A 279,702-nucleotide genomic window follows, 5' to 3' on the forward strand; every position below is an offset into this window, starting at 1 on the left:
TGGTGGTGATTGTTACAACCAGGACAGAGAAACAGTAGGAACACTACTCACTAGAACCTTGTGGACGGACTCAGACCTAGCTCTGTCACTAATGTATCGACCTAATAACAAAAGTATGCATCACCATGTTTGTCAGGTATTTGGAGAGATTCAACCTGAATAAAGTTTTGTTGTTGATGCATGCTATCAATAAATACCTGACATCTTAGTCACAATGGGACAAATCCTAATTTGAGAAATGAGAAAGTTTACTATTGACATCAATGAATGATTTACACAAAACTTGGGTGCACATTTCATACATGTATATTTGGCCTAGATTGAAATAGCACAAGTCCAGTCTGATTTAGTCTCAGATAGTTTTATGGAGTCAAGACATGGACATTGAGCCACGAGTTGAGACATGGGGCCTTATGTATCAAACTTCTTAGATTGATGATTTAAGATCAGCTTTGCTGTTCAGATTATAATAAATAAGGTTACATGGACAGGGAAGAACTGATCCTAGATCAGCACTTGTATTCTGAGATGCTTGATACATACACCCCATGGTATTAAACCCTATCTACAGTAAATCTGGAGAGACTGGGGAGACAGCAGGTTGTCAGTGCAGTGGAGAAACTCCCTGAATCCGGAGGAGTCTATGCCTACTAGGACAGTTTCACTATAGTGTAATCTAACCTAAGCAGATTAACCAGAGGCTATGTCAACGTTAAAAACCACACTGGTCTCCAGAACTCTCCCCTGGGGCCTGATGGACTGATGGACATGACAGGAAGGGCGAGGGGGGAGAGAGAGACCTCAATCTGGGTTTGGTTAGGGTCTGCTGGGGTGCTCCTAGTGCTTACATCAGTATGGGAGACCACAGCCCCATGGAGAACCAAGACTAGGATGGGGGCAGAGAGGGAGCAGAGGAGGAAGAAGACAGGGAGGATAGGAGGAAGAAGGGGGAGAGGAGAAGAAGAAGAAGAGGGGGAGGAGAGGAGGAAGAAGAGGGGGAGGAGAGGAGGAAAAGGGGGGGAGGAGAGGAAGATGAAGATGGGGAGGAGAGGAAGAAGAAGAAGGAGAGGAGGAAGGGGAGGGGGAGGAGAGGAGGGGGAGGAGAGGAAGATGAAGAGGGGGAGTGAAAGAAGAAGAGGGGGGAGGAAGGGGAGGGGAGGGAGAAGAGGGGGAGGAGAAGATAAAGGGGATGGTAAGGAGTGAGGAAGGGGAGGATGGAGAGGAGAAAGAAGAGGGGGAGGAGAGAATACTATATCAAATCAAATGTATTTATATAGCCCTTCGTACATCAGCTGATATCTCAAAGTGCTGTACAGAAACCCAGCCTAAAACCCCAAACAGCAAGCAATGCAGGTGTAGAATATACTATACTATAGTACTATACTATATAAATACTATAAGGGAAGGTCCTGGTGTGTGAAGGTGAGCAGTCAGATAAGAGGAGGATGATGAAGGGGGAGGAGTGAGGACAACATGTGTAATCGGATCATTGGCTAAAGCAAATTAAGTGGATGTGATCAATAGAAACTGAATGGCCATGAATCTCCTTCACGTCTGACAGCGAGCGAGGAAGGGTGTCACCGGAACAGAGGTGCTGCATCACATTATACAAATATGTATGCTTACTTTATGCTTAGACACACACACAGTGTCAGGTTAAAAGTCCCCACACCACACACAAGCACATAGACACACACACACACACACGTGCACACACCAACCCAGACTCCCCTGGCTCCTATCCTACTAGTATATAATTTCTCTGTATATTATTTCATTTCAAATGCATTGCATTTTAGACCCCCAACAGCCATGACCACCACCAGCCTCCATTCCAATTCCTGCCCTTACCCCCATAGAGCTATTACCACCCTCAAGTATCAATAGGAGGGACAAGAAGCAATGACATCATCACTACGCTGCCTCTCATCGTGGTGTACTACTGAGCTCCAAGCCCCTTGACTAGTCCTGCTGTAGTCACTTCCCCTCTACACTTCCTGTCTGAAGAGTCCATCCAACATGACCTGGATTAAAGTTACAGAACTCCTCCTCTAAGATGCGTGGTGTTGGGTAAACTGTGGCGGGATGTGTGTCATGTCTGGCCACTGCATGTTCAGATATGCAGATAGAAATCTGGTGAATTAAATAAGCTGGGAATCAAGACCTGTGTCCTACCTAAATGGCAACCTATTCCCTACATAGCGCACTACTTTTGACCAGAGCCATATGGGCCCTGTGCAAAAGTAGCGCACTATATAGGGAATAGGGCACCATTTGGGATCCACTCCATGTCTCACTCTCTCTCTCACTTCTAGCTCATAAATAAAAGAGGAGGGCAGAGCTGCAGAAAGGTATTAACCTGACACCTTCGGGCAGAGCGGTGTGGATGGGCTACAACAGAGTTAATAATAATGGCCTTGACATGTTGAAGTCTCCTAAAATAACCATCCTAGCTACCTGGAGCCTGAATATAAGGGTATGTCTCAAATAACACCACATTCCCTACTTTTGGACTCTGGGTAAAACTACTTGTAGTGTACTATATGGAGATTGAGGAATACGGTGTCATTTGAGTCACAGATGATGGCAGAGAGAAGGATTCTGGGATGAGAATTGAACTCAACTGTAATTAGAACTGAGAGTCATGTGATTGTCAATCACATCCAATCGGATTGACTTGCTGGCAGCATCACAGTGTTCTCATTTGTCCTTACAGGTAAATGGATCCAGTCATGTAGAAATGTCTCTAGAGACACATATTGATTATGATGACAAGGCAAGGTTCTGTTGAATCATTCTGGTAACTGTTGTCAAGGCCAGTGGTGGCAGTGTGTTGGTATATTTGGAAAAGTTATCAAAGTAGACTATAATAATGTCAATATATTTCACATCATTTGTATTGTTCATACAGGCTATGGAAAGTCATGCAGATTGTCTGAAAGATTTGAGATACTATTATTTTCAGTTTTTATAAAAAATGCATTCAAGACAAATGTGAGATTGTTGAGTACAAATGAATTAACAAGGGATGAACAATAGACATTCCACACAGAGACTCAGAGAAGTCATAGATTCAAAGATTATAGATTCTGTTTAGGAAAAAGTTCACAAAACTCCATCTAGACTTCCAATAGCATCAGATACAGACTAGACTTCCAATAGCATCAGATACAGACTAGACTTCCAATAGCATCAGATACAGACTAGACTTCCAATAGCATCAGATACAGACTAGACTTCCAATAGCATCAGATACAGACTAGACTTCCAATAGCATCAGATATAGACTCATGTGTTGTGATGTTTGTTATTCCGTTGCTGTTCCTCTATCTGTTTGTCTTCACTTGCCTTTTAGACTCAAGGCTGCATGCTGGGAAAAAAAACTAAAAAAGAGTTGTGAATGTAAAGAATATAAAGAAATGGCGAGTCTACTAGAGTGGCCTGTCCTAAAAACAGAGTAGCAGAGAGATGTTACTGTTACCTAGGGCGCCACTCCATGGAGACTAGGACAAATACACCTTAGATAGAAGTGCACTTGCTCTCACTGTTTTGGGAAAGTCCATTTTAGTTGTCAACATTTTAATCATTTTCACAAATCTGCATTTATATAGAAGATGGGGCCGAAGCGTGATAAGAGAATAAAACCAGTGACAAAACAACCAAACAGAGCCACCAGTGGACAGCACCTACAGCGTCCACACTACTCACAGTTCAATTACACCTCCTTTCAACATCTTCATCATCAGTGCAGTAAATGTTGAGAGTGACAGTATAAATGTCAGACTCTAATGCGTGCCACATTGTGTGTAGCACGATGACATCTTCTGTGCTGTAAACTACCTCATATCATTATGTTGGAGAACAGGTTCAGGCTCCACTTTCAATTCAAAGATAATGATATAACCATGGCAACACAGATAGCATGTCAGCATACTGAGAGGAAATCTACACATTAGTGTCACTCAAAGCACGAAGGGTTGGAATTACTCATTGTCCCTTTGTGGGGGGGCTCTAAACATAGTGGTGCTGGACCAATGGTAATATTATGAATGGTTATGGGGATTGGGGGTCCCATGTTAATACTTCAACACTTACTGGGGGGTCCCTGATTCGGTATTGGGTTGCCCACCCTTTCAACCCCTGATTCCAACCGCTCAGAACTGACAAACAACAACATTATTTGAAACAATGCCAGGTTACCCTAAGACCCCTAAATGTCACTGAGCATGGTCATCAATACGCCTCATGTCAAGGTTGGGCTTGTAGGAGAGAGAGACGTGCCGGGGCCGAGAGCGTGAAAACCTTCAACACAGAGAGGAGAGAAATGTCAACGGTGCAGAGCAGAGGCGTGACCTAACCTTGCCCCCAGCCATGTCTTGACGAGTCTTCAATGTGACTGAATGTTCAAAGGAAGCAGCGGAATGCAGGAGAGAAGTCTCCTTCCCTCTCATCTTTTCTCATCACACCATAGAATTTTCCTCTGAAAAGAGAGGACATTTGGGGGTTGTGAAAGGCATTCCTTTAGAGCCGTTTTGACCACAGAAGCAGCACATCCATGTCAATGAGTCCATTGGCAACATACACAACAGACTATAACAAGCACAATCAATTTGAGTCGAATATACACAAATATAATAGCAGCCTAAGCACCACAAATACAATAAGGTACTCTGCATTACTAAAGCCTGGACATCATCATCAGGTATTAGCTGAGCTAATAGAGTTGAGGTCAGAGGTCGTGCTCTCTACTGTGTTAGGGCTGCAGCAAGCTAATTCAACCTCTGAACAAACAAGGTGGGAATCACCCTCACGACACATACCACCATTAGCATATTTGGCTCTGTGCATCTCAACAACACTGCCACGTGCAGCTAGAAACCGGTAATTGCGGTGAGCATTCTGCTTTTCTATTATTGTACTGTTAATAGAGCGGTCTGCTTTGGCTGCCTTCACAGATGAATGTTTTGGCTGCCTTCACAGATGAATGTTTTGGCTGCCTTCACAGATGAATGCAGCTAGTGTCTGCAGAAAGCCTGATGGATGTACAAATTAACAGGCAGAGGACAGAGAGGATAGTCGCAATCAAAAGCCTCCTCCGATATAATTACAACTCTTTATCCCTCCTCATCACACACAGAGGGTCCTCTCCTCTCTCTCTTTTCCCTCTCTCTACCTCTCTCTTCCTCTTCCTCTTCCTCTCTCTCTCTCTCTCTCTCTCTCTCTCTCTCTCTCTCTCTCTCTCTCTCCCTCCCTCCCTCCCTCCCTCCCTCCTCTCCCTCTGCAAAGATCACCCTTGGCAAGCCGACATTAATTGCTCAGACAAAGGTGTAGTTTGCACAACAAGTGTCTGTACTCTCTATATAATCGCTTGTTGAGGGGTTGGAGAAGCTGTTGAGTAACAAGGTGCTATTGTGCCTTTGATACAAGGGAGATAAATCACAGAACATAGAACCTACAGCATTACTAAACACAGCATTACTACACACAAGAGCACTGCACATAGGAGCACTGCACACAGGAGTTAATGGGAGTTAAGTTGCAAATGATACAATGGCGCTATCTGGTGGCCATATACTGAAACACAACGTGCATGTACCTCATGGATAACATCTATAATTCTGAATATAGGGCAGATGTGATGCGGTTTGAAATAAATTATACTACTTCCTTATTACTTCCATAAATATAAATAATTATTTAAAGATTTGTATTGTGCTACTTTGTATTAGAGAATGCATTAGAGAGTAGCAACTAAGAGATACAAGGTTTCAAGGAAATTAAACATCATGAAGAAACGTTCAATGGCCGACTATTAATTCAATAGTCAAAGTGAGTGATTTACCAGGAACTCAAGATTAACCTACACATGCATGCTACCCAGACTATTTGAATTGCCCCCCACCCTCCTCTTCTACGCTGCTGCTACTCTCTGCTATTATCTATGCATAGTCACTTCAATAACTCTACCTACATGTACATATTATGTATCTGTATATATGCAGTGTATATGTATATATGTATGTATAGTATTGTAGTATTTGCAATGTCTCCCATGGATTAGCCTTCATTTCTGACGAGAAATTGACGCGTTTCACAGGAAAGTTCTTTGTTTCTGGCCATTTTGAGCCTGTGATCGAACCCACAATGCTGATGCTCCAGATACTCAACTAGTCTAAAGGACAGTTTTATTGCTTCTTTAATTAGAACAACAGTTTTCAGCTGTGCTAACATAATTGCAAAAGGGTTTTCTAATGATCAATTAGCCTTTTAATATGATAAACTTGGATTATCTAACACAACATGCCATTGGAACACAGGAGTGATGGTTGCTGATAATGGGCTTCTGAACGCCTATGTAGATATTCCATAAAAAAAAATCTGCCGTTTCCAGCTACAATAGTCATTTACAACATTAACAATGTCTACACTGTATTTCTGATCATGTTGATGTTATTTTAATGGACAAAAAAGGCTTTCTTTCAAAAGCAAGGACATTTCTAAGTGACCCCAAACTTTTGAACAGTAATACACAGTACCAGTCAAAAGTTTGGACACACCTACTTATTCAAGTTTTTTTTTTTTTTTTTTTTACTTTTTTCTACATTGTAGAACAATAGTGAAGACATCAAAACTACGAAATAACACAGATGGAATCAAGTAGTACCCAGAAAGGGTTAAACAAATGAAAATATATTTTATATTTGAGATACTTCAACCAGGACAATGACCCAAAGAGGGTGCTAGTGAAGACATCAGAACTAACATCAAGTAGCAACCAAAAACAACTCGAATGAACTTATCCTCTGCAGAAGAGGTAACTCTGGTATCAGCAGAGGTAACTCTGTGGTGGTGCTCATGAGAGCCAGTTTCGTCAAAGCGCTTGATGGTTTTTCGATTGACTGATGTGTTAAAGTAATGAGGGACTGTCATTTCTCTTTGATTATTTGAGCTGTTCCTGCCATAATATGGACTTGGTCTTTTACCAAATAGGGCTGTCTTCTGTATACCTCCGCTACCTTGTCACATCACAACTGATTGGCTCAAACTCGTTAAAGGAAAGACATTCCACAAATTAACGAGGCACACCTGCTAATTGAAATGCATTCTAGGTGACAAAGGGTGGCTACATTGAAGAATCTCAAATATATTTTGATTTGTGTAACACTTTCTGCTTACTACATGATTCCATATGTGTTATTTCGTAGTTTTGATGTCTTCACTATTATTCTACAATGTAGAAAATAGTAAAAATAAAGAAAAACCCTTGAATGACTAGGTGTGTCCAAACTTTTGACTGGTACTGTACATATTCAAACAATGATACAGTACATATACATTATTTTCATTGTTGGACATAAAATACACAAATCACCAGGAAATCAGCTAAAAGTTATTTTAATTTAGGAAATATGTTCCCAAGTATTCCCACGCATAATAGAGACGTGAATGTATACAAATGTAAGCAAGGTTTAAAATGATTATGTTTAAGTCAAATATATCTGTTTGGGCTTCTTGCCATCAATTTGCAGTCTACAAATTATTTGTAATTATGTTCCAGCCCACCAACCATCTGCTCAAAAAAAAGAATTGTCCCGCGGTTGAATCTAGCTGATGATCCCTGCCCTACAGTATCAATCTGGATGGAGGAGTGGAGGAAGCCATGCTAGAGTGTTGGGGCACAGCCTGTGATGTGTCTTGGTGTCAGTAAAAAATCTGTAATATTAGGATCATCCAAGTGCAGAAACAGAAAATGGATGACAGGGTTATTGCTCACACATCGATACAATCACATACACACAACAGACCGCAATAAGACACATCGCAGAAGAGTTTGTTATGCTAAACATGGGTAATGTTTATTTTTCGCTAGTGAATCACCTTGAGGAGAAACGCTCACTTCCTTGTGTAAGTAAAGTTCAGCTTTTGGGATACCCCTCTGTAACCAAGCAGCAATCGGCAGTAGGCAAAAATCACTCCTAACCACTGATCCAGGACCAGATATATTTTCATCCCCCTAATGGTTTAGGTTAGGAGATGGGGTAGAGCATCTGGTCCCAGATCTGTGGTTAACAGTACCTTATACCTGGACCCAGGAACACCAGGGAGGGTCATCCCAAAAGCATTACAGAGTTCTTCAGAGACAGAGAGCCTGAAGCCTGTTCAGTCAGGTGAAACGTTGCACAACACTGCTGATAGAAACGTAATGTTTAAAGCTAAAACAATTTCCTGTTCTCATCTACATGACAGAGAATCATATCTATTGGACACATTTTCTATCTGAATGTTGTGTAACATTGCAACCTCCTGAACAGGCCCCAGCTTTAGCCTGAAGATACTGACAGCTACCAAGGCAACCGTTACCGTGGAGCAGATTTCTCCTCAGACAAATGTACTTCAGAATGACATAATAATCACAAGAGAAAAAACGAACATGTGCATTAACTGGCATTCACCCAGCCCAGCTCACTACATCATCCACCTCATCTTTTGGTACACAGAAAAAGATGAAGAAACAAAGGGGCGGGAGTAAGAGGGGTCCATCTAATGATTGGCATGATTATGGCCGTTTCCTGTCGTTCCCCTCACCTGTCAATCAATCACAAGCTGAGTGTAGATTCAAGTAAAATATTTTGTTATACATGTTATATGTTTGAATCTCTTCTGAAGGCGCTAACGCTCATCGAGGGGGAGGGGAGAACACATTTTCTTCCCCAATATTTTGGAGGCATTAAAAAAAAAACGAAACAAAAAACTACAAGTCTGGTAAAATCCTCAGAAAAACTAACTACACTGGTTAGTCAGTTATTAGAAACAGAAGTCCAGAAAGAGAGATATAAGTGAGATATAAGAGTTATTAGAGAGTAAAGGGTATTGGTAGAGGCTGCTTTAGGTGGACTGAAAGTGCTTAAAGAGAGACTTTAAAGTGAGTGATGTTCTTTATTTTTCTTCAGAGACAGGAACACTGGGGTAGATTGATGCACCAGAGAACTGATACAGGTGAGTCCATCGTCGTGTTCACATCGTGAGATATGGCCTCTTTGTTGTTGTCTTCAGCAGAAAAGATGGCAGGACCCTTTCTTCTGCGTAGTTAGGCTAATTATTTAAGGTCATACGTCGTTAGTGTTGTACCTCTAGCAAGGAGTTCTCTCTAAAGTTACTGTTGATTTCTATTCCGCTCCTGGGGAGAGGGAGAGAGGGGGGGGGGGACAAAATTAGAGGATATTTAAGTGGGAGAAAAAACACATGGAATGCTGTTACAAAACATACTCAGGGAAATGTATTTTTTTGACTCAATCTCTTGTTCTCCGTTCATGTGATGAAAGCTCTGTGATAGGATTTGGCCCTTGGATGTAAGCTAACGGAAGAAATGGGTGCTTCGCTTCAAAATGTGTCACACAGTGGTGTCTACTGAAGATTTCCACAGAGTTGAGTTTTTGCATGTGGAACTCAAAACCTACTTTATTTCATCCTTATTAACACCAGCTGAAATACCCCCCCCATCTCTACCCCCTCCTCCCCTCAAACGACCATCTCTAACCCCTCCTCCCCTCAAACGACCATCTCTAACCCCTCCTCCCCTCAAACGACCATCTCTAACCCCTCCTCCCCTCAAACGACCATCTCTACCCACTCCTCCCCTCAAACGACCATCTCTACCCCCTCCTCCCCTCAAACGACCATCTCTACCCCCTCCTCCCCTCAAACGACCATCTCTACCCCCTCCTCCCCTCAAACGACCATCTCTACCCCCTCCTCCCCTCAAACGACCATCTCTACCCCCTCCTCCCCTCAAATGACCATCTCTACCCCCTCCTCCCCTCAAACGACCATCTCTACCCCCTCCTCCCCTCAAATGACCATGTCTACCCCCTCCTCCCCCCAAAAGACCATCTCTACCTCCTCCTCCCCCCAAAGGACCATCTCTACCCCCTCCTCCCCCCAAACGACCATCTCTACCCCTTCCTCCCCTCACCAACTCAAACCCACATCTCCACCCCCTCACCAACTCAAACCCCATTCTCTACCCCCTCCTCCCCTCAAACCCCCATCTCTACCCCTTCAAACCACCATCTCTACCACCTCCTCTCCTCACCCTCTCAAACCCCCATCTCTACCCCTTCCTCCCCTAAAACCCCCCTCTCTACCCCCTCCTCCCCTCAAACCCCCATCTCTACCCCTCCTCCCCTCAGCCCCTCATCTACAGTGCATTCTGAATGTATTCAGACCCCTAGACTTTTTCAATATTTTGTTAAGTTACAGCCGTATTCTAAAATGGATTAAATTGTTTTTTTCCCCCTCATCAATCTACACACAATTCCCCATAATGACAAAGCAAAAACAGGTTTATAAATGTATCTTTAAAAAAAAAAAAAATTATACTGAAATATCAAATTTACACAAGTATTCAGACCCTTAACTCAGTACCTTGTTGAAGCACCTTTAGCAGCGATTACAGTATTGAGTCTTCTTGGGTATGAAGCTACAAGCTTGGCACACCTGTATTTGGGGAGTTTCTCCCATTCTTCTCTGCAGATCCTCTCAAGCTCTGTCAGGTTGGCTGGAGAGCGTCGCTGCACCGCTATTTTCAGGTCTCTCCAGAGATGTTCAATCGGGTTCATGTTGTCCCGAAGCCACTCCTGCATTGTCTTGGCTGTGTGCTTAGGGTCGTTGTCCTGTTAGAAGGTGAACCTTCACCCCAGTCTAAGGTCCTGAGCGCTCTGGAGCAGGTTTTCATCAAAGATCTCTCTGTACTTTGCTCTGTTCATCTTTCCCTCGGTCCTGACTAGTCTCCCAGTCCCTGCCACTGAAAAACATCCACAGCATGATGCTGCCACCACCATGCTTCACTGTAGGGATGGTGCCAGGTTTCCTCCAGAAGTGACGATTGGCATTCAGGCCAAAGATTTCAATCTTGGTTTCATCAGACCAGAGAATCTTGTTTCTCATGATCCGAGAGTCCATTAGGTGCCTTCTGGCAAATTGCAAGCGTGCTGTCATGTGCCTTTTACTGAGGAGTGGTTCCCGTCTGGCCACTCTACCATAAATTGGTGGAGTGCTACAGAGATGGTTGTCCTTCTGAAAGGTTCTCCCATCTCCACAGAGGTCCTCTGGAGCTCTGTCAGAGTGACCATCGTGTTTTTGATCACCTCCCTGACCAAGCCCCCCCACCTGATTGCTCAGTTTGGCCAGACAGCCAGCTCTAGGAAGAATCTTCATGGTTCCAAACCTCTTCCATTTAAGAATGATGGAGGCCACAGTGTTCTTGGGGACCTTCAATACTGCATAAATGTTTTGGTATCCTTCTCCAGATCTGTGCTTCGACACAATCCTGTCTCAGAGCTCTTCGGACAATTCCTTCCGTTTTTTCTCTGACATTCACTGCCAACTGTGGAACCTCATATAGACAGCTTTACCACAGGTGGACTTCTTTCAAGTTGTAGAAACATCTCAAGGATGATCAATGGAAACAGGATGCACCTGAAATCAATTTTGAGTCTCATAGCAAAGCGTCTGAATATGATTGTTTTAAAAAATATATTTTATACATTTGCAAAAATTCCCAAAAACAGTTTTCCCTTTGTTATTATGGGGTATTGAGTGAAGATTGACGAGGAACACACATTCATTTAATCCATTTTAGAATAAGGCTGTAACGTAGCAAAAACATGAATGGGTCTGAATACTTTCCGGATGCACTGTATGCCCCCTCATCCCCTCCAATCCCCAATAAATCCAATGCCCACCCTGACTATTTCTATTGACCCCCCTCTTTGTTTTAATACTGCTGCTACTCGCTGTTTATTATCTATGCATTGTCACTTTACAAATGACCTCAACAAACCTGTCCATTCCCTCGGTACTGGTACCCCCGTATATAGCCTTGTTATTGTTATGGAATGGTTTTGTGTTACTTTTGGATTTTATAGTTTTTTTTAAACTTTAGTTTATTTAGTAAATATTTTTATGATTATTTCTTGAACTGCTTTGTTGGTTAAGGGTTTGTAAGTCAGCATTTCACAGTAATACACCTGTGGTATTCGGCGCATGTGACAATTTTTCTCCATCTCTGCCCCCTCCTCCTCCCCATCTCTGCCCCCTCCTCCTCCCCTCCTATCCCCATCTCTGCCCCCTCCTCCTCCCCTCCTATCCCCATCTCTGCCCCCTCCTCCTCCCCATCTCTGCCCCCTCCTCCTCCCCTCCTCTCCCCATCTCTGCCCCTTCCTCCTCCCCTCCTATCCCCATCTCTGCCCCCTCCTCCTCCCCTCCTCTCCCCATCTCTGCCCCTTCCTCCTCCCCTCCTATCCCCATCTCTGCCCCCTCCTCCTCCCCTCCTATCCCCATCTCTGCCCCTTCCTCCTCCCCTCCTCTCCCCATCTCTGCCCCTTCCTCCTCCCCTCCTATCCCCATCTCTGCCCCTTCCTCCTCCCCTCCTCTCCCCATCTCTGCCCCTTCCTCCTCCCCTCCTATCCCCATCTCTGCCCCCTCCTATCCCCATCTCTGCCCCTTCCTCCTCCCCTCCTCCCCATCTCTGCCCCCTCCTCCTCCCCTCCTATCCCCATCTCTGCCCCCTCCTCCTCCCCTCCTATCCCCATCTCTGCCCCCTCCTCCTCCCCATCTCTGCCCCCTCCTCCTCCCCTCCTATCCCCATCTCTGCCCCCGCCTCCTCCCCATCTCTGCCCCTTCCTCCTCCCCTCCTATCCCCATCTCTGCCCCCTCCTCCTCCCCATCTCTGCCCCCTCCTCCTCCCCTCCTATCCCCATCTCTGCCCCCTCCTCCTCCCCATCTCTGCCCCCTCCTCCTCCCCTCCTATCCCCATCTCTGCCCCCTCCTCCTCCCCATCTCTGCCCCCTCCTCCTCCCCATCTCTGCCCCCTCCTCCTCCCCTCCTATCCCCATCTCTGCCCCCTCCTCCTCCCCTCCTCTCCCCATCTCTGCCCCTTCCTCCTCCCCTCCTCTCCCCATCTCTGCCCCTTCCTCCTCCCCTCCTATCCCCATCTCTGCCCCTTCCTCCTCCCCTCCTATCCCCATCTCTGCCCCCTCCTATCCCCATCTCTGCCCCTTCCTCCTCCCCTCCTATCCCCATCTCTGCCCCCTCCTCCTCCCCTCCTATCCCCATCTCTGCCCCCTCCTCCTCCCCTCCTATCCCCATCTCTGCCCCCTCCTCCTCCCCTCCTATTCCCTCCTCCTCCCCTCCTATCCCCATCTCTGCCCCCTCCTCCTCCCCTCCTATTCCCTCCTCCTCCCCATCTCTGCCCCCTCCTCCCCTCATCTCTGCCCCTCCTCCACTTACAATCCCCATCTCTGCCCCCTCCTCCTCCCCATCTCTGCCCCCTCCTCGCCTCATCTCTGCCCCTCCTCCACTTACAATCCCCATCTCTGCCCCCTCCTCCTCCCCTCATCTCTGCCCCTCCTCCACTTACAATCCCCATCTCTGCCCCCTCCTCCTCCCCTCATCTCTGCCCCTCCTCCACTTACAATCCCCATCTCTGCCCCCTCCTCCCCTCCTATCCCCATCTCTGCCCCTCCTCCACTTACAATCCCCATCTCTGCCCCCTCCTCCTGCCCTCCTATCCCCATCTCTGCCCCCTCCTCCTCCCCTCCTATCCCCATCTCTGCCCCCTCCTCCTATCCCCATCTCTGCCCCCTCCTCCTCCCCTCCTATCCCCATCTCTGCCCCCTCCTCCTATCCCCATCTCTGCCCCCTCCTCCTATCCCCATCTCTGCCCCCTCCTCCCCCTTCCAATGTCCATCTCTGCCCCTTCCAATCTCCATCTGTACCCCCCCTCCCTTCCTCCCCCCTCTCTCCATACACCAGAAGGTCTGTCTGGTTGTAGTCATTTTTATGAGCAGGCAGGAAGGCTAATAAATCATGGCACAGTTAATCACTATGATGAAGAGGGGGAGATGGAGGAAAGAGATGAGGAGAAAGAAAGAGAGGGAGTAGGAGAGAGAAATAGAAAGAAAGAGAAAGAGGGAGTAGGAGAGGGAGAAAGAAAGAGGGAGAAGGAGAAAGAGGGAGAAAGAGAGGATAGATAGAGATAGAGAGAGAGAGTAGAAGAGCGAGAGGGATAGATAGAGAGATAATAGAGAGCGAAAGAGAGGGGGATATATATACACAGTTGAAGTCGGGAGTTTACATACACCTTAGCCAAATACATTTAAACTCAGTTTTTCACATTTCCTGACATTTAATCCTAGTAAAAATTCCCTGTCTTAGGTCAGTTAGGCTCCCCCACTTTATTTTAAGAATGTGAAATATCAGAATAATAGTAGAGAGAATTCATCACATTCCCAGCAGGTCAGAAGTTTACATACACTCAATTAGTATTTGGTAGCATTGCCTTTAAAGTGGGTCAAACGGTTCAGGTAGCCTTCCACAAGCTTCCCACAATAAGTTCCTCCTGACAGAGCTGGTATAAATGAGACAGGTTTGTTGGCCTCATTGCTCACACACGCCTTTTCAGTTCTGCCAACATATTTTCAATGGGATTGAGGTCAGGGATTTATGATGACCACTCCAATACCTTGACTGTTGTCGTCCTTAAGCCATTTTGCCATAACTTTGGAAATATGCTTGGGACCATTGTCCATTTGGAAGACCCATTTGTGACCAAGCTTTAACTTCCTGACTGATGTCTTGAGATGTTGCTTCAATATATCCACATAATTTTCCCTCCTCATGATGCCATCTATTTTGTGAAGTGCACCAGTCCCTCCTTCAGCAAAGCACCCCCACAATACGATGCTGCCACCCCCGTGCTTCACGGTTGGGATGGCGTTCTTCAGCTTGCAAGCCTCCCCCTTTTCCTCCAAACATAACGATGGTCATTATGGCCAAACAGTTCTATTTTGGTTTCATCAGACCAGAGGACATTTCTCCAAAAAGTACAATCTTTGTCCCCATGTGCAGTTGCAAACCGTAGTCTGGCTTTTTTATGGCGGTTTTGGAGCAGTGGCTTCTTCCTGGCTGAGCGGCCTTTCAGGTTATGTCGATATAGGACTCGTTTTACTGTGGATATAGATACTTTTGTACCTGTTTCCTCCAGAATCTTCACAAGGTCCTTTGCTGTTGTTCTGGGATTGATTTGCACTTTTCACACCAAAGTACGTTCATCTCTAGGAGACAGAACGCGTCTCCTTCCTGAGCGGTATGACGGCTGCGTGATCCCATGGTGTTTATTCTTGCGTACTATTGTTTGTACAGATGAACGTGGTACCTTCAGGCATTTGGAAATTGCTCCCAAGGATGAACCAGACTTGTGGAGGTCTACAATGTTTTTCTGAGGTCTTGGTTGATTTTCCCATGATGTCAAGCAAAGAGGCACTGAGTTTGAAGGTAGGCTTTGAAATACATCCACGGGTAAACCTCCAATTGACTCAAATTATGTCAATTAGCCTATCAGAAGCTTCTAAAGCCATGACATAATTTTCTGGAATTTTCCAAGCTGTTTAAAGGCACAGTCAACTTAGTGTATGTAAACTTCTGACCTACTGGAATTGTGATACAGTGAATTATAAGTGAAATAATCTGTCTGTAAACAATTGTTGGAAATATTACTTGTGTCATGCACAAAGTAGATGTCCTAACCAACTTGCCAAAACAATAGTTTGTTAACAAGAAATGTGTGGAGTGGTTGAAAAACGAGTTTTAATGACTCCACCCTAAGTGTATGTAAACCTCCGACTTCAACTGTATATATATTATTACATAAATAAAAGAGAGCGAGATCAGAAGGAGGACTGGATGGTCGTGCTCTATTAACTCTTTAAAACCATGAGAAAAGCAGGTCTGTCAGTTTACTCCCCGACTGTTCATTTATTGACATACACAAATACAGGCCTGGCTGCACAGTGCATTCTAATACTCACACACACAACAACACACACATCACTTCCAAAATTCGCTGTCAAGCAAAGTTGGTACACAAAGATGTGCTTATCCAAGCTATAAAAACACAGTAAAACTCAAAACAATGTACGGACTTGACAAACTTCAGGGCTTTATATAGACTAATTCTCCCATTTCCCAGGGAAAACAGTGGTCCCTTTGAGGGAAGGAAGGTGTCAGTGTCAGTGGACACAGCAAGGGAACGCCCCAGTGAGACCTGGGCCTCCAGAGTAACTCTATCCCCAGTAGGGATACTCTGTCTGGTGCTGGGGCTGAAGCCTGACCTGGCCTGGGTGGCTGGGGAAACAAATACCTCCTCAGTGTGTCTGTGCCCACAGAGACCATCCTTTATTCACTCACCTGAGGCTACCACATCCACCCACGCACGCACATCCACCCACTCACATCCACCCACGCACGAACATCCACCCACTCACGCACATCCACCCACGCATATCCACCCACGCACGCACATCCACCCACGCACGCACATCCACCCATGCATGCACATCCACCCACCCACGCACATCCACCCACCCACGTACATCCACCCACTCACATCCACCCACCCACCCACTCACATCCACCCACCCACCCACACACATCCACCCACGCACTCACATCCACCCACTCACATCCAACCACTCACATCCACCCACCCACTCACATCCACCCACCCACCAACTCACATCCACCCACGCACATCCACCCACCCACCAACTCACATCCACCCACGCACATCCACCCACCCACTCACATCTACCCACGCACATCCACCCACCCACTCACATCCACCCACGCACATCCACCCACCCACGCACATCCACCCACCCACGCACATCCACCCACCAACTCACATCCACCCACGCACATCCACCCACCCACTCACATCTACCCACGCACATCCACCCACCCACTCACATCCACCCACGCACATCCACCCACCCACGCACATCCACCCACCCACGCACATCCACCCACCCACTCACATCCACCCACCCACTCACATCCACCCACGCACATCCACCCACCTACTGAAGGGTTTATTTGTTATTTGTTATTATTTCTCTATTTTCTTTCTCTCTGCATTGCTGGGAAGGGCCCGTAGGTAAGCATCATTGTTAGTCTACACCTGTTGTTTACGAAGCATGTGACTAATCAAAATTCATTTGACTGCCATATTGCCACATTGACACACACACACACACGACCCTGACAAACACACCTCTGCAAATATTCCAATCCACTTATCTATATTGAACAAAAATATTAACGCAACATGTAAAGTGTTGATCCCATGCTTCATGAGCTGAAATGAAAAGATCCCAGTAATGTTCCATCTGCACAAAATGCTTGTTTCTCTCAGATGTGTTTACATCCCTGTTAGAAAGCATTTCCCCTTTGCCAAGATAATCCATCCACCTGACAGGTGTGGCATATCAAGAAGCTGATTCAACAGCATGATCATGACAGGGTTGCACCTTGTGCTGGGGACAATAAAAGGCCACTCTAAAATGAGCAGTTTTTTCACAACGCCAGTTGAGGGAGCATGCAATTGGCATGCTGACTGCAGGAATGTCCACCAGTGTTGTTCCCAAAGAATCTAATGTTCATTTCTCTACCATAAGCCGCCACGAACATCATTTTAGAGAATTTGGCAATACATCCAAAAGGCCTCACAACAGCAGACCACGTGTAACCACGCCAGCCCAGGACCTCCACTTCCAGCTTCTTCACCTTGATGGTCTGAGACCAGCCACCCAGACAGCTGATGAAACAGAGGAGTATTTATGTCTGTAGTAAAGCCCTTTTGTGGGGAAAAACTCATTCTGATTGGCTAGACCTGGCTCCCAAGTGTGTGGGCCTATGCCTTCCCAGGCCCACCCATGGCTAAGTACCCTTCCCATGTGAAATCCATAGATTAGGGCCAAATTTTGTTCAGTATCGGTCTATATCCTCAATCCTGTATACAACCTCAGTCTCCACAGTTAGCTTCTGATTAGCATCAACCCTCTGTCTGGGACAACATACTGCAGACCGCTCCACCTGACAGCCCTCAGAGTGAGAGAAGAGAGGCCTAACAATGGAGGTCAATTAACCTTGTCAGGCTGGGGAGGGTGAGGGAGGGAGGAGGATGGGTTCTGTCAGGTCCTGGGCTGTCATGTAGAGGGGTCAGGGCTACAAAAGCAGCGCCAGCCGCTTGCCCCACGCTAGGCTACACAACGCTACCTTGGCTTCAGTCAAAACACATTTCCTACTGACAGGTTGTTTTCTGTGCTCCTGAAAACATGGACTTGAAATATTTATGAGTGTTACCCGGTAAATATTAACAAGGTCAGGAACCAAGAGTCAGTACACCAGCATCAATATAGAGGGAGGGAGCCAGAGAGGGAGAAGGACAGAGGGAAGGAGAGATATATAGATGGGGGAGATAAAGGGAGAAGGAGAGCAAGGGGGAGGGAAATGGAGAGATGGAGAGACGGACAGAGTAGGAAGAAGAAAAATAAAAGGTTGTGTGTGTGTGTGTGTGGGGGGGGGGGGTTCTTAACGGTCCAATCCTGCCATTTTTATCTCAATATCAAATCATTTCTGGGTAACAATGAAATACCTTAATGTGATCGTTTTCAAAAAGAAACAAAAATATATTCTTTGCAAGGAGTAATTTCTAAAGCAAGAATTGTGCTAGGACTATCTGGAAGTGGTCTGAGTGGGGAGGGGAAAACAGAAAACTGGCTGTTATTGGCCGAGAGGTTTGGAACTCCTTATTGGTCTGTTAACTAATTTACCATCTGGTGATGTCATCAGGCAGACCAAAACTCCACCCCACCAAAATAGGCTGACATTTCAGGTGGTCTTTTCAAACAGCTCTTACACTAAAAGGGCATTATCATAATTTTCACAATTTCACAGTATTATTCCAACCTCAGTGTAGAAATATACATAAAACACAGGGAAATCACATTTTGACTGCACTGGGCCTTTAATATAATGAGATTAGAATATGTATTTTTAATTAAGAATGTGTTTCCTAGATTTCCTAGCTGGTCCATCCTATAACAATGATAATAATTAGCTGGGTGCTTATATTTGTCTTATTTCACACATGTACAAGTGTGTATTATACTCATGTGTGAATCGGAATTGTCTCAGTTCTCTGCCTTCGATAGGTTGTATGTATATTATTGCTCAAAGTGTGTCTGCTTGCGCAAGTAAGAACCAGTGAATAATGTAATTGTTTCCCAAAACATTGTGGAATAACCCCGAAATATAAACAATGTTAAAACGGAACCCATAGAAACCCAGTGATATACATTAGGCATATAGGTTGGGGCTGTACAGCTAATGAAGCAAGAGGAGCCCGTCTCTGCCAGAGGCCTGGTGTTCAAAGGTAGATCAGAGCCACTTCTGCCTTTGTCTGAGAGGAGGTATGTGAGGAATGCGGCCAATTTCAGGAAACCCCTGCGTATCCCACTCTCCAGTTCCGTGGGCGAATCATCACTCTCATAGAAGCACATAGTCACACAAAATGGCTGCCAGATCAGATAGTGTTTCCTGGTTGGACCAATGCAGAGATGGTCAGGCCTGAGGGATGAGCTGCTAATTCAACACATCAACGTACCTCACCACCTTAGAGTAATGGCACTGGTAGAACCCACCACCTTGGACTAATGTAATGACACTGGTAGAACCCACCACCTTGGACTAATGTAATGACACTGGTAGAACCCACCACCTTGGACTAATGTAATGACACTGGTAGAACCCACCACCTTGGACTAATGTAATGACACTGGTAGAACCCTCCACCTTGGACTAATGACATGACACTGGTAGAACCCTCCACCTTGGACTAATGACACTGGTAGAACCCTCCACCTTGGACTAATGACACTGGTAGAACGCTCCACCTTGGACTAATGACACTGGTAGAACCCTCCACCTTGGACTAATGACACTGGTAGAACCCACCACCTTGGACTAATGACACTGGTAGAACCCACTACCTTGGACTAATGACACTGATAGAACCCACCATCTTGGACTAATGACACTGGTAGAACCCACTACCTTGGACTAATGACACTGGTAGAACCCACCACCTTGGACTAATAACACTGATAGAACCCACCATCTTGGACTAATGACACTGATAGAACCCACCATCTTGGACTAATGACACTGATAGAACCCACCATCTTGGACTAATGACACTGGTAGAACCCACTACCTTGGACTAATGACACTGATAGAACCCACCATCTTGGACTAATGACACTGATAGAACCCACCATCTTGGACTAATGACACTGATAGAACCCACCATCTTGGACTAATGACACTGGTAGAACCCACCACCTTGGACTAATGACACTGGTAGAACCCACCATCTTGGACTAATGACACTGATAGAACCCACCATCTTGGACTAATGACACTGGTAGAACCCACCACCTTGGACTAATGACACTGATAGAACCCACTACCTTGGACTAATGACACTGGTAGAACCCACCACCTTGGACTAATGACACTGATAGAACCCACCATCTTGGACTAATGACACTGGTAGAAATGGATTGTTCGAGTAGACAAGAAGCCTACGAACTAAGAGAGCCCAGATGATGACCGCTGTTGACCACTGACCAGTATTACACTGTATGACTGAGTGACTAGTGACCATCTCACACACATACACACTCTGCTGCCAGCTGATACAATAGGGCTGTGTGTGTGTGTGTGTGTGTGGTTTTACCATCCTTGTGGGGACCAGAAGTCCTCACAAGGATCGTAAAACAAGGAAAATTCAGACAAGTGCGGCCACTTTGCCGGTCCCCACAAGGAAAAGGCTGTGTGTGTCAGCAGCACGGTTCTCTCACCCTCCGCAGGGCCTCTTCCTCCTCCTGGCGCTTCTCGTAATGTGCAAAGTCATCAAAGATTGAGGTGGTATGCTTGAAAGTGGCAATAATTTTAAGCACTTGCTTGGCCTTTTCCAGAGGCACCTCTTGAGTGTCCCTGGAGTTGGTGACGGGCTTGTTGTCATTGTTCTCCAGTCTGATGTGCCTCAGCTGGCTGTTGGGCACGTCCTTCACAAACGCCCACTTCACCTCAAACTTGCCCTTCCACTTGTCCTGAGACCAGACGCCTGCGTAGGCGTTGTAATCCACGGGCGAGCGCATCTCTGCCACGCCGCAGAAATGACCGCTGCCGTTGACGCTGAACAACAGGTAGAGGGGCCCCTTGGCCCCCAGCGAACGGTAGGCGCCGTCCAGGCGCTTGTTGCCGTGCTCGGTGCTGCACCAGATGGAGTACTTGATGGAGCGGTGGATGTCGTCCTCAGAGTAGCTCTTGATGATGAACACGCGGCCGTTCTTCAGGTTCCAGTCAAAGTCTTTGGGGTTGTAGTTGTTGAGGGCCCGCAGTTTCTCTAACACGGGGTGCACCTCCCCGGAGCAGGGAGAGGCACTGAGGGGGACCCCACCAACACCCATCCCAAAGCCTTCCGCCCCTCCTTGGTTGAAGGTGCCCCTGTTCCGGGGTGCCACCCAGCGGTTCTGGGGTGGGGGTTGGGGATGTTGGTGTTGATGCATAGGTTGAGGGGGGCCAGGCTGGGAGGAGAAGTTCTGGTGGGTGTGTTGGTGGTGGTGCGGGGGGCCTGGAGGCATCTGCTGGGGGTGTTGGGGAGACTGGAGGGACTGCAGCTGAAAGGGTTGGTGGTGCTGCTGGTGCTGATGTTGGTGCTGGTGTTGGTGGGGCAGAGGGCTCTGCAGCAGGGGCTGGGGCTGGCCCATCAGGGTCTGCTGCACCATGGTCTGAGGTTGCATCATGGCCTGAGCTAAGGGGGGCTTGTTGACGGAGCCCTTATCGTCCCAGGTGCCAATGTTCATGTTGTGCTTGATTGGCGGCGGGGGAATGGCAGGGGCTCCCATCCCCATGTTGGCTTTGGGCTTGACCTTGGGTTGGGGCTTGGCCGGCTTCCTGGCAATGGCTGCCCAGGACGTGGGTTTGGGGGCAGAGGAACTAACCAATGGAGGCATGTTATTGGCCGCCATGCTACTCATGCCCAACGTGCCCCCAAGGGGCGAGCCGACAGTCTTGGTGACGGCTGCGCCCATGTCCAGTTTTAACCCAGTCATGCCCTGCTCGATGCTGCTCAGTACCGGGACCTTACTGAGCTGGGCGTCACTGCTGAAGCCTGCCTGTCCATCAGCTATAGCCCTCCCCAGGGAACTAGGCGTGTAACCATAACTATTACTATAGGCATTGCTCTGTGTGGACTGGCCCTGAGAGACACTGGTGCCCCAGGTGGAATAATCTGCGTTTCCAGGGAAGAAGTTGAAGCCGTGCTGGCTGAGGAAGGGAGGGGTGTTGCCCAGGGCGCCCGGCTGGCTGAACACCCCGTCTGGGATAAAGTGGTGCTCGCCATTGCTCATCTGTCCATAGGTGGTCAGGTAGGGCATGGGGGGGTCCCCCGCAGTGGACCAGGGGGCCTCCCCCAGGGAGTAAGGGAAGCCGATGGAAGGAGCATAGTAGCTGGGTATGTAGGGGTCGGACATTGGTGGGTAGCTGTTATTCTGTAGATGGGGAGAACAGTGGTCAGTTAATGGATGACCTTAGTGATAGAAGCTAAGACTAACCTAATCTTGCCCATCTCTGCTCAAAAGCGTAACTAAGAAATAAATTAGCGTTTCTTCAAAGGAGCAAGACTGGCTTTCAGAGGAAAAAATGGATGCTAGCTCTATAAAATGTCTGTTTCCCTTAACAAGAAGTGAAGACAGCAACAGTGTTCAAATAATCTGTCAGTTGTTGTTGTAATAATTGTCTGAGTTTGTATAGATTCATTTCATAAGTAAATTGGCATGGCCAATGGTGGGTTTGTTCTTGGCTACAATTCACTAGAATTCTTCATTTCACTAGTCTTTTTAATCAACAATAATTTCCCTCACAGCTCATTTTTTAAATGGAAAAGTTTTTTTTTTTTTAAAGAGCTGTGAGTTAGTTATCTATCAATGGCTTCTTAATTACATAGACTTACTATACAGTGTTTTCATTCAGAGGTAATACTCTATACACCAGCCATCCTCAATAGGCAGACAGCAGTCCATATCCAGACACAGAACAGGGTCAACACAAAATAATAATTAAAAAAGAACATTAAAATCATTTCAGGGTAACAAGTAAGTACCTTCCTATAATACATTTCCATTCAAATGGGCAAAAATTGCTAATTTAGCAAAAAACTATTTCTCAAGCAAGAATTTTGCTATGACTGTCTGGGAGGGGAAAACTAGCTGTTATTGGCAGACAGGTTTGAAGCTCTCTTTGTTCACATGGGTCGCGAGATGGGGGTTGGTTACTATGCCGATAAATGACACCTTTGCCACCTAGGAAATCTGTGTGACAGGACCTTCTCAAGTAGTATTTGAGTACCCCTGCTATACACCCTCATATGAAGCCTGACCCTGTATCACTATCAGACACAATTATTAGGGTCCATAGAGATCATAAGGCTAACCCTCTATACGCTATGAAATGTCAAGCTGATAGGCTAGAATTGGAATTCACACACACCTGATTTGTCTGGCTGCTTAGGTAAGGTTCAAAGTCTTCATCGTTTACTCCCTCCTTCTGATGCATTGATCCGTTTTGTACTGGAGAGGGAAAATGTTTTTCTTAGGTTATTCTTTAGATGTGATAGAACCATAAAGGTCCCTCAGCTAAATTCAACTATTGTGTTTTTACAGATCTACAAACCAATAATGAACAATTGATAAACTACTTATAAACCCCCTTACATTCCCATTAAGTAGTTGGGGTATGACAACATAGATGATAACATCACCCAAGAATATGACAAGAACAGTGGTGTATGGTTATAGGGCTAAGTGAGTTAGTTTACCTACTTTTGGCTGATGACACCAGGTCACCAGGTCAAAACAAAGGTGGTTGAAGAGTAATCAGAGCAGTTATTTAATTACACTCTTTAGTTAGTACAGCAGTTAGTTTGACTGTCATCAAACTCCACAACAACCATGCCATCGTAGAAGAATAAGGTGACAAACATACCTTTATTTCCTTGTCCTTTGGGTCTCTGACATCAGAATGGATGAGTGCAAACGTGATAGGGAAGAGAGATTTATCAGATTGTGCATGGGCCTATTAGGGAACTGTTTGATAGGAAGAAGAGTGATGGTAGCAAACATGCGAGGTGAGCTAGGCCTAAGCTACTGAAATACATGCAATGATTCCATAACAGTGGCTGTATATCACGACATATTCAAGCGCATTCAGTCCTAGCCTACCGATCCAAGGCTTCCTTTGCATTATTTTCAAACGCACCTAACATCCAGTAAACGTGCCGCATAGACAAGTACAAAATACTGCAACCGGCTCAAGCTGGAGTTTGTTGCAGCCGGTACGCTACTTCAAGGTTCGGCCTACATAGCAGCTAGCTATCATATATCAAATACTTTTGTCTGTGTTATTTAGCATGACCACCGCTCTGAATGATAGCAGTTTGTTGCAGCCGGTACGCTACTTCAAGGTTCGGCCTACATAGCAGCTAGCTATCATATATCAAATACTTTTGTCTGTGTTATTTAGCATGACCACCGCTCTGAATGATAGCAGTTTGTTGCAGCCGGTACGCTACTTCAAGGTTCGGCCTACATAGCAGCTAGCTATCATATATCAAATACTTTTGTCTGTGTTATTTAGCATGACCACCGCTCTGAATGATAGCAGCTGGCGAAAGTGTTGACAAAGTTCATATTGCAACGACACACGTCACGACAGTGGGTTGTCCAAAAATACGCACCTGATCGACGGTGGTTCCAGACATCCTCCAGGAGCCGAAACTGAATGCGGTTTGTGACTGTCCACGGTTTCTCCTGCTTCTGCACTCCGATATTTTTTTCTCGGCTCGTCTCGGGTTATCCAATCTCTCTGTGTATGGCGGTGTTTTCTCCAGTCGTCAGATCGCTACAATCTTTTCTTGAGCGCCGAGGATTGCGTCTTTGTATCTGTCAATGATGTAAGCCTATATGTTTCCAATCTAATTGACGTTCGGCTAAAATATATCACTCACTCTGAAACTGCCTAATGCCCGATTGGAATACACTATTCCACAACGGCGGATGTGCTATTACTCTCGCTTCCGTTCTATTGCTCCATGACCTTCCGCCTGTGACGTTCAGAGTCATGTTACAGACTTACAGTCATATTTCACATGACATGTCTCAGAAGATTTCCTTTTTATTCTAGTCTACACAACAGACGATTGTTTCACATGTTGAAATAAATGTGTTCCCTGTGTTGTGACAAACTGTGTAACTTCAGGCAGATCTGTCTCTGTCTGTTCAATTTAATTTGAATATGTCTCTCTCCAGATCTATGCCTTGGCTAAATAAAGATTACCGTCATAGGACGTTTTTATTGCATATGACATTCATGAAAGGCTTAATTGAACCATTTGCCTACCAGTACATACAGGTCTCCTCATGGACTTGGATGGCATCCTGTATATACCATTCTACAGGATTCTACATGTAGTCATTTTCCTGAATTATAAATTGTAGGCTATTGTGGATTTATGGACAGGTGCAATAGCCTATCTCAAGCTCTTATACCAAACCCAAAGACCCAGAGATGAACGTTTACCACATACAGAGAGATTGGGAGATGTCCTTGAAACAGGAAAATTAACCCAGGGTGCATGTACAACACACACAGGCGGTGTCAGAGGAAGGCCCTAAAAATTGTCAAAGACTCCAGCCGACCTAGTCATAGACTGTTCTCTCTGCTACCGCACGGCAAGTGGTACCGGAGCGCCAAGTCTAGGTCCAACAGGTTTCTTAACAGCTTCTACCCCCAAGCCATAAGACTCCTGAACAGCTAATCAAATGGCTACCAAGACTATTTGCATTGTCCCACCCCATTTTTGTAGGCTGCTGCTACTCTCTGATTATTATCTATGCATAGTCACTTTAACTCGACCTACATGTACATATTACCTCAATTAACCTGTGCCCCTGCACATTGACTCTGTACTTATACCCCTTGTATGTAGCCTCGCTACTGTTATTTTACTGCTTCTCTTTAACTATTTGTTAATTTTATGTTTTGCTTATCTATTTTTTCTTACTTAATACTTATTTTTCTTAAAGCTACATTGTTGGTTAAGGGCTTGTAAGTAAGCATTCACTGTAAGGTCTGCACCTGTTTTATTCGGTGAATGTGACTATTACAATTTGATTTCATTAGGGACATCCGTTGTAAAAGAATAACGATCCGTCTGGCAACATTGGTATTCTCGCGATATGTTTTCAGTGGGTGGGAAAGCCAGAAATATGGCAGCCGTCGTGCTGAGGTCCTGCCGCAAAGGACTTTCTCACATTTTGAAGAATGGAGGAGTCGCTACTATCTTGCCAAAGACTTTGGGAGGTGAGTATGATACTGCAGTTCACAATGTAACGATTTCACTGGAAAATGTATAGGCTACGGAATTATGCCGCGTTCAAAACAACTGGGAACTCGGAAAAATACGAGGTCAAATCATTACATCAGTGATGTTCAGCTTGGAAAGTCAAAGCTCTAGAAAGAGGCTCGAGTTATCGAGTTGGAGTTCTGAGTTGGATGACCGTTCAAAATATTTGTCCCAGTTGGAGGTCGTTGTTTTCGAGGTCCCAGTTGTCTGTACGCTCGGAAGTCAGATGTTTCCAGTTGTTTTGAACGCGGCATTAAAAGGTACAGGTGGGGGGAGTGGCAGAGGCAGGACCCGTCATCTGAATGTATTGGTTAGCTCGTGCGCATATAAACTGCGCAGCATCTGCGCATATTCTAAGATCTCGCACATTGGTGGTAGGAATACTCTTCCGAGCGGCGCTATACCGGACTGTTCATATGTTGTTGAGATTTGGTAAGGCGCACTCACAACAAAAAAACGGATTATTCAACATGAGCGTGTTTGCAGGGCACAGTTTTCCAGTTTTAAAACGCAGGGTAGCCAAGTTTTTAGACCATACAATTAATGCAAATGCTGGTAAATTAAGTATAGCTTTTATCAAACCATTTAGTTTTAATGTTCTAGATGGTAATGGTATTCTAATGTTCTCTTTCTTGTATTGAGGTAAGTAACACAATTTTCTACTTGCATTGCGTCATAGGCTACTCCATATCTGTCTCTGTTCAGTCAGTTTGACTCACTGGTAATGATGTCAACAATGACTTGCCCCACAGCACTGGCCCAGTTCTATTTTCAAAATATTACATAAGACTGCCATAGCTGATCATTCCTTGCCTTGACTTCATGTTGATTTTATCCTTCAAGAGTATTGCATGAATCACCCATATAAAACCTACAATTTTACAAGACCCACTCCATTTTCATCTTTTGCATTAAATAACTTTTTATAAGTGTGTGTGTGTGTGTGTGTGTGTGTGTGTGTGTGTGTGTGTGTGTCCTACAGGGGTGAGACAGAAGTCCTATGTGCAGTATGTGACAAGGCCAGAGCTCCCTAAGCTGGCCTACCGCAGGGTAAAGGGGAAGAGTCCAGGCGTGGTCTTCCTGCCTGGGTATGGATCCAACATGAACGGCCTGAAAGCTGAGGCCCTGGAGGAGTTCTGCAGGTCACTAGGACATTCATACCTAAGGTACTGTACATTACACGGTCTCCTTAAGGCCATGCAAATGTAATTTAAGACCCTAAGGCCATACACATGAGGTTCATTACCTGAATAGAGTCCCTAGCCTATATGTTAGGTATGTTATGCAAATAGACCACCCTCTAACGTATGTTACTCAAATAGATTCTGTACTTTCTTTGAATTATTATGCTAGCATAGTACATATTGTCAGACGTTTAATTGTATTTCTAACAGTGGTCCTCCAGGCTCATGTTGTGTTTGTGTTTCCCCAGGTTTGACTACACTGGCCATGGGTTATCAGAAGGGGTGTTAACTGACGGGACCATCGGCACCTGGAAGAAAGACGTTCTCTTTGTGTTGGATGAACTAGCAGAGGGCCCACAGGTGAACTAACTCTCTACTGGTGGATCTAGAATCATTTCTATACTAGCCTTTAGATAACCCTAATATCCATATGCATGTATTTATATATGCATTTATTGTGATTCCAATTCGTATTTGATTGGATTTTTGGGAAATGTTTCATGTATCTGTTTAAGAGCTAAATAATAGTTTGACTTTATAACCCAGTTATAGATCGTCCCATTATAGACCGTCCCGTTATAACCAAATTATAGACCGTCCCGTTATAACCCAGTTATAGACCGTCCCGTTATAACCCAGTTATAGACCGTCCCGTTATAACCCAGTTATAGACCGTCCCGTTATAACCCAGTTATAGACCGTCCCGTTATAACCCAGTTATAGACCGTCCCGTTATAACCCAATTATAGACCGTCCCGTTATAACCCAGTTATAGACCGTCCCGTTATAACCCAGTTATAGACCGTCCCGTTATAGACCGTCCTGTTATAACCCAGTTAGACCGTCCCGTTATAACCCAGTTATAGACCGTCCCGTTATAACCCAGTTATAGACCGTCCCGTTATAACCCAGTTATAGACCGTCCCGTTATAACCCAGTTATAGACCGTCCCGTTATAACCCAGTTATAGACCGTCCCGTTATAACCCAGGTATAGACCGTCCCGTTATAACCCAGGTATAGACCGTCCCGTTATAGACCGTTTCGTTATAACCCAGGTATAGACCGTCCCGTTATGGACCGTATCGTTATAACCAGTTATATACCGTCCCGTTATAGACCATACCGTTATAACCCGTTATAGACCGTCCCCTTATAACCCAGGTATAGACCGTCCCGTTATAGACCGTCCCGTTATAGACCGTCCCATTATAACCCAGGTATAGACCGTCCCGTTATAACCCAGTTATAGACCGTCCCCTTATAACCCAGTTATAGACCGTCCCGTTATAACCCAGGTATAGACCGTCCCGTTATAGACCGTTTCGTTATAACCCAGGTATAGACCGTCCCGTTATGGACCGTATCGTTATAACCAGTTATATACCGTCCCGTTATAGACCATACCGTTATAACCCGTTATAGACCGTCCCCTTATAACCCAGGTATAGACCGTCCCGTTATAGACCGTCCCGTTATAGACCGTCCCGTTATAACCCAGGTATAGACCGTCCCGTTATAACCCAGTTATAGACCGTCCCCTTATAACCCAGTTATAGACCGTCCCGTTATAACCCAGGTATAGACCGTCCCGTTATAACCCGTTATAGACCGTCCCCTTATAACCCAGGTATAGACCGTCCCGTTATAGACCGTCCCGTTATAACCCAGGCATAGACCGTCCCGTTATAGACCGTCCCGTTATAACCCAGGTATAGACCGTCCCGTTATAACCCAGGTATAGACCGTTCCGTTATAACCCAGGTATAGACCGTCCCGTTATAGACCGTCCTGTTATAACCCAGTTAGACCGTCCTGTTATAACCCAGTTAGACCGTCCTGTTATAACCCAGTTATAGACCGTCCCATTATAGACCGTCCTGTTATAACCCAGTTAAAGACCGCCCCGTTATAGACCGTTCCGTTACAACCCAGTTATAGACCGTTCCTTTATAACCCAGGTATAGACCGTCCCGTTATAGACCGTTCCGTTATAACCCAGGTATAGACCGTCCCGTTATAGACCGTCCTGTTATAACCCAGGTATAGACCGTCCCGTTATAGACTGTTCCGTTATAACCCAGTTATAGACCGTCCCGTTATAGACCGTCCCGTTATAACCCAGGTATAGACCGTCCCGTTATAACCCAGGTATAGACCGTCCCGTTATAACCCAGGTATAGACCGTCCCGTTATAACCCAGGTATAGACCGTCCCGTTATAGACCGTCCCATTATAACCCAGTTATAGACCGTCCCGTTATAACCCAGTTATAGACCGTCCCGTTATTACCCAGGTATAGACCGTCCCGTTATAACCCAGTTATAGACCGTCCCGTTATAACCCAGGTATAGACCGTCCCGTTATAACCCAGGTATAGACCGTCCCGTTATAACCCAGTTATAGACCATCCCGTTATAACCCAGTTATAGACCGTCCCGTTATAACCCAAGTATAGACCCTCCTGTTATAACCCAGTTATAGAATGTTCCTTCAATGACATTGATATTTAAAAATATGTTCTGTCAGTTTTACCCTCCATAATAGTTATTACATTTGTGGTGTAATAGTTAGAATCTGTTTTTTTTTTTTTAAAGAAGGGGGGAGATTCTCTCTGAATGCTCCAAGACAGCCACTTCTCCTCAGTAGTCATAATTGATGCTTCCACCTTGTGCTATTTTTTGGGTGGATAGTTTTCAAAACCTATGAAGATGTCCAGTGAAAGCAGAAATGCAATTTGTTGACAACACAGTACATTATCCCGAATGCTCATCAATAAAAATGTCTGTTAAATTCGCTGCTCTGTTTAGCTTGTTTACAGCGAGTTATTTAATAGGGAACTGTCGGAGGTGCTCTCGTATTGTTACATCATCAAAATTCAGATAATTAAGGCGCTAACATGGCAGCCATTCTAAAACCTGGCCGAACTCTGTGCATTTGGAAAGTTCTTCTTTTCTCCACATTTTGTTACATTACAGCCTTATTCTAAAATGGATTAAATTGATGAGGGAAAAAAACAATCTACACAGAACATCCCATAATAACAAAGCAAAAACAGGTTTTTGGACATTTTAGCAAATGTATTAAAAATGATATCACATTTAAATAAGTATTCAGACCCTTTACTCAGTACTTTGTTGAAGTACCTTTGGCAGCGATTACAGCCTCAAGTCGTTTTGGGTATGATGCTACAAGCTTGGCACCTGTATTTGGGGAGTTTCTCCCATTCTTCACTGCAGAGCCTCTCAAGCTCTGTCCGGTTGGATGGGGCGCTTCGCTGAGATGTTCGATCAGGTTCAAGTCCAGGCTGTGGCTGGCTACTCGAGGGCATTCAGAGACTTGTCCCGAAGCAACTCCTGCATGGTCTTGGCTGTGTGCTTAGGGTCGTTATCCTGTTGGAAGGTGAATCTTCACCCCCAGTCTGAGGTCCTGAGCACTCTGGAGCTGATTTTCATCAAGGATCTCTCAGTACTTTGCTCCGTTCATCTATCCCTTGTTTCTGACTAGTCTCCCTGTCCCTGCTGCTGAAAAACATCCCCACAGCATGATGCTGCCACCACCATGCTTCATCAGAGGGATGGTGCCAGGTTTCCTCCAGAGTTCATTCTTGGTTTCATCAGACCAGAGAATCTAGTTTCTCATGGTCTGAGAGTCCTTTAGGTGCCTTCTGGCAAACTCCATGTGGGCTGTCATGTGCCTTTTACTGAGGAGTGGCTTCCGTCTGGCCACTCTACCATAAAGGCCTGATATGGTTCTGCAGAGATGGTTGTCCTTCTGGAAGGTTCTCCAATCTCCACAGAGGAACTCTAGAGCTCTGTTGGAGTGGCCATTGGGTTCTTGGTCACCTCGCTGACCAAGGCCCTTCTCCCCCAGTTACTCAGTTTGGTCGGGTGGCCAGCTCTAGGAAGAGTCTGGGTGGTTCCAAACTTCTTCCACTTAAGAATGATGGAGGCCACTGTGTTCTTGTGGACCTTCATTGCTGCAGACATTTTTTGTCATTCCCCAGAGCTGTGCCTAGACACAATCCTGTCTCCGATCTCAACGGACAATTCCTTTCAACTCATGGCTTAGTTTTTGCTTTGACAGACACTGTCAACTGTGGGAGCTTCTATAGACAGGTGTGTGCCTTTCCAAATCATGTCCAATCAATTGAATTTACCACAGGTGGAGTCCAATCAAGTTATAGAAATATCTCAAGGATAATCAATGGAAACAGGATGCACATGAGCTCAATTTTGAATCCCATTGCAAAGGGTCTGAATACTTATGTAAATAATGTATTTCTCCTATTTTTAATACATTTGCAAACATTTCTAAACACCTTTTTTTACTTTATCATTCTGTGGTATTGTGTGTAGATTAATGAGTACTTCATTTGATTTGATCTATTTTAGAATAAGGCTGTAATGTAAGAAAATGTGGAATAGGTCAGGGCGTCTGAATATTTCTGTAAGCACTGTATACACTGTATTTGACTCTGCTGTGGTGTTTTTAGTGACACATGTTTCCACAAGGGGGCACTGTGTCACACAAATGTAATAGCATCACACCACCATGTAAAGTTCACACCATTCAATCATTATGAGAGTATCATAGCCTCCATGCCAGGATTCAATGCTGTCTTAGTCATTAATCAGACACACAGCTAGTGAATGACACCATTAGCAGGGCCAGACTCACCAATGGCTGATATTACTCCCAATGTGCCTGTGATGATGATTTACAGTCAAGGTTAGGACTATATGTTGTGGTTACGATTAGTGGTTAGAATCACATTTGTGTTTACAAACTGCTGTTCTTCTGTCCATTGTAGCGCTTGCTAGATACTGTCACACATGGTGCTTCTCTACAGAGTCAGTTCAAATGGAAGAGAGGAGACAAGCAAAACAATTCATATTAAACTATTGGTGTTTCTATGTACCATTGCTCCCTATCTTAGGTCTAGGCATCTTTAATGTAACCATGTCTTTCCCCATGGTCTCCGTTTAGATCATGGTGGGGTCCAGTATGGGCAGCTGGCTCATGCTGTTGGCAGCTATCGCCAGGCCGGAGAAGACTGCGGCTCTGGTGGGGATCTCCACGGCAGCAGACCATGTCGTCACAGCCTTCAAGTCAATGTCTCTAGAGGTGAGAGAGGACATCATGAAATAAACCCTGGATTACTATGAATGACATTAACTAATGTCAATTCCATTTCTATTCAGGCAATTCAGGCATGTTGTTAATTGAAATTCAATCATCTGTGTGAATGTCAATTCATTTTTAGATTTAAAATATATTTGATCCCATTTCACCACAGGTGCGTAAGGAGATTGAAGAGAAGGGCGTGCTGACGATGCCCAGCAAGCACAGAGAGGAGGGCGTCTACACATTCACCATGGACTTCCTGAAGGAGGCGGAGAACCACTGTGTCCTCCAGAGCCCCATCCCCATCACCTGCCCCGTGAGGCTCATCCACGGCCTGAAGGATGACGACGTGCCCTGGCACATCTCCATGCAAGTGGCCCAGCGCGTCCTCAGCCCAGACGTGGACGTCATCCTCCGCCGCCACGGTCAGCACCGCATGGCCGAGAAGGACGACATCAAGCTCATGGTCTACACCATCGACGACCTCATAGACAAGCTGACCACACTCGTTTGAGTCGGTGGAAGGGTTAGGGAAGGGGGGGTGAGTTGGAAATCCATCCCCCCATTGGAGCTGCTCCTACCTCCCAGCCATATAAGATCCCTTTATCCCAGCTCTCCCACTCTCCCCTTACCCTTCCTCCCAGTCTGCCCCTGGTCAGTGTATCCTAATTATGCTGTTACAAAGAGAAGGAGAGAAACGAGGATCACCGAAAGTACAAACTGATGGAACGAGGAGCACGTCTGTCAATAACCTCAGCCAGGTTCTTGATGTGTGCCTTGGGGAGGGAGTGTGACTTTTACTAGTTCCAGTTTACTCTGTGCAGTGTTGTTTTGGTCAAGCTTTCTATGGGCCATGCTGCCACTGCTGCTGCTGTTTGGTTGACAGAACATGCTGGTCCTTTTGCCAGACCCCAATAGTTTTCCTGTGCCTTTTTACCACGTCTCACCCCGTTGGGCCAATAAAGCCTCTGCACACCAGAGTGGAGTGCACGTCTCGTCTGTTACTGTGCATGCAGATATATGAGCTGTTATTGAGTTAATACAATCCACACAAACGACGAGCTCCGTCAAACTGCCTCCTATGCAGAAGCACTGTGACATCGTCTTTTCGGTAGGACTGAGCATCACACTATCTCAAAATAGCAAAAGAAAACCCTTCAAGTTCAGAGGAAACTTCAAATAAAGGTTAATACTATGAGCGCCACATCCCAGAGGGACGACATGTTCAACTAACCACCAAACATTGCCTTGTTTCATTTATTTTCATAATATACATCCCATTGGTTTGGTGTAATGAAATGCCTGGCCCGGTTGGAGCCAATGGGCTGTTGATTAGTATGTTGTTGGTCATTGGACTGTGTTCAATGGGGCAGAAAGCCAGACCTGCTGCAGCAGATGCAGTAACTCTCTCTGACCCTCTAACTGCTGCTCTGACCTTTCACTCTTAGACAGAATATATGCAATCAGTCACCTCCGCATCACAACACCAACTGGGTGACATCACTCAAACATATGCATGCATCAGGGAGTAAGAAAATCCTGCCTGGGTTATGTTTAATATAGATCACTGAGTAACTGACTAATATGTAGAGACAAGGGCTGGAAATGCCAACACACAGAGTGATGGTGAGAATACTACTGAAGTTATTTTAGCCTGACAGTCAAAGGATACAGTAGTATAGCAATGACATGTTCAAAAGCCTTTCTGATATTCAGACATTCTAGAAAAGCATGAATCTCTATTTCCTGTATTTCAATGTTGTCTAGAGACTTTTTCCAGTCTGTGATGCATGTTGTCATATCAGTACTGTAGAGTACACCGCACCCAGCCTCTCTTTCCAGATCTATCTGGTGTCCACTTCTGTAACTGTAACCCAATTAAAGCAGAGCAATGGCTCTCATTATTGAAACTGAGAGGCAACAGCCACTAACAGGCTGTTCTGTGCCTTCCAAATCTGCAGAAACATTTAAGATAGATGTAAGGGTGAAAATATTTGGTTTCTCTTCTGTAACTATTGATTCTGCACTCCATCAGGTGCATTGTTGTAGCAGCAACTAGTGAGGATCCTAATAAAATAATACATACGCGAGTAGTAAGGACAAATACATCAACAATGAGAAGTGAACACTTTATGTCATGCACCTTTTGGAAATCACCTTTCTTAGCTGGGTTGGGGATGGGGGAGGGGGACATACCCTGCCTTAACTGGGGCCAGGACCCACCTTTGCTGGCTGGGACTCTCCTTGCCTTAGCTGGCTGGGGCCTGGGGACTCGCCTTGCCTTAGCTGGCTGGGGCCTGGGGACTCGCCTTGCCTTGCCTTGCTGTCCACATCCTATTGTTTCTGCTGTCCTGTCTCATTCTGAATGAGACATCTCGAGGGAGCCTCCTCGTGGCGCCCGCACATATAAAACCAGTGGTTTGCAACTCCCCGACACTGAGTCCAGCCTCGCCCCACGCACGCGTCACCGCTTAATGCATGCTTCAGCAGTTCAGCATCCTCTGCCCCGACCAGCTCAGCGGAATTAACCGCACAACAGCTACCGGACAAAATAACTCTCCTCTTCTTTATAGTAAGTGTACCCAGAGCTTTTATTCATCATTATTTATTCAGAGCATGAAACGTTAGTTTCAAAATATATATATATTTGTGGATTAATAATTAAACGTCACTGCTAGTTTATTCAATTTCAAAGGGGCTATTACGAACATGTGCATGATTAAAAAATATAATCTTGCCTTCCTAATTTCTAAATCAGTTTTATTGTGACAAAAGTTACGCTTTTTTTTCGCGTTCATAGTTGGCTACACAATCAATGCAATGCGATTGCTTTTCGATTTTATGCTCATCCCTAGGCTACCATAGGCTACCTCATTAGAATGTGCGTGTCCCTGTGCAGGACGGGTGCCAAGGACCACACCCATTCCGGCAAGTGCTCTGGTTCTCTGGGGATGTGCCTGTCCTGTAAGGGACACAGTTGCCATTAGGGAGAAAGCAGAGGATGGAGTGTGAGGAAAGGACGTGAAATTAGGAAAACAACAGGTGATGCAGTTTATGATAGAAAAACGACGACAGGTAGACTAATGGTTAAAAGCGTTGGGCCAGTAAGCGAAAAGTTCGAATCCCGAGCCGATTAGGTGAAAAACCTTATATTGAGCAAGGCACTAACCCTAATTTATCATGTAAGTCGGTCTGGATAAGAGTGTATTTTAAATGACTAAAATGTACAAAAAAAAATAAACAATTAAGAAATGCTGGCTCAGAATGAACAAAGTGACTACTATGAAGCCTATGCATCATTTATGGCTCTGATGTCAATAACTGGACTTTAATACAAACATTATATTGCTTGACAATGTTCAGTTTTGTACATGATGTATTGTTTTTGTACAGCAGGTGCAGGCTGCCAGTGCTGAAACTGCTCCAGGGTGTTGGTCAGCAGAGCTGCAGACTACTTGTCCGTCTGTCTGGGTGAGCAGGACAGAAGGAGCAATGGCTAACAGGGGACCCAGTTACGGGCTGAGCAAGGAGGTGCAGGAGAAGATAGAGCTGAAGTATAATCTAGACTTGGAGGCCCGGCTGGTGGACTGGATCGTAGCTCAGTGTGGGGGGAACCTGGAGAGACCACAGCCAGGCAGACAGAACTTCCAGACATGGCTGATGGATGGAACAGTGAGTCGGCATGACAATGAACAAGCTCAATAAGATTGACTGGACTGCAGTCATTGATAGAGGACGATCGCTTATACAAGCTAACAATGAGACCAATTTATGCTTACCTCTGCTTTGTTTCTCTCTCCCTCTTTTCCTTGACGAATCTCTTCCTTTCTCCCTCTCTACTTACCTTCTTTATCCATGTATCTGTATTCCTCTTACTCCCCTGTTCTCTTCTCCTCCCTGTAGATTCTCTGTAGGCTCATCAATAGCCTGTACCCGCGTGGTAAGGAGCCAATCAAGAAGATTCTGGAGACACAGATGGCCTTTAAGCAGATGGAGAAGATCTCCCAGTTCCTGCAGGCAGCAGAGGTCTACGGAGTCATCACCACAGACATCTTCCAGACCGTGGACCTGTGGGAAGGTGGGCTGCACGTTCACTGACACATATCATGTCTCCATACATCCATGTGACATTGACATGCATGTCCAATTACGGGGACTCTCACAGTCTTGTCTCTGCTGAGCTCTTTCTGCCTGTACAGTACCTTCAATACTCACATTACATTTACAAGAGCCTGTATAGTCTGGGAGCCAGTCTGTTTCTGCTAACATTCCGCTCATTGTACTCCGTGTCATATGACACAGAGGGGCAGGAAGTGGAATGATAGCTAAACAGACTGGTTGGTATCCAGGCTATTTATAGTCCACTATATGGGTGATACTCCATGGAGACATTGAAATACTTTTTGACATATGACTCAAGAGGTAGCTGTGTTTAAAGTTTGTTTTATTTGGAACCTGTTTGCCTGTTCTTTGCTGTCTGGGTGTGATCCAGTGTTTGTGAGGACTGTTGCTATGGTTACAGGGAAGGATATGGCCGCAGTGCAGAGAACCCTGATGGCCCTAGGTAGTGTCGCCCTCACCAAGGACGATGGACATTACCGTGGCGACCGCGACTGGTTCCACAGGTAATGGACTGGCCACGACCCCTTACTTGGAAAACTCTGTGGCAGTGTTATCTTAATGTTGTGTGAGTGTTGTTCTATGTCTCAACTGTCCTGTCTGTCCTGGCCTGTGTAGGAAAGCCCAGGGTTACCGGCGAGAGTTCTCTGAGGACCAGCTTCGTCAAGGCCAGAGTCTGATTGGTCTGCAGATGGGAAGCAACCGCGGGGCCTCTCAGTCTGGCATGACAGGCTACGGATCGCACCGCCAGATCATGTAGAGACACCAGCCAGCCGCTCAGCCAGCTGCCAGCCTCTCCCTCTGCATGGCTGTGTACTCCAGAAGAAAGCTCCATCACGCCCCTGGAACCTCATGATATGACCCAACCACTTTTCCCCCTTCCCCAGAAGCACTAGCAAATCACACGAGCACACACATACACACACACACACACACACACACACACACACACATGCTTTTACTGTTCATCCTCAACCCAAACAGAGTGCTCCTTATACCCCAACCACAATTCTATAGACCTCAGTGCTTTCTGCTTCCCCCACCCCCGCTCTCCATCCAAATGGTCCCACTCTCTCCATTCATATGGTCCCACTCTCTCCATCCATATGGTCCCACTCTCTCCATCCATATGGTCCCACTCTCTCCATCCATATGGTCCCACTCTCTCCATCCATATGGTCCCACTCTCTCCATCCATATGGTCCCACTCTCTCCATCCATATGGTCCCACTCTCTCCATCCATATGGTCCCACTCTCTCCATCCATATAGTCCTGCTAGCCATTCCCTTCAGTGGATGAAGTCTTCGTAATTCAGTCGGTACAGAGAACCCAAGATTGAAGTCATCCCTCTACAAAACAAGCAAATAGCATTTTACACTTCTAACAAATATTACAGCACGAAACGTTATAGCATGTTACATCTTTTAATTAACTGTTTGTTTGTATGTACAGTAGGTGTGTCTGAGTCATTGTATAGTCCTTTGGGAGGGTTTGCTATACCTCATGAAAAGTTTAATGTGTAACCGAATGGAACTCGGTGAACGATGAGGCCCCTGTGAAGACTTTGCGGTAACTTCTGTAACCAAATGACCATCACATTGTGCCTGGTTAATATAGTAAAGGGACCATAAACTATGCCTTGTATAAGAGACGCCACCCACCCTAATGCAGAGGAATTCATTGACCTAAATTCAGTTCTGTTTTTGTACTAACATTCTGTGCTGTGCATTTATTACTTATGTATAATTGATGTAATGTACTTGTATGTGCCCACTGTCCATGTGTGTTTCAGCCAATCCCATGATTGTTAAAGACCCACAGTATGAAAGTGACAGTAGGATCATTTTCAGGCCTGATATTGCTTGAATGTATTTTTTTCCCCTTCAATGTAATTTGTCATGTTTACATAAACAAATATGTTTATATCTGAATCATTGTGTGTAGAAAACATAATAAATTAGGTGAAAACTGATTCTGGAATCGTATTGTTTTTCTGATCTGTGAAATATACTAAAGTCATTGCTCTTGGACATCTATATCTTTGGTTTTCTAATATATATCCCAATGGATTTCCAGTATCAGGAAAGTATACCAGACTTCTAAGGAATGCTATCTGTGAAGATAGGAGAATGTTGTTTAAAACAATCACTCTTCCTAGGCATTCCGATGGGGGTAGTGACGGATGTAAAGGTTCTAGAACACTAGCTGGAAAGGTCAGAGTTTATGGCAATGGTCTAATTTATGGGGGCAAACATTTTAACAACATTGTTCTATTGATGTTTCAGATATAGAAGATAAACACATGAGGTAACATCTCCCCATCCGGAGTGTCTCTACTATTGTGTTCTGTTGCTAATGATTTCAGGCGCTAGCTAGGGGACGTTTTATCCTACTTTGACATTAAAAATGAAATCGATTAGGACAAATTGGGCATCCGATATTAATCTTGCTCTTTATCCCTGATACTCCCTGCACATTTTCATTTGATGACCTCATTCAAGAGGAGCTAGACAGCCACTCAAATTACTGTGCGGATGTAATAACCACAGGCCAGAATTGAAATCCTGCATGCATTGCTACAGGGAAGCAATACGGAACACCACCATTTTGTTGCCTTGCTAACATCCCTATGGTGATAGATACTGTACTCCCAGCACAGTCCAAGCTGGTCATTACAAATCCAGAGAATGGGGAGCGTTCTAGAAGGGGACAGGTGATATGGAACGGTGAGGGCTGGACAGACAGAATAAGTAACCTAAAATAGCCGTTATCCTTGTCGAACTAATGAGGCGGCTGGCTTGGTGATTTCACTAGCTTTTCAGTCCTTGGTAAAGTTTGTGTGGCCTTCTTTGGTGTCTTGGCTCTCCAAACATTCAGCTGTCTCCACCTCTGTTCATATGCATGTGTGTGTCTGTGCATGTATATGTGTGTGACTGTGTGGGTGTGCGTTGGACACAATGCGTTGCGCTGGATTACCCCACTCTTCTGTCTTGTGCATCTAGTGCTGAGAATACTCAATTGGAAGTCTTTGAAGCATTGGCCCTTGAGGGCCCATGATGGGTGTTAGACTCAGAGTCACTCTCTTGCTCCTCCTGCTGGCTGTGAGGTGCATAGCACATGAAGAATTCAAGAAGAACTTATGTGTTTGTGGATACCCAGGAATACCAGGAGACCCAGGCCACAACGGAATGCCAGGCCGAGATGGACGAGACGGGTTCAGAGGTGACAAGGGAGACCGAGGTAAGATAATGGCACAACCTCCTCTGCTAGATAAGTCTCAATTGAAATCAGCTTTTCTGGTCCCATGCTGATACATTTTTGAAAGTTCTTGGTCATTTTATTCATTAAAGGGGAAATCAGCATCACCGGACAAACAGGACAGAGTGGCCCCAAAGAAGACAAGGGGAGCTGGGTGAGACTGTATTTTATTTTATAATGAAAATACTTTGTACAGTTATCACCACTGGCTTTCTCTGACAAGCAGTATTAACATAATTCTATTATCCTTGTATCTGCAGGTACGGCTGGCCTGGCAGGAATCAAGGGAAAATGGGGTGAGAATGGAGAGAAGAGGCCACCGGGGAAGATGGGGCCCCAAGGAGTCTCAGGGCACATGGGCCTCAAGGAGATCAGGTTACCTGAGCGAGGCATCCAAGGGCCCTTGGGACCCCCAGGACGACCAGGTCCGAAGGGAGATCTCGGCCCCCCAGGGTTCAAAGGCAACATTGGTTACGACGGAGAGCAAGGGAATCAGGCGGCGAGACAGGGGACAAGGGGGAGAAGGGGGACACATCGGTTTAACCGAATACACCAAACTCCCACCGGAGAACATGCCGATCAGGTTCGACACGGTGATCTACAACAGGCAGAACCATTACGACTCACAGACCGGACGGTTCACCTGCGCTCTGGCTGGGGCCTACTACTTCACCTACCACATCACTGTGTTCTCCCGTGATGTAAAAGTAGCATTAGTGAGAAACGGGTTGAAGGATAACTACACGAGCAGTTATCCACACCATGGATAACTACACGAGCAGTGAGGACCAGGTAGCAGGCGGGGCTGTCCTGCACCTGAAGAAGGGGGACAAAGTGTGGCTGCAGATGGCTCTTTAACGGGCTGTTTGCTGATGAAGATGATGATACAACCTTCTCTGGGTTCCTGCTCTTCGGTGCAGATTAGGCCCACATGACTCAGTGAATTTGCTTATAGGATGTTACGTTGGAAATGATTACCACCTGTTATAGATGAATGTAGTAGCCTACAGTAATAAAACATGTTTTAATCAAATAGAAATAGAAATAACGTTTTTGTAATATTTTTATGCTACGGCTGATATAGCCTATTATTTAAGATCATATCTCCTCTGATAACTCACCAATCTGACAGATTTCATTTGACAAGTGTTATTGTATCTTGTTTGATTTCAATACCATAATATACAATGTAAAATCCCATTGACTGTCTTTAATTTACTACTCCTGTGTACAATGTGATATGCTGGCTACAATATTCATAAATCAATGTGTGGCAATAGGCTGTATCAGCTGGTGCAATGTCATGACTTCCTGGGTGCGGGAATGATTAGAAAACAGGATGAGCTTCGCAATACCACAAACTGGAAGATTATGTAATTGTTTTATAGGCATTCCAAATGTTGGTGCCAGAAATGAAGTCCAAAGACGTTAGCACTTATATATAATACACGGCTGTTTTTTCTCAATGGAGCGCAACCTGCTATGGGCGTGCTTTACTGCAGTGTTCACGTTCTGTTTAACTTGGCTCTCGGCGGTGAGGTCCTCTTGCGGTCAGACCACAAAATAATCAGTGCAAAACGTCCTTTGAGTAAATGTGGAACTCAAACTCCGCCCCCAAGCAATCACTGCAACAAGTGCACCGACGCCGTCCAGTAACGACAGCTCGAGCTCCAAAGAATCGACCAGCCTCTCACACTTGAGTACCAACGGATTTCTGAGTTTGTTTGAACCACTTTTATCATTTATCCACTTGTATACCCAACGGCAGATGCTTACTTGCCCGAAACCTTTTACAATTGAGTTTTCCGTTTTGTGAATATTTTAGAACTTCCCAGGTAGCAAACTCATGTTAGCCTACTGTTTCATGTTGCAAGGAGCGAAGTTAGCCATTTGTCTCGACATCTTGCAAGCCAGTTGAACCAGCAGCAGTAGCCTGCTACTTCCGACATGTTTTCGTGTGTAATCATCGATTGCAGGACCCAGCAGACCTTTGGACTTAAGTAGCTAGCTTGCTAACTAACCATTTTAGTAAAGCGTTGACCGAGGATGGCTAACTAATCAACAAAAACAGCTGCTACTCTGTTGATGACAAATATCGGTGGCACAGAACAACACGACTATGAGAAGGGTAAGCAAATGTGACCAACTTGCAGTTCAATGCCATATCAATTGTTCAATTGTAAAAAATGTATGACTTACATCAAACTGGTGAACTATTTTGATTTGTAGGATTTAAATGTGTCAGTCTATTGATCAAATTCGTTTGGGTTCTAGTATTGGTTTGTTTCTGTAACGTTAACGAAGAAAATAGGGGGGTCGTTGTAGTGCATTACTCCCCCGGTTGTTATAGTGATGTGGGGGATGCCAGGCACTTCTATAGAGGTGGAGAGGAGGGGTGGGGGCTCGGTCAACTACAAAGTAAGAGGTTTATGGCGAAAACATAAGTTAATTAAAAGCACAAATAAATAAGCACTTTTTCCTCGGGGGGTGTTTTGCTGGCTTACGCGGAAGAACTGTAACATAATCGCCTTTAACATGTCATTCTCCAGCTCTTTTTCACTTGAAAAATTCCCTGTTACTTATACTTCCTTTTCAGTATGGATTTGTAACAGTAGTAGATTGTTTCCCACTGAATGACATCTTTGTAGACTCGCAAACCCAACTGTCACGCGCCCGTACACCAGGGAGATGGAACCACAGAACAGTTCGACCTGTATAGATGGAGAGTTTTATTTAACTAGGCAAGTAAGGTTCTATCCTGCGTCAGGGGAGAACTCATATCTATCTGAACACATCACACAAACTTTGCATTTTCATTCCAGTGTTCCAGTATCCATATATTAACACGGGTATATAGGAGACAGGTTCTGTTTTACACACTTGTAAATCCACCGTGTCACAGCAGTGGGACTTATATGGATCTTTGTGATTGTCCAACTTTGTTTGAACTTTGCCTCATAAATGCTCATGTCCATGGTCTCAGAGAAGCTTATGGGTAATTCCGTGGGAAAGTCAACCTGAGCATCCACAAGTAAATTTTGTCATTTCCGAATGAAACCATAATTCTTCATATTAAGTTTAGACTTTATTTGAAACATTTAAGTAGGAAATGTGTATGAATTTTGACCATTAAAGTATTGTAGCATACCAAATCTCATGCTTTTCAGTCAAACATATTTCATGGTTCTAGAACTTGCTCAGAGCTTGTTTTTCCACTCACAGCTGTCCCCCAGCTTTAGTTATGAAGATCAGCTGTTAATGAAGCAATTACAAACCTTCTTGAGCACAACGCAATGCAGTGTGCATGTATACAGCCCTTAGCCGTGGTATTAGAGGTCGACCGATTAATCGGAATGGGCGATTAATTATGGCCGATTTCAAGTTTTCATAACAATTGGAAATCGGTATTTTTGGGCGCCAATTTTATTTTTTTTAAATTTAATAAAATGTAATTACACCTTTTATTTAACTAGGCAAGTCAGTTAAGAACACATTCTTATTTTCAATGACAGCCTAGGAACGGTGGGTTAACTGCCTTGTTCAGGGACAGAACGACAGATTTTCACCTTGTCAGCTCGGGGATCCAATCTTGCAACCTTACAGTTAACTAGTCCAACGCAATAACGACCTGCCTCTCTCTTGTTGCACTCCACAAGGAGACTGACTGCCTGTTACGTGAATACAGTAACATTCAGTATTGTTGTAATTGTCATTATTACAAATAAATAAATAAAAAGATTAATCGGTATCGGCTTTTTGGTTCTCCAATAATCGGTATTGGCATTGAAAAAAATCATAATCGGTCGACCTCTACGTGGCATTTTAGCCACGAACCCCCGAGGTGCCGTATTGCTATTATAAACTGGTTACCAACATAATTGGAGTAGTAGAAATAATGTTTTGTTATACCCGTGGTATATGGTCTGATATACCATGGCTTTCAATATACCACGGCTTTCCAATCAGCATTCAGGAACCAGTTTATTATTGTATATAATCCACTCCTGAAGAATGCTGCTACTGTCTTGTTAGGTCAGATATGTATGCGTTTAGCATTCCTACATGTCCTAGTGTTCATATTAGCGTTTTGTCCTCTGAGCTTGGTGTTGGATTTCCCATTCAGTTCTGACAGACCACAGACAGTAGCATATCAGGTGCATGTGTGAACGAGACGGAGAAAGTGGGTGACACCCTCTACCCAATACCTGGCTTCCCACGATCAAGAGGGGGAGGGGCGTGCTCTCGGTATGCCCTCTGTCATAAGAAAAGGAATTGGGTCATTGTGAGATGACTTCAATAAGCAACATGTGCTTATTTAGGAAGGTGCAGTGTTACAGAACATTCAGACAGAAATGGGCTATATTGTGTAGATAAAATAAAAATTGAACTTTGCTACAGAGTCAGCTGTGTCAGCTGTTCTATACTGGACATTTCTATCGGCAGCATCTTGGAACATTTAGGAGTAGGCTACTGCTTGTATGCAGGCCTGAGCTAGTCAGATTCCATAAATCAGCCCAAATGGCAAACAACTGGGCAATAAGAGATTGTGCCGTGTATATAGAGATTAGTGAATCTGCCCTGTGCCAGGCTTAGGATGATTCTTGTGAACAAGCACACAGACAGGGCTGCCAGTGCCCTATCTTTGGAAATCACTTCCTCAGAATTTAGATGTGATTCTATATAGGCTAAATGATAAAAGATGACTTAAAGACATTTTAACAGTTATAAAGGGCAGACTGTGATGGGAGGAAAGTGAATGATTTTATATTCCTCTTTCCCTCCCTGATAGTAGCTAGAGCAGTCTACTATATACACAATTAGCAGGCGCTCTCTGTGATCTAGATTCCATCCGATTCCTTGTATAGATGGCATCCAAAGATATCGTTTTCTGAGTATACTTTATATAGCCTAGAAACACATGGTTCTGAATTCCATATGATTTGACATGGATCCACCAATATGGCGGAATATTTAAACAATCCATTCCAATAAGCTGGAGTCTAGAGTTGTTTTTCAGTAGCTGTAGAGTGCAGTACTCCCTCTGGTTGTAAAAAACTGATAAGGTTTTTAGGCAAAGGACTGTATTGAAGGTTGGTTTGTTGTTGGTATGGGCTTAAGAAACAGATTGTAATTTTGGTGCGCATAGTAAGGAGTCATGAGTGCATTCAGGTGTGTTCCGCGCCAAATCTTCCTCACAATAGACAAACGGGCTTGTTCTGTTCCGGAAAACCCAGGGTATGACGCAATGTCATCTTGTAGTGTACATCAAACAGTGATTATAAATGTTGACACTGTATATGACATGAGTTTTATGATGTGGAAATGTGAAGTGCACATTTGGACTCACGGGTGTTTGGCTTGCTTGTATATCAAAGCTGTGTTATTATAATCCTCAACATCTCATCTTTTAAAATACATTGAGTTCTCTTCATTTACAACATTTCCTCACCAAGACAACAAAGAACATCTGTCAGTCAAAACTCATACAGCGCTGTGAAGCGCAGAGCCTGAGCTCTGATGTCATTTATGGCATGTTACTGTACAGCCACTGTGCTCCAATTTAGGAGCTCATCAATGCCCAAATCTGCCATTCTTGAACTTGTATATGGGTATGAGTGTAAAGGGTTAATAGATCAATAAGAAAATGTTCCAAACCTCTCTGCTAAAAACAGCTAGTTTTCAGTTTGCTCTTTGCTATGAAGCTATGAAGCTTTTTGACCATTTTTAATTTAAATCAACCACAGTAAGGTACTTAAAAACCTCTTAAGGATGGAGCCCTTTTTTTCAATTTTCGCCTAAAGTGACATACCCAAATCTAACTGCCTGTAGCTCAGGACCTGAGCAAGGATATGCATGTTCTTGATATCATTTGAAAGGAAACACTTTGAAGCTTGTGGAAATGTGAAATTAATGTAGGAGAATATAACACATTAGATCTGGTAAAAGATAATACAAATATATATATATTTTTTTGTACCATCATCTTTGAAATGCCAGAGAAAGACCATAATGTATTATTCCAGCCCAGGTGCAATTTAGATTTTGGCCACTATATGGTAGCTGTGTATGTGCAAAGTTTTAGACTGACTCAATTAACCATTGCATTTCTGTTCAAAATGTTGTATCAAGACTGCCCAAATGTGCCTAATTGGTTTAATACATTTAAGTTCATGACTGTGCACTCTCCTCAAACAATCGCATGGTATTCTTTCACTGTAATAGCCACTGTAAAATGGAGAGTGCAGTTAGATTAACATGAATTTAAGTTTTCTGCATTTTCAGATATGTCTGTCTAATTGTCTTGTTACTTAGAACCTCATGCTAATCGCATTAGTCTACGTTAGCTCAACCGTCCCGCAGGGGGACCCACCAATCCTGTAGAGGTTTTGTTTGATAAAAATGGCTGCATTGGACCTTTAAGGAAAACCAATGAGCACATGGCACACAACGGGGGCAATTAAACAATAATGTGCTCAAAGGAACAATATAACAGGAACAGAAAAAACAGAAAACATCCATAGTGAGGGGAAAGGTAAGAAATAACTGAACTGATACTAACACGGAATACGACAGGTAGGTTTGTCAGGCTGCCATTTAAAGGTAGAGTGGGTGTGGCAGACGTCCCGCCTCTGGAACAGGAAGTGGATGGATTGGTGGGAAAGTCTGAGTGGGTGGAATTTCCCAAACTGGTCGAAAGGCTTCCCTGATTCGGACTATACAGTGCCTTCAAAGTATTCACACCCCTGGACTTTGTCTATATTCTGTTGTTTTACAGCCTAAATTGATTAAATGTAGATTTTTATTTACTTCAATTTCCTACACACACTACCCCATAATGTCAAAAATGGAATCATGTTTTTTTTATTTTTTTATTTTTTTACAAATTAATAGAAAATGAAAAGCTGAAATGTCTTGAGTCAATAAATATTAAACCCTTTTGTTATGGCAAGCCTAAATCATTTCAGGAGTAAATTTGCTTAAGTCACAAGTTGTGCACTAATTGTGCAATAATGTGTAACATGATTTTTGAATGATTACCTCATCTCTTTACCCCACACATACAACTATCAGTAAGGTCCCTCAGTTGAGCAGTGAATTTCAAACAGATTCAACCACAAAGACCAGGGAGGTTTTCCAATGCCTCTTAAGTTAGGGCACCTATTGATAGATTTCAAAAAGGGGGGGGGGGGTAAAAGACATTGAATGTTCTTTTGTGCACGGTGAAGTTATTACACTTTGGATGGTGTGTCATTACAAAGATAGTGTCCTTTAATGGCTTTGATAGGAGAACTGAGGATGGATCAACAACATTGTAGTTACTCCACAATACTAACCTAATTGACAAAGTGAAAAGAAGGAAGGAAGCCTGTACAGAATAAAAAAAATATTTTTAAATGCATACTTTGTGTAAAACTGCTAAAAATGTTGCTTGGCGCAAACACATCACTGAGTACCACTCTTCATATTTTCAAGCATGGTTGTGGCTGCATCATGTTATGGGTATGTTTGTCATCGGCAAGGACTACATAGTTTTTTGTGATAAGTAACGAATAGAGCTAAGCACAGGGAAAAGCTGGTTGTCTGCTTTCAGACTGGGAGACAAATTCACATTTCAGCAGGACAAAAACCTAAAATTCTAGGCTAAATCTACATTGGAGTTGCCTTCCAAGACGACGTTGAATGTTCCTGAGTGGCCTAGTTACAATTTTGCTAGCATGTTTTCACCTTGTCACTATGGAGTATTGTGTATAGTTGGGGGGGACACAACAAAATGTGGAATTAATCAAGAGGTATGAATAGTTTCTGAAGGCATGAAGTATTATATATGACCAACTCATAGTGTGTGTTGCTTTTTGACTGTGCCATAGAGGAAACAAGTGCTGCACAGACTGGTAAAGCCCCCTGATTAGTCCTGGGAGAGGAACAAACACATGCTGAAAGGGGCTTGGTGTAGGGAGCCATCTGTGTTACATCTAACTCATAGAAACTCCACTTCTCTTTGGACCACAGAATGGTTAGTTTTACACACACACACAACCACTCCCTTAGGTCTGTTTTTATTATTTTATTTAACCTTTAACTAGGCAAGTGAGTTAAGAACAAATTCTTATTTACAATGACCCCCTACCGGGGAACAGTGCGTTAACTGCCCTGTTCAGGGACAGAATGACAGATGTTTTAATTTGCCAGCTCTGGGATTCGATCCAGCAATCTTTCAGTTACTGGCCCAATGCTCTAACAATTAGGCTACAATTAGGCTAATTAGGCTGGTCTCATACGTATCAGCGTGGCTAACATGGAAGGTCTCCTACATGGGTATCAGCGTGGCTAACATGGAAGGTCTCCTACATGCGTATCAGCGTGGCTAACATGGAAGGTCTCCTACATGCGTATCAGCGTGGCTAACATGGAAGGTCTCCTACATGCGTATCAGCGTGGCTAACATGGAAGGTCTCCTACATGCGTATCAGCGTGGCTAACATGGAAGGTCTCCTACATGCGTATCAGCGTGGCTAACATGGAAGGTCTCCTACATGGGTATCAGCGTGGCTAACATGGAAGGTCTCCTACATGCGTATCAGCGTGGCTAACATGGAAGGTCTCCTACATGCGTATCAGCGTGGCTAACATGGAAGGTCTCCTACATGCGTATCAGCTTGGCTAACATGGAAGGTCTCCTACATGCGTATCAGCGTGGCTAACATGGAAGGTCTCCTACATGGGTATCAGCGTGGCTAACATGGAAGGTCTCCTACATGCGTATCAGCGTGGCTAACATGGAAGGTCTCCTACATGCGTATCAGCGTGGCTAACATGGAAGGTCTCCTACATGCGTATCAGCTTGGCTAACATGGAAGGTCTCCTACATGGGTATCAGCGTGGCTAACATGGAAGGTCTCCTACATGCGTATCAGCTTGGCTAACATGGAAGGTCTCCTACATGCGTATCAGCTTGGCTAACATGGAAGGTCTCCTACATGCGTATCAGCTTGGCTAACATGGAAGGTCTCCTACATGCGTATCAGCGTGGCTAACATGGAAGGTCTCCTACATGCGTATCAGCTTGGCTAACATGGAAGGTCTCCTACATGGGTATCAGCGTGGCTAACATGGAAGGTCTCCTACATGCGTATCAGCTTGGCTAACATGGAAGGTCTCCTACATGCGTATCAGCGTGGCTAACATGGAAGGTCTCCTACATGCGTATCAGCGTGGCTAACATGGAAGGTCTCCTACATGCGTATCAGCGTGGCTAACATGGAAGGTCTCCTACATGCGTATCAGCGTGGCTAACATGGAAGGTCTCCTACATGCGTATCAGCTAGGCTAACATGGAAGGTCTCCTACATGGGTATCAGCATGGCTAACATGGAAGGTCTCCTACATGCGTATCAGCTTGGCTAACATGGAAGGTCTCCTACATGCGTATCAGCTTGGCTAACATGGAAGGTCTCCTACATGCGTATCAGCTTGGCTAACATGGAAGGTCTCCTACATGCGTATCAGCGTGGCTAACATGGAAGGTCTCCTACATGCGTATCAGCTTGGCTAACATGGAAGGTCTCCTACATGCGTATCAGCGTGGCTAACATGGAAGGTCTCCTACATGCGTATCAGCGTGGCTAACATGGAAGGTCTCCTACATGCGTATCAGCGTGGCTAACATGGAAGGTCTCCTACATGCGTATCAGCGTGGCTAACATGGAAGGTCTCCTACATGCGTATCAGCGTGGCTAACATGGAAGGTCTCCTACATGCGTATCAGCGTGGCTAACATGGAAGGTCTCCTACATGGGTATCAGCGTGGCTAACATGGAAGGTCTCCTACATGCGTATCAGCTTGGCTAACATGGAAGGTCTCCTACATGCGTATCAGCTTGGCTAACATGGAAGGTCTCCTACATGGGTATCAGCGTGGCTAACATGGAAGGTCTCCTACATGCGTATCAGCTTGGCTAACATGGAAGGTCTCCTACATGCGTATCAGCTTGGCTAACATGGAAGGTCTCCTACATGCGTATCAGCGTGGCTAACATGGAAGGTCTCCTACATGCGTATCAGCTTGGCTAACATGGAAGGGATACAAAGAATAAACCATTTGCATACTTTCACTAGTTGTTGGTTTTTAGTGTTTTATTAAGTTATTTTTCCTGAACATGTTATTCTCTGGTCAGGACAGCACTGATGAGCCTGGCTAGCTAGATTCAATCACTCAGCTAAGCAGACAACCAGTAAAATTAGCAGCTTACCAAAGAATGGCTGTGCTAGTGCTTTTGGCCAATTCTGTCTGGGTCCCATGGCTTAGCTACCAAAATGAGAGAAACCGCTAGAGAAGTGGCTTTCCCTTGTCTAGACAGAGAATATAGTTTATTTAGTTTAACTCTCCGCTCATCTCTGCCCAATTAGCTTGAACTTGGCCTGGGGCAGGACATACGTTGGTTCTGTGAAGCTGAATTGGGGGCTGGAGTTCATTAATGATTATATGTTTATGACTCCTTACATAAGGCTGTGACTTCATCAGCCCAAAGGGAAGGGAGTTGATGACCAAGAGAATGCCTGCCTAAGTGCCCGTCCCCCCCGTGTGTGTGGGGGGGCACATGTATACTGAGTTGGCCTTGACAGTGTCTTCTGAAGTATGTGTAAATGTGCATGTCTTTCAGTTTGTGTGACCCCAGCCCTCCTCTCTCTGGGAGTCTAATCTGAGGCTGGCTCCAGCTGGCAGTCGTGTGGGGGGCTACTCTTCTCTCCTCTCTCTTAATTAACTCTGGACCTGAGAGCCAGAGCACCACTAGCTCCCAGGCTTCACCTGCAACCACACAGGAACCCTGACCTGGAAAGGTAACCCCAGAGAACCACTCACATTCAGCTTCCATATTGTTCAAGCATATCTTAAATAGCCTGCATAGTGCTGTAGTACAGTTGAAGTCAGAAGTTTACATACACTTAGGTTGTTTTTCAAACACTCCACAGATTTCTTGTTAAACTATAGTTTTGGCAAGTTGGTTAGGACATCTACTTTGTGCATGACACAAGTAATTTTTCCAATGATTGTTTACAAACGGATTATTTCACTTATAATTCACTGTATGACAATTCCAGTGGGTCAGAAATTTACATACACTAAGTTGACTGTGCCTTTAAACAGCTTAGAAAATTCCAGAAAATGATGTCATGGCTTTAGAAGCTTCTGATGGGCTAATTGACATAATTTGAGTGAATTGGAGGTGTTCCTGTGGATGTATTTCAATGCCTACCTTTAAACTCAGTGCCTCTTTTGCTTGACATCATGGGAAAATCAAAAGAAATAAGCCGACATCAGATTTTTTTTTTTTTTGAGACCTCCACAAGTCTGGTTCATTCTTGGGAGCAATTTCCAAACGTCTAAAGGTACCATGTTCATCTGTACAAACAATAGTACGCAAGTATAAACACCATGGGACCACGCAGCCGTCATACCGCTCAGGAAGGAGACGCGTTCTGTCTCCTAGAGATGAAGGTAGTTTGGTGAGAAAAGTGCAAATCAATCCCAGAACAACAGCAAAGGACCTTGTGAAGATGCTGGAGGAAACGGGTACAAAAGTATCTATATCCACAGTAAAACGAGTCCTATATCGACTTAACCTGAAAGGCCGCTCAGCCAGGAAGAAGCCACTGCTCCAAAACCGCCATAAAGCCAGACTACGGTTTGCAACTGGACAATGACACCAAGCATACATCCAAAGTTGTGGCAAAATGGCTTAAGGACAACAAAGTCAAGGTATTGGAGTGGCCATCACAAAGCACTGACTTCAATCCCACAGAAAATGTGTGGGCAGAACTGAAAAAGCTTGTGCGAGCAAGGAGGCCTACAAACCTGACTCCGTTATACCAGCTCTGTCAGGAGGAATGGGCCAAAATTCACCCAACTTAGTGGGAAGATTCTGGAAGGCTACCTGAAGCGTTTGACCCAAGTTAAACTATTTTAAAGGCAATGCTACAAAATACTAATTGAGTGTATGTAAACCTCGGACCCACTGGGAATGTGATGAAAGAAATAGAAAGCTGAAATCATTCTCTCTACTATTATTCTGACATTTCACATTCTTAAAATAAAGTGGGGATCCTAACTGACCTAAAACAGGGAATTTTTACTAGGATTAAATGTCAGGAATTGTCAAACTGAGTTTAAATGTAATTGGCTAAGGTGTATGTAAACTTCCGACTTCAACTGTATGTACTAGTTGTACTAAGAGGGTAGAGTAGCACCTAGTACGGTAGGAGGTTCCACTGTCCTACGCAGCTTATTGTGCTGGCCAGGGCAAAACTACACACAATAAGTTGGCTGATCTCTAGATTTTAAGTACTGGCAGTAACTCCAATTCCTTTGAAACAGAACCCTATGATGTATCGTGCCAAATAAACAGGTCCCAACTGGGCTGTAGATGTTGGCACCAGGTTGAGAGAGAAGCCATAGGGGTAGTGTGCATTGTGCAAGGTAGTGGAGCGAGTGGTAGAATAGGAAGATAAGGTGAGTATGAGGTAATGCATTGATAGAGGACTGCCTTGGTGTGCCCTTTCAGTGCTAGAGCAGTCTTTCATTCCCCAACCTTGTCTTACTTAGGGCTGCCGATATGGACAAAATGTCATGTCACGATATTTGTCACATTTTTGGCGGTATTTCATGTTTTTGAATAACACATGTTCTAAATATGCTTTCTCATTAGTTCATGACCCTAGTGGGACAACGCATACATTATAAGGGATTTCAATGGGGCTTTCTCCATTTATACTGTTCAATCCAACTCCAAACAAAAATCATTTTCAGCATTTCCTTCAATTTTACTATCATTTCCCACACTGTTTCACACAGCATGATATGGGCAAAAACATCTAGGCCTAGTTAATTGAACTGTTGGAATCATGGACAAATGGTGATTATTCTATGGTTTGAATATAGTGGGTAGCACCCCTGGGGGGGGCGTGGGGGGAGAGGAGGGGGGTGGGGGGGAGGGGAGGGGCGTGGAGAGGAGGGGCGTGGGGAGAGGGAGGCGTGGGGAGAGGGGGGCGTGGGGAGAGGGGGAGAGAAGAGGGGCGTGTGGAGAGGGGGAGAGAAGAGGGGCGTGTGGAGAGGGGGAGAGAAGAGGGGCGTGTGGAGAGGGGGAGAGAAGAGGGGCGTGTGGAGAGGGGGAGAGAGGAGGGGCGTGTGGAGAGGGGGAGAGAGGAGGGGAGAGAGGGGCGTGGGGAGAGAGGGGCGTGGGGAGGGGCGTGGGGAGAGGGGGAGAGAGGGGGGGCGTGGGGAGAGGGGGAGAGAAGAGGGGCGTGTGGAGAGGGGGAGAGAGGAGGGGCGTGTGGAGAGGGGGAGAGAGGAGGGGCGTGTGGCGAGGGGGAGAGAGGAGGGGAGAGAGGGGCGTGTGGCGAGGGGGAGAGGAGGGGAGAGGAGGGGCGTGGGGGAGAGGAGGGGCGTGGGGGGAGGGGAGGGGCGTGGGAGGAGGGGCGTGGGGGGAGGGAAGAGGAGGGGCGTGGGGGGAGGGGGGGCGTGGGGAGAGGGGGAGAGAAGAGGGGCGTGTGGAGAGGGGGAGAGAGGAGGGGAGAGAGGGGCGTGGGGAGAGGTGGGAGGGGGAGAGAGGTGGGAGGGGAGAGGGGGAGAGAGGTGGGGAGAGGGGGAGAGAGGAGGGGAGGGGCGTGGGGAGAGAGGGAGAGAGGTGGGGAGAGGGGGAGAGAGGAGGGGAGGGGCGTGGGGAGAGAGGGAGAGGGGGGGAGAGAGGAGGGGAGAGGGGAGGGGCGTGGGGAGGGGGGGAGAGAGGAGGGGAGAGGGGAGGGGTGAAGAGAGAGAAGGGGAGGAGGGAGGGAGAGGAGAGCAGTCAATTGGAGAGAGTCAAGTGGAGAGAGAGTGAGACACGAGTAAGGGGGACAGATGTGGACGGGGAGGGAGGTAGGTAGAGTGAGGCAAACAGATGTAGAGAGCGTTAAACTGCACAGATCCCAGGATGGAAGCACAGGCAGGGGTCACACCAGCTTTCCCACTCTCCATCGGCCAAATCTGGAGAAAATGGGCAATTTGTGGCATTAATCACAATGGATTAGTGATTCTCATTGCTTAGTCATGCTCACAAAACCTTTCATCGAAGACTGGCCTGCATTAACCTCTGCGCTCGCGCACACACACTCATCCCTGCGCTGGGGCCGACTGCTCCTTGCCCATAGAAAATATACATTGCCAAGGAGATTCACATGGCATCCCACAGTGAGAGACACGCGATATCTTTCTCCCATCCTCTCTCACTCAAAGCTGAGAAACACATGCTGTAGAGACAAAGCAGAGGAATCTCATGCCCTCTTTTTTTCTTACACTCACATACACACTAAGGTTTAGGTTACTGTAAGAGATTCAATTCACTCTTCACAGCGACATGCCGTTCGCACACTCCTAAATGCATAGTATTATTGGCTAAACATTATACTGACAGTGGCATTCGTTCTTCATTTGTCGGAACAGATAATTAGTCCTTCTTTACATCTGTTACTTGAATAATGTGTATTTTCTCTGTTTCTCTGAATGACATTCTGAATTCGCAGTGTGTTTTTATGTGCCTCTGGTGTAAAATACTTAATGAAAGGTCTTTAGAGTTGACGGTGTACACCCGCTGTCTTGTTCCACATTGAGGGCTGTGTGTAAGGAGGGAGTGTGTGTAGGCTAGCGGTTAAGAGCACTGGGCCAGTAACCGAAAGGTCGCTGGTTTGAATCCCCAAGCTGACTAGCTTTGGGGGGGGGGGGATTCTGTCTGTGTCCTTGAGCAAGGCACTCTTAACCCTAATTGCCCCTGTAAGTGGCTCTGAATAAGACCTGTTTTAGATCTGCTAAATGCCGTTTATATAAAAGGCCTAGCGTTAATGCTAGTTAAAGGCTACTGGTACTAGGGGGCTAACCTGCTCTTATTATCACTGTGTTTAGCGTTGTAATAAGGGATAATAAAACATTGAAATCAAAGTGTCTTCAAGGACACTACATAGTAAGAGTGATAAAACAATGATATAACATGCCTATTGTTTCTTTAGGCAAGGACACTGTACATAGTAAGAGTGATAAAACAATGATATAGCATGCCTATTGTTTCTTTAGGCAAGGACACTGTACATAGTAAGAGTGATAAAACAATGATATAACATGCCTATTGTTTCTTTAGGCATGGCAGAGCGATGGAACCCCGTCCACCAGCGAGGATTCTCTCTCCTACCGCCGTAGCTCCACATCCGACCCTGACCTTCGACCTCCAGCCCGACCCCGACCCCTCAGCGACTTTTACCCCTTGAAGGCTCATGTTTCGATGGCAGTGCCCCCGTCTCTGCTGTCTGGGTGTGATGCTCAGGTACAGCCCATGACCTGTGACTTTAACAGTGAAGAGAGTAGACTGAACGGGTTCAACACAGCCACCTGGTCCAGCCCTGTGATAGGCCACCCCTCCAGGATCATGAGGCTCTTCTCTACCCAGAAGAAGTGCACTGTTCCTGGGGACAGTCAGGGCTCCACCAGGCCCCTCTCTTTCCAGGGCCCTCCATCCAGTGCCGGGGTCCCGCAGGTTTGGCCAGGCCTGTCAGGGCTGACCGTCATGGGCTCCTTTAAGAAGCTACGCTCCTCAGTGCTCCAGGGTATCCAGAACCGAGGGACAGCCAATCAGGATGACGAGTACACCTCGGCAGCCATCCAGGGTGGAGATAATGTAATGGTCACAACCAATCAGAGCCCTAGACTTAGATGTGGGAAGGGCTATAGAGTCTCCAATGGGGTGTCTATTGGCCAACAGATGGCTGGGTTGAGCCCTTATGGTTCTGACAATGAAGATGAGGAGGAGGTAGTAGATGAGGAAGATGGACTACAGAGAAACACATGGTTCTCCAGGAGTATCCGGAGAGCGTACGGGGCGGGGCGCATCTCACTGCTGGACGCTGGGGAGGGGAAACGAGGGGAGGGTCCAGGACTGGGGGTTTTAACCAATCAGAGGCCAGGTTCAGGCTCCGGTTCAGTGTCAGAGGTGAACCTCCATTTGGAGGAGAGTGTGAATGAAAACGTGAATGCGCTAAGCAGACTGAGCAAGAGTGCAGACAACCTACACCTCTTCAAGGGCCCTTTCAGACACAAAGTCCCCTGTCCCTCTCCTCAGACAGACTCCCCAGGTGCCAATGGGGACCGCAGCATCCAGAGAACAGCCAGTGCCTCATCCGGTGACCTTAGGGACCGCAGCCAGAGCCCTGTTCGCTTTAGGAGTCCAGTGGGGGCCAAGGGCCACATGTTGAAGCTAATGGGCAGTATAACTGACCTGACCGTGAGACGCAGACCTAACCCGCCTCCTGTCACCTCTCCGGGCTCCCCCGTGACCCCCTTGTCACCCCTCAGCCGTCTCCATGACGACTACTCGCGCCGCACGCCCTGCCTGCCCGCCAGCGACCGCCAACGCCGGCCCTTGCCCGCCAGAACGAGAGCTGCAGCGGAGAGGAAGAGGAATAGCACTTCAGTACGACTGGAACACACGCCTACCATCCACCCCCAGCCCCAGTCTGAGTACCACCCAGCCCTGTTCCCCATAGAGCCCCAGGAGGGACCAGACCATGTCTTCGCTTTTCCCAGCATTAACCAGCCTTTCACTACAACCTCATTTTCCCTGAGTGCTCGTGCTCAGAGGAGCAGCCTGTGTGAGGGGGACAGGCCTCAGGAGAGACAGGGAGACGGGTGGAGAGCACGGTGTGATTCCGCTCCACACCCCCAGCGGGAGCCCTGTGGGAGTCGCAGCAAACACCAGCCAGACGTCAACGCAGAGGGAAAGACGGAACCAAAGCAGGTAAGAGAATACTTTGATAGTCCAAAATGCTACACTGGCTCTGTCCTGTAGTGCTTTGGAATTGCTTGCCTACTGATCTGAAAGGTGTTATCAGGTGAAAGTGATGTGCTGGTAGTGACCCCATCCTCTACATATTGTTGTTGATCAGCGGGCTCAAAGGGAACAGTGATTTGATCATAGAAAGCTTGTGGATTTATATTAAGAAGTAAAGTGGAAACACTCGTTGTCGTCAACATTGACCGTGCAGACTGAAAGCAAATGGCTTGTGGTCAAGCAACAAAAATGTGAAGCTTGAGTGACAGAGGGCGGGGCTAGGTCTGTGAGGAACACTGCATGGAGAGAGAAGAGAGGTATTACGGTGTAAACAATAAACATGGACGTGTCACATGGCATATCATATTTAACAAACTAAACATTCAAATACCATTAGAGAAGGTAAAGTATAAACCCAAACCGGTCTCTGCATCAATACCGGTGTAAAGTCAAATCCGGTATCCCGCCTAGCCCTACTGATAACGTGAACTTGGTTCCCAAGTTTCTAAACCGTACCAAACCATCTTTGGTATAGTGTCACCATAATATTTGAATTGAGGAAGTGTGATCATAGTCATTAGGATATGTTGGCAACCCGCAATACGTCCTGAATGCCCCCCAGCCTTCAGGTGGGAGCTGAACAGTACGTCCTGAATGCCCCCCAGCCTTCAGATGGGGGCTGAACAGTATGTCCTGAATGCCCCCCAGCCTTCAGATGGGGGCTGAACAGTATGTCCTGAATGCCCCCCAGCCTTCAGATGGGGGCTGAACAGTATGTCCTGAATGCCCCCCAGCCTTCAGATGGGGGCTGAACAGTATGTCCTGAATGCCCCCCAGCCTTCAGATGGGGGCTGAACAGTACGTCCTGAATGCCCCCCAGCCTTCAGATGGGGGCTGAACAGTATGTCCTGAATGCCCCCCAGCCTTCAGATGGGGGCTGAACAGTATGTCCTGAATGCCCCCCAGCCTTCAGATGGGAGCTGAACAGTATGTCCTGAATGCCCCCCAGCCTTCAGATGGGGGCTGAACAGTACGTCCTGAATGCCCCCCAGCCTTCAGATGGGGGCTGAACAGTATGTCCTGAATGCCCCCCAGCCTTCAGATGGGGGCTGAACAGTATGTCCTGAATGCCCCCCAGCCTTCAGATGGGAGCTGAACAGTATGTCCTGAATGCCCCCCAGCCTTCAGATGGGGGCTGAACAGTATGTCCTGAATGCCCCCAGTCCTCAGATGGGAGCTGAACAGTATGTCCTGAATGCCCCCAGTCCTCAGATGGGGGCTGAACAGTATGTCCTGAATGCCCCCCAGCCTTCAGATGGGGGCTGAACAGTATGTCCTGAATGCCCCCCAGCCTTCAGATGGGGGCTGAACAGTACGTCCTGAATGCCCCCTAGCCTTCAGATGGGAGCTGAACAGTATGTCCTGAATGCCCCCCAGCCTTCAGATGGGAGCTGAACAGTATGTCCTGAATGCCCCCCAGCCTTCAGATGGGGGCTGAACAGTACGTCCTGAATGCCCCCTAGCCTTCAGATGGGAGCTGAACAGTACGTCCTGAATGCCCCCCAGCCTTCAGATGGGAGCTGAACAGTATGTCCTGAATGCCCCCCAGCCTTCAGATGGGGGCTGAACAGTATGTCCTGAATGCCCCCTAGCCTTCAGATGGGAGCTGAACAGTATGTCCTGAATGCCCCCCAGCCTTCAGATGGGGGCTGAACAGTATGTCCTGAATGCCCCCTAGCCTTCAGATGGGAGCTGAACAGTATGTCCTGAATGCCCCCAGTCCTCAGATGGGAGCTGAACAGTATGTCCTGAATGCCCCCAGTCCTCAGATGGGGGCTGAACAGTATGTCCTGAATGCCCCCCAGCCTTCAGATGGGGGCTGAACAGTATGTCCTGAATGCCCCCTAGCCTTCAGATGGGAGCTGAACAGTATGTCCTGAATGCCCCCAGTCCTCAGATGGGAGCTGAACAGTATGTCCTGAATGCCCCCAGTCCTCAGATGGGGGCTGAACAGTATGTCCTGAATGCCCCCCAGCCTTCAGATGGGGGCTGAACAGTATGTCCTGAATGCCCCCTAGCCTTCAGATGGGGGCTGAACAGTACGTCCTGAATGCCCCCTAGCCTTCAGATGGGGGCTGAACAGTATGTCCTGAATGCCCCCTAGCCTTCAGATGGGGGCTGAACAGTACGTCCTGAATGCCCCCCAGCCTTCAGATGGGGGCTGAACAGTACGTCCTGAATGCCCCCTAGCCTTCAGATGGGGGCTGAACAGTACGTCCTGAATGCCCCCTAGCCTTCAGATGGGGGCTGAACAGTACGTCCTGAATGCCCCCTAGCCTTCAGATGGGGGCTGAACAGTATGTCCTGAATGCCCCCTAGCCTTCAGATGGGAGCTGAACAGTGCACTTGAGATGTATTTTAAAGCTACTGGATGAAAAAGTTGTCATTTCCCAACATTTTGGTCAGTTGTATGCTGCTGCTTTGTGATCTATTAACAGCAAGGGTTCCATTAAATAGGCATCATATTTTTGACTGATGCATTTGGCAATATTCAGTTCATACACAAAACATATAAACAAAAGTATTGACTGTGAAAGTGAATACATGCAGGCCATTCATATATAGCTTATGCACAGCACTTTGTTGAAGTTGTTGTTTTCTTGCTGAAACTGCAAGCAACACCTGTCAATCTCAGACAATTCTCTCAAAACACACCGACTAGTATTATCAGTATGTTGTTCTGGTCGAAATTGTTACTCCTGCCATGTAACGATTACTGACATGGCAGATTCAGATGGGGCTAAAATGACACGTGTTGTGCTTGTGTACATCATTACATTACCCGACCACCCCCAGTAAAACTCATCCTGTCTGAATAGGGCTTAAGAGTAGTACTGTTGACCAGTCACTGATGAAGGAAAAATAACCTGCCGAACACCAAAACTATACCAAATGTTAATGTTTACGTGAACTGTTTTGACTAGGAAGCATGCGACAGTCTTAACATCACTCAAACCTAGCTACCCTAATTGGTCAAGTCAATTGTCAATCAAGCTCTACAGCCCAGCTGATTGGCTCCAGCCCCGTGTCGTATCTACTGTCACTCTACTCTCTGTGTCTCTGCGTTGGCAGTGTATTTGTCCCCACTTTGATTGTGTGACTGTAGAGGCCAGCTGTGGAGCCCAGCCACTCTGAAGGAGTCGAACAGGCACAGTTAATTATTAGGATTGGTTTATGATTGGTGGTGGTGGGATTGCGTAAGCAAGCAGTGTTCCCGTTCCAGTGTGCTGTGGCTGGTTGGCTGTGTGGTTATCAGTAAATGCACTGCTGTCCCCTCCCTTACCCCCCCAGCCAGCCCCTCTCTGGCCTCAACAGCAGGCAGGCCACGGGGACAAAGGCCACTAGTCACACTGAGCCTGGGAGAGTTTACTGAGGGGTTGTAGGAAAACGCTACAGACACAACCAGGAATAATACACTAGGGTTGTTAGAGGACTAGAGGTCGATCAGAAGACTGGTTTATTTGATCTAGGACCATGATGGCAGATTTTAGCTGATAAGATGAGGGGGAAGGAGCACATTTACTTTGGTTGAAGAGCGAGAAGCAGGGGAACGTACAGTAGAGGACTAAAGGAGAGGGAGACCCAGGCCTCGGGACAGAGGCCTGCCAGTGGGTTGTCATTTGACCATGATGCTGATCCACTGTGTACATTTCCAGTGCGTATGGACCAGACCAGACCAAGATCAGGAGGACCAGCAGGTAAGAGGACATCTCTGGGTAAATACAACTGAATTCAATCACTATTTGACACCATCCCTTTTGATTTAAACAAAGTTACGTAAATTGCATGGACTCACTCTGCAATAAGTGTTTTAAAATGATTTTTGAATTACTCCCTCGTCTCTCTACCCCAAACATACAATTCATTATCTGTAAGGTCCCTCAGTCGAGCAGTGAATTTCAAACATAGATTCAACCACAAAGACCAGGGAGGTTTTCCAATGCCTCGCAAAGATCATCACCTATTTGTAGATAGGTTAAAAAAAAGACATTTAAAAGCAGACATTGAATATCCCTTTGAGCATGGAGAAGTTATCAATTATACTTTGGATGGTGTATCAATACACCCAGTCACTATGAAGATGGTCTTTCTTCCTAACTTATTTGCCGGAGAGGCCAATGGTGACTTTAAACCGGTTACGGAGTTTAATGGCTGTTGTAGGAGAAAACTGAGGATGGATCAACAACATTGTAGTTACTCCACAACACTAACCTAATTGACAGTGAAAAGAAAGAATCCTAACAGAATAAAACTATTCCACAACATGCATCCTGTTTGCAAGAAGGAACTAAAGTAAAACTGCAAAAAATTGGTGAAGTAATTCACTTTTTGTCCTGAATACATACAAAGTTAGGTTTGGGGCAAATCCAATGCAACACATTACTGAGTACCGTTCCATTTTTTCAAGCATGGTGGTGGCTGCATCATGTTATGGGTATGCTTGTAATCTTTAAGAACTGGGTGTTTTTCAGTATGAAACGGAATTGAGCTAAGCACAGGCAAAATCCTAGAGGAAAATCTGGTTGTCTGCTTTCCACCAGCCACTGGAAGATGAATTCACCTTTCAGCAGGACAATAACCTAAAACAGAAGGCCAAATCTACTTTGGAGTTGCTTACCAAGAAGATTGTGAATGTTCCTGAGTTACAGTTTTGACTTAAACCTGCTTGAAAAATCTATGGCTAGACTTGGCGCAGTGGTCTAAGGCACTGCATTGCAGTGCTAGCTGTGCCACCAGAGACTCTGGTTCGAGTCTGTTGCAGCCGGCCGCGACCGGGAAGTCCATGGGGCGACGCACAATTGGCCTAGCGTGGTCCGGGTTAGAGATGGTTTGGCCAGTAGGGATATCCTTGTCTCATCGCGCTGGCTTCCGAGTTGGATGCACGCTGTGTTAAGAAGCAGTGCAGGTTGGTTGGGTTGTGTTTCGGAGGACGCATGGCTCTCGACCTTCGTCTCTCCCAAGTTCGTACTGGAGTTGTATAAATAGAAAAATGTATTTAATCCATTTTGAATTCAGGCTGTAACACAGGCTGTAGAATAAGTCGAGGGGTATGTATACTTTCTGAAGGCACTGTAAAAGGTTTCGTTCAAATTTAAAAGTGATTGAGTTCAAATGAGTTTACCCCTCTCTCTTTGGGGGGAAAAAAACAATACTAATGTCAAACTAGCCTTAAACAGAACAGAACACATTACAGTAGTAAGCTTTCTGGTCAGTTAGATTAAACATTGCTCTATTTTTCAAATGACCAGTAACCTAAATAGGAATAAATGTGTACTCTGCTATCGCTCCTACTTGTGTGTACACATATATAATTTGATAAGACCTTTTTATTTCTTGAGGTTGTGATATGGGGAAAAGAATGTGCAAATATATATTAGAGTCCAAAGATATTAGTTATAACTTTCCACATTAATGACACATCAACTAAATGGCATGCTCTGTTTTTGATTCAGATCTTCCTTCCTGCAGATGTTTGTTAGAAGCAAACATTGTGGGGCATCTCATTGACCTTTCATCTTTGCTCTCACCTTCAGGGTACGTTAGACGAACAGGGCAGAGAGGCACTATTGGGGGGTGAAGAGATGCCCCCTCCTTCAGCCACCAGTACCCCTTCTCTCACACCAACATGGCCCCCAGAGTCTCCCACTTCACCCATGTCACCGACGAAAATAGGTTCCACAGAAACGTCCACGTCCTTCATCCCCAGGCAAAGGGCGGGCCGATCGAGGCCTCGACCAATCTCTGACTACGCTCAGCTGGTAGCCAGGAAGTACGCCATCCCCGAGGAGGAGACGGAGCTACATCCTAAGGAGAGGACTACAAATGGAACTCTCTATCAAGACGGCAAAAGCAATGGAGGCTCGCAGGACAGTGACAGCACAGAGAACTACAATGTGAATGGAGATCTCCCGTGCCGGAGGAGACAGCCAATGTCTGTTATTGGAGGAGCTGAGGAGAGAGAGGACCGTCTGCCTTCTGTAAGAACCTCACCTCTAAACAATGGCTAGATATATACTGAACAGAAATATATAAACGCAACATGTAAAGTGTTGGTCCCATGTTTCATGAGCTGAAATTAAAGATCCCAGAAATGTTCCATATGAACCAAAAGCTTGTTTCTCCCATTTTGTGCAGATTTTTTTACATCCCTGTTAGTGAGCAGTTCTCCTTTGCCAACATAATCCATCCACCTGACAGGTGTGGCATATCAAGAATCTGATTAAACAGCACGATCATTACACAGGTGCACCTTGTGCTGGGGGCAATAAAAGGCCCCTCTATCATGTGCAGTTTTGTCACAAAACCATGCCACAGATGTCTTAAGTTGTTGTCAGAATTGAATGTTAATTTCTCTACCATAAGCCACCTCCAACGTCATTTTAGAGAATTTGGCAGTGCGACCAACTGGCCTCACAACCGCAGACCACATGTAACCACGCCAGCCCAGGACATCCACATCTTCACCTGCGGGATTGTCTGAGACCAGCCACCTGGACAGCTGATGAAACTGTGGGTTTGTTTAACTGAAGAATTTCTGCACAAACTGTCAGAAACGTCTCAGGGAAGCTCATCTGGCTGCTTGTCGTCTTCACCAGGGTCTTGACTTGACTGCAGCTCGGCGTCGTAACTGACTTTAGTGGAAAAATGCTCACCTTCGATTGCCACTGGCACGTTGGATAAGTGTTCTCTTCACGGGCAAATGGCTGGCAGCATGCGTATATGGTGTTGTGTGGGCGAGCGGTTTGCTGATGTCAACGTTGTGAACAGAGTCCCCCATGGTGGCGGTAAGGTTATGGTATGGGCAGGCAAAAGTTAGACAACAAACACATTTAGCATTTTACCGATGGCATTTTGAATGCACAGCTATACGGTGACGGGATTCTGAGGCCCGTTGTCGTGCCATTCATCTGCCACCATCACCTCATGTTTCAGCATGATGATGCACGGCCCCATGTCGCAAGAATCTGTAAGTAATTACTTGAAGCTGAACATGTCCCAGTTCTTTAATGCATGCATACTCACCAGACATGTCACCCATTGAGCATGTTTGGGATTCTCTGGATCGACATGTATGACAGTGGTCCAGTACCCTCCAATATCAAGCAACTTCACACAGCCATGGAAGAGGAGTGGGACAGCATACCACAGGCCACGATGAACAGTCTGATCAACTCTATGCGATGTGTCGCGCTGCATGAGGCAAATGGTGATCACACCAAATACTGCCTGGTTTTAGGATCCATGCCTCTCCCTTTTTTTAAATGTATCTGTGACCAACAGATACAGTACCAGTCAAAAGTTTGGACACACCTACTCATTCAAGGGTTTTTCTTTATTTTTACTATTTTATACATTGTAGAATAGTATTGAAGACATCAAAACTATGAAATAACACATGAAATCATGTAGTAACTAAAAAAGTGTTAAACAAATCAAGATATATTTTAGATTCTTCAAAGTAGCTACTCTCTGCCTTTGATAGCTTTGCACACTATTGGCATTCTCTCAACCAGCTTCATGAGGAATGTTTTTCCAACAGTCTTGAAGGAGTTCCCACATATGTGTATCACTGCAGAATGCTGTGGTAACCATGCTGGTTGTGTGCCTTGAATTCTAAATAAATCACAGACAGTGTCACCAGCAAAGCACCCCCACACAATCACACCACCTCCTCCATGCTTCACGGTGGGAACCACACATGCAGAGATAATCCGTTCACCTACTCTACGTCTCACAAAGACACGGCGGTTGGAACCAAAAATCTAATTCGGACTCATCAGACCAAAGGACATATTTCCACCGGTCTAATGTCCATTGCTTGTGTTTCTTGGCCCAAGCAAGTCTCTTCTTATTATTGGTGTCCTTTAGTAGTGGTTTCTTTGCAGCAATTCGACCATGAAGGCCTGATTCACGTAGTCTCCTCTGAACAGTTGAGATGTATCTGTTACTTAAACTCTGAAGCATTTGCAGCCCAAATAATCTGAGGTGCAGTTTACTAATGAATTTATCCTCTGCAGCAGAGGTAACTCGGGGCATTCCTTTCCTGTGGCTGTCCTCATGAGAGACAGTTTCATCATAGCACTTGATGGTTTCTGCGACTGCACTTGAATAAACTTTTAAAGTTCTTGAAATGTTCCGTGTTGACTGACCTTCATGTCTTAAAGTAATGGACTGTCGTTCCTACCATAATATGGACTTGGTATTTTACCAAATAGGGTTTTCTTCTGTATACCACCCCTACCTTGTCACAACACAATTGAAAAGGTCATTAAGAAGGAAAGAAATTCCACAAATTAACTTTTAACATGTCACACATGTTAATTGAAATACATTCCAGGCGACTTACTCATGAAGCTGGTTGAGAGAATGCCAAGAGTGTGCAAAGCTGTCATCAAGGCAAAGGTTGGCTACTTTGAAGAATCTCAAATATAAAATGTATTTTGATTTAGTTAACACTTTTTTTGTTTTTTTACATGATTCCATATGTGTTATTTCATAGTTTTGACATCTTCACTATTATTCTACAATGTAAACAATTAAGAAAAACCCTGGTATGAGTAGGGTGTCCAAACTTTTGGCTGGTAATGTACATATCTGTATTTCCAGTCGTGAAATCCATAGATTCGGACCTAATGATTTCCTTATGAACTGTAACTCAGTGAAATCATTTACACCATCTGTATTCCAGAGGAAATGCCCAGTATGTATCATAATGCCTTGTTTGTGATTTGTTCCCAAAGGCCCTAACACTGTCCTCTCCATGTCCCTCTAGCCCCTGTCGCGCCCCCCTGTCCCGTCCCACCAAGTGCCCCCCTACAAAGCGGTGTCGGCCAGGTTCCGCCCCTCCACCTTCTCCCAGAGCACCCCCATCGGACTGGACCGCCTCGGACGACGCAAACTACACAGAGTCCTCAGTGTTGAGGGTGTGTGTGTGTGTGAAAGAGAGGAATAAAGATGGAGAGAGCTTCTGTGAGAATGAGGCAGAGTGGGGTTGAGTGGTGAGGGTGTGTGAGAATGAGGCAGAGTGGGGTTGAGTGGTGAGGGTGTGTGAGAATGAGGCAGAGTGGGGTTGAGTGGTGAGGGTGTGTGAGAATGAGGCAGAGGGGGGTTGAGTGGTGAGGGTGTGTGAGAATGAGGCAGAGGGGGGTTGAGTGGTAAGGGTGTGTGAGAATGAGGCAGAGTGGGGTTGAGTGGTGAGGGTGTGTGAGAATGAGGCAGAGTGGGGTTGAGTGGTGAGGGTGTGTGAGAATGAGGCAGAGTGGGGTTGAGTGGCGAGGGTGTGTGAGAATGGGGCAGAGTGGGGTTGAGTGGTGAGGGTGTGTGAGAATGAGGCAGAGTGGGGTTGAGTGGTGAGGGTGTGTGAGAATGAGGCAGAGTGGGGTTGAGTGGTGAGGGTGTGTGAGAATGATGCAGAGTGGGGTTGAGTGGTGAGGGTGTGTGAGAATGAGGCAGAGTGGGGTTGAGTGGTGAGGGTGTGTGAGAATGAGGCAGAGTGGGGTTGAGTGGTGAGGGTGTGTGAGAATGAGGCAGAGTGGGGTTGAGTGGCGAGGGTGTGTGAGAATGGGGCAGAGTGGGGTTGAGTGGTGAGGGTGTGTGAGAATGAGGCAGAGTGGGGTTGAGTGGTGAGGGTGTGTGAGAATGAGGCAGAGTGGGGTTGAGTGGTGAGGGTGTGTGAGAATGATGCAGAGTGGGGTTGAGTGGTGAGGGTGTGTGAGAATGAGGCAGAGTGGGGTTGAGTGGTGAGGGTGTGTGAGAATGAGGCAGAGTGGGGTTGAGTGGTGAGGGTGTGTGAGAATGAGGCAGAGTGGGGTTGAGTGGTGAGGGTGTGAGAATGAGGCAGAGTGGGGTTGAGTGGTGAGGGTGTGTGAGAATGAGGCAGAGTGGGGTTGAGTGGTGAGGGTGTGTGAGAATGGGGCAGAGGGGGGTTGAGTGGTGAGGGTGTGTGAGAATGAGGCAGAGTGGGGTTGAGTGGTGAGGGTGTGTGAGAATGAGGCAGAGTGGGGTTGAGTGGTGAGGGTGTGTGAGAATGAGGCAGAGTGGGGTTGAGTGGTGAGGGTGTGTGAGAATGGGGCAGAGGGGGGTTGAGTGGTGAGGGTGTGTGAGAATGAGGCAGAGTGGGGTTGAGTGGTGAGGGTGTGTGAGAATGAGGCAGAGTGGGGTTGAGTGGTGAGGGTGTGTGAGAATGAGGCAGAGTGGGGTTGAGTGGTGAGGGTGTGTGAGAATGAGGCAGAGTGGGGTTGAGTGGTGAGGGTGTGTGAGAATGAGGCAGAGTGGGGTTGAGTGGTGAGAGTGTGTGAGAATGAGGCAGAGTGGGGTTGAGTGGTGAGGGTGTGTGAGAATGGGGCAGAGGGGGGTTGAGTGGTAAGGGTGTGTGAGAATGAGGCAGAAGGGGGTTGAGTGGTGAGGGTGTGTGAGAATGAGGCAGAGTGGGGTTGAGTGGTGAGGGTGTGTGAGAATGAGGCAGAGTGGGGTTGAGTGGTGAGGGTGTGTGAGAATGGGGCAGAGGGGGGTTGAGTGGTAAGGGTGTGTGAGAATGAGGCAGAAGGGGGTTGAGTGGTGAGGGTGTGTGAGAATGAGGCAGAGTGGGGTTGAGTGGTGAGGGTGTGTGAGAATGGGGCAGAGGGGGGTTGAGTGGTAAGGGTGTGTGAGAATGGGGCAGAAGGGGGTTGAGTGGTGAGGGTGTGTGAGAATGGGGCAGAGGGGGGTTGAGTGGTGAGGGTGTGTGAGAATGTGTGGGTCTAGTGTCTGTAAATTAACAGCAAAACAGACGAGCTCTTTGAAAGTGTGATGTAAACGTATGTCTCCCCTCTTTCAGTGTGTGTGAGAGCATGTATAATGTTTAACTGTATTCTCCCCAAAGCAGACGCCGGCTCAGAGCGTTCTGCAGCGGTGGATGGTGACAGTGTGAGTGAAGAGGAGGGGAGCTTCGATGAGCTCAGCGACGTCACAACGTACCTGCAGCCTGGGGTGGAGCTGTCTGCTCTCAGCCAGGTGAGCTGCCCACCTGGGTGTTGACCTGCAGAGTGTGTTCTGTTACCGTTCCTGGCAACAGACGTAACGTCTCCAAGTCAACATGCCGTTTCTGCCAAGTCGTCTCTGATGTTTCTATGTGATTGTGTGTGATCTGTTTTGGTCCAAATTTGGACACGGCTGTGGTGTCCAAGTCCAAGCATAATCTGTGTGTCGGACATGAGTGTGCTGTGCATGTAATCTGTATTTATCTGTGTGTGTCTGTCATTACATGAAACTCTGTATCTCTGACTCTGTAACTCTGAATACAGAGAAACATCAGGGGAATAATGTGACTTCTCATTTCTTTAACTGGAAAATCTTCAGCCATCAGACAGTCTGATGTATGTAATAGTTTTATATATATATATCTCTCTGTCTGTCTGTGTGTGTGTCAGTGGATAAGCCAGGGTCAAGCGGTGTATGCGGAGGCCCTGTGGGACCATGTGACGATGGAGGAGCAGGAGCTGGCGTTCAAGGCGGGGGATGTGATCCGGGTGCTGGAGGCCCCTCACAAGGACTGGTGGTGGGGCATGGGGGCAGACAGGGAGGCCTGGTTCCCCTCTAGCTTCGTCAGGGTAAAACTACTCTAATCACTTTTCCATCCACAGTTTTTATGTGAGTTAAGTCATACCGTATAATTTTTTTAAATTTTTAATCGCAACAGCTGTGATGGAAACAGGAAGTTTTGGTACAATTTTATAAATGCCGACAGATCATTTGTTTGTTCGACATGGTAGGATCATTTTGTGTCGGTAAAATGTATTATGCAAGAAATTTCCAAAGACCAGAGTAGGCACATTTGCTATTTAACTCAACAGTTTTTGTGACAAAACTATCGGGAGTTGAAATGCGATGCAAACACATTGAACTTTAGAATTTTATTCGGTACATGAAAAGTACATTTTGTGTGCACTGTGTCATCAAGTCCTTCTGGTGCACTAACCCTGATTTCTTACATTTTCAATCAGTCAATTATTCACCATTCATGTTTTTATTTATATTTTTACACAAAAACAAGATATAGCTCAGGCCATAAAGCAAAACACTAAACAAAGGGCCACAAACAAAACTGTCTATGTTTTGTCTAAGTGGACATTGACCTCCCTGTGTAATTGATGTTTACTGTAGACCCTCCCAGCCAAAGGCTCTGAAACTGGCTTAGCGCCAACCACGCCCCTTAGTAGTGTGTGTTCAAGAGCTGAGGGGTTCAGAGGTTTCAGTGGTTTCCCTGGTGACTTGTGTTGATTGACAGTTACGTCTTAGTAAGGCAAGCTATGGTAACCATGGCGAGGCCAGTTAATTGATAGGTGGGTGACCGCTTGGTAATTTCCCTTATTGGTGATTGTTGTTGACGGACAGGGGCTTGTTAACCATACATGGTGTTTGCAATGTAACCATAGGGATGTAGGTTGGGTTAAGTTTCATTTATAGATGCTAGTTAACTAGGTGGACTGTGTGACTCAGGTTTCCCTGGTAACGTGGAGTGTGTTTTGATTGACAGGTTCGTGTGAACCAGGAGGAGGACTCAGGAGCAGAAAGTGTAGAGAGTTGTGCTCTGGACCAAGAGGACCCACACACTGACACCCGGGACACTCACACACACAGCACCGAGCACCGTGAGCAGATGAGGACTAACGTGGTCAAAGAGATCATGAATACTGAACGCATCTACATCAAACATCTCCGGGACATCTGTGAGGTGGGTGGAGGCTCGACCACAACCACCAACATTAACCGACCCTAACCCATCTCTTTCCACCATCACTGATATTACAACTAGGACTCTGGATTGCCACCAGCTTTTCTGCCCATTGGCTCCCCCTGCTGGTCAAACATTAGCATTGAACACAACATCTGTCTTTTTCTGCATAGAAAAGTCTTGGGTGGGCCACCTGTTTTTTTCAGGGGCCTATATCCAAATAGATACATTTTTATTAGTGTTATTTATTTATTTATATATATATTTATTTATTTTTATTAAAATTATTTTCAGGATAGACATTTTTTTTTCCAGTGTTAACTTAAGACTAAAACCAGATATAAAGTATGTAGAAAAGATAACATACGTATTTTGTGATAAGATCATCTTTGAGAACTAACAATCACAAAAATTAAAGCGACAGTCAGGGGGGGCCCCCATTTGAGTTTGTTTGTGTTGCTCAGATAGCATAAGCTATGGTGAAATGTGTAGAATTGCAGGACATTTGCTTTAAAACTGCACATTTTCTGTCTCATGTAAAATGTGTATAAATGTACACATTAGTTTTAAAACAGCTACATTTTGTCACTGCGCCCAACAGGAGGGCCTCTAAAATGTTTGATCGGAGACCACACCATTGGCCGCACCCCACCACTTAAGCCTCATTTTGACCCAGACAAAATGTCTAATGCTTTTCCCAGGGCTATATCCGCCAGTGTGGTAAACACCCGGGCATGTTCACTGAGCTGCAGCTAAAGACCATCTTCAGTAACATTGAGGACATCTACAAGTTCCAGAGACAGTTCCTTAAAGACCTGGAGAGGAAGTACAACACAGACCAGCCTCACCTCAGTGAGATAGGAGCCTGTTTCCTCTTACAGGTATGCTATACCCTTTGTGTACACACTTTCTTTACACACACACACTTTTTTCAGAATTGGATCCAGCGTTTTTCCATACCATTATATTTTTGCTCCGTGAGTACATTACACAGTTATACATTTCAACACCGTCATATCCCCGTTTGGCTCTATTGAACTATTTATGCCTCTCTCCCTCCCGGCTTTTCCACCCCCCACACTCTTTCCTTCCTTACCCTCTTCACTCACCCCCCATCCTCTTATCCTCTCTCTCAGGGGGAGGGTTTTTCCATCTACTCTGAGTACTGTAACACCCACCCTGCAGCGTGTGGGGAGCTGCAGCGCCTCATGAAGCTGGGCAGGTACAAGCACTTCTTTGAGGCCTGCCGGCTGCTGCAGCAGATGATTGACATCTCCATCGCTGGCTTCCTGCTCACGCCCGTCCAGAAGATCTGCAAGTACCCCCTGCAGCTGGGAGAGCTGCTCAAATACACCCCCAAAGACCACAGGTAGGCCACAACACACACTGGACACTTTTTCCTTTACGAACTTCACAACGTATATACCCACTCACACGAATACACACACAAACCTTTTCACACTCTCCAATGCTGTTGATGTTGTGTTCTGTAGTGACTATGGTGGAGTTCGTGACGCGTACGAGGCGATGAAGAATGTGGCGAGCCTGATCAATGAGGGGAAAAGGAGGCTGGAGAGTATTGACGCCATAGCTCACTGGCAGGTGGCCATCCTACGCTGGGAGGTGAGGCTCCTCACAACTTTTTTACATTGTTACTCCAGCAGAAACCTGTTACCACCTTATTATTACATGGCTACTACAGTGTTTATGTTAAGGCTTTGCATCAAAACCCATTTCAACCTTGTGCTCGTCTCCTGTACTCAGTCTGGGAAATAAGGTGTCGTTTAACATGGGTCCATGCTATCCGGGGTCCTTGGGGCATCTCTACCCCATTTGACGTTGAAATGTAAAAAAGTTGAGGGTTATGGTAGGGGTTAAGGCAGAGACTTCCCAAGGATCCTGGCTAGCACTAACCATAAGATCTAGACAATGACTCAACCAATGATCTGACAAATGCAACCCCCTCTCTGAACCAGTATCTGGGCAGAGGAGGAGACAATGAATGACTAGTCTCAAATCACCTCTTCGGTACCGCCAATAAAGTCCCTCATTACTACCACGTACATGTTGGCTGATCCAGCAGCAGTACACTAACCAATCATCAATCAACCTGTAATCATATTTAATGCAAGTAGATTAAGTAGACCATGTTAATAGAGACCAAGTAGACCATGTTAATAGAGATCAAGTAGGTTAAGTAGACCATATAGTGTATGTTTTTAGAGATCAAGTAGGTTAAGTAGACCATATAGTGTATGTTTTTAGAGATCAAGTAGGTTAAGTAGACCATATAGGGTATGTTTTTAGAGATCAAGTAGGTTAAGTAGACCATATAGGGTATGTTTTTAGAGATCAAGTAGACCAAATAGGGTATGTTTTTAGAGATCAAGTAGACCATATAGGGTATGTTTTTAGAGATCAAGTAGGTTAAGTAGACCATATAGGGTATGTTTTTAGAGATCAAGTAGACCATATAGGGTATGTTTTTAGAGATCAAGTAGACCAAATAGGGTATGTTTTTAGAGATCAAGTAGGTTAAGTAGACCATATAGGGTATGTTTTTAGAGATCAAGTAGACCATATAGGGTATGTTTTTAGAGACCCTATATGGTCTACTTGATCTCTAAAAACATACCCTATACGGTCTACTTGATATGTTTTTAGAGATCAAGTAGACCAAATAGGGTATGTTTTTAGAGATCAAGTAGACCATATAGGGTATGTTTTTAGAGAGCTTTCCCAAAGAGGTGGATTTGGCACATGTACATTTTTATGTAGACTTTTTTGGGGATGTACATACCTGGTGTGACGGCAGTAAATGACGATAGTTACTCAGCGAAACATTTAGTGAGTAACTGATGTATTTTGACATAATGCTTGCATAGCTGTCTAATGGGAAAATGAATGGTAGCAAACTGGGCTAGAGATGAGACTAGTCATATTCATCGTCTCCTCCTCTGCCCAGATACTGGTTCACCTCTCTCTCTGTGTGTGCTCTCTCCCAGGGAGCGGATGTTCTGGAGTGCAGCTCGGAGCTGATCCACTCTGGGGAACTCACCCGGATTGTCCGGCAGGGCAACAAGACGCAGCAGCGCAGCTTCTTCCTGTTCGACCACCAGCTGGTGTTCTGTAAGAAGGACGTACTGCGCCGCGACCTGCTGCACTACCGTGGTCGCCTGGACATGGACAACACATCGGTGCTGCAGATGCCCGATGGCAGGGACCCCGAGCTGGGCATCTTGCTGAGGAACGCCTTGCGGCTCCGGAACAGCTCTACCCTGGAGACCCTGTGTTACCTCTGCTGCAGGAAACCCCAGGACAGACAGCGCTGGCTGCAGGCCTTCGCCAGGGAGAGACAGAGAGTACAGGAGGACCAGGAGATGGGTGAGAAGAAGGAGTAGGAAGGAGAGACTGATGAGGGAAGTGGAAAAGGATGGAGAGACTGATGAGGGAAGTGGAATGGGAAGGAGAGTGAGGGAAGTGGAAAAGGATGGAGAGAGAGAGAAGTGGAAAGGGATGGAGAGACTGATGAGGGAAGTGGAAAGGGGAGGAGAGACTGATGTGGGATGTGGAAAGGGGAGGAGAGACTGATGTGGGAAGTGGAAAGGGGAGGAGAGACTGATGTGGGAAGTGGAAAGGGGAGGAGAGACTGAGGGAAGTGGAAAGGGATGGAGAGACTGATGAGGGAAGTGGAAAGGGATGGAGAGACTGATGAGGGAAGTGGAAAGGGATGGAGAGACTGATGAGGGAAGTGGAAAGGGATGGAGAGACTGAGGGAAGTGGAAAGGGATGGAGAGACTGAGGGAAGTGGAAAAGGATGGAGAGACTGATGGAAGTGGAAAAGGATGGAGATACTGAAGAGGAAAGGGGTGGCGACTAGATGGGGTGTTGATGGGAAAGGTGTTTCCCATGTCTCCTTCATGTAGCCTAACTCTTAAACACACATTCATGCACATTTTTTTTTGTATACTATCATGTTCAGCTATAATTAGTATGCTTTAACTGATTAAACACAAATACAAATACTGCCGTTCAAAAGTTTGGGGTCACTTAGAAATGTCCTTGTTTTTGAAAGAAAAGCACATTTTTTTGGTCCATTTCTAATGTTGTAAATGACTATTGTAGCTGGAAATGGCAGATTTTTATGGGATATCTACATAGGCGTACAGAGGCCCATTATCAGCAACCATCACTCCTGTGTTCCAATGGCATGTTGTGTTAGCTAATGCAAGTTTATCATTTTAAAAGGCGAATTGATCATTAGAAAACCCTTTTGCAAATATGTTAGTGTAGTGTGGTTCATTCTGCGTTGTGTACTTTTAATTACGACGCTGCCACAACTGGAGGTCTGCTAGTTGAATTATTTTTATTTGCCCTGCGCACGAAGAGACAACACACATTGTTAGCCCTTGGCGCAGTCATAGCTCTCAGGCACCTTGCTATGCTGAAGGTCATGCAAAAGAGAACAATAAGGGGGTACGGAAATACAGATAACCCGCGATGGGCCTAACCAAAATATACAAAACTTTTACAATCACATGTATGTACAATGTTGATATGAAAGTGTTTTTACACCAAAGAATAACATTAGCTATACAGCTGTAATTAAATAAAAAAAACACACTGAATGATTATTATCAAATTATTAACATCCCCCCCACCTTGACCTGGCCTATTTGAATTGGTCCTTGTGTGCAACTTGGTGCATAATCTAGGGGAAGAACATCACACTGCTACATTAGCACAGCTGAAAACTGTTGTTCTGCTTAAAGAAGCAATAAAACTGGCCTTTAGACTGATTGAGTATCTGTAGCATCAGAATTTGGGAGATTACAGGCTCAAACTGGCAAGAAACAAATAACCTTTTCTGAAACTCGTCACTTTTCTTGTTCTGAGAAATGAAGGCTAGAGAAATTGCCAAAACTCTGAAGATCTCGTACAACGCTGTATACTACTCCCTTCACAGAACAGCGCAAACTGGCTTAAACCAGAATAGAAAGGAGGTGGCCCCGGTGCACAACTGAGCAAGAGGAGAAGTACATTAGTATCTAGTTTGAGAAACCGACACCTCACAAGTCCTCAACTGGCAGCTTCATTAAATAGTACCTGCAAAACACCAGTCTCAACGTCAAGTGAAGAGGCGACTCCGGGATGCTGGCCTTCTAGGCAGAGTTGCAAAGAAAAAGCCATATCTCAGACTGGCCAATACAAATAAAAGATTAAGATGGGTGAAATAACACAGACACTGGACAGAGGAACTCTGCTTAGAAGGCCAGCATCCTGGAGTTGCCTCTTCACTGTTGATTTTGAGACTGGTGTTTTACGGGTACTATTTAAGGATACTGCCAGTTGAGGACTTGTGAAGTGTCTGTTTCTCAAACTAGACACTCCAATGTATTTGTCCTCTTGCTCAGTTGTGCACCGGGGCCTCCCCCTTTCTATTCTGGTTAGAGCCCGTTTGCTGTTCTGTGAAGGGAGTAGTACAAAGCGTTGTACAAGATCTTCAGTTTCTTGGCAATTTCTTGCATGGAATCACTTTCATTTCTCAGAACCAGAATAGACTGACAAGTTTCAGAAGAAAGTTATTTGTTTCTGGCCATTTTGAGCCTGTAATTCAACCCACAAATACTGATGCTCCAGATACTCAACTAGTCTAAAGAAGGCCAGTTGTATTGCTTCTTTAATCATCACTACAGTTTTCAGCTGTGCTAACATAATTGCAAAAAGGGTTTTCTAATGATCAATTAGCCTTTTAAAATGATTAACTTGAATTAGCTAACACAACGTGCCATTGGAACACAGGAGTGATGGTTGCTGATAATGGGCCTCTGTACACCTATGTAGATATTCCATTAGAAATCTGCCGTTTCCAGCGACAATAATAGTCATTTACAACATTCACAATGTCTACACTGTATTTCTGATCAATTTTATGTTATTTTAATGGACAAAAAATGTGCTTTTCTTTCAAAAACAAGGACATTTCTAAGTGACCCCAAACGTCTGAACGGTACTGTATATATTTTTTTCAGTTTTTTTTTGTGTGGTTATTGGAAAGCTCTTGTTTTCAACCTCACCTGCAAACTGTTTTCTGTCACTTTTCTTCTTTGGTTTCGAATAAATAAAATCTAAAACCATTCCCGAGGAGAACATTTAAGTAAGTCCATGTTGAATGACATTGGGTTGACTGGTATTTTTTTTATTTCATGACAGGAATGAAGATCAGTGAAACGCAGAGAAAACAAGCCATCTTCAATGCAAGAAGATCCAAACAAGGGAAAATGAAGAGTAAGCAAGCAATCATACTTCTGTGTTCTTACAATTGCTGTGGTGTTGGATTTAGTGAAATACTCTTATTATTGCAAATAATGTTTAAAACGTTGTTTATTCTCAGCCATAGGCTACTCTGGCTCTGTCCCGCCCCACCACCACCAACCCCTGCATCCAATTCACCAGCGCCATGTTACTGTGCCAACCAGTGTGCCTCAGCAGCAGGTGTTCACATTGGCCGAGCCCAAGCGAAAGCCCGCCCACCTGTGGTACACCTTCACCCGACATGCCTTGTTCAGGAAGTGAGGATCTCGCCCTGAGGACTCAGAGAAAACATAATTATGGACCTACATATTTCAGCATAGTATCTGTGCATGTACTACTTTGTGTTTTATCAATGTGTTTGTGTGCCTCTTAAAGTGTATGTATATTTTGTGGTCTTGTGTGCATTATGTCTGTTTGGTTTCTATTTGTGTCTATTCAAATCTGTGCCTGCAAATTGGGAGAGATTTCCCATAAGTGTTAATATGCTTACAGACGGACTCCCTCCATGTGCTGGTGTGGTAAAGATGCTGCTTTTTGTAGGTCTGAGGTTCCCAACCGCCCAACACAAACCTGTATTCATGTAATTATGACCATGATGTGCAGCACATTTTAGCTTTTCAATTAGGAGTTGCTACCTTGGTTTTAGTTCATTTCTCTGAGGCTAGTCCCTGTTGGAGTTGGACTGCTAGTGAAGGCACAAGTGGCTCTTCTGAGAGCTGAATGCCCAGAGGACAGTCTACACATGCATTTGCACATTCAGTAAACCTGTTAACACTGTTGTAAATAAACACTTACAAAAAGTACCAAATACAAGTAGTGTATTTCTCAATTGTATTGGTTGGTTGTGAGAAATGTATCTCTCAAAGATATGTAACAAATGCTGTAGTCAACATGAATGAGGGTCGCCACTCGTTACCACAGCCACAAAGTTATAAACCCGCCTATGTCTACAATTTATCGTATACCTAACCTTAAATTAAGACCAAAAAGCAAATGTTAGGTTATATCGTAAAGAAAGTATATTAACAATGTATACTTTGTGGCTGTGGTAACTAGTGGGAACCCTGAAGGAGCCCCAGCTGTTTCCTCACCTGTGCGGTCGGATCTGGTTACATTCACCTGGCGGCTCAGGGTAGATAGCGAGACGCCCCACAGCAGCACGGTTTAACCAGTACACAGGGGTGCTGCTTTTTCCATCTTTATGTTTTACATCTTAGAGTGGAACAGTAGAAATGACCGATCTCACTCAGAAGCGAACGATCGGATGATATGAGAGGCGCGAAGTAATGTCCCTTTGTCGGTGTCATGGGGACAGAGCGCGAGCTGACGAGCGGAGATGACAGAGATGGCAATGCCGGAGACACTGCCAGTGTAAGTATAGCATATTATTGGAATATTATTACCTGCTGTTGGTGAATGGGAATAATTCGATTGTTTAATTAACAACCAAAACAAGTGACGAGTAAAACTGTAATTTTGTTGTCATATCACCGGAGAAGCCTATGAGTTGGAATGATTACGCACTTTTCGTCTCCATAAAATTAGCTTTTAAGTACCTTAATAGAGAACGTAGGTTTTAGGCATACACTAAAATAAAAACGTGTACAGTGTGTGACTGACTATGTGACCACTTGGTTACAGCGACACCGTTCTTCTGAGGACACCCAAACCAGTGTCCACAGTAATGCCCAAGAGCCTTTGCTGTAGCCCTGCTTGAGATCTTTAGCCTATATTGACTATTGGTTGAGACTCAGGACCCGTTAGGGAAGACTATGTCAGGGTGGGAAATTGGACATGTGAATTGGGCCAAGTTGGAGGTAGTAATGTATTTCAGTTATAGTTTATTGAGTGGCATGAATACATCACACCAAAAGCTTGCTTTTATGGCTATTTTCAAACAAATTTCCTACAATTATTTGTGGTAATGATTTATCTTCACTACTTGGACAATTGATTTAATTATTAAATCTATGCAAATAAATGATATGAATTGATAGTTCAGCCCTTTATTTTCTTTTATTCTGTAATAGGAATATTTTAACCATGTATTCAAGCTAATCAAATCAAAGTTTAGCGCTGTCCGTTTAAAACAACGAAGGGCGCGCCAATCTTTTAAAATAACCATCATCAAGATGTGTTACCTAATATTCCTACTCATCACATTATTATTATTATTATTATAAATAGTAGATTATCACTTCTCACAATGGTGCTCGTTTAGCAAAGGTAGATCAAAGCTGAGTCAATGTCTTGCAAGATCACACAACGATTCATTCGTACTTTATATAACAGAACCTAATAACATAGCAGGCCAATAACACCACTGTTACACTAAAAACACCTAATTTCTAATGAGATTTTAAGATGGTTAGCTGAAGCTGAATAGTCAAAAAAATATAGAATGCGCCAAAACCCAGAGCCACTATGCTGGATATATGGTTTAATTGAAACAAAATGCAAGAAATGCTAATAGTTAACATCATCCACTCTAATTGTCTCACGAAACAGTAACTCGGGGAGATGGAAATGCTGATTACCATGAAACTGATTGAGATCAATCAAAAGATTGGCATGGAGATGCAGTTTCACCGGTAAAACGTGAATATTTAGCATTCACAATTGCCAGTGATAATGGATAATGGGTATTAAAAATATAACATTTTCTTGAGGCAATATGTGTGGGCATAGGCAGACGCATTTTATGCAGATTTTGACTACATCTGTCCTTACAAACTTTGAGGGAATGGTGACGTCATATAATTTTTTTTTGCGCTACACCACTGCAAGTAAGATCTATGGTAGGTCTGTTAGACAGGGGTGTCTGTGTGCTGCATGTGTTCCCCGCAAACTGCAACCATCACGTGCTCATTATGAACAGGGTTTCTTCTCCATTTACATTGTGTCATAGCCTACACTTGGATTAGCCTACACTGTAATTCATTAAACTGGATAATTTTACCGCACCAGCATTGCAATCCAATGCATGCACGATTTATGGAATAAACGGAGATATATTGCGGGGCTGTGCTGCAGAAGGCTATAATCGGTCCACTAATACAGGACTGAAGGCCCAGTGTACTACTTTTGTAAGATTTGTTTTTCTCGCGCTACAGACCGCTATATAGGACTAGTAAAGGCCCAGTGTACTATTTTTGTGAGGATTTATTTTTATTTTTTTAATTAATATACTTTTTTAAAATTCAGATTTTTCAGGGGTGCTGCAGCACTCCTACTTCCCGCGGCTATGGTCGTTTCCATGGAGAGAATCTACACCCCCATTTATCTCATGGTGGATTAAGTTCCACGCACAGGATGGGATGACGCCACATGAATAATGCAGAGCATGAGAGTTTTGGAGCCGATGGGGTTACTTGGCACCTCGCCAAGACCTGAGACAATACCTGTACCACCTTATGCAACCCGTTACATATGGTTTTTCCATGTGATCCAGCCTAAGGATGGATCAACATTTACATAATGAGTACCTGGAGGAAATGGGGAAGGGTCATGCTTTTTCAATTTCAGTCAAGGAGGCTTTAGTCTTTTTTTAAATCTAGTCCAGGGAAGGGTCATGCAATTTGTAATTGATTGAATGTCTATATGTCTCAGTGTTTTAGTATTAGTTGCTTATTAGACTATACATCGATGGGTGCCTGATGCCGCACCTCATCTGACTCTCAGCTGGGCGCACAATGTCAAGTGTGCCTATAGGCTATTTAGTGTGGCCTCAATCAAATGATCCAAAGCCTATAGGTTATGAAGTGCATGCTCGGAGAAGTACGGAGCAAAGTTATATTTCTAAGAGAGCTGCTGGGATGGTGTAAATAAAACTAGGCTGCATTACACATAACAATGGATATTCCAACCCCGAGCCTTGGTCTGCTCTGCTCTTGCTGATCAAAAACTGTTTTGTGGGCTGCCTAACCAATGGCTGTGCTGTGTAGGCTTACAGGGGCAGTTCAGGATGAGATTCAAAGGCTCCTTCTGAATTTATTTTTGATTAAGTCTAGTCTAGAAAATGCATGCGGACTAGCTTTGCTACTACTATAATTGATTTTATTATAAACAATATGTTTCTTGCCTGTGATGTAGGCCTATTTATCAGAGTTATTGACCTCACAATAAACCAGATTTGAGTCATTTACTTTGGTGCTGAAACCTGAAGCAGCAGCTGTGGCACAATCAATCAGAAATGGACAGCTTGTGGTGCTGAAAGTAGTCAAATTCGACAGAGCATAATTCATTTGAACTGTCTTCATTTTAATTACACTTTACTAACAACAAGAGGGCTTTGTGTTGCAGCCTATTTCTTTCTATTTAAAACATATGGGTAGGCCTACCTGTTTGACAGATTCAATTAGGCTATAGGCTGCTATAGCCATAGATTTGTAGGTAACCAACATAATTAGAGCAGTAAAAATAAGTGTTAAGTCATTCCCGTGGTATACGGTCTGATATATTACGGCTGCCAGCCAATCAGCATTCAAGGCTCGACACACACAGTTGACAAAAAGTGATCTGTAACAGCCCTTTGGTCCGCAATGTTTTATGCTAGAAACAAGCTGGAAAATACCTGAAAATACGTTATTCTGATGCATATGGGGATGTCTTGGTTTCGTGTCTTTAATAATCAGAGAATTTGCTTATTTTTATTAGGATCCCCATTAGCTAACGCCATAACGTTAGCTAATCTTCCTGGGGTCCAACACCAGTTTAGTAAGACATTACAAACAATTACCAAATAGACAATACAGACAATTAAATTACCTGACAGGAAGAACATTTAACATTCAGTTGATGCTTTCTATTTCCTGTCCAGTCATATGGTCTATCGCATTAGATGTCTTCAAAAATTATTGAAGGTGGATTTAGTTTTTGCCTGAGTTTGGTTTAGAGTTCCATTCAGCTATGGCTCTATATAAAACTGTAGATTTAAGACGATTTGTCCTTGGCTTGGGTTGTCCTAGATGCCCTGAACTTACCTGTCTGGTTTGGTGGTTATGCATGTTGCTATTATGTACTAACTGGCCTGAAAAATACTGTGTGTTTAAAAAAAATCTATACCATTCCTAAAGAAAATAGAAAATAGTAAAAAATAAAGAAAAATCCTTGAATGAGTAGGTGTTCTAAAACTTTTGACCAGTAGTGTGTGTTCTGACCATGATAAAGCTGTGTCCAACAAGACACCTATAGTAGTTTTTTTCACTTGCTCTACATACGTTCTATTCATCAACAAATTTAATTGGGGTCATCAACAAGCATATATCTTGAACCAAATACAATACATTTAGTTTTAGAAATGTTCAACATCAATTTGTTCATATCAACCCATTCAGACACCATTCTTTGTTCACTGCTCAGTACATCTGTTAGCTCATTACATTCTGATACTGCGCTATACATTGTAGAGTCATCTGCATACATTACCACTCTTGCTTTGTTCATTACTGAAGATAAATCATTAGTAAAGAGAGTAGAGAAGTGGGCCTAGGCAGCTTCCTTGAGGAACACCACAGTGTTTATATTTACTGTTTAAAAAGCTACCATTAAATAACACTTTTTGCCTTCTCCTGGATAGATAGCTTTCCATCCTGGATAGAGCTGCAGACTTAAAACCATAACATTTGAGTTTACCTAGTAACAGTTCATGATCATTTACATCAAAAGAAGCACTGAAATCTAGCAACACTGCACCAACTAACTTCCTGTCATCCATGCTCTTTAACCAATCATCTGTAATTTGTGTAAAGGCCGTACTCATAGAATGCCCTTCTTGTATGCATGCCGGAAACCTGTTATCAGATCATTATATGAGAAATAATCCTTGATTTGTACTGATACAATTTTTTCCAATAATTTACTTAACACAGGCAGCAAGCTTATAGGATGACTATTAGAACCAGTGAATGCAGATATTTTTCCCTTAGGTAGTGGAATAACCTTTGACTTCTGGGCACACCCCATACATCAACCACTTATTAAAAATATGAGAGATTGTGGTAGATATGTGGGGTTGAGGCTGAGGTTGGATGAGGCTGAGCTACAACCTTCTATAGCCGAGGAGACAAAAAAATGGACTTTGCTTGGGACTGTACAATACATGTTTAAACCCAGATACCTTTTAGGGAAACACTGGTGACCTGTCGTTGGGTTAAGCCACAGAAGAATAACCAGCAGTTAAAACGTAAATGTTTCTGTGTCGGTAGTTCTATGCTGTCTAGGGTGGAAAAGTAGGCCTAATTTTTGAAAGTACTATGCTCAGATTCCTAATAATATCTCAGATTTAATTATTTGCAAACAGGGACAGTTTCGTTGCAAACAAGACACACTGATTTGTCATTGGAGAAATATGATAAGAAAGGCACGTAGGCCTATCTCTGTTCATTCTGCAATTTCGGTAATTTGTGTGTGGTATTAAAAAATATTCTGGTAATATGTAAAATGACGTAGAATTGCATGAAATGTTTTTTTTTTAATCTGACCTGCAAATACGATCATAGATTCACTCAATGTTTTTACTATAAAGGTCTCTCCACCCCTACTCTTGTCCACGGTGGTCTGCGAACCAACAACCTTCTGGCCTTGCAGCCCTGTGTGCTATCACAATTCTTTCGTTGCCATATAATGCTTACAGGACGAAGAACAGTTTCTAAAACTGCATATCTAAGGCTCTGGTCTGTACAATAATTGAGGGTAGACATGTTCTCTGCTATCGACTTTGTTTTAATTATTATTTGGGATATAGGGTAGGGTCACTTTTTAGTTTTGAGCGTTCATGGAGCGTTTAGGTCAAATATATTTAGCTGAAGGGAGGGCCATTCATTTGAGAGGGACGATTTTCTCAATGTAACCCTTGTTAGAAATAACGTTCACTCCCCTGCTACTTTCAGTAGTCGACTCCAGTTTTCCCTACACCGCCATTAACCACGGGTAAAAATGGAAATGGTTCTGAACATAGGCCATTTGACCAGTCCTTCCTTCCCCACCGTACCCATTGGTTTCCAACCCTCCAGTCCCCAAGAACAGTACTAGTCACAGTGCCTGTTTAGTACGCCTTCCGTGAGAAAAAAAGGTCATATCTATTTGATCGCCAAGTGTCAGGATGACCTAATTGGAGCCATGCCAATTTAATTTGAATATCTGTGTTGTATCATCAACAGAGCACAGACTGTTTAATATATGCAGTATGTACGTAGAGTTGAAGTCGGGAGTTTACATACACCTTACCCAAATGCATTTAAACTCAGTTTTTCACAATTCCTGACATTTAATCCTAGTAAAAAGTCCCTGTCTTAGGTCAGTTAGGATCACCACTTTATATGAAGAATGTGAAATGTCAGAATAATAGTAGAGAGAGTGATTTATTTCAGCTTTTATTTATTTCATCACATTCCCAGTGGGTCAGAAGTTTACATACACTCAATTAGTATTTGGTAGCATTGCCTTTAAATTGTTTAACAATTGTTGGAAAAATGACTTGTGTCATGCACTAAGTAGATGGCCTAACCGACTTGCCAAAACTATAGTTTGTTAACAAGAAATTTGTGGAGTGGTTGAAAAACGAGTTTTAATGACTCCAACCTAAGTGTATGTAAACCTCCGACTTCAACTGTATGTACACTGTTGCTTATCAAACACAGATATCATGGCAACAAACGACGCCATGATATCTGCAAATAAAGTGTCACTGTAAGTGTAATTAAACACCATTTGTTACCATGACATCTGTGGTTGATAAGCAACAGTGTACATACAGTGCCTTGCGAAAGTATTCGGCCCCCTTGAACTTTGCGACCTTTTGCCACATTTCAGGCTTCAAACATAAAGATATAAAACTGTATTTTTTTGTGAAGAATCAACAACAAGTGGGACACAATCATGAAGTGGAACGACATTTATTGGATATTTCAAACTTCTTTAACAAATCAAAAACTGAAAAATTGGGCGTGCAAAATTATTCAGCCCCCTTAAGTTAATACTTTGTAGCGCCACCTTTTGCTGCGATTACAGCTGTAAGTCGCTTGGGGTATGTCTCTATCAGTTTTGCACATCGAGAGACTGACATTTTTTCCAATTCCTCCTTGCAAAACAGCTCGAGCTCAGTGAGGTTGGATGGAGAGCATTTGTGAACAGCAGTTTTCAGTTCTTTCCACAGATTCTCGATTGGATTCAGGTCTGGACTTTGACTTGGCCATTCTAACACCTGGATATGTTTATTTTTGAACCATTCCATTGTAGATTTTGCTTTATGTTTTGGATCATTGTCTTGTTGGAAGACAAATCTCCATCCCAGTCTCAGGTCTTTTGCAGACTCCATCAGGTTCTTCCAGAATGGTCCTGTATTTGGCTCCATCCATCTTCCCATCAATTTTAACCATCTTCCCTGTCCCTGCTGAAGAAAAGCAGGCCCAAACCATGATGCTGCCACCACCATGTTTGACAGTGGGGATGGTGTGTTCAGCTGTGTTGCTTTTACGCCAAACATAACGTTTTGCATTGTTGCCAAAAAGTTCAATTTTGGTTTCATCTGACCAGAGCACCTTCTTCCACATGTTTGGTGTGTCTCCCAGGTGGCTTGTGGCAAACTTTAAACTACACTTTTTATGGATATCTTTAAGAAATGGCTTTCTTCTTGCCACTCTTCCATAAAGGCCAGATTTGTGCAATATACGACTGATTGTTGTCCTATGGACAGAGTCTCCCACCTCAGCTGTAGATCTCTGCAGTTCATCCAGAGTGATCATGGGCCTCTTGGCTGCATCTCTGATCAGTCTTCTCCTTGTATGAGCTGAAAGTTTAGAGGGACGGCCAGGTCTTGGTAGATTTGCAGTGGTCTGATACTCCTTCCATTTCAATATTATCACTTGCACAGTGCTCCTTGGGATGTTTAAAGCTTGGGAAATCTTTTTGTATCCAAATCCGGCTTTAAACTTCTTCACAACAGTATCTCGGACCTGCCTGGTGTGTTCCTTGTTCTTCATGATGCTCTCTGCGCTTTTAACGGACCTCTGAGACTATCACAGTGCAGGTGCATTTATACGGAGACTTGATTACACACAGGTGGATTGTATTTATCATCATTAGTCATTTAGGTCAACATTGGATCATTCAGAGATCCTCACTGAACTTCTGGAGAGAGTTTGCTGCACTGAAAGTAAAGGGGCTGAATAATTTTGCACGCCCAATTTTTCAGTTTTGGATTTGTTAAAAAAGTTTGAAATATCCAATAAATGTCGTTCCACTTCATGATTGTGTCCCACTTGTTGTTGATTCTTCACAAAAAAATACAGTTTTATATCTTTATGTTTGAAGCCTGAAATGTGGCAAAAGGTCGCAAAGTTCAAGGGGGCCGAATACTTTCGCAAGGAACTGTACATACTGCGTATATTAAACAGTCTGCGCTCTGTTGATGATACGATTGAGAGTGTTGGTGACTTACAGTATACTGGCCCACAAAGACAGTGGCACTTTATGCCCTATTTGTTCTGCTGTCTTGCAGTGTGGGGAGATGCTGCTACGTGTTGATGTGCTGTATGATCTCCAGGTTAAGGATGTGACTGTGGAGGTGGCCACGGTTGACCACACCCTCCAGAGGCTGTGTACGAGGTACAACGGCCGCAGCAGAGCCAGACGTATGTCACGCATCAGGACCCAGCTGCCCAGGAAGAGCTGGGCACCTCTGTGGAACCTCCAGAACCTGACCATCCTCATCACCGTGGTTGTGTTTGTGGTCGTGGTCATCGTGTGGTCACTGCTCTGGGTCTTCATATGTGAGTTAACTTACATGGAGACACAAACGCAATGTCTTTCTCACATGTACACACAAACATTTTAGTTATCTAAATCTTCTAGAATAGTTCCTTACATTGTATATTTATTCCCAGTTCGCAGGGAGAGCAACAGCGGAGTGTATTTTGCCGGAATGTTCCGTGTTGCCAACGTAGATTTCATCCCCGAGTACCGCCAGGCAGAGTCCCATGAGTTTGTTTCCATGGCAAACAAGATACAGCACGTGGTGAGTGTGAGACGATTTACTGTTTTCTGCAGTGGTCAAATACACTGAGCAAACACACACCCTAAGCTTGGAGCTCTATATCTATAGCGTAGAAATAAAAGTCCTTCATTATGTTCATGGTTACTAAAAGTATCCCCCCCACAGGTGAGCAGTGTGTACAGAATGTCCTCAGTGTCCAAACTCTACAAACTCACCACCATATCAGACCTCAGGTACACTGTGAATCAGTCAGTGATTGGTTGAATAAGATGTTATAGTGCTTGGTTGGAACAAACCCCTGTACACACATACATCTTCTCACAGTGATAACAAGGGTGGTCTGCTGGTGCATTTCTGGATGGTGTTTGTGGTGCCGAGACTGAAGACCCCAGCCGTGTGCGAGGAGTGTGTAGGAGCTATCCTCAGAGACTCAGTCCTCACCAGCCTGAGGAACAGGTCTTCTGTAGGGTACCTACTGGGCCTGCCCGTAGACATAGATTCCATACTCATTAATGGTGAGTGTGTGTGTGTGTGTGTGTGTGTGTAGGTTTGTGTGATCTCTATATATCCTTTGTTGATGTTCTTTTTGATCTCCTCAGCTGCTCTACGATCAGATTATACATCAATTGCAGCGGGTGAGTTAACTCAATTCATCTGTTTTATTGCCACATTATGTTGAGTATCTTCCTACTTACTAGCATGGCTGTGGTAGAGTAAGAGTACAAGCCAAAGCTCTCGTCTCTCTCTCTCTGTGCTACAGGCTCTCAGTGTGTGGACAAGCTGTATGCCAGCCTGCCAGGCTCCAGTGTTCCCCTAAACGTCTACTCGTCATGGGGAGGTCTGAGCTGCTACGTCAAGCTGACGTCTACCCCTGGCTCTCTGATCCGCCTCACCATTACCTCCCTGCACATTGAGCCCAGCGACTGTGTCAGTGATGCCCTCACCATGTACGACGCCCTGCTGCCCATGAGGGGGCGTACTCTCTACAGGTGAGTCAGTGTGACTCTGGATGGATCTACGGATGAAGTTGAATAGACAGACAGACTGACAGAACCCCCGACCGAACAGTCTAACTCTGCCCTTACCCTGCAGGGTGTGTGAGCCCGTGTCCCAGTCCCTGTCTCTGGTCTCCACGTCCAACGTCATGCTGCTGTCCCTCAGGATGACCCAGGGCAACAAGCACTTCAGAGGACACTTCCAGGCCATCGCTGAGGAACGTAAGACAGATTCTCTGACAATAATACTATACTACCGACAGACTGGTATTTATCTCGTTGCTGTGCGTCTCCCTACCAGAGCGTGACTGTTGCAGGAATTAAATTGCTCTATGTTTTAACACCCAATTATAATTAGACAGTGTCAATTCATAAGGATTTGTAAGACCCTTATTTTATAGTAATGGACAGAGCCCAGTCTTAAAGTCAAACAGCAGATTTTATTCACGAGAGTACTACTCCTTACACATTTTACCACAGGTTATAAACTTAAAATTACGTCATTAGTTCCAGTACCAACCCGTGCCATCTCCGTTCTAATACAAAGGCTGCATGGTTCTCACATCGTCTCTTCCTATTAAGATAATATACGACCGAGCCAAGGACATGCTTCTGAAGATAAGCCTTCTGGTGATATAGTTCATTCATTTCTACCAAGGAACAGACAGTCATTGTTCTAATTCTTGATTATATTTACACACATTATATTCAGTACTAAGATTAAAAAGAAAATTCATACATATACAGTAACATAATAGTATTCTGATTAGTACATATACAGTAACATGATAGTATTCTGATTAGTCCGTTCTGATTGAAATGTATACATAATTGGTCATCATTGATAAAAATTCCCTTAACAGTGACTTACGTAGAGATCCAGGCAGAGCCAGATTTCTCTGGTCAGATCACCAGTCCCTTCTACCCCAGCCTAATGCCTCCTCAGTGCTCCTGCATATGGAGGTTTCAGGTATTTAAGTCTATTTGGCTCACATTCACCCCACTGACTAATATTGATGAAATGTCAACAGACGTCATGTGTTGTTGTCCACAGACCCCCCACATTGCTCTGGGAGTGGCTCTGAAGTTCCAGAATTATGTGCTGAAGCTGAAGGACATAGCGGCCTGTGAGCACGGCTGGTGGAAGGTCAAGGAGATCATGTAAGAGTGTGTGTGACTGTCTGTTTTAACCTCAAATCTAAATCAAATCAAACTTTTTGTCACATGCCCCGAATACAACAGGTGTAGACCTTACCGTGAAATGCTTACTTACAAGCCCCTAACCAACAATGCAGTTCAAGAAAGAGTTAAGAAAAATATTTACCAAATAAAATAAAGTAAAGAATTATAAAAAGTAACATAATTAAATAGCAATAACAAGGCTGTGTACAGGGGGTCCTGAGTCAACGTACAGGGGTAGAGGTTAGTCGAGATCATTTGTAGATGTAGGTAGGGGTAAAATGACTGTGTATGTTGTGTTCCAGAACCGATGGACAGATTGATTTCCAGATTGGTTTGTTATTTGATTGATTGTGTTCTGATGTCCATAGATACTGTGGAAGCTACATAGGCCACACCACAGTGTTCCGTATCCCTGACCACACCGCTGAGGTGGAGTTTCGCAGCAGCTCCCGGAGCTCTGACCAACCCTTCCAGGCCGAATCTAGTAGCTTCAACATCAGCCAACGTAACAACTTCATGAGGACCTTTTTCTCTGTCTTGCTTCCTTCTCTCACTACTTCCTTACCCATCACCTTCACTGAATCTGCATCTTGTTCATTTATATATTCATTTTGATTTCACTACCATAGTCCTGAGACAGTAGAAGAACCACACTGCTCACTCACCTCTCTTCTACTCTACACCCTGTCTCCCCCTTCCTGTCTCCCCCTTCCCCTCTCCCCCGTCTCCCCCTTCCCCTCTCCGCTGTCTCCCCCTTCCCCTCTCCGCTGTCTCCCCCAGCGTGTGCAGAGGGCCATTTCCTGTGCTCCACAGGGCTGTGTGTGGAGAAGACCCAACGCTGTGACGGCCTGGACGACTGTCAGGACGAGAGTGATGAGGTCTTCTGCGGTATGTAAACAGGAATTAACAACAGCATCATACATGCTAGAACTTCAGTATTGACATCATCAAAAATGTTGTTAAGAACTGATATATTCCTTTAAATTGATATTTTCCTGTTCAGCAAGGCCTAGTAAGAACTGTGGAGGCTCCAGTCCTCTTCACCCACTGTACATCTGCAACGGAGAGAGAGACTGCAATGACGGCAGGGACGAAACCAACTGCACTCTGGGTAGAAAGGAATCCTATCCTGTTTTTATATGTGTGTACACTATATATACAAAAGTATGTGGACATCCCTTCAAATTAGTGCATTTGGATATTTCTGCCACAACCGTTGCTGACAGGTGTATAAAATTGAGCACAAGGCCATAACATTTTCATAGACAAACATTGGCAGTAGAATGGCCTTACTAAAGAGCTCAGTGGCTTTCAACGTGGCACTGTCATAGGATGCCACCTTTCCAACAAGTCAATTAGTCAAATATCTGCTCTGCTAGAGCTTCTCCAATCAACTGTAAATTATGTTATTGTGAAGTGGAAACGTCTTGGAGCAACAATGGATAAGTTGCAAAGTGGTAGGCCACACAAGCTCACAAAACTTTGCAACACTCTACCGAGTTCCAAACTGCCTCTGGAAGCAATGTCAGCACAATAACTGTTCGTCGGGAGCTTCATGAAGTGGGTTTCCATGGTCGAGTAGCCGCACACAAGCCTAAGATCACCAATGGCAATGCCTAGCGTCGGCTGGAGTGGTATAAAGCTCGCCACCATTGGACTATGGAGCAGTGGAAAGATGTCCTCTGGAGTGATGAATCATATTTCAGCATCTGGCAGTCCGACAGACAAATCTGGGTTTAGCGGATGCCAGGAGAATGCTACCTGCCTGAATGTATAGTGCCAACTGTAAAGTTTGGTGGAGGAGGAATAATGGTCTGGGGCTGTTTTTCATGGTTCGGGCTAGGTCCCTTAGTTCCAATGAAGGGAAATCTTAACGCTACAGCATACAATGACATTCTTGACGATTCTGTGCTTCCAACTTTGTGGCAAGGTAGGTAGACTAGTGGTTCGAGCGTTGGGCCAGTAACCAAAAGGTTGCTGGATCGAATCCCCGAGTTGTACCACTGACTAAAAGTTTGGTGAAGACCCTTTCCTGTTTCAGCCTCCGTGCACAAAGTGAGGACCTCAACCCCATCGAACACCTTTGGGATGAATTGGAACGCCTACTGCGAGCCAGGACTATTCGCCCAACATCAGTGGCCGACCTCAGGAATGCTCATGGTTAAATGGAAGCAAGTCCCTGCGGAAATTTTCCAACATCTAGTGGAAATCCTTCCCAGAAGGCTGTTATAGCAGCAATTAATATTAATTCCCATGATTTTGGAATGAGATGTTTGACGAGCAGGTGTTCACATACTTTTGGTCATGTAGTGTATGAGAAAAAATAAGACTGCTCTTGCTAGTATCACTGCTCTTTAATAAGCTTTACGGTATGTATGTCTCTGTCCATATATGTGTGTGTACCACTAATCTGCCATTATGGATGAGTATACTGAGTGTGTGTTCCCTGGTGCTGTACAGAGACGAGCTGCTCTGACCTCAGGTACAGGTGTAACAGTGGGTCCTGCATCCTGAAGAAGAACGCCAGGTGTGATGGAGTCACCGACTGCTCAGACCACAGTGACGAGAGGGACTGTGGTGAGTCCTCAACCGGAACGCAACCACAACATAACCATTCATTTGGTTCATCTCAACCACAACGTGAACATATTCCATTTATGGCAACTAAACTTCAATATAAAAACACACAAACAAATGATCCAACCTTGTGTCTCAACCACTTTAATCACTACCATTTATCTACAGTTTCAATCAGTCTAGCCAGACCCAAAGAATCCCCACGTGGCTTTGTGTGAGCCTTCCTCTGATTATGTGTATTTACTATGCTGCAGTTATTTAGTGGGGTACTGTAGCTGCTTCCCTGTAGCTCTGTTCTGCCCCCACTGTAATGGCTCTCTGTGTTTGCTGGTAATATGCTGTGATTGGAGCGGCCGAGGCTTTGATCACACACCTCATAGAGCGATCGTTTTTAATCAGGCTGCGGCAGACCAATTTGTCATAGAAGTGACTCAGCACACGTGTACCGTACTTTACTACACACAGACAAACAGTTACTTTACACACACACACCAACGTACATTTATATACACACACACACACACAGGACAGAGATATTCATACAAAACACACAAAAACACAATGTACACATAAGAGACCTGCATGTGTACACACACACACACACTTTCCAAAGTTTTATTAACGATCTGCATCACAGCCTGTGGCCGGTCCTCTACTGTGAAGAAAGTAGACTCGACCTCGGGTCTTCGGGTGGTCGGTGGAATCAATGCCCTGGAGGGGGAGTGGCCATGGCAGGTCAGCTTGCACTTCTCTGGCTACCTGTACTGTGGAGCCTCTGTCCTCTCTTCTGATTGGCTCATCTCAGCAGCACACTGCTTCAGCAGGGACAGGTGTGTATGCAGTCTACAGACTGACTGACCACATTATGATCCTGTTATAACTACTGTACTGAATAGAAGTGGACCAGGTACACACTGATACCAGATTGACCCCAGCCCAACATCATCATCTACATGCAACTTTTCTCTGGCAATGACAGTAATGAACAAAATTAGCTTTTCACTTCATTGAATACAGTTTATTTACATGATCCCTGTTCAGCCATAACCTTCGACCTCTAACCACTTTCTCTTGACGCTCCCCAGGCTGTCAGACCCACGCCAGTGGAGTGCCCATCTGGGTATGCTGTACCAGGGTAGTGCCAGGCACGTGGCAGAGATCCAGCGCATCGTTGTGCACGAGTACTACAACAGGCTGACCTTTGACTATGACATCGCCCTGCTGCAGCTGAGGAGCCCCTGGCCTCCCTCCCTCAGCTTCCTCATCCAGCCCGTGTGTCTGCCGGCCACCTCACAGACCCTCACACATGCACACCGCTGCTGGGTCACAGGATGGGGGTACCGCTCTGAGGAGGGTGAGAGACAGAACCATGGATATACAGAGTTTGGTGTACAAGAATCTCACATACAGAGATAATGTTCCCTTCTATCCTCAGATAAGACCCTTCCCACAGTGTTACAGAAGGCAGAGGTTTCTGTCCTGGATCAGAGTGAGTGTAAGAGGAGGTACGGCCCCGTCTCCCCCCGCATGCTGTGTGCCGGAGTCCCCTCTGGACAGCGGGACGCCTGCAGGGTGAGTGGCCCACAACCACCCTCAGACTTAGTGTGCTCCTATTCCCCTATGCCCTTTACATTAAGTGTACCATTTAGCCCTCTTTCTTAGTATGTCCTTATCGTCTATTGCCCTTATCCCCTTTACCCATAGGCCCTAATCCTTACCCTTACTGTGCCCTTTTCGCCCTCCCCAGGGGGACTCAGGGGGTCCTCTGTCGTGCTGGGCCCCAGGCTCAGAGGGGCGATGGTTCCTCACAGGAATCGTGAGTTGGGGGGCGGGGTGCGGCAGACCCAACCTACCAGGCGTCTACACCCGTGTCAACAAGTTCACCACCTGGATCCAGAACCACATTGTTACCTGAGTCAATTTCAACACCCTTTATTTCATAGTCCTATTTCAACTGGTATTTACTACGAAATTACAATGTGTACTTTCTGGTGTCTACTTCTATGAATCCCATATAAAATGTAATTACTATCTATACCATCTATATCATCTTCGAAAATACAAGGTAATGAGTGGACAGTATGTAAAGCTGTTACAGGAATGAAGATCAGGAGAGATTGACACAAGTTAGACGCAGCACTGGTCCCCTTCAGCCAATCAACCCTAACCACAAACATACAGTGTAAAAAAATAGATATGTGTTTGGTTGACCCAAATGTTGCATTAGATCTAGCTGAAAGCCACACCCCTAATAAGCCAAGCCTCCTGAAAATAGCATAAAAAATACCCAGCTGCTAAATCAACCCAGCATGAGAGTATAAAATACCAAATTGATGGTTAAATTAACCCATGTTTGAGTAATCCCAACAACCCAACTTGTGTTATTCACGCAACCCAGCTGTCTGGGTCAAAGTAACCCAGCGTGTGTTCTGTCCAACCCAGCGCCTGGTTACCAAATTGGGTTGTTTTTAACCTAGACATTTTTAGAACCTCCAAATCTCTCTGTCTCTGTATGTCTAGCTCTATACTGGCTCTAGCCTAGGCTGCCTGCACTATCATTTAGGTACTATGTGCATTCCTGGTAATACACTTGAGTCCCCTGTGGAACTGCTCGTACGTAAAGCATCCTCTATTCAGGCTGTGAAGGCGTCATTTTCCTCCTTAACTACCTTTAACTGCCTGTTCAGGGGTAGAACGACAGATTTGTATCTTGTCAGCTCGGGGTTTTGAACTTGCAACCTTCCGGTTACTAGTCCAACGATCTAATCACTAGTCTACCCTGCCGCCCCTTTAATGACGAGAAGGCAGAGAAAACAGGGGAAATATGCATACTTTCGTCATGAAACAATTTTCCACCACTTTCCACCATTTTAGCATTTTCTGACAATTTAGGATGTTGCACATCCATGGCTGAAACTGCTGCCTGGGCTACACTGGCTCAGCTATATACTGTACTCTATGTAACAGTAACTGATATGTTGTTGAGTCATCACTTTAACAATAAACATTCCATGAAAAAACTGCTTCTCGGAGACTAAATTTCCCCCTTAATGTCGAGTACGCTATTTGTCATTTATTAGGCTACAACTTTGTAACTCATAAATCCTTATAGGGGTACTAAGGGACAGTTCAAAATATACTGGGTTGGGGGGGCTGGTCCAAAATAGGGGAGGGTTGTCTAGCTTACTTTTTGGTTTTGAGGAAGGATGTGATTTATTTTTATTCCTTCCTGTTTATAAGCTCAAACAGGAAGTACCAGTGATGCACGGAAGTGGTCGAACGAAGCAGACGCGAGGCTACAAGACTGTTTTGCAGGTACAAACTGGGATATGTTCCGGGATTCATTCGATAACATTGAGGAGTTTACCACAACAGTCACAGGCTTCATCAATAAGTGCATAGATGATGTCGTCCCCACAGTGACTATAAGAACATATCCAATGACATGGACGCACACAAGATGTTCCGCTACAAACATGCAAAAGGACAGTATGGGAGGAAGGTGGAATCCTATGACACTGGCTACGACACTCGTTGTATATGGCAGGGCTTGCAGACGATACCAGATTACAAAGGGAAACCCAGCCATGAGTTGCCCAGCAATAAAGAACTCCCAAATGAGCTAAATGCCTTTTATGCTCTCTTTGAGGAATATAGCACTCTGCCTTGTGTGAAAGCCAGTGTTTTTCCAGATTACTCTGTGGTCTCGCTCTCCGTGGCCGATGTGAGCAAAGTGTTTAACCTGTTATGGCTGCAATCCCGATACCGGGATCGATATGACAACTACAAGTGAAAATAGAGGGCGCCAAAATTCAAACCACAGAAATCTCATAATTACAATTCCTAAAACATACATGTGTCTTATCATTTTAAATCTATTTTCGTTGTTAATCCCACCAAAGTGTCCGATTTCAAATAGGCTTTTCAGCGAAAGCACTACAAGCGATTATGTTAGGTCTCCACCAAACCACAATAAGCACAGCCATTTTCCAGCAAAATATAGCATTCAGAAAAAACTGAAATAAAAATACAATTAATCACTAACCTTGAATTATCTTCATCAGATGACACTCATAGGACTTCATGTTACACAATACATGCATGTTTTGTTTGATAAAGTTCATATTTATATATTTTTTTAAATCGTTGTTTACATTGGCGCGTTAGATTCACCAGTTCCAAATACATCAAGTGATTTTGCATAGCCACATCATTCAACAGAAATACTCATTATAAATGTAGATGATAATATAGTTATACACATGGAATTATAGATACACCTCTCCTTAATGCAACCGCTGTGTCAGATTTCAAAAAAACTTTGCGGAAAAAGAAATGCATGCCATAATCTGAGACGGAGCTCAATTTAAAAACACCACAGCCGCAAAGATGGCGTCAACATAAACAAGAAATTACATGATAAATATTCCCTTACCTTTGATGATCTACATCGGAAAGCACTCCAGGAATCCCAGGTCCACAACAAATGTTTGTTTTGTTCGAAAATGTCCGTTATTTATGTCCAAATACCTTCTTTTGTTAGAGCATTTGGTGTACATATCCAAACGCTAATTCTGGTCAGCGTTATATCGGACAAAAAGTGATATTACCGGTTGAAGAAACATTTCAAACTAAGTACAGAATCAATCATTAGGATGTTTTTAACATATAGCTTCAATAAAGTTCCAACCGGAGTATTCCTTCTAGTCTTCGTGAGCCATGGAACGCAAGTGGGTACCATGAGGAAAAAGCACAATCACAAAATGGCTGCTTGATGGACAGCTGATATATTCTGCTCTCATTCACTCCCACAACAACATAGAAGCCTCATTATAATTTCTATTGATGGTTGACATCTAGTGGATCCCCCAGACGGGGCAACATCATTCATATTTCAAGGGGATTTCATTTGGGACTCTGGTGAATACATACAAAGCCCAGATATCTCACTTCCTGTTTTGATTTCTCCTCAGGATTTTGCTTGTCATATGAGTTCTGTTATACTCACAGACATCATTCAAACAGTTTTAGAAACTTTAGAGTGTTTTCTATCCAACACTAATAATAATATACATACAGTGGGGCAAAAAAGTTTATAGTCAGCCACCAATTGTTCAAGTTCTCCCACTTAAAAAGATGAGAGAGGCCTGTAATTTTCATCATAGGTACACTTCAACTATGACAGACAAAATGACAAAAATCCAGAAAATCACATTGTAGGATTTTTTATGAATTTATTTGCAAATTATGGTGGAAAATAAGTATTTGGTCACCTACAAACAAACAACATTTCTGGCTCTCACAGACCTGTAACTTCGTCTTTAAGAGGCTCCTCTGTCCTCCACTCGTTACCTGTATTAATGGCACTTGTTTGAACTTGTTATCAGTATAAAAGACACTTATTTTCCACCATAATTTGCAAATAAATTCATAAAAAATCCTACAATGTGATTTTCTGGATTTTTTTTCTAACTTTGTCTGTCATAGTTTAAATGTACCTATGATGAAAATTACAGGCCTCTCTCATCTTTTTAAGTGGGAGAACTTGCACAATTGGTGGCTGACTAAATACTTTTTTGCCCCACTGTATATTAGCAACTGAGACTGAGGAGTAGGCCGTTTACATTGGGAACCTTATTCATCCAAGCTACTCAATACTGCCCCCCAGCCATAAAAAGTTAAACAGGTTAACAGGCCAGACAGAATACCAGGGCGCGCTCTCAAAGCATGCACAGACCAGCTGGCAGGTGTCTTCAGACATTTACAGTCTCTCCTTGTCCCAGTCTGTAATCCCAAAATGTTTCAAGATGATCAGCATTGTCCCTGTTCCCAAGACCTCCAAGGTAACCTGCCTAAATAACTATCGCCCAGTAGCACTCACAACTGTAATTATGAAGTGCTTTGAAAGGCTGGTCATGACACACATCAACACCATCATCCAGACATCCTAGACCCACTCCAATTCACATATCGTCCCAATAGATCCACAGATGACACAATCTCAGTTGCACTTCATACTGCCCTCTCCCACCTGGACAAAAGAGGAAAAAACTATGTGAGAATGGTGTTCATAGACTACAGCTCAGCGTTCAACACCCGGTTCCCCGAAAAGCTCATCACCAAGCTATGGACCCTGGGAATGAACCCCTCCCTCTGCGACTGGATCCTGGACATCCTGAAAGGCTGGCCCCAGGTGATGAGGGTAGGCAATAACACTTCCGCCACAGTGTACCTCTACAAGGGGAACCCTCGGGGGTGTGGGCTTAGTCCCCTCCTGTACTCCCTGTTCACCCACACTGCATGGCCGCACACGACTCCGACACCATCAAGTTTCCTGTTGACACGACATGGTAGGCCTGATCACCGACGGCGATGAGTCAGCCTACAGGGAAGTCAGAGACTTAGCAGTGTTGTGCCAGGACAACAACCTCCCTCAACTTCAGTAAGACCAAAGGGCTGACCCTGGACTATAGGAGAAAGAGGGGAGAGCATACCCCCATCCACATCGATATAGTTTTCTGTTCCCAAAACTAGAATCTGTTACGGACAGAGTGGACTAAGTTTTGTAGACTTTACCCTTTTCCAAAGTAAAAGAAATTGCGTTGTTTAGGAGTGCAAAAACAAATTGAGTTATTACACACGTATACTTAAACCAACTAGCAAGATCCTACTGGCATGCTACAAATGTGCCAATAGGATCTTGCTAGCTCATGCTTGATCTGCCCATGACATTTGAAACGATGGGCTGTGCCCTATCTTGGTTAAGTTAAAAACATCTAGCCGCTACAGAGGTTGGTGCGGACAGCCCAGTACATCACTGGGGCCGAGCTCCAGTTCTTTGTTTCTGGCCATTTTAAGCCTGTAATCGAACCCACAAATGCTGATGCTCCAGATACTCAACTTTTCTAAAGAAGGCCAGTTTTATTGCTTCTTTAATCAGGACCACAGTTTTCAGCTGTGCTAACATAAAATGATAAACTTGGATTAGCTAACACAAAGTGCCATTGGAACACAGGAGTGATGGTTGCTGATAATGGGCTTCTGTACGCCTATGTAGATATTCCATTTGTAATTTAATTTATGTGTGGCATAAACACAACCAGTCACAATGTGTTAATCTGATCAGGCTACTTCAAAAGTCTCCTGTAGGCTACCTGCACATGTTCATCTACGACATTCTTATATATTTTCCAGGGTCCAAACTGCCCACCTGCCATGCGATGAATGGAAAGAGACATCTATTACAAAACAATAAAAAGTTTAATGACATTTGGAGATTGTCAAGCCTAACCTTCGTATATGAGTAGGGAGGGATGTTATTTCTGTTTGTCAAGATCGACATGCTCTATTTGATTGTGGTGTGGAAAATGCAAACCATGATTAAATGCTCCAAGTCGGTAATATGTTTGCAGCGTTGCTTATTGGTTGTGTGGTGCATTGACACAGAAACCTGTTTGTGAAATTCATTGCATGTATTTTATATAATTACAAATATGGCATCAGAATGTTAATCTGATTTCCTCCTAGCTGATTACTGTCTGCAACCCGCTCTGATTGTGAAGTAATGAAACAGACAGGGAGAAGAGAGCTCCTCAACCTTCTGGGCTGTAGCCCAGTGTGGCATCGACTGTCCCACAAAACCATGCTGAAGTGGTCAAGTGACATCCACCTAAACACCAAGTTGCTAAAGTCATTACTTGTGGTGCTAATAATTTTTTGGTAAAGTCTATGACTGGGGAGGATGTGCACATTTTATTTACAGGACAAGGGGAGGGTCATGTGATAATATTTGTAACGTTGGGGGAGGGCGATTATTGTTTATGACACCTCGAGTTGGACCTGGCTCCTAACCCCCCCAGTAAATTTCGATCTGTCTTGTTACACTGTCTGGCCAATAATTACAGGTTATTGTGGTTCCACAGAACCCTATGTAACACCCACGGACATGGCAGCCAAGTTTCCATTTTTGTAATATCTTACACACAGTGGCATCAAACATTCTTTTGTCCAGCCAGGCACGCGGGGGAGCAAGTTTGCCCCCAATTTCTGTCGCACGGATGGTTGTGTGGATTGTACTCTTTCATAGTGGTCCCATTGTGCCGCACTGCATGCTGGGGCTCCGTGTGACACCTGCTCGCACAGGTATATGGGGGAGTGAGTGAGTGAATGCTCCCGCCGCATCCGACCCGCTCAGGTCCGGTTTCTGCGCTTTTTCAAAGGAACTTTAGGGTCGCAAAAAGGATCTCCTCCCTCTGTAATTTCTATGCCTGGGGTATCATTGCATATCGCCGCCACGGAGCCAAACGGGACAGTGCCATGAGGACTTTCCCTAAAAGCAGAACTTGTGAGGTTTACAGTGTCTCGGGATATGGACATTGTTCTGCTGTTGGTTCACCTGCACAGGTAAGAGAGATGGCTTCAGCACTCACCTCACTTTTCACCCTGTCCGCAAAGACAGGGGGAGACAAAGGGATGCTGTTCAGGCTGCACAATCAAAGCAGCAGTCTTCTCAGGTATAGGTTTTTATCAATTTACTTTTCATCATATTAGGTCTACTTTTAGCTGTTATAAATTGTTTCAATTGGATGTGCTGTTATAATTAGATGTGCTGGCTCACCGGTAATGGTTTTGAGTCGGTCGCCAACTTTCCCCACTTAGTTCTGGTTCATCTTAATTGTAAAATCAGTCTCTAGGGATATCTGGTTCTCACTCTCATGAATGTCCGTCAGAGGACGCCGCTTGATTCAGTGCTGACACTGCTGCGCAAGGCCGTGGGAAAGCAGACCCCTGGAGCCACGCTTTGTGTGCTCCCTTGGGGAATCCTGCCAAGACGCCAAATGTTTTATTTCAATTCCTTCAGAAACAAAGGACGGTTCGCTGCTGTTGTCGCTCTCGGTAACTTGATTTAGGTATGTGTTTAGTGTTTACCCTACTGCGCTAAGTAAACAGTAGGCTACATGGTGGAATGGAAAGGTGGGTACTGGGTAGGCCTACATGTAAGATAAATGAAGTTTTTAATGATTTTTTTTTTATTGACTATGTGGCCTGTTAAACCTTTGTAATGCTGACCACTTGAATATGCTCTAACCTAATGTAGCAGGCATAAAATAAATGGCTGAAACTAGATCCCCCTATATACTAATCTTGATCACAATAAATAAAAAACGGGGGTGGAGGTTCACTTCTGCGCTGTTCAACCAATCCTGTAAATGTAGAGGAGGAGTTAAGATGGAGTGTGGCCAGAGAGGAAGAGGTAAAGAGAGAGGCCCAACTGTCTCCCACCAACCAAGCAAGGAGTTTTTCTATGGAGGTCTATAGGCTACCACAGTATGAGTTATAATACCCATAAAACCTAGCGGTCAAACAAGGAAATTATTCCAATAATTTTTCCACCATTCATTTTTCCCATTGGGGATTTAATAAACTTCAAAAAAGGGCTGTGTTTGGCTTACCCTGGCGTGACGTTTTTATAACTGTGTAAATCTCTCTAGGACAAGGTATTTACCCCTCAAAAATGAAGTGCTTACTAGCAGCTAATGTAGATATCATAAAGAACTACAAATGCCATGATGTTCTGGATGAGACTGCCGAATCAAGGCAAAGGGAAGAATCTCTGGATTAACTATCTAATGTTAGCTAAATTTAGTAATGAATAAATTAGCTACATTTATTTAAATTGACAATTCTGTAAATTGTCTTGTGCAAGTTTTAAATTGACACAATAGCTGTAAGAAAAGGTCTCAGCTAGAGATGGCGTGTAGGAGCTAGCAGGGAGTTGTAGTCTTGCATGATGTCTACTTTTATGCTAATTCGCATTTTCGAATCTGAAAGTAGATAGAGACGAATATATTGATAAAAGTCACCTTGTCCGAGAGAGATTTACACAGTTATCAAAACATCACGCCAGGGTCAGCCTACACCAAACACAGCCAAATTCAAAAAATGAATGGTGGAAAAACGATTGGAACACTTTCCCTGTTTGACCGCTTGGTTTTATGGGTATTATGACACATCCACTGTGGGGCTCTATGAGAGAGTGTCGAATTTGGTCAACAAAAACATTTATGGCTTTTTGCTACAGAGGTTTATTTGATTTAATATAAGTTCCGTAATTCTTAGGTTGTTATGAGTGTACTGATATGACATCCCCACAACTTTGAATAAAAATACTTAATATCAAAGTTGTCTCCAGATGGCTATGCATGTTCATGGCATGAGGCTAGTAGCATAGCATCTCTCTCCATTGAATACAGGCAGTTGACGTCAACAAACCTCATCGAATAGTGCAAAAAGTAACGAGATGTATTCACCAATCCAAAGAAAAGATAGGTGGGAGTTAGACAGTCCGCCGTGCCGCTTTGTGGACAACGACTACCATTGTTAGAGCGGATAGAAAAGTATCTTGTCAGTATATCCATGATCTTTGGTGTCACCTTGTTATTAATGTCCAAAAGAGGAACTTGTTCAGGTTCTATTTCCATTTTCCCTGAAAACCGGCACATCCGGTGGTCGGGGACTGGCAGAAACGAAATATGCTGAGACAGAGAGGGAGTGCGAGAGAGACCATACAGAAATATTTTTGTATTTTCTAGGCAAGTCAGTTAAGAACAAATTCTTATTTATAATGATGGCCTAGGAACAGTGGGTTAACTGCCTTGTTCAGGGGCAGAACGACAGATTTTTACCTTGTCGGCTCGAGGATTCAATCTAGCAACCTTTTGGTTACTGGCCTAACGCTCTAACCACTAGGCTACCTGCTACCTGACATAGCCTACTTGCACACAAAGAGAGAGGACTACTCACACACAAAGAGAGAGGCCTACTCACACACAAAGAGAGAGGCCTACTCACACACAAAGAGAGAGGCCTACTCACACACAAAGAGAGAGGCCTACTCGCACACAAAGAGAGAGGCCTACTCACACACAAAGAGAGAGGCCTACTCACACACAAAGAGAGAGGCCTACTCACACACAAAGAGAGAGGCCTACTCACACACAAAGAGAGAGGACTACTCACACACAAAGAGAGAAGCCTACTCACACACAAAGAGAGAGGACTACTCACACACAAAGAGAGAGGCCTACTCACACACAAAGAGAGAAGCCTACTCACACACAAAGAGAGAGGACTACTCACACACAAAGAGAGAAGCCTACTCACACACAAAGAGAGAGGCCTACTCACACACGAAGAGAGAAGCCTATTCACACACAAAGAGAGAGGCCTACTCGCACACAAAGAGAGAGGCCTACTCACACACAAAGAGAGAGGCCTACTCACACACAAAGAGAGAGGCCTACTCACACACAAAGAGAGAGGACTACTCACACACAAAGAGAGAAGCCTACTCACACACAAAGAGAGAGGACTACTCACACACAAAGAGAGAGGCCTACTCACACACAAAGAGAGAAGCCTACTCACACACAAAGAGAGAGGACTACTCACACACAAAGAGAGAAGCCTACTCACACACAAAGAGAGAGGCCTACTCACACACGAAGAGAGAAGCCTATTCACACACAAAGAGAGAGGCCTACTCGCACACAAAGAGAGAGGCCTACTCACACACAAAGAGAGAGGCCTACTCACATACAAAGAGAGAAGCCTACTCACACACAAAGAGAGCGGTCTACTCACACAAAAAGAGAAGCCTACTCACACACAAAGAGAGAGGTCTACTCACACAAAGAGAGAAGCCTACTCACACACAAAGAGAGAGGTCTACTCACACAAAGAGAGAAGCCTACTCACACACAAAGAGAGAGGTCTACTCACACACAAAGAGAGAGGTCTACTCACACACAAAGAGAGAGGTCTACTCACACACAAAGAGAGAGGCCTACTCACACACAAAGAGAGAAGCCTACTCACACACAAAGAGAGAGGTCTACTCACACAAAGAGAGAAGCCTACTCACACACAAAGAGAGAGGTCTACTCACACAAAGAGAGAAGCCTACTCACACACAAAGAGAGAGGTCTACTCACACACAAAGAGAGAGGTCTACTCACACACAAAGAGAGAGGTCTACTCACACACAAAGAGAGAGGCCTACTCACACACAAAGAGAGAAGCCTACTCACACACAAAGAGAGAGGTCTACTCACACAAAGAGAGAAGCCTACTCACACACAAAGAGAGAGGTCTACTCACACACAAAGAGAGAGGTCTACTCACACACAAAGAGAGAAGCCTACTCACACACAAAGAGAGAGGTCTACTCACACAAAGAGAGAAGCCTACTCACACACAAAGAGAGAGGTCTACTCACACACAAAGAGAGAGGTCTACTCACACACAAAGAGAGAAGCCTACTCACACACAAAGAGAGAGGTCTACTCACACAAAGAGAGAGGTCTACTAACACACAAAGAGAGAGGTCTACTCACACACAAAGAGAGAAGCCTACTCACACACAAAGAGAGAGGTCTACTCACACAAAGAGAGAGGTCTACTCACACAAAGAGAGACGGGGGGTGTTGTGATGTGAATAAGTGAAGCAGGTTTGTATCTGATATAGGGGGTCATTACAGAGCCCACCCAGTCACTTAGCCCCCCCACGGAGTCCAAGGCTCAGAGCGACTGGAAGGACCAGGGGGACAAGGGAGGCCAGGGGGACCAGGGAGGCAGAGGACCTGTCTGTGTGGGAAGGAGGAGGTGGGCTCTGGGGGTCCTACCCCTCCTGCCCTTCACTGTCGCCATTGCACTGAGTCTCCATTTCTTTACATGTAAGTAAGCAGTATCACGTTTGTGTGTGTGTGTGTGTGTGTGTGTGTGTGTGTGTGTGTGTGTGTGTGTGTGTGTGTGTGTGTGTGTGTGTGTGTGTGTGTGTGTGTGTGTGTGTGTGTGTGTGTGTGCGCGCAGACTCTGGGTTTCGACACAAACCCTCCCTTTTTTATACATTGTCTTAGAAATGATGCTTCGATTATTTAAAGACATGCTCTGGATCTTTGGTGATTAGTATTTTTTAAACCTCCCGCTTTGGCCTGGGTGTGCATAATCTGTAGTTCATATGTGCATAATCTGTGAACAGAATTAGTGTCTTACCTCAATTAGCCGTGAAATCCTTAGTTTGAAAGCAACTGTTTATCTGGAAGCTGTGCTGCGCCTTTTCCCCCAGGTGGGCCAGCCACCTAGCAATTCAAGTTCAATCAGTGAGCTTCGAACCCCTCGCCATATAAGTGACAGCTAGCAAGAGGCACATGATGCACCCACAGCAGAGCGAAAGTGAGCAGTGATGTGGTACCTACATATGCACATGTGTCACGCAGTATGCCATTTTCAGGGGACCATTTTTGGCTCGTGAGCTCTACTTTCAGGACTACTGGCTAAAAAGCATAACAATAATGTGTTTGCCTTCAAGCTCCACCCCCTTCAGTGTTCTACCTTGGTGGCAGCGTGGAGTTTCCCAACATTAGCTTCTCATTGGACCTGACTGACCCCGCCTCTCCACAGTTCCGCCTTCAGGCTCAGGCTCTAAGCCTTTATGTAAGTGTTATGGTCTATCTGCCCTGTCCTGTCTTTTCCTGCCCTGTCCTGTCCTGTCCTGCCCTGCCCTGTCCTGCCCTGTCTTTTCCTGCCCTGCCCTGTCTTGCCCTGCCCTGTCCTGCCCTGCCCTACCCTGCCCTGTCCTGCCCTGTCTTTTCCTGCCCTGCCCTGTCCTGCCCTGTCTTTTCCTGCCCTGCCCTGCCCTGCCCTGCCCTGCCCTGCCCTGTCCTGCCCTGTATTTTCCTGTCCTGTCCTGCCCTGCCCTGTCCTGTCCTGCCCTGCCCTGTCCTGCCCTGCCCTGTCTTTTCCTGCCCTGCCCTGTCCTGCCCTGCCCTGTCTTTTCCTGCCCTGCCCTGTCCTGCCCTGCCCTGCCCTGTCCTGCCTTGTCTTGTCCTGTCCTGCCCTGCCCTGTCCTGTCCTGCCCTGCCCTGTCTTTTCCTGTCCTGTGATGCTCTGAGATAATACTTCTCTCTTTTTTTCCTCTCTCTCATAAATACACTGATGGTACAAAACATTAGGAACACGTTTCTAATATTGAGTTGCACACAGTTTTGCCCACAGAACAGTTTCAATTCATTGGGGCATGGACTACAAGGTATCGAAAGCGTTCCACAGTGCTGCTAGCCCATGTTGACTCCAATGCTTCCCACAGTTGTGTCAAGTTGGCCGGATGTCCTTTGGGTGGTGGACCATTCTTGATGCACACAGGAAACTGTTGAGCGTTGCAGTTCTTGACACACTCAAACCAGTGTGCCAGGCACCTAGTACCATACCCTGTTCAAAGGCACTTAAGTCTTTTGTCTTGCCCATTCTCTCTTTGAATGGCACACATACACAATCCATGTCTCAATTGTCTCGAGGCTTAAAAATCTTTCTTTAACCTGTCTCCTCCCCTTCATCTACACTGATTGACATGGATTTAACAAGTGACATAAATAAGGGACCATAGCGTTCACCTGGAAAGTGTAGGTGTTCCTAATGTTTTGTACACTCAGATTAGAACATATCAAGTCTAGAACCCTAGTGTTTCTAGAACCTCCCTCCCTGTGTCATTTTAGAGCATACTCCTGAATGATATGCATCTATTTGGCACTTTACAGAATACTGTGGTACTAATTATACTCCTGAAGGCTGCTGGTCTCTCTCTCCCCTCTTCCTTCTTCCCTTCTCTCCCGTCTCTCTCTCCCCTCTTCCTTCTTCCCTTCTCTCCCGTCTCTCTCTCCCCTCTTCCTTCTTCCCTTCTCTCCCGTCTCTCTCCCCCCTCTTCCTTCTTCCCTTCTCTCCCGTCTCTCTCTCCCCTCTTCCTTCTTCCCTTCTCTCCCGTCTCTCTCTCCCCATGTACATGTGTGAAACCGGACAAATATAAGCACCAGCTTCTCTCCCCCATATCCCTTCCTCCCTTTCTCCCCCTCCTTCTCTGTGTCTCAGTGTTAAATGTAAAGCGGGTGTGTAACAGGAGCCCAGGTCTGTGTGTGTGTGTGAGTCCTGGGGCGCTGAGGTCTGAGGCCCCTAGAGACCAGGCCCTTTTCAGCAGCGAGGACAAGCCCAGCGTTTGTGAGAACCGCAGGGCCCAAGTAGCTGGAGTGAGAGGAAGAGCAGGCCCTCAATAAAAACATTGTCTATCTGGCTTTCACACAATCAGCTACTCTACTCTACCGCCACACCACACAGAAAGAGAGAGAGAGAGAACTGAGCTGCACTTCCTAACCTCCTGCCAAATGTATGACCACATTAGAGATACATATTTCCCACAGATCACACAGACCCGCAAAGAATTTGAAAACAAATCGAACATTGATAAATTCCCATATCTGTTAGGCGAAATATCAAGATTTGTGGCCGTTATCTGTTCATTTATTTTCCCTTTCTTACTGCAACTACTTGCACATTGTTACAACACTGCACATAGGCAATTATATAACATTTGAAATGTCAATACTCTTTTCATGTTTACTAATGTTTCCCTTGTTTATTGTCTATTCCATTTGCTTTGGCAGAGAGAGAGAGAGAGAGAGAGAGAATAAGAGAGAGAGACCAAAACAAAGACAAATAAAAATTGTGCAGTTAAAATGGGCAAAAAACACACACATTTCATTCCACAAGGCCGTGAGGTGAGACAGGGATGCTGCTTAAGCCCCACCCTCTTCAACATATATATCAACAAATTCGCGAGGGCACAAGAACAGTCTGCAGCACCCGGCCTCACCCTACTACAATCTGAAGTCAAATGTCTACTGTTTTCTGATGATCTGGTGCTTCTGTCCCCAACCAAGGAGGGCCTACAGCAGCACCTAGATCTTCTGCACAGACTCTGTCAGACCTGGGCCCTGACAGTACATCTCAGTAAGACAAAAATAATCTTCCATAGTCTTCCAAAAAATTTTCAGCTGCCATGAGCACAAATACAAATTCCATCTAGACACTGTTGCCCTAGAGCACACAAAAAACGATACATACCTTGGCCTAAACATCAGCGCCACAGGTAACTTCCACAAAGCTATGAACGATCTGAGAGACAAGGCAAGAAGGGCCTTCTATCCCATCAAAAGGAACATAAAATTCAACATACCAATTTAGGATCAGTTATTAAAACCCATTGCCCTTTACGGTTGTGAGGTCTGAGGTCCACTCACCAATCAAGAATTCACAAAATGGGACGAACACCAAATTGAGATTCTACATGCAGAATTCTGCAAAAAATATCCTCCAAATAATGCATGCAAAGCAGAATTAGGCTGATACCCACTAATTTTCAAACTCCAGAAAGGAGACATTCAATTCTACAACCACCTAAAAGGAAGCGATTCCCAAACCTTCCATAAGAAAGCCATCACCTACAGAGAGATGAACATGGAGAAGAGTCCCCTAAGCAAGCTGGTCCTGGGCCTCTGTTCACAAACGCAAACAGACCCCACAGAGCCTCAGGACAACAACACAATTAGGCCCAACCAAATCATGACAAAACAAAAATATAATTACTTGACACATTGGAAAGAATTAACAAAAAAACTGAGCAAACTAGAATGCTATTTGGCCCTAAACAGAGAGTACACAGTGGCAGAACACCTGACCACTGTGACTGACCCAAACTTAAGGAAAGCTTTGACTATGTACAGACTCAGTGAGCATAGCCTTGCTATTGAGAAAGGCCGCGGTAGGCAGACCTGGCTCTCAAGAGAAGACAGCCTATGTGCACACTGCCCACAAAATGAGGTGGAAACTGAGCTGCACTTCCTAACCTCCTGCCCAATGTATGACCATATTAGAGACACATATTTTCCTCAGATTGCACAGACCCACAAGAACATCAAAAACAAACCCAATTTTGATAAACTCACATATCTACTGGGTGAAATACCACAGTGTGCCATCACAGCAGCAAGATTTGTGACATGTTACCACAAGAAAAGGGCAGCCAGTGAAGAACAAACACCATTGTAAATACAACCCATATTTCTGCTTATTCATTTTCCCTTTTGTACTATAACTATTTGCACATTGTTACAAAACCTTATGCAGTATAGTCATTACAATGTAAACATATGTTTCCCATGCCAATAAAGCCCCTTAAATTGAAATTGAATATAGAGAGACGGGAGCCCCACACAGCCAGACTGAGAGATTGGGAGGGGAAGGGGTTGGGAGGAGGGAGGGGAAGGAGGGGAGGGGTGATAGAGTAAGAGATGAAGAGAGAGGAAGATGAAAGGAGGATTCGAGGGAAGGGGTGGAGAGAGAGAGAGAGAGAGAGAGAGATCAGGTTGGGACAGGGTGAGGAGAGAGAGAGAGAGAGATCAGGTTGGGACAGGGTGAGGAGTGAGAGAGAGAGAGAGAGAGAGAGATCAGGTTGGGACAGGGTGAGGAGAGAGAGAGAGAGAGAGAGAGAGAGAGAGAGAGAGAGAGAGATCAGGTTGGGACAGGGTAGGGAGTGAGAGAGAGAGAGAGAGAGAGAGATCAGGTTGGGACAGGGTGAGGAGTGAGAGAGAGAGAGAGAGAGAGAGAGAGATCAGGTTGGGACAGCGTGAGGAGTGAGAGAGAGAGAGAGAGAGAGAGAGATCAGGTTGGGACAGGGTGAGGAGCGAGAGAGAGAGAGAGATCAGGTTGGGACAGGGTGAGGAGTGAGAGAGAGAGAGAGAGAGAGAGATCAGGTTAGGACAGGGTGAGGAGTGAGAGAGAGAGAGAGAGAGAGAGAGAGAGAGAGAGAGAGAGAGAGAGAGAGAGAGAGAGAGAGAGAGAGAGAGATCAGGTTGGGACAGGGTGAGGAGAGAGAGAGAGAGATCAGGTTGAGAGAGAGAGAGAGAGAGAGAGAGAGAGAGAGAGAGAGATCAGGTTGGGACAGGGTGAGGAGTGAGAGAGAGAGAGAGAGAGAGATCAGGTTGAGAGAGAGAGAGAGAGAGAGAGAGAGAGATCAGGTTGAGAGAGAGAGAGAGAGAGAGAGATCAGGTTGAGAGAGAGAGAGAGAGAGAGAGAGAGAGATCAGGTTAGGACAGGGTGAGGAGTGAGAGAGAGAGAGAGAGAGAGAGAGCGAGATCAGGTTGAGAGAGAGAGAGAGAGAGAGAGAGAGAGAGAGAGAGATCAGGTTGAGAGAGAGAGAGAGAGAGAGAGAGAGAGAGAGAGACATCAGGTTGAGAGAGAGAGAGAGAGAGAGAGAGAGAGAGAGAGAGAGAGAGAGAGAGAGAGAGAGAGAGAGATCAGGTTGGGACAGGGTGAGGAGTGAGAGAGAGAGAGAGAGAGAGAGAGAGAGAGAGAGAGAGAGAGAGAGATCAGGTTGGGACAGGGTGAGGAAGGAGATGATTTAGGTGCAGTGGTGGAGACAAAGAGAGAGGGAAACTGCGGAGACTGATTGAAAGGACTCACAGACTCACAGAGATAGTGTAAGGAGAGAGTGAAAAGCATTGAAAGACAATAGAAGAGATGGATACACTCTTTAGACAGAGAAAGGTTAATATATATGGTAGAGTTAATTGATAGGGTTGAAAGTCCTAATAGGTCTGCAGTAATTGCTGTAATTTGGCTATACTGGTCTCTGTTACCTTATTAGGTCTCTGTTGATTAAACCCGGGGCCACAGACCCATACCACCAAGGATATACATTACCTCTACATGGCTGACTGGGATGTATGGAGACAATGAAGCTCTGTGCTGCACAAAACCAGTCACACACACAGATGGGCACACACAGACACACACAGACACACATGCACACATCCACATGCACACAGACATCCACACATGCCCCCCCCCCCCCCCCCCCCTCCACACACACACACACACACACACAAAAAAGAGAAGGGCTTTTGTTCTCAGGTTGCAGGTTCCGCCAGGTGCGCTGGTGTCACATATACACAGACATATGCACACACACACAGTTGTGACCTCAGTCTTGGTGCTCTGACTCTGTGACATCACATTCAGTGGAACATTTCCTCAGTTAAAAGTTTATCCCATTGTATGTTTTCCAATGTGTGTTTTTTTCTCAACGTTGGGATGACATTATAACAATGTTGTGATCAGTTCTCAGAGCTGTATGAGTCCTCTCCCTGGAGCGCCTACTACCTACACTCAGGAATTACTGCCTTCAGGTGAGCCCTGGATGTGAGCCTACACCAGGAAACCAGATAATCACTGTTAGTAATGTAGTCCCTTTGTAACGGTGTTTGCTTCTGTGTGTGTGTGTGTGTGTGTGTGTGTGTTGACAGTGAAGGAGCAGATGGACTGAACGTGTTCTACTGGAGTAAGTTCTCGGGCCCTGGGGGCGTTGCCATGGAGATCCAGCGGTGGAGTACAAAGCGTGTACAGCGCCGTCTCCCTGGCACCAATAAGCTGCTGTACAGCCAGAACGAGGAGCGCTATTACATGGAGAGAGACGACGAATCACTCAACCTGCTGGGTACTGTAACTTCTCTCGCTCGCTCTCTCTCTCTCTCTTTCTGTATCCCTCTCTCTCTCTTTCTGTATCCCTCTCTCTCTCCCTCTCTCACCCTCACCCTCTCCCTCTCTCTCTCTCGCTCTCTCTCTCTCTCTCTCTCTCTCTCTTTCTCTGTCTCTCTCTTTATCTCTTTATCTCTCTCTCTCTCTTTCTCTCCCTCTCTGCCTCTCTCTCTCTCTCTCTCTCACTCACGCTCTGTCTCTCTGTGACTACAGCTCCCAGAATCCTTTCTTTAGTGTGTATTCTTGCTTCTCATGCCATTTAAAACTCAATTTTGTACCTACCATATTGTATGTATTTGTGTACAGGTTTAGACTATGACTATGATTCAGATGACAAGGCAGATAAAATCAAGAACCCCAACTCCCTGCAGAACTCTCTACAGAGCGGCAAGTGGCAGCTGGGATTCCAAGGTGAGGAAACATAAACATACAGATATGGTCAATCCAAAGACTCTTCAACCAAAGACACTTCCAGGTATGACCTATAAAGTTTGAACCCACAACCTTGGTGACAGCAACCCCACACTTCCACCAATCTTTCCCTCTCCCTAGCAATGTCCTTTGACCTCTATGCGAAGTACGGTAACAACCGTACCCTGAGCTTGGTGAGTCCCAAGAAGCCATACTACCAGTGGCGCCTTCGTGTCCCGTCAGGTCATGTGGTGCGTCTGGTCGTCCTCACCCTGCACGGAGCCACACCCGGAAGCTGCTCCTCCCACAAACTGTCTGCCTACGACTTCCTGTTGCCACTACAGAACAAGATCATCGCCAGGTAGGACATATTACAATACATTAACTATAACAGCCTCCATTCCTCTGGGATGCCTTTCCATTAGATGTTGGAACATTGCTGCTTGGACTTGCTTCCATTCAGCCACAAAAGCATTAGTGAGGTCAGGCACTGATGTTGGATGATTAGGCCTGGCTCGCAGTCAGTGTTCCAATTCATCCCGAAGGTGTTCGATGGGATTGAAGTCAGGGCTCTGTGCAGGCCAGTCAAGAAAAATTAAAAACAGCCCCAGAACATTATTCCTTCTCCACCAAACTTTTCAGTTGGCACGATGCATTTGGGCAGGTAGCGTTCTCCTGGCATCCGCCAAACCCAGATTCGTTGGTCAGACTGCCAGATGATGAAGCATGATTCAACACTCCAGAGAACGCAATTCCACTACTCCAGAGTAAAATGGCGGCAAGCTTTACATCACTCCAGCCGACGCTTGGCATTGCGCATGGTGATCTTAGGCTTGTGTGCGGCAACTCTGCCACGGAAACCCATTTCATGAAGCTCCCGACGAACAGTTATTGTGCTGACGTTGCCTCCAGAGGCAGTTTGGAACTTGGTAGTGACTGTTGCAATGAGGACAGACAATTTTTACCCACTTAAGTACTCGGCGGTCCTGTTCTGTGAGCTTGTGTGGCCTACCACTTCGGGGCTGAGCCATTGTTGCTCTTAGACGTTTCCACTTCACAATAGCAGCACTTACAGTTGCCTGGGGCAGCTCTAGCAGTGCAGAAATTTGATGAACTGACTGCCACGCGAGCTCTTCAGTAAGGCCATTCTACTGCCAATGCTTGTCTATCGAGATTGCATGGCTGTGTGCTCGACTTTACAAACCTATCAGCAACAGGTGTGGCTGAAATAGCCACATCCACTAAATTGAAGGGGTGTCCTTCACACTCTTGTGTATTTAGTGTATGTGCACAATATTATTGTGCGTGGGTGCGTGTGCGTGCGTGTGCATGTGTGCGTGGGTGCATGCATGCGTGTGCGTGGGTGCGTGCGCGGGTGCGTGCGTGTGTGTGCGTGTGCATGTGCATGGGTGGATGCGTGGGTGCGTGCGTGCGTGGGTGGGTGTGTGTGCGTGCGTGCGTGGGTGTGTGCGTGGGTGTGTGCGTGGGTGCGTGAGTGCGTGCGTGGGTGCGTGGGTGGGTGTGTGCGTGGGTGCGTGCGTGGGTGCGTGCGTGCGTGCATACGTGGGTGCGTGAGTGCGTGTGTGGGTGCATGCGTGGGTGCGTGCGTTCATGGGTGCGTGCGTGGGTGCATGGGTGGGTGCGTGCGTACGTGGGTGCGTCCGCTCCTGTATGTATTGTGACATTTCTATCTGCCTATTCCAGGTGGTGTGGTCTCCCAGTGTCTGGCTCATCTCCTGTAATGAAGCTGACGTCGTCTGGTAACGTGATGCTGGTCACCTTCTCCTTCAGCAGACAGAGAGATGGAGCCATCTTCAAGGCCTACTTCCAGGCCATCCCCAAAGCAGGAAAGACACACTATTACCACAGACAGATATTTCACCGGATGTATAAATATGAAGCATCCACTTGGCATTTCCTCTAGTGAGAGGAAGCCAAGTGCCGGCAGTGGGAGAAGATGGAACGAGATGGATTTTGACCGTCATTCTGCAAATTTTGATATCGATGAAACATCTCAATACAGTTTTCTGTTCCCAAAACTAGAATCTGTTGTGAACAGAGTGGACTAAGTTTAGCAGAAAAAAGTTTTCTAAAAATGTAGTTCTTTAGACAGAAGCAAAGGAGAATTCAGTTATTGCACACGTGCACTTCACAGACTAGACGTTACCTAACGGAAATGTGCAAATATATGCTAGAACGCGCCAATAGGATCTCGCTAGCTTCTGCTTGGCTCTGCCCACTATGATTAATTTGTTCCCGTTTGACATGACAGGCTGTGGTCCATCTTGGTTTAGTTATAAAACATATTTTCTATTACCACACACTACAACCCTGGGGATGGCACTGCTTGCCGAAACGCTGGTTGTAAATTAAATTATTGGGTGCATGTTTAGAGTGTTCGACTTTCTTTCGTTCTTTATTAAACCTCTGTAACAGACATTCTAGAATAAAGACCATGTTAGTCCAATGCCTTGGCTCTGGGAGCTAACACAAGTCACCAAGATACCGTCTGTATTTTACAATAGGTCTTATGTCTTATGTAATAACTTGTCTATTACAGCTGTCCTATAGACTCCTGTTGATGTGTGGTCTGTGTCACCGTCCCCCCCTGTAGGTTGTGGAGGCTCTCTGTCCTCCTGGAATGGCTCTCTGTCCTCTCCGTACTACCCTGCCCACTATCCCCCAAACATCGACTGCAGCTGGACCATACGGGTGAGCTCACACCCCAGGAGACCCACAGTGTGTGTGTGTGTGTGTGTGTGTGTGTGTGTGTGTGTGTGTGTGTGTGTGTGTGTGTGTGTGTGTGTGTTGACAGTAGGTCTCTCCACATTCCTGCATCTGAACCACTACTTCTCTCCGTTGTCTCTTTCAGGCGCCGTTGCCTGGATACCTGATCTCCATGACAATTGTGACGTTGAATATCCAGGACTCTTCGTCTTCGGACGGCTGTGAGAAAGACTGGCTGGACGTTGGAGGGGTCAAGTAAGTGTTGCCACGGTAGCAGTACTGGTGACATACTGCACAATGAATGTGAATACTGTCTATGTGGTGTGTGCATGTTACATGAACTGTATGTATGTATTTAGTGACTTTAAAAACTCTACCTACATGTACATATCACCTCAATTACCTCGACTAACCGGTGCCCTCGCACATTGACTCTGTACTGGTACCCCTGTATATAGCCTCGCTATTGTTATTTTACTGCTGCTCTTTAATAATTTGTTACTTTTATTTCTTATTTTTGTAGGTATTTTTCTTAAAACTGCATTGTTGGTTAAGGGCTTGTAAGTAAGCGTTTCACTGTAAGGTCTAGGTCCTGTTGTATTTGACGCATGTGACAGATACAATTTGTGTGTGTGTGTGTGTGTGTGTGTGTGTGTGTGTGTGTGTGTGTGTGTGTGTGTGTGTGTGTGTGTGTGTGTGTGTGCGTGTGCGTGTGTCATATTAACTGTGGTGTGTGTTGTCTCAGGCTGTGTAACCCCATGACTGACAGCAGCAGAAAGAAAACCTACTCCTCTCCCGTCTCTCTACACTTCCACTCTGATGAGTCTGTCACTCACAAGGGCTTCTACCTTCTCTACAGAGCCTTCTCCCCTGAGAGCAGTATGTCTCACGCACCTCTACCTCACACCTGTCTCACACACCTCTACCTAACACCTCTACCACAGACACCTGTATCAAACACCTCTACCACAGACACATGTATCACACACCTCTGCCACACACCTCTACCACAGACACCTGTATGAAACACCTCTACCACACACCTGTTTCAAACACCTCTACCACAGACACCTGTATCAAACACCTCTACCACAGACACCTGTATCAAACACCTCTACCACAGACACCTGTATCACACAACTCTACCACAGACACCTGTATCAAACACCTCTACCACAGACACCTGTATCACACATCTCTACCCCACACCTGTATCACACAACTCTACCTGACACACCTGTTTCACACACCTTTACCAAACAGCTCTACCACACACCTCTACCTCACACTTCTACCACAAACTAGTAAGACAGCAAGTGTAGTTCATTTGGATGTGAAACTTACTCCTCAGACTGAAGTTTCACCACCTGCGCCGCCAAATTGTTAACTTTCACTGGCGCCGACTGGTAAGAGGCTTCAAGAGGGCTGTTACGTGTGCTAGCAAGGCAGAGGTGCTAGGTTCAAGACTAGGTGGAATCAGGAGGACGTGATACTGGCTGAGCAAGCAGTGTGACGTCCTTTACACTAGCCTATACAGAGCTATACAACCGAAATACTCAACTCTACCATACAAACTGAGACAGACCTGTAGATTCCAGGTTCTCACCCATACAGAGATACTGTAGTCAGTCTTTCTTTCTCTCATCTCTCCCTTTCTCAACCCCCGCTCTCTCTCTCCAGCATGTCCTCGCCAGTTCCGCTGTGGGGATGGGAGGTGTGTTCCTCTCAGGAAGGTGTGTGACGGAGTCAGAGACTGTTCAGACGGACGGGACGAGGCTAAATGCTGTATGTTACCCTCAACACTCCTCACATACTGTACATGTATTCAGTAAGGATGACGAAGATCACCATAAGTGAAATGCCTGTGCAATAAGTACTGTGTTTCTTCAAAACAAGACCAGTATATTGTGTTGTGTGTAGCGACCTGTCGTCCAGGTGAGGTGTATTGTGGGAACGGTCAGTGCCGGCCTCACAGCAGCCAATGTAACAGCCAGAGTAAATGTGGAGATAGCAGCGAGGAGGCCGACTGTGGTGAGTACCATACACATGCCTGGACCACACACTTTATCTTAATTATAAACTACTTATAATCATTGCATTGTTTGTTCATCATAAGGTTGTGTGAGACCATTTGTTACTTGTCTTCATTATGCCAGCTGCATGGAGGACTGGTCTGTGGTAAGGATGGCCCCTCTCCCCATTTCTGGGTCTTGGTGCATTTCTGTGGTGTGCGTGCGTGCGTGCGTGCGTGTGTGCGTGCCCTAGGTCAGATGTTTACTCTGTAATAATAATGCCCCCGGGGGGATGGCTGCCGTTTTATGTGCTCCTAACCAACTGTGCCGTTTTGTTTGTTTTTTTGCATTGTTTACAACTTATTTTGTACATAATGTTGCTGCTACCGTATCGTATGACCAAACATAGCTTCTGGATATCAGAACAGCGATTACTCACCTCGAACAAACTTAATTTGCGTGAAGAAAAGACGGAAATACAGGGGGTAGAGATTGGGGTGCCTTGTGAGAATTCGTTGGCGAGTGGGTAACCCGCCTCTACCATCTGTTCTATTGGCCAACGTGCAATCACTGGAAAATAAACTGGATGATCTCCATTCGTGATGGTCCTAACAACGGGACATTTAAAAACTTGAATATCTCATGTTTCACTGCGTCGTGGCTGAACCACGACACAGATAATACAGAGCTGGCTGTGTTTTCCATGCATCGGCAGGACAGAACAGCTACTGTACGTCTGGTAAGACAAGGGGTGAGGGTGTGTGTATATTTGTCAAGAACAGCTGGTGCACGATGTCTAACATTAAAGAAGTCTCGAGGTATTGCTCGCCTGAGGTAGAGTACCTCATGATAAGCTGGAGACCACATTATCTACCAAGAGAGTTTTCATCTATATTATTCATGGCCATCTGTTTACCACCACAAACCGATGCTGGCACTAAGTGTAACGGTTGTCGTCTGGAGATAGAGAGGACCAAAGCGCAGCGTGGTTAGTGTTCATCATTTTAATGGAAAACTGAACACTTCAAAAACACAAAACAACAAAGTGACAACCGAAACAGTCCTATCTGGTGCAGACACACAAAGACTGAAAATAACCACCCACAAACACCAACCGAAAACAGGCTACCTAAATATGGTTCCCAATCAGAGACAATGACTAACACCTGCCTCTGATTGAGAACCATATCAGGCCAAACAAGAAACCCAATCCTAGAAACACAAAACATAGAATACCCACCCAACTCACGTCCTGACCAACTAAAACAAAGAAATAACACAAGAACTAGGGTCAGAACGTGACACTAAGACTGAACTGAACGAACTGTGTAAGGCCATAAGCAAACAAGAAAATTCTCATCCAGAAGCGGCACTGCTAGTGGCTGGGGACTTTAATGAAGGCAAACTTAAATCCGTTTTTACCTAATTTCTACCAGCATGTCACATGTGCAACCAATGGAAAAAACTCTAGACCACCTTTACTCCACACAAGAGAGATATTACGGAAACCCAGCTGCGGGCTGCCCAGGGAATCAAGCATTACCAGACAAGCTAAATGCCTTTTATGTGTGCTTTGAGGCAAGCAACACTGAAGCATGCATGAGAGCACCAGCTGTTCGGGAAGACTGTGTGATCACGCTCTCCTTCGCTGATGTGAGACCTTTAACCAGGTCAACATTCACAAGGCCGCAGGGCCAGACGGATTACCAGGATGTGTACTCAAAGCATGCATGAACCAACTGTAAAGTGTCTTCACTGACATTTTCAACCTTTCCCTGGACAAATCTGTAATACCTACATGTTTCAAGCAGATCACCATAGTCCCTGTGCACAAGAAAGCGAAGGTAACCTGACTAAATGACTACCGCCCTGTAGCACTCACATCGGTAGCCATGAAGTGCTTTGAAAGGCTGTTCATGATTCACATCAACACCATCATTCTGGACACCCTAGACCCACTCCAATTCGCACACCGCCCGTACAGATCTACAGATGACACAATCTCAATCGCACTCCACACTGCCCTTTCCCACCTGGACAAAGGAACACCTATGTGAGAATGCTGTTCATTGACGACACCTCAGCGTTCAACACCATAGTGCCCACAAAGCTCATCACTAAGCTAAGGACACTGGGACTAAACACCTCCCTCTACATCTGAATCCTGGAATTCCTGACATGCCGCCCCCAGGTGGTAAGAGTAGGCAACAACACATCTGCCAGGCTGATCCTCAACACGGGGCCCCTCAGGGGTGTGTGCTTATTCCTCTGTTGTACTCCCTGTTCACCCACGCCTGCGTGGCCAAGCACAACTCCAACACCATCATTAAGATTGCTGACTACACAACAGTGTTGTTCTCTCTTTTTCTCTCTTTCTTTCTTTCTCTCTTTCTCTCTCCCGGAGGACCTGAGCCCTAGGACCATGCACCAGACTACCTGATGAATCCTTGCTGCCCCCAGTCCACCTGGTCGTGCCGCTGCTCCAGTTTCAACTGTTCTGCCTGCGGCTATGGAATCCTGACCTGTTCACCGGACGTCCTACCTGTCCCAGACCTGCTGTTTTCAACTCTCTAGAGACAGCAGGAGCGGTAGAGATACTCTGAATGATGAACATTTGAACATCTTGGCCATGTTCTGTTATAATCTCAACCTCGCACAGCCAGAACAGGACTGCCCACCCCTCATAGCCTGGTTCCTCTCTAGGTTTCTTCCTAAGTGCTGGCCTTTCTAGGGAGTTTTTCCTAGCCACCGTGCTTCTACACCTGCATTCCTTGCTGTTTGATGTTTTAGACTGGGTTTCGGTACAGCACTTTGTAACATCGGCTGATGTAAGGGATTTATAAATACATTTGATTTGATTTGATTTTGTAGATCTGATCACCGACAATGATGAGACAGCCTATAAGGAGGAGGTCAGAGACCTCTCCCTCAACGTGAGCAAGACAAAGGAGCTGATCGTGGACTACAGGAAAAGGAGGGCTAAACACTCCCCCATTCACACCAACAGGGCTGTATTAGATCAGTTCCTTGGTGTCAAGTTCCTTGGTGTCCACATCACCAACAAACTATCATGGTCCAAACACACCAAGACAGTCGTGAATAGGGCACGACAACAACTTATTCCCCTCAGGAGACTGAAAAGATTTGGCATGGGTCCCCTGATCCTCAAAAAGTTCTACAGCTGCACCATCAAGAGCATCCTGACAGGTTGCATCACCGCCTGGTATGGCAACTGCTCGGCATCTGAACGTAAGGCGCTACAGAGGGTCCTGCGTACGGCCCAGTACATCACTGGGGCCAAGCTTCCTGCCATCCAGGATCTCTATACCAGGCGGTGTCAGAGGAAGGCCCAAATAATTGTCAGAGACTCCAGTCACCCAAGTCATAGACTGTTCTCTCTACTACCGCATGGCAAGTGGTGCTGGAGCACCAACTCTAGGCCCAAAAGGTTCCATAACAGCTTCTACCCACGAACCATAAGACTGCTGAACAATTAATCAACTGGCCACTCGCACTATTTACATTGACCCCCCTCCCCTTTTGTTTTACACTGCTGCTAGTTGCTGTTTATTATCTATGCATAGTCATTTTACCCCTACCTACATGTAGAAAGGACCTGTACCCCTGCACATTGACATACCGGTACCCCCTGTATATAGCCTCGTTATTGTTATTTTATTGTGTTACTTTTTATTTATTTTTTTACTTTCGTTTATTTAGCAAATATTTTATTATCTCTATTTCTTGAACTGCATTGTTGGTTAAGGGCTTATAAGTAAGCATTTCACGGTAAGGTCTACTACACCTGTTGAATTCGGGGCATGTGACAAATAACATTTGATTTAATTTGTTGTCCCCCCAGCAGGTCAATGCTACCACATGTGCCACAACAAGGTGTGTGTCTCCAAGTCCTCCGTTTGTGATGGTGTCATAGACTGCAAGGACCGCAGTGATGAGATCAACTGCACTAAAGCATGTGAGTCCGTCTGTCAATTGGTCCATACGTCCTTCTATCATTCTGCATCTTTCTTTGTTTATATTCATCCAATCCTCAATCCCTCTCTCTTTCTCTGTTTTTCCCTCCCTCCCTCTCTTTCTGTGTGTCCAGTCCATAAGGGCTGCTCTCCATCCTCCTATAAGTGTGCCAATGGGAAGTGTGTGAATAAGATCAACCCAGAGTGTGACGGCGTCAAAGACTGTTCTGATGGATCAGACGAGACGCGCTGCGGTGAGACTCATTACCACTTATAACACACGTATGAACCTATATATAGCAGTTATAACACACGCATGAACCTACAAATACCAGTAATAATACACGTATGAAATTACATACACCAGTTACAACACACATATGAACCTACATATACCAGTTATAATACATGTATGAACCTACATACACCAGTTATAACATACATATGAACCTACATACACCAGTTATAACACATGTATGAACCTACATACACCAGTTATAATACATGTATGAACCTACATATACCAGTTATAATACATGTATGAACCTACATATACCAGTTATAACACATGTATGAACCTACATACACCAGTTATAACATACGTATGAACCTACATACACCAGTTATAACACATGTATGAACCTACATACACCAGTTATAATACATGTATGAACCTACATATACCAGTTATAATACATGTATTAACCTACATACACCAGTTATAACACATGTATTAACCTACATACACCAGTTATAACATACGCATGAACCTACAAATACCAGTAATAATACACGTATGAAATTACATACACCAGTTACAACACACATATGAACCTACATATACCAGTTATAATACATGTATGAACCTACATACACCAGTTATAACACATGTATGAACCTACATACACCAGTTATAATACATGTATGAACCTACATATACCAGTTATAATACATGTATTAACCTACATACACCAGTTATAACACATGTATTAACCTACATACACCAGTTATAACATACGTATGAACCTACATACACCAGTTATAACACATGTATGAACCTACATACACCAGTTATAACATACGTATGAACCTACATACACCAGTTATAACATACGTATGAACCTACATACACCAGTTATAATACATGTATGAACCTACATATACCAGTTATAACACATGTATTAACCTACATATACCAGTTATAACACATGTATGAACCTACATATACTAGTTATAACATAGGTATGAACCTACATACACCAGTTATAACACATTTTTACACCAGTTACTTTCCCCCCCAGGTTGTGGCACCCGGCCCAGGAAGCGTGCTAAGATAGTGGGCGGGTCTGATGCAGGGACGGGGGCATGGCCATGGCAGGTCAGTCTACAGATGGAGCGCTATGGGCATGTGTGTGGAGCGACCCTGGTCACCAGCCGCTGGCTCATCTCTGCTGCACACTGCTTCCAGGACTCTGACACCATCAAGTGAGATGCCTAGTTATTGTAGTCAGCATTGCTGTGTTCATTAGTTTCTTCGTGATGATGATCATCGTCAACATCATCATAGTCCTCCTCCTCATCATCATCATCATTGTCCTTATCATCATCATCATCATCATCATAATAGTCCTCATCGTAGTCCTTATCATCATCATCATAGTCCTTATCATTATCATCATGGTCCTTATCATCATCATCATAATAGTCATCATCATAGTCCTTATCATCATCATCATATTCCTTATCATCATCATCATCCTCATAGTCCTTATCATCATCATCATAGTCCTTATCATCATCATCATAGTCCTCATCATCATCCTCATAGTCCTCATCATCATCATCATAGTCCTTATAATCATCATCGTAGTCCTTTTCATTATCATCATCCTCATAGTCCTTATCATCATCATCATAGTCCTTATCATCATCATCATAGTCCTCATCATCATCCTCATAGTCCTCATCATCATCATCATAGTCCTTATAATCATCATCGTAGTCCTTTTCATTATCATCATCATCATAGTCCTTTTCATTATCATCATCGTCATCATAGTCCTTATCATCATCATAGTCCTTATCATCATCATCATAGTCCTTATCATCATCATCATCATCATCATTGTCCTTTTCATCATCATCATCATCATTGTCCTCCATCATCATCATCATAGTCCTCCTCCTCCTCATCATAGTCCTTATCATCATCATAGTCCGTATCATCATCATCATAATAATCCTCATCATATTCATTTTCATTATCATCATAGTCCTCATCATCATCATCATCATCATCATAGTCCTTATCATCATCATCATCATCACCATTGTCCTCCTCCTCCTCCTCATCATCATCATCATAGTCCTCCTCCTCCTCCTCATCATAGTCCTTATCATCATCACAGTCCGTATCATCATTACCATCATCATCATCATAATAATCCTCATCATCATATTCATTTTCATTATCATCATCATCATAGTCCTCATCATCATCATCGTCATTGGCCTCATCATCATCATAGTCCTTATCATCATCATCATAGTCCTTATAATCATCATCATAGTCCTTTTCATTATCGTCATCATCATCATAGTCCTCAACATCATCATCATCATAGTCTTTTTCGTTATCATCATCATCATCATCATCATAGTCCTTATCATCATCATCATAGTCCTTTTCATTATCGTCATCATCATCATAGTCCTTAACATCATCATCATCATAGTCTTTTTCATTATCATCATCCTCATCATAGTCCTCATCATCATCATCATCATTTTCCTCCTCATCATCATCATAGTCCTTATCATCATCATCGTAGTCCTTTTCATTATCATCATCGTCATCATAGTCCTTTTCATTATCATCATCATCATCATCATTGTCCTCCTCATCATCAACATCATCATAGTCCTCCTCCTCCTCATCATCATCATCATAGTCCTTTTCATCATCATCATCATCATTATAAATTGGATTTCAATGTTTAAGGACTCTTGGAAGATTAGTTCAAATGGGGACTAAAAGAGATCCAAATCAAATCAAAAATCAAAACCATCATATTCCTTATCATCGTTATCATCATCATAATAATAATCCTCATCATCATCATCATCATTACTGTAATAATGATTAGTGTGCCTGTGTACTTCAATGTGTGTCCCTGCATGGCTGTGTGTGTAGGTACTCTGATGCGCGGTCTTGGCGTGCCTACATGGGCGTGCGTGTGATGAACACGGCCAGCAACGCTGCAGCCACCAGACAGATCCGTCGTATCATCCTCCACTCCCAGTACGACCAGTTCACCTCTGACTACGACATCGCCCTGCTGGAGCTCAGCACCCCTGTCTACTTCAATGACTTGGTACAGCCCGTCTGTGTCCCCGCCTCTTCCCACGCCTTCACCACCGGGACCAGCTGCCACGTCACGGGCTGGGGGGTCCTGATGGAGGATGGTAAGAGCTGCCCAGGGATAACGGCTGATGTTGGATACCTGGCAGAAAACAGACAATGTGTCCAACATGACAACTGACACACGTTGGTCTCTTTGGAATCCTTGTATGATTTGGCAGCTAGTTACCGTTCATACAACATTCTATAAAGAATGTTCTGTTGAGTTCCAGGTGCTTGCACATATTTTTTTTTGTTGTAAATACTAACTCTAACAGAACTAGCTATATAAAACGAAGTGTTACTGACTTCCTGTGTTTGTTCCAGGTGAGCTTGCATCTCTGCTGCAGGAGGCCACAGTGAAGATCATCAACAGGAACAACTGTAACAAGCTATATGAGGACGCTGTCACTCCCAGGATGCTGTGTGCTGGCAACCTGCAGGGAGGAGTGGATGCCTGTCAGGTGAGGAGGGGTTTCTGAGTGTGTGGTGTGTGTTTGTTTTGTCACTGTGTGTGTTAAAGTGCCTCTACATTGTCTTTGTTGAGTTTTATCTGTGTGTATGTTTTCCTGTGTGTTTTCCTGTTTACGTGTCTGTCTGTGTTTAAACGTGTGTGTGTGTGTGTTTAGGGTGACTCAGGGGGTCCTCTGGTGTGTCTAGAGAGGGGTCGGCGGTGGTTCCTGGCAGGGATCGTGAGCTGGGGGGAGGGGTGCGCTCGGCAGAACCGCCCTGGAGTCTACACACAGGTCACCAAGTTCACGGACTGGATCCACCTGCAGACTAAAGGACAGGTCTGACAGACTGACAGACAGACGTCTGGATGACATCAGCATGTGAACAGACTCAGTGGCTGGCACCATGTGACTGTAACGGGGGTAAAGAGACATCACCACGCAGCCCCTGCTTTATGATTTATACCAGGCCCCATGTCACTGACATCATTATCAACTGTTACCCCCCACCCCATCATACCCACCCCCTCTTCATGTATGGCCAAGCACCTCTCTTTGTCTCCTCATGGTTTCCATTGTCCTCCTGACTGTTCCTCTCTCCCCACTTGTCCCTTATCATCCCAGTGGTCTGTCTGTCCTGACTGTTCCCCTCTCTCCACCTCCCCTGTCCCGACTCCTGATCTTCCCAGTGGTGTATTTGTTCTCTGTGAAGTGACCACTTGATGTGCCTGGTCTATCTCATGTCCGCACTGCACACAGCAATTGAAGTGGAATGAGTTCTCTATGTCGTAGTACAATGTGCTGTAGCGAGTGTGTTATTATGTCTATTTACATTGTGTGTGCATGACTGTATTTGTGAACATATGTACTGTATCATTGTATGAGTATATACAGTACCATTCAAAAGTTTGGACACACCTACTCATTCAAGGGTTTTGCTTTATTTTTACTATTTTCTACATTGTAGAATAATAGTGAAGACATCAAAACTATGAAATAACACATGAAATCATGTAGTAACCAAAAAAGTGTTAAACAAATCAAAATATATTTTAGATTTTAGATTCTTTAAAGTAGCCACCCTTTGCCTTGATGACACACTCTTGGAATTCTCTCAACCAGCTTCATGAGGAATGCTTTTCCAACAGTCTTGAAGGAGTTCCCACATATGCTGAGCACTTGTTGGCTGCTTTTCCTTCCCTCTGCGGTCCAGCTCATCCCAAACCATCTCAATTGGGTTGAGGTTGGGTGATTGTGGAGGCCAGGTCATGTGATGCAGCACTCCATCACTCTCCTACACAGTCTGGAGGTGTGTTGGGTCAATGTCCTGTTGAAAAACAAATGATAGTCCCACTAAGCGCAAACCAGATGGGATGGTGTATCGCTGCAAATGCCTCCTCCATGCTTCACGGTGGAAAACACCCCTGCGGAGATCATCCGTTCACCTACTCTGTGTCTCGCAATGACACGGCAGTTGGAACCAAAAATCTCAAATTCGGACTCATCAGACCAAAGGACAGATTATTTCCGGTCTAATGTTCATTGCTCATGTTTCTTGACCCAAGCAAGTCTCTTCTTATTGGTGTCCTTTAGTACTGGTTTATTTGCAGCAATTCGACCATGAAGGCTTGATTCACGTAGTCTCCTCTGAACAGTTGATGTTGAGATGTGTCTGTTACTTGAACTCTGAAGCATTTATTTGGACTGCAATCTGAGGTGCAGTTAACTCTAATAAATGTATCCTCTGCAGCAGAGGTAACTCTGGGTCTTATTTTCCTGTGGCGGTCCTCAAAAGAGCCAGTTTCATCATAGCGCTTGATGGTTTTTGCGACTGCACTTGAAGAAAATGTTGAAGTTCCTGAAATGTCTGTATTGACTGACCTTCACGTCTTAAAATAATGATGGACTGTCGTTTTTCTCTTTGCTTACTTAAGCTGCTCTTGCCATTAAATGGACTTGGTATTTTACCAGATCTTCTGCATACCACCCCTACCTTGTCACAACACAACTCATTGGCTCAAACGCATTAAGAACAAAATAAATTCCACAAATGAACTTTTAACAAGGAACACCTGGTAATTGGAATGCATTCACGAAGCTGGTTGAGAGAATGCCAAGAGTGTGCAAAGCTGTCATCAAGGCAAAGGGTGGCTACTTTGAAGAATCTCAAATATAAAATATATTTAGATTTGTTTAACACTCTTTTGGTTACTACATGATTCCATATGTGTTATTTTATAGTTTCGATGTCTTCACTATTATTCTATAATGTAGAAAATAGTCAAATAAAGGAAATCAATTGAATGAGTAGGTGTTTCCAAACTTTTGACTGGTGCTGTATATTATGAGCCTGTTTGATTTATAGGCAATATTATATTTAGATTATATTTGTTTTGTGGTAAACGTTCCCTGTGTAGGGGATAATATTGTCTGTTTCAAATGTACACTGTTATCTTATACTAGTATGATATCCTTCATTGAGACTAGTGACTAAGGCTTCTTTTACTAATAGCCTCGGGACCTGAGTGAGGGTTGCTGCCCCCTCTTTCCAAGATACCAGTGGCTCACAGTGGCCATTGTGTGACATCACACCTCAATCATCCAATTCCATTTCAACATGTTTTATTTCCTAACACTTTTTATTAAGATGTAAATGAAAAAAAAACAATCCTGTTTATTCATTTGTATTTAGATTATTGAAGGAGTTAAATCCATATTAAACAGAGCACTTATGTGGTATGTTCAATGTGTGTGTTGTCTATTTGTGTCTGTACACAGAAAAAAGGGTTTTAAACGGATTCTTCAGCTGTCCCCATAGGCAAACCCTTTTTGGTTCCAGATATAACTATTTTGGGTTCCATGAAACCCAAAAGGGAACCAAAAGGAGGGTTCTACCTGGAACCAAACAGGGTTCTTTAAAGGGTTCTCCTATGGGGACAGCCGAATAGCCATTTTAGGTTCTAGATAGCACCTTTTTTTCTAAGTGTACCTTTTTGTTTTGTTACCTTTTGTAATGTTGTCTGTCTGCTCATTTGATCTTTGTATGGTGTACCGACAAAATGATTTTACTAGTAGGTTGTGTAGTAGGTTGTGAAGCTCAAACCATCATGCCATTGTATGAGTCTCTCTCTAGATGGCACTATTGTCTATATGTTGTCTATTGTTTATACATGTACACCTGCTGATTGGACTGTAAATTTCACCAAGACTCACTAAACATGATAGATATCCTATTTATACTGAACAAAAATATAAATGCAACATGTAAAGTGTTGGTCCCATGTTATTTCATGAGCTGAAATAAAAGATTCCAGAAATGTTCCATACGCACAAAAATATTATTTCTCTCAAATTTTCTGCACAAATTTGTTCACAACGCTGTAAGTGAGAATTTCTCCTTTGCCAAGATAATCCATCCACCTGACAGGTGTGGCATATTAAGAAGCTGATTAAACAGCATGATCACTGCAAAGGTCCACCTTGTGCTGGGGACAATAAAAGGCCACTCTAAAATGTGCAGTTTTGTCACATAACACAACGCCACATATGTCCCAAGTGTTGAGGGAGAGTGCAATTGGCATTCTGACTGCAGGAATGTCCACCACAGCTTTTGCCTGAGAATGTAATGTTTATTTCTCTACCATAAGCCGCCTCCAACGTTGTTTAAGAGAATTTGGCAATATGTCCACGTGTAACCACGCAGGCCCAGGACCACATCCAGCTTCTTCACCTGCGGGATCGTCTGAGACCACCTGGACAGCTGATGAAACTGTGGATTTGCACAACCAAATCATTTTTCACACAAACTGTCAAAAACCATCTCAGGGAAGCTCATCTGTGTGCTCATCGTCCTCACCAGGGTCTTGACCTGACTACAGTTCATCAAAACTGACTTCAGTGGACAAATACTCATCTTCAATGGCCACTGACACCCGGAGAAGAAGGCTTTTCACGGATGGAACCCGGTTTCAACTGTACTGGGCAGATGGTAGACAGTGTGTATGGAGCCGTGTGGGCGAGCGGTTTGCTGATGTCAATGTTGTGAACAGAGTGCCCCATCGTGGCGGTGGGGTTATAGAATGGACAGGCATAAGCTATGGACAACAAACACATTGCATTTTATCGATGGAAATTTGAATGCACAGAGATACCGTGGTGAGGTCCTGATGCCCATTGTCGTGCCATTCATCCGCCGTCATCACCTCATGTTTCAGCATGATAATGCTCAACCCCATGTCGCAAGGATCTGTACAAAATTCCTGGAAGCTGAAAATGTCCCAGTTCTTCCATGGCCTGCAAACTCACCAGACATATCACCCATTGAGCATGTTTGGGATGCTCTGGATCGATGTGTACGACAGCATGTTTCATTTCCCGCCAGTATTTGCCAGCAGCATACCATCCTGCATCCCACTGCTGGCTTGCCTCTGAAGCTAAGCAGGATTGGTCCCTGGATGGTAGACCAGATGCTGCTGGAAGTGGTGTTGGAGGCACTCTTTCCTCTGGTCTAAAAACATATCCCAATGCACTGAGGTAGTGGTTGGGAACATTACCCTGTGTAGGGTACCCTCTTTCGGATGGGATGTTAAACGGGTGTCCTGACTCTTTGTGGTCACTGAAGGTCCCATGGCACTTATCATAAGAGTAGGGGTGTTAACCCTGGTGTCATGGCTAAATTCCCAATTTGGCCTTTATACTATCATGTCCACCTAATCATCCCCTGCTTCCAATTGGCTCATTCATCCCCCTCCTCTCCCCTGTAACTATTCCTCAGGTCATTGCTGTTAACTTACCTGGTAAAATAAAGGTTAAATTAAAGAAATAAATATCCAGCAACTTTGCACAGCAGTTGAAGAGGAGTGAGACCAAATTCCACAGGCCACAATCAACAGCCTGATCAACTCTATGGTAATGAGGTGTGTTGCGCAACATGAGGCAAATGGTGGTGACACCAGATACTGACAGGTGTTTTTCATCCACGCCCCTTCCTTTTTTTAAGGTATCTGTGACCATCGGAAGCATATTCCCAGTCATGTGAAATCCATAGATTAGCGCCTAATGAACGTATTTCAATTGAGTGAATTTCCTTATATATACTGTAACTCAGTAAAATCTTTGACATTTTGGCATGTTGCCTTTGTATTTTTGTTCAGTATAGTTGAAACGATTATAAAAAGAATGTACACCGTGACTCGTGCACACTTTTAATATGAGCACTCAAATCAAATCAAATTGTATTTGTCACATGCGCCAAATACAACAGGTTACAGGTTACAACACCTTACAGTGAAATATTTACTTACAAGCCCTTAACCAACAATACAGATTTAAGAAAAATACCTAAAAAAGTAAGAGATAAGTATGACAAATGATTAAAGAGCAGCAGTAAATAACAATAGCGGGGCTATATACAGGGGGAACCGGTACACAGTCAATGTGGATGCTATATACAGGGGGTACGGGTACACAGTCAATGTGGATGCTATATACAGGGGGTACCAGTACACAGTCAATGTGGATGCTATATACAGGGGGTACGGGTACACAGTCAATGTGGAGGCTATATACAGGGGGTACCAGTACACAGTCAATGTGGATGCTATATACAGGGGGTACGGGTACACAGTCAATGTGGATGCTATATACAGGGGGCACCGGTACAGAGTCAATGTGGATGCTATATACAGGGGGTACGGGTACACAGTCAATGTGGATGCTATATACAGGGGGTACGGGTACACAGTCAATGTGGATGCTATATACAGGGGGTACGGGTACAGAGTCAATGTGGATGCTATATACAGGGGGTACGGGTACACAGTCAATGTGGATGCTATATACAGGGGGTACGGGTACACAGTCAATGTGGATGCTATATACAGGGGGCACCGGTACAGAGTCAATGTGGATGCTATATACAGGGGGTACGGGTACACAGTCAATGTGGATGCTATATACAGGGGGAACCGGTACAGAGTCAATGTGCAGGGGCACCGGTGTCGAGGTAATTGAGGTAATACGTACAAGTATGTGGAGTTCTTAAAGTGGCTATATATAGATAATAACAGAGAATAGCAGCAATGGGGGGGCAAAAAAGTATTTCACCATTTTTAGGGCCTTCCTCTGACACCGTCTGGTATCAAGGCCCTGGATGGCAGGAATCTAGGCCCCGGTGATGTACTGGGCAGTACACACTACCCTCTTTAGTGCCTTGCGGTCAGAGGCCGAGCAGTTGCCATACCAGGCGGTGATGCAACCCGTCAGGATGCTCTTAATGGTGCAGCTGCAAAACCTTTTGAGGATCTGAGGACCCATGCCAAATCTTTTCAGTCCCCTGAGGGGGAATATATTTTGTTGTGCCCTCTTCACGACTGTCTTGGTGTGTTTGGACCATGTTAGTTTGTTGGTGATGTGGCCGCCAAAAAACTTGAAGCTCTCATCCTGCTCCACTACAGCCCTGTTGATGAGAATGGGGGTGTGCTTGGTCCTCCTTTTCCTGTAGTCCACATTCATCTCCTTTGTCTTGATCTTGTTGAGGGAGAGGTTGTGGTCCTTGCACCACGCGGGCAGGTTTCTGACCTTCTCCCTATAGGCTCTCTCGTTGTTGTCAGTGATCAGGCCTAACACTGTTGTGTCATCAGCAAACTTAATGATGGTGTTGGAGTCGTGCCTGGCCATGCAGTCATGAGTGAACAGGGAGTACAGGAGGAGACTGAGCATTCACCCCTGAGGGGCCCCTGTGTTGAAGATCAGCATTGCGGATATGTTGTTACCTACCCTTACCACCTGGGGGCTGACCGTCAGGAAGTCCAGGATCCAGTTGCAGAGGGAGATGTTTAGTCCCACGGTCCTTAGCTTAGTGATAAGCTTTGAGGGCACTATGGTGTTGAACGCTGAGCTGTAGTCAATGAATATCAAATCAAATCAAATGTATTTATATAGCCCTTCATACATCAGCTGATATCTCAAAGTGCTGTACGGAAACCCAGGCTAAAACCCCAAACAGCAAGCAATGCAGGTGTAGAAGCACGGTGGCTAGGAAAAACTCCATAGAAAGGCCAAAACCTAGGAAGAAACCTAGAGAGGAACCAGGCTAAAAGGCTCCTCTTCTGGCTGTGCCGGGTGGAGATTATAACAGAACATGGCCAAGATGTTTAAATATTCATAAATGACCAGCATGGTCAAATAATAATAATCACAGTAGTTGTCGAGGGTGCAACATGTCAGCACCTCAGGAGTAAGTGTCAGTTGGCTTTTCATAGCCGATCATTGAGAGTATCTCTACCGCTCCTGCTGTCTCTAGAGTTGAAAACAGCAGGTCTGGGACAGGTAGCACATCCGGTGAACAGGTCAGGGTTCCATAGCCGGAGGCAGAACAGATGAAACTGGAGCAGCAGCATGGCCAGGTGGACTGGGGACAGCAAGGAGTCATCATGCCAGGTAGTCCTGAGGCATGGTCCTAGGGCGGAGGTCCTCAGAGAGAGAGAATAGCATTCTCAAATAGGTGTTCCTTTTGTCCAGGTGTGAAAGGTCAGTGTGGATTGCAATAGAGATTGCATCATCTGTGGATCTGTTGGAGTGCAAATTGGAGTGAGTCTAGTGTTTCTGGGATAATGGTGTTGATGTGAGCCATGACCAGCCTTTCAAGCATTTCATGGCTACAGACGTGAGTGCTACGGGTCTGTAGTTATTTAGGCAGGTTACCTTAGTGTTCTTGTTCTATGGTGATCTGCTTTAAATATGTTGGTATTACAGACTCAGACAGGGAGAGGTTGAAAACATCAGTGAAGACACTTGCCAGTTGGTCAGCGCATGCTCGTAGTACTGCCAGTTGGCAGTGTTACCTGCCTCAAAAAGAGCATAGAAGTAATTGAGCCTGTCTGGCTCGTGGCACTGGGCAGCTCTCGGCTGTGCTTCCCTTTGTAGTCTGTAATAGCTTGCAGGCCCTGCCACATCCGACGAGCGTCAGAGCCGGTGAAGTACGATTCGATCTTAGTCCTGTATTGACTCTTTGCCTGTTTGATGGTTCGTCGGAGGACATGGCGAGATTTCTTATGAGCTTCCGGGTTAGAGTCCCACTCCTTGAAAGCTGCAGCTCTACCCTTTAGCTCAGTGCGAATGCTGCCTGTTATCCATGGCTTCTGGTTGGGGTATGTACGTACAGTCACTGTGGGGACAATGTCCTCGATGTACTTATTGATAATAAGCCAGTAACTGATGTGGTGTACTCCTCAATGCCAGTCTGTGCTCGCAAAACTGTCCTGTAGTTTAGCATCTGCTCAATCTGACCACTTTTTATAGACGAAGTGGTCAATTTGTGGCTTGATGGTGTTCAGCTATGGACGGAAGTGACTTTTCATAGCAGGTTAGGATAGCATTTTAGCCAGTCCTAACCACCCTAACCTTTTTCCTAACCTTAACGTAATTATCATGACCTGCTCGGTTGATTATCCTAACCTGCAGCGTATGTTCTCATAACCTGATATGAAAGATCACTTCAGTCGGTAGCTGTGTACCATCTAGTCAAAACTCTTGCCACCCCTACTGTCATGCTGTTGCCATGAATAAGTGAATGAATTATGTGTGTCCCTGACACCAGGTAAGGTAATGCCATGGGCATACACCCACCACTGTCATATGGGACCTGGGTGGGGGAGATACAGTAGATAGACATTGGTGGTGTTTTATAGGATAAAAGCTGGTAATTGTCCCAAGAAAGTCTCACCTGTTGGCGATATACCCTATTGCCTACGTGCCACTTTTCCAGCAGCCACCCAGGTCACTGCGATTTAGGCAGCAGTGGCGCGTAATTGCTTGGGTATGCTTATGTTGACTCACTGTTTTTGAGTAAATCGTATGATGTTTGTGGGTCAGACAGGGTATCAGTATCAATGCATCATCTTCATTGTTTCAATTAGTCTAGAGTGACTGTGTAAGAATGGGTACTGTTCGGGTGGAACTCGGCTTTTACGCGCCATGGGTGTGGCGATGGGACGTCACGGGAAGGCCCGTTATCCGCTTGCTATGGGAACTGTATAAAACCGGTGCCCACGCTCACATTGGGAAAAAAGTTTACTGGAGTTGATGCGCGGTGTTCTGTAGCGTCTCCCACGGTTCTCCTTTCCTCTATTCGGGAAACCTCTCCTACTCGTCAGAATCAATGCGAATCAGCAGCGATAAGCGCGCTGATGCTGTGCGGTCTGTAGCTTTCTATTCTCTGGAGAATAAGGACTAAACCTTCTGTTACACGTTTCTTCTTGCATAGCTCTTCAGTGCAACGGGGAAGACAGACAACATGATTTGCTTTATCTTCATGGTTCTATGTGGATTGTCTGGCAGTGCGCTTGCAAAAGGTAAGTAGAGAGTTCACTGATTGATGAAACTATCGGTCGCCTAAGGACAAATCCCACAAATTATTCCATATTCAAGTGTGCTTATATTTATGATTTAATGTGTTCATGTTTTAAATAAATATCAATATTTCTTCATCAATGTATTATGGACACATTGAGGCATGATGCGCAATTATTGTCTAAATCCTTGACGCAGGATGTGCGCATAGGTTGCCAACTTGCCATCTATTAGTAGTAGTCCTATTGTGCAATACCATGTAAGATGGATTGCCACCATAATCAGGAGGAACGTGCGTATTGTCACAGTAAAGAGATAGTATTGACGCCAGGGGAACATTCTTCAAACACTTGGCACTTGGCAGACAGTTTAGCCAGCATCCCGAGCTTTGAACTTAACGGACCAAGTCTTCTTGGCGCTATTCCGTCGACTGTCTCATTAATCGGCCCATTGAGATATCAGTGTGGTCATATAGCACGGGTGGTTGAAGAAGTGCGCTTCTTTTACAGCTAACTGTTGTTTAGTAGATAAGCCTTGTCCTGTGGGATAGTTGTTTAGATAACGGAGACCTCTGTGGCCCTGCTTTGTATCCGCCTTTCTGTGCGCTCTTTGACCCGGGTTGAATCGGCACACACAGGCTACTTCCTGACGCTGATGAGTTTGTGAAATGGAAGTTCTAATATAAATGAGTGTGGGGTCATGACCAGCGCAAGGAAACTTTCTAGAGCGCAGGAACTGGCGCTAATCAGTGCTTATAGCTAAAACAGACGCACGGGGAGGAAACTGAGGTGAACTGGCTCGAACTGGCTCCTGTGTGCGTAAAGTATGGACGCAGCGCATATGGTTATTGGTCAACAACTTTATACTATACTGAACAAAAATATAAACGCAACATGCAACAATTTAATTAATTGCAAAAAGGTCAAAGATTCTACTGAGTTACAGTTCATATGATGAAATCAGTCAATAGAAATACATTCATTAGGCCCTGATCTATGGATGTCACATGACTGGGAATACAGAATGCAGATATGCAGATACCTTTAAAAAATGGGCCTCATAATGGGCCTTAGGATCTCGTTAAGGTATTTTTGTGAATTCAACTTGCCACCGATCAAATGCTATTGTGTTTGTTGTCTGTAGCTTATTTCTGCCCATACCATAACCCCAGTGCCACCGTAGGGCACTCTGTTCACAACGTTGATGACATCAGCAAACCGCTCACCCACATGACGCCATACATGTGGTCAGTGTTTGTGAGGCCAGTTGGATTTCCAAATTCTCCCAAACTATGTTGAAGGTGGCTTATGGTAGATAAATGAACATTAAATTGTTTGGCAACCGCTCTGGTGGACATTCCTGCAGTCAACATGCCAATTGTAGCTTCCTTAAAACTTGAGACATCTGTGGCATTGTGTTGTGTGACAAAACTACACATGTAAAGTGCCCTTTTATTGTCCCCAGCACAAGGTGCACCTGTGTAATGATCATGCTGTTTAATCAGATTCTTGATATGCCACACCTGTCAGGTGGATGGATTATTTTGGCAAAGGAGAAATGCTCACTAACATGAATGTAAACAAATGGTGCAGGGTACCCATGTAGCAAATAATGATCTGAGAACTATATGTTTCTTAGGTGGGAATTTCACATAGAGAATGATTGAGGCCTCTGGTGGCCAAAAGGCAGTTTTAGCATGGGCTTCCACCAAGCATCCACCATTTAAAAGTAGTCAACTAGGTGGGGATTCCTAAGGGTTGTAGCCTCAATGGCACTGCCCATGCTTTCACAGATGCTATAATGTCACAGATATAAAGATGAGTCCTCTATTCACCTCTATGGAATTCCAGTACTTAAGCATAGCGCTTCCTATAGGTTTCTTCATTGTTCTATTTAAAGTAAGGATCTCAAATTGTTCCAAGAATGTTAAGAAACAACGTTCTTCTGTGTGAATTTCAGTACTTCAGCATAATGTTTTCTACAGGTTTCCTCATGGTTCTCTTTCAAGTCATGTTCTCAGAACATTAAGAAAACTTTCTATAAAAACCACAAGAAAACATTAGTAACATTCAAAGAATGTTCGAAGAATGTTATTTAAGAACATACATTCTGTTCTCAGCGGAGAAATACTCTCTCTTTTCTTGTGTTCAGGTGTGTTGGTTTGAATCTCACTGACTTCATGCCACAATAAAAAGTTAATGTGTTTGCATAATTAATGCCTAAGCAAATTAGTTACCATGTGTCCTATCTGTGCTTGGAGTTCAAAACAGTTAACCCAAAATAAGCTAGCCATGTTATTAGAAGTCTTATTGCAACATGCTCTCTTAACTTTATTTATTTACATTCAAATAACCTATAATATAATTTCTCAGAGCGCTGATAAAACTTCCCAGGAAAACTTGCAGGGAACCATAGAACGTTCAGTTTATACGGGCAGGAAACAACATTTATGGCTTCATTCCCAGAACCAATGGGGAACCAAAGACTTACGCTCCCACAACTTCCAAGGAACCAAATGTGCTAGCTGGGATTTACCATACTGTTTCCATTTCTAAATACTGTGTTATTTTGTGTGTCAGACTTTTTTCTTCTGTATTTAACTAGGTAAGTCTGTACATAACTAGGCAAGTCTGTATTTAACTAGGTAAGTCTGTACTTAACTAGGTAAGTCAGTATTTAACTAGGTAAGTCTGTATTTAACTAGGCAAGTCTGTACTTAACTAGGTAAGTCTGTACTTAACTAGGCAAGTCTGTATTTAACTAGGCAAGTCTGTACTTAACTAGGTAAGTCAGATAAGGATCTGAAAAGAATGATTTGTACCATGTGAACACAAGATATCAAAGGTCAAGCATTATTATTTCCCTCTAATGATATGCAAGTGTCACCACACTATGTAAAATAACTTCTGTGGTTTAAATAATTGGAATAATATGTACAACACATGAGGAAAACATGTCCATTTAAAAAAAATGTAATCTACATTCAGCTCATGAACTTATTCCTGTCGTGCAGGCCCATTCTGGGGTTTCAAACGACCATGTCCTTGAAGTGCATGAGATCCTACACTAGGGTTTGTTGGATGAAAGCTCCAGCTGTATTGAATGAAATGGGAAGTGACTTTCTGTCCAATTCACAGCCTGTTGAAATGCCCCTTGGGTCCGTGCTGAGATAGACTTGACTTCCCTTCCTCCTTTAATCTATTTACCCCGACATATAGACTCTGCTGCAGGACTCTGGGTGTGTGTATTTGTATGTATGTGTGTTTGTGTGTGTGTGTGTGTGTGTGTGTGTGTGTGTGTGTGTGTGTGTGTGTGTGTGTGTGTGTGTGTGTGTGTGTGTGTGTGTGTGTGTGTGTGTGTGTGTGTGTGTGCGTGTGTGTGCGTGTGCGTGTGTGTGCATGACTCAGAGTGGAAGCAGAGGAAACTACCAGAGTGAGTCAAATTAGAGCATCCACTGGTAACCAAGACAATGAATAGTAGTAATGGGGTTACATTCATATTGTCCAGCTGAGGTGGAACTCAACTCATGCATCATCATAAGGTCAACCTCATTTGAGGGTTGCTAGTCACTGAGGGGTCAGATAATGGTCATAGGGCAATGATGTGTTTGATCAGGAAGATAGTAGAGAGGATAGCATACTGGCACACTTTTGGTAAATTGAAAGTGCTTGACATGCTGGTTATGACGTGGAGGACCCAAAGAAAGACTTTACTCAAAGCAGGAGAGTGAAATGACTGTTAGAAGACCTGAGGACATGGGAAGTCCCCCCCCAGTCTACTGTACTATGACGAGTTATAGACCACATCATTAAAGTCATCCATACCCTGCTGTTGGCTCAAGCCACAACTCATTGGTCATTTGTAACATGTAAATCATCTCCTTTAAATAATGGCTGCAACAGTAAAAACACACTTGATTTCCTAGAAATAGATTTTTAGATCACTCAGTACATTGCTATGCATAATTTCCTTTTTTCCTGTCATAGCTATATCAGTTTAATCAAGTACACAGTATAGTGAATTAGGTTTGTGTATGTTCCAATAGGATCCAACAGCGTGATTAGGTTCCATTCATGAGTTGGCTGGTTTAAGGACGTGTCTGTGTGAATTTTTCCGTTTGGACTGAGAGGAAGGAAGGGTGGATGGACAGCACCATTTATCTCTCATTAATAAACCTCACTTACCATGGAGTAGAGCGTTGCTTTTATTTAATAAACAAAAGTGACACTGCTTACGCATTTCCACTTTGGTCCTCAAGTGGTTTAGTGGCATGGGAACAAGGAGGTGACGAGGGTCTGGTGTTTCTGCCTGGGAATGTCTATGATGAAGCTGTCAGTTGATCTGTCAACACCACTAGTGTTGTGGTCAGTTGTTGTATTGTTCTCTGTTATTTATTGGTTCATGTTGTTGTGGCCAGCATAGCTCTGGACCAGGGTGTTAGTGTGCATTCCTTCACCAAGGAAATAATTCACACTAACCCCCTGGACCAGAGCTATGGTCAGTAGTGTAACAGTGAGTGGTCAGTGGTATTATTGGCTAATATGGTGGGAGTGGTTGACTATTGTGTTGTTATCACTTGTGTGCCATCGTAGTGGCTAGTAGTTTTGCGAAATTCAACCTGTACATATGAGTATATATATATAAATTGATTCAGATTTTCCAGAGGAAATATGTTGATCAGTCACTGATTGTTATGAGCAAAGAGCAATGTATGGGGGCCTGCCTGGCCTGCAGCCTTTAAGACATCTCTGTTCTCTCTCCCAGGTAAAGCCACTTAGACATCTCCTCTGTTCTCTCTCCCAGGTAAAGCCAATAAGACATCATCTCTGTTCTCTCTCCCAGGTAAAGCCACTTAGACATCTCCTCTGTTCTCTCTCCCAGGTAAAGCCAATAAGACATCTTCTCTGTTCTCTCTCCCAGGTAAAGCCAATAAGACGTCATCTCTGTTCTCTCTCACAGGTAAAGCCAATAGACATCATCTCTGTTCTCTCTCCCAGGTAAAGTCAATAAGACATCATCTCTGTCCTCTCTCCCAGGTAAAGCCAATAAGACATCATCTCTGTTCTCTCTCCCAGGTAAAGCCAATAAGACATAATCTCTGTTTTCTCTCCCAGGTAAAGCCAATAAGACATCATCTCTGTTCTCTCTCCAAGGTAAAGCCAATAAGACATCATCTCTGTTTTCTCTCCCAGGTAAAGCCAATAAGACATCATCTCTGTTCTCTCTCCCAGGTAAAGCCAATAAGACATAATCTCTGTTCTCTCTCCCAGGTAAAGCCAATAAGACATCATCTCTGTTCTCTCTCCCAGGTAAAGCCAATAAGACATCATCTCTGTTCTCTCTCCCAGGTAAAGCCAATAAGACATCATCTCTGTTCTCTCTCCCAGGTAAAGCCAATAAGACATCATCTCTGTTCTCTCTCCCAGGTAAAGCCAATAAGACATCATCTCTGTTCTCTCTCCCAGGTAAAGTGGATAAGACATCATCTCTGTTCTCTCTCCCAGGTAAAGCCAATAAGACATAATCTCTGTTCTCTCTCCCAGGTAAAGTGGATAGGGAGCCTAAGGGGAAGTTCAGTGTTCCTGTTCTGGATGTGAAGAGTCGACAGCTGGTCCTGGAGGCCAACCAGACGCTGACGATCCACTGCAGGTGAGTCTCTCTGGAGTCAAAGGTTAGAGGTCAGAGGTGATAGGTGGATGGGGTGGGTGGGTGGGCGGGCAGTCAGTGCAGATCAGTGAGCGCTGGTTGGGGGTCGGGGTGTGTGGGTTGTAGGTTAGTGAAAGGGGTCAAGTGGGAAATGTCAAGATAAAGGAAAGATTGTCTGCCTAGACTTATTCACTGATCAGATTAGCTTTAACATACACCTTCTTATGGTCAGCTTTCAGAAGTTGTGATGCAATGAGAGAGATGGAATGTTTTACAGCAATCTACCTTTCACCAATCAGGGGTCGGTGGGAGCTGTCGTGGGTGTTCCCTGGAGGTGTGGCCAGAGATAAAGAGAGTGTGCAATTGGAGGATTCTCGCTGTGGGAGGCAGAGCCAGCATTACTGCAGCCAACTGATTATTAGCTCAGCCCAGGCCCAGCACACAGGATCGTTCCGGTGTCGGTACAGCCAGCGGACCCGCAGGCAGAGTGCTGTCTACATCTATGTCACAGGTAACATTTAACAACTACCAACTCATTACAGTGTCCTGTACTCCCAAATCCCTGTCAGTGTCACTCCGTCACAAATGCTAGAGCTCAGGAAATGGAAATAAGGTTTAGGATATGAAACATCTGTCCACCTCTTTCTCACTGATGGACTCTCTCTGTCTCGCTCTCTCTCCCTCTCGCTCGCTCTCTTTCTCAATTACACTTTCTCTCTCACCCTCTCTCTTTATCTCTCCCCCTCTTTCCCTCCTCCCCCTCTCTCTCCCCCCACTCCCTCCCTCTCTCTCTTCCCCATTGATGGAGTGGTCTCTCTCTCTCTCTCTCTCTCTCTCTCTCTCTCTCTCTCTCTCTCTCTCTCTCTCTCTCTCTCTTTCTCTCTCTCTCTCTCTCTCTATATCCCCCCTCTCTGATGGAATGGTCATTGTTTATATGCTTAGGTTAAACAAAACATAGTGGGTGCTAAATACACACCAATACCAGAGAGAAATGTATATCTCAGCACTGTTTGTACCAACAATACATCCTAATGACTCTGGCACAGTTTTCTCAGCTTCCCTCCCTCCCTCCCTCCCTCCCTCCCTCCCTCCCTCCCTCCCTCCCTCCCTCCCTCCCTCCCTCCCTCCCTCCCTCCCTCCCTCCCTCTACCAGGTCTATATATAAAAGCTTTTTACTTTCGTTTACGTGCTACCTTAGTCCTCGGGGCCAGGAATAGCCCAGCTGCTGAAATGCTCAGGTTTGGGCAGAGTTTCCCAGGGCACCAGGCTTATCTGCTCCCCTCAGCCCTGCTCACAGCATCCTGTGCTTGGGGACGGGAGGAGGCCGCAGGGGGTGGAGGTGGGAGGGGAGCTGGAGGTCTATAGACGGGGGGGGGTCTCTGGTTCTGTTCAAAGGTGACAGGAGTGGAAGGTGGGAGGGTAAGGGGGGTGAAATAGGATGAAGGCCAGGCAGGATTCATGATTCAGGGACATCCAAGGGCAGAGGAGACACCTTGACAGCCCTGTCTGCCCCACTCTGCCTTTCCCTGTCCTTGGTAGAGGCTGGCTAGGCATGGAGCTGGGCCAGGGGCCAGAGGAGATAGCGGCACCAGAGGTGCCAGGGTCACAGGGTGGGGCTACGGTTTGGCCAATAGGAGCCCTGGGGCCCATCAATCACTCTGGCTGCCAAGTCCATTAGGCGTCTGACTCCATCACCCGCTCTGCTCTCACTCTACTGCCCCTCTCTGCTCTCTCTACTGCCCATTTCTGCTCTCACCCTCCTGCCCCTCCTGCCACTTTCTGCTCTCACCCTCCTGCCCCTCCTGCCCCACTCTGCTCTCACCCTCCTACCCCTGCTGCCCCTCTCTGCTCTCACCCTCCTGCCCCTCCTGCCCCTCTCTGCTCACACCCTCCTGCCCCTCTCTGCTCTCACCCTCCTGCCCCTCTCTGGTCTCACCCTCCTGCCCCTCCTGCCCCTCTCTGGTCTCACCCTCCTGCCCCTCCTGCCCCTCTCTGCTCGCACCCTCCTGCCCCTCTCTGCTCGCACCCTCCTGCCCCTCTCTGCTCTCACCCTCTTGCCCCTCTCTGCTCTCACCCTCCTGCCCCTCCTGCCCCTCTCTGCTCTCACCCTCCTGCCCCTCCTGCCCCTCTCTGCTCTCACCCTCCTGCCCCTCTCTGCTCTCACCCTCCTGCCCTCCTGTCCCTCTCTGCTCTCACCCTCCTGCCCCTCTCTGCTCTCACCCTCGTGCCCCTCCTGCCCCTCTCTGGTCTCACCCTCCTGCCCCTCCTGCCCCTCTCTGCTCGCAGCCTCCTGCCCTTCTCGGCTCTCACCCTCCTGCCCCTCTCTGCTCTCACCCTCCTGCCCCTCCTGCCCCTCTCTGCTCTCACCCTCCTGCCGCTCCTGCCCCTCTCTGCTCTCACCCTCCTGCCCCTCCTGCCCCTCTCTTCTCTCACCCTCCTGCCCCATTCCTGCCCCTTTCTGGTCTCACCCTCCTGCCCCTCTCTGCTCTCACCCTCCTGCCCCTCTCTGCTCTCACCCTCCTCTCCCTCTCTGCTCTCACCCTCCTGCCCCTCCTGCCCCTCTCTGCTCTCACCCTCCTGCCCCTCTCGGCTCTCACCCTCCTGTCCCTCTCTGCTCTCACCCTCCTGCCCCTCCTGCCCCTCTCTGCTCTCACCCTCCTGCCCCTCCTGTCCCTCTCTGCTCTCACCCTCCTGCCCATCTCTGCTCTCACTATCCTGCCCCTTTCTGCTCTCACCCTCCTGCCCCTCTCTGCTCTCACTATCCTGCCCCTCTCTGCTCTCACCCTCCTGCCCCTCTCTGCTCTCACCCTCCTGCCCCCCTCTGCTCTCACCCTCCTGCCCCTCTCTGCTCTCACTATCCTGCCCCCTCGCTAGCTCCTTCATATGTAATCAAAGCAGCAGGAGGAAGCCCTGCGGTCCAGGCCACTAGTCCTTGGGGTACTTTTGTTCAAATGTTCAGAGATTATACTTTCCTTGAATAACACAGTACAGTAGCTGACAAACAATGAGGTGAGCTCCACCCGCCCACGCCTTTCAATGGCACAGGAATATTAGAGGGTGGGTGTGGAGGGGGTAATGTACCTGGAAGGATCACAGGCTGTTTGATTGCCTCGAAACAATCTGTGTGTGTTTATTGTTGACTCCAGGAGACTATTTGCTGAACGGGTATTAAGTGTGTGTGTGTGTGTGTGTGTGTGTGTGTGTGTGTGTGTGTGTGTGTGTGTGTGTGTGTTTGTGTGTACCTATCCCTAACCTCAGTGTTGTGGTTTCAGACAGACAGCGGCCATTTGTGGAGGAGCAGAATAACAGTCCAGACGTGGTGTATATCAAGGAGAGCCAGCCTCTGGTCTTCCCCTGTAGGGTCACCCACCCTGACGCCACCGTGTCATTGGTCAAGGTGAGTTCCCTTCACTATTTCCACTACTAGCACTCCTGACTACATCTTAGAACAAAACACTTCTCTCTGTTTCTCCATCAGCACTCTCATCTGTACACAAGTCACAGTCATGTTGTTTCTGCTAGTACAGATCATTCAACACATTGTTCTTATCTTGGCAACCGTCCTGCCTTGGAGTGTGTGTGTCCGTTTGTTTGTCAGTCTGCGGATGTGTGTGGAAGTGTGTGGATATGTTTGTGAGTGTTGCTGCCTGAGTGGCGAGGGAGTGTACGTAAGTGCAATGAAGTGCAGTGTGTGTGTATGTATGTTTGTGTCAGTCTGCGGATGTGTGTGGAAGTGTGTTTGTGGCAGCGTCTCAGTGTGTGTGTATGTTTGTGGCAGCGTCTCAGTGTGTGTGTATGTTTGTGGCAGCGTCTCAGTGTGTGTGTGTATGTTTGTGGCAGTGTCTCAGTGTGTGTGTGTGTGTGTGTATGTTTGTGGCAGCGTCTCAGTGTGTGTGTGTATGTTTGTGGCAGCGTGTCAGTGTGTATGTGTGTTTGTGGCAGCGTCTCAGTGTGTATGTGTGTTTGTGGCAGCGTCTCAGTGTGTATGTGTGTTTGTGGCAGCGTCTCAGTGTGTGTGTGATTGTGGCAGCGTCTCAGTGTGTATGTGTGTTTGTGGCAGCGTCTCAGTGTGTATGTGTGTTTGTGGCAGCGTCTCAGTGTGTGTGTGTGTGTTTGTGGCAGCGTCTCAGTGTGTATGTGTGTTTGTGGCAGCGTCTCAGTGTGTGTGTGTGTATTTGTGGCAGCGTCTCAGTGTGTATGTGTGTTTGTGGCAGCGTCTCAGTGTGTATGTGTGTTTGTGGCAGCGTCTCAGTGTGTGTGTGTGTGATTGTGGCAGCATCTCAGTGTGTATGTGTGTTTGTGGCAGCGTCTCAGTGTGTGTGTGTGTGTTTGTGGCAGCGTCTCAGTGTGTGTGTGTGATTGTGGCAGCGTCTCAGTGTGTATGTGTGTTTGTGGCAGCGTCTCAGTGTGTGTGTATGCATGTTTGTGGCAGCGTCTCAGTGTATATGTGTGATTGTGGCAGCGTCTCAGTGTGTATGTGTGATTGTGGCAGCGTCTCAGTGTGTATGTGTGTTTGTGGCAGCGTCTCAGTGTGTATGTCTGTTTGTGGCAGCGTCTCAGTGTGTATGTGTGTTTGTGGCAGCGTCTCAGTGTGTATGTATGTTTGTGGCAGCGTCTCAGTGTGTATGTATGTTTGTGGCAGCGTCTCAGTGTGTATGTGTGTTTGTGGCAGCGTCTCAGTGTGTGTGTGTGTTTGTGGCAGCGTCTCAGTGTGTGTGTGTGTGTTTGTGGCAGCGTCTCAGTGTGTGTGTGTGATTGTGGCAGGGTCTCAGTGTGTATGTGTGTTTGTGGCAGCGTCTCAGTGTGTATGTATGTTTGTGGCAGCGTCTCAGTGTGTGTGTGTGTATGTTTGTGGCAGTGTCTCAGTGTGTATGTATGTTTGTGGCAGCGTCTCAGTGTGTCAGTGATACCTATTTTTTACTGCCATGCTCCGAGTGAGCGGCGCCTGCAGTTTCCTCTGTTGGCACTGTTGTTACCCCCGGAGACAGGACGTGGGGTCTGGAGGGCCCCCTGCCTCCGCCCCCCTCCCCCTACTCACACACCCCTCACTCCTATCCTCTCCTGGAGGCGATCTGGCTGCCAAACTCCTCCTGATTCCTTAACCAGCCGGCCTTCAGGCCAGAGGACGATGAGGTGCCAGGAGTAATGGGCTGGCCAGGACTGACTGGTGCTAGCAGGGCAAGGCATGCCCCTCAGGCAGATCTGTTAACAGTGGTGTTGTACGTAGGTTGCGTCTTCTGTGTGCAGAGACTGCACAGTTTGACCTTTACAATGCAACAACATCCAGGTGAGAGAAGTGGGCTACTTGTACTTTATCAGGTGAATGAAGGAATTTCCAAAGAGAGTTTCAGGAAACTGAAAAAGAGCGAAAGAACAAAATGAACCCCTCAGTCATCTCTCCTCTTGTCCCTGCTCTCCCTTCAGGATGTGAGACGGACCCCGAAACGAAGCGTTGCACAACACACACATTCTCACACACTTCTGTTGGCTCTCTGTGTTTACGTCCTGCTCCTAAATCCACACAAACGTCCAGCCTAGAGCCACAAAGGTAATTATTCTAAAAATATCCTCTGTACTCTCACTCCCTCCATCCGCCCCAGCCTGGCCCAGCATTCCGAGCCTGGAGTCCACTCCACACACAAACACTGTCACACACTCTGCAGTCTTTTTTTCCTGGAAGGATTTTGCACTCTGCTTGGATCTTTAATTTGTTGTCCCAGCTCTCAGCAGGGAACAATACCCAGGGGGCCATTCCCTCTCGCTGCCGCCGTGAAGATGACCCAGTGGGGCGAGGAGTGGAGGCAAGCCGAAGGGGGTAGTGTAGCATGACCTAGGGTTCCAGTCCAGTCCAGTCTCCATCCTGTAGTTACAGGATATGAGCAGATGGACTGGAGTCACGTTCCCACGTCCTTACTTCTCTCTCACCTTGCAACCCACCTGCACCCCCTTCTGAGAGGGGGGCACCAAGGGCATTCACAGGGGCCTAACAAGACAGAGGGGACATAGAGGTATTTACTATAGTGTAGTGTATAAGGCAGAGGAAAATAGGAGGGAAAAGAGGCGTCTTAAGGTTGGACGAGGGATGAGGGGGGCTGTCAGCCAGGTAACACTGGGGATGAGGGGGGCTATCAGCCAGTTAACACTGGGGATGAGGGGGGCTATCAGCCAGTTAACACTGGGGATGAGGGGGGCTGTCAGCCAGGTAACACTGGGGATGAGGGGGGCTATCAGCCAGTTAACACTGGGGATGAGGGGGGCTGTCAGCCAGGTAACACTGGGGATGAGGGGGGCTATCAGCCAGTTAACACTGGGGATGAGGGGGGCTGTCAGCCAGGTAACACTGGGGATGAGGGGGGCTATCAGCCAGTTAACACTGGGGATGGGGGGGGGGCTGTCAGCCAGGTAACACTGGGGATGAGGGGGGCTATCAGCCAGGTAACACTGGGGATAAGGGGGGCTGTCAGCCAGGTAACACTGGGGATGAGGGGGGCTATCAGCCAGGTAACACTGGGGATGAGGGGGGCTGTCAGCCAGGTAACACTGGGGATGAGGGGGGCTATCAGCCAGTTAACACTGGGGATGTGGGGGGCTGTCAGCCAGGTAACACTGGGGATGAGGGGGGCTATCAGCCAGTTAACACTGGGGATGGGGGGGGGGGGCTGTCAGCCAGGTAACACTGGGGATGAGGGGGGCTATCAGCCAGTTAACACTGGGGATGGGGGGGGGCTGTCAGCCAGGTAACACTGGTGATGAGGGGGGCTATCAGCCAGTTAACACTGGGGATGAGGGGGGCTATCAGCCAGGTAACACTGGGGATGAGGGGGGCTATCAGCCAGTTAACACTGGGGATGAGGGGGGCTATCAGCCAGGTAACACTGGGGATGAGGGGGGCTATCAGCCAGTTAACACTGGGGATGAGGGGGGCTGTCAGCCAGGTAACACTGGGGATGAGGGGGGCTATCAGCCAGTTAACACTGGGGATGAGGGGGGCTATCAGCCAGTTAACACTGGGGATGAGGGGGGCTATCATCCAGTTAACACTGGGGAGGAGGGGGGCTATCAGCCAGTTAACACTGGGGATGAGGGGGGCTATCAGCCAGTTAACACTGGGGATGAGGGGGGCTATCAGCCAGTTAACACTGGGAGTGAGGGGGTATCAGCCAGTTAACACTGGGGTGACAGGTTATCAGCCAGTTAACACTGGGGATGAGGGGGGTTATCAGCCAGTTAACACTGGGGATGAGGGGGGCTATCAGCCAGTTAACACTGGGAGTGAGGGGGTATCAGCCAGTTAACACTGGGGTGACAGGTTATCAGCCAGTTAACACTGGGGATGAGGGGGGCTATCAGCCAGTTAACACTGGGGATGAGGGGGGCTATCAGCCAGTTAACACTGGGGTGACAGGTTATCAGCCAGTTAACACTGGGGATGAGGGGGGCTATCAGCCAGTTAACACTGGGAGTGAGGGGGTATCAGCCAGTTAACACTGGGGTGACAGGTTATCAGCCAGTTAACACTGGGGGTGAAGGGTTGAGGGGGCTATCAGCCAGTTAACACTGGGGGTGAAGGGGTGAGGAGGGCTATCAGCTAGTTAACACTGGGGGTGAAAGGGTGGGGGGGGGATCAGCTAGTTAACACTGGGTGTGGAGGGGTGAGGAGGGCTATCAGCTAGTTAACACTGGGGGTGGAGGGGTGAGGAGGGCTATCAGCTAGTTAACCACTGGGGGTGGAGGGGTGAGGAGGACTATCAGCCAGTTAACACTGGGGGTGGAGGGGTGAGGAGGGCTATCAGCTAGTTAACCACTGGGGGTGGAGGGGTGAGGAGGGCTATCAGCCAGTTAACACTGGGGGTGAAAGGCTATCAGCCAGTTAACACTGGGGGTGAGGGGGGCGAGGTGGAGGGTCCACATGTTCCCCTGAGAGAGGGCTGGATGCTTCCACCATGTCACTGAAACTCTAGTAAACATTTCCTTGAGTCTACCTCCTCCAAGAAAACAACCCTTTTACACAAGACTCTGTCTGTACAGTAACACAAGACTCTGTCTCTACAGTAACACAAGACTCTGTCTCTACAGTAACACAAGACTCTGTCTCTACAGCAACACAATACTCTGTCTCTACAGCAACACAAGACTCTGTCTCTACAGTAACACAATACTCTGTCTCCACAGTAACACAATACTCTGCCTACAGTAACACAAGACTCTGTCTCTACAGCAAAACAAGACTGTCTCTACAGTAACACAATACTCTGTCTCCACAGTAACACAATACTCTGTCTCCACAGTAACACAATACTCTGTCTACAGTAACACAAGACTCTGTCTCTACAGCAACACAAGACTCTGTCTCTACAGTAACACAATACTCTGTCTCTACAGTAACACAAGACTCTGTCTCTACAGCAACACAAGACTCTGTCTCTACAGTAACACAATACTCTGTCTCTACAGCAACACAAGACTCTGTCTCTACAGTAACACAATACTCTGTCTCCACAGTAACACAAGACTCTGTCTACAGTAACACAAGACTCTGTCTCTACAGCAACACAAGACTCTGTCTCTACAGTAACACAATACTCTGTCTCCACAGTAACACAAGACTCTGTCTACAGTAACACAAGACTCTGTCTCTACAGCAACACAAGACTCTGTCTCTACAGTAACACAAGACTCTGTCTCTACAGTAACACAATACTCTGTCTCTACAGCAACACAAGACTCTGTCTCTACAGTAACACAAGACTCTTTCTCTACAGCAACACAAGACTCTGTCTCTACAGTAACACAAGACTTTGTCTCTACAGTAACACAAGACTCTGTCTCTACAGTAACACAAGACTCTGTCTCTACAGTAACACAATACTCTGTCTCTACAGTAACACAAGACTCTGTCTCTACAGTAACACAAGACTCTGTCTCTACAGCAACACAAGACTCTGTCTCTACAGTAACACAAGACTCTGTCTACAGTAACACAAGACTCTGTCTACAGTAACACAATACTCTGTCTCTACAGTAACACAAGACTCTGTCTCTACAGTAACACAAGACTCTGTCTCTACAGCAACACAATACTCTGTCTCTACAGCAACACAAGACTCTGTCTCTACAGTAACACAATACTCTGTCTCCACAGTAACACAATACTCTGTCTACAGTAACACAAGACTCTGTCTCTACAGCAAAACAAGACTGTCTCTACAGTAACACAATACTCTGTCTCCACAGTAACACAATACTCTGTCTCCACAGTAACACAATACTCTGTCTACAGTAACACAAGACTCTGTCTCTACAGCAACACAAGACTCTGTCTCTACAGTAACACAATACTCTGTCTCTACAGTAACACAAGACTCTGTCTCTACAGCAACACAAGACTCTGTCTCTACAGTAACACAATACTCTGTCTCTACAGCAACACAAGACTCTGTCTCTACAGTAACACAATACTCTGTCTCTACAGTAACACAAGACTCTGTCTCTACAGTAACACAAGACTCTGTCTCTACAGTAACACAAGACTTTGTCTCTACAGTAACACAAGACTCTGTCTCTACAGTAACACAAGACTCTGTCTCTACAGTAACACAATACTCTGTCTCTACAGTAACACAAGACTCTGTCTCTACAGTAACACAAGACTCTGTCTCTACAGCAACACAAGACTCTGTCTCTACAGTAACACAAGACTCTGTCTACAGTAACACAAGACTCTGTCTCTACAGCAACACAAGACTCTGTCTACAGTAACACAAGACTCTGTCTACAGTAACACAAGACTCTGTCTACAGTAACACAAGACTCTGTCTCTACAGCAACACAAGACTCTGTCTCTACAGTAACACAAGACTCTGTCTCTACAGTAACACAAGACTCTGTCTCTACAGTAACACAATACTCTGTCTACAGTAACACAATACTCTGTATCTACAGTAACACAAGACTCTGTCTCTACAGTAACACAAGACTCTGTCTCTACAGTAACACAAGACTCTGTCTACAGTAACACAAGACTCTGTCTCTACAGCAACACAAGACTCTGTCTCTACAGTAACACAAGACTCTGTCTACAGTAACACACGACTCTGTCTACAGTAACACAAGACTCTGTCTCTACAGTAACACAAGACTCTGTCTACAGTAACACAAGACTCTGTCTACAGTAACACAAGACTCTGTCTCTACAGTAACACAATACTTTGTCTCTACAGTAACACAATACTCTGTCTACAGTAATACAAGACTCTGTCTACAGTAACACAAGACTCTGTCTCTACAGTAACACAAGACTCTGTCTCTACAGCAACACAATACTCTGTCTCTACAGTAACACAATACTCTGTCTCTACAGTAACACAAGACTCTGTCTACAGTAACACAAGACTCTGTCTCTACAGTAAGACAAGACTCTGTCTACAGTAACACAATACTCTGTCTACAGTAACACAAGACTCTGTCTCTACAGTAACACAATACTCTGTCTCTACAGTAACACAAGACTCTGTCTACAGTAACACAATACTCTGTCTCCACAGTAACACAAGACTCTGTCTACAGTAACACAATACTCTGTCTACAGTAACACAATACTCTGTATCTACAGTAACACAAGACTCTGTCTCTACAGTAACACAAGACTTTGTCTCTACAGTAACACAAGACTCTCTCTACAGTAACACAATACTCTGTCTCTACAGCAACACAAGACTCTGTCTCTACAGTAACACAAGACTCTTTCTCTACAGCAACACAAGACTCTGTCTCTACAGTAACACAAGACTTTGTCTCTACAGTAACACAAGACTCTGTCTCTACAGTAACACAAGACTCTGTCTCTACAGCAACACAAGACTCTGTCTCTACAGTAACACAAGACTCTGTCTACAGTAACACAAGACTCTGTCTACAGTAACACAATACTCTGTCTCTACAGTAACACAAGACTCTGTCTCTACAGTAACACAAGACTCTGTCTCTACAGCAACACAATACTCTGTCTCTACAGCAACACAAGACTCTGTCTCTACAGTAACACAATACTCTGTCTCCACAGTAACACAATACTCTGTCTACAGTAACACAATACTCTGTCTCTACAGCAAAACAAGACTGTCTCTACAGTAACACAATACTCTGTCTCCACAGTAACACAATACTCTGTCTCCACAGTAACACAATACTCTGTCTACAGTAACACAAGACTCTGTCTCTACAGCAACACAAGACTCTGTCTCTACAGTAACACAATACTCTGTCTCTACAGTAACACAAGACTCTGTCTCTACAGCAACACAAGACTCTGTCTCTACAGTAACACAATACTCTGTCTCTACAGCAACACAAGACTCTGTCTCTACAGTAACACAATACTCTGTCTCCACAGTAACACAAGACTCTGTCTACAGTAACACAAGACTCTGTCTCTACAGCAACACAAGACTCTGTCTCTACAGTAACACAATACTCTGTCTCCACAGTAACACAAGACTCTGTCTACAGTAACACAAGACTCTGTCTCTACAGCAACACAAGACTCTGTCTCTACAGTAACACAAGACTCTGTCTCTACAGTAACACAATACTCTGTCTCTACAGCAACACAAGACTCTGTCTCTACAGTAACACAAGACTCTTTCTCTACAGCAACACAAGACTCTGTCTCTACAGTAACACAAGACTTTGTCTCTACAGTAACACAAGACTCTGTCTCTACAGTAACACAAGACTCTGTCTCTACAGTAACACAATACTCTGTCTCTACAGTAACACAAGACTCTGTCTCTACAGTAACACAAGACTCTGTCTCTACAGCAACACAAGACTCTGTCTCTACAGTAACACAAGACTCTGTCTACAGTAACACAAGACTCTGTCTCTACAGCAACACAAGACTCTGTCTACAGTAACACAAGACTCTGTCTACAGTAACACAAGACTCTGTCTACAGTAACACAAGACTCTGTCTCTACAGCAACACAAGACTCTGTCTCTACAGTAACACAAGACTCTGTCTCTACAGTAACACAAGACTCTGTCTCTACAGTAACACAATACTCTGTCTACAGTAACACAATACTCTGTATCTACAGTAACACAAGACTCTGTCTCTACAGTAACACAAGACTCTGTCTCTACAGTAACACAAGACTCTGTCTACAGTAACACAAGACTCTGTCTCTACAGCAACACAAGACTCTGTCTCTACAGTAACACAAGACTCTGTCTACAGTAACACACGACTCTGTCTACAGTAACACAAGACTCTGTCTCTACAGTAACACAAGACTCTGTCTACAGTAACACAAGACTCTGTCTACAGTAACACAAGACTCTGTCTCTACAGTAACACAATACTTTGTCTCTACAGTAACACAATACTCTGTCTACAGTAATACAAGACTCTGTCTACAGTAACACAAGACTCTGTCTCTACAGTAACACAAGACTCTGTCTCTACAGCAACACAATACTCTGTCTCTACAGTAACACAATACTCTGTCTCTACAGTAACACAAGACTCTGTCTACAGTAACACAAGACTCTGTCTCTACAGTAAGACAAGACTCTGTCTACAGTAACACAATACTCTGTCTACAGTAACACAAGACTCTGTCTCTACAGTAACACAAGACTCTGTCTCTACAGTAACACAAGACTCTGTCTACAGTAACACAATACTCTGTCTCCACAGTAACACAAGACTCTGTCTACAGTAACACAATACTCTGTCTACAGTAACACAATACTCTGTATCTACAGTAACACAAGACTCTGTCTCTACAGTAACACAAGACTTTGTCTCTACAGTAACACAAGACTCTCTCTACAGTAACACAAGACTCTGTCTCTACAGTAACACAATACTCTGTCTCTACAGTAACACAAGACTCTCTCTACAGTAACACAAGACTATATCTACAGTAACTCAAGACTCTCTCTACAGTAACACAATACTCTCTCTACAGTAACACAAGACTCTGTCTACAGTAACACAAGACTATGTCTCTACAGTAACACAAGACTCTGTCTACAGTAACACAAGACTCTGTCTCTACAGTAACACAAGACTCTGTCTACAATAACACAAGACTGTTTTTACTCTAACAAGACTCTCTCTACAGTAATACAGATTTTTTCGTAATCGTTTTGTGTTATGCAGTAATAATAATAACATGAGTCTAGCCAATGTGGCCTAATTTGAGTCATTAATGGCCCCCATACTGTTCTGTGTGGATGTGATGTTCATGATTTGCTCAGGAGTTGTGAATGTGTGCAGTGTTGCTTTTGTGTGACTGTAAGTATGGTTGTGTTGTGTTCAGGATGTGGTCATGGTTCTGAATAACTCATGACATGGCTGGGTTGACTTCATGATTGGTTGGTGGTTGAGTTCCCAAAATGGTTGTAGTTGTGTTGGGTTTATGGTGTGGCTATGGTTGTTGACCATGTTTTCTAATCCCTAACCGGAAAACAGATATCTCATTTTGTGTGACATTGATTTTATTAGACTGTTTGTACAGTTGTGGTTGTGGTCATGACCGTGTGTGTTCATGCCTCCAGTTCCCTGACCGTGAGTTGACCCCAGACCAGAGGAACATAGTGTGGAACAGCAGACAGGGCTTCCTCATCCGCAGTCCCACCTACTTCTACATCGGCCTGTTCTCCTGCAAGACCTCTGTCAACGGGACCACACACTCCCTCAGTTACCTCACACACAGACAAGGTGAGCACACACACACAAATGCAGACACATACTTACACACATTACACGCACGTGCACACACACTTATACACACTCACACACACACACACACACTTACATGACACACCTATAGACCAGGTGAGCACTACCAAGGCCAGATTGCAGATCTGCAGATTTTAAATATTGCAGCAATTAAACGAGTGTCTCTTCCACTCCCCCTCTCCTCTCCAGTGAATAAGATTATGGAGGTGTATCTGAACAGTACTAGTCCCGTCCAGACTTTACAGGGGGACAGTCTGGCCATCAACTGCACTGTCACTGCAGAGTGGAACAGCAGAGTGTCCATCAGCTGGGACTACCCTGGGCAGGTGAGAAACATATGAAGTACACTAGAATTATGAAGTGCACTACAATGAGGTGCGCTATGTTATGTAGTACTGTATGTAGAATTACTTTGAAGTATTTATACAGTACCAGTCAAAGTTTGAACACATCTACTCACTTAAGGGTTTTACTTCATTTAAAAAAACGATGAAATAACACATATGGAATCATGTAGTAACCAAAAAAGTGTTCAACAAATCTAAATATATTTTATATTTGAGATTCTTCAAAGTAGCCACCCTTTTCGTTGATGACAGCTTTGTCAAAGTTCCTGAAATAGATTTGTTTTATGGAATATTCTCAGGCCCATTATCATCAACCATCACTCCTGTGTTCCAATGGCACGTTGGGTTAGCTAATCCAAGTTTATCATTTGAAAAGGCTAATTGATCATTAGAAAACCCTTTTGCAATTACGTTAGCACAGCTGAAAACTGTAGTGATGATTAAAGAAGCAATAAAACTGGCCTTCTTTAGACTAGTTGAGTATCTGGAGCATCAGCATTTGTGGGTTCGATTACAGGCTCAAAATGGCCAGAAACAAAGAATTTTCTTCTGAAACTCGTCAGTCTATTCTTGTTCTGAGAAATGAAGGCTATTCCACGTGAGAAATTGCCAAGAAACTGAAGATCTCGTATAACGTTGTGTACTACTCCCTTCACAGAACAGTGAAAACTTGCTCTAACCAGAATAGAAAGAGGAGGGGGAGGCCCCGGTGCACAACTGAACAAGAGGACAAGTTTGATAAACAGACGCCTCACAAGTCCTCATTTGGCAGCTTCATTAAATAGTACCCGCAAAACACCAGTCTCAACGTCAACAGTGAAGAGGCGACTCAGGGATGCTGTAGTACACCTTGTGGAAGGCTACCCAAAACGTTTGACCCAAGTTAAACAATTTAACGGCAATGCTACCAAATACTAATTGAGTGTACGTAAACTTCTGACCCACTAGGAATGTGATGAAAGAAATAAAAGATTAAATAAATAATTCTCTCTACTATTATTCTGACATTTCACATTCTTAAAATAAAGTGGTGATCCTAACTGACCTAAGACAGGGAATGTTTACTAGGATTAAATGTCAGGAATTGTGAAAAACTGAGTCTAAATGTATTTGGATTAGGTGTATGTAAACTTCCGACTTCAACTGTATATATATATTACTTAGTAGATAACAACTTCAACATCTGCCTACCTGTTTGGAAGACTTTTACTATCAGAATAATATCTCTCCCTTTCTCTCCGTCTCCCCCCCTCCTCTCTCTCTCCCCTCAGGTAAACCGGGCAGCCATAATTAGTAGGCGTATCATGGCCAGTAAAACTCACATGGTGTTCTACAGTATTCTGTCCATCCCTAAACTCCACCGCTCTGACAGAGGGCTCTATATCTGCCGAGTGACCAGTGGACCGGTCAGCCGAGAGACTAACGTGTCAGTCACAGTCTACGGTGAGTCAAAATAAACGCACTACTTCTCACCTCCGACTACACCCACATCTGTGACAAATTCATTGATGGTTAACACCCCCTTTTACCATAATAATATGAACCACAATCACAGTCTGTGTCACTCTCTGTAATATATCATTAATGCATGATATTCTCTGTGTGTGTATGTGTGTTCGTGCATTTCTGTCTGTCTGTCTGTCTGTCTGTCTGTCTGTCTGTCTGTCTGTCTGTCTGTCTGTCTGTCTGTCTGTCTGTCTGTCTGTCTGCCTGCCTGCCTGCCTGCCTGCCTGCCTGCCTGCCTGTCTGCCTGCCTGCCTGCCTGCCTGCCTGCCTGCCTGCCTGCCTGCCTGTCTGTCTGTCTGTCTGTCTGTCTGTCTGTCTGTCTGCCTGCCTGCCTGCCTGCCTGCCTGCCTGCCTGCCTGCCTGCCTGCCTGCCTGCCTGTCTGTCTGTCTGTCTGTCTGTCTGTCTGTCTGCCTGTCTGTCTGCCTGTCTGTCTGTCTGTCTGTCTGCCTGCCTGCCTGCCTGTCTGCCTGTCTGTTTCTGTGTCTGTGTATCGTCCCAGACCGTCCGTATATCCGTCTGACACCCAGACAAGGGGCGGTAGTGGAGGCTCATGCAGGACAGAAGTCCTACCGACTCTCCCCCAAACTACGGGCCTTCCCTGCCCCAGAGATCATCTGGTAAGAACATACAGACTGTTAGCTAACCTGCACACTCTCTTACACCAGCCTACACTATTTGAGGGACAAATACAGATACTGTATACATTGTATCATTCTTAATTTGATCGTTCTTTAAGTTAATTGAAGAATTTCCTGTATGTTTTTCCGTGTTAGGTTGAAGGATGGGAAGGTAGCAGCAGAACAGTGTTCCCGTTACCATGTGGACGGGAATTCCCTGGTGATCCGGGATGTGGCGAAGGAGGATGCAGGGAAGTACACTATCCTGGTGGGAATCCAGGAGCACAGACTCTACCAGAACCTAACGCTCTCTCTGGTGGTCAACGGTGAGGACCAAGTCTTCCCTCCTCTCTTTACTCTCCATCGCTTTCTCCTCTTTTTCCTCTTCATACAACCCTCTCTTTTGCTCTGTGCCCACTTTGTGTCTCCAACCCATTATTCTGTTCCACATTGTCCCCTCTCGCTTTCCTCATTCTCACCCTTTTATCTCTTTCTCCAGCGCTCTTTTATTTGTTATTTTTCTCTCTCTTCTTCTCAACCTTCCTCTTTCCTTCACACTCTCTTTCTGTGCTCATGGTCTGTCCTCTCTCACTCTCTGTGCTCATGGTCTGTCCTCTCTCTCTCTCTCTCTCTCTCTCTCTCTCTCTCTCTCTCTCTCTCTCTCTCTCTCTCTCTCTCTCTCTCTCTCTCTCTCTCTCTCTCTCTCTCTCTCTGTGCTCATGGTCTGTCCTCTCTCCCTCTCCCTCTCTGTGCTCATGGTCTGCATCCAAGCCAAACTGAAATCTTATCAAAAAAACATGTTGGGTTGTTTATGGGTTTATGAAGTGCCTTTGAACGGGGTACGGTAGTAGGAGCCAGGCGCCTCGTTTTGTGTCAAGAACATGCTACACTGCTGGGGTTTTCACAGTTTGTGTGTATCAAGAATGGTCCACCAGCCAAAGGACATCCAGACAACTTGACACAACTGCGTGAAGCATTGGAGTCAACATGGGCCAGCATCCCTGTGGAACGATTTCGATACCTTGTGGAGTCCACGCCCTGACAAATTGAGCTGATTCTGAGGGGGAAAAAGGGGGTGGGTTGCAACTCAATGTTAGGAAGGTGTTCTTAATATTTTCTACACTCAGTGTATAGTAGTCGGCTGGTTGCGGATGGATTATTAGCAATTGCGGGTGGGTGAACAAACAGCAGACCCGTACACCACTAGTCTGTGTCTCTGTCTGTTTTCCTCCAGTGAGTCCAGGGATAGGGGAGAAGGCGGTGTCCTTGCAGGACGCAGGTAGTGTCCCGCAGGGCAGCAGACAAGCCCTGCACTGCAGCTCCCACGGAGTCCCCCCTCCTCACATCGCCTGGCTCTGGCACCCCTGCCCCCCCAAAGGCCTGTAAGTACATCTGGTGCTCACATTGTCACCCGCAGTAGCACAGAAACACACGTCTTCCTAAAGGTGTGGAAGTTCTCCTTTACATTACATACGTCATGTATTTTAGTCATATTGTTCTTAACTTAGAACTGGGACAGAAAGGTGTCTGTGTCTATAATATGAGGGCCTGTTTTAGGGTGTGAATGGAGAATGTCTGTGTCTATAATATGAGGGCCTGTTTTAGGGTGTGAATGGAGAATGTCTGTGACTATAATATGAGGGCCTGTTTTAGGGTGTGAATGGAGAATGTCTGTGACTATAATATGAGGGCCTGTTTTAGGGTGTGAATGGAGAATGTCTGTGTCTATAATATGAGGGCCTGTTTTAGGGTGTGAATGGAGAATGTCTGTGACTATAATATGAGGGCCTGTTTTAGGGTGTGAATGGAGAATGTCTGTGTCTATAATATGAGGGCCTGTTTTAGGGTGTGAATGGAGAATGTCTGTGACTATAATATGAGGGCCTGTTTTAGGGTGTGAATGGAGAATGTCTGTGTCTATAATATGAGGGCCTGTTTTAGGGTGTGAATGGAGAATGTCTGTGACTATAATATGAGGGCCTGTTTTAGGGTGTGAATGGAGAATGTCTGTGACTATAATATGAGGGCCTGTTTTAGGGTGTGAATGGAGAATGTCTGTGACTATAATATGAGGGCCTGTTTTAAGGTGTGAATGGAGAATGTCTGTGACTATAATATGAGGGCCTGTTTTAGGGTGTGAATGGAGAATGTCTGTGAGTTTGTTTGTGAAGGGAGACATGTTTGGTCTATTTCAGCATGTGTTCAGACAGGGTTTCCTCTTTGCAACCAGAACAGATGCCTTTTGAAGCCTTTCATGTCTGTGAGTGTGTGAATGTGTGTGTGTCTGTGTCTCTGTGTGTTTCATCATGTCTTTGTCTGAGTCTATTACCATATGTTTCTGTCACTGCCTGTATGTTACCTTGTCCATGTCCGTGTGTATACGTCTGTCCGTCCGTGTGTGTGCCTGGTACATTCACAGACACAGTACAGTGTAGCTCAGACTTCAAGAGCAGAGTAGTAAAAGCCCACTTCAATAGAGGCCTGTTCTGTGTTCTCAGTCACTTAAATAGAGGCCTGTTCTGTGTTCTCAGTCACTTCGATAGAGGCCTGTTCTGTGGCCTCAGTCACTTCGATAGAGGCCTGTTCTGTGGCCTCAGTCACTTCGATAGAGGCCTGTTCTGTGGCCTCAGTCACTTCGATAGAGGCCTGTTCTGTGGCCTCAGTCACTTCGATAGAGGCCTGTTCTGTGTTCTCAGTCACTTAAATAGAGGCCTGTTCTGTGTTCTCAGTCACTTAAATAGAGGCCTGTTCTGTGTTCTCAGTCACTTCGATAGAGGCCTGTTCTGTGTTCTCAGTCACTTCGATAGAGGCCTGTTCTGTGTTCTCAGTCACTTCGATAGAGGCCTGTTCTGTGTTCTCAGTCACTTCGATAGAGGCCTGTTCTGTGTTCTCAGTCACTTCGATAGAGGCCTGTTCTGTGGCCTCAGTCACTTCGATAGAGGCCTGTTCTGTGTTCTCAGTCACTTAAATAGAGGCCTGTTCTGTGTTCTCAGTCACTTAAATAGAGGCCTGTTCTGTGTTCTCAGTCACTTCAATAGAGGCCTGTTCTGTGTTCTCAGTCATTTAAATAGAGGCCTGTTCTGTGTTCTCAGTCACTTAAATAGAGGCCTGTTCTGTGTTCTCAGTCACTTCGATAGAGGCCTGTTCTGTGTTCTCAGTCACTTCGATAGAGGCCTGTTCTGTGGGCTCAGTCACTTCGATAGAGGCCTGTTCTGTGTTCTCAGTCACTTCGATAGAGGCCTGTTCTGTGTTCTCAGTCACTTAAATAGAGGCCTGTTCTGTGTTCTCAGTCACTTAAATAGAGGCCTGTTCTGTGCTCTCAGTCACTTAAATAGAGGCCTGTTCTGTGTTCTCAGTCAAGATTGGTTGTTTTCTAAATCAAACACTATGATTTAATGAACTTCCTGTCCTGAACGCAGGGTGAGATGTTTATTATTGTGATTGCGCAATGGATTCTTTGATGCCTTTTCTAATATGACACACACACACTTTCAAACCACTCTCACAAAACACACACACACACACACACACACACACACACACTCATACACTGACACACACATTTTTTTAAAGGTCTTTTAAGAAACGGCCCTGCCCAACAATCAGCAATGATATTCCAACACACACACTGATCTTACCATACACACATTTTTAAGTTCTCATGAGAAGTGGCCCTGCCCAGCAATCAACTGTCATTGACAAACACACACACACACACACACACACACACACACACACACACACACACACACACACACACACACACACACACACACACACACACTTGGCAAAAACATGACTTGGGTTGGTCTTGGAGGTCAGACACTATTGTGTTGGTTGTGTTTAGGTCAAAGAGGTTAACCGTTACCTGAACATCATGGCTTCCAGACCAAGCTACCGCCCATGTTATATTCCCCTACTGAGACACACTGTGACATCACTGTGTACTTGACATTTCACACCAGCATACACACACACACACACACACACACACACACACACACACACACACACACACACACACACACACACACACACACACACACACACACACACACACACACACACACACACACTGCCTACTTCCAATGCTTGTGGAAAGTCTTTATCGTCACATCTCCACAGTAAATTGCCATAGCAACATCACATAACTTCACTGAACCAATGAGCAGTGACTCGTGCTCCTACCTCAACATGGATGGCTTTACCTGGTAAAACTCTGGTAGAAATGACATTTTCAATGATTATGAATTGGCAAGCCAGCCAGGAGAAAGTGTGACACCTCACAGTCCAGAAAGGTCTAACGAGGCTTACACAGCCTAACAAGAAGATGCCTTCTGTGCACAGAGGAGCTGTGACAAGTCATCAATTATAGCCTATGTTGAGTCTTGCATGCATACTGATACTCCCCGTTGGCCACTCTCACTACCTGCAAAGAATGATCCATTTAAGTTGCTTTCATTACAAATTAGGTATTCAGACAGGTGAAAGAGATTTGGGGTTCAGACTTGTGTAATGAGATTTCTTTGAATGTGATTTCCTTATTGTTTGTTTACTGTAAAGCAGTGAGAGCTCCAGCATTCTGTTCTTGTTCTAGAGTTCTAGAGTAATGATTCAGAATGTGAATAGATTCTGATTCGCCCTGACCAGGCCCTTGTTCTTTGTAGCTCTGGCGGAACACGGGCCTGATGCCGCGCCGGAGGAGGCCCAGCGACAGTGGGCCAGGCTGGGCCAGGCTGATAGGGACCTGGGTCCTCAGGGTAGGGTGTGGGTCTAGAGCCTGTTTCTGGCCCTGGATCCTTGGACCTGGGTCTGGGGCCTGGATTCACCCTTATGTCCTAGGTCTGGGTCCTTGGTGCTGGATGTGTCCCTGGGTCCAGTCGTGGATCCTTGGTCTTGTCCTGGGCCCTGGGAACCGCAGCGCTCTTATCTGGCCCGGGCAGGAGGCTCGCCGGGTTTCCTGTGCGAAAATCAGAGCGCTTTTCCTCTCCTTGTTTGGCTTCCTCCCCGACGCGAGACGCTTCCCAGCAGCGTGATTGTCCCTCCGTCTTCAAACGTGGCAGAGTCCTGCTTCCTCAAGGGCTTGATCTATTCTTGAGACCCCCCTCCCCTCCTCATTCCCCCCTCCCCTGGCCTTCCCCCCCTCGCCAGCTCTGCCCCTCATCCCCAAACCTTCGTTTCACTTCATTAAAATATCCCCCCACCACCACCACCATCACCCCCTCCACCACACTCAGCAAGGCTGTTCCCAAGGCAGCCGGCACCTTCAATGACAGACATTACAGCCACCTAGCGACCCCACATTGGTGCTCTCTGGGATCTTGGGGTTGGAGGGCAGGGGGGGGCAGGACAGTGACCTGGTACACTGTTGAAGAGGAGGATGAGGAAGAAGAGGAGTATGAGGTCACACCACACTGAGGACAATGATCTGATATGCTTTTAATGGTTATTATTCTATTTATTTATTTCCCCTTCCCCAGGTTGCATTTTTACACCCCTTTTCTGGCTTTTTCTTTTTTTTACATTGTTACTTTTCTCAGACATTTTGAGCCAGAAAGAAGTGCCCTTCCATCCATCCACTAAGCCACGTTTTTCTGGAGCTGCTTTTGCTTCTTGTGTTCCTAGAGTGGTACTATAATGGGTACATGAGCCTGTCCCCAGCCCCGAGCCCTGCCATTCTGTTGTAGTTCTGACATCCACAAAAGCTGTGAGTTCTGACTGTAAATCATATACCTTATAAGTAAGTTGCTACATCTCAGATGGGCGAGCGGGAGAGAGAGAGTGAGGGAGAGAGAGAGAGAGAGAGAGAGAGAGAGAGAGAGAGAGAGAGAGAGAGAGAGGGAGAGGGAGAGAGGGAGAGAGATAGAGGGAGAGAGAAAGAGAGAGAGAGAGAGAGAGAGAGAGAGAGAAATGCTCTGGGATGCCCTACAGTTCTCTATTACTGGAAGATACTCTGGGACTGCTCATCAAACACCTACCATGTAGGAGTTACCCAGGACCCAGAGTCAATGACAGTCATATGTCATCTTATGTCATGTTATGTCATTTGTAAGGCGTTTCACTGTATATCAACCATTTGTCATCCAGAGTGAATTTATATATTATACTGCAATTTATTGTGTGGAAAATAGTTTGTCTTTGCGTGTGATATATGAAGAATGTATTTCCAAAATGCTAAATATCAATTTTCAGAAATGTTGGTAAATTAGCTTTTATTGTTTAAAGTTATGAAAGAGATTGGTGTATTTTTTCACTATCTAATCATGACATGGGGTTGTTCAATGAAAGACATGTATTTGTTTAAAATCTCTCACTTGATGGATTCATTTCAGAGAAAAATTGTTTACATTTTTTTTTGCAAAATGCTAATTATCCGCCTCACTCTCAGAGAAACAAGTAGTCCTGCTAGGTTTTTCACATTCAAATGTAACAAATAACTAACTACATTTTGAATAAAGAACTGTTCAAATTATACATTTGTGACATCAATATTTGTTTTAATTATTTAAAATGTTTTATAAATATAATTCAATACAGTAATATGAGATCTGTATGTAAAACATTTCACATTTTAATCATTTAGCAGATGCTCTTATCCAGAGCGCCTTAGAGTTAGTGCATTCATCTTAAGAAAGCTAGGTGAGACAACCACATATCACAGTCAAATATGCAGGATACAAACATTCCATTCCAGCGTAACAATTGATATATAGCGGTTTGCAAAAAAAAACGTTACAATTCACATCTAAAATCTATGAATAAAAAAATCTGAAAACAGTTATATTTTAAACACACATGAAGGTACCCATAAGCAATCATTTCTGATGAAAAAACACAAATGTGAATAATTGGTGGATATAGTGTTTTGGAAATAAACTCTTCATATGCACAGGAAGCTGTTTTTATGGTTTGTTTGAGTGTCATGGTCGTGCATGTAGGCTTCCAAAACCCTTTTTGGTTCCATGTAGAAGACTTCTGGGTTTAATGTAAAACCCTCTGTGGAAAGGGTTCTACACGGAACCCAAAAGGGTTCTACCTGAAACCAAAGGGGTTCTTCAAAGGGTTCTCCTATTGGGACAGCCAAAGATCCCTTTTAGGTTACATTTTTTTCTAAGAATGTAATGTGTGTTGATTTGTGTGTGTGTGTGTGTGTGTGTGTGTGTGTGTGTATGTATGATGATGATGATGATGATGATGATGAGAGCAAGCGAGACTTCCACACTGAGTTTATTCATTCTACGGGTCTCTCCCTTTGTGATTCATTCCATGTATACAGATTTTCTATGAGTAATATATGAATCTAATATTTAATAATTTTATATGACTAACTTACTTATGATAATTGCCAATAATGGCCACATTTGTATGAAAACGTTTCATATGTATTGTTTTAAATGTTATATTAAATGTTTGTTTTTTACATTAAATGTTGCTTTAAATTGTGTGTTGCTTCCTACTTTTCGACGTTTCATCGTTTTTAGGTAGTAACTCATTTAGCAGGTTCTCTAAATGAAATTCTGAGACAACATCATAGACAGGCCAACAGGCCAACTCACCCTGGGAAGGCACACTGTGTGAATGTGTCTATGTATGAGTGTGTATGTGTATATGTGTGTGTTATGTCATCTAACTAAACTTGTCTGTGTCCACATATGTAGAACCATCTCTGTGTGTTTGTGTGTGTGTGTACGTGCAAGTGTGTGTGCACGTATGTGCATGTGTTTCCTGGGAGGCGTGGGAGAGTCGGCTGGCTGATGGGTGTATGTGTGTGTGAGTGTGTGTCAGGGCCCTTGGTGTCATGCACAGGGTGGGTCACCCCTACAGGACACGGGCACTCGCTATCTCTGCCAAGAGGAAGAGCAATCAGAAAGAGAGAGGGCTGAGAGGAGGATGGGAGAGATGAGAGGAGCCAACCAGGGAGGGGTACGGGATAGTCTGAGAACAGAGAGTGAGAGAGAGAGAGAGAGAGAGAGAGAGAGAGAGGGAGGGAGAGAGAGGGAGAGAGACACATTGAGAGAGAGAGAGAGAGAGAGAGAGGGGGGAGGGGAGGGGAGGGGAGGGGAGGGGAGGGGAGGGGAGGGGAAGAGGCACTGGCCATGGGATAGAATCATTGTGATCATTTGAGATTATGAGAGGTGTTGAAATATTGGTGTAGGAATATAAAAATCAGAGTTGCTCTGCGAGAAAAATCTCAAATGATCTACTTGAAGGGGCGCAATATCATTCAAAAGCAGGCAAAGAGATATTATAGAAAGGTAACAGTGTAGTGGAGTTTTTCATTACCCGGGAAAACCCCAGTGGTAATCCTCTTGGAATGTATAAGAATAGAATGGACAATTCATGAATGGAGGGATGATTTTACGAATGGAGGGATGATTTTACGAATGGAGGGATGTTAGTTGACAATACCACCTCTACATCCTACAGTACAGAAATGAACAATGTCGGCAGAGAGTACATGCTGCTACAGTCACTGACACCATTGACAAGACTCCATCGGGAAAGCAGTTGAGCAGTGAACAAGGGATGATGATGATGATGGTAGTAATGCTGATGTCATAATAAGGATGATGATGGTTAGGAGACAATAATAGGGATGATGATGACGATGATGGCCAAGATAAAGATGAAGATAGCGATTACAATAGTGATGATGAGTTCCGGTCTTCCTCCTGCAGCGCACAGCTGTGGAACAAACACACTCTCACACACACCTGCCGTCTGGCTAGCCGTGACTTCACTGTGTCAACACAGCTGAGCCCTGTCCCTCTCTTACTCCTCCTCACTATGGAGCTTGGTGAGAGAGAGGGCACCCAGCACGTCCACACAGAACCACATCCTACACACAGACAGGAAGTGCTCCAGGGGAAGAATAAGGTGAGCGCACCACCGGTGGAGTGGACAGGCTGAGACACAGAGGGAGGGACTGTGATGGATTACTAACACATACCCCAGAGAAACACACATCACACTTACACAGCCATGATGGATTACACACACACACGCACGCACGCACACACACACACACACACACACACACACACACACACACGCGCACGCACGCACGCACACACACGCACACACACACACACACACACACACACACACACACACACACACACACACACACACACACACACACACACACACACACACACACACACACACACACACACACACACACACACACACACACACACACACACACACACACACACACACACACACACAGAGAGAGACAGTGGCAAGAAAAAGTATGTGAAACCCTGTGAATTACCTGGATTTCTGCATAAATTGGTCATCAAATTTGATTTGATCTTCATCTAAGTCACAACAATAGACAAACAGTGTGCTTAAACTAATAACACACAAATTATTGTATTTTTCTTGTCTATATTGACTACATAATTTAAACATTCACAGTGTAGGTTGGAAAAGTATGTGAACCCCTAAGCTAATGACTTCTCCAAAAGCTAATTGGAGTAAGGAGTCTGCCTACCTGCAGTCCAATCAATGAAACGAGATTGGAGATGTTGGTTAGAGCTGCCTTGCCCTATAAAAACACTCACAAGATTTGAGTTTACTATTCACAAGAAGCATTGCCTGATGTGAACCATGCCTCGAACAAGAGATCGCAGAAGATTAAGAATTGTTGACTTGCATAAAGCTGGAAAGGGTTACAAAAGTATCTCTAAAAGCCTTGATGTTCATCAGTCCACGATAAGACAAATTGTCTATAAACTGAGAAAGTTCAGCACTGTTGCTACTCTCCCTAGGAGTGGTCATCCTGCAAAGATGACTGCAAGAGCACAGTGCAGAATGCTCAATGAGGTTAAGAAGAATCTTAGAGTGTCAGCTAAAGACTTACAGAAATCTCTGGAACATGCTAACATCTCTGTTGACGAGTCTACGATACATAAAACACCAAACAAAAATGGTGTTCATAGGACACCACGGAAGAAGCCATTGCTGTCCAAAAAAAACATTGCTGCACAGTCTGAAGTTGCCAAAGCGCGCCTGGATGTTCTACAGCGCTTCTGACAAACTATTCTGTGGACAGATGAAACTACAAATATGTTGCTTGGAAGAAACACACAACACAATGTATGGAGAAAAAAAGGCACAGCACACCAACATCAAAACCTCATCCCAAGGTTATTAGCTTAAGCAGACGGTGTGCCTATTGTTGTGACTTAGATGAAGACCAGATTAAATTGTATGACCAATTTATGCAGAAATCCAGGTATTTCCAAAGGGTTCACATCCTTTTTCATGCCACTGTTATCATATACAGTTGAAGTGGGAAGTTCACATACACCTTAGCCAAATGCATTTAAACTCAGATTCTCACAATTCCTGACATTTAATCCATTTAAGTAAAAAAGTAAAAAGGTCTTAGGTCAGTCAGGATCACCACTTTATTTTATGAATGTGAAATGTCAGAATAATAGCAGAGATAATTATTTATTTAATCACATTCCCAGTGGTCAGAAGTTTACATACACTCAATTAGTATTTGGTAGCATTGCCTTTAAATTGTTTAACTTGGGTCAAACATTTTGGGTTACCTTCCACAAGCTTCCCACAATAAGCTGGGTGAATTTTGGCCCATTCCTCTTGACAGAGCTGTAACTGAGTCAGGTTTGTAGGCCACCTTGCTCGCACATGCTTTTTCAGTTCAGCCCAGAAATGTTCTATATGATTGAGGTCAGGGATTTGTGATGGCCACTCCAATACCTTGACTTTGTTGTCCTTAAGACATGTTGCAGCATCTTTGGAAACATGCTTGGGGTCATTGTTCATTTGGAAGACCCATTTGCAACCAAGCTTTAACTTCCTGACTGATGTCTTGAGATGTTGCTTCAATATATCCACATACTTTTCCTCCCTCATGATGCCATCTATTTTGTGAAGGGCACCAGTCCCTTCTGCAGCAAAGCACCCCCACAACATGATGCTGCCAACCACATGCTTCACGGTTGGGATGGTGTTCATCGGCTTGCAAACCTCCCCCTTTTTCATCCAAACATAACAATGGTCATTATGGCCAAACAGTTCTATTTTTGTTTCATCAGACCAGAGGACATTTCTCCAAAAAGTACGATCTTTGTCCCCATGTGCAGTTGCAAATTGTAGTCTGGCTTTTTTATGGCGGTTTTCGAGCAGTGGCTTCTTCCTTGCTGAGCGGCCTTTCAGGTTATGTCGATATAGGACTCATTTTACTGTGGATATAGATACTTTTGTACCTGTTTCCTCCAGCATCTTCACAAGGTCCTTTGCTGTTGTTCTGGGATTGATTTGCACTTTTCACACCAAAGTATGTTCATCTGTAGGAGAGGGCACCACAACGCCTATTCCACCTCAGGAGACTGAAAAGACATGGTTCCCCAGATCCTCAAAAGGTTACACAGCTGCACCATCGTGAGTTTCCTGACCGGTTGCATCACAGCCTGGTGTGGCAACTGCTTGGCATCCGGCCGTAAGGCGCTACAGAGGGTTGTGCATAAATGTCAGTACATCACTGGGGCCAAGCTTCATGCCATTCAGGACCTCTATACCAGGCGGTGTCAGAGGAAGGCCCCAAAAATGGTCAAAGACTCCAGTCACCCAAGTCACAGACTGTTGTCTCTGCTACCGCATGATACCAGAGCGCCAAGTCTAGGTCCAAAAGGCTCCTTAACAGCTTCTACCCCCAATCCATAAGACTGCTGAACAATTAATCAAATGGTCACCTGGACAATTTACATTGACCCCCTTCCCCCTTTGTTTTTACACTGCTGCTACACACTGTTTATTGTCTATGCAGAGTCACTTTACCTCTACCTGCATGTATAAATAACCTCAATTACTTTGACTAACCTGTACCCCCACACATTGACTCGGTACTGGTACCCCCTGTATATAGCCTTGTTATTGTTATTTTATTGTGTTACTTTTTTACTTTAGTTTATTTAGTAAATATTTTCTTAACTGCATTGTTGGTTAAGGACTTGTAAGTAAGTATTTCACGGTAAGGTCTACTACACCTGTTGTATTCAGCACATGTGACAAATACAATTTGATTTGATTTGATGGATATCATATACCCAAATATGCTACAACTCATTAATCTTTCTATCACACACATACACACACTTAGTTAAGTGAGTGTGTGTAGTGTGTTTAGCTGCCCTGTGGTCTGGAGATGGGCAGTAGTGCTGGCTCAGAGACATCTATTATCTCAATCAGCGGCTGGAAAATCTTACTGCTGCTATCGGTGGTAGCAGAGGTAGAGAGAGTGTGTGTGTGTGTGTTTAGCTGCCCTGTGGTCTGGAGATGGGCAGTAGTGCTGGCTCAGAGACATCTATTATCTCAATCAGCGGCTGGAAAATCTTACTGCTGCTATCGGTGGTAGCAGAGGTAGAGAGAGTGTGTGTGTGTGTGTGTTTAGCTGCCCTGTGGTCTGGAGATGGGCAGTAGTGCTGGCTCAGAGACATCTATTATCTCAATCAGCGGCTGGAAAATCTTACTGCTGCTATCGGTGGTAGCAGAGGTAGAGAGAGTGTGTGTGTGTGTGTGTTTAGCTGCCCTGTGGTCTGGAGATGGGCAGTAGTGCTGGCTCAGAGACATCTATTATCTCAATCAGCTGCTGGAAAATCTTACTGCTGCTATCGGTGGTAGCAGAGGTAGAGAGTGTGTGTGTGTGTGTGTGTGTGTGTGTGTGTGTGTGTGTGTGTGTGTGTGTGTGTGTGTGTGTGTGTGTGTGTGTGTGTGTGTGTGTGTGTGTGTGTGTGTGCGTGCGTGCGTGTGTGTGTTTATTTTCCACAGACCGTGGGGATTTTGATGGTTGCTGAGGTGTTTGTATCCAGAGTGTATCGCTGTATTGCCTCAAGAACGAACTGGACATGTCCTTTTATATTACAGGTGCAGTACAACAACATTACACCAACATGCTGGTCACTACACAGTCACATAATCCAAACAACGTCCTACATTATGACTTACAGTATAGTACTACCAGTATGTGCACTATTGCATACGTTAGTGTGTTTCTGTGTCATGATGTAAAAGCTATGAGTGACTATCATATTAATCGTCACTGCCTCTCCCCATCTTTCACCCCCCCCCCCCTCTCTCTCTCTCTCTCTCTCTTCTTGTCCTTTGTCTCTCTCTCAATTCCTCCCCCTCTCTCACTGTGATGATAGAGAGAGAGAGAGAGAGAGAGAGAGAGAGAGAGAGTGTGTGTGTGTGTGTGTGTGTGTGTGTGTGTGTATGTGTGTGTGTGTGTGTGTGTGTGTGTGTGTGTGTGTGTGTGTGTGTGTGTGTGTGTGTGTGTGTGTGTGTGTGTGTGTGTGTGTGTGTGCATGCTGGTGTTGTTGTGTGTGTGTGTGTGTGTGTGCACGTGAGTGAATGTTGTCTGCTGTGTATTTGTATGTGTGTGTCTACCCCTGTGTGTGTTGTCCGCTGTGTATATGTGTGTGTTTACCCCTGTGTGTGTCGTCCGCTGTGTATATGTGTGTGTTTACCCCTGTGTGTGTCGTCTGCTGTGTATATGTGTGTGTTTACCCCTGTTTGTGTTGTCCGCTGTGTATATGTGTGTGTTTACCCCTGTGTGTGTTGTCCGCTGTGTATATGTGTGTGTTTGAGTGAAACAGGAACCTGGGCTCTTATCGAGTCACTTCCCTGTGTGGGATGCACTTCACTGTGTGGGATGCACTTCCCTGTGCGGGATGCACTTCCCTGTGCGGGGTGCACTTCCCTGTGAGGGGTGCACTTCCCTGTGCGGGATGCACTTCCCTGTGTGGGATGCACTTCCTTGTGTGGGGTGCACTTCCCTGTGTGGGGTGCACTTCCCTGTGTGGGGTGCACTTCCCTGTGTGGGGTGCACTTCCCTGGGTGGGGTGCACTTCCCTGGGCCACCAGGCCCTCTTTATTTGGAGAGAACTGGGGGTGTTGGAGACAGATAAACACTATCTGCCATCACTTCCCTGTGTGGGGTGCACTTCCCTGTGTGGGGTGCACTTCCCTGTGTGGGGTGCACTTCCCTGTGTGGGGTGCACTTCCCTGGGCCACCAGGCCCTCTTTATTTGGAGAGAACTGGGGGTGTTGGAGACAGATAAACACTGTCTGCCATCAGGAAAGCCTTGAGCCGTAATAAAAGGCCTTTTCCCCTTATTCTTCAAAATACTTTTACCCACAATAGTTATTCAACTTTGTCATCAAAGGTTAAGAAAATGGTGGCTTGGTGGACTCAAGTTCGATAGAGGTCTAGTGAGATGGGCAGGAAGGTTTGTTGTGGTGTTACAAGGGTTTTCAGAGTTGTGTGATAGGGAGGTGTAGACCAAAGTGGCTTGAATAGGAACTGAATCTCTGCAGCCCTTCCTCCCTCTCTCCCTCCTCACCTCCCTGTCTCCCCCCTCCTTCTTTCTCTCCGACCTCCCTCTCTCAGATGTCCCAGGAGGCTTCGATGTGAAACAGGAGGAGGAGCTAAGAGAGGGAGGAGACCTCACTTGCGTAGCCAATAAACAACTGTACACCAAGTTGTCATGGCAACTGGTGACTGACACAGCAGAGCCCTCTAACCTCTCACACGTGATCCCTCTGATCATCATCATCATCAACATCAACATCACTATAACACATACACACGTCCACTGACAAACAGGGTCATAGACACACATACAATATCATTTAAACTCAGCAGAAAATACAACTGCTTGCCTACATGGCCCTTTCCATTGTATGGCGATAACACCATTCACCACCTGGTATGCACATAAACCCTCAAGTTCACACACAACGACACACACACACACACACACACACACACACACACACACACACACACACACACACACACACACACACACACACACACACACACACACACACACACACACACACACACACACACACACACACACACACACAGACACAGACACAGTGTCAGATCAGTGCTTGGGAACTGGGTCCTGTAGTTTCCTGGGGCCCCTCCCTGCCTCAGTCTTTCTTTCACGTGGGAATGCTCCCTCGTCAGGAGGAAGAGGACACAATGGCACTTCCCACAATGCCACATTTACAGGCCCCTTCACAGGGCCAGAGGAACAATCAGCCAATCAGACACTGTCAGACCACGAACTCACAGACAATCATCAATTGTTGTCCAGGAGGAAGATATGGGAAACAACAGTCAGTCCCGCGTTACTTAAGTACCTTTTATTCATGTCTTTTACTGCTGCTACTCACAATCAAATCCTGATGCGTACACTTCCTCTGCAAGACCCCATGGGCTTTTTACTAGAGAGACAGAGAGAGAGAAGGAGAGAAAGAGAAAGAGATAATACAAAAGATAGAGGGGGGGGGGGAATAAGAAGGAGAGAGAGAGAGAATAAGAAGGAGAGAGAGAGGGAGAGAGAGAGAGAGAGAGAGAATAAGGAGAGGGAAAGAGAGAATAAGAAGGAGAGAGAGAGAGCGAATAAGAAGGAGAGAGAGAGAGAGAGAGAGAATAAGGAGAGAGAGAAAGAGAGAATAAGAAGGAGAGCGAGAGAGAGAAAAGGGAGAGAAAAGGGAAAGAGGGGCGGGAATGTCCTTATTCTAGGTGGTGAGTAATGTTTAGTGGCCATTTATGACTAATGGTCAATGGTCTATTAACAGCTAATAACAGCCCTGATGATGAATGATACATTGTTTTGGTCAGTGGGAAAAGAGGTATTTTAAGGTTACTACTACAAACCCAAGAGGGACGCAGCTGATGTGAAGTTGAAGTTAAGGGCACACACACATACACTCACACAGAAATGTGTTACTAACACACACATTGTCATCAGAGCGTGGCAAGGGTCCAGAGACGGATGTCAAATATCCCTCCTTTCGATTGCAGGAAAAACGCCACTCATTCTATTCAGAGGACTACTGTATGATCTATTCAGAGGACTACTGTATGATCTATTCAGAGGACTACTGTATGATATATTCAGAGGACTACTGTACGATCTATACAGAGGACTACTGTATGATCTATACAGAGGACTACTGTATGATCTATTCAGAGGACTACTGTATGATCTATACAGAGGACTACTGGATGATCTATTCAGAGGACTACTGTATGATCTATTCAGAGGACTACTGGATGATCTATACAGAGGACTACTGTATGATCTATACAGAGGACTACTGTATGATATATTCAGAGGACTATTGTATGATCTATACAGAGGACTACTGTATGATCTATACAGAGGACTACTGTATGATCTATACAGAGGACTACTGTATGATCTATACAGAGGACTACTGTATGATCTATTCAGAGGACTACTGTATGATCTATACAGAGGACTACTGGATGATCTATTCAGAGGACTACTGTATGATCTATTCAGAGGACTACTGGATGATCTATACAGAGGACTACTGTATGATCTATACAGAGGACTACTGTATGATATATTCAGAGGACTATTGTATGATCTATACAGAGGACTACTGTATGATCTATACAGAGGACTACTGTATGATCTATACAGAGGACTACTGTATGATCTATACAGAGGACTACTGTATGATCTATTCAGAGGACTACTGTATGATCTATACAGAGGACTACTGTATGATCTATTCAGAGGACTACTGTATGATCTATACAGAGGACTACTGGATGATCTATTCAGAGGACTACTGTATGATCTATTCAGAGGACTACTGTATGATATATTCAGAGGACTACTGTACGATCTATACAGAGGACTACTGTATGATCTATACAGAGGACTACTGTATGATCTATTCAGAGGACTACTGTATGATCTATACAGAGGACTACTGGATGATCTATTCAGAGGACTACTGTATGATCTATTCAGAGGACTACTGGATGATCTATACAGAGGACTACTGTATGATCTATACAGAGGACTACTGTATGATATATTCAGAGGACTATTGTATGATCTATACAGAGGACTACTGTATGATCTATACAGAGGACTACTGTATGATCTATACAGAGGACTACTGTATGATCTATACAGAGGACTACTGTATGATCTATTCAGAGGACTACTGTATGATCTATACAGAGGACTACTGTATGACCTATTCAGAGGACTACTGGAGGATCTATTCAGAGGACTACTGGATGATCTATTCAGAGGACTACTGTATGATCTATTCAGAGGACTACTGTATGACCTATTCAGAGGACTACTGTATGATCTATTCAGAGGACTACTGTATGATCTATTCAGAGGACTACTGTTTGATCTATTCAGAGGACTACTGTATGAATGATCTATTCAGAGGACTACTGTATGAATGATCTATTCAGAGGACTACTGTATGATCTATTCAGAGGACTACTGTATGAATGATCTATTCAGAGGACTACTGTATGATCTATACAGAGGACTACTGTATGATCTATTCAGAGGACTACTGTATGATCTATTCAGAGGACTACTGTATGATCTATTCAGAGGACTACTGTATGAATGATCTATTCAGCGGACTACTGTATGATCTATACAGAGGACTACTCTATGATCTATTCAGAGGACTACTGGATGATCTATTCAGAGGACTACTGTATGAATTATCTATTCAGAGGACTACTGTATGAATGATATATTCAGAGGAATACTCTATGATCTATTCAGAGGACTACTGTATGATCTATACAGAGGACTACTGTATGATATATTAAGAGGACTACTGTTTGATCTATTCAGAGGACTACTGTATGAATGATCTATTCAGAGGACTACTGTATGAATGATCTATTCAGAGGACTACTGTATGATCTATTCAGAGGACTACTGTATGAATGATCTATTCAGAGGACTACTGTACGATCTATACAGAGGACTACTGTATGATCTATACAGAGGACTACTGTATGATCTATTCAGAGGACTACTGTATGATCTATACAGAGGACTACTGGATGATCTATTCAGAGGACTACTGTATGATCTATTCAGAGGACTACTGGATGATCTATACAGAGGACTACTGTATGATCTATACAGAGGACTACTGTATGATATATTCAGAGGACTATTGTATGATCTATACAGAGGACTACTGTATGATCTATACAGAGGACTACTGTATGATCTATACAGAGGACTACTGTATGATCTATACAGAGGACTACTGTATGATCTATTCAGAGGACTACTGTATGATCTATACAGAGGACTACTGTATGATCTATTCAGAGGACTACTGTATGATCTATACAGAGGACTACTGGATGATCTATTCAGAGGACTACTGTATGATCTATTCAGAGGACTACTGTATGATATATTCAGAGGACTACTGTACGATCTATACAGAGGACTACTGTATGATCTATACAGAGGACTACTGTATGATCTATTCAGAGGACTACTGTATGATCTATACAGAGGACTACTGGATGATCTATTCAGAGGACTACTGTATGATCTATTCAGAGGACTACTGGATGATCTATACAGAGGACTACTGTATGATCTATACAGAGGACTACTGTATGATATATTCAGAGGACTATTGTATGATCTATACAGAGGACTACTGTATGATCTATACAGAGGACTACTGTATGATCTATACAGAGGACTACTGTATGATCTATACAGAGGACTACTGTATGATCTATTCAGAGGACTACTGTATGATCTATACAGAGGACTACTGTATGACCTATTCAGAGGACTACTGGAGGATCTATTCAGAGGACTACTGGATGATCTATTCAGAGGACTACTGTATGATCTATTCAGAGGACTACTGTATGACCTATTCAGAGGACTACTGTATGATCTATTCAGAGGACTACTGTATGATCTATTCAGAGGACTACTGTTTGATCTATTCAGAGGACTACTGTATGAATGATCTATTCAGAGGACTACTGTATGAATGATCTATTCAGAGGACTACTGTATGATCTATTCAGAGGACTACTGTATGAATGATCTATTCAGAGGACTACTGTATGATCTATACAGAGGACTACTGTATGATCTATTCAGAGGACTACTGTATGATCTATTCAGAGGACTACTGTATGATCTATTCAGAGGACTACTGTATGAATGATCTATTCAGCGGACTACTGTATGATCTATACAGAGGACTACTCTATGATCTATTCAGAGGACTACTGGATGATCTATTCAGAGGACTACTGTATGAATTATCTATTCAGAGGACTACTGTATGAATGATATATTCAGAGGAATACTCTATGATCTATTCAGAGGACTACTGTATGATCTATACAGAGGACTACTGTATGATATATTAAGAGGACTACTGTTTGATCTATTCAGAGGACTACTGTATGAATGATCTATTCAGAGGACTACTGTATGAATGATCTATTCAGAGGACTACTGTATGATCTATTCAGAGGACTACTGTATGAATGATCTATTCAGAGGACTACTGTATGATCTATACAGAGGACTACTGTATGATCTATTCAGAGGACTACTGTATGATCTATTCAGAGGACTACTGTATGATCTATACAGAGGACTACTGTATGAATGATCTATTCAGAGGACTACTGTATGATCTATACAGAGGACTACTCTATGATCTATTCAGAGGACTACTGGATGATCTATTCAGAGGACTACTGTATGAATGATCTATTCAGAGGACTACTGTATGATCTATACAGAGGACTACTGTATGATCTATTCAGAGGACTACTGTATGATCTATTCAGAGGACTACTGTATGATCTATACAGAGGACTACTGTATGAATGATCTATTCAGAGGACTACTGTATGATCTATACAGAGGACTACTCTATGATCTATTCAGAGGACTACTGGATGATCTATTCAGAGGACTACTGTATGAATTATCTATTCAGAGGACTACTGTATGAATGATATATTCAGAGGAATACTCTATGATCTATTCAGAGGACTACTGTATGATCTATACAGAGGACTACTGTATGATATATTAAGAGGACTACTGGATGATCTATTCAGAGGACTACTGTATGAATGATCTATTCAGAGGACTACTGTATGAATTATCTATTCAGAGGACTACTGTATGAATGATATATTCAGAGGAATACTCTATGATCTATTCAGAGGACTACTGTATGATCTATACAGAGGACTACTGGATGATCTATTCAGAGGACTACTGTATGATCTATTCAGAGGACTACTGGATGATCTATACAGAGGACTACTGTATGATCTATTCAGAGGACTACTGTATGATCTATTCAGAGGACTACTGTATGAACGATCTATTCAGAGGACTACTGGATGATCTATTCAGAGGACTACTGGATGATCTATTCAGAGGACTACTGGATGATCTATTCAGAGGACTACATTATGAATGATCTATTCAGAGGACTACTGGATGATCTATTCAGATGACTACTGTATGAATGATCTATTCAGATGACTACTGTATGAATGATCTATTCAGAGGACTACTGGATGATCTATTCAGAGGACTACATTATGAATGATCTATTCAGAGGACTACTGGATGATCTATTCAGATGACTACTGTATGAATGATCTATTCAGATGACTACTGTATGAATGATCTATTCAGAGGACTACTGGATGATCTATTCAGAGGACTACTGTATGAATGATCTATTCAGAGGACTACTGTATGAATGATCTATTCAGAGGACTACTGTATGATCTATTCAGAGGACTACTGTATGATCTATTCAGAGGACTACTGGATGATCTATTCAGAGGACTACTGTATGAATGATCTATTCAGAGGACTACTGGATGATCTATTCAGAGGACTACTGTATGAATGATCTATTCAGAGGACTACTGCATGATCTATTCAGAGGACTACTGTATGATCTATTGAGATGACTACTGTATGATCTATTCAGAGGACTACTGTATGAATGATCTATTCAGAGGACTACTGTATGATCTATTCAGAGGACTACTGGATGATCTATTCAGAGGACTACTGTATGATCTATTCAGAGGACTACTGGATGATCTATTCAGAGGACTACTGTATGAATGATCTATTCAGAGGACTACTGCATGATCTATTCAGAGGACTACTGTATGATCTATTGAGATGACTACTGTATGATCTATTCAGAGGACTACTGTATGAATGATCTATTCAGAGGACTACTGTATGATCTATTCAGAGGACTACTGTATGATCTATTCAGAGGACTACTGTATGATCTATTCAGAGGACTACTGTATGATCTATTCAGAGGACTACTGTATGACTGATCTATTCAGAGGACTACTGTATGATCTATTCAGAGGACTACTGGATGATCTATTCAGAGGACTACTGTATGATCTATTCAGAGGACTACTCTATGATCTATTCAGAGGACTACTGTATGATCTATTCAGAGGACTACTGTATGATCTATTCAGAGGACTACTGTATGATCTATACAGAGGACTACTGTATGATCTATTCAGAGGACTACTGTATGATATATTCAGAGGACTACTGTATGATCTATTCAGAGGACTACTGTATGACTTATGAATGTGGTGCAGTGATGACCTCTTTTCTCATGGACCTTGGCCATTGGGTTATTAACAACACACACACGCACACACCTCCACACTCACTCACTCACTCACTCACTCACTCACTCACTCACTCACTCACTCACACACACACACACACACACACACACACACACACACACACACACACACACACACACACACACACACACACACACACACACACTCATTGTGTGTGTTCCCCCACAGTACTGAAGACTCCAGTGCTGTTACAGACTCTGCCAGTGGTTCAGTGACACTCAGCTGCCTTGCCCACGGCGTGTGCCACACCCCCTCATCACATGGTACAAGGACCAACACTCTCTTCTGCAGGACTCAGGTAAGATACACAGTGCTCAGGTAAGATACACAGTGCTCAGGTAAGATACACAGTGCTCAGGTAAGATACACAGTGCTCAGGTAAGATACACAGTGCTCAGGTAAGATACACAGTGCTCAGGTAAGATACACAGTGCTCAGGTAAGATACACAGTGCTTTTTACTATTCAGTGGAGGTTGGGTTCCTTCTGACTCCTCTTCATCTGTACTGCCTGAATGAAAAGGAGATGGAATCCTCTTCAGACTATAGAGATTGACCTCTGAAGTTAGTGTTGTAAAATGACCGTGACATGTTCTGTTTCTCATGAGCAGGAGGCGGGACCCTCCACATTGACCGAATCACAGTGAAGGAACAGGGTCTGTACACCAGCCAGGCCACCAATGAGAGAGGCTCTGCTGTGGGCTCCACCTACATCTGGGTTCAGAGTAAGGATCCACTAACCAATAGTAACTCTGGAATACATTAAACTCTCTCTCTTCTCTCTTTCTATAACCATCCAAGATGTGTTGCTTCCATATAAGGGCATTTTTGTGTCTGTGGACACATTGCTGTGATACCTACCATTAGATGATTAAATGTATACATATTGCAGTAATTTATTATGACAAGATACAGTATGAAGACAATGCTGCATACTGTTTACTTGGTCTTAGTCTTGATAGATTTTCCCAGAACACATTTTGAAGGTTTATATCATAGTTCTGTTCCTCATTTAGAGAGCCTGTCATCACGCCCCGTTTGGAGGGCTCTTCCCTGGGCAGCAGCAGCGGATGCTCCCTAGCCTGACCATGGAGAGGAGTGGCTGAGTGTTGTTGTGTTCTGATAAGTCAGGAAGGAAGCTGTCTCCCTTTTTGATTTCCTTTCGGAAGCCCCACTCTGCTGCCCCGTCAACTGAGGCTATTTCTATATCTTCAGAAGCCCTACTCTGCTGCCCCGTCAACTGAGGCTATTTCTATATCTTCAGAAGCCCTACTCTGCTGCCCCGTCAACTGAGGCTATTTCTATATCTTCAGAAACACTCCTGGCTGCCCTGTAAACTTTGATAATTTCTATATCTTCAGAAGCCCCACTCTGATGCCCTGTAAACTTGGGCTATCCTCTCTCTCTCTCTCTGTCTCTCTCTCTCTCACTTTCTCTCTCTCTCTCTCTTTCTTTCTCACTTTCTCTCTCTCACTTTCTCTCTCTTTCTCTCACTATCTTTCTGTCTCTCTCTCTCTCTCTTTCTCTCTCTCTCTCTTTCTCTCTCACTTTCTCTCTCTCTTTCTCTCTCTTTCCCTCACTATCTTTCTGTCTCTCTCTCTCTCTTTCTCTCTCTCTCTCTCTCTCTCTCTCTCTCTCTCTCTCTCTCTCTCTCTCTCTCTCTCTCTCTGTCTGTGTGTAGACTCGTCAGAGGGCCTGTCTCTGGAGATCCTTACTCTCACCTGTACCTGTCTGGTGGCCACTCTCTTCTGGCTGCTGTTTACACTCTTCATACGTAAACTAAAACAGGTGATCACTCTCTTCATACGTAAACTAAAACAGGTGATCACTCTCTTCATACGTAAACTAAAACAGGTGATCACTCTCTTCATATGTAAACTAAAACAGGTGATCACTCTCTTCATATGTAAACTAAAACAGGTGATCACTCTCTTCATATGTAAACTAAAACAGGTGATCACTCTATTCATATGTAAACTAAAACAGGTGATCACTCTCTTCATATGTAAACTAAAACAGGTGATCACTCTATTCATATGTAAACTAAAACAGGTGATCACTTTCTTCATATGTAAACTAAAACAGGTGATCACTTTCTTCCTACGTAAACTCAAACAGGTGATCACTCTTCATATGTAAACTCAAACATATGAGACAAATGGAGCAGACTAGAGTGTAAATAATTGCATAAATATCTTATTTTTGATAATACCATATAAATCCATTTATCTCTCAGGCAAAGGCAGAGTACCTGTCAATCATCCTGGACCCGGACAAGGGGCCTCCGGAGGAGTAGTGTGATAGACTACAGTACGACACCAGCCAATGGGAGTTCCCAGAGACTGCCTCGAACTGGGTATACCTTTACACCATTGGTTACTGACCCAGTACACTGTGTAGTGATTGGTTTCAGACATTCTAGGAACTCCCTGTGTATAAACTTCGGAAAGAGGAGATGATAGATAAGATCTCTTTCTCATCTGCTTCAGAGATGACTAGGAGTGTCCAATGTAATCAGCATTATCTGTGTTGTGCAAGGGTGGGAGCTGTGTTTACTGTAACTAATCAGGTCTGGCTTGGGTGTGATCTGAGTTTGACTCATTGGGCTTGTTGGATATACAGATAATGTCGTTTTAATAAAGTCTTGTTGAATTTCAACTTAACTTTATAACATCTAGGTGGTTCCCACCTAAAGCCTTCTGAACTTTCTCATGACCGTAAAGATTTAACAAAACATTGACTCTGACAGACTGCCACCGCCCAGTGTTAAACCACGACACACCTTTAGGTTCCAACCCACCATTTGAGAAACAAATAGCTAAGGAGATTGTGTTCTGATTCTGTCTCTGTGTCCTTCCAGAGGAAAGTCTGGACCATGAGGCCTTTGGGAAGGTCATGCAGGTGTCTGCCTTTGGCATCTACAACTCTACAGGCTACGGAACTGTGGCTGTCAAGATGCTCAAAGGTACCTGCTTCCTTATGTTCATAAAGGTACCTGCTTCTTATGTTCATAAAGGTACCTGATTCCTTATGTTCATAAAGGTACCTGATTCCTTATGTTCATTAAAGTACCTGATTCCTTATGTTCATAAAGGTACCTGCTTCCTTATGTTCATAAAGGTACCTGCTTCCTTATGTTCATAAAGGTACCTGCTTCCTTATGTTAATAAAGGTACCTGCTTCTTATGTTCATAAAGGTACCTGATTCCTTATGTTCATAAAGGTACCTGCTTCCTTATGTTCATAAAGGTACCTGCTTCCTTATGTTCATAAAGGTACCTGATTCCTTATGTTCATAAAGGTACCTGATTCCTTATGTTCATAAAGGTACCTGCTTCTTATGTTCATAAAGGTACCTGATTCCTTATGTTCATAAAGGTACCTGCTTCTTATGTTCATAAAGGTACCTGATTCCTTATGTTCATAAACATACCTGATTCCTTATGTTCATAAAGGTACCTGCTTCTTATGTTCATAAAGGTACCTGCTTCTTATGTTCATAAAGGTACCTGATTCCTTATGTTCATAAAGGTACCTGATTCCTTATGTTCATAAAGGTACCTGATTCCTTATGTTCATAAAGGTACCTGATTCCTTATGTTCATTATTAAAGGTACCTGCTTCCTTATGTTCATAAAGGTACCTGCTTCTTATGTTCATAAAGGTACCTGATTCCTTATGTTCATAAAGGTACCTGATTCCTTATGTTCATAAAGGTACCTGCTTCTTATGTTCATAAAGGTACCTGATTCCTTATGTTCATAAAGGTACCTGATTCCTTACGTTCATAAAGGTACCTGCTTCCTTATGTTCATAAAGGTACCTGCTTCCTTATGTTCATAAAGGTACCTGCTTCTTATGTTCATTATTAAAGGTACATGCTTCCTTATATTCATTATACCTCAGTCATGATATCTAAGAACAAATGAGGACCGTTAGAGTAGAGTAATACAAAAGTGAATAGAATATAACATGACTGTACTTTACTACCATAATGACTGAGGCATGTGCTGTATTTATAATGTGCTGTCCTGACTGCTGTCCACCAGAGGGGGCTACTCACAGTGAGCACAAGGCTCTGATGAATGTGGTCAAGCTGCTGTGAGCCTGCACCAAGGCCCAGCCACCCGAACCATGGATTGTTGCTATTGGCCCTTTTCCATCACTCAGACGCGGGCAGTATAGGAGCAACATGGCAAAAACTGGAAGACGGGCCAATAGCTTCTGCCCCCAGACCATCAGGCTTCTGAATTGCCACCACTAGTCAACCACCTGCCCCCCCCCCCCTCCCCCCACTGCTCCCCATATGGACATTTCCCACCCCCCCAACAGACATTTACCCTGCCCCCACCCCAATGGGCATTTATTGTTGCCACATATTGTTATTTCTATTTTTATTGTTATCTATTTGTATAATTTGTATTGTTTTATTTCACTTTCCCCTGCATGTTGGTGCTCAAGAGTGTCACTGTACCCTGTAATTAAATCTGCAACCCTGTACATGTGACTATTAAACTCTCTAATTGAATCTAATAATCTAGAGGTCTGTAAGAATAGGCTGTGAGTATCCGTCTGTCTGCCTGCCTGTCTGTCTAAACACACTGTTGAGCAGGAACACGTCTCCCTTGCTTTTCAGGTAGGTGGAGAGGTTTCCGTGCCTACAGTACTCCACTATGACCATCAGAGGCCCTGCCTTGGGGGTCCCTGATGATCTTCCTGGCCGTCCTGCGACACCTGGTGTTGTAGGTGTCCTGGAGGGCAAGCAGTGTACACCTAATGGTGTCCTGGAGGGCAAGCAGTGTGCACCTAATGGTGTCCTGGAGGGCAAGCAGTGTACACCTAATGGTGTCCTGGAGGGCAAGCAGTGTACACCTAATGGTGTCCTGGAGGGCAAGCAGTGTACACCTAATGGTGTCCTGGAGGGCAAGCAGTGTACACCTAATGGTGTCCTGGAGGGCAAGCAGTGTGCACCTAATGGTGTCCTGGAGGGCAAGCAGGGTACACCTAATGGTGTCCTGGAGGGCAAGCAGTCTGCACCTAATGGTGTCCTGGGGGGCAAGCAGTGTGCACCTAATGGTGTCCTGGGGGGCAAGCAGTGTGCACCTAATGGTGCACCTAATGGTGCGTTGGGCTGAGCGTACCACTGTCTGTAGTGCCTTGCGTACCCGGATGTGATGCAGCCCGGCAGTATCCCCTCGGGGACAGGCCGAATTTCTTCAGCATTCTGAGGTTGAACAGTCGCTGTCGAGCCATCTTCACGGCGGTGTCTGTGTGGTTTGACCATCTGAGCTCCTCAGAGATGTGTACTCCGATTATGTTTTTGACCGTCTCCACGGTGGCCCCATTGATGAGGTTCAGGGCGTGTCCAGCCTGGTTCCTCCTGAAGTCCACAATCAGCTTCTTTGTTTTTCTGACATTGAGGGAGAGGTTGTTTACCTGACACCACACCATCATAGTGCCTACCTCCTCCGTGTAGGCTGTAACGTCGTTGTTGGTAATCAGGCCTAATACTGTCGTGTCGTTTAGCGAATTTGATGATGTAGTTGGAACTGTGTGAGGCTACGCTATCGTAGGTAAACAGGGAGTATAGGCAGGAACTGCGGATGCACCCTTGTGGGGCCCCCGTGTTGAGAATCAATGTCGAGGAGGTAATGTTATCAGTGTGGAGGAGGTAATGTTGCCTACCTTCATCACCATCAGGAAGTCCAGGACTCAGTTGCACAGGGCTTTGGGTAAATCAGTGTTTCCCCTAGGATTTTTTTCAGCAGTGGTGGAAAGGGTAATGACATTGCTACTAGCGTTAGCGCAATGACATGCTAGCAGTGCCATAGACTTCCAGTCATTGAACCAACGACTGTCCATTGTTGCAAAGTAGGCAACAATTTTGCATGAATATAGGGGAAACACTTGGAAACACAGGTCTCCATTGATAAGACATCCTGTCTACACTGAGTATACCACAAATTAGGAACACCTTCCTAATATTGAGTTGCGCCTCCCCCACTCCCCACCCCCACCCTTTTGCCCTCAGAACAGCCTCAAATGATCGGGGCATGGCCCGAACAGGGTGTCAAATACGCTCCACAGGGATCCTGAACGTTGTTGTTTCCAATGCTTCCCAAAGTTGTGTCAAATTGGCTGAATGGCATTTGGGTGGTGGACCTTACTGAATACACACGGGAAACTGTTGAGTGTGAAAAACCATCAGCATTGCAGTGCTTGACACAAACCGGTACGCCTGGCATCTACTATCAAATCAAATCAAATTTTATTTGTCACATACACATGGTTAGCAGATGTTAATGCGAGTGTATCGAAATGCTTGTGCTTCTAGTTCCGACAATGCAGTAATAACCAACAAGTAATTTAACCTAACAATTTCACAACAACTACCTTATACACACATGTGTAAAGGGATGAAGAATATGTACATAAAGATATATGAATGAGTGATGGTACAGAACGGCATAGGCAATATGCAGTAGATGGTATCGAGTACAGTATATACAGTGCCTTGCGAAAGTATTCGGCCCCCTTGAACTTTGTGACCTTTTGCCACATTTCAGGCTTCAAACATAAAGATATACAGTGCCTTGCGAAAGTATTCGGCCCCCTTGAACTTTGCGACCTTTTGCCACATTTCAGGCTTCAAACATAAAGATATACAGTGCCTTGCGAAAGTATTCGGCCCCCTTGAACTTTGTGACCTTTTGCCACATTTCAGGCTTCAAACATAAAGATATACAGTGCCTTGCGAAAGTATTCGGCCCCCTTGAACTTTGTGACCTTTTGCCACATTTCAGGCTTCAAACATAAAGATATAAAACTGTATTTTTTTTGTGAAGAATCAACAACAAGTGGGACACAATCATGAAGTGGAACGACATTTATTGGATATTTCAAACTTTTTTATCAAATCAAAAACTGAAAAATTGGGCGTGCAAAAATTATTCAGCCCCTTTACTTTCAGTGCAGCAAACTCTCTCCAGAAGTTCAGTGAGGATCTCTGAATGATCCAATGTTGACCTAAATGACTAATGATGATAAATACAATCCACCTGTGTGTAATCAAGTCTCCGTATAAATGCACCTGCACTGTGATAGTCTCAGAGGTCCGTTAAAAGCGCAGAGAGCATCATGAAGAACAAGGAACACACCAGGCAGGTCCGAGATACTGTTGTGAAGAAGTTTAAAGCCGGATTTGGATACAAAAAGATTTCCCAAGCTTTAAACATCCCAAGGAGCACTGTGCAAGCGATAATATTGAAATGGAAGGAGTATCAGACCACTGCAAATCTACCAAGACCTGGCCGTCCCTCTAAACTTTCAGCTCATACAAGGAGAAGACTGATCAGAGATGCAGCCAAGAGGCCCATGATCACTCTGGATGAACTGCAGAGATCTACAGCTGAGGTGGGAGACTCTGTCCATAGGACAACAATCAGTCGTATATTGCACAAATCTGGCCTTTATGCAATCGTGGCAAGAAGAAAGCCATTTCTTAAAGATATCCATAAAAAGTGTAGTTTAAAGTTTGCCACAAGCCACCTGGGAGACACACCAAACATGTGGAAGAAGGTGCTCTGGTCAGATGAAACCAAAATTGAACTTTTTGGCAACAATGCCAAACGTTATGTTTGGCGTAAAAGCAACACAGCTCATCACCCTGAACACACCATACCCACTGTCACACATGGTGGTGGCAGCATCATGGTTTGGGCCTGCTTTTCTTCAGCAGGGACAGGGAAGATGGTTAAAATTTATGGGAAGATGGATGGAGCCAAATACAGGACCATTCTGGAAGAAAACCTGATGGAGTCTGCAAAAGACCTGAGACTGGGACGGAGATTTGTCTTCCAACAAGACAATGATCCAAAACATAAAGCAAAATCTACAATGGAATGGTTCAAAAATAAACATATCCAGGTGTTAGAATGGCCAAGTCAAAGTCCAGACCTGAATCCAATCGAGAATCTGTGGAAAGAACTGAAAACTGCTGTTCACAAATGCTCTCCATCCAACCTCACTGAGCTCGAGCTGTTTTGCAAGGAGGAATGGGAAAAAATGTCAGTCTCTCGATGTGCAAAACTGATAGAGACATACCCCAAGCGACTTACAGCTGTAATCGCAGCAAAAGGTGGCGCTACAAAGTATTAACTTAAGGGGGCTGAATAATTTTGCACGCCCAATTTTTCAGTTTTTGATTTGTTAAAAAAGTTTGAAATATCCAATAAATGTCGTTCCACTTCATGATTGTGTCCCACTTGTTGTTGATTCTTCACAAAAAAATACAGTTTTATATCTTTATGTTTGAAGCCTGAAATGTGGCAAAAGGTTGCAAAGTTCAAGGGGGCCGAATACAGTGCAAGGCACTGTACATATGAGATGAGTAATGTAGGGTATGTAAACATTATATTAAGTGGCATTGTGGCTAGTGATAAATTTTTTACATCAATTTTTCCAATATTAAAGTGGCTGGAGTTGAGTCAGTATGTTGGCAGCAGCCACTCAATGTTAGTGGTGGCTGTTTAACAGTCTGATGGCCTTGAGATAGAAGCTGTTTTTCAGTCTCTCGGTCCCTGCTTTGATGCACCTGAACTGACCTCGCCTTCTGGATGATAGCGGGGTGAACAGGCAGTGGCTCAGGTGGTTGTTGTCCTTGATGATCTTTATGGCCTTCCTGTGACATCGGGTGGTGTAGGTGTCCTGGAGGGCAGGTAGTTTGCCCCCTGTGATGCGTCGTGCAGACCTCACTACCCTCTGGAGAGCCTTACGGTTGTGGGCGGAGCAGTTGCCGTAACAGGCGGTGATACAGTCCGACAGGATGCTCTCGATTGTGCATCTGTAAAAGTTTGTGAGTGCTTTTGGTGACAAGCCAAATTTCTTCAGCCTCCTGAGGTTGAAGGGGCACTGCTGCGCCTTCTTCTCCACACTGCTTGTGTGGGTGGAGCAATTCAGTTTGTCCGTGATGTGTACGCCGAGGAACATAAAACTTACTACCGTCTCCACTACTGCCCCGTCGATGTGGATAGGGGGGTGCTCCCTCTGCTGTTTCCTGAAGTCCACGATCAACTCCTTTGTTTTGTTGACGTGGAGTGTGAGGTTATTTTCCTGACACCACACTCCAAGGGCCCTCACCTCCTCCCTGTAGGCTCGTCATTGTTGGTAATCAAGCCTACCACTGTAGTGTCGTCTGCAAACTTGATGACTGAGTTGGAGGCGTGCATGGCCACGCAGTCGTGGGTGAGGATCAGATGTGTTGCTACCTACCCTCACCACCTGGGGGCGGCCCGTCAGGAAGTCCAGGATCCAGTTGCAGAGGGAGGTGTTCAGTCCCAGGATCCTTAGCTTAGTGATGAGCTTTGAGGGTACTATGGTGTTGCTTATTTCCTTATACAGCTGACTGAGTGCGGTCTTAGTGCCAGCATCTGTCTGTGCTGGTAAATAAACAGCCACAAAAAGTATAGCTGAAAACTCTCAAAGGCAAGTAGCGTGGCCTGAAATGTATCATAATATACTCTACTTCAGGTGAGCAAAATCTAGAGACTTCCTTAAATTTCCTGCACCAGCTGTTGTTTACAAATATGCACAGACCACCCCCCCTCGTCTGCTGTTCTATCTTGTCGGTGTAGCGTATATCCTGCTAGCTGAATATCCACGTCGTCATTCAGCCACAATTCGGTGAGACATAGGATATTACAGTTTTTGATGTCCCATTGGTAGGATATTCGTGATCGTACCTTGTCTAGTAACTTGTCCGATGATTGCACGTTGGCGAGTAGTATAGACGGTAACGGCAGCTTTCCCAGTCGCCTTCTCCGGGTCCTGACCAGGCAGCTCTTTGTCCTCTGTACCTACGTCACTTCCTCTTACAAATAACGGGGATGTCGGCCCTGTGGGGTGTTTGGAGAATGTCTTGTGCGTCGTACTTGTTGTAGAAAAAATCTTTGTCTAATCCGAAGGTGAGTGATCGATGTCCTGATATCCAGAAGCTCTTTGTCTAATCCGAAGGTGAGTGATCGATGTCCTGATATCCAGAAGCTCTTTGTCTAATCCGAAGGTGAGTGATCGATGTCCTGATATCCAGAAGCTCTTTGTCTAATCCGAAGGTGAGTGATCGATGTCCTGATATCCAGAAGCTCTTTGTCTAATCCGAAGGTGAGTGATCGATGTCCTGATATCCAGAAGCTCTTTGTCTAATCCGAAGGTGAGTGATCGATGTCCTGATATCCAGAAGCTCTTTGTCTAATCCGAAGGTGAGTGATCGATGTCCTGATATCCAGAAGCTCTTTGTCTAATCCGAAGGTGAGTGATCGATGTCCTGATATCCAGAAGCTCTTTGTCTAATCCGAAGGTGAGTGATCGATGTCCTGATATCCAGAAGCTCTTTGTCTAATCCGAAGGTGAGTGATCGATGTCCTGATATCCAGAAGCTCTTTGTCTAATCCGAAGGTGAGTGATCGATGTCCTGATATCCAGAAGCTCTTTGTCTAATCCGAAGGTGAGTGATCGATGTCCTGATATCCAGAAGCTCTTTGTCTAATCCGAAGGTGAGTGATCGATGTCCTGATATCCAGAAGCTCTTTGTCTAATCCGAAGGTGAGTGATCGATGTCCTGATATCCAGAAGCTCTTTGTCTAATCCGAAGGTGAGTGATCGATGTCCTGATATCCAGAAGCTCTTTTTTTGCCGTAAGATACGGTTGCTTCTCATTATGTGCAAAATTGGTTATAAATAAATCCACTTCCGGCGCCATTCTTTAACCTTTCTCCTCCCCTTCATGTACACTGATTGAAGTGGATTTAACAAGTGATATCAATAAGGGATCATAGCTTTCAGCTGGATTCACCTGGTCAGTTTGTAATGGAAAGAGCAGGTGTTCCTAATGTTTTGTACACTCCGTGTACACTCACCACACAGACAGTGTGGTGAAGAAGGCGCAACAGTGCCTCTTCAACCTCAGGAGGCTGAAGAAATGTGTCTTGGCACCTAAAACCCTCACAAACTTTTACAGATGCACAATTTAGAGCATCCTATCGGGCTGTATCACAGCCTGGTAAGGCAACGGCACTGCCCACAACTGCAGGGCTCTCCAGAGGGTGGTGTGGTCTGCCCAACGCATCACCGGGGCAAACTACCTGCCCTCCAGGACACCTACAGCACCCGATGTCACAGGAAGGCCATAAAGATCATCAAGGACAACAACCACCCGAGCCACTGCCTGTTCACCCCGCTATCATCCATTAGGCAAGGTCAGTACAGGTGCATCAAAGCTGGAACCGAGAGACTGAAAAACAGCTTCTATCTCAAGGCCATCAGACTGTTAAATAGCCACCACTAGGCAGCTTCTACCAAGTTATGTAGCCCTGCACCTTAGATGCTGCTGCACTATATACATAGACATGAAATCACTGGCCACTTAATAATGGAACACTAGTCATTTCAATAATGTTTACGTATTTTTGCTTTGCTCATTTCATATGTATGTACTGTATTCTATTCTACTGTATTTTAGTCTATGCCACTCTGACATTGCTCATCCTAATATTTATATATTCCCTTATTCCATTATTTTACTTTTAGGTTGTATGTATTGCGTGTATTGTTGTGAATTGTTAGATACTACTGCACTGTTGGAGCTGGAAACACAAGCATTTCGCTACACCCGCGATAACATCTGCTAAACATGTGTATGTGACAAATAAAATTTGATTTGGATTTTTATTCACGTGGTCCTTCTATGTCATGGAAAGAGCAGGTGTTCTTAATGTTTTGAGTACTCAGTGACTATGTCTATGCTGTGAAGTGCATCAAGAAGGTGTCAGTGTCACACTAACAGACCTATCTCACAGCCAACTCTTATTTCCTCTTATGGATCTACAAAATTAACCTCAAGCACGCAAACACATAGACTCACTTCTGCAATCAATTTATGTTCTGTGGTATTAACTGTAATAAGAGCAAGAGTGACATTATACTCAAATCTGTAGTTCTGAGTATCTAGTTCTCTATGATTCATGTAAACACTCACAGTGCGTGTTTTTAGAATCAGCTCAGTTCCATTTCTGTACACACTGAACTCCAGTTTACACCACTAAACACACTATGCTTGATTTACATTTGGTTGAGTTGTCAACTGGTGTGAATTCATCATGAAATCAACAACAAAATATCACCATGTCATTGGATTTGGGTTAAACATTGGGAGAAAAAAACAACAAAAATGGCCGTATGTTGCTGACTTTTTACAAATCCAATCAGTTTTCCACGTTGATTCAACGTCATCACATAGATTTCTGGGGTTGAAATGACGTGGAAACAACATTCATTCAATCAGTGGGATAACACACTGCATTAGAACCTTAAGTCAACTATCACTCTATGTTGACTACTAGCACTACCAAAACACACTGATCACAACTCGCTCCCTCACTCACTCACGGGTGTGTCCACCAGTGAGAGCAGCACCAGCTCAGGGTTCAAGGAGCAGAGAGAGAGTATAGAGGGGGGGGGGGGGGGGGGGGGGGGGGGGGTGTAAGAGAGAGAGTATAGAGGAGGGGGGTATGAGAGAGAGTATAGAGGAGGGGGGTAAGAGAGAGAGTATAGAGGAGGGGGGTAAGAGAGAGAGTATAGAGGAGGTGGGTAAGAGAGAGAGTATAGAGGAGGGGGGTAAGAGAGAGAGTATAGAGGAGGGGGGTAAGAGAGAGACGAGCCAAAAAGTTTATCTACACATCATTTGATCTCTCTCTTTCTCTCTCCAGGTGTCTCCAAGTGTCCTCTGCTCCTGGAGAATCTCATGTCCTACAGTTTCCAGGTGTCTCCAAGTGTCCTCTGCTCCTGGAGAATCTCATGTCCTACAGTTTCCAGGTGTCTCCAAGTGTCCTCTGCTCCTGGAGAATCTCATGTCCTACAGTTTCCAGGTGTCTCCAAGTGTCCTCTGCTCCTGGAGAATCTCATGTCCTACAGTTTCCAGGTGTCTCCAAGTGTCCTCTGCTCCTGGAGAATCTCATGTCCTACAGTTTCCAGGTGTCTCCAAGTGTCCTCTGCTCCTGGAGAATCTCATGTCCTGCTGTTTCCTCCCTCTAACTACTCTATCAGTCCTTTACCCCTCCCTCTAACTACTCCATCAGTCCTTTATCCCTCCCTCTATCTACTCCATCAGTCCTTTATCCCTCCCTCTAACTACTCCATCAGTCCTTTATCCCTCCCTCTAACTACTCCATCAGTCCTTTATCCCTCCCTCTATCTACTCCATCAGTCCTTTACCCCATCAGTCCTTTATCCCTCCCTCTATCTACTCAATCAGTACTTTATCCCTCCCTCTATCTACTCCATCAGTCCTTTATCTCCAAGTGTCCTCTGCTCCTGGAGAATCTCATGTCCTGCTGTTTCCTCCCTCTAACTACTCTATCAGTCCTTTACCCCTCCCTCTAACTACTCCATCAGTCCATTATCCCTCCCTCTATCTACTCCATCAGTCCTTTATCCCTCCCTCTAACTACTCCATCAGTCCTTTATCCCTCCCTCTAACTACTCCATCAGTCCTTTATCCCTCCCTCTATCTACTCCATCAGTCCTTTATCCCTCCCTCTATCTACTCCATCAGTCCTTTACCCCATCAGTCCTTTATCCCTCCCTCTGTCTACTCAATAGGTCCTTTATCCCTCCCTCTATCTACTCCATCAGTCCTTTATCCCTCCCTCTAACTACTCCATCAGTCCTTCATCCCTCCCTCTAACTACTCCAGCAGTCATTTATCCCTCCCTCTAACTACTCCATCAGTCCTTTATCCCTCCCTCTATCTACTCCATCAGTCCTTTACCCCATCAGTCCTTTATCCCTCCCTCTATCTACTTCATCAGTCCTTTATCCCTCCCTCTATCTACTCCATCAGTCCTTTATCCCTCCCTCTAACTACTCCATCAGTCCTTCATCCCTCCCTCTAACTACTCCAGCAGTCCTTTATCCCTCCCTCTAACTACTCCATCAGTCCTTTATCCCTCCCTCTAACTACTCTATCAGTCCTTTATCCCTCCCTCTATCTACTCCATCAGTCCTTTATCCCTCCCTGTATCTACTCCATCAGTCCTTTACCCCATCAGTCCTTTATCCCTCCCTCTATCTACTTCATCAGTCCTTTATCCCTCCCTCTATCTACTCCATCAGTCCTTTATCCCTCCCTCTATCTACTCCATCAGTCCTTTACCCCATCAGTCCTTTATCCCGCCCTCTATCTACTTCATCAGTCCTTTATCCCTCCCTCTATCTACTCCATCAGTCCTTTATCCCTCCCTCTAACTACTCCATCAGTCCTTCATCCCTCCCTCTAACTACTCCATCAGTCCTTTATCCCTCCCTCTAACTACTATATCAGTCCTTTACCCCTCCTCTAACTACTCTCAGTCCTTTACCCCTCCCTCTAACTACTGCATCAGTCCTTTCCTCGTCCCTCTATCTACTCCATCAGTCCTTTACCCCTCCCTCTAACTACTCCATCAGTCCTTTATCCCTCCCTCTATCTACTCCATCAGTCCTTTACCCCTCCCTCTATCTACTCCATCAGTCCTTTACCCCTCCCTCTAACTACTCCATCAGTCCTTTACCCCTCCCTCTAACTACTCCATCAGTCCTGTATCCCTCCCTCTATCTTCTCCATCAGTCCTTTATCCCTCCCTCTATCTACTCCATCAGTCCTTTACCCCATCAGTCCTTTATCCCTCCCTCTATCTACTCCATCAGTCCTTTATCCCTCCCTCTATCTACTCCATCAGTCCTTTATCCCTCCCTCTAACTACTCCAGCAGTCCTTTATCCCTCCCTCTAACTACTCCAGCAGTCCTTTATCCCTCCCTCTAACTACTTCATCAGTCCTTTATCCCTCCCTCTAACTACTCTATCAGTCCATTATCCCTCCCTCTAACTACTCTATCAGTCCTTTATCCCTCCCTCTATCTACTCCATCAGTCCTTTATCCCTCCCTCTATCTACTCCATCAGTCATTTATCCCTCCCTTTAACTACTCCATCAGTCCTTTATCCCTCCCTCTAACTACTCTATCAGTCCTTTACCCCTCCCTCTAACTACTCCATCAGTCCTTTCCTCGTCCCTCTAACTACTCTATCAGTCCTTTACCCCTCCCTCTAACTACTCCATCAGTCCTTTCCTCGTCCCTCTATCTACTCCATCAGTCCTTTACCCCTCCCTCTAACTACTCCATCAGTCCTTCATCCCTCCCTCTATCTACTCCATTAGTCCTTTATCCCTCCCTCTATCTACTCCATCAGTCCTTTATCCCTCCCTCTAACTACTCCATCAGTCCTTTACCCCCCTCTAACTACTCCATCAGTCCTTTACCATGCCTCTAACTACTCCATCAGTCCTTTACCCCCCTCTAACTACTCTATCACTCCTTTACCCTGCCACTTATCTCACCATCATTCCCTTTTCCCTGTCTATATCACTCCATCATTCCCTTTTCCCTGTCTATATCACTCCATCATTCCCTTTTCCCTTTTCCCTGTCTATATCACTCCATCATTCCCTTTTCCCTGTCTATATCACTCCATCATTCCCTTTTCCCTGTCTACATCACTCCATCATTCCCTGATGATGACCATGATGTTCCTACACACTTGTATGCTGGAAGAATTTATTCATTGGAAACTATGGATCAGTGTTTTAGCTATTTATTTACAATATGTTAACCTCATGAGATTATGTCAAGGAAAGCCGCAGAAAAATATAGGCTCAATTGCAGTCAATGATTATTAAATCAATTTATGTACAGTAGCAGTCAAACATTTGGACACCCCATCTCAAAGGTTTTCCTTTATATTTACTATTTTCTACATTGTAGAATAGTGACATCAAACCCATGAAATAACACATATGGAATTATGTTGTAACCAAAAAGTGTTAAACAAATCAAAATATATTTTATATAAATAGCCACCCTTTGCACACTCTTGGCATTCTCTCAACCAGCTTCATGAGGTAGTCATCTGGAATGCATTTCAATTAACAGGTGTGCCTTGTTAAAAGATTATTTGTGGAATTTATTTTTGTTCATGCATTTCATCCAATCAGTTGTGTTGGAAAAGGTAGGGGTGGTAAACAGAAGATAACCCTATTTGGTAAAAGACCAGGTCCATATTATGGCAAGGACAGCTTGAAACAAGCAAAGAGTAATGAGTCCATCATTACTTTAACACATGAAGGTCAGTCAATCCGGAAAAAAGTTTATTCAAGTGCAGTCGCAAAAACCATCAAGCGCTATGATGAAACTGGCTCTCATGAGGACCGTCACAGGAAAGGAAGACCCAGCGTTACCTTTGCTGCAGAGGATAAGTTCATTAGAGTTACCAGCCTCAGAAATTGCAGCCCAAATAAATGCTTCACAGTTCAAGTAACAGACACATCTCAACATCAACTGTCAACATCAACAAGTTCTCAGCATATGTGGGAACTCCTTCAAGACTGTTGGAAAAGCATTCCAGGTGAAGCTGGTCGAGAGAATACCAAGTGTGCAAAGCTGTCATATCAAGGAAAAGGGTGGCTACTTTGAATAATCTAAAATATTTTGATGTAACACTTTTTGGGGTTACTACATGATTCAATGATTACATAGTCTGAGGTCTTCACTATTAATCTACAATGTAGAAAATAGTAAAAAGAAAATAAAAAAAACTCTTGAATGAGTAGGTGTCCAGACTTTGACTGGTGCTGAATGTCCAACCATTCCAATCTATGCAGAGCTATGGTGTAGAGGTTCTATATAACATGAATGATAGTGCAAAGAACTCAGTGGCTAACTGACACGTGCATGTACTCAAAACATTTACAATGTTTAAGAAGAGTTACCACACTTAGCAAACTGACTGACAACACAATCCTATTTTCTCACCAGCATGAACCTAGAAGACAAACACACTATGTTTTGGTATTCTTTATTAAAATACTGCTGTACACACAAATATTACAACATTTTAGTCAAACACAAGAGGGGCATAAAACATACTAAGATGGTGATGGAGGTGTGTGTGTGGGGGGAGAGGTGTGTGTGGGGGGAGGTGTGTGTGTGTGTGTGTGTGGGGAGAGAGGCAGTAAGTTAGTGATGCACGGGTTGACTCATACCCCGCACGGTTATATCCGCAGGGCAAGGGTTTTAGGGTCCTGAAATATTGTGTGCTTGAAGGGTGGGTGGGTGGATGAAGGGTGGGTGGGTGGCAGGTGGAATAAAGTGAAGGGGGAAAAAAAGAATTTAAAAAAATCTGTACATGTTTAATTGTGTAACTCCAGGCTACATTGAGTTTTTTATTTAATTAGAAAAATGAGTGTGTAAACCTAAGCTTCAGGGCCTAACTGCAGGCTCCACGTGCCAACTAACCTAGCACAGAGGGCGCTATTTTATTTCCCAACAGTGCTGCAAAAGAACGACGAAAGTAGGCCGTTACAGTTCCAACTGGACAGTGGCTACTTTGGTTTTCTAAACGTTATTTTGTGTAATAGTGTATTTATTTTCTAAGCCATAGAAAATAGTAAAAAGAAATACATACACCCACACACTTCATCAGATGTTTAATTTAATTCATATGCTGGTAGAGGCTATTAGCCCACAGGCAGTCGGCCTAAAATATATCCATTTATTGTTTCACATTTTGTTTCGCAAAAGGTGTCAATTTAGGCTATTGTTTCACATTTGTTTCAGCAAAACATTAGGCCAAAATAGTCAATAAATTGATGAAATGTTGAAGAAAAACATCATTGTTCAATAAATGTTCAAGAGAAAAGCGAACAGAGCCTTTTCTATATTAGCGGGTTAGGGTTGGATGCAGCCCTCAGATTTCCACTATCACATATAGTCGGGTTGTTGGGGGTGCGGGTGAACAAACAGCTGACCCGCGCATCACTAGCGCTAGTATTACTGGAGTGTGTGTCATGATGGTGATATGATAAACGTTGACATGTGAGGATAGTGATGGCTGTGTGTTGGTATGGGTGTGTGGAAGAGATTGGTTTAAAGATAGGGGTCTAAGCACCACATTCACCAAATATGCTTTCGGTCTTGATCATGTCACTAAAAACAGGAAACAGTACATGATTCTAACATAGCCAACTCACAGCTCACCTCATGGATGCCCCTAACAACTGACATAGGGTCAGATATGTTGTCATCCCCCTAGTAGTTCAGGTAAGACTGGACTACGGTAAACTGATGCTAGATCTGTGCTTAGGAGCATCCCTCTCCTCACAATTTCCCCCCACCCCACCCCACCCCACCCAACCCACCCCACACTTAAGAGTCCCGCCCACACCGATCTGACTGGATAAAGGGCGACCAATGACGGCCAAACACATTCAGTCATTGGGCCCCTGCAGCTGTCCATTGTCCTGAGAGAATTCCAAACCATCCAGAGGGTCTATTCAATAGGGTTGAATGTTGCACATAGAACTGTGATGTATAGAATAGATCTTCTCATGTGACTAGAAGTCTTGGTATGATCTATATAATACATTTCTAAAACGCTTTGAGTGTTTCACCCTTCTGAATAGATCCTTGCTTCTGAGTGCAACAGCCACCACCCACCCCCCTTACCAATTCTCTATCCTTCTCCCTGATGTACACTCCTTCACTATCCATTATGAATTCAAAGGCATTGGATTGGTATAAGCATGGGTTGGAGTTTCCATCATCTCTCTTATGCCAATCCATTATTTTTAAAGCCATGAGAGGGTGTGAATGAGAGCACACTGCAGGGGGAAAAACCCAGGGGACCTCCGGAAGGGGTCAAAGGTGAAAGGTGACTCCTGGTCATCGCTGCTCGGTGTCTCCAGCATGTTTTGTGTCACATGATCTTAAAAGGTCAAATAAAAAAAAGACATTTTCTTAAAATTATTCAAAACCCCTTCCTACAATCCACTTCACCCCCGTTCCTTGCCCCCCCCCCCAAATTGGTCCACAGAAAAACATTTGTGTTGAGGCAGAAAGACTGTCCCTTCCATGTCCCATCATGCATCACTGCACAACAGCAGAGTAAAGTGAGAAGAACCAGCTAGAAAGAATCATCACAAAAAGCATAACGTATTCTCAAATGAAGAGGTCACCAGGGACCCTTCAGGAGAGGGAGAAAGACGGAGGGAGGGACCCTTCAGGAGAGGGAGAAAGATGGAGGGAGGGACCCTTCAGGGGAGGGAAAAATACGGCGGGAGGGACCCTTCAGGAGAGGGAGAAAGACGGAGGGAGGGACCCTTCAGGGGAGGGAGAAAGATGGAGGGAGGGACCCTTCAGGAGAGGGAGAAAGACAGAGGGAGGGACCCTTCAGGAGAGGGAGAAAGAGGGACCCTTCAGGGGAGGGAGAAAGACAGAGGGAGGGACCCTTCAGGAGAGGGAGAAAGAGGGACCCTTCAGGGGAGAGAAAAATAGGGAGGGAGGGACCCTTCAGGGGAGAGAGAAAGAGGGAGGGAGGCAGCAAAGAAAATAATTGAGGCAGAACTGGCTCCATTCTCTAGTTATGCCCAATCCATGGGTTCTACCCCAGAGCTGACAAAACAGTTCCATCCCCCGAGTTCATAATTTGTGTCACAACATTTTCCACAATAGTGTCCATCATTGAGCAATAAAGGAGGGGCTGCCTGGCCTGCCTGACTCTGCTCTAACAAACACAACACACCCCTCAATGGTCTGTTTCAACAGAGTCCCCATCCCAACCCACAGCCTACTCCAAAACTCAGTGGGTTGTCCTTTCTGAGTGAGAACCGACAACTAAGGCTGACTTGGACCGGCCCATTTCATGAATGGGTTCTTTGACCACCCCCTTAGAAAGCATCCAGTGGTCTGTCCCGTCTCTTAATGTGTTGGTATGAAGGGGTGTGGTCTCCAGCAGAGACACGCAGTAGAAAGCCTGATTTATATTCAGTTCTCAGTCTGTGTCGGTGTGTGTCTGACTTCAGCTGTCTGGAGCTGCATCTCGTAGGCCACTCACACATTCATTAAAAGTCAAATAGTGAATCCTTCACAGAAAAAAAAGCAGGAAAAAGTTCAATACCACGTGGTTGGTTTATTTTTTTAGTATCCGTTTTGTTCCCCAGTTCTAAAATAAAATAATGCAGTGTTCATCATCCTTGTTGTCATCGTCACAGCTTCCGTTTCTGTCCACTATTTGTAGTGGCAGCTGCTGGGTTTTTAGGAAAACAACAAAAAAATGATCCTGGTTGCTAAGACAGTGTATGTGACTGATTCAGCAAGTCCCGCCCCCTCTGATGATGTCATCACTATGCGCCTGGTCCTCCGATGTAGTGCAATAATGTGCTTTCAGGTTCAGGGTTCAGGCAGTCCCACCCCGCTGCCTGTGTGTGGGGGGCGGCAGGGGCGCTACAGGGGGCCAGTGGCAGCCGCCTGCTGCAACTCCTGGAAGGTACTGTCGAAGCAGCGCTTCAGGTCTGAGTAGGTCACCACCAGAACACTCTTCTCATCACGAGATACCAGGTTTATCTTCTCAGGCACGCCCGCGTCCAGCTACACAGAGAGACGGGAGAGAGAGACAGATAAGTACTGCTAGACTGGTAGTCCAGCTACACAGAGAGACAAGAGAAATAAGTACTGATAGACTGGTAGTCCAGCTACACAGAGAGACAAGAGAAATAAGTTCTGCTAGACTGGTAGTCCAGCTACACAGAGAGACAGAGAGAGATAAGTACTGCTAGGCTGGTAGTCCAGCTACACAGAGAGACAGAGAGAGATAAGTACTGCTAGGCTGGTAGTCCAGCTACACAGAGAGACAAGAGACAGAGAGAGATAAGTACTGCTAGACTGGTAGTCCAGCTACACAGAGAGCGATAAGTACTGCTAGACTGGTAGTCCAGCTACACAGAGAGAAGAGAGAGACAGAGAGAGATAAATACTCAGACTGGTAGTCCAGCTACAGAGAGAGACAGAGAGCGATAAGTACTGCTAGACTGGTAGTCCAGCTACACAGAGAGACGGGAGAGGAGGGTGAGTGGAGAGGAGAAGTGGGTGAGTGGTGAGGACAAGAAGAGGGTGAGTGGAGAGGAGGGAGGGTGGGTGGGGAGTGTGTGAGTGATTGAAACAGAGGGAGGGAAATTGGAGGGAGAGGAGAACAAGTGGGTGAGTGGTGAGGAGAAGTGTGGGAGAGGAGGGTGAGAGGAGAGTGAGTGAAGAGGAGTGAGGAGGGAGGGTGAGTGGAGAAGAGGGTGAGAGGAGGGTGAGGACAGTGAGGAGAGGACAGAGGGTGAGTGGAGAGAAGAGTGTGAGTGGAGTGAGGGAGGGAGGGAGGCTGAGTGCAGAGGAGGGAGGGTGAGTGGAGAGGACAGAGGGTGAGTGAGTGGAGAGTGAGGGAGGGTGAGAGGAGGAAGAGAGGGTGAGTGAGAGGAGTGTGAGTGAGTGCAGAAGAGGGAGGGTGAGTGGAGCGTGAGTGAGTGGAGAGTGAGTGCAGAAGAGGGAGGGTGAGTGGATAGTGGAGAGAAGGGGGATGAGTAGAGGGAGGGTGAGTGTTTGAGTGGAGAGGAGGGAGGGTTGGTGGAGTGAGTGAGTGAGTGAGTGAGTGAGTGAGTGAGTGAAAGGCACAAGGGAGAAGGGAATGAAATGGAAATGAGAGAAGAGAATGAGAAAAGAGATGAGGGATGGGTGACGAAAAGAGCACTGAGTAAAAGACAGAAAGAAGGGTGAGAACGACCCAGAGAAGAGAGGCAGAAAGATAGAACGAGGGAGAAAGAGAGAAATACAGGAAGAGAAGCAGGAGGAGGCGACATACTTTGTTGAGGCAGGAGACGATGTGGCTGAGGTCTATCCAGGGGGTCCCAGACTCCGTCACCTGATGGAACAGGTGGTCTCTGAACAGTTTCAGCAGGTACCGGTCCCCCGTTTCCGACCACGTACGGTCCTTCTGAAACCTGGCACACAGAGACACACAGAGACACACAGAGTTAGACACCTACAAGTGAAGAGAGCTTGTAGAAGTGTGGAATGAAGGGAGAGTCAATTGGTCGATGTGAAACATTTACTTCAGAGAGATACAAGTACTTACTCTGGCCTCTCGTTGATGGTGCCCAGTTTAGCCAACAGACGGAAGAGACGACCATTCTGGACCTCCTACAACAGATATAAAACAACTTGATTCGTCAAATATCATACTCCTAGAAACACAACACAATGGGTCAAATGTACCATTGATGTTAAGTCCAAAATGTATTATTTTCAACTGTAGGTGGTAGTATTATTTATACACCGAGTACAAAACATTCCTAATATCAAGAAGCACCCTCCCTTTCTGCCCTCAAAACAACCTCAAGTTGTCAGGGCATAATCCAAGGCCTAAAAGTCCTTCTTTAACCCATCTCCTCCCCTTCCTCTACTCCGATTGAAGTGGATTTAACAAGTGACCTCAATAAGGGGTCATAGCTTTCACCTGGATTCACCTGGTCAGTCTGTCATGGAAAGAGCAGGTGTTCCTAATGTTTTGTGCACTCAGTGTATATTACTTTACTGGAGTTAACCAGGCCATCTGCAATACATTTTTGGACTTTTAAATGAAACGGTATATACCCATTGATTCTTGAAGAATATAAAGTATAAATATAGCCTCAATATTTTGATCAAATCTTTATGGCTCAGTTGGTAGAGCATGGCATTTGTAACACCAGGATAGTGGGTTCGATTCCTGGGACCACCCATATGTAAAATGTATGCACACATGACTAAGTCAATGACTAAGTCACTTTGGTTAAAGTGTCTGCTAAATATTATTATAGTAATTGTGATCTCACGGACAGTCAGTCCTTGCATCCATAGCTAAATCAATGAATTTGAGAGTGGTTACATTTCTCCAGTCCTATCCTTCAACTATTTTCCAAAACAGAAGGGGGGGGGGGCACTTTTTTATATTTTGAACTGCAGATTGTTCCTTTAAATAAGTCACCATCAATGCAAACCCACAGAGAGCATGAACACACACACACCATTTCCTGTTCTACACAATTTGACACAGTGGTGCTTATCTGTGTTGTATGTAAGGAAGGAGAAGTACGTGTAAAAGCATGAAGGTTAATGTGGATAAAAATACAACCAGAAACCCATCTGAACAGGAACCCCACACCAAGGGAGTAACATGTCTCTAAGCACAGACACAACTCATAGAATGAAGAGGTGGCATTTCCTGTTTAATGCTAAAGATGGCAGCAGAACCGCTCACACAGGACATAGTCACTCCTCTCTTCCCTGATACAAGCACCAAAACAAAACTGAAGGGGGGGGGGGGGGGGGGGGGGGGGGGGGGCAGAAGAGGAAAGCAGAAGCTGTAGAGTGGACAGAGGGACCACAGCCCACCCCCTGTATCTCCACACCCCTCTCCTTCCTCACCCTTGCCACCTTCCCTTCACCACGCCTTCTACAGAGCAGAGGTCACAAAAACACACACAGCCGTTTGATGCGTATGTGAGTGAAGTACATGACGGGGGAAAAGAGTGTCACGACAGGCCTGATGGAAACAGACAATACTAAATATGCTTGACAAGGTGGGATCTCTACGTCAGTCAAATTAATTATGCAAGAAATGGCGGGGAATTGCCTTTATGAGCAAATACTGATTTAATAACTAACCATCATATCAAAGTCAACTTGGAGTCACACGATGACATGGTGTGTGGCCCTCCCACTACAACTCAGAAAACCATTCCGTTTATTAGGCTACAGATCAACTTCTGATTAACTTCACAGGGTGGGGAAGGCTTGACGCTCCTTCCCAATAAATATCCAGGGTCCTACTCTGGTGGCATGATGATCGATGCTTGGCTGCCATTTCACAGAATAATACTCTTTTGTCCATAACAATCTCATCATGTAGGTAGTCTACCTTCACTGTATCTGCCAGCTGTTGGCTAGAGCACACATACCAACACCAGAGTGGGCACATTTGCTATATAAACGCAACATTTATGACAAAACCCATCTGTAAAGTAGAAAATGAGATGGAAATCCATTTAACTTGCAAGAATGTAAGTGCAAAAGTTATTTGAATTACGTCCTCACGCACAGCCTTTTATCATCAACAAGTCAATTTGATGGAAGCATCTCTGGTGGGAAAATTAGCATATTGTGTGTATGCAGATTTGAGAATATTCACATGAAAATCTGTCACCAATTGGATGAAAACTTAGCTACTGTTGAACTCCATGACCCAACAGTGTGTGTACCTTGGCAAGGTCCTCCTCGATGACATCATTCCTCATCTGTGATGCGTCCAGCTGTGTGTAGAAGCGAGCTCCGATCATAGGCATGATGTCATTGACGCTTCGCAGCCTTGACTGTTCTGTCAGCAGATACCTACAACACAGACAGCATTACTTCAGTCAGTCCAAACTAACAACGCAGGAGCGTCAAACTCAATTCCTGGAGGGTCACGTCTGAGGCTCTTGTTCTCGTCTTTCAATTAGTGTCCAATTAAGACCAAAAAAAACAGGTGAGGGGAGTTCCTTACTCAGCAGTGACCTTTAATTCATCAATCAAGTGGAAAGGAAGAGTGAAAACCTGCAGACACTCTGCCCTTGAGGACTGGAGTTGGACATGTGATGCCATACGTGAGTGTTTGTTGCAGATGCGTGAGCAGTTGATTAACACCAGCTTCATAGCCTTGTGCAGGTTCTGTCTGTGGGTGTCTTACAGGATGAGGTTCTTGAGGTCTGATGAGTAGTTGATTGACACTAGCTCCATGGCCTTCTGCAGGTTCTCTCTCTGAATGCCAGCCAGAGAGTTACAGGCCAGGGCCAACACCACCTTGCCCAGGGATATCAGGTCCGCTTGCTACACACACACACACACACACACACACACACACGAGAAACGGGTTAACAAAAACACACACTACAGGGAGGGGCCATTTCAAAGAATATCAGGTCAACATCTCATAAAGCCAAGTATAACAGACACACACTAGGATTTAAAACTGGATCTGGTATCCTGAGATTTCCCAACCAAGCTCCTTCAAATACATTTTTTAAATAAAATGACAGTTAGTGACATATCAACTCTGGCTTCATTCATACATGAAACTATGTCCGGGACGACACCAGTATCGCGATACGAGGCAAGGAAACAAAGCTGATTTAACCTCTTTAGGAGAGCAGCCCTAATATTGGAAACAAACATGATTATGTTGTCATCCAGAGTCACATGTATTTATTTTCTAAACTACAGCACAAAAAGTTACATACAGCATGTTATTAAAGGGACAATGAGTGAGGTCTGCTTCTCAACACCAGTCATCACTACACTAGCAGTCTACCATATTCACATAACACCAGTCATCACTACACTAGCAGTCTACCATATTCACATAACACCAGTCATCACTACACTAGCAGTCTACCATATTCACATAACACCAGTCATCACTACACTAGCAGTCTACCATATTCACATAACACCAGTCATCACTACACTAGCAGTCTACCATATTCACATAACACCAGTCATCACTACACTAGCAGTCTACCATATTCACATAACACCAGTCATCACTACACTAGCAGTCTACCATATTCACATAACACCAGTCATCACTACACTAGCAGTCTACCATATTCACATAACACCAGTCATCACTACACTAGCAGTCTACCATATTCACATAACACCAGTCATCACTACACTAGCAGTCTACCATATTCACATGACACCAGTCATCACTACACTAGCAGTCTACCATATTCACATAACACCAGTCATCACTACACTAGCAGTCTACCATATTCACATAACACCAGTCATCACTACACTAGCAGTCTACCATATTCACATAACACCAGTCATTACTACACTAGCAGTCTACCATATTCACATAACACCAGTCATCACTACACTAGCAGTCTACCATATTCACTCAACACCAGTCATCACTACACTAGCAGTCTACCATATTCACTCAACACCAGTCATCACTACACTAGCAGTCTACCATATTCACTCAACACCAGTCATCACTACACTAGCAGTCTACCATATTCACTCAACACCAGTCATCACTACACTAGCAGTCTACCATATTCACTCAACACCAGTCATCACTACACTAGCAGTCTACCATATTCACTCAACTGATGTCATCACTTACCTGCATGGCTTCTATACATTGAATTGCATACTATCATGTACAGGCTACATGCAACCTCTTGCCACAGCTAGTGTAGACAATGTCCAATCTCACATTTTAATCTCCAAACTAGCTGTGTGGCAGTGGCAGATGCTAAAATAGAACCGTGGCTAACAAAATGGCTGATACAATGTGGCCACTAAAGTACTTGACAAAATACACATTTCCGGTTTGAATGGGAATACCATGAAGGAAAATTGACACACACACGAACAGGGTACAGAACAGAACCATGTGTCCATCTGAATCAGAACTAGGCTATGTTCTGCCAGACTGACAGACAGGGAGGTTACTGTACCTGGTACTGTGGCATGAGGGTCACATGGTTGGTCTGACTGTTGTCAAACGTTAAGACATCAAACACCCCTACACAGTTCACCCGTAACCTGCAGGGACAAACGGCATGGTGAGATGTGTGTGTGTGTGTGTGTGTGTGGGGGGGGGGGGGGGGGGGGGGGGGGTGTGGGGTGTGTGTGTGTGTGGGGTGTGTGTGGTGTGTGGGGGTGTGTGTGTGTGTGGCGTGTGTGTGTGTGGCGTGTGTGTGGCGTGTGTGTGTGTGGCGTGTGTGTGGTTTCTCCACATTCTGCAGTATGAAAAAAGGAAGCCAGGACTAATACAGAGCTTCTGCTTTCACTGTTCCTGTACAGGAAATAAGCCACCAGATAAGCATCAGGAGGCTGCAGAGACAATGGTTTATACACAGTTCCCTAGCAGGGAACTTCACGTAGCTTGCCCACAATCAAGCAATGCAAAAATGGTGGGAATTCAGGACTAACACAGAGACAGCAGCTGCAACACTGAACTGGTTCGAGGTAGCTATCAGTTCCTGACCACACTGCGTCACATTAAAAATCTGTGTCTCTACCTGGTATCAGAAAACATGGACCTTGCTGGGATCCATAACCTTGGTCACTATTATGTGTGCCTGCAAGGTGTGCATGTGTGTGTGTGTGTCTGCAAGGTGTGTGTGTGTCTACCTGGTCTTGCCGGTGATGAGGATCTTGCTGGGGTCCATGACCCTGCAGGCCAGGCCAGCAGTGTGGATGGTTCTGAGAGCTGAGCTCAGCTGGACAATGTAGGCCCAGATCAGAGACTCAGGAAGCAGACCAGCGTGCTGCCGGGGTGGTGGGGGCTCGTGCTGTCCTACAGGGGGGACCAGACTCACACGATTAGAAACACATAGAGGCTTCTCAAATAAAAAGGATAGACTTCCTAGACCCGTTTTGTTTATTTAACTAGGCAGGTCAGAAGAACAAATTCTTATTTATAATGACAGCCTACACCGGACAAACGCGTACAATGCTGGATCAATTGTGCACCACCCTATGGGACTCCCAATCACGGCCGGCTGTGATACAGCCTGGATTCGAACCAGGGTGTCTGTAGTGACGCCTCAAGCACTAAGATGTAGTGCCTTAGACCGCTGCACCACTTGGGAACCAAATGTCAAGACACGTAGTCACAGACATACAACACACACACAATGAACACTTGAGAGAGGTGTTAGTGTGATATAGAGTAGTAATTACAATGGAGGTCAGAGAGGCTGAGAGGCTCTGCTTCCTCTGGGCCTGCCTAGTAGCTATAGCACCTGTCTCAGGATCAGTTTCAGCCACAGCTTCCCCCCACCCCAACTACAGCACGAGCACACCAGCAACCACACACACACACGACATCCCTACTATCACACAGACCAGCAACTGTCAGTGCTGGCACCACAAACATCCACCCCCTACACCCCTTTACCACACTCACAGAGACCCCGCTAGCACCGGTCGCCTCGCAGAGACCCCGCTAGCACCGGTCGCCTCGCAGAGACCCCGCTAGCACCGGTCGCCTCGCAGAGACCCCGCTAGCACCGGTCGCCTCGCAGAGACCCCGCTAGCACCGGTCGCCTCGCAGAGACACCGCTAGCACCGGTCGCCTCGCAGAGACACCGGTCGCCTCGCAGAGACACCGGTCGCCTCGCAGAGACACCGGTCGCCTCGCAGAGACACCGGTCGCCTCGCAGAGACACCGGTCGCCTCGTAGAGACACCGCTAGCACCGGTCGCCTCGCAGAGACACCGCTAGCACCGGTCGCCTCGCAGAGACACCGCTAGCACCGGTCGCCTCGCAGAGACACCGCTAGCACCGGTCGCCTCGCAGAGACACCGCTAGCACCGGTCGCCTCGCAGAGACACCGCTAGCACCGGTCGCCTCGCAGAGACACCGCTAGCACCGGTCGCCTCGCAGAGACACCGCTAGCACCGGTCGCCTCGCAGAGACACCGCTAGCACCGGTCACCTCACAGAGACACCGCTTGCACCGATCACCTCACAGAGACACCGCTAGCACCGGTCACCTCACAGAGACACCGCTAGCACCGGTCACCTCACAGAGACACCGCTAGCACCTGTCACCTCACAGAGACACCGCTAGCCTCACAGAGACACCGCTAGCCTCACAGAGAACCTGTTGTGGAGGGGGTACGTTGGGGTCAATATGAGAGCGGTGGAGGGGGTACGTTGGGGTCAATATGAGAGCGGTGGAGGGGGTACATTGGGGTCAATATGAGAGCGGTGGAGGGGGTACGTTGGGGTCAATATGAGAGCGGTGGAGGGGTACGTTGGGGTCAATATGAGAGCGGTGGAGGGGGTACGTTGGGGTCAGTATGAGAGAGGTGGAGGGGGTACATGGGGTCAATATGAGAGCGGTGGAGGGGGTACGTTGGGGTCAGTATGAGAGCGGTGGAGGGGGTACGTTGGGGTCAGTATGAGAGCGGTGGAGGGGGTACGTTGGGGTCAATATGAGAGCGGTGGAGGGGGTACATGGGGTCAGTGTGAGAGAGATGGAAAAAGACTCACCCCACTTCCTCTTGGTGAAGTAGGAGTCGGCAGTGGGGTCGTTGAAGTGCCTGCTAAACATGGTCTCTGCCCCCGCATGGAAGTCATAGGAAAACACCAACGCTGAGAGAGAAACAGGAGGTTAGTGTGGGGGTTATGAATCAAACATACACTGAAACAAAAACCAATGGAAACACACTTAGAGACCCCCACACACAACTCACAGTGGTCTCCAAAGGCCTTGGTGGTGAAGACCTCCCTCAGGGTAACAGAGTTGGAGTGCTGGATCTTCTTCCACATGTCCACCAGCATCATACACTTGGTGTTCACCAGCCTGAAACCTGGACACACACACACAGGAAAGACATTTAGAGAACATGACCACTCAAGAATCATTTTATTTTCAATCAAGGCTGATAATTTAAAATCCCAAGGACATGAAGGCAAAGTGTGTGTGGTCTCACCATGTACCCTCCTCAGGCAGTAAGGCAGGTCGTCCTTGCTGTTGACGGCCTTGTAGCAGGAAGTGATGTAGCTGAAGTTGCTGGTCTTCTGCAGGCGGTTGGGAGGGGGGACAGGCTCCAGGGGAAACAGGCTGTGGTAGCTATCCACCTCAGAGGGAACACCTGGGACAGGGATACACATCATGAGAACACACGTACACAGAGTGGACAAAACATTACAAACACCTGTTCTTTCCTTGACAGACTGATCAGCTGAAACCTATCATCCCTCATTGATGTCACTTGTTTTAACAAGTGTAGATGAGGGGGAGGAGACAGGTTAAATAAGGAGTTTTAAGCCTCGAGACAATTGAGACATGGATTGTGTATGTGTCTCATTCAGAGGGTGAATGGACAAGACAAAAGATTTAAGTGCCATTGAACAGGGCATGGTACTAGGTGCCTGGCACCGGTTTGAGTGTGTCAAGAACTGCAACGCTGCTGGGTTTTTCATGCTCAAGTTTCCCAAGTGTATCAAGAATGGTCCACCACCCGAAGGACATCCAGCCAACTTGACACAACTGTGGGAAGCAATGAGTCAACATGGGCCAGCATCCCTGTGGAACGCTTGATACCTTGTAGAGTCAACATGGGCCAGCATCCCTGTGGAATGATTGATACCTTGTAGAGTCAACATGGGCCAGCATCCCTGTGGAATGCTTGATACCTTGTAGAGTCAACATGGGCCAGCATCCCTGTGGAATGCTTGATACCTTGTAGAGTCAACATGGGCCAGCATCCCTGTGGAATGCTTGATACCTTGTAGTCAACATGGGCCAGCATCCCTGTGGAATGCTTGATACCTTGTAGAGTCCCTGCCCTGACAAATTAAGGCTGTTCTGAGGGTAAAGGGGGGTGTACACAGCGTATATACACCAAAACACAATGTCTACATCAAATACATCAGTTGAAACTCATCTTCATCTTAAGTTTTGATAGTTGAACAACTTGACAATGTTCTATAAAACCAACCAGTGACTATTTGTGTGTGTGTGTGTGTGTGTGTAAACTGTCGTCAGGAATCCTACAGACAGAGACACGACTCAGCTGCGAGTATCACTTTCAGCCAGCAAGGAAACTCCACATCGACCGCAACAGAAGCTACACAACGATACAGTCAGAACACATTTCAACTGTCCAACAATGACCACAACGTCAGAACCCATATCAACTGTCCAACAATGACCACAACGTCAGAACCCATATCAACTGTCCACAATGACCACAACTCCAATAATAGCCCCTCCACTACCTCTATTCAGCCAATCAGGGAAGGAATGCTTTACCGGTGTTCTCTGACTGGTCGATCTGAGCCATGGTGATTAGATGTCTGTTTATCAGCTCCTACAGGGAACCATAGGAAATGACATCAGAGATCAACACTGACATCACAGTATGATTGGAGGATTAGAACAGAGCCAGACAAACAGAACCAGGTAGATGAGAGAGAAAGAGTCAAACATGGAGACAGGGCAAAAAAGAGAAGGGACCAAAAGGGAAACAGAAAGTTGGTTTCAGACAAGAAGAACCAGGGGGGTGAAGAGAGAGAGAGAGAGAGAGGGATACTGACAAATTAGAGACGGGGGGGTACCTGTCGGAGTTCATCAGCCATGAAGAAGGACGGAGCGTTGGCTTTGGGCTGCATGTAGGCCACGTGGGGAGCAGTGGGGGGGTAGATGTGGTAGGTAGGAAACACCTGCACAAAAACACATTTAACGACTGTACTTCCTATTGATGGAGAAATCATAACTGACAGTCCACTGATGATAATGCGGAATTTATTTTCAATGCCGTCAGTAAAGGCAACTAAATGGAACGTACCATCCCGGCCATGGGAGCGGGGGTGTTGTCGGTGTAGAAGTAGGTGGTCCCCCCCACCGTCTCCTTCTGGATGATGTGGGCCCCCTGGTCAGACACACTGGTGGGCACCATGTAGTTAGCTGGATTGGGGTTGTTGGGGTTGGGGGTGTGGCTGCGCCGGCGAGGGGCAGGGGAGGTGTGGGGGGTGATTTTGGGGGAGTGGAGGGGGGAGGACCCTGCAGAAAGAGACATCCCTGTGGAGAGGGGGGGTACCAGAGAGGACATTGGTTAAGCAGAGGTACAGAGTTCATTGGGGTGGCTCCAATCATTGTTCTAACGGGTGACTGACTATGGTGGAATTCATCATGCTGGGGATTTACTTGAATAATACATTGTCTGCTGTTTTTTCTAGAGCATCTCCATTGTATGGAGTCCATTCACCTGTTTTCCAGGAGAACAATGGGAAGTAACATCATTAGAGAACCTCTACACTGCAAACTCACTCAACCTGACATATCCACGATATGGTGCAAAAAGAGAGCAGGGCTGAAAGCAATACAACCCCTTGGTTGGTGGGTTCTAAGTCAGAGAATGAAGTGGTTTCTGTAGTGGATGGCTCACCGGGTGCTAGGGCAGCGGCGGTGGAGCTGCTGAGGCTGGGGTGGGGGAAGAGGGGCAAGGGGAAGGCTGGAACACTGGACTGGACCATAGTGGCCATGCGGGGAACCCCCTTAGGGATGAACTCATTGGCTGTAGGGTTGGGAGCCTGGGAGAGCGAGCGAGAGCGTGAGAGAGAAAGAGCGAGAGATGCATGATATTAGAATTAGATTAGGTTTTTCTGCTTCATCAGAGATTGTATTAGTATAATGTTTGTTTCCTTGTAAGCAGCTTTGGCTTCATCGCATACTGGAAAACATACATTTCTCTATGTATTTATTTGGACAGTGGAGCTCAAACTTTTAATTTGGCTCTATACTCCAGCATTTTGGATTTGAGCGCAAATGTTTTATATGAGTAGACATCAGGGGTGCAACTTTAGTTTTCGAAGTGGGGGGGGACATCAGTTTTTTTATCCGGTCGAATAAATCCTCCAAACAGCCTGCCCAATCCCTCGGAGGCGTGTGTCCGCATGGTCCTAAAGCACACTATTGCCTCGTTTTGTATCACATTTCAATAATAAAACACGGGGAGACAAAAATAACATTTCAGAACGTCCCCAGTGAAAGTTGCATCCATGGATGATAGTACAGAATGTCACTTTATTTGAGGGTATTTTCATACACATCCGTTTAACCGTTTAGAAATAAAAGCATCTAGTCCCTCCATTTGAAGGTGTCACTATTAATTGGATAAATTCACTTATAGGGCTCTATTTTCAGCTGGCGTAAGGAGGCGGAACTGTCAAACGCACATTAGTTTGCAATTTCATCATGTAAAATCTGGCGCACTGGCATTTTCCAGCTATTGCACCAGGTTCAGCAATTTACCAGTCTAAAAATCAGCTGGTTTGCGCTGAGGTGGGAGAGATGGAAATATTTTAGGTGTGTCCTTATTTTTTTTTACAAATATGCCAATTTCAGTGAATGCAACTAGGGATATTTAAGACCGATCAAAGCTGGTTTTAGCAGTAATGCAATTGGTTATGGCATCGATTTTGCCATGAATCGTGAACAATGATGAGTGAGAAAGCTGCAGATGCACAAAGATCATGCCCCCAAAACATACTAACCTCTCCCCATTACCAATAACAAGGGCCTCTCTCACTGATCATTAATCACAATTCATTCATGATTATCTGTAATATTGGTAGCATCCACATTAATGTAGAAGTGTTCAGAAACATTCTATTATTATTTACAATAAAAGTGACTTCAAAATGACAATACATTATTTAGCATTAATTTCTATTGGGCACAACATAATCCGAAACATAACCAAAACAAACTGCAAATGCATCCAACAAGTTTGTAGAGTCACAAGCTTGATGTAGTCATTGCGTGCTAAGAATATGGGAACAAATACTAAACTTGACAAAATTGATTACACTATAAATGAAATTTCTCCAAATACCTATGACACCTCCATTTCTAAATATAAACAAAACATGAAAACACACTCAAATAAAAAGGTGACTTTTTGTCATTTTGCCTCAGAACATTTGATCTCAAATCCAAAATGCTTGAGTACAGAGCCAAATTAAACGTTTTAGCTTCACTGTCCAAATAAATACGTAGGGGAATGTATAAAACAACCAACAGAGAAAGGATGACATTAGCTAGAGAAAACACACAACCCAACCACCACGGATGGGTTTAAGTTGAACTATTTTCCACAGTAGGCCCTAAAAAAACACAATAAACGCCTCAAAATCCAACTATTACCCTTGGTTGATAACTGCACCAGGACCCAGGGTAGTGGTGCTCTTACCTTTCTCCTTTGTGATATGCTCAGAGCACCAAAGTCACTGAAGAGTGAGGACATGGGAGAACTAACTGGATCAGGAAGAGGACATAGAGGAAGAGGGAATGAAGACTGTGTTGTCCACGGAGAGTTTTCCATCGACCCACAACTCTGACCTGGTCCAACTGCCAGGGTTCCATGGAATAGATCTGTCAGTGATGTCATGGGTGTTCCAATCAAAGAGTTAGAAACTACTTCAATTATAATTCTACAGTTATTAGTGTCAATGATCTGATACATAAAGTGTTCTGTAGGTGCTGGGTTCTAACTTCTTACCGTGAGCGCTGTGGCTAAAGTTCTTTGCACCATCATCAAGGAGACTGGGAGAACTGCTGCTGCTGGTCATTCTCTACAAAACAATCACAAACAAAACACAGATGCTTAAAAGTGTACTCTCTTAGTTAGCTAACATATCCTAGCAAAGCAAACAATCCTGATTTTCTTAAAAGGTACTAGTCTGTAGCAAAATAATTCCCATTAGTATCTGCATCACTGGCTGATTGTCTTGGAATTCTGTTTAGGTGTATAAATATGGTTGAATTACAGATTAAATAACCTACATATATGCACAATTGAAATAAACAAGCACCTAGGCCTACGCAATTACTTGTCTTTGGATGAGTACTGAACCAGACTTTCTGATTAACATACAAGAAGAACACCTTTTCCACATTAGCACTATCATTCAGTAATTGACCCATATTTCCTCATTTACCGTAGATCTAAAGCTGGTACCGGAACACCTGAGTGCATCTGTTCAGTCAGTACTATATAGTTTCATTCTGAGGCTGGTCATACCTGCATCATTGAGTATTTAGACTCTGCGGGGCTCCCGAAGCCGTTGACCCCAATGAAGCTGCTGCTGAAGTAGGAGTTGGTCAGATTAGCATCAGTCCCACCCTCCATACCAGGGACTGCAGAGGACAGGGATGAGGGGTTCAGAATCAGACATCCCTTCTACTACACAGGCACAAGATCTGGATGGTCCTGGTAAATGTCCTATTCAATGTTTGGAAAACATTATGGAGACTGAGACAAGCGATGCCAAACAGACTATCAGCCTAATGTATTGTTTGGCCAGTTGATGGTCGAAAACATCTAAATTAAAGAACAGCTCACTTTCTCCCTTAAAGAGTCAACAAGAATCTCATTAATTAAATGGCTGTGTGAAGCAAAATCGTTTAACTAATGTTGACTGTCTTCATTTGCAGGACTGGTCCGTTACAGATGAGTAGCCAATCAGCAAGCTTCTTGAGAAGATGTAAACACTTAAACTATATCCAGTCAGCTAGCTAGCCAACTTGTGTTCAAAATGATAATATCCACGTTGCAATCAAACGTGTCATTGTGCATAGTTCAATGATATCACATACAGCTGTGTGGTGGTTGCAATATGTTGCTAGTTAATTATGCTAACTAGCTACTAAATAAAGGGACTTCAATAACACTGCAGCAGCTGTTTTGGGTTAGCATGTAAGCTAGCTAGCCATCCTACTCATGCATGAAGACAAGAATGATAAAATATCTCGCTTCCAAACTATTCCACATTAACTAGCTAATTAGATAGATGCATTAACTAGCGCGTTAACGTAGCTATTGCAAGAGTTGTGCAAACGTTAATTTGCCACAAACTTTGATTTTGCAAGAGTTGATTATGGCTAGGCTAAGTTGTTTAGCCATAGTTTGATAGTTAACAAGTTAGCCAATGATTGTCTGAATTTGCCCACTCATGTCTTGAAGCGGTCAAATACAAAACACTGAATTGTCTCAGTTAGCTAAATGCATTATTTGAAGGAGCTCAAGCGTCGACGCTGGATGAAAACTTTAGTGCTCCGACACTTTAATTAGGTATGCTTGATTGTGTAGCTTGAAAAACACGTTTTGGGGGCAGGGGCCTCAAAGAATCCCCGGGCTCAATTTTAACAAAGCCACTCACACGCCCCAAAACCAACAACCACCGATGAGGATGTGCTAGGCCCTGTCGTGTCGAACAGACCAAGCATACTCACTGGTTAACAGCTGTCCATCCAGAGCCGTGCCTGCAGACCCAAGAGAGTCGCTCTTTTTGGTGACGGTCGCCACCCCTACCGGGCAGGCCGGGGGTGCACTAAGCGGATACCCCGCTGCCGTCACGGCTCCTCCTGACATGGATAAAGGGACAGGGCTTCCTCCACCGTGAAGAGACATGTTTGCCATGGACGGTTCCTCGTGCAAAAACTGACACTCGTCCCCATAAAAGCAAGTCTTGTCCTTTGCGTAGTATCGGCAGAACTTCACCTTGACGCAGGGTATTCCGACACCCCCGAGCGGAGCAGCTGAAGCTGGGAGTCCACTGTTCATGGCACCGCTGCTGCCGCCGGAAAATATTCGAACATAGAGAGACGTCGATTGCTAGTTAGCTTGCTCTCGAGCTGGGTTAGATTAATGTAAATACAAAGCGATATGCAACAGCAAATATGATTCGTCCAAACCTAAAATTACATCACTCACATATACGTCTAGATGATAAGGACATCGCGTTTGATAAATCCTGGTCGTTTTTGTCGCTACCCATGTAGCTGGCCTAGCTAGTAGCTAGCCTGTTGTTGAGCCTCGTTCACCCTTGTTGTTGTTGTTTTCTGCTCTCTGGCTACTCCGCTAAGAACCAGCTAGCATAGCATTGCATTGTGGGTAGCTTGCTACAAAGCAAAGTGTGTAATCATTAGTCCAAACAGTTGCAAAACGTTTCATTTTTGAAACGAAAACAACCGTTTCTATTAGACAAATTCAGGTAGGTCCCGCCCCGTTTCGTTCCGTTTGCTTCCGTTTAAGAAACGTTTAGCAACAGGTTCGGCGTAATGAATACGCCCCAATGACATGTGAAGCGGCTTTGACTGAGGGACAGCATTTCTGTCTGTGTACAGAAACAACGATTTCCTATACAGAAATATGTTAGTTTGTCACCATACCAAATCGTTGTATAGAATATGCAGTCATGAAAGTGCAAGTGACGTGTGATATTAAACCTCTGTGATGTAGTAAATCACTGATGTCACAGAAAAGGCTGAATGTCATGTCACATTGTAGCAAGCCAACATTTAGGACTGTTTGTTACATTGTAGCAGGCATTACACAGTATTCCTTTTCCCTTTGACATTTCACCAGTCATTGGATTACTCGTTATTTGTATTATGTTAGCAACTATGAAAGTAATCACTTGATAAAGACATTTCTGTAAAGTAAAATACCTATGGTCCTACAATATTATTATCAATCCAATGAAAATGTGAGAATATATGAGAATATTTCAGACTAAATAAATGTGTGGGATATTTTATATACATTTGGTTTCATTTTATTAGGTTATTAGAAATATTGCTATATAATAAGTAAGCGGTTATTACATTAGGGCCCATAGGCTCTAGTTCATCACCAGGTAGTCTGGCAGTTAGAGTGTTTTTTTAATACATTTTTTATTTAACCTTTATTTAACTAGGCAAGTCAGTTAAGAACCTATTCTTATTTACAGTGATGGCCTACCCCAGCCAAACCCTAACCAGGATGACACTGGGCCAATTGTGCGCCGCCCTATGGCCTCCCAATCACGGCCTGTGGTGATACAGCCTGGAATCGAACCATGGTCTGTAGCGATGCCTCTAGCACTGAGATGCAGTGCCTTAGACCGCTGTGCCACTCTGGAGCCCAGCGTTGGGCCAGAAACCGAAAGGTTGCTGGTTTGAATACCTGAGCCGACAATGTGAAAAGTCTGTCAGTATGCACTTAACCTAATTTGATTCAGTTTTGATCCACTTAACACTAATTTGATCCAGTTTTGATCCACTTAACCTAATTTGATCCAGTTTTGATCCACTTAACCTAATTTGATCCAGTTTTGATCCACTTAACCTAATTTGATCCAGTTTTGATCCACTTAACACTAATTTGTTGCTGTACTACTACCCTGTAAAACTACACATTTCACTGCACCTATCTGGTGTGACAATATACACTACATATACAAAAGTATGTGGACACCCCTTTCAAATGAGTGGATTCGGCTATTTCAGCCACACCAGTTGCTGACAGCACACAGCCATGCAATCTCCATAGACAAACATTGGCAGTAGAATGGCCTTACTTGAAGACCTCAGAGACTTTCAACGTGGCACAGTCATAGAATGCAACCTTCAACAAATAAGTGTTGTTATTACGAAGTGGAAATGTCTAGGAGCAGCAATGGCTCAGCCCTGAAGTGGTAGGCCACACACGCTCACAGAACAGAACTGCAGAGTGCTGAAGCACTTAGCGTGTAAAAATGGTCTGTCCTCGGTTGCAACACTCACTACCAAGCTGCAACAGTGAGCCAGGCCTAATCAGCCAACATCAGTGCCTGGCCTCACTAATGCTTTTATGGCTGAATGGAAGTAACTCCCTGCAGAAATGTTTGAACATCTAGTAGAAAGCCTTCCCAGAAGAGTGGAGGCTGTTATAGGGGACCAACTCCATGTTAATGCCCAGGATTTTGGGAATGAGATGTGTCCACATACCTTTGGTCATGAGGTGTATATATTTTTTCAAAGCCAACCATCGCAATTTTCGTGGCCTGACATTCAAAGTTACTGTGATAACGTCATGAACCTTCAAGTACCAAATAAGTCTCTGAAAAAGAACCGCAGATCAAACGTCACACATAAAAGATACCTTCTTGGGGCATCACTCTCGAGAGCTTCTCATTGTGAAAAAAAAGAGACACACGTTGAACACCAATGCCAGTGAAGGGAAATAGCAGAGTTCTCATCGGTGAGTTATTAAAATAATCAACAACGTTTTTAATTCCCAAAATAATCAATTGAATATTATTATCTCTAATCGCGTTATTTACATTTGTTTGTCTTATGTCCAACGACTGTTTTATTCGATAACCCTAAAATAACAATCCCAGCCTATATATTGTCAAAATACGTTTTATATTCTGTTGCACTACACTATATGCTGAATTTGATACTTTCCCATAGTCCCAATTTCCCCAATAGACATATCACCCACCTGCTGCGCATAATTTTGTATTTTTTTAAATGCATCAAAAGCTGTATTTTTTGTCTTTATCTGAAAGAAAAACATTACAACATGTTGATGATTATTCGTGTTGATTAGCTGTTATAAACTCTTGGGTTTCGCTGATCTTGTTCTCTCTCCAGCTGCGCTCCTGTTGCTGTTCGCCCGTTGTGATGGAAACGCGTCGCAGCCTCAGGGAGACTCACATCGAGCGCACTGTATCACCAGCCTGGAGGTAGGTGGCTAAACTGTGCATCCGTGGGATTATAATTGACCAAATTGACCGGTCACCCACTCTAAACCTATGGCACATCAGGTTTTGGCCTCATCCAGGTTTTCAAACAGTTGTTCAAGGAAATTAGCCAGGGACGAGAAAGGAGAGTGGGCGAGCTGCAGCCGGTGACTGTTGCGGGAAAACATTAGTACACCTGCTCTTTCCATTACAAACTGACCTGGTGAATCCAGGTGAAAGCTATGACCCCTTATTGATGTCACTTGTTTAATCCACTTCAATCGGTGTAGATGAAGGGGAGGAGGTGGGTTAAATAAGGATTTTTAATCCTTGAGAAAATTATTAAAATATGGGTTGTGTATGAGTGCCATTCAGAGGGTGAATGGGCAAGGCAAAATATTTAAGTGCTTTTGAACGGGGTATGGTAGTAGGTGCCAGGCTCACGGGTTTGAGTGTCAAGTACTGCAAAGCTGCTGAGTTTTTCATGCTCAACAGTTTCCTGTGTGTATCAAGAATGGTTCACCACCCGAAGGACATCCAGCCAACTTGACAAAACTGTGAGACGCATTGGAGTCAACATGGGCCAGCATCCCTGTGGAACACTTTCGACACCTCGTAGAGTCCGTGGCCTGACGAAATTAGGCTGTTCTGAGGATAAAACGGAGTGAAACTCAATATTCGGATGATGTTCCTAATGTTTTGTACACTCAGTGTATGTCACGGACAGTAAAGAAAGACCCGTGTCCTCCGTTCGGTTCCTGTTTAATAATCATTTAATAATGGAAGCCCATTACAGCCATTCATTATTATTAGTAACCATGAATTCCAGTAATTACCTAAAATACACATTTTAAAATATAAATACAAAATGCAAACAGAAAGAAAAACATGGTCATAAAAAACAAGCCCATTCATCGTTAATTAGGTCCTCAATCAGCATTCTGAATTTCCCTAGAGGCAACAAAACATCACATTTAAGATTGTTCCACAAATAAGGTGCAGAATAACGGATTTACCTAACTCAGTAGTCTCTATATGCGTTCAATACTAAATTCAGGTCAATATAGTTTTTTTGTGGTTCAATGAAGGCAGATAGCATACGCAACAGTATCATCAGCATACAAGTAGTGCAGGTGACAATTATTTTCAAACCAGTCAACATTGTTAATGTAAACAGTAAGAAGTACAGGACCCAGAATCAACCCCTGCAGAACACCTTTCGTAATATCCAGGAAACCCGATTTAATACCATCAGTAGGAACACGTTGAGTTCTATCTGTCAAGTCATTTTTAAACCAGTTATATGCAGTCTGGTCTAGGCTAATTGAGGAAAGCTTTTTATAGGTCAATGAAGGGGGCAGCACAATCTTGCCTTTTATCCATACAGTTAACCACATCATTTATAACTAGGGATGCAGTAGAGATAGTGCTATGACCTATTCTAAAACCTTACCAATGTACATTTAAAATACATTTCAAAGATAAGAAAGATCTTAGCTGAGAATTTGTCAACGATTATAATATTTTAGTTAGGCAAGAAAGTTTAGAAATAGGGCAGTCATTATTTAGATTACAAGGGTCACCACCTTTGTGAAGGGGGAGTACATGGGCTGCTTTCCAAACCTTGGGGATAGTACCAGATTTAATCATTAGGTAAAAATATGGTTTAATGATTCAGCAATCAGGGGGGCAGAGAGCTACAGCAAAACTGGATCAAGCATATCAGCCCCAGTGGATTTATTTTTTTTACATCAATCTTAAGCAAGGCATCAAGCACATCACAGATAGTAAATTGTTAATATGAAAACAAAGATTCACTAGAAGTTGAGGGGTTAACTGTCGGGTCAGCTAGAGGCTGGCGGAGGGAAGAGCAGTCGATTGACTGACCAGGGTCAATTAAACCACCATCTCTCTCAAATAAAAAGCTTGCAGAGGTAAAATTATAATTAAAAACATCACTTATCCCATTCTTCTCAGTTATGATGCCAGAGTCAAACAGAACTTGCTTATGCAGAAAGAAGCGCAATTTCTACGCTTCAGTGCATTTTCAGTTTTCCAAAATGTATAAGGATCACCAGCAGAGTCAGAGATAGAGTTTTAAAATTAGCTTGATCTAGCTTTCTTATTTTTATTTTTATTTTTTTATTTATTTGACCTTTATTTAACCAGGTAGGCTAGTTGAAAACAAGTTCTCATTTACAACTGCGACCTGGCCAAGATAAAGCAAACAGTGTGACACAGACAACAACACAGAGTTACACATGGAGTAAACAATAAACAAGCCAATAACACAATAAACAAGTCAATGACACAGTAGGAAAAAAAATAAAGTCTATATACAGTGTGTGCAAAAGGCATGAGGAGGTAGGCAATAAATAGGCCAATAGGAGCTAATAATTACAATTTAGCAGATTAAGACTGCAGTGATAAATGAGCAGATGATGATGTGCAAGTAGAGATACTAGTGTGCAAAAGAGCAGAAAAGTAAATAATAAAAATAATAAAAACAGTATGGGGATGAGGTAGGTAGATTGGGTGGGCTATTTACAGATGGACTATGTACAGCTGCAGCGATCGGTTAGCTGCTCAGATAGCTGATGTTTAAAGTTGGTGAGGGAAATAAATGGAGATAGTACATCTGTATCTCAATTATCTCAGTTGTCTGAAAGATTGCCAGTCCGCTACAGAGTCAGTTTTTCTTGCTTTGGCCCAGGCCTGATTTCTCATCTGAATGAGCTCAGATAGCTCCAAAGAAAACCAAGGGTTAGATCTATCTTTGACTCGAAATAGTTTAAAAGAGGCATCTTTATCTGCCAGAGGAATAAATAGGGCTTTCATATTTAGCTGTGTGGGTTTTGAGATCAATTGAGTCAGATTAAAATCTATGCATGTACTCTTAAATTGATCTGAGGCAGAGGGAAGCCAATCCAGATTCAAAACCCTTAAAATGACCAACTGCGAGGACAAAAAAGGTGTTAAACACTCAGATATAGCGCTAATAGCATCCGCCATGGCAACAGGGGGGAGGTAAATCCCAGCAACAAATAAATGTGTATTCTGGTTTATGGACACATCTAGGGGAAATTGAAGAGGTAGGTGTGGAAGGCAGTATGGCATAGTTCAGTGTATCTGCATGCAGTTCCTGGTAGGGAAGTGGTGGAGGGTGGTGTGGGGGGCAGTGTTGCTGGCTGTTCTCCAGTCTCTGTGAGGCACCACCGGACGTAGTTCTAAAGGAGCGTCTGATTTGTCTCAGGGAGTTGATGACTGGTCTGTCAGGTGAGGTGGACTGGCCATCCGGAGCAACATCCTTTAACGAAGGTGGGGACTGTCTCTTTGTACAGGTCTACATTGTCGTAAAGACAGTCCAGGCTGAGGGTGGGATGGTGGGCCAGGTGTATGATGGGCCATAGCACACATTCCTGAGAGAGGCTGGCATTTACCCTCTGGATGGTGGCAGGATGAAAATCTCTCCTCTGGAGCAGGTTAGATATTACAATCTTTGCAACAGGGAAGATGGTGGAGGCCCTCTCCATCACTCCCCTTAGTGATGTGGCCACCCTCTCTTGTTAGGCTCGCAGGTCATTGATCCCAAGGGGAATGATGATATGGCTAGGGGAGCCAAGCTGGGCCACAGTCAAGAGCTCAATAGCTCCCTCTGTTGTGGGGCAGTATAACGTTTCCACTTTTTTATTTGGTATAAGTTTGTTCTCTGATATAAACATTACATTGGTGTCTATCACTAGTATAATGTCTGGTTTCTCGTCAGGTCTATGGAGGATGGCAGGAGGGATGTGTGTAATTACAGGCTGTGAGATGGGGATGGAGGGGGTCAGCTGGGTTGGTGCATTGGTTGGTTTGGTTGGTTGGTGGGTGGGTTCTGATTCAGCTGTTGGTTTGGTCCTGTGTTTTTTATGGGACTGTTTGTAGAGTGGATGGTAGTAGCTGAGAAATTCCTGCCTTAGCTCATATAGCTCCTTCTAATTTGGTCGAAGTAATGGACAAATTGATCCAGACTGGCCTCCGAACCTTGAACCTTCACAGTGCCAATATTATAAATATTAATGTTAAATTTGGGGGTGGAATCAATGTACAATTGCCTAATTTTTCTGTTTTATGACATTTGAAGTTAATTGTTGGAGCAGTGTGCCAAGGATAATCTGTGTAGAACAGGTATCCTTTTCTTTCCTTGTTCATTTTTAGGATGAAGTCTTCCCTCAGAGTCTCTGGGGATTGACTTTTTCACATTTTCAGGATGAAGTCTTCCCTCAGAGTCTCTGGGGATTGACTTTTTCAAATTTTCAGGATGAAGCCTTCCCTCAGAGTCTCTGGGGGTGGACTTTTTCACATTTTCAGGATGAAGTCTTCCCTCAGAGTCTCTGGGGATTGACTTTTTCAAATTTTCAGGATGAAGTCTTCCCTCAGAGTCTCTGGGGGTGGACTTTTTCACATTTTTAGGATGAAGTCTTCCCTCAGAGACTCTGGGGGTGGACTTTTTCACATTTTCAGGATGAAGTCTTCCCTCAGAGTCTCTGGGGGTGGACTTTTTCACATTTTCAGGATACGTGATGGCAAGGTCTCTGAAACAATGCTGTACCTATAGATAAATGCTCTTTTTAACAAAACACTTTTATGAAAAATAAAGATATTAAATGTGGCCTATTTTAGGCTGTAAAGACATAGCTTAGGCTGTAAATACATGACATTAGCGTTTCGTTTCCCCTCGCCCAGATGGGTTTAGAGGGCATAGCCTTCTCTAGGCTTCCTGCAGCTGTGGTTGTTATCAGTAGGCTACAGTTGACCCGATTTAAGCACAGATTAATTGTGCACGAGTTGACAAATCATGAGGGAAAATCAGTCTTAACAGCAGTACTTTGCAGTACTTTGTCCCTCCTTTCAATGCTTTTACATCAATATTTTGTATTAAACCAAATCAAAAGCACTGGGGCAAATGCCAGATCACCACACGTTTTCCGGCGGCCAAGCTGTGCTGATCTCTGCAACGTGGACAGATGGAATTTGCCACACAATGCCATAAATGAAGAAACAACATATACTGTAAACTTTTCCCTTGAAATGTACAGCATTGTACTGGCAGTAAAGTTGCCAGCTTAATACTGGAATTTTGCAATACAGCAGGGATGCTGTAATATGATTTTACAGTATTATTACTGTATACAGATTTATTACTGTATTATTACTGTAATCATTACTGTAACACAGCTGTATTATAATTACAGTATTTTGAGTCACTGTACATTTGCAGTGTCCTTTTGAGATCAACCTCACAAACAGTAAACCTTTATTTATGTTCTGTATTTTTCTGATGGCAGGCCTATAGGCTGTGTAGCATAATGACATTTCACATTGCATTGCAGAAGGATGCAGAATTGCTCTGATCATTTTGTAGGTCTGTCGTATTGTGTTCTTGAAGAATCTTGTGAATTTTTTAGAGGATAATAAAAACGAAATTCTGCTGCCTTAATAACATAACTCTGAAAAGGTGAAAATAATAAAAATGTATAAGAGAGGAAGGTAGAAACTCATAGGTAGTAAACTCATAGGTAGTAAACTCATAGGTAGTACTGGTGAAATATCACCACACCTACTGGCCTAGAGTGCCTTCAGAAAGTATTCATACCCCTTGACTTATTCCACATTTTATTCCACATCTTGGTGAGAAACTCCAGTGTAAATTTGGCCTTGTGTTTTAGGTTATTGTCCTGCTGATAGGTGAAGGACATTTACAATGACGGCCTACCCTGTCCAAACCCTGACGACGCTGGGCCAATTGTGCGCTGCCCTATGGGACTCCCAATCACGGCCTGATGTGAAACATTCTGGAATTGAACCAGGGACTGTAGTGACGCATATTGCACTGAGATGCAGTGCCTTAGACCACTGCGCCACTCGGGAGGACAAAAGGAGTAACTACAATGTTGTTGATCCATCCTCAGTTTTCTTCTGTCACAGATATTAAACTCTGTAACTGTTTTAAAGTCACCATTCATGGTGAAATTAAGCAATGTTTTACTCCTGAACTTATTTAGGCTTGCCATAATAAAGGGGTTGAATACTTATTGACTCATGGGATTTCAGTTTTCAGTTTTAATCAATTTGTTTAAAAAAATGATAACCTAATTCCACTTTGACATTATGGGGTATTGTGTGTAGGCCAGTGAGCCAAAATCTCAGTTGAATCCATGTAAAATTCAGACTGTAACACAACAAAATGTGGAAAAAGTCAAGGGGTGTGAATACTTTCTGAAGGCACTGTTCCTGTAATACACAGTGTAAAAAGTTTTCAGAACGCATGCTTATAGATGCAATCCTTTAAATGTGACCAAGTCAAAGAGAAAAAGCAGAACTGCTATTTAAATAGAAATTCAACTGAATGTACAATTGACATTCTGGTAGGGCTTCTGGTACAAAGTTTGGTGATTATCTGACCTTTGTGACGGAATTACTTAATGAATATTCTGAATAGTGATCTCTATTTACCTTCAAAAGCCATATAATTTTAGAGCTGGTCTTCCTCTCTGACTCTCTCTCTCCCTGACATGGTGACATGTTGTTCTGTGTTCCAGGGACGGTTGTGTACTCTGTCTGAAACCCATCTGAATGGTTCTGGTCCTACCAGACTAGAGGTCCCTGCTGGACAGAGGCTCCTGATCACCATGCAGAGCCTCCCAGGAGACCCTGTCTGCAGCTGGAGCCGTGGAGCTGACCCAAAAAGGTGTGTGTGTGTGTGTGTTTGTTGTTTTACCTGGTGCCTCAAAGCCACTGTGTTATTGTATTGTTATTGCATCCATAGGGGTGTACTATTGCCTCCCTGCTGTCTTCATCTGTACTTGTTTGCCCTGCCAACAGAAGGGGCTATTCCTTGACCATACTACAGACACATGTGAGTGATTCTGGAGAGTACACATTCAGCTGTGAGAGAGGCGGGATCAACTCCTCTCTGACCCTCTCTCTACTGGTCGTACCTCTGCTAAGTGAGTGACAGCCACATGACCCAATACTCTAGCTCTTTTGGACCTCAAACCTCCTCAGACTACCCGAAACCATATTCACAGCATCCTCTCCATTGCTACAAAATTATTATCAAAAGTTATGTTCCTAACCACACAATCATTTGAAATCATATTCAGATCTACACAATATTCATGTCTTGTATCTGAGTTGAATCTATAGCACCATATTGATTCTGAACCGCATTGAAATTATGTTTGATGCAAAATTCATAGCTACGGCTCAATCCACCTATCTAGGACTTCCCACAAAACCACAGCTGAAATTTATCCCTGGGAAAAGAGGCTTCTTACCAGACTATCAGTGTTCTTCAGAGGGAAACCCTAAACCCAGGATCAAATGGTTCAACAACCTTGACAAGACTGGGTACGGTCTCACCAGATTTCAATGAAAATGTATAGAATCCAAAATAATTATTTTCAGGGTATTGCTTTAAAGTTTTATAAAGCAATGGCTATACATGATTTCAATCTCAGCCATCAATAGCAGCCGTACCATCGTTTAATTTCTCCTCCGTTCCAACAGAAAAGGTAATGATGGGACAGACATTCCCTCTACGATCAAAGAGAGGGCTAACAACAAAGAGAAAAGTAAAAATTACTACAGGACAACAGTTATGTGCTGTGCTAGCAATTCTCAGGGAGAGGTGTGTTCTCAACTATATGATTACGGTAAGTTAACGGTGGAACAAAAGTCATCAAATTACAATATTACATTTACAGTACACTATAGCGTGAGCATGACACCATATGTGTTTTTCTGTGTGTGCCTCAGATCTGGACCGTGCCAGTGGTGAGGATGATGAGGCTCCAGAGATCACTGTGAGTCCTGGGCAGCCCCTGCTGCTCAGCTGTCGGCAGAAAGAGAACAGCACCACACAGTGGCTGCCTGACAACCAAGTAAGATTTATCAATCTGACAATCTTTTTTTCACGTTTTATCAGCCTTCTCTTCACTCTGCTGAAACCCCCTTCCACCTTCCCCATCACTACTTCCTCACTGTATTCATGTAATGTAATGCAGCATACCATATTTTCCTCCAGGTCTCCATACATCAACTCACATATAAAGAAATATATATGACCTACCTGTTCATTGAGTCGGTGACAGTGAACCACAGTGGAATCTATACATGCCGAGGCAACAAGAACAAGGTCAAATCCACCCATGTCCAGGTCCTGGGTCAGTTTATAGGCTACAACACTGAATCCTCCTTGTTACCTTTGTTTTCAGTCAAACATTCCCTTTTAAATGTCTATCTGTACTTGGTCTTTACAAATCTCTCAGACACATTCTTGTTGTGATTCTCTCTTTATCACCACCTGCCTGCATGTTTTTGCCCAAAACGTGATCTACATGTGATTTCCTGTGTTGTGTGTCCTCAGAGAAGGGCTTCATTTCCATCGACCAGCTGAATGAGAGCAGTACCATCTCAGCCCAGGAGAAGCCAGGGTTCTGTCTGCGGGCCCTGGTCTCCTCACACCCTCTCCTACGCTGCCATTGGCTGGGCCCGGACAGCAGACAGACCCAGTGCCCTGAGCCCACACGGCTCTGGAAGAGCAGGTAGAGAAAGTCAGATGTAGTTATGTTTATGTACAGTAGTTTGATGAGGTTTGATGTGGATACTATATATGATTCCCTGTGGTTTCATCATCTCTCCCTTTCTCCCCAGGACTCTGGAGTTGTGTAACACAGAGCCAGGAGAGTACCAGTTACACCTGGAGGCTGGGGAGCTGAACCTCACAAAGACCCTCTCTCTGTGTGTGGCAGGTGAGTGACAGCCGATTGCCCAGATAGATAAGATGTGTGATTGTGTGCATGACTCCTCAGTAAGACACCTGTCCTTATCCTCTGTCTCTCAGGTACACCCACCCCCAGTCTCTTACAGAATGGAGACAATATCACCTGTGAAACCAACACCCCCCTTCCCTTCAAACTCACCTGGAGCTCCTGCTCTTTGACCAATGACAGGTATTAGATCTAGGTCAGTTTCTAATGTTAGGATTCAGCTCTGTAGTGGTAGGCACCAATATCGATCATTTGATATGATAACGACATCAAATTATATCGATAGGAGCAGGGCATATCATGATATCAGTTTATCCTTGCTGTGAAACGACACTGTTGTGTAAAAGATCATACGTGACTGTTCCTGCAACCCTACTTAACTGCCTGCTGATGCAATCACATGTTTTTACCCTGATGCTCAATGCTACCCACCTCTGCTTCGGAATAACAACGACCTTGGGGCGGACGGGGGCGCTGTTTCCCCCTACTTGGCAATCCATCTTTAACCTGTGTCAGTTAACCTGTGTGTGTTCACCTTTGTGTGTTAACCTGTGTCTGTTAACCTGTGTGTGTCAACCTGTGTCTGTTAACCTGTGTCTGTTAACCTGTGTCTGTTAACCTGTGTGTGTTAACCTGTGTCTGTTAACCTGTGTTTGTTAACCTGTGTATGTTAACCTGTGTGTGTTAACCTGTGTCTGTTAACCTGTGTCTGTTAACCTGTGTATGTTAACCTGTGTGTGTTAACCTGTGTGTGTTAACCCGTGTCTGTTAACCTGTGTCTGTTAACCTGTGTATGTTTACCTGTGTGTGTCAACCTGTGTCTGTTAACCTGTGTGTGTCAACCTGTGTCTGTTAACCTGTGTCTGTTAACCTGTGTATGTTTACCTGTGTGTGTCAACCTGTGTCTGTTAACCTGTGTGTGTCAACCTGTGTCTGTTAACCTGTGTCTGTTAACCTGTGTGTGTTAACCTGTGTGTGTTAACCCGTGTCTGTTAACCTGTGTCTGTTAACCTGTGTATGTTTACCTGTGTGTGTCAACCTGTGTCTGTTAACCTGTGTGTGTCAACCTGTGTCTGTTAACCTGTGTCTGTTAACCTGTGTCTGTTAACCTGTGTGTGTTAACTTGTGTGTGTTAACCTGTGCTCTTTGCCAGCTGTCAGTCAGAGTCTGCAGCCTGGAAGGAGATCCCTGCCCCACCCCCGAAGCTCTCTGACTCAGACCAGTTCTGTCATAAGAGGATCCTCAGTACCAGGGACAGTACCGAGGTGGGGGACTTTGTCAAGTGCTGCATCACAAACTCTGTCCACTCACAGTCTCACTGCAGTGAGACACTGTTCAACATACAATGTAAGTGGTCGGTCAGGAAAAATGTGTCCTCAGAAAATAATTGACAACTTTAAATACGTTTATAACGGTTGTCCCAGTGTGCAACAGAATTGGTCACAGTATTGGCATCGCTATAGTCAGACATTAGTTATATCTAAAAGAAAGGAGGACCAAGGCACTCTTCATATAATTCATTAAAATGCATTTATTTGTATGATTTTTTTCAAACGTTGTTTCTATTGAACATGCCATACAAATAAAGGCATTTTAATGAATTATATGAAGAGTGCCTTGGTCCACCTTTCTTTTTGATGACCAATTCACCCCTTTTACCAAAGAGCACCTTCTGTCTACCAAAATGTACTGTTGTGTACCTTAGTAGCGCTTCCCTTCCTCCCCTTTCTATCAGTTAAATCTGTTCCACCAGCCTCCTCTCAACTCCTCCTGAAAGTGTCCAGTCTGGTCCTGTTCCTGGCTTTGATGCTGGTCAGCCTGGCGCTGCTCTACTTCATCAGGAAGAAGGTACTCACACACATAAACACACACACACACACACACACACACACACACACACACACACACACACACACACACACACACACACACACACACACACACACACACACACACACACACACACACACACACACACACACACACACACACACACACACACACACATGTGCACCCTCTTTGTCACACACCTTCCTGATATTTCCTGTGTAGAAACCCCAGTACCAGAGTCAGCTGCAGATGATCCAGATGGTAGGGCCTAATGACAACGACTACATCTACATCAACTTCAAAGACTTCCAGTATGACCAGAAATGGGAGTTCCCCAGAGAGAACCTGGAGCTGGGTAAGACTGGGGAGATGTACCAGTGGAATGACTTATCTACTTGGGAATCTCTAGTCTCCAGCCTCACAAATAGTATTCCCACCAACCCTGTGTTGTTGTGGTCTTTCTCCCCAGGGAAGGAGCTGGGCTCTGGGGCCTTTGGCATGGTGCTTCAGGCTACAGCCTACGGCATCAGCAAGCCAGGAGTCTCCCTGCAGGTGGCTGTCAAGATGCTGAAAGGTACAGGGTTTTACCTGTGTGATGTTTTACCCTGCTGGCTAAGTGTTGGTGTTTGCTGAAGAGACTTTTGTCATACTATTGTACCCTGCACCAGTGAAGTCTCTCAGGTCATTGTTGAGTGGTAACATTTGCCCATGCAGAGAAGCATGAGACAGTAGAGAAGGAGGCTCTGATGTCAGAGCTGAAGATGCTGACTCACATCGGACAGCATGCCAACATCGTCAACCTGCTGGGGGCATGCACTGGCTCAGGTACGACAGCCAATCACAGGCTCTGTGATTGGCTGTGTGACTGTGTGACTCTGTGACTGTGTGTGGATCTGTGACTGTGTGTGACTCTGTGACTGTGTGTGGATCTGTGACTGTGTGTGACTCTGTGACTGTGTGTGACTCTGTGACTGTGTGTGGATCTGTGACTGTGTGTGTGGCTCTGTGACTGTGTGTGCGACTGTGACTGTGTGTGAATCTGTGACTGTGTGTGGATCTGTGACTGTGTGTGGCTCTGTGACTGTGTGTGGATCTGTGACTGTGTGTGGCTCTGTGACTGTGTGTGTGACTGTGTGTGGATCTGTGACTGTGTGTGGCTCTGTGACTGTGTGTGTGACTCTGTGATTGTGTGTGACTTTGTGTGGCTCTGTGACTGTGTGTGTGACTGTGATTGTGTGTGACTTTGTGTGGCTCTGTGACTGTGTGTGTGACTCTGTGACTGTGTGTGGATCTGTGACTGTGTGTGTGGCTCTGTGACTGTGTGTGCGACTGACTGTGTGTGGATCTGTGACTGTGTGTGGATCTGTGACTGTGTGCGGCTCTGTGACTGTGTGTGCGACTGTGACTGTGTGTGCGACTGTGACTGTGTGTGGATCTGTGACTGTGTGTGGATCTGTGACTGTGTGTGGCTCTGTGACTGTGTGTGGATCTGTGACTGTGTGTGGCTCTGTGACTGTGTGTGTGACTCTGTGACTGTGTGTGGCTCTGTGATTGTGTGTAACTGTGTGTGGCTCTGTGACTGTGTGTGGCTCTGTGACTGTGTGTGACTCTGTGACTGTGTGTGACTCTGTGTGGCTCTGTGACTGTGTGTGACTCTGACACTGTGTGTGACTTTGTGACTGTGTGTGGCTCTGTGACTGTGTGTGACTCTGTTACTGTGTGTGGCTCTGTGACTGTGTGTGACTCTGTGACTCTGTGTGGCTCTGTGACTGTGTGTGACTCTGACACTATGTGACTCTGACAGGGCCCTATGTGACTCTGTGACTGTGTGTGGCTCTGTGATTGTGTGTAACTGTGTGTGGCTCTGTGACTGTGTGTGGCTCTGTGACTGTGTGTGACTCTGTGACTGTGTGTGACTCTGTGTGGCTCTGTGACTGTGTGTGACTCTGACACTGTGTGTGACTTTGTGACTGTGTGTGGCTCTGTGACTGTGTGTGGCTCTGTGACTGTGTGTGACTCTGACACTATGTGACTCTGACAGGGCCCTATGTGACTCTGTGACTGTGTGTGGCTCTGTGATTGTGTGTAACTGTGTGTGGCTCTGTGACTGTGTGTGGCTCTGTGACTGTGTGTGACTCTGTGTGGCTCTGTGACTGTGTGTGACTCTGACACTGTGTGTGACTTTGTGACTGTGTGTGGCTCTGTGACTGTGTGTGACTCTGTTACTGTGTGTGGCTCTGTGACTGTGTGTGGCTCTGTGACTGTGTGTGGCTCTGTGACTGTGTGTGACTCTGACACTATGTGACTCTGACAGGGCCAACGTACCTGATATTTCAGTACTGCCGTAACGGGGACCTGCTGAACTACCTGAAGAACAACAGAGAGTGTGGATCTGTGACTGTGTGTGGATCTGTGACTGTGTGTGGCTCTGTGACTGTGTGTGGATCTGTGACTGTGTGTGGCTCTGTGACTGTGTGTGTGACTCTGTGACTGTGTGTGGCTCTGTGATTGTGTGTAACTGTGTGTGGCTCTGTGACTGTGTGTGGCTCTGTGACTGTGTGTGACTCTGTGACTGTGTGTGACTCTGTGTGGCTCTGTGACTGTGTGTGACTCTGACACTGTGTGTGACTTTGTGACTGTGTGTGGCTCTGTGACTGTGTGTGACTCTGTTACTGTGTGTGGCTCTGTGACTGTGTGTGACTCTGTGACTCTGTGTGGCTCTGTGACTGTGTGTGACTCTGACACTATGTGACTCTGACAGGGCCCTATGTGACTCTGTGACTGTGTGTGGCTCTGTGATTGTGTGTAACTGTGTGTGGCTCTGTGACTGTGTGTGGCTCTGTGACTGTGTGTGACTCTGTGTGGCTCTGTGACTGTGTGTGACTCTGACACTGTGTGTGACTTTGTGACTGTGTGTGGCTCTGTGACTGTGTGTGGCTCTGTGACTGTGTGTGACTCTGACACTATGTGACTCTGACAGGGCCCTATGTGACTCTGTGACTGTGTGTGGCTCTGTGATTGTGTGTAACTGTGTGTGGCTCTGTGACTGTGTGTGGCTCTGTGACTGTGTGTGACTCTGTGACTGTGTGTGACTCTGTGTGGCTCTGTGACTGTGTGTGACTCTGACACTGTGTGTGACTTTGTGACTGTGTGTGGCTCTGTGACTGTGTGTGACTCTGTTACTGTGTGTGGCTCTGTGACTGTGTGTGGCTCTGTGACTGTGTGTGACTCTGTGACTCTGTGTGGCTCTGTGACTGTGTGTGACTCTGACACTATGTGACTCTGACAGGGCCCACGTACCTGATATTTCAGTACTGCCGTAACGGGGACCTGCTGAACTACCTGAAGAACAACAGAGAGCTCTACCACAAGTCTCTGACAGACGCCTTCACCAGGGACCGCTTCAGCAGACTTTACCACAACCTGCCCAAGAGGAGCTCCAGGTTGGGGTTAATGTAGGGGTGTCAAGGTTTAGTTTAATTCAGAAACCGGATTGTAGGCTACTCTCATGGTGAAGTAGGGGTATGATTGTGAGGGTTAATGTGCTAATGTTTGTCTGTGTTCTTCTTAGTGAGTTCCAGAGGCCAGTGGACAGCATATACATCCCCATGTCCCCCACCACCACTAGAGGGCAAGAGAGTATTGCCCTGATCAGCCTCAACTCTTCTCCCATGAACACCTCTGGTGGTCAGTGTGGGGTAGACACACACACACACACAAATTAAGAAATAGGCTTGCTTACTTACTTAAAATATCTATAGGATCTCCCCACTGCTGTCCAGTGGATTCTGTCGACCCCTGTTGATCTCAGCTGATGCCTGTTGATCACTGTTGATCCCAGCTGATCCCTGTTGATCCCAGCTAATCCCTGTTGACCACTGTTGATCACAGTTGATCCCTGTTGATCCCAGCTACTCCCTGTTGATCACTGTTGATCCCAGCTAATCCCTGTTGATCACTGTTGATCCCAGCTAATCCCTGTTGATCCCTGTTGATCACTGTTGATCCCAGCTGATCCCTGTTGATCACTGTTGATCCCAGCTGATCCCTGTTGATCCCTGTTGATCCCATCTGATCCCTGTTGATCACTGTTGATCCTCAGGTCCAGGGATCTATGAGGAGTTAAATGAGCTGCAGGAGGAGGAGGAGGAGGAGGAGGAGGAGGAGGAGGCGCTGACTTACGACGACCTGCTCAGCTTCTCCTATCAGGTGGCCAAGGGCATGGACTTCCTGTCCTCCAAACACGTATGTGGAGCAACAATACTGCAAACTACACACTACACATGGCACCATATTCACTTCACCATGTCCCCCCAGAATTATACAAGGCTGCGCTCACTGCAATAAATCTTAATACTCCCTGGCCTGTACCCGACATCGTCACACCCTCTCTGTGTCCTGGGTGTGTGTATCTGTCTCCAGTGTATCCATCGTGACCTTGCTGCCAGGAACGTGTTGGTGACTCAGGGTGGACTAGTAAAGATCGGGGACTTTGGACTGGCCCGGGACATCGACAATGACTCCAACTACGTAGTGAGAGGAAATGTAAGGACTATATACAGGAGGGAGTGTTTCGGTCGTCACCTTCAATTTTCAACTTCTTGAGCTCCTGTTCCTCTTATAGAATATTAGCTCAAAAGTATTGTAGTATCAAAAGCTCCTGCACCTAAATATTAACAGTACCGGCACCCACAATGAGTACCAGCACCTATTTCAGTCAAGCACTGCTAGTTACCACATAAACCCTTCCTATTTCTGCTATTTATCTTCTTAAAATGTGATTTTAAACCTACATTTAACTGCATTGCTAACCTTGTGCCTAACTCTAACCTTCAAGTAAGACTAAAAAGCTAATGAAATAATCCTGCTTTTTTACAATAGCCAATTTTGACTTTGTGACTGTGCTTTATAGTGGAAACCGAGAGTTTGTCTGTATTCGACAAATTCTCTGTTGTGTCAGTGACATCTGTGTTCTCAGAATCCAGTGTCAGTGTGTGTGACTGATGTGTGTGTGTGTGTGTGTGTGTGTGTGTGTGTTGTGTTGCAGGTGCGTCTGCCAGTGAAGTGGATGGCTCCAGAGAGTATCTTCCAGGGGATGTACACCATGCAGAGCGATGTCTGGGCCTATGGTATCCTGCTGTGGGAGGTCTTCTCTCTGGGTAGCTACATAAACATACCTACTCTTACTTTTGATTGTATTGTAGGGTGTCAGTGTATGTGTGGGATGGGATGGGATGGGGGTGGGGTGGGGGAGGGTGGGGTGGGGTGGGATGGGATGGGGATGGGGTGGGGGAGGGTGGGATGGGGTGGGATGGGATGGGATGGGATCGGGGTGGGGTGGGGGAGGGTGGGGTGGGGTGGGATGGGGGTGGGGTGGGGGAGGGTGGGGTGGGGTGGGATGGGATGGGGGTGGGGTGGGGGAGGGTGGGGTGGGGTGGGATGGGGGTGGGGTGGGGGAGGGTGGGGTGGGGTGGGATGGGATGGGGATGGGGTGGGGGAGGGTGGGGTGGGGTGGGATGGGGGTGGGGTGGGGTGGGGGAGGGTGGGGTGGGGTGGGATGGGGGTGGGGTGGGGGAGGGTGGGGTGGGGTGGGATGGGGGTGGGGTGGGGGAGGGTGGGGTGGGGTGGGATGGGATGGGGATGGGGTGGGGGAGGGTGGGGTGGGGTGGGATGGGATGGGGATGGGGTGGGATGGGGGTGGGGTGGGGTGGGGGAGGGTGGGGTGGGGTGGGATGGGGGTGGGGTGGGGTGGGGTGGGATGGGGTGGGATGGGGTGGGATGGGGGTGGGGTGGGATGGGGGTGGGGTGGGGGAGGGTGGGGTGGGGTGGGATGGGATGGGGATGGGGTGGGGGAGGGTGGGGTGGGATGGGATGGGGGTGGAAGGGTTCAAAAAGCATACTTTTGTTCACAAAAAAATAAGAATATCCACTGGACACTGGTTGAATCAATGTTCATTTAGTTTAAATGACGTGGAAACAACGTGGAATAGACGATAGATTGACATCTGTCCCAGTGGGTACGAACTACACACACACAATGTGTGCATTTGGTACTGGCACTGACCCTGTAGCTTACATTCTCCTGGTTTTTCTCTTTCTTTCTTGTTTCTCGTGTTTGTTTTTGTTATACTATTTTGATATGTATTTAATACTGCACTGTTGGGAAGGGCTTGCAAGTTAAACATGTCACTGTACTTGCACATGTGACAAATAAAACTTGACGTTTTCCCTGATACAGTGCCTTCAGAAAGAATTCACTCCCTGTGACTTTTTAAAATGGATTACATTGAGATTTTTCAGTTGACAAAGAAGGGCATCTATTGGTAGATGGGTAAAAATCAAATGAAAGCAGACATTGAATGTCCATTTGAGCATAGCAAATGTATTAATGACACTTTGGATGGTGTATAAATACACGCAGTCATTACAAAGATACAGGCGTCCTTGTAAAGACAATCCGGGGTTGATGATCATGTGAAGTGAAGCCTAGAAAACCGGAGACGTAGACCTGCGGAAGTGGTGAACAGAATGAGGTACTGATGAGCATCAGTACCGGGGAGATCCGGAGAGAAAGGAAACCGCTCAGGGATTTCACCATGAGGCCAATGGTGACTAAAACAGTTACAGAGTTGAATGGCTTTGACAGGAGAAAACTGAGGATGGATCAACAACATTGTAGTTACTCCACAATACTAACCTAATGTCATGGATCCCCAGGTACTGCTGCTCATTCTGTACACCAGTTCCCGGAGGTCTACGTCACCGGTTTTCTAGGCTTCACTGAACGGAATTCATTATCATCAACCCCAGACTGTCCTGTCTGATCACACACCTGGTTCACACACCTGGTTCCCATTTCCCCTGATTAGTATGTTGTATATGTGCCCTCTGTTCCCTCTGTCTTTGTCGGTTATTGTTCCCATGTCCGTTGGTGGTGTGAGTACCTATGTGTTGGTGGTGTGAGTACCTATGTGTTGGTGGTGTGAGTACCTATGCGTTGGTGGTGTGAGTACCTATGCGTTGGTGGTGTGAGTACCTATGCGTTGGTGGTGTGAGTACCTATGTGTTGGTGGTGTGAGTACCTATGTGTTGGTGGTGTGGGTACCTATGTGTTGGTGGTGTGAGTACCTATGTGTTGGTGGTGTGAGTACCTATGTGTTGGTGGTGTGGGTACCTATGTGTTGGTGGTGTGAGTACCTATGTGTTGGTGGTGTGGGTACCTATGTGTTGGTGGTGTGGGTACCTATGTGTTGGTGGTGTGGGTACCTATGTGTTGGTGGTGTGGGTACCTATGTGTTGGTGGTGTGGGTACCTATGTGTTGGTGGTGTGAGTACCTATGTGTTGGTGGTGTGAGTACCTATGCGTTGGTGGTGTGAGTACCTATGTGTTGGTGGTGTGAGTACCTATGCGTTGGTGCAGCTGTTATGCTGCGTGCTTTATATATTGTGTGTTACGGGTATCGTGTCGTTTGTTTGGGTACAGCCCATTGTTTTTGGATACATGTTTGTTTTGGGTGTATTAAAAACCCCTATTGTATATTCCTGCGCCTGTCTCCAAAATCCTTTATACCAGCGTGACACCTAAATGACAGAGTGAAAATAAGGAAGCCTGTACAGATTACAAATATTCTGAAACATGCATTCTGTTTGCAATAAGGCGCTAAAGTAAAACTGCAAAAAATATGGCAAAGAAATGAACTTTATGTCCTGAATACAAAGTGTTATGTTTGGGTCAAATCCAACACATCACTGAGTACCCCTCTTCATACTTTCAGGCATGGTGGTGGCTGCATCATGTTAATCGCTGTAATCGCTGACAAAGGTGCTTCTACAAAGTATTGACTCAGGGGTGTGAATACTTCTGTAAATTAGATATTTCTGTATTTCATTTTCAATATGTTTGCAAAAATGTCTAAACATGTTTTCACCTTGTCATTGGTATTGTGTGTAGATGGGTGAGAATTTGTTGTTGATATAATCAATTTTGCAGTCAGGCTGTAAAACAACATCATGTGGAATAAGTCAAGGGGTATGAATACTTTCTGAAGGCACTGTATTAAGTGATATGCGCTCTCTCTCTCTCTCTCTCAGGTGTGACCCCCTACCCAGGGATAAAGGTGGACAACAACTTCTATGTGATGATAGAGAGAGGTTTTAAGATGGAGCAGCCGTACTACGCTAGTGAATCTGTGTAAGTATCCACAACCGCTCTGCACCTACATCTATAACATTACATCATTCCCCTTGTAATTATTATCAAATATAGGAACTGTAAAAGAGGTTTTATCCCCCCTCCCTTCCTCCCTCCTGCAGGTATTCGATCATGTGTAAGTGCTGGGCCTTGGAGCCTCGGGACCGCCCTCACTTCTCCAAGCTGGTGGCCTTCATGGATGACCAACTGGCCGACATGGAGGAGAAGGTGAGGCTCAAACAATACAACAAACCTCAGTGCACGTCATTCCATTAAAGTCGTGATTTCTCTTTTAGCTCTACCATAACATCCTGGACAAGCGCTGCAGTCATGTGTTATACCAGAATGCACCTGTGAAATCTGATCTCTCAGCCTTGGCCAAAGAAAAGGGTCATCAAGCACAGTCACAGAACCAATACTGCAAGACCCACTCCACTGGAGAGGCCCCAACAACAACCACCACAACACTGTCTGACAGGGTTGCCATGGAGACTGATGGTGACAATCCTCTGAAACCATGTCAGTGAGAGCAGTGGCCTGTCTTTCTAATTCTTCTGTGCCATAAGGATTTCTCCTATTATATCCTGGTAGTGTATATTTGTATAATGCTGTGGATTTCAAATGCACTGATGACTTGCTTTATCCAAATATGTTTAACAATGAATATGTCAATTAAAACTGTTTTTGTATCAAAGGCTAGTAGCTCCGTCACTGTAGGAATTGATAAAGTCATATTTAACATTGTAACATAGTAATGGATGTCAAAATTAACACAACCTGTTTTTGTGAACATATTAATTCAATATTAATCATGTTATTACTGCTTTTGGAGAAGAGATATTTCAATCATTTTGACAGCTGGATTATTCTGTCTTTTATTTCCTATGTGAAGTTATTTTTTTAAAATTAATAACAATGATTTAGTTTTCGGTATGTTTGTACATCTGAGTTCTGGAAATTATTCAAATATTTGAAATAAAGTATTTGAAATTATCACTGTTTTTGTGGCTTTTATATTACGTCTGAGTGACATTGGGAATGAACAGTGGTGTTTTATATTTATAGGGGGTGGGGAGCAAAGGCACAAATTGCACGACTGGTGGCGCCAGAGCTACGCCTGCCGTTCCGGTGTTCTGAGACGCAATAGTGTCATTCACCTGGCTCGCATCAAATTAAAAACTGTGAAAGACCACTTTATCTCAATTCAAACCTTTTGAAATATAACAAACAGGCCAAGGTTCGGGTTGCATTATAAACTAGTAAGACTTCAAATCTGGACATAAGAAGGCATGAGGGGTCATCGCGCCTTGTTGTCCCGGAGTTCAATAACCCTACAGTGTTGGCATGCTGGGCTTTTCTGTTGACCTGTCCAAAGGGCAGTTTTGGGGCCGCTACTAATGAGTCTGTGCAGACGAGACAGTAGAGTTTAATATGGACATCGGATCAGTGAATTATCTCCCTTATGAGGAATTTGTGGATGTTTTCGGTAACGTGGTGGAGAAATGTCCACTCATAACGGCCGCAGTATGGTCCCGCCGTCCCTTCTCGAGCCTTGCTGACCTGGAGGCCAGTATAAATGACTTCATCGATGCCCTCACCGAATCAGGTATAGCCAAGGATGAATGGATAACCCATAGGCAGTTATTTGTTCTTTCTTTAAAATGTAATATCTTTTTTATTTTTTTACATTCAGCTGGTGAGAGATTGTTTTTTTATTTTTTTTTTAACCTTTATTTAACTAGGCAAGTCAGTTAAGAACAAAATCTTATTTTCAATGACGGCCTAGGAACAGTGGGTTAACTGCCTGTTCAGGGAGAGAACGACAGATTTGTACCTTGTCAGCTCGGGGATTCGAACTTGCAACCTTTAAGTTACTAGTCCAACGAGAGATTGTTAAACTATAAGGTTTTTAAACGTGGATGTGAAATATATTTTACTACACGCTATTCTATTAATCAATTCATGTTGAATTTGCGATAGTCGTCCGATGCTGGAAAAACTAGCTAAACTCTACTATCCACAGGTAAAGAGGGAATCCTCAGAGTTCACCCCGACCTCACGGGTAGAGACCTCCAGAGTGGGACTCTGACCCGGGAGTCGCGAGAGGAACAGGTCCAGGCCGGTTTGGACACGCTGACCACCGCGGAGGTCTCTCGCATGGCCCGGCTGAATACGGAATACAAGGACCACTTCGGTTTCCCCTTCGTGATCTGCGCGCGGATGAACAACAAGGCGACCATCCTGCGGCAGCTAGAGGAGCGGCTCCGGAACGAGCGCACCATTGAGAGGGCGTGCGCCATCGATGAAGTGAAGAAGATCTGTCACCTCCGTCTGCAGGGGCTCGTGGTCCCGGAGACGTCCAACAAGCTATAACTGACTGACGGGATGACATACAGTTTCGTGTGGTCTACCTGATGAGTTGTATGTGTTTGAATAGTGCATCATAATGGCTGCGTCATTGTTGTGCGTAAAGGAGTAACTGTGCCTAAATGTGCTTAATTGTACCAAGTGCCAAAATTGAGCAAAAGTAATTAAATAACTGCAGATGTTTCATTGATTTTATTCTGATTTCAAATATGAACTTTCATTTGATAAGTCTGAGATGATAGCTTAATTAATAAAGATTTCAAAATATAGTACATTCTTCACAGTGCCTATCATTTAGACATCAACGATATGATAACATATGTAAAGGCTATATAACACATATGTAAAGGCTATATAACACATATGTAAAGGCTATATAACTGGTGTGAGTGACTCATTTTTGTCATATAACAATTTATCAGAAAATGCATCAGTATTGTTAATATTGACAGCAGAACCATGTACTGTGCGTAAACTGCATACATTATACTGCCAAAATGTTCAGAGAAAAGTTTGAAATCTGAAGTGCATTGGTTTTAAAGCACTAAGCTTGCTTTAAAAGTAGCTCTCACCAGAGTTGTGTGGTCTGTATCTCCACGGTCTCTCCAAGCTGCTGGTGCTACTGCCCAGGGATCAGAGCAATAGTATAAAGTGGGTCTATATGTATGTCCAATGCAAAGTGTCATCATCAGTGCATGCCCCTCAGGTCCTCAACACCAACATGAGGTCAGTTCCGTCGCAGAATGATGACATCACAGACAATGCCCCTGCAGTCCTCCCCCTTCACATCTCTTCAATCTTTCACGGCCGACAACGAACATGAATGATGCCAGCGGAGTCTGTTTGAAAAGTGCCTTCCTTTTCTTCAGTGTCTGCCCAATTTTTACCCATATCAGCCCGGCTAAGCCGAGTCTCTCGAACCTGACAGGGAGTGGGAGTGGGAGTGGGAGTGTAGGGGTGAGGGGGGTGTGGTGGTAGTGGTGAGAGGTGCCGGTGTGGGAGCCCCTGCCAACGTGACCCCCACCCCTGCCCCCCCGACCCCCAACCCAGCCCCTCCGACCCCCAGCCCAGCCTCATCCTTCAGGTCCCCTGACGTAATGGACGAGTCCTGCTCGGGGTCGACCCCCCTCACTCTTTTCTTGTCCTCCTCCTTCTTCCACTTCATCCGTCGGTTCTGGAACCAGATCTTGATGTGTCTCTCTGTGAGGCTGAGGGTGAGGGCCAGCTCTACACGCCGCGGCCTGCTAATGTACTTGTTGAACAGGAACTCCTTCTCCAGCTCCAGGAGCTGGGCTCGCGTGTAGGCAGTCCTTGTCCGCTTGTTCTCCTCTGCCTCCATGTAGTGGCCTGGGGGGAGGATGGGGAGGGAGAGGAGGGGAAGATAGAGAAAGAGTGAGAGGCAATGAAAGAGCAGGAGTGGAGAGATGGAAAGTGTTTTGAGTTTTTAACTTAACATTGTACCCTGTCACAGTCAAAGTCCCAAATGCACAATCTAGATGAAATTGGCAATGACCCACCAGTGGGTTCTAACCCATTGGGTCTAGCTGAAACGCACACAGCACGCTGACTGAACTCAGCTCACCCACTGACCACCCAAGGATGCAGAACATCTACTGTATAGAAACAGTTGGGTAACTGATGATAACTAAAACACATACAGTAGGCTAGATCAGATGACAGGTAACCCTCACAGCTGTCAATGCAACTATAGCAACAGATACTGTATACTGGAAATTGACTATGTGAGGTATCATGTATTCTGTGCAGAACAATTCTGCCTGGGTCACAGCACACTGAATTTCACATTACTGCATATTCTATAACAAAGACTCACAAATGGGTCAATCAATTGGAGGGAAAATGGTTAGGACTATAAAAAAAAGAACAGTAACATTTCGATTTGTCACGACTCCCACCGAAGGTGGCTCCCCTGCCTGTTCGGGCGGCGCTCGGCGGTCGTCGTCGCCGGTCTACTAGCTGCCACCAATCCCTTTTTCCTTTTCTGTTTGTTTTGTCTTATTGGTTGCACCTGTCTCTTATTTTGTTTTTGATTCAGGCCTATTTACGCCTGTTAGGCTGCCTGTGACTGAAACTAATTGCAAAAATCGCTGAAGTTGGAGACTTATCTCTCTCACCAACTTCAAACATCTGCTATCTGAGCAGCTAACCGATCGCTGCAGCTGTACATAGTCTATCGGTAAATAGCCCATCCAATTTTACCTACCTCATCCCCATACTGTTTATATTTATTTACTTTTCTGTTCTTTTGCACACCAGTATCTCTACCTGTACATGACCATCTGATCATTTATCACTCCAGTGTTAATCTGCTAAATTGTAATTATTCGCCTACCTCCTCATGCCTTTTGCACACAATGTATATTGACTCTTTTTTTCTACTGTGTTATTGACTTGTTAATTGTTTACTCCATGTGTAACTCTGTTGTCTGTTCACACTGCTATGCTTTATCTTGGCCAGGTCGCAGTTGCAAATGAGAACTTGTTCTCAACTAGCCTACCTGGTGAAATAAAAAATAAATAAAAATAAATAAATAAATAGGCCCGCCTGTTTTTGTGCGGACTTGTTTTCTGTTAGTCGAGGTTGTGCGTGTAGTGTTCCTGTCCGTTTGTGCCATGTGTTGGGTTGGACATTTTTGTGATTATTTCGCCTGTTTTGGGCGTTCGCATTGGAAACCGAAATAAAGTCCGGTTTCCCCAATATCCTCTGCTCTCTGCGTTTGACTCCGCACCCACCGCTCCAGGCTCTGTGACACGATTACTGTGGGTTTTGTTAGTTGACAAAAGTGTACAATAGTTGAACATCTTGTGGCTTATAATCTAATTTCTTTTCACATGATAGGCTATTATTCTATAGTAATTTCACCTGAAGTTTCGCTAACTTGAACTGTTCACTAAAACATAAAGCCTGGATCAACAAGGCAATTTACAGACAGTCCGTTAATTTAATGTAAGGATTTTTATAAAACAACAACATTTAGTAGGCCCACGTGATAAAAGAACAGTCATAGTTTATCCTGTATCACCACTATTCATTTGTGTTTTGAATGATGAAATTAGTGGCACAACTGTTAAACTTTTTTATTGGTCAAGGTGGTCTTTGACTTCAATAAATAAGCATTTCAAATATGTTCTATTCAATAGTTGAACTGCTTAATTATTCGTTTTAGAATAAGCTTATTCTTGCCCTGGTTGCGTTTGTCTAATGAGGAAGATATTTTTACTGAAATAAGCTTGTATCGAAATTATTTGCCAAAAAGTGTATCGTGTGTAAAGTTACACAATTTTCTAAAGCCACGGGAATAAACAAAAGCACATATAGCTTAAGTCATATTTAACACATTTGTATCCTAATTGTCCTATTAATTACAAACAATATTTGTGTTATTGTTTGAGGAAGGTTGAGTTGAGAGAATAATTTTCTATAGGCCTACGAAATAATTGAGAAGAACCGTGTGCTCTGCTCTAACCTTTCCACATCTTGTTACCATCAATTTATTTAAGTAACATCAGTGCCTCACCTGGACTGAAATAGGTGCCGGTGCTCATTTTGGGTTTTGGTACTGTTTATAGTAAGGTGCAGGTGCTCCACAATACTTTTGAGCTAATATTATAAGAGGAACAAGAGATCAAGCAGTAGAAAATTGAAGGTGCCGGTCCTCAGCTCCGGTGGACGCCTGCCCAAGTCAGGCGCTGAGTAACATACACTGCTTTATATTTCGTTTAATTGTGTAAGTGGCTTGAAAACGTATTCAGATATTTTAGGTTAGAGAAAAAAAGGCTCAATCGAGTTCCCATTTACCCGCTGAACCAAGTTCACTTAAAATGGCCGCAACAGAAAATACTTTTAGGAGGAAGAGTTGACTCGTTATTTTGCTACGATTCCTAAAGACTCCACCTTAATGATATACACTTTAATATATTTGATATGTCTAAAAATATTGATATAATGAAGGTTATTGTAAGACACTGTACTATATACTACGCAGCATTTTTCATGAAGGCCTATATGGATAATAACTGCCATTTGGAAATCATTAAAGAAATTGTCACAACGGAAATTTTCACATATTTGAAGTAAATCTCAACTAGGTACTTGAGACAGGAGGCACACCTTCAGAGGCATACAAAACAATTTGGCTTGTATGAGGGAACCTAGGTCCTTTACAGATTGATTGACAAGGTAAACTGACACCCACCCTCGAAATATATTCTAGACATCATGATGTAATTTAAGTTCTTATACATGAACAAAATACTCAGTCTATTCAAACTTAATGAACATTTATCACGATGAACGTCTGATCGTTTTCTAGGCCTATGTTCACATCAGTGGCATTAGCCTACACAAAGCAGCGGCAACTCATGCTCCATACACGACAGTTGATTGTGTGAGTTAAATAGCTTTTGAATTACACTCAATGTTCACTTTTATGTCTGCTGAATTTTCTATGGTCAAATAACATTCACTCCATGGCTATTGGCAAAAGAAAACTCCTGAATGTTCAATTAACTATTACATAAATACTTTTGTTGAAATATTGTATTTTAATCAAATAGATTATCCACTTGTAGGCTATTTATACAGTATAAAAGTGTGTTCACGAATATATTTAGATAGGCCTACTGCAAAATAACGGTCTGCAAAATTCCTATAAATGTGTGGGTAGATTCCTTGAGAGGCCTAGATGAATAGTTTTCTTTGCAGCCCTACAGCAACGAGAATTATACGAAAATTGCCAAGGTGACTGCAGTGAGTTACCTGCCCACTGTCCCTTCCAGGTTTGCACGTGAGACTTGGTGCTTTTCATCCAGGGGAAAGGCAGGTGGTATCTGTTCCTATCGGCACACAGAGCCAGCTCCCCCGGGTCTCCGTAACCCCCCGGTTGGATAGTCTGCTGGGGCGCCTGGGGGTGGTGGAGCTGCGGCACACCTGGGTCCTCTCGCATTGGCATACTGTACGGAGCAATATCAGGGAGACTTGCCTGGTCTAGCCCTCCGATGGAAGGCGAGGAATAGACGGACTGAGCCTGCCGGCCCATGTAGAGGCAGGGCGGAGGGCTGTGGCTGAAGTCCTCGCTGTGGGGTCTCTGGTAGGGGCAGGGGTCTTTGAACAGCTGCGCGGGGGAATAGTAGTGCTCTTCTCGATTCATGACTGCCGAGGGCCAAGGCTATCCAACGGGTGTGTGTGCACATGTACATGCGCCCTATTGCCTTTGCTGCGTGGAACCTTGTGCTCTGCTCTACCTGTGCTGCTCGTGCATCTGTCTCCGCTATAGGCCCTGCGCAGGTGTGTCACCGCCACCACGTGACCCTGCTGCACCTAAGCCATTGGTTTCACTGATTACACAAAACTGAGAAGTCGTCACCTTAGTTTCTATTCGTGTCTGTATTCTCTGCCCCGCGGAGCGACAATAATTGAACAGAATTGACCGTGCACAAATCAATGCCCTCGGCAAACACTCCACTGTTTGACGGCGGATATCTGAGACCCACCTGCCGCAAGTTGGTCCTAATGCAGCGATATACAGGTGAGCAGCGGAATCTGCGGGTCCTATCGCTGCGAGCGGACAGGGGCTAATGCCATCGAACTAATCAGAGAGATTGCGGCCCGCATAGAAAAAGCACGAAGAGAAACGCAAACAGAAAGTGCCTCCACAATGTCAGTATCATCACGGCTTTGGCTCTCTTGATGGAAAAGAAGAAGAAACGATGGGAATGCAGTGCGCTCGTGAAGCCTGAATGCAGATTTCACTGCCGTAGAACAATGTCAGCCATTGAACATTTATATGAACCTAGTTCTCTTATCAATAGGCGACTGATAGAGGGGGAAATCGATAACCAGATGTATAGGCCTAATAGCCTACTCGCATCGGCTGACCCTGGTGATAAGCAACTTGCAGCGGCGGTTGTCTTGGAAACTTGGCAATGAGATCTAGGGGATCAAAGACCAAGTCCTGGCCGAACCCTCTCCTGGTTGGATACCTTTTAGTGTTCTCTTAAAAGTGGCCAAACTTGCGACTTTTTAAATCCAGCCCATTATAGCCAATGGCTCATTTAACACCATTTAACGGATCTCCTCTGGTTCATAACAAACAGCAGCAGAGCTCGTGTCTCCCACCGCCACTCTTCCTCTGTGTTTGCTGGACATTAGGCAGACAGGTGCTCGCTCCATTAAACAACACTCTTCACGGTAAAGTAAAGAGGAGAGCCAGGGTGTAAACCAATTAGCATGGAGTGAGGAGCAGCACTCAATTAGCGCGCGTGGTGCGAGGAAATACACGTCTCTCCAGGCGGGCGAGCACCTTTACGCAGCAACTGAGTGCCAGACAGCAGCTAAGGCCCACGACTTATTAAAATATCAAATGTATTACCATGTTATAACTGTAACGTTATAAAGCACTAGCATTTCTTTCAGCTGGCCTTGCAGGCCATCGATAATAACCATTAGCCTACATGAGATAAGAAATTTAAAATATATATATATATATAACGTTTACATTGTTTTTCTATTTTGGCCATTGTGCTTACATAGGCTTTATCTGCATTTTAGACATGACAGTTGACGTGATGTCTAAAATGACCAGTCAAACGCACACAGAAACTAATAGGCCTATGGCAGCACTGAGTTCTTCAAGAGAGATTATGGCTCTTTCTCCAGTATCTTAATGGGGCACTCAGCACCTGCTATAAAGTTCAAGTAAACCAATTCCATACAAATCAGTCCATGTATTGTCGCTTAATGGTGTTTATATTTGCTCGTCGTTTGAACGAGGAAGGAAACTGTTAACCGCATGTATTTCCCCGCTACACTGAAAACGCACAACGGAGTTTATGAAGCGTGACTGCGTAAAACGCTATTTAGACCCCTTATCCATGGCATTGAAATTTGCGTAATGGTTTTAAGTGAAAGTTAATGCGGCGTTGCTGAACCCAAATGCAATGATTCACAAACAGGTTTGCAAATAAAAAGCCTTTAAGGACTCTTAATATGAACCGCAATAAAACGTCTGTAGGCAATCGAGAGGGTCCATAGCCGTATAGAGTGCAGTACAGGTTATGGACCCAACGTGTTAGAAACACCAGATGGAACGGAGTGCTGTGGGGAGAGATACAATAATGCTTTAGTGAATGGCCATGCTGTTCATACTGATGTTGCCTCATATAGTCCCTGGGTTACCCCCATGAGCGCCTAGCGAGCAACATGATTCATTCATTCAATCTTAAATTAAATTGCTCAAACAAGGTCTTTCGCAATTCATGGAAATTGACAATCCCATAAAAAAATCTAAAGTAATAGGGATAATTAGTATTGCCTAATAACCCATCAACAATGGGTCTAAAATGATAAATGAGGACCGCTGACCACTGAATGCACGTTTTTAAAGCTGCTCTTTTAAGATCAGTTATGCACTTTGCACTGTTTTAACTTTCATTCATTGTTTTGCTTGGTGTGTTTTTGTGTCTGTTGTTTAACTATATGCCGCTCCCTTGTCCAGGGCTCACTTGAAAATGAGATGTACATCTCAATGTGACTTCTCTGGTTAAATTAAATATGTATATACTGTATATATATTTTATTTGATTTATTTAACCAGGTAGGCCAGTTGAGAACAAGTTCTCATTTACAACTGCGACCTGACCAAGATAGAGCAAAGCATATATACAATACCAGTCAAAAGTTTGGACACACCTACTCATTCAAGGGTTTATCTATATTTGTACTATTTTATACATTGTAGAATAATAGTAAAGACATCAAAACTATGAAATAACACATGAATGCCAATAGTCTGCATAGCTGTCGTCAAGGCAAAGGGTACTTACTTTGAAGAATCTCAAATAGAAAATATATATATTTAGACTTTTTTGTTTACTACATGATTCCATATGTGTTATTTCATAGTTGTGATATATTCACTATTATTCTACAATATAGAAAATAGTACAAATATAGATAAACCCTTGAATGAGTAGGTGTGTCCAAACTTTTGATTGGTACTACACACACACACATTTATATATATTTCCAAATTAACAACAACCATGATTAACTAATAGGAATATATATTGTTGTTGTATTATCCTATTTCTGTGTAATTAAAAATGAGAATTATTGAAGTAAAATGTTGGTTAATGGATTAAAGAAAAACCAAGTGGAATTCAAAGAACAGGTTTTACAGAACCCGAGGAGTGTCACGAAAACAGTAGATATTCTTTCTTTCACAAACAAAGCCGTTTCTGATAGAAGCAGGTATATAGATGTCAAAAATGAGTAGACACGATACAAAGTGCTTACCCATGGCGACAGCCATAGCTTATGTAAACATGGCCAACAGTGAGTAACGACCAAATGCAAACGACAATTAAAATCAAATCTATTCTGAGTGAAGAAATTACGGCACCATAAATCAAACAATGAGAGACAATGTGAAATAACGACTCCAAATCAGCTTAATGTCAAATCGAAAGGATTAAGCAACAAATATACTATCTACATTATGGGATTTTGAAGTGCCATTTTGTGGGTCTAATAATATGTAGACTATATTTTAGGGAAAAATCATTAACACGAGAAGAGTAATTTGAACACGAGAATAATATATTCACCAGGACCAGTTAAATCTCCCTAGGCTTTATAATTCTAACGTTGGATAAGGCCCCGTTTGTTCGCTTTGTTATGTTTTTTTCCCCCATCAATAGCGCCAGGAACATGACTGCAAAAACATCTCTGCTGTATTACAACGCGAAGGTCAAAGGCCCTGGGTCAATGCGGATATCACACGTCACCTGCTGGATTAAAAGGCACATTACATCTGTGGAAAACAACCCCAGACAGTCAACCCTGGGCATACCACTGTAGAACATGTGGGCGTGACTTGGATACAACCCCAGTCAGTCAACCCTGGGCGTACCACTGTAGAACATGTGGGCGTGACTTGGATACAACCCCAGCCAGTCAACCCTGGGTTTACCACTGCAGAACATCAAATCAAAGTTTATTTGTCACATGTGCCGAATACAACAGGTAGCCTCTCTTGAAAAAGCCAAACCTTGACCCAGAAAATTTTAAAAACTATATTGAATCTTCCATTCCTCTCAACATTTTTAGAAAAGGCTGTTGCGAAGCAACTCACTGCCTTCCTGAAGACAAACAATGTATATGAAATGCTTCAGTCTGGTTTTAGACCCCATCATTGCACGGAGACTGCACTTGTGAAGGTGGTAAATTACCTTTTAATGGCATCAGACCGAGGCTCTGCATCTGTCCTCGTGCTCCTAGACCTTAGTGCTGCTTTTGATACCATCGATCACCACATACTTTTGGAGAAATTGGAAACCCAAATTGGTCGACACGGACAAGTTCTGGCCTGGTTTAGATCTTATCTGTCGGAAAGATATCAGTTTGTCTCTGTGAATGGTTTGTCCTCTGACAAATCAACTGTACATTTCGGTGTTCCTCAAGGTTCCGTTTTAGGACCACTATTGTATTCAATATATATTTTACCTCTTGGGAATGTCATTCGAAAACATAATGTTAACTTTCACTGCTATGCGGATGACACACAGCTGTACATTTCAATGAAACATGGTGAAGCTCCAAAATTGCCCTCGCTAGAAGCCTGTGTTTCAGACATAAGGAAGTGGATGCCTGCAAACTTTCTACTTTTAAACTCGGACAAAACAGAGATGCTGGTTCTAGGTCCCAAGAAACAAAGAGATCTTCTGTTGAATCTGACAATTAATCTTAATGGTTGTACAGTCGTCTCAAATAAAACTGTGAAGTACCTCTGCGTTACTCTGGACCCTGATCTCTCTTTTGACGAACAAATCAAGACTGTTTCAAGGACAGCTTTTTTCCATCTACGTAACATTGCAAAAATCAGAAACTTTCTGTCCAAAAAATTATGCAGAAAAATTATTCCATGCTTTTGTTACTTCTAGGTTAGACTACTGCAATGCTCTACTTTCCGGCTACCCGGATAAAGCACTAAATAAACTTCAGTTTGTGCTAAATACGGCTGCTAGAATCCTGACTAGAACCAAATAATTTGATCATATTACTCCAGTGCTAGCCTCCCTACACTGTCTTCCTGTGAAGGCAAGGTTTTACTGCTAACCTACAAAGCATTACATGGGCTTGCTCCTACCTATCTCTCTGATTTGGTCCTGCCGTACATACCTACACGTACGCCACGGTCACAAGACCCAGGCCTCCTAATTGTCCCTAGAATTTCTAAGCAAACAGCTGGGGGCAGGGCTCCTATAGAGCTCCATTTTTATGGAATGGTCTGCCTACCCATGTGAGAGACGCAAACTCGGTCTCAACCTTTAAGTCTTTACTGAAGACTCATCTCTTCAGTGGGTCATATGATTGAGTGTAGTCCGGAGTGTGAAGGTGAACGGAAAGGCTCTGGAGCAACGAACCGCCCTTGCTGTCTCTGCCTGGCCGGTTCCCCTCTTTCCACTGGGATTCTCTGCCTCTAACCCTATTACAGGGGCTGAGTCACTGGCTTACTAGTGCTCTTTCATGCCGTCCCTAGGAGGGGTGCGTAACTTGAGTGGGTTGAGTCACTGATGTGATCTTCCTGTCTGGGTTGGCAACCCCCCTTGGGTTGTGCCATGGCGGAGATCTTTGTGGGCTATACTCAGCCTTGTCTCAGGATGGTAAGTTGGTGGTTGAAGATATCCCTCTAGTGGTGTGGGGGCTGTGCTTTGGCAAAGTGGGTGGGGTTATATCCTTCCTGTTTGGCCCTGTCCGGGGGTTTCATCGGATGGGGCCACAGTGTCTCCTGACCCCTCCTGTCTCAGCCTCCAGTATTTATGCTACAGTAGTTTATGTGTCGGGGGGCTAGGGTCAGTTTGTTATATCTGGAGTACTTCTCCTGTCTTATCCGGTGTCGTTTGAATTTAAGTATGCTCTCTCTAATTATCTCTTTCTCTCTTTCTTTCTCTCTCTCGGAGGACCTGAGCCATAGGACCATGCCTCAGGACTACCTGGCATGATGACTCCTTGCTGTCCCCAGTCCACCTGGCCGTGCTGCTGCTCCAGTTTCAACTGTTCTGCCTGCGGCTATGGAATCCTAACCTGTTCACCGGACATGCTACCTGTCCCAGACCTATTATTTGACCATGCTGGTCAAATGAACATTTGAACATCTTGGCCATGTTCTGTTATAATCTCCACCCGGCACAGCCAGAAGAGGACTGACCACCCCTCATAGCCTGGTTCCTCTCTAGGTTTCTTCCTAGGTTTTGGCCTTTCTAGGGAGTTTTTCCTAGCCAACGTGCTTCAACACCTGCTTTGTTTGCTGTTTGGGGTTTTAGGCTGGGTTTCTGTACATCACTTTGAGATATCAGCTGATGTACGAATGGCTATATAAATACATTTGATTTGTGTAAACCTTACAGTGAAATGCTTACTTACAGGCTCTAACCAATGGTGCCAAAAAAAGGTATGTGTGTGTAGGTAAGTAAAGAAATAAAACAACAGTAGAAAGACATTTGAAAAAAAGAGTAGCAAGGCTATATATAGACACCTGTTAGTCAGGCTTACTGGGGTAGTATGTACATGTAGGTATCATTAAAGTGACTGTGCATATATGATGAACAGAGAGTTGCAGAAGCGTAAAAAGAGGGGTTGGCGGGTGGTGGGACACAATGCAGATAGCCCGGTTAGCCAATGTGCGGAAGCACTGGTTGGTCGGGCCAATTTAGGTAGTATGTACATGCATGTATAGTTAAAGTGACTATGCATATGAGATAAACAGAGAGTAGCAGCAGCGTAAAAGAGGGGTTGGGAGGAGGAGGCACATGATGCAAATAGTCCGGAGTCTTATGGCCTACATTTCGGTGTTCCTCAAGGTTCTGTTTTAGGACCACTATTGTTTTCACTATATATTTTACCTCTTGCTGGAGGCTGAGACAGCTCCCCCCGTGCATTTTGTTCTTTTTTACTGCTGCTCTTAAATTACTTGTTAATTTGATTTACTCTTATCCACATTTTTTGAAACTGCACTGTTAGTTAGGGGCTCGTAAGTAAGCATTTCACTGTAAGGTCTACTACACCTGTTGTATTCGGCACATGTGACTAATAAAATTTGATTTGATCATGTCAGTTTACAGATCGTACCAGCAAGATTCACAATGAAATAACAGAGCTGAGTGCAAGATGGGAATAAGTGTGTCAAAATTGAGAATAAGAATAGAAGAGACACGACCTCCAGTTAAAAGATCAGTAGAAACAAATGCAATTTAATCAGTTATGCTTGTCACAAACTGACAACAGCAACCCCAATCTTTCTCACATTCTCAGACAATACATTCTTTCCAGTCATTCAATGGTTATGTATGTCTTCGAGGGAGAAAACCTCCTCTGGTAATGCCGTTACAGCACTCCCTACAAGGTTATGATGTCACATGTGGGTCCTCCCACTGGGAGTGTCTTTGACAGGTGCTGGTTTGATTGATAGGTGTGGCCTATGGAGTGAGAACTGGCCCTGAAATGGGCGTGGTCTGATGAGGAGGAGGAGCTACTATCGGCGGAGAGAGCGGTCTCTACAAGAGGAAGGGACTTCAGATGGGGAGTGGTCTTTAGAATGGGGACTGTGTGTTTTGTGACCAGGGACACTTTTATCCCGGTGTTTCTTGTCTCTATGTCTGTATCTATCATTGTCTCCAACCCCTCTGTATTTGTAGCCGTCTCTGTGGCACGTGTTTCTGTCTTTGTCTCTCTTGTGTCCATCTTTGAGACTATGTTCTCTGCTGTCCCTATGACTGTCTTCGTCCCTGTGTCGTCTGTGACTGTCTCTGTGGTCTGTGGATGGGGTCCTGCTGCGCCTCCTACACTCTGATGTCTGTTCTCCTGAGTGGCCAGCAGGGCGGCGCTGTGGGATGGTGGTGCGCAGTGTGTTGAGCAGGAAACGCTTGTTGGTGCTACGCAGTGGACATTTCATCCTGGAAGACAGTTGAACCAAAATTAACATTTCAAATCCAGCAAGGCCTTCAATATGAGCCAATGTCTTTGATATGCATCAGTCTTGGTCTGTCACACCTTGCCATGTGTCAAGTACATTCTGCATTGAAAGCCAAAAACCCATAACAGATGGTTTACCAGATCCTTTACTAACGTATGCCGCTCACCAGCCTGCTGGACCCATAGTTTCTGCTCGCACCCGAGCCCTACTGGTCTCCTTCAGCAGCTCCTCCACTGCACGTCTACATGGCACATGGAGAGAGTGACAGAGAGAGTTTAGGGTGCAAGAGAGGGAGATATTAATTAACATATAAATAGGAGGAAAAAGGAAGAATAGAGAAAGAGACAGAAAGATAATAAAAGTGAAGGAAAACAGCAGGATAAAAAGCAGAGAGAGAAGGCGCTATGCCAGCCTAAGATAGTCAGTCACAGAGCTAGAGGCACATGTCATGTGTGTCCTGGGTTGATCTGCTGAGTCAGTGGGAACAACTGTTACAGCTGCCCTTTGACCATGGATCAACTGTTACAGCTGCCCTTTGACCACGGATCAACTGTTACAGCTGCCCTTTGACCACGGATCAACTGTTACAGCTGTTACAGCTGCCCTTTGAACACGGATCAACTGTTACAGCTGCCCTTTGACCACGGATCAACTGTTACAGCTGCCCTTTGACCACGGATCAACTGTTACAGCTGCCCTTTGACCATGGATCAACTGTTACAGCTGCCCTTTGACCACGGATCAACTGTTACAGCTGCCCTTTGACTACAGATCAACTGTTACAGCTGCCCTTTGACCACGGATCAACTGTTACAGCTGCCCTTTGACCATGGATCAACTGTTACAGCTGCCCTTTGACCATGGATCAACTGTTACAGCTGCCCTTTGACCATGGATCAACTGTTACAGCTGCCCTTTGACTACGGATCAACTGTTACAGCTGCCCTTTGACCATGGATCCCAGACAAGTGTGCACAGGAAATACAGAATCACACACACACACACTTTCCAGCAGCTGTGACTCAAAAATATCCTCAACTTGTTAAGCTGGCATTCAGTACCCTACTGAATCTCGACAACAATTCAATCTTTGTGAGTTATCTAGATAGTCATGCAACAAATAATTGAAACATAGCTAGCTAATCATTGACACGCATAGCAAGCTACCTAGTAGCTAAGCTGGTGAACAATTAACTAGCTATTTTAATAGTATAATAAATCACATTGACCTAGCTACTTGACTAACGCTACTAGCTGACGTTCCTTGGCTAACGTTAGCTCCCCCTTCAAAACACCCCAGAAATTCACATCAAGCAAGAAATACCAGTCTGGCAATGGGATAGATTATAACATACTTCTCCAATTCGCCATCATCTGCCATAGTGTAATGATCAATGTAAAATAATTTAAAGATATTTCAAATCAATACTGCCAATGCTAGCTAATGTTTATTTCTGAATATGTATGTTTACTTCTCCACCATGGGGGCCTTCCGGCAGGGACCCCGCATGACTACTGTCCTTAGCAGTGCCTTACGTAATATCGAATTTTATACGTTTACGTTATACGTAAAGATAATAAAAGTGAAGGAAAACAGCAGGATAAAAAGCAGAGAGAGAAGGCGCTATGCCAGCCTAAGATAGTCAGTCACAGAGCTAGAGGCACATGTCATGTGTGTCCTGGGTTGATCTGCTGAGTCAGTGGGAACAACTGTTACAGCTGCCCTTTGACCATGGATCAACTGTTACAGCTGCCCTTTGACCACGGATCAACTGTTACAGCTGCCCTTTGACCACGGATCAACTGTTACAGCTGCCCTTTGACCACGGATCAACTGTTACAGCTGCCCTTTGACCACGGATCAACTGTTACAGCTGCCCTTTGACCACGGATCAACTGTTACAGCTGCCCTTTGACCACGGATCAACTGTTACAGCTGCCCTTTGACCACGGATCAACTGTTACAGCTGCCCTTTGACCACGGATCAACTGTTACAGCTGCCCTTTGACTACGGATCAACTGTTACAGCTGCCCTTTGACCATGGATCAACTGTTACAGCTGCCCTTTGACCATGGATCAACTGTTACAGCTGCCCTTTGACCATGGATCAACTGTTACAGCTGCCTTTTGACCACGGATCAATTGTTACAGCTGCCCTTTGACCATGGATCAACTGTTACAGCTGCCCTTTGACCACGGATCAACTGTTACAGCTGCCCTTTGACTACGGATCAACTGTTACAGCTGCCCTTTGACCATGGATCAACTGTTACAGCTGCCCTTTGGCTACGGATCAACTGTTACAGCTGCCCTTTGACCACGGATCAACTGTTACAGCTGCCCTTTGACCACGGATCAACTGTTACAGCTGCCCTTTGACTATGGATCAACGGTTACAGCTGCCCTTTGACCATGGATCAACTGTTACAGCTGCCCTTTGACCATGGATCAACTGTTACAGCTGCCCTTTGACTATGGATCAACTGTTACAGCTGCCCTTTGACTATGGATCAACTGTTACAGCTGCCCTTTGACCATGGATCAACTGTTACAGCTGCCCTTTGACTATGGATCAACTGTTACAGCTGCCCTTTGACCATGGATCAACTGTTACAGCTGCCCTTTGACCATGGATCAACTGTTACAGCTGCCCTTTGACTACAGATCAACTGTTACAGCTGCCCTTTGACTACAGATCAACTGTTACAGCTGCCCTTTGACTACAGATCAACTGTTACAGCTGCCCTTTGACCATGGATCAACTGTTACAGCTGCCCTTTGACCATGGATCAACTGTTACAGCTGCCCTTTGACTATGGATCAACTGTTACAGCTGCCATTTGACTACAGATCAACTGTTACAGCTGCCCTTTGACCACGGATCAACTGTTACAGCTGCCCTTTGACTACGGATCAACTGTTACAGCTGCCCTTTGACCATGGATCAACTGTTACAGCTGCCCTTTGACTACGGATCAACTGTTACAGCTGCCCTTTGACCACGGATCAACTGTTACAGCTGCCCTTTGACCATGGATCAACTGTTACAGCTGCCCTTTGACCATGGATCAACTGTTACAGCTGCCCTTTGACCATGGATCAACTGTTACAGCTGCCCTTTGACCACGGATCAACTGTTACAGCTGCCCTTTGACCATGGATCAACTGTTACAGCTGCCCTTTGACCACGGATAAACTGTTACAGCTGCCCTTTGACTACAGATCAACTGTTACAGCTGCCCTTTGACTACAGATCAACTGTTACAGCTGCCCTTTGACCACGGATCAACTGTTACAGCTGCCCTTTGACCACGGATCAACTGTTACAGCTGCCCTTTGACCATGGATCAACTGTTACAGCTGCCCTTTGACCACGGATAAACTGTTACAGCTGCCCTTTGACTACAGATCAACTGTTACAGCTGCCCTTTGACTACGGATCAACTGTTACAGCTGCCCTTTGACCATGGATCAACTGTTACAGCTGCCCTTTGACCACGGATCAACTGTTACAGCTGCCCTTTGACCATGGATCAACTGTTACAGCTGCCCTTTGACCATGGATCAACTGTTACAGCTGCCCTTTGACTATGGATCAACTGTTACAGCTGCCCTTTGACTACGGATCAACTGTTACAGCTGCCCTTTGACCATGGATCAACTGTTACAGCTGCCCTTTGAACACGGATCAACTGTTACAGCTGCCCTTTGAACACGGATCAACTGTTACAGCTGCCCTTTGACCACGGATCAACTATTACAGCTGCCCTTTGACCACGGATCAACTGTTACAGCTGCCCTTTGACCACGGATCAACTGTTACAGCTGCCCTTTGACCATGGATCAACTGTTACAGCTGCCCTTTGACCACGGATCAACTGTTACAGCTGCCCTTTGACCACGGATCAACTGTTACAGCTGCCCTTTGACCACGGATCAACTGTTACAGCTGCCCTTTGACCATGGATCAACTGTTACAGCTGCCCTTTGACCATGGATCAACTGTTACAGCTGCCCTTTGACTACGGATCAACTGTTACAGCTGCCCTTTGACCATGGATCCCAGACAAGTGTGCACAGGAAATACAGAATCACACACACACACACTTTCCAGCAGCTGTGACTCAAAAATATCCTCAACTTGTTAAGCTGGCATTCAGTACCCTACTGAATCTCGACAACAATTCAATCTTTGTGAGTTATCTAGATAGTCATGCAACAAATAATTGAAACATAGCTAGCTAATCATTGACACGCATAGCAAGCTACCTAGTAGCTAAGCTGGTGAACAATTAACTAGCTATTTTAATAGTATAATAAATCACATTGACCTAGCTACTTGACTAACGCTACTAGCTGACGTTCCTTGGCTAACGTTAGCTCCCCCTTCAAAACACCCCAGAAATTCACATCAAGCAAGAAATACCAGTCTGGCAATGGGATAGATTATAACATACTTCTCCAATTCGCCATCATCTGCCATAGTGTAATGATCAATGTAAAATAATTTAAAGATATTTCAAATCAATACTGCCAATGCTAGCTAATGTTTATTTCTGAATATGTATGTTTACTTCTCCACCATGGGGGCCTTCCGGCAGGGACCCCGCATGACTACTGTCCTTAGCAGTGCCTTACGTAATATCGAATTTTATACGTTAAAATCAGATAGCTTTGCTTAACAACAAACATATTATGTTTCAATGTTGTAAAACAGTATGTATTTTGTCTAATATTGAAAATAAAATGTCATAATGATACTTTTTAGTGGTTAGTTTCGAACAGGCATAAAGCGAAGCCTCTAATTTAATTTTGGGATTGACAGCACGAGACCCTGCCCCCTTCTCCTTGACTGACTGCTGGAGAAGAGCCGTGGGCGGGTTCTTCACGGCGAAAGTCACAGGGGCGTTTTATGTGCGGCTGCTACGGCTCTGCTTGTTGCGGTGAATGTGTGATTGAGTTCGGTTAATTGTCCCCTCTCGGGGCCGGAGTTCTCGGCACCAAGGAGAAGCCGGAATAGGTAATATAATGTATGTATTCTGATCGCAGATCTTCACTGTCACGATGTCTAGAACATATATATAAAGCAGGTTCTATATCTATGGTCTAGTAATAGTCTATGTAGCTTTCAATTGAAGTCGCTATTGTCCATCCATTATGTATCCATCTCAGCGCTATTCGAAGGAAGGGAGGGGGGAATCTGACAATCAGACAGACACTCCGGCTGGTTCACTCACCAGCCTAAATGGAGAAGGGTATTGCTGTCGCCGAACCAATTATATGATCTATCTGAATCTGAGTGTCGTCTTTCAGGGCAGTGCATAAACTGGGTAGCCAAATAATGCAATTTGAATAGATAGCCTTTGTTTGGTATATGCCGTTTTTTTCTCCCCTTCAATAAGCCATTATGTTATTCAGCCTTCAACAACATATATTCTAGGCTAGGCTATATTGAAACGAAACATGAAATGAAACATTTCATATTCAGGTTTGTTTTTTGCGAAGGTTGATAAAATGATTGTGCTATTGAAATTCATGTTAGGCGTAATGCATCTTTGGGATTGTGGTTTTATTAGTCTACTGACTACCTTAATTAACGTGATCAACTGTTCCTGAGGGCAAGGAGATATCACATTTTCCTCTTGTCTGACATGCAAGATTGTTGTAGACTATATGTTATAGTCCTGGTTTACCCCTTTATTTGGGTTGGCAATAGGACAGACGTCATCTTCTTATTGCGTTAGTTATCGGGTGTTGTGCATTAGTCGCTGTAGGCCTTGTCTACTGCTGGTATCAATAGAAGGAGCAGAGAACAGCAAGCCTATGGATGAAATAACAATACAATAGCATAGTGGCCTTGAGGCGCCGGGTAACACAACAAAGACAATAACACACGCTGTTGCAATCCAGCTATTTTGAAAGTAAGATAAGATTTAAGTGCTCTTGTAACTGCTGTATTATCCTGGCAGAAGGTTAAAAACAGAGAGAGAGAGAGAGTGAGGGAGAGAGAGGGAAAGAGAGATCGAACTTATAGACTGCATTAGTCTTGCATGTCAAACTTATACACAGCAGTGGTTAGAAGACACTGCACACACCCACAAACTCATACCCCAAAAGCATACACTGTGTGTGTACATGCGTGTGTGAGTTAAAATGATGTCAGAGCTTGGTTATGGAAACAGAGGAGCCTTCTGTCTACATGAATAATGCATCTCCAGCTGCACACACTCACAGACAGACAGAAGCAGGTTACATAGACAGGTTACATTGAGGCATGTAGTCATGGAAACAACAGTCATAAAGACAGGCAGAAACAGCAGTGGCACGGTCAGAAGGACAGGAACCATTGAGAATATAGCCAGCAGCAGATAGAAGTGTACAGAAATAGAAAGGACACATGGAGGAGAGAACACTCCATCTCTATCTACACAGCTCTGAATGTCAAGCTCTACTGAACATGCTCCGTAGCCATGGAGACAGGAGCAGACCCTCGCACAGACAGACAGAGGCTGCATCTTAACAGTCTAAAGTGGCTTCCTCTCCACGTCATCTGCTTTGGTCTGAAATCACAGGATTGGTGAAAGCAATATGGTGGACGACTATTTAGCATTTGCTATGACCTCTTCAGTTCTTTTAGATTCATGCAGATGGAGGCAAGGAGATGAGAATAGAGGCTGGTAGTCAGGTGTCATTAGCTTGGCTCTGTTTCATGCTTAAATACGCTCCCTTGTGTCGATTTGTGTCCATGAGCTCCTCAGGGACGGGGCTAGAGTACTGTAGTAGGGGAAGTGAGTCTAAATGGCTTTGAACGTGTAACACAGGGGAAATGACTGGTACACAATGCATTAGTTTTGAGGATGGCTCAGCATTGGGGATTTGTATGAGTGGTCGGCTGTGTTTCAGAGCTGCAAGGAGTTTTCGTTAGCTCTCTCACGCTGCAGAACTGGCCAGAGTGCATCACACACACACACGTTTGTTTTACTATCCTTGTGGGGTCCAAACAATTGATTCCCATTCAAAATCCTATTTTCCGTAACCACTAACGCTAGCCCTTAACCTCATCCTTAACCTAACCATAACCCTTAACTGTAACCCTAAACCTGACCCTAAGCCTAAAATAGCCTTATTCCTTGTGGGGACCGGCCAAATGTCCCCACTTGACCAAATATTTGTTTTACTGTCCTTGTGAGGACTTCAGGTCCCCACAAGGATAGTAAAACCAAAAACACATCACACACTACATGCACACCACATCACACACCACATCACACCACATGCACACCACATGCACACCACATCACACCACATGCACACCACATCACACCACATGCACACCACATGCACACCACATCACACCACATGCACACCACATCACACCACATCACACACCACATCACACCACATGCACACCACATCACACCACATGCACACCACATCACACCACATGCACACCACATCACACCACATCACACCACATGCACACCACATCACACCACATGCACACCACATCACACCACATGCACACCACATCACACCACATCACACCACATGCACACCACATCACACCACATGCACACCACATCACACACCACATCACACACCACATACACACCACATGCACACCACATCACACACCACATCACACACCACATGCACACCACATCACACACCATCACACACCACATGCACACCACATGCACACCACATCACACACCACATCACACCACATGCACACCACACACCACATCACACCACATGCACACCACATGCACACCACATCACACACCACATCACACACCACATGCACACCACATGCACACCACATCACACACCACATCACACCACATGCACACCACACACCACATCACACCACATGCACACCACATCACATACACACCACATCACACACCACATGCACACCACATCACACACCACATGCACACCACATCACACACCATCACACACCACATGCACACCACATCACACACCACATACACACCACATGCACAGTGATCAGTTGACAGTCTTCCACTCATTTTCTTGTCCCTATCTCACAGCTCTCTCTCTCTTTCTGTCTTCGTCTCCCATTTTCATTCTTTCTCTACTCCTTTGTTTTTCTGTTTTACCCTTTCTCTCTGTCAACCTTTTCCTTCTCTTTCCATCTCTCTCTTCTCTCCTGTTCTTTCTCCCCTCCCTCCCCTCTCCCTTTCATATTCTCTCGTTATCTCTTTTTCTCACTCTTCTCTCTCTCTCTATCCCACTTTCTCTTCATCATTCTAGCCCTCTCCCTCTATCTCTCTCCTTCCTCTCAACCATACCCATTTCCTCTCTGCCTCAATCCCAGATAATTCCTTCTGTCTCAATCCCAGATAATTCCTTCTGTCTCAATCCCAGATAATTCCTTCTGTCTCAATCCCAGATAAATCCCTCTCTGAGAGACTGTAATATTGCAGCAGGCGAGAGCGAGAGAGATTACACTGAGCAGGCGCAGTGCTACAGTACATCATCTCTGCACACAGCTCACACACACACACACTACACACACACGTTCATATTAACATGCACACGTCACATATACACGCATACGATGCAAATATTTACGAAGTTATACAGTAGTACACATGTATGCTTGAGTACACACACACACACACACACACACACTTTAATTTCCCAGCTTTTTAACCTCTGCTCTCTGACCTACAGGGTGATGTCTGATTGGCCACTGGGGGGCGGCTGTCCTCTCTGTCACCAGCTCACCCTCTGAGGCTTATGGGATAGGACGCCCCCCACCCAACCCCTTTGTAACCTCCCGACCTGTAACCCCAGTGACGATTGTGCCGAAGGCCGTGCCTGGCAATTAGAGCCCTGGTCCTGACATGGGCAGCCCCGGCTGTGAGGTGGGTTTTGATTTAGCAGTTTGTACCCTCCCAGCTGTGTGTATGAATTGTGTAATGCTGATCCTCTGATCTGCTATTAACCATTCCGATCCGCTAATTACCTTGTATACACAAATAAAATACAAGTTGGTAATTACACCGTAATAACATATAGATTACTTGGTTGTTTCTTTGGGATTCATTCAAACAAGCTTTTCTGTTCAACTATCATTGTCCTCCAACATCTCCCATATAAATCTCTTCTCCTTTATCCAGGTGAGTCCGGCAGGGCCTGTGGAGCCCGTGCTGGAGGCCTTGTGTCCAGAGTGTGGTCAGATCCACCGGGCCTGGGAGAACCACCTCTATAACTACCGCCTGGAGGTGGACGATGACCTGGTGTGTCACATCTGTCTGCAGCCCCTGGTCCAGCCCCTGGACACACCCTGCGGACACACCTTCTGTGCCCTCTGCCTCCGCAGCTTCCTCCAGGAACGGGACTTCTGCCCGCTGGACCGGGAGCGGCTACATCTGCAGGTGTGTAGGCGGAGCAGCATCCTGGTACACAAGCTGCTTGACAAGCTGTCTGTGTCCTGTCCCCTGGCCCTGGCCTGCAGCCTCAGCATGCCCCGCTGTGACCTGGAGGCTCACCTCAAACACAGGTAGAGTGGAGTCACACACACACACACACACAAACACAGCGGTAGAGTGGAGTCACACACACACAGAGGGAGAGTGGAGTCACACACACACAGCGGTAGAGTGGAGTCACACACACACACAAACAGCGGTAGAGTGGAGTCACGCACGCGCACACACACCTCACAATGTGAGTGGATATGTGACGGTTGGGAGCTCAGCAGGCTAGTGGTCACTGTGAGGAAACTGTACATCAACTATATCTGAAATGAGAGAGATCTGTAGTGTAAAGTACTAATTTCGGTTGTAGGATCTGATCTCTAAGCTGGGATGTCTTGATGCTGACATTTGTAGTGTTAAAAACAGTAAATAGGACAGACATTGCAGTTACTATGTAGAGATGATTCGACAGTTGAAGTCAGAAGTTTACATACACTTAGGTCGGAGTCATTAAAATAAGTTTTTCAACCACTCACAAATTTCTTGTTAACAAACTATAGTTTTGGGAAGTCGGTTAGGACATCTACTTTGTGCATGACACAAGTCATTTTTCCCAAAATTATTTACAGACAGATTATTTTACTTATAATGAACTGTATCACAATTCCAGTGGGTCAGAAGTTTACATACACTATTATGCTGAGCAGACCGGACACGTCGCGAGCATCGCAAAATAAATGTAGAAATCCATGTTATTCAATTATTGCGCCAACAAGCGTCTGCAATGCCAATAGCTAAAATAGAAGTCCTTTCTATTTCTGACGCAGATCGCGCTGCAAGTCATGCCTCTCCCATCTCCTCATTGGTTTATAGAAGCAGGTACCCACGTGCCATCTCCTCATTGGTTATACCCACATGGGTGATTGAAAAACGAAATGTTTTGCCTGTTGTCGTGGTAAAAGTGTAGATGCCAATCACCATTTAAGTTCAAAGATGAAAAAGCCTGGAAGGAGGAGAGTTGACTAGAAACGATTTGGTTGGCTGTTTTATGTGTCGATTAATGGTCGGAGTAGAGGACCTTGTGCATTTCAGGTAAAATAACAACTCAATGTTTATAACCCAGGACAAATTAGCTAGCAACAGCAAGCTAGCTAAATAGGACAAATTAACTAGCAAGTGCAAGCTAACTAGCTAAATTGCCATACATGTTTAATATATGTCCCCAAATTAATGTAATTGGTTCAGAGTTTGTTTTGATATTTTAACCTGTGTGTCGTGATTGCGTTTGGTGTGGGGGGACAAAATAAATGTATGTACGATGGCGTGCAGCCGGTTTGGGTTCTGTGTAAGTTGACAGTGCCTTTGAACAGCTTGGAAAATTCCAGAAAATTATGTCATGGCTTTAGAAGCTTCTGATAGGCTAATTGACATAATTTGAGTCAATTGGAGGTGTACCTGTGGATGTATTTCAAGGCCTACCTTCAAACTCAGTGCCTCTTTGCTTGACATCATGGGAAAATCAAAAGAAATCAGCCAAGACCTCAGAAAAAAAATTGTAGACCTCCACAAGTCTGTTTCATCCTGTTTCATCCTTGGGAGCAATATATATATTCTATGGGACCACACAGCCGTCATACTGCTCAGGAAGGAGGCGTGTTCTGTCTCCTAGAGATAAACATACTTTTGTGCGAAAAGTGCATATCAATCCCAGAACAGCAGCAAAATACCTTGTGAAGATGCTGGAGGAAACAGGTACAAAAGTATCTATATCCACAGTAAAAACGATTCCTATGTCGACCTAACCTGAAAGGTCCTGAAAGGTCGCTCAGCAAGGAAGAAGCCACTGCTCCAAAACCGCCATTAAAAAAGCCAGACTACGTTTTGCAACTGCACATGGGGACAAAGATCGTACTTTTTGGAGAAATGTCCTCTGGTCTGATGAAACAAAATAGATCTGTTTGGCCATAATGACCATCGTTATGTTTGGAGGAAAAGGGGGGAGTCTTGAAAGCCAAAGAACACCATCCCAACCGTGAAGCACGGAGGTGGCAGCATTATGTTGTGGGGCTGCTTTGCTGCAGGAGGGACGGTGCACTTCACAAAATAGATTGCATCATGAGGGAGGATAATTCTGTGGATATATTGAAGCAACATCTCAAGACATCAAGTTAAAGCTTGGTTGCAAATGGGTCTTCCAAATGGACAATGACCCAAAGAATACTTCCAAAGTTGTGGCAAAATGGTTTGAGGACAACAAAGTCAAGGTATTGGAGTGGCCATCACAAAGCCCTGACCTCAATCCTATAGAAAATTTGTGGGCAGAACTGAAAAAGTGTGTGCGAGCAAGGAGGTCTACGAACCTGACTCAGTTGCACCAGCTCTGTGTAACGGCTGTTGGAAGAAGTGGACCAAAGCGCAGCGTGGTAAGTGTTCATGATTTATTGATAGAACTGAATAACAACAAAGAGAACGAACGAAACAGTTCTGTCTGGTGCAGACACAAAAAAACAACTACCCACAAAACACAGGTGGGAAAAGGCTACCTAAGTATGATTCTCAATCAGAGACAACGATAGACAGCTGCCTCTGATTGAGAACCACACCCGGCCAAACACACAGAAATAGAAAACATAGAACACAAAACATAGAATGCCCACCCGAACTCACGCCCTGACCAAACCAAAATAGAGACATAAAAAGGATCTCTAAGGTCAGGGTGTGACACTGTGTCAGGAGGAATGGGCCAAAATTCACCCAACATTTTGTGGGAAGCTTGTGGAAGGCTACCTGAAACATTTGAGCCAAGTTAAACAATTTAAAGGCAATGCCATCAAATACTAATTGAGTGTATGTAAACTTCTGACCCACTGGGAATGTGCTGAAAGAAATATTTTTTTTCTCCTATTATTCTGACATTTCACATGGTGATCCTAACTGACCTAAGACAGGGAATTGTTACTAGGATTAAATGTCAGGAATTGTGAAAAACTGAGTTTAAATGTATTTGGCTAAGGTGTATGTAAACTTCAGACTTCAACTGTATCTGAAGCTTATTGCTTGGTTTCTATAGCTAGCCTGAGTGCTAGCCTTCTATCTTCAGCCAACTTGTTTGTTGTCCTGACTTCTGCTGAATTTGTATTTGTAAAGGATCCTGGGGTCCTTCTTTATAATTTAAAAAACATTACAATACTTTCAGAACAAATTTCACAACACACTGTGTGCCCTCGGGCGCCTACTCCACTACCACATATCTACAACACAAAATACATGAGTACGTGTGTGTATAGTGCGTATGTTATCATGTGTCTGCATGCATGTGTCTGTACCTATGTTTGTGTTGCTTCACAGTCCCCGCTGTTCCATAAGGTGTATTTTTATCTGTTTTTTAATTCTGATTCTACTGTTTGCATTAGTTACTTGATGTGGAATAGAGTTCCATGTAGTCATTGATCTATGTAGTACTGTGCGCCTCCCATTGTCTGTTCTGGACTTGGGGACTGTGAAGAGACCTCTGGTGGAATGTCTTGTGGGGTATGCAGGTATGTCTGAGCTGTGTGCTAGTCATTTAAACAGACAGCTCGGTGCTTTCAACATGTCAACATGTCACGTCTCACAAATACAAGTAGTGATGAAGTCAATCTCTCCTCCACTTTGAGCCATGAGAGATTGACATGCATATTATGAATGTTATCTCTCTGTCCAAGGGCCAGCCGTGCTGCCCTATTCTGAGTCAATTGCAATTCCTAAGTCCCTCTTTGTGGCACCTGACCACACGACTGAACAGTAGTCCCGGTGCGACAAAACTAGAACCTGTAGGACCTGCCTTGTTGACAGTGTCGTTCAGAAGGTAGAGCAGCGCTTTATTATGGACCGACATCTCCCCATCTTATCTTCTGTCACATCAACAATGTTTTGACCATGACTGTTTACATTTCAGGGTTACTCCAAGACGTTTAGTCACCTCAACGTGATCAATTCCCACATGATTCATTACAAGATTTAGTTGAGGTTTGGGGTTTAGGGTATGATTTGTCCAAAATACAATACTTTTAGTTTTTTTTTTTATATTTAGGACTAACGTATTCCTTGCCTGCCACCCATTCTGAAACTAACTGCAACTCTTTGTTAAGTGTTGCAGTCATTTCAGTCGCTGTAGTAGCTGACGTGTACAGTGTTGAGTCATCCTAATACATGGACACACTGGCTTTACTCAAAGGATTTGACATGACAACAACAGAAGATTTGGATAAAGCTGGAACATACTTCTTACTGAGCTACTCCTGAGCTGTGTGAGGTTGTGGGCTGATTCTGGACTAGACCCTAAGAATGCCAACGAAGAACTGAGAATATTTATTTTGCTGAATTCCACAGTGTGTAGCTGTCCCTAGAGAAACTACTCTCCATTGCTGTGTTGATGCGTGGTCATTAAGGTTATAGCTGCTAAGCGGACGGTGGAAAAACGACCCAATTGTCCTACTTAAGTAAAAGTATAGATACTGTACCTTATTAGAAAATTAAGTGAAAGTCACCCAGTAAAATAGTGCTTGAGTAAAAGTCTAAAAGTATTTGGTTTTAAATATACTTAAGTATCAAAAGTAAAAGTATAAATCATTTAAAATTCCTTATATTAAGCAAACCAGATGGCACAATGTTCGCATTTTTTACATTTGCGTATAGCCAGGGGCACACTCCAACACTCAGACTTAATTTACTAACAAAACATTTCTGTTTAATGAGTTTGCCAGATCAGAGGCAGTAAAGATGACCAGGGATGTTCTATTGATAATTGTGTGAATTATATCATTGTCCTATCCTGCTAAACATTCTAAATGTAATGAGTACTTTTGGAGTAAAAAGTACATTATTTTCTTAAGGAATGTAGTGAAGTAAAAGTAAAAGTTGCCAAAAATATAAATGGTAAAGTAAAGTACAGATACCCCCAAAAGCTACTTAAGTAGTACTTTAAAGTATTATTTACTTTACACCAGTATACACAGAACACCCCTGCTCTACTCTACCCTGCACTGCTCTACCCTGCACTGCTTTACCCTGCACTGCTTTACCCTGCACTGCTCTACCCTGCACTGCTTTACCCTGCACTGCCCTACCCTGCACTGCTCTACCCTGCACTGCTTTACCCTGCACTGCTATACCCTGCACTGCTCTACCCTGCACTGCTCTACCCTGCACTGCTCTACCCTGCACTGCTTTACCCTGCACTGCTCTACCCTGCACTGCTTTACCCTGCACTGCTATACCCTGCACTGCTCTACCCTGCACTGCTCTACCCTGCACTGCTCTACCCTGCACTGCTTTACCCTGCACTGCTCTACCCTGCACTGCTTTACCCTGCACTGCCCTACCCTGCTCTACCCTGCACTGCTCTACCCTGCACTGCTCTACCCTGCACTGCTTTACCCTGCACTGCTTTACCCTGCACTGCTCTACCCTGCACTGCTTTACCCTGCACTGCTCTACCCTGCACTGCTCTACCCTGCACTGCTTTACCCTGCACTGCTTTACCCTGCACTGCTCTACCCTGCACTGCTTTACCCTGCACTGCCCTACCCTGCACTGCTCTACCCTGCACTGCTTTACCCTGCACTGCTATACCCTGCACTGCTCTACCCTGCACTGCTCTACCCTGCACTGCTCTACCCTGCACTGCTTTACCCTGCACTGCTTTACCCTGCACTGCTATACCCTGCACTGCTCTACCCTGCACTGCTCTACCCTGCACTGCTCTACCCTGCACTGCTTTACCCTGCACTGCTCTACCCTGCACTGCTTTACCCTGCACTGCCCTACCCTGCTCTACCCTGCTATACCCTGCACTGCTCTACCCTGCTATACCCTGCACTGCTCTACCCTGCACTGCTTTACCCTGCAATGCTCTACCCTGCACTGCTCTACCCTGCACTGCTCTACCCTGCACTGCTCTACCCTGCACTGCTCTACCCTGCTATACCCTGCACTGCTCTACCCTGCACTGCTTTACCCTGCACTGCTTTACCCTGCACTGCCCTACCCTGCTCTACCCTGCTATACCCTGCACTGCTCTACCCTGCACTGCTCTACCCTGCACTGCTCTACCCTGCACTGCCCTACCCTGCACTGCTTTACCCTGCACTGCCCTACCCTGCTCTACCCTGCTATACCCTGCACTGCTCTACCCTGCACTGCTTTACCCTGCACTGCTTTACCCTGCACTGCTTTACCCTGCACTGCTTTACCCTGCACTGCTTTACCCTGCACTGCTCTACCCTGCACTGCTCTACCCTGCACTGCTTTACCCTGCACTGCTCTACCCTGCACTGCTTTACCCTGCACTGCTCTACCCTGCTCTACCCTGCACTGCTTTACCCTGCACTGCTCTACCCTGCACTGCTCTACCCTGCACTGCTCTACCCTGCACTGCTTTACCCTGCACTGCTCTACCCTGCACTGCTCTACCCTGCACTGCTTTACCCTGCACTGCTTTACCCTGCACTGCTCTACCCTGCACTGCTATACCCTGCACTGCTCTACCCTGCATTGCTCTACCCTGCACTGCTTTACCCTGCACTGCTTTACCCTGCACTGCTTTACCCTGCACTGCTCTACCCTGCACTGCTTTACCCTGCACTGCTTTACCCTGCACTGCTTTACCCTGCACTGCTCTACCCTGCACTGCTCTACCCTGCACTGCTTTACCCTGCACTGCTCTACCCTGCACTGCTTTACCCTGCACTGCTCTACCCTGCACTGCTTTACCCTGCACTGCTTTACCCTGCACTGCTCTACCCTGCACTGCTTTACCCTGCACTGCTCTACCCTGCACTGCTTTACCCTGCACTGCTTTACCCTGCACTGCTTTACCCTGCACTGCTTTACCCTGCACTGCTCTACCCTGCACTGCTATACCCTGCACTGCTCTACCCTGCACTGCCATGCACTGCTTTACCCTGCACTGCCCTACCCTACTCTACCCTGCTATACCCTGCACTGCTCTACCCTGCACTGCTTTACCCTGCACTGCCCTACCCTGCACTGCTTTACCCTGCACGGCTTTACCCTGCACTGCTTTACCCTGCACTGCTTTACCCTGCACTGCTCTACCCTGCACTGCTCTACCCTGCACTGCTTTACCCTGCACTGCCCTACCCTGCACTGCTTTACCCTGCACTGCCCTACCCTGCACTGCTTTACCCTGCACTGCCCTACCCTGCACTGCTTTACCCTGCACTGCTCGACCCTGCACTGCTTTACCCTGCACTGCCCTACCCTGCACTGCCCTGCACTGCTCTACCCTGCACTGCTCTACCCTGCACTGCTCTACCCTGCACTGCTCTACCCTGCACTGCTCTACCCTGCACTGCTCTACCCTGCACTGCTCTACCCTGCGCTGCTTTACCCTGCACTGCTTTACCCTGCACTGCTTTACCCTGCACTGCTCTACCCTGCACTGCTTTACCCTGCACTGCTCTACCCTGCACTGCCCTACCCTACTCTGCGCTGTCCTACCTTGCTCTGCTCTCTGCCCTACCCTGCCCTGCTCTGTCCAGCCTATGGCCCAGTGTCCACTAAAGCACAATTCTAATCATTTTAAAGTGCATCCTCTCTTACTTCCTTCCTCCCTCAAAATCATCACTGATCTGTCAAGGTTGGATTGGTGAAACCAATGAGATGAAAACCTTTGCCAACAACGTCAACTTGGTCAACAAACATTGCCATTCATGTTAATCAGTGATTGCCTCAATGACGGAATGGAGGAAGGAAGGATACCTTTTAAAGTTTTTAAACAAAGTGTAAGATGCTAGGTCTGAAAAATACAGGTTAAGACAACCTAATATTTCCATGTGGCAGCGTTAGAAAATAAACTAAATCATTGGACCAGCGCCATTGTTAATTCTACAGGAGGAGCATCCAACACGTGACCAGCAGTCTGGAAATCAAATAATACAGTGGTTGAAGATCATTAGAAAAACGTTTAAATTAATGACAGTAAAACAGTTATGCTATCATTCACTTCCAGACTGACAAGATGGTGTGAACAGACATGGTTGCCCTGTTCGTATCTCCTAGACAATGTTTCTTGTTGGGTATCACTGCACTGCTGGAGCTATGAACATAAGCATTTCACTAAACCCGGGATAACATCTGTAAAATACGTATATGAGACCAATCCAATTTTATTTGATTTGATTTTTGCCCACGGCACTGAACATTTCTGCATGGAATTATTACATTGCCTTTGGTACCTTCACTAAATACCCACTATACCTTCTCCTCACTAGGTATCCACTACACCTTCTCCTCAGCATATGGACAAGTATACAACATTGCTTCCCACTGGGCAACCAGTTGAAGAGGCGTGTTTTATGTCTCACTCCAAGGAGTCCCTAGATCTTTCTGAGGTGTCTGTGCATGACTGGGCATTCTTTTCTCTGTTCATAAAGCATCTATAGATTAAGGCCCAGGTCCATGTGGGTCATTCCCTATGCCCCAACCCTAAGACAGTAATGAAGCTAAGGATGGGATGAGATCATGAGAGACAGAGTTGGGTGTCTGTCAGCTTGGACATTTAATATTGTGTCACTAAAGCCGCCTTAAAGTCAAAGATTAGAACAGAAGACTGCCAGGGCACTTGGAACGTCCTTGAACTGAGTGGAATGTTCTGGAACTTGTATGATGATCTGATCCTTGATCCTTTAGGACTAGCTGTGGTTCTTCCTGCACAGATTAAATCATAGGATGGACTGGTCAATGCCAGTGGTGGAAAAAGTACCCAATTATCATACATAAGTAAAAGTAAAGATACCTTAATAGAAAATGACTCAAGTAAAACTCACCCAGTAAAATTCTACTCGAGTATTCATCCTAATGTGTTTGTTTTTAAGCATTAAATGACCTGGTACGATAGTACATTGACCAGTTTTTGCCCAAAGTCGACCACCACATCCCTCTCTCTCTCTGTGTCCAGGTGTCCGGGGACGCAGTGTCAGCAGACCAGTTTAGAGGGACCACCATGTGATCCCGGGGAGGAGGGAGCCATGGTGACCAGCCCCTTCAAGTCCCCACGCTTCCTCCAGATGGAGACAGACCTGCAGGAGGAGAGCTCCTCCTTGCCTCCTGGTGTCACCTCCACCGCCGGAAGCAGCATCCCCATGTGGACCGACGAGCCTGGATTGGACAACCCCGCCTTCGAGGAGAGCAATGAGGAGGACAGTGAGTAACAACTGTGTGTGTGTGTGTGTGTGTGTGTGTGTGTGTGTGTAACCTCTCTCTCTGTGTGTAGGTGTGGTAGGGTTGGAGTGTGTGGTGCCCAGGGTAAAGCGACCCCTCAGTAACCCGTGCATCCACCTCCTCCGCACCGCCAGCTCTGCCTCCTCTGGGTGGGACAGCCCAGAGTCACCGCCCCTCTCTGCAGAAGAGGGTATGACATCACTTCCTCCATCTGACTTCCTGTCTCTAACCTTCCAATGTAATCATGTTGATTCTAAACATTCATGAATATAAGAGATTGATGTGCTTCCATGTCCCTGTGTATCTCCCAGGTAGTGTGAAGCTGCCGTCCCTTCCAGAGGGTGAGATCACCACCATCGAGGTCCACCGCTCTAACCCCTATGTTGAACTGGGCATCAGCATCGTCGGGGGCAACGAAACGCCTCTCATCAACGTGGTGATCCAGGAAGTGTACCGTGATGGGGTCATTGCTCGAGATGGCAGGCTTCTGGCCGGGGACCAGATACTACAGGTGAGGACCATGGATCCATCCTCACCTTTTCTCCTCTAATATTCCTCCAAAGCCAAGCTCCCTCCTCCTATGTCTCTCTCTTTCTCCCCCTCTGCAGGTCAACAGTGTAGACATCAGCAATGTGGGCCATACCTTTGCTCGCTCCACGTTGGCACGCCCCTGTGCCACACTGCAGCTCACTGTCCTAAGGGAGCGCCGCTGTGTCTCTCGCCCACCTCCCTCCACCACCCCCTCGGTGCCCCACGCCCCCTGTTCCACCCCAGAGGGTACTCCGTCCAGCCCTGCCAGCCTGAGGATCACCCTGCAGAAGCGGGACTCGTCAGAGCAGCTGGGCATCAAGCTGGTGCGAAGGACTGATGAGGAGGGGGTGTTTGTGTTAGATCTGCTAGACGGTGGCCTGGCTGCCAAGGACGGGAGGCTGTGTAGTAACGACCGCGTGCTGGCGGTCAACGAACAGGACCTACGCCACGGCACGCCTGAACAGGCTGCTCAGATCATACAGGTAAGACTGCTAAGGGATTAACAGTGTTTCTGACCATCCTCTTGTGGATGGCTAACCCAACTCTCTTTTCCTGTCAACTAAAGGCCAGCGGCGAAAGAGTCTATCTGCTGATTGGCCGTCCCAGCAAGCCTACCCTTCCCCCTCCATCAAGCTCCACCTCCAGCAGAGATCTGTACTGCCATGACCACTTCCTCCCCAACCACCACCACCATCACCACAGCTTCTCCCCCAACCCCAGCACCGTGCCCACCTGCGCCCACCTGGCCCGCTCCAGCACCCACAGAGTGAGTACACACCTGAGGGAGTGTGTGTGTCTGACTGTGTTTGTTCATATGTATCTGTTTATGCTGGAGGCCTCCCAATGTGTATTATACACTGTAGGACCTCTGTGTGTGTGTGTGTGTGTGTGTGTGTGTGTGTGTGTGTGTGTGTGTGTGTAGTTGAAGTCGGAAGTTTACATACACCTTAGCCAAATACATTTAGATTCAGTTTTTCACAATTCCTGACATTTAATCCTAGTAACAATTCCCTGTCTTAGGTCAGTTCGGATCACCACTTTATTTTAAGAATGTGAAATGTCAGAATAATAGTAGAGAGAGTTATTTATTTCAGCTTTAAATTATTTCATCATATTCCCAGTGGGTCAGAAGTTTACATACACTGAATTAGTATTTGGTAGCATTGCCTTTAAATTGTTTAACTTGGGTCAAACTTTTCAGGTAGCCTTCCACAAGCTTCCCACAATAAATTGGGTGAATTTTGGCCCATTCCTCCTGACAGGGCTGGTGTAACTGAGTCAGGTTTGTAGGCCTCCTTGCTCAAACATACTTTTTCAGTTCTGCCCACAAATTTTATTTAGGATTGAGGTCAGGGCTTTGTGATGGCCACTCCAGTACCTTGACTTTGTTGTCCTTAAGCAATTTTGCCACAATACTTTGGAAGTATGCTTGGGGTCATTGTCCATTTGGAAGACCCATTTGCAACCAAGCTTTAACTTTCTAACTGATGTCTTGAGATGTTGCTTCAATATATCCACATAATTATCCTCCCTCATGATGCCATCTATTTTGTGAAGTGCACCGTCCCTCCTGCAGCAAAGCAGCCCCACAACATAATGCTGCCACCCCCGTGCTTCACGGTTGGGATGGTGTTCTTTGGCTTTCAAGACTCCCCCCTTTTCCTCCAAACATAACGATGGTCATTATGGCCAAACAGTTCTATTTTTGTTTCATCAGAGCAGAGGACATTTCTCCAAAAAGTACGATCTTTGTCCCCATGTGCAGTTGCAAACTGTAGTCTGGCTTTTTTTATGGAGGTTTTGGAGCAGTGGCTTCTTCCTTGCTGAGTGGCCTTTCAGGTTATGTCGATGTAGGACTCGTTTTACTGTGGATATAGATACTTTGGTACCTGTTTCCTCCAGAATCTTCACAAGATCCTTTGCTGATGTTCTGGGATTGATTTGCACTTTTCGCACCAAAGTATGTTCATCTCTAGGAGACAGAATGCGTCTCCTTCCTGAGCGGTATGACGGCTGTGTTGTCCCATGGTGTTTATACTTTTGTACTATTGTTTGTACAGATGAACGTGGTACCTTTAGGCATTTGGAAATTGCTCCTAAGGATGATCCAGACTTGTGGAGGTCTACAATTATTTTTCTGAAGTCTTGGCTGATTTCTTTTCATTTTCCCATGATGTTAAGCAAAGAGGCACTGAGTTTGAAGGTAGGTCTTGAAATACATCCACAGGTACACCTCCAACTGACTCAAATGATGTCAATTAGCCTATCAGAAGCTTCTAAAGCATTGACATAATTTTCTGGAATTTTCCAAGCTGTTTAAAGGCACAGTCAACTTAGTGTATGTAAACTTCTGACCCACTGGAATTGTGATACAGTGAATTATAAGTGAAATAGTCTGGTCTGTAAACAACTGTTGGAAAAATGACTTGTGTCATGTACAAAGTAGATGTCCTAACCAACTTGCCAAAACTATAGTTTGTTAAGAAGTTATTTGTGGAGTGGTTGAAAAACGAGTATTAATGACTCCAACCTAAGTGAATGTAAACTTCCGACTTCAACTGTATTTATATGTGTGTGTGTGTGTGTGTAGGACCTGGCCCAGTGTGTGACCTGTAAGGAGAAACACATCACTGTGAAGAAGGAGACTCATGAGTCTCTGGGTATGACCGTGGCCGGGGGGCGGGGCAGCAAGAGTGGCGAGCTGCCCATCTTTGTGACCAGCGTCCAACCACATGGCTGCCTGTCACGGGTTGGACGAATCAAACAAGGTGAGCTGTGGGCTACATCACAGCCTGTTAGATTGTCGAGGCCAAGTTCCTATTTGGTTTGGCTCATTATCTGCCTCAGCTACATTCTCAGGGGTCAGTGTTCGAATGTTCTCTCTCAGGACTCTTTGTCCTTAAGTAACAATGTATTTCTCTATGTCCCTCTCGCTCCTTCTATCTCTCCCTCTTTCTCTCTGTCTCTGTACTCTTTCGGTTCTTCACTCTGTCTCACCAACTTCTGTTTTCCTCTCTCTCTCATTCTCTCTGTCCCCTCCTCTCCTGCAGGTGACATCCTCCTGAGTATCAACGACCAGGACCTGACCTACCTGAGCCACAGCGAGGCGGTTGGCACCTTGAAGGCCAGTGCGGCGTCACCCTCCGTCCAGCTGAGGGCGCTGGAGGTCAGCATGGTGGAGGAGCCGGACCAGGACATGAGCCCCGAGGACCAGCTGCTGCCCACACACCACCACACACACGACTCAGACTTCGACTCCTCCTGGTCCCCTTCCTGGGTCCTGTGGCTCGGCCTGCCCAGGTAAACAGGAGATATAGAAGACATGTTGGGTTGGACTCACCTGGGGGGGTTGGGATGTTGGGAGTTTGTGTGTGAAAATATTGCTTTGATTTATTTAGTGTTTTCATATTAGTGTAGGTGAAGCAGAGGAGACAAGGAAAGGAAGCAAGTTGACTAGTGCGATCCACCCCATGATTCACCTGAAGTAATCTGCGGAGAATGTGTTGATCTTGATTCGAGTGTGTTCTGTGTTGGGATGTAAATGTCACACAGATCATGTATTATGTGTGTGTGTGTTGATGTGTGTGTGTTGACGTGTGTGTTGACATGTGTGTGTGTTGACATGTGTGTGTGTTGTCCTGAACGGCGCTGTAAAACTCAACAGCTGTTGATTATCAACTGAGGGGCATGTGGTGACATCCCCAGTGTCTCTCCCCCATTCATCCTTCTGAGACTGGTACAGAGAGGACAGCCTCAAACTCACTCCTCCCTTTATCTATCGCTCTCTCCTTTTGTTCTGCTCTGTCTCTCTTTCTCTCCTCCCTCTCTGAATCTCCCTTCCGCCAACTCTCTTTTCCTCCCCACCTCGGTCTTTCTCCTTTCACCCTTTCTCTTGCCCTACTTTCCTCTCTCTCTAAACCTGGCCCCTCCCTCTCTCTCTAAACCTGGCCCCTCCCTCTCTCTCTAAACCTGGCCCCTCCCTCTCTCTCTAAACCTGGCCCCCCTCTCTCTCTAAACCTGGCCCCTCCCCCTCTCTCTTAACCTGGCCCCTCCCTCTCTCTCTAAACCTGGCCCCTCCCTCTCTCTCTAAACCTGGCCCCCCTCTCTCTCTAAACCTGGCCCCTCCCCCTCTCTCTTAACCTGGCCCCTCCCTCTCTCTCTTAACCTGGCACCTCCCTCACTCTCTTAACCTGGCCCCTCCCTCTCTCTCTAAACCTGGCCCCTCCCTCTCTCTCTAAACCTGGCCCCTCCCTCTCTCTCTTAACCTGGCCCCTCCCTCTCTCTCTAAACCTGGCCCCTCCCTCTCCCTCTAAGCCTGGCCCCTCCCTCTCCCTCTAAACCTGGCTCCTCCCTCTCCATCTCCCCCTTCTTCTGTCTCCCTCACTAAAACACTGACTCATTCTTTCCATCCATTTATCTCAGCTTCCTTCACAGTAGCCATGAGATTGTTCTGCGTAGAAGTCACCCTGGGAGCTGGGGCTTCAGCATCGTTGGGGGATACGAGGAAAACCACAGCAACCAGGCATTCTTCATCAAGACCATTGTCCTTGGAACGCCTGCATACTATGATGGCCGCCTCAAGTAAGCCATCATTCATGTTGTTGGCTTGTGAGCATAGAGACACATTTCCATTATTTGTAAGTTAATAGGCAATAAAGTATACACACACACACAGAGTATATAAAACATTAAGGGCACCTGCTCTTTCCATGACAGACTTACCAGGTGAATGCTATGATCCCCTATTGTCACTTGTTAAATCCACTTCAATCAGTGTAGATGAAGGGGATGAGACAGGTTAAATAAGGATTTTTAAACCTTGAGACAATTGAGACATTGAATGGCACACATACACAATCCAAGGGTGAACGGGAAAGACAATTTAAGTGCCTTTGAATGGGGTATGGTAGTAGGTGCTAGGCACACCTGTTTGTATCAAGAGTTGCAAAGCTGCTGGGTTTTTCAGGCTCAACAGTTGCCCGTGTGTATCAAGAATGGTCCACCATCCAAAGGACATCTCACCAACTTGACACAACTGTGGAAAACATGGGCCAGCATCCCTGTGAAACGCTTGACATCTTGTAGAGTCCATTCCCCTGATGAATTGAGGCTGTTCTGAGGGTAAAGGGTGGGGTGCAACTCAATATTAGGAAGGCGTTCTTAATGTTGGGTATAGTCAGTGTATATGGTCCATCCATATTGATGTTCCCCTCTGTGTCCCCTTCTGTACCCTAGGTGTGGGGACATGATAGTGGCGGTTAACGGGCTGTCTACAGCTGGTATGAGCCACTCAGCCCTGGTACCCATGCTGAAGGAGCAGCGTAGCAGAGTGGCTCTCACCGTGGTCTCCTGGCCTGGCAGCTTGGCATAGAACCGGGTCAAACTGCACTGGACAGCGTCATGCCATGCTGATATTACTCTAGACTCTATCTAACCAGGACCAAATCATGCTAGACTGCATCGAAACCAAGCTATGGTGCCAAATCATGCCATACTGAAATTGCTCTGGATCTAACCTACTGTAACCTGGGACAAATCACATGGACTTCATCAAACCAGGCTGGACTGTGCCAGCCCCACACCACACTGCACTCACACATACTGATGTGTTCATACAGATGTAGGATCTTAATTTGATCACCCAGATCCAGAACTATCCTGCAATGCAGGACATTTCAAACTTGTAGTGTATGAGGTTTAAAAAGGTCCACATTCAAATTCCAGACTTAATTTTTCTTTACGAAAAATGTATCAAAACGCTACAAAAATGTCCATTCTTTATAATCAACATTTCCTGATGTAGCAAACTGGCTGAAATGAAGAAGCTATATCTGTATGGTCATGTTACCGGTCTTCACTCCCACACAGAGAGAGTGGGACTGTACGTTAGAGGACAGTATATCATCTCTGTTTCTCTTCACTGGACTCCATTAGTAGATCCCAGGGGCATATTCACGTGGCCGTAACGTTACAGAACCTTTCAGATAGAAATTCCCTGCATAGAACAGGATTCTCTGCCATGTAGAATAATGAAATAGATCAGCTTTAGGCCATGTATTTCTGTCATTATAAAATGCTTCTAGGGTTATGTTCAGGAGGAGAAATAATTTTGAAACAAGTTCAGGTAACACCCCTTTCCAAAAAATATAAAAAACATTCACCCAGTCGCTCCTACTGAATACAACCCAACTGAATAAACCCAGGCCTTACCAAATACCTGCCACGCCCTGGAGGCCCGACCCGCCCCCCTGGACACAGCCTTAGGCCTCATCACCGTGACGACCCAGCCGTCAGCTTGCTGGGGTTTTATACGTGTGTGAATGTGTGTTCTGCGGTTTAATAAAGACTTCCCACAGAGCGCATATGAGTCAGTTCTCTTACCTAGAAGTCCATCCACTGTGCTTGTGTGTGTCTGCCACCTCTGCCTGGCCCCACACCTTCATAGTGAAAGAGGAAAACATGTCTTTGGCACGCTAGTTTACTGGAGTCAGTTCAGCACCTGGATGCATTTATATTTTAGCAGACACAACTTACAGGAGCAATTTGGGTTAAGAGCCTTGCTCAGGGTTTCAAACCAGCAACCTTTCGGTTACTGGCCCAACACTCTTAACCACTAGGCTCCCTGCCGTGTCAGTCAGTTCCGTTGGTGTCTTGTGAGCACTGAGAAGAGCATGCGAGAGTTGATATATTAGGAGCACACAGACCTCTTGGCTATTTTAAGTGCCATTTCTTCAACAAGATCACCCCTCCCCTGGATGAAAGGAACAGACTTTAGAACACGATATGAAAGTGCCATTATTGGAGGCACTTAGTAAATGCCCCTCAACCGAATATTATTGCTAAACATGTTGCATTACACAACCATTAACGTCAGACACAAATCCAGACCTGCAGTAATGAGGATTTATTTGATACATAACTGAAAGAGTCGGCTTCTGAAAACAAATTGAACAAAAAGACTTCACAGCGTAAAGTATAGGTTCCTCTTCCACAGGTTTCAGAACACCCCCGTGGTTCTGATGGACCAGTCCATATCAGGGCATGGGTGTTACATGGTGTAGGAGCTAGTGTTACGGAGTTGGGCAGCCAGTCTGCTGGTCTCAGACCGTGTGGACAGTCCCGGACTCCAACTGAGTCTGATGGGACATCTTAAGACTGTTGTCTTTATTTGCTCTGATCTTAACTTTTTTTTTTACACATAATGTTTCTGCCATCATTTCCCATGACTGAAAAGAGCTTCTGGACATCAGAACAGCTATCACTAACCACCCCTTTGAAGTAGAAGTCCTCGTCCAAATAGAGGCGGTGATCCCAGACCAGGCCCTAATCCCCAACACTCATAGAAGGGGAATACTGCCCTAGAGGCCGATGTGAGAGCACCCTGGTAAGACTATGTCGGTGAATTCATTTTAAAAATCACCTCTACCCTCTTACCTAATGTGCAATCGCTGGAAAATAAACTGGATGAGCTCCGTTTGAGACTATCCTATCAACGGGACATTAAGAATGAATATACTATGGTTCTCAGCGTCATGGCTGAACAAGGACACGAATAATAGAAATGTAGCAGGGTTTTTCTATGCATCAGCAGGACAGAACGGCAGAGTCCGGTGAGATCAAGGGTGGTGGTGTGTTTAACGGCTGGTGCGCAATCTCTAATATTAAGGAAGTCTCAAGATTCTGCCCACTTGAGTTAGAATACCTCAAACTGTCCCATTTACCACCACAAACCAACGCTGGCACTAAGACGGCACTCAACGAGTTGCATAGGGCCACAAGCAAACAAGAAAATGCTAATCTAGGAAGCTCTCCTAGTTGCCGGTGATTTTGATGCAGGGAAACTCAAATCTGTTTTACCTCATTTCTACCAGCAGTTCAGCTGTGTGACTAAAGGGATAACAACTCTAGAGTACCTTGATTCCACACAGAGATGCATACAAAGCTCTCCCCCGCCCTCCATTTGGAAAATCAGACCATAATTCTATCCTCCCGATTCCTGCTTACAAGCAAAAACTTAAAGGTTGTACCAGTGACGCGTTCAATAGGGAAGTGGTCCGATGAAGCGGATGCTAAGGTACAGGACTGATTTTCCCATGCCTTCCCTCCTCTCCTCTCCTGAGCCCAGACTGGAATATGTTCCGGGATTCATCCAACGGCATTGGGGAGTACACCACATCAGTCATCAGATTCATCAATAAGGGAATCGACAACGCTGTCCCAACAGTGACCATATGGGTACAGTGTCTTCAGAAAGTGTTCCTACCCCTTGACTTACAGCCTGAATTCCAAATGATTTAAATAGATCCCATGTCCATCTACACACAATGACAAAGTGAACACATTTTAATGATTTAAATAGATCCCATTTCCATCTACACACAATGACAAAGTGAACACATATTTAGACAATTCAGCAAATATATTGAAAATGAAATACAGACATCTAATTTACTTAAGTATTCACACCTGAGTCAATACTTTGTAGAACCACCTTTGGCAGCAATTACAGCTGTGAGTCCTTCTGGGTAAATATTTTTTTATTTTAATTTTACCCCCTTTCTCCCCAATTTCGTGGTATCCAATTGTTAGTAGCTACTATCTTGTCTCATCGCTACAACTCCCGTACGGGCTCGGGAGAGACGAAGGTTGAAAGTCATGCGTCCTCCGATACACAACCCAACCAAGCCGCACTGCTTCTTAACACAGCGCCATCCAACCCGGAAGCCAGCCACACCAATGTGTCAGAGGAAACACCGTGCACCTGGCAACCTTAGTTAGCACGCACTGCGCCCAGCCCGCCACAGGAGTCGCTGGTGCGCGATGAGACAAGGATATCCCTACCGGCCAAACCCTCCCTAACCCAGACAACGCTAGGCCAATGCTAGGCCAATTGTGCATCGCCCCATGGACCTCCCGTTTCTGGGTAAATCTAAGAGCTTTCCACACCTTTTCCAATTGGTTGTTGATCATTGCTAGACAACCATTTTCAGGTCTAACCCTTGCCACTCCTCAAGTAAACACTAACTTGGCCACTCAGGAACAGTCACTGTGTCCTTGGGTAAGGAACGCCAGTAGATTCAGCTTTGGGTTTTTAGGTTATTGTCCTGCTGAAAGGTGAATTCATATCCCTGTGTTTGGTGGAAAGCAGGCTGAACCAGGTTTTCCTCTAGGATTTTTCCTGTGCTGAGCTCCATTTTTTAAAATTATATCCTGAAAACTCTCCAGTCCTTAACCACTACACACATACCCAGAACATGTTGCAGCCACCACTATGTTTAAAAATATAGAGAGTGGTACTCTGTAATTTGTTGTACTTGCCCCAAACATTACTTGGGACAAAAAGTTGCAAATTCTCTTACAGCCCCAAAAGTTACACCTATGAGAAAGGGTCAGAGCTCAGGCAGATGTGGTAGAGCCTAAATACCCTCGTAGAGGCCCGTGTGTGTGTCATCTTCACTGAAAGGGCAGCAGATGTGCGTGTTCAATCTTGTGCAGCAGGACCCATGTTTGTCATTTTCCGATATGTCCGTCACTTTTCCTTCACCCACTCAAAACCGGTAGAGTCGAAGTGTCACAGTGAGTTAGGTTACTACTCAAGTCCATTCAGTAACATTTCTGGTTCAAACACATTCAGAACTAAACCCTAGCCTCGGAGCCAACCTGCTGCTTTGCTTTAGCCAACTGGTTGTCTTGACAAATGGCTCGGAAAGGCAACAATGTAGTATTGTAGAAAGATCAGCCATCCAGCCTCAAACAAACCAGTCATTGACAGTGAAGTGAACCATTGCCCTTTAGGATAGTGAAGCTTCACACTCACATGTATGGCTTCTCTCCACTGTGGCTCAGCCCATGTCTGGTGACCCGGTAGCGGATCCAGAAGCTCATCACAGTTTAAGTGAGAAGGGTTTCTATGGAAGAGAAACATCAACATCATGGATTCCTCTCTGTAACAAACACATAATACCCATGTGTTTCTGACCCCCAGACACATTAACATTCATCTATTAGTAAAAAAACAACATAGGATGTCCAGTCTTTGATCTAACAGAAATTAGAATTTCAAGCCCAAGGAGCTAAGATCTGATCTCTTTGGGACCATCTGTTGAAAGAGGCTAAAGCTGGGCAGGACAGATATAAACACACCAAACCTGTGTGCTTACAAAGATGGGCATCTAATTTCCAAGATTTATTGAAGGTGGCTTCGCAGTTCACAAAATAACAAATACAACTTTTTTTGATCCTTTCCCCTATTTTAATTGTATAGGTGGTAAAGAACCACCTCTAACAAAAACCGAGAGCAGGTCATTTACCACACTACATGGTTTGACACACCTGAGGATGATATATTATATTGGGCGATACCACTATTGGATAATACAGGGGTGTTTCAATTCACGCAATGGAAAGTTAACTAAATGGAAAGCAAATTTTGTCTTGGTAGCCTAATAAGTATTTTCATTATTTTGGAGAAATATTGATGTTTAATAAATGAATATTGGACATCTGCTTTGTGATTTTATTCACTCATCACCCTACATTTGACATTGGTTCATTCCTGTTTGGAGGAAGTTAGGAACAGTGAATCGATGCAAACAGCCTGATAGAGAAAGGACTCATCATGGATATAACCTGTCTTAGCATGGACATTGCCATTGAGGGCTTGCATGTTTCCACCATTTTAAAGTAGTCAGCTGGGTGGGAATCCCTATGGGTTATAGCCTCAATGGTGCTGCCCATGCTGTCACACACGCTATAACGCATATGTGTCAAACTCATTCCAAGGAGGATCAAGTGTCTGCAGGTTTTTGCTCCACCTTTGTACTTGATTGAAGTCACTAATTAGTAAGACACTCCCCTCACCTTGTTGTTTAGGTGTTAATTATTATAGATTTATTTTTAAACTGCAGACACTCGGCCCTCCTTTCAACGAGTTTGACACCCCTGCTTTAATGGCACAGTCCTCTATCTATCTCTATGAACAGCCTATACAGAGTTGTGACGAGGAGTGTCTGCAGGGGTTTCAAACTCATTCCATGGAAGGCCTAGTGTCTGTGAGTTTGGGGTTTTCCTTTCAATTAGTGTGTACACAGGCAGCCCAATTTTCACTAATTGGTATTTTGACCAATCGGATTAGCTCTGAAAAATATCTGCTGTGATTGGTCAAAAGACCAATTAGTGGAAAAGTATCAGAATTGGGCTGCTTGACTGAACTCAGCCAAAATAGCCTCTCTTGCAAATGGATGTGTTTGGGTTTCTGGCTCTGATTTTCTAGATCATGTTATTGGTAAATTGAGTAGACTAGCCAGCAGTTGTTGTGATTCAGGTCCTTGAACTTACCTTT

The 279,702-nt window shown here is 45.1% G+C and overlaps 12 protein-coding genes and 1 pseudogene across 19 annotated transcripts; 9 read left to right on the forward strand and 4 right to left on the reverse strand.

Annotated features, from left to right (window-relative positions):
• Window positions 1–7,830: 7,830 nt before the first annotated feature.
• LOC110535333 (YTH domain-containing family protein 3) lies at window positions 7,831–25,217 on the reverse strand. Its single transcript, XM_021620270.2, has 5 exons — window positions 24,704–25,217; window positions 23,953–23,977; window positions 23,458–23,537; window positions 20,766–22,460; window positions 7,831–9,178 (listed from the first exon to the last, which is right to left on the reverse strand). The coding sequence occupies exons 1-5, from the start codon at window positions 24,725–24,727 to the stop codon at window positions 9,155–9,157; spliced, it is 1,848 nt and encodes a 615-aa protein (XP_021475945.1). The 5' UTR covers window positions 24,728–25,217; the 3' UTR covers window positions 7,831–9,154.
• A 954-nt stretch (window positions 25,218–26,171) lies between these two features.
• abhd10b (abhydrolase domain containing 10, depalmitoylase b) lies at window positions 26,172–33,661 on the forward strand. Its single transcript, XM_021620272.2, has 5 exons — window positions 26,172–26,328; window positions 27,354–27,537; window positions 27,804–27,915; window positions 32,544–32,681; window positions 32,854–33,661. Exons 1-5 carry the CDS (start codon window positions 26,205–26,207, stop codon window positions 33,193–33,195), a joined length of 900 nt encoding a protein of 299 aa, XP_021475947.1. The 5' UTR covers window positions 26,172–26,204; the 3' UTR covers window positions 33,196–33,661.
• A 1,372-nt stretch (window positions 33,662–35,033) lies between these two features.
• Window positions 35,034–38,773, forward strand: tagln3b (transgelin 3b). Of its 2 annotated transcripts, none has more exons than XM_021620273.2 (5): window positions 35,034–35,253; window positions 36,075–36,353; window positions 36,585–36,759; window positions 37,204–37,306; window positions 37,419–38,773. In XM_021620273.2, the coding sequence occupies exons 2-5, from the start codon at window positions 36,174–36,176 to the stop codon at window positions 37,558–37,560; spliced, it is 600 nt and encodes a 199-aa protein (XP_021475948.1). In that variant the 5' UTR covers window positions 35,034–35,253; window positions 36,075–36,173; the 3' UTR covers window positions 37,561–38,773. The 2 variants fall into 2 exon arrangements, with proteins under 2 accessions (XP_021475948.1, XP_036790875.1); XM_036934980.1 differs by lacking the exon at window positions 35,034–35,253 and adding an exon at window positions 35,568–35,863.
• A 1,081-nt stretch (window positions 38,774–39,854) lies between these two features.
• On the forward strand, window positions 39,855–40,984 carry LOC110536556 (annotated as a pseudogene).
• Window positions 40,985–41,601: 617 nt separating this feature from the next.
• spata13 (spermatogenesis associated 13) lies at window positions 41,602–76,806 on the forward strand. 4 transcript variants are annotated; one of them, XM_036934984.1, is made up of 15 exons: window positions 41,602–42,187; window positions 50,721–50,898; window positions 55,224–56,873; window positions 60,623–60,682; window positions 62,501–62,944; window positions 65,740–65,890; window positions 67,828–67,958; window positions 68,375–68,554; window positions 69,481–69,678; window positions 70,380–70,559; window positions 70,815–71,047; window positions 71,172–71,301; window positions 72,684–73,062; window positions 75,892–75,966; window positions 76,073–76,806. In XM_036934984.1, the coding sequence occupies exons 3-15, from the start codon at window positions 55,365–55,367 to the stop codon at window positions 76,252–76,254; spliced, it is 3,852 nt and encodes a 1,283-aa protein (XP_036790879.1). In that variant the 5' UTR covers window positions 41,602–42,187; window positions 50,721–50,898; window positions 55,224–55,364; the 3' UTR covers window positions 76,255–76,806. The 4 variants fall into 4 exon arrangements, with proteins under 4 accessions (XP_036790879.1, XP_036790876.1, XP_036790877.1 ...); XM_036934981.1 differs by lacking the exon at window positions 50,721–50,898; XM_036934982.1 differs by lacking the exon at window positions 50,721–50,898 and having other exon boundaries at window positions 67,831–67,958.
• Window positions 76,807–77,141: 335 nt separating this feature from the next.
• tmprss7 (transmembrane serine protease 7) lies at window positions 77,142–93,750 on the forward strand. Its single transcript, XM_036934985.1, has 18 exons — window positions 77,142–77,364; window positions 85,538–85,763; window positions 85,878–86,008; window positions 86,153–86,220; window positions 86,312–86,502; window positions 86,587–86,622; window positions 86,748–86,976; window positions 87,080–87,204; window positions 87,846–87,952; window positions 88,037–88,143; window positions 88,533–88,669; window positions 88,945–89,052; window positions 89,168–89,275; window positions 90,625–90,741; window positions 91,379–91,571; window positions 91,827–92,095; window positions 92,177–92,313; window positions 92,489–93,750. Exons 1-18 carry the CDS (start codon window positions 77,299–77,301, stop codon window positions 92,654–92,656), a joined length of 2,523 nt encoding a protein of 840 aa, XP_036790880.1. The 5' UTR covers window positions 77,142–77,298; the 3' UTR covers window positions 92,657–93,750.
• A 5,170-nt stretch (window positions 93,751–98,920) lies between these two features.
• LOC110536557 (suppressor of tumorigenicity 14 protein homolog) lies at window positions 98,921–124,103 on the forward strand. The gene is made up of 19 exons (XM_036934987.1): window positions 98,921–99,144; window positions 103,268–103,475; window positions 104,111–104,235; window positions 109,747–109,814; window positions 109,932–110,122; window positions 110,470–110,574; window positions 110,716–110,935; window positions 112,279–112,419; window positions 113,187–113,286; window positions 113,447–113,556; window positions 114,047–114,180; window positions 114,982–115,086; window positions 115,222–115,332; window positions 119,176–119,289; window positions 119,422–119,541; window positions 120,589–120,772; window positions 122,481–122,752; window positions 123,015–123,151; window positions 123,317–124,103. The coding sequence occupies exons 1-19, from the start codon at window positions 99,058–99,060 to the stop codon at window positions 123,482–123,484; spliced, it is 2,700 nt and encodes an 899-aa protein (XP_036790882.1). The 5' UTR covers window positions 98,921–99,057; the 3' UTR covers window positions 123,485–124,103.
• An 8,116-nt stretch (window positions 124,104–132,219) lies between these two features.
• Window positions 132,220–234,782, forward strand: LOC110535338 (fms related receptor tyrosine kinase 3). The gene is given in 48 exon segments (XM_036936644.1): window positions 132,220–132,492; window positions 138,034–138,139; window positions 138,436–138,647; window positions 141,409–141,533; window positions 151,703–151,865; window positions 152,076–152,212; window positions 153,505–153,676; window positions 154,240–154,357; window positions 154,514–154,683; window positions 155,592–155,739; window positions 155,881–155,891; window positions 163,129–163,194; window positions 163,197–163,234; window positions 167,165–167,225; window positions 167,228–167,260; window positions 168,786–168,985; window positions 169,374–169,461; window positions 176,135–176,178; window positions 176,181–176,250; window positions 176,553–176,663; window positions 177,620–177,726; window positions 178,160–178,294; window positions 178,801–178,903; window positions 180,685–180,936; window positions 196,253–196,351; window positions 214,864–214,955; window positions 221,537–221,685; window positions 221,820–221,944; window positions 222,221–222,347; window positions 222,507–222,652; window positions 222,756–222,880; window positions 223,024–223,162; window positions 223,366–223,543; window positions 223,653–223,750; window positions 223,843–223,951; window positions 224,922–225,115; window positions 225,504–225,616; window positions 225,821–225,953; window positions 226,068–226,172; window positions 226,313–226,423; window positions 228,888–229,041; window positions 229,170–229,285; window positions 229,701–229,843; window positions 230,021–230,143; window positions 230,646–230,757; window positions 233,690–233,789; window positions 233,912–234,017; window positions 234,086–234,782. Coding segments are annotated over 48 exon segments (5,856 nt in total). The 5' UTR covers window positions 132,220–132,434; the 3' UTR covers window positions 234,317–234,782.
• On the reverse strand, window positions 195,975–212,471 carry pan3 (poly(A) specific ribonuclease subunit PAN3). 2 transcript variants are annotated; one of them, XM_036934989.1, is made up of 19 exons: window positions 212,177–212,471; window positions 211,696–212,033; window positions 210,485–210,600; window positions 209,963–210,035; window positions 209,654–209,835; window positions 207,848–207,992; window positions 207,248–207,480; window positions 207,018–207,122; window positions 206,713–206,770; window positions 205,388–205,549; window positions 205,148–205,264; window positions 204,945–205,046; window positions 203,077–203,242; window positions 202,398–202,485; window positions 200,612–200,751; window positions 200,145–200,274; window positions 197,981–198,045; window positions 197,708–197,846; window positions 195,975–196,452 (listed from the first exon to the last, which is right to left on the reverse strand). In XM_036934989.1, exons 2-19 carry the CDS (start codon window positions 212,024–212,026, stop codon window positions 196,309–196,311), a joined length of 2,496 nt encoding a protein of 831 aa, XP_036790884.1. In that variant the 5' UTR covers window positions 212,027–212,033; window positions 212,177–212,471; the 3' UTR covers window positions 195,975–196,308. The 2 variants fall into 2 exon arrangements, with proteins under 2 accessions (XP_036790884.1, XP_036790883.1); XM_036934988.1 differs by having other exon boundaries at window positions 211,696–212,036; window positions 212,177–212,465.
• Window positions 234,783–235,144: 362 nt separating the features above from the next.
• Window positions 235,145–236,428, forward strand: urad (ureidoimidazoline (2-oxo-4-hydroxy-4-carboxy-5-) decarboxylase). Its single transcript, XM_021620280.2, has 2 exons — window positions 235,145–235,395; window positions 235,813–236,428. The coding sequence occupies exons 1-2, from the start codon at window positions 235,221–235,223 to the stop codon at window positions 236,160–236,162; spliced, it is 525 nt and encodes a 174-aa protein (XP_021475955.2). The 5' UTR covers window positions 235,145–235,220; the 3' UTR covers window positions 236,163–236,428.
• Window positions 236,429–237,057: 629 nt separating this feature from the next.
• Window positions 237,058–242,055, reverse strand: pdx1 (pancreatic and duodenal homeobox 1). The gene is made up of 2 exons (XM_021622321.2): window positions 240,937–242,055; window positions 237,058–237,503 (listed from the first exon to the last, which is right to left on the reverse strand). The coding sequence occupies exons 1-2, from the start codon at window positions 241,325–241,327 to the stop codon at window positions 237,058–237,060; spliced, it is 837 nt and encodes a 278-aa protein (XP_021477996.1). The 5' UTR covers window positions 241,328–242,055.
• Window positions 242,056–248,396: 6,341 nt separating this feature from the next.
• Window positions 248,397–253,753, reverse strand: si:ch211-140b10.6 (protein POLR1D-like). Of its 2 annotated transcripts, none has more exons than XM_021620281.2 (3): window positions 253,611–253,753; window positions 249,318–249,392; window positions 248,397–249,131 (listed from the first exon to the last, which is right to left on the reverse strand). In XM_021620281.2, exons 1-3 carry the CDS (start codon window positions 253,634–253,636, stop codon window positions 248,711–248,713), a joined length of 522 nt encoding a protein of 173 aa, XP_021475956.1. In that variant the 5' UTR covers window positions 253,637–253,753; the 3' UTR covers window positions 248,397–248,710. The 2 variants fall into 2 exon arrangements, with proteins under 2 accessions (XP_021475956.1, XP_036790885.1); XM_036934990.1 differs by lacking the exon at window positions 253,611–253,753 and adding an exon at window positions 250,507–250,646.
• Window positions 253,754–254,020: 267 nt separating this feature from the next.
• lnx2a (ligand of numb-protein X 2a) lies at window positions 254,021–274,721 on the forward strand. Of its 2 annotated transcripts, none has more exons than XM_021620284.2 (12): window positions 254,021–254,173; window positions 257,857–258,050; window positions 258,306–258,688; window positions 267,568–267,812; window positions 267,883–268,020; window positions 268,142–268,341; window positions 268,439–268,843; window positions 268,927–269,127; window positions 270,952–271,129; window positions 271,412–271,661; window positions 272,784–272,942; window positions 273,597–274,721. In XM_021620284.2, exons 2-12 carry the CDS (start codon window positions 258,030–258,032, stop codon window positions 273,730–273,732), a joined length of 2,316 nt encoding a protein of 771 aa, XP_021475959.1. In that variant the 5' UTR covers window positions 254,021–254,173; window positions 257,857–258,029; the 3' UTR covers window positions 273,733–274,721. The 2 variants fall into 2 exon arrangements, with proteins under 2 accessions (XP_021475959.1, XP_021475958.1); XM_021620283.2 differs by having other exon boundaries at window positions 254,022–254,183.
• Window positions 274,722–279,702: the final 4,981 nt, after the last annotated feature.

Source organism: Oncorhynchus mykiss, chromosome 11, assembly GCF_013265735.2.
Source record: "Oncorhynchus mykiss isolate Arlee chromosome 11, USDA_OmykA_1.1, whole genome shotgun sequence".
Taxonomy (NCBI): Eukaryota; Metazoa; Chordata; class Actinopteri; order Salmoniformes; family Salmonidae; genus Oncorhynchus; species Oncorhynchus mykiss.

What these genes read in the sequence shown, in the direction of transcription:
- pdx1 (XM_021622321.2), bottom strand. Translation starts at nt 241,327, where the DNA reads ATGAATCGAGAAGAGCACTACTATTCCCCCGCGCAGCTGTTCAAAGAC. An exon ending in CTGGAAGGGACAGTGGGCAG is followed by an intron (nt 237,504 to 240,936) that starts GTAACTCACTGC and finishes TCCTCCCCCCAG; the next exon opens with GCCACTACATGGAGGCAGAG.
- tmprss7 (XM_036934985.1), top strand. Translation starts at nt 77,299, where the DNA reads ATGGGGACAGAGCGCGAGCTGACGAGCGGAGATGACAGAGATGGCAAT. An exon ending in CAAACAAGATACAGCACGTG is followed by an intron (nt 86,009 to 86,152) that starts GTGAGTGTGAGA and finishes TCCCCCCCACAG; the next exon opens with GTGAGCAGTGTGTACAGAAT. An exon ending in AGGGGGCGTACTCTCTACAG is followed by an intron (nt 86,977 to 87,079) that starts GTGAGTCAGTGT and finishes CTTACCCTGCAG; the next exon opens with GGTGTGTGAGCCCGTGTCCC.
- pan3 (XM_036934989.1), bottom strand. Translation starts at nt 212,026, where the DNA reads ATGAACAGTGGACTCCCAGCTTCAGCTGCTCCGCTCGGGGGTGTCGGA. An exon ending in TGGCTGATGAACTCCGACAG is followed by an intron (nt 206,771 to 207,017) that starts GTACCCCCCCGT and finishes GGTTCCCTGTAG; the next exon opens with GAGCTGATAAACAGACATCT. An exon ending in CAAGGCCTTTGGAGACCACT is followed by an intron (nt 205,047 to 205,147) that starts GTGAGTTGTGTG and finishes TTTCTCTCTCAG; the next exon opens with CGTTGGTGTTTTCCTATGAC.
- LOC110536557 (XM_036934987.1), top strand. Translation starts at nt 99,058, where the DNA reads ATGAGGACTTTCCCTAAAAGCAGAACTTGTGAGGTTTACAGTGTCTCG. An exon ending in GAGTCTCCATTTCTTTACAT is followed by an intron (nt 103,476 to 104,110) that starts GTAAGTAAGCAG and finishes TTTGCCTTCAAG; the next exon opens with CTCCACCCCCTTCAGTGTTC. An exon ending in GTGGCAGCTGGGATTCCAAG is followed by an intron (nt 110,575 to 110,715) that starts GTGAGGAAACAT and finishes CCCTCTCCCTAG; the next exon opens with CAATGTCCTTTGACCTCTAT.
- tagln3b (XM_021620273.2), top strand. Translation starts at nt 36,174, where the DNA reads ATGGCTAACAGGGGACCCAGTTACGGGCTGAGCAAGGAGGTGCAGGAG. An exon ending in CATGGCTGATGGATGGAACA is followed by an intron (nt 36,354 to 36,584) that starts GTGAGTCGGCAT and finishes TCCTCCCTGTAG; the next exon opens with ATTCTCTGTAGGCTCATCAA. An exon ending in GACCGTGGACCTGTGGGAAG is followed by an intron (nt 36,760 to 37,203) that starts GTGGGCTGCACG and finishes CTATGGTTACAG; the next exon opens with GGAAGGATATGGCCGCAGTG.
- spata13 (XM_036934981.1), top strand. An exon ending in GAAAGACGGAACCAAAGCAG is followed by an intron (nt 56,874 to 60,622) that starts GTAAGAGAATAC and finishes GTACATTTCCAG; the next exon opens with TGCGTATGGACCAGACCAGA. An exon ending in ATCTCCGGGACATCTGTGAG is followed by an intron (nt 69,679 to 70,379) that starts GTGGGTGGAGGC and finishes TGCTTTTCCCAG; the next exon opens with GGCTATATCCGCCAGTGTGG.
- si:ch211-140b10.6 (XM_021620281.2), bottom strand. Translation starts at nt 253,636, where the DNA reads ATGGCAGATGATGGCGAATTGGAGAA. An exon ending in GATGATGGCGAATTGGAGAA is followed by an intron (nt 249,393 to 253,610) that starts GTATGTTATAAT and finishes TGTGCCATGTAG; the next exon opens with ACGTGCAGTGGAGGAGCTGC. An exon ending in ACTATGGGTCCAGCAGGCTG is followed by an intron (nt 249,132 to 249,317) that starts GTGAGCGGCATA and finishes ACTGTCTTCCAG; the next exon opens with GATGAAATGTCCACTGCGTA.
- LOC110535333 (XM_021620270.2), bottom strand. Translation starts at nt 24,727, where the DNA reads ATGTCTGGAACCACCGTCGATCAG. An exon ending in TAAGCAGCCAGACAAATCAG is followed by an intron (nt 22,461 to 23,457) that starts GTGTGTGTGAAT and finishes CCCCATCTACAG; the next exon opens with AATAACAGCTACCCACCAAT. An exon ending in AGGAAGAGGCCCTGCGGAGG is followed by an intron (nt 9,179 to 20,765) that starts GTGAGAGAACCG and finishes CCCTCTCCCCAG; the next exon opens with GAGCGGAATAGAAATCAACA.
- urad (XM_021620280.2), top strand. Translation starts at nt 235,221, where the DNA reads ATGGACATCGGATCAGTGAATTATCTCCCTTATGAGGAATTTGTGGAT. An exon ending in CGATGCCCTCACCGAATCAG is followed by an intron (nt 235,396 to 235,812) that starts GTATAGCCAAGG and finishes TACTATCCACAG; the next exon opens with GTAAAGAGGGAATCCTCAGA.
- lnx2a (XM_021620284.2), top strand. Translation starts at nt 258,030, where the DNA reads ATGGGCAGCCCCGGCTGTGAG. An exon ending in GGAGAGCAATGAGGAGGACA is followed by an intron (nt 267,813 to 267,882) that starts GTGAGTAACAAC and finishes CTCTGTGTGTAG; the next exon opens with GTGTGGTAGGGTTGGAGTGT. An exon ending in CTGTGGCTCGGCCTGCCCAG is followed by an intron (nt 271,662 to 272,783) that starts GTAAACAGGAGA and finishes CATTTATCTCAG; the next exon opens with CTTCCTTCACAGTAGCCATG.
- abhd10b (XM_021620272.2), top strand. Translation starts at nt 26,205, where the DNA reads ATGTTTTCAGTGGGTGGGAAAGCCAGAAATATGGCAGCCGTCGTGCTG. An exon ending in CTAGGACATTCATACCTAAG is followed by an intron (nt 27,538 to 27,803) that starts GTACTGTACATT and finishes GTGTTTCCCCAG; the next exon opens with GTTTGACTACACTGGCCATG. An exon ending in TCAAGTCAATGTCTCTAGAG is followed by an intron (nt 32,682 to 32,853) that starts GTGAGAGAGGAC and finishes ATTTCACCACAG; the next exon opens with GTGCGTAAGGAGATTGAAGA.